At 44.4% G+C, this 288,358-nt stretch overlaps 1 protein-coding gene and 1 pseudogene across 1 annotated transcript; one reads left to right on the top strand and one right to left on the bottom strand.

Annotated features, from left to right (window-relative positions):
- Positions 1–68,466: 68,466 nt before the first annotated feature.
- On the bottom strand, positions 68,467–249,910 carry THRA (thyroid hormone receptor alpha). Its single transcript, XM_063959761.1, has 9 exons — positions 249,565–249,910; positions 150,495–150,730; positions 94,472–94,533; positions 89,551–89,681; positions 85,259–85,406; positions 84,816–85,021; positions 71,008–71,154; positions 69,943–70,201; positions 68,467–69,255 (listed from the first exon to the last, which is right to left on the bottom strand). The coding sequence occupies exons 2-9, from the start codon at positions 150,545–150,547 to the stop codon at positions 69,005–69,007; spliced, it is 1,257 nt and encodes a 418-aa protein (XP_063815831.1). The 5' UTR covers positions 150,548–150,730; positions 249,565–249,910; the 3' UTR covers positions 68,467–69,004.
- Positions 101,730–101,848, top strand: LOC134894751 (5S ribosomal RNA; annotated as a pseudogene).
- Positions 249,911–288,358: the final 38,448 nt, after the last annotated feature.

Genomic DNA, 288,358 nt, shown 5'->3' with positions numbered 1-288,358 from the left:
GTAGTTTTTGTTTTGGTCTAAGAGTGGCTGTAAGGTCTGAGACGATGATGGAGGTCTTGCATGATTTTACAGAGAGAGAGAGAGTCATATGGAGGGACAAATTTATGAGAAAGATATGGTAATTGTATCGCTGGCATGTAACTGAAACTGTATGTAATTGTATGTTTTAACTGCTTACTGTGTGAGTGTAACCATGTAACTATAGGTATACTGTACTTTGTAATATATATTGAATCCATATCCTTTTAATAGCAAATATATACTTCAATGAGCTTTGGAACTCAGATAATGTGTGGGTATATTGTTTTCTCTTATGGGATACAGTGTTTTGCGATGTACAGCGCACTTTTATCGTATATGGTAATAAGAGGTGCAGGCATTTACAATATATATTAGAGCGGGCATTTTAAATATTTGTGAGAAATCAATTTGGCATTCTTAGATGGGGGCTCGTCCAGGATATCACGTTCTTAATGATGCACTGTACATTACAAACGCGGCTGTAATTGACCGGATTCAATGGACGCATTGAGAAGCTGATGAAAATAACATCCACGTTAATGTATTGTTGTGGTATCAGTAAGCCGCTGATATGAAATTCAAGGGACAATGCGTTTCTCATAATATTTAAGATGCTAAAATGTATTTTTATTGTTGCAAAACAAGGTTCAAATAAGTCATATTGTGTTTGATTCAGATTGGATTGTTTATCTGTTAAGTAGGGTTAAAAGTACATTTAAAAGTTGCTGCATAGCCTTGATATAGTTTTTATTTTTAACTCAGGCCTAAAATAACTTCTGGTGCTTGTATGATGTGTGATTTCTTTGTGACAAAGGAAGCCGCATGGTCTGTCCTCCAGTTTGGACTAACCACATGGCCTGTCCACCATTTTGTGTAACCCTCATGGATGTGGAAGGGGGAGGAGCAGCGGCCATTTTGGGAAGGTCATTTTTCTAAATGGCTGATTTTCACTGACCAGAATAATCAGCTTTCCTTGGTCACATCAAACACCATTTATGAGTTACCAATGCATTTATTTAACCCATGCCATAGTCGATTACAAATAGTTTCAGCTGGGCCTAGTGAGAGTTAAGAGATGAATACTTAGTGTAAGAATTACACACAGATATTAAAAAAAAAAAAAGTTTTTTTTTCTTTTACCTTTTTTCTTTTAGGATTTAGTAACTCTGCTTGCTAGTTTAGGATAGCCATTGAAATGTTAATTAACCTGTCCCACTACCCTCTTGAACAGGCATATGAACCTCTGTTGATATGCAAATTAGAAGCACTAAATGGGTAAATGAGTCTCAGGAGACCAGTGAATGGTACATATATATAATTATTATAATTATGTGTATATTTATATCAGTGTATGTTCTGCAAGATAGCTATCTAATCTGAATCATATAATTTAAATTATTGATTATTGCTAGAGTCATTATAGATCTGTGTGAAATAGGATACATTTGTTGCTATATAGGTAAATTTATAGGTAAATTTGAAATAACAGTATTTTAAGGAAGTAAGCGTAAAGACACAAACGCAGGTCTGCATAAAAGTTTATACAGAACAAGTTGTGTCTAGTGGGCAATAGTAATTAGTATTGTTCACATTTATAGAGCTGTGTAATTTATTGCGGATGCAGGGTTTTGTACACGTGTCTCGGACAAAGTACAGGACTGCGCACGCAGCATAAGAGACACGCATGGTCGCGTGTTTGCGCAAAGTGCGTAAGAATGCGGGCGCTGAGTACAAATTATACAATAGTGTCGTTTAGTTCAAAGGTGGGATAGTAGACATTTAATACAATAGAACATAACTATCAGATTTCAAAAGCAGGTTACTCTAAATTTAGTTTAAAAACTGTATTGCCTCTGGGGTAAAGCTGCCTATCTGAATGAATTTAAATTTTCTGTACAGAAAAACAAAGTGTATTTGAGTGAGCGAACGCAGGAGTGAGTGGATACTGAACCCAAGAACTGAAGTGGTCTGAAGTGGTAACACTGGGTTAGTAGAGGCCCGGTGGCGTAGGGTTCGCTACCCTGCGTTATTTGGAACTGAAGTGGTCTGAAGTGGTATCCCATACAACTAAAGTGGTCTGGAGTGGTCTAGGCTAAGTGGTCTACAGCAATCGTAGGGCATATAGATAACTAGTATCTATAGGCTGTGCTATTGCATCACATGTCCGTTTGTTCTGCACAGCACAACGTGATACCATTGTGTCATATGCGCTGTGGAAGAGCATACGCAGACATGATTGTATAGACAAAGGGGTTTTTCTTTGATGACGTCTGGAAATCTCCCTGGTGGGCTTCACTGGAAAGGGTGAAGGATAGTTATCTAATTCTCTGTTTTTCACCCTACAAACAATTCCAGTTGAAAGATACCTAAAAGGAATTTTTTGCTGCCTCTCTCAGGAAAATATTCCAAACAGAACTTCTGAAAGAAATTACGGTGTTGTAAGGTCTGATAGGAGACCTAAGTTGGGTACATTGCGATCCGCTACCAACAGTGTATCGTACTGGCCAGCGAGAGCGAGTGAAAGGCGCTCAGGGATACTTCCACCGTCTACTTATATTGAGTATTTTGGTGTTTGTGGGAATTTTTTAAAGTTATTAGAAAAGACCCACAAATATGGGAGCCAGTTGCTCAAGTAAGGGACGTTTAACCAGGGTTCAGGTTGAAGAGTCGCGGCCCAGGGGGTCAGCGAAGTTTAAAGGAAAAAGTATTATGTGTGGGAAATATGGTCCACACACTGAAGACTTTTTGTCTGAATGGGAATGTATGACTGACAAAGATAGGGTACCGTTCCCTAGGGTGGACAGTTTTGAACCAGAGGTATTGCAGAACTTAAGGATAAGAATATGTCTGATAAAATCCCAAAAACAAAGGGTCAGACATACAAATTGTTTAAACCTGTGACAGCAAGAGGGGTTGGTGAGTTTGATCCTAAGGTATTGCAGGTGGTATGTTTAACCAAAGTCATATAAGACAAGAAAGGAAATATAAGAACTGTTTGAACTTATAGCAACAATAAATAAGTAGGAAGAAAAAAAAAAGAGAATGCAAGTACACCGCCTTATGTAGATGTGGAAGCAGTTACGGCCAGCATACAAACTATAGAAAATATGAAAAATATGAAAAATATGACTATAACCTATATATGTACTAATGAATGTTGAAGTTTTATTTAGGAGGAGAAGGTGACCTGATTGTTTTCAGCCATTTCTCATGCACCCAGAGGAGTATCCAACCGGTAAAAGAAGAGCAGTAGCCTGTGGGGGAAGTGGCTGAGACCAGTGGAACAGGTAAGCATGGTATCATTCGTGTACATACATAGTAAAACCAAAAAAATCAAGAAAGTAACATCAGAAATGGAGGGGGAAAAAAACCTGTCTGCACATTAGTATTTGCCAGTAGGAAAGCGGGCAGAGACAAGGTAACCCCAGGGTATTTCTTTCAGTTACCATATAAGAAGTATTCATTCCTAGTAATGCCCCTAGTAAAGATGAGCTTGGAAATGTTTGTTGAACCATGTACAGACCCTTAGTACGGGATGAGAAGGATTGAATTAAATACTTTGCATGACCTAGAAGCTTGTTAAACTTTTTTTTGTTTTTGTCTCTTGCAGAAATAGAAAAACTCTCCATCAGGATAAGATCACTGGTAAACACTAATTCGGCAAATGGCAGGTGGCTGTCTCTGTGCAAATGGACGGGCTCAATAAGGCATTGAGTGTCAGGGTGCAGACTTCTTTGCAAAATTGGAAAGGTCACAGTAGCTAATCTTAGATAGTGTGCTATTAAACATCACAAGAATAGTGTTAGGCACAGAGAACAACAGGTGGAGAGGTTGAGGATGGTAAGTATACTGGCACATACAGGAAAGACCCATCAGTCCAAACCCCAGATCCCTAATGGTCAATAATATGTTACACTTGTAGGAAGGAAGGGCATTTTGCCAGAGATTGTAGGAGTAGTAGGACACATAGTCAATGTATATCCCCTAGACAGAAAACACAAGCCACATTATTAAACACATAGACGGGACCAAGGGACATATAGTAAGGAATCATAAGCCATATAGAAAACACAGATTCGGTTAATGGGAAGAACAGAATAAATGCAACTTACTAATGTTACATTTCACTGTTCTAGATGCATGTCCATCACAGGTAGAGGAAATTAACTCACAGATACCGGGTTCCCTATGAACTTAGGATGGGCAGGACACTGGATTGATGGCTGGGATAGTCCCAGTAGAGATAAGACACACATACATTTTTTTTAAGGGGAGAAGACCAAGTAGAGAATCACTTCCCCGTAGTGCCCAATCCAGTTGTCAAATTTTTATAAAATCTCCACCTCTACAAACTCATCTGTCACCAACCTCTATTCTGTTTCTCTACAGTTTCCTCTTCATCTTTTGCGTTCACACAGGGTGGTACAATACATGGACCCAAGTACAGTTCAAACTCCACATGCCTAGGTCCTTCAGAGTTCTGCCCAAACCCAGTATATCTCAACAGAACGATGACACCAGTATTACTGCAGTGTGCCTTGTCATGCACAAAGGGTGGAGAATGAGAATACTGGTGATGGGAAATTTTGTATAGACACTGATATGCCTGTTGGTGAATGGTAAACCTGACATTTTCTTTTTCATTTTCTTCTTCTTTCTCTCCTCTAGAGATATTTCTTTTTTTTTGAGTTATGCTTATGGTACTCTACATTGCAAACACACGATAGTTAAATTAAGATACAAAAATTTGTGTTCCCTGCAGGAAGAGGCAGTCTGGAGGACAAAGGGGTATAGCCAGGAGTCCTCAGGACTGTTGGCAGGTGGACACGGTAAGCCAGTAGCCCCCAGAGCATACCTTCCAAGTCTAGCTGAGGTGGCACACGGTCTGACTCATCTAGGCAAAGAGGGTAGGTGCAGGCTGATGAGAGCCTACTGGTGTGCGCCAGGATTCTATTCTCATGCAGGTAAAGAGAGCAATGACCTGTCTTACTTGCTTGAGGAAGAATATTGGTAAAGCAATACCAACAGAGCCATCCCATATCCCTCCTGCAGACGGATCTTTTCAGGAAATACAAATCGACTTCGTACAGTTAACACCCTTTAGGAATTATTATTATGTATTGGTGTGCACTGATGTTTTCTCAAACTGGGTAGAGGTATTTCCTGCCGCCACGGATGCTGCTGTGTTTACCGCAAAGAAAAATTTTGCAGAAATTTGTGTGTAGATAATGGTACCCCTAGAAGTAGGAGCAAAGCTTGAAATTGTACTATTGTGATCATAGATACTGCCACTAGTATTATGTAGCTTCGGTACCACTCCCAGATCTTCACTCGACGAATCACCCTCTTCGAAATTTGTTTTGGTATTTGTGTTTTTTTTTGGGTTGTTTTTGGAAGACAACCTCATGTCATGATTGATCCGCACAATGATCAGAAATACACCAATGAGGTGACAGTACAGTACCTTGTTGAGATGAGCCAGCATTTGAGAACTTGACAAAAGAACTTGAAACTGTTGATTGCTGGTATGCCAAATGCTAATTGTCTTGATTGTGAACCAAGAGACTGTGTGATTGCTCTTACGCTCAGGTTGACTAATAGACAGGTGGGAAGGACCATACCAAGATTTGTTGACAGCACTAAAGGTCGCCGAAAGAGAGACTTGGGTCCACTCGTCCCACTGCAAGAAGGTCGCTGACCCGGAGAGAACTCGTGACAAAGTAGTTTATTGCTCACATTCATCGAGTCTGTGTGTTCCAAGTGAACTGTGTGTTCAAAGAGCAAGGTGGAGAGCAAAGTGAACTGTGTGTTCCAAGTGAACTGTGTATTCAAAGAGCAAGGCAAAGAGATGGCAAAAGTATCACCAGAGACTCTGTTCCGTGAAGACTGAGAGGCGGCACTGTTGAACACTACCTGAGCGTACTAAAGGACTGCAGAAAGACCAGTCATTGTAATTGATTTGTTATGAACAAGAGTTGTTTTGTTCTATTTCTCTTTTCTCTCTTTCCCGCTGACAAACATTTTCTTTCAGGATATTCTATTTTTGCGAGGATTTTTTTTATGAGGAGTCGAGTGTGGGACTGGAACTGGTTCTGTAGGAAGGAGTGATTTTCTTATAGGATCCCAGGATTAGCCGATCAGTTTGTTAAAATCAGAGAAAGGTCAAAGTTCTAGTAGTTATGGAGTTCAGAGGTAATCAGGAACAGTCAGACAATGGCTATTCACACATTGCAGATAAAGAGCTCATTAATATATGTGGAAGAAAGGTTTATGAGTGGCTCTCCCCGAACTCCGAAGGTTTATGTTATTTAGGAAGGACACTACTTATAACCCTTGTTCAATGATTAAACAGACATAGCATACGTTCCAGAAATGGAAACAATGTTCAGAAAATGATAGGAATATGTAGATCATGAAAATTTTATATGTCAGTGTCATGATTTGTTTGTGTCTTCTTCATCTACCCAGCAGAACCTCAATCGAATCCAAACATCAGTGTACAAAGACGTAGGTACATGTATGTGTGAAATGTTCGTCGCAAATCAGACATTATAGGCCAAAGCACTGTCCCAGCATACTCTATAGGTTGAATGTTGTCCCACACCCAACCAGTGGTCCCGTGACCGCCGAGTGCATATAGAGGATGTCTCGTCCTCCTCCCTGTCTTCCCCAAATATAGTCAAGTGTCTGATTTACGAAATGCATACATATTTGTGTCTAGGTCACCGATTATGGTATGAAATATTTTTTCTTATGTTAATAATTGATGGGAGTTATTGTTTACTGCCAAATGGTGGACTGTCGAAGTAAAAAATATTACATAAAGAGAACATACAAACTACACACATTTAAGTCGCTATACTTGCAAATACGCGCAGCGAGCACAGCCATATATGGTAACACACGCATTTACACGGACATGCCACAGAGATGGATTCGACACTTATTTCATACAGTACATAATTATAATAATATCAAGCGCCAGACATCATGATGATTTAAAATTATCTAATGAAGTAATGTCATGAATGTGTATTATTTGAACTAAACAAGATAGACCGGTCATGTTTACTATTAAAAAAACAGCTTAATGTGTAGATTCATTTGATACTTGTTACGAAGTTGTAGGACATTGCAGCGAATAGTTATGATTACATGTATAAAGCTAAAATCACTTTGTTAGAACAATGAATGTTACAGTGGACAGGGAACTCAGGCCAGCCCTTTGGATGTCTTCAAGGCTGAACCTGATCAGCATATACAAAGAGAATAGTGACTCATCATGAACCCCTCCCCCAGAAACTAGTTAACACATTTTGCTGGTCACACAGGAAAGTAGTTTTTGTTTTGGTCTGAGAGTGGCTGTAAGGTCTGAGACGATGATGGAGGTATTGCATGATTTTACAGAGAGAGAGAGAGAGAGTCATATGGAGGGACAAATTTATATGAGAAAGATATGGTAATTGTATCGCTGGCATGTAACTGAAACTGTATGTAATTGTATGTAATTGTATGTTTTAACTGCTTACTGTGTGAGTGTAACTATAGGTATACTGTACTTTGTAATATATATTGAATCCATATCCTTTTAATAGCAAATATATACTTCAATGAGCTTTGGAACTCAGATAATGTGTGGGTGTATTGTTTTCTCTTATGGGATACAGTGTTTTGCGATGTACAGCGCACTTTTATCGTATATGGTAATAAGAGGTGCAGGCATTTACAATATATATTAGAGCGGGCATTTTAAATATTTGTGAGAAATCAATTTGGCATTCTTACTGGTACACGGATTTCCTCCCAGCACATGATTTTCCAACTTTCTTCATAGCCTCAAGACTCTTTGATTTGGGTGGGTTATTTTTTCCGTGCAGGGTAAATACTGGCTGCTTTATTTTTACACTGCAATTTATATTTCAGTTTGAACACACCCCACCCAAATCTAAGTCTCTCTGCACATTATATTTACTCCCCTGTAGTGCACGTGGTTTTGCCCATTAGCTAACAAATTTGCTGATGCGATCAGATCTGAATTAGGCCCTTGGTCCCTAACTGATTTATTTAAGCTACTGCTTTATTATTTTAGGACTATATTTAAACTGGTTTTACATTTTATAGATTCTGAGCCTTTTGAAGGGTGTTTACAATTGCTCTTATTTCCAGAATGATCAATGGAAGCTGTGATTTCTGTTCAGACAAATGGGTTTATTCACTAATCTTTGGATGGAGATAAAGTCGCTGGAGATAAAGGACCAGCCAATCGGCTTCTAACTCTCATTTTTCAAACACAGCCTGTGACATGGCAGTTAGGAGCCGATTGGCTGGTACTTTTATCTCCAGCGACTTTATCTCCTTCCAAGGCTTAGTAAATAGACCCCAAAATCTCTTGAATCACCCCTCCCACTTGAGAAGACTGGCACCCATAATCACAATCATGCGATTCCAAATTGAAAATGTATGGCCTCTATAAAAGGTTTCTCTGTCAGAAGAAACATTCTTTTGAAAAGAAAACAATCTGAAGACTTGCTTGGACAGGCCATGATAGGACTTGTTTATTTTAGCTAGTAACTTCAAAATTGTTTGAATGAAACCGGGCATTCTGGACTGATTCAAATATATGGGGAAATTCAATTGCTGGCGATTACTTCGCCGTGCCAAATCTGTGCGGCACCCGCCTCACTTTATGGCAGTGGGATCTCGAACAAAAGTGAAAATCGGCCAGACGAAGGGTGGGAGGTTGGGTGCCATTGCCGGCATTTAAATGCTGTGGCAATAGCAGTTTGCTCCCTTTGCTGGCAATTGAATTCCCCCCATTAACACCATCTTTCCTAATGTTTTCATGGCTAATTGAATTGAAATCAGAGCCAGAAGAAAGTTTAATTATGCTGAGCAGGAAATGGACTGGACCACTGATAATAAATGAACCATCTGTGAGACTGCAACACCTAAATAGTCTTCTGGGTATGATTTTGGAGACAACAGTAAGCCTCCATCTTGATTACATGATTGTAAAATCTTGGAATAACATTAATTCCTTTCACTCATAAATGGGCCACCATTATGGACAAGACTGTGGTTGGACTGGCTCACAGGGGTACAGGGGAAACCCCCCTTTAGCTCCTGGGGCTTACCTCCTCCTCTAGGGATCAGGTTCCAAACTGTGCAGTTGAATTATACTGTACATTAAACATATGTTGCCTTATACTGCACAGGACCATGGTGTATTCTATACAGTGCATTACTGTTATTAATATCGTACATTATCATGCATGCACTAGTAATATTTAATATATATTTGTCAATTGGCCCAGACCATGCACTCTGTAATGGTTAGCCAAGACTCTGTGGCAGCTGACCACACCCCCTCTGGAAACTGGCTACACCCCTAAACATGGGTCCCTACTACTACTACTACATTCCCTCGGTGAGCCCTTCATGCCCCGTTACAACACTGGACTATTGTGAACATTAAACACTCTTGGTGCAGTAACTAAACCGAATGGGAGAGGACAAAACTTTGACTGTGAACCTGAGAAGGAATTGATGCTATTCCCAAAATGAAATATGTTAATAATGAGATCTATCAGCTCCATGAATTATATTTCTTCTAGGGAGTGTGGGACAGATTTATTAAGCCTGGTGAAGTGATAGAGTGGAAGGTGATAATGCACCAACCAGTCCGATCCTAACTGTCATTTTTCAAACCCAGCCTGTAACATGGAAGTTAGGAGCTGATTGGCTGGTGCGTTATCACCTTCCACTTTATCACTTCACCAGGCTTAATAAACCTGCCCCTGTATTACTGATTTATTTTTTTTATACTTTTTTTATTGAGGCAAATGCATCATTACAATCATCATGTCAGGATTCTGATTTAGTATGTCCCCGGAGGGGGCACTAGTGGGTCAGTGTAGGAGCAATAGAGGAAACTGGGAAACGGACAAAAAGTTCCGCGCATGTGCGCTTGATATTTATTATCACACAGGGATAACCGATGACAGGAACAATGAATAATAACCTAATCCGATAAATGAATATTTCAAAAGTCACTGGTAACAAATAAGCAATGAAGATGAACTTGAAACTTGATATAAATGATAAGGCATTAATGAAATCAGATGCAGCAAACAAAACTCTGGTATATAACGAATAGCCATCAAGCACACAGTCTCTGTAGAAGCATACGTCTTTAAGCCAAGCAAGGCCCTAGCAGGAGACAATCCTAACACAGCAAGATGTTAAGTGCTAAAGGCAATGCACAGTGTGGAATGCTGGTAATTAGGTGAAGAGGCTGAGAACTGAGAACACACCTGAGGAAAGTCTCTTACTGCAGATTGGTGTAGCAGACTGTGGCTGGAGTTTGTAGCAAACTGGAACAATGAAGACCGGAGACTGGAACACAGGAACTTGCACACTGAATGTGACTCGCAGGAGAGCTGGAGTGGTTGCTGCTACTTGTAGTTCCACAGGAACACTGGAACAGGGAAACAACTTGGAGATGCCAGAAATAGGAGATTGCTGGAAACAAAGAATTGAAGACTGGAACCTGGAACGGAACTGGAACTGCTGGGACCTGTAGTTCCACAGGTCCAATACACAGGGGTATCTCTGCAGACAGAGGACTGCAAACAGGAGACGCCTGTTCACAGAATGTGACGTGTTGTCCAAGGCTGGAACCTGGAACTGGAAACTGGAACGGAACTGGAACTGCTGGGACCTGTAGTTCCACAGGTCCAATACACAGGGGTATCTCTGCAGAGGACTGCAAACAGGAGACGCCTGTTCACAGAATGTGACGTGTTGTCCAAGGCAATGAGACTGAGACAGGAACTGAAGTTTATACCCCTTGGTCTGAGATGATTGGATGTTGCATCTGTGAGAACACACCCCGCTGGATTAGGTGTTCAGATCAGCTGTGAGTTAGCTGAAGCACTGTGTACTCCAGGCTGCAGTAGACTGAAAACTAGAACTGGAACAGAAATGAACTGCTGGAACCTGTAGTTCCACAGTAGTGATGCGATGGAGAATGCAGATTCATGACAGTACCCCCCCTTTTATGGGTGGGCACCGAACACCCACGCTGGAATTTGGAAGGCTGAATGTCAATTGAAGTCTCAGAAGACAATGTAGGACACTTGAGAGTAGAGTACTGGAATAAGCATTCATAAGCAGGAGTAGAATCAACTTGAAATACTCTAGGATGGAGAGAGGACGTCATCTCCAAAACTGACTGACAGGAGTTCACAGCTGAAGTTGACTGAACACTAGAAACTTCATCTCGGGCTGAGATACTTAGGGCCTCCATCTGGGTTGAGGCAACTGTAATATCTGCAAGAACTGTGGACTCTGGACATAGCGACAGGAGTTGCTTACTTGAAACACTGGAGAGAACCACACCGGGTTCGAAGGAACTGGAATCGGTAGGAACCGACGGCAACTCTGGACAAACGGATGGAACAGGGATTTGTCCAGGACTTCTTGAATTTACTTGAACTGAAGGAAGCTGATCTGTACAGACGGATGGGACCGAATTGGGTCCAGAAAAGCTCGAACCGGCTGGAACCGGAGGAGTCTTCGGACTGACGGATAGGACCGGATTTGATCCGAAGATGCTGGAATCGGCTGGTACCGAAGGAGGTAGCCCATCATTGGAGCCACTCAGGCTGGCTGGAACCAGTGGAATCTTACTGGAATCGGCTGGAACTGAAGGAGGCTTACTGGAATCGGCTGGAACTGAAGGAGGCTGATCCGGACTGACGGATGGAACCGGATTGGGTCCGGAAGAGCTTGAACCGGCTGGAACCGGAGGAGTCTTACTGGAATCGGCTGGAACCGAAGGAGGCTTACTGGAATCGGCTGGAACTGAAGCAGGCTGATCCGGACAGACGGATGGGACCGGATTGGGTCCGGAGACAGTTGAATCAGCTGGAACTGATGGAGTCAGAATCTGGTTAGAACCGGAATGAGTGGTATCCGAGTGTTCAGTTAGACCATCCTGGATCTGGTCCATGCTGGATGCCAACAGGGTGGTGCTCTCTGAAGATGGCAAGCAGGAGTTCATAACTGCATCTGTAGCACAAAAATTTCCATCTGGGAACTTGGCTCTGGATACTTCCCTTGGGGCTGAAATTTCGGTGACCCCTCCTGGGGTTGACGAATCAGACACCTCTCTCAGGGTTGTTTTCTCCAGCACCCCTCCTGGGGTTGACAGATCAGAAACTCCTTTTTGAGAAGACTCATATGCCCCTACTAGAGCTTGAACATTGGATACCCCTCCTTGGGCTGTAGACACCAAACCTTGGAGTGACCCTGACCCCACACTCTGACCACCGTCCGGGTCCATGGGCCTTGGACAAACTGTCAGGATTCTGATTTAGTATGTCCCCGGAGGGGGCACTAGTGGGTCAGTGTAGGAGCAATAGAGGAAACTGGGAAACGGACAAAAAGTTCCGCGCATGTGCGCTTGATATTTATTATCACACAGGGATAACCGATGACAGGAACAATGAATAATAACCTAATCCGATAAATGAATATTTCAAGTCACTGGTAACAAATAAGCAATGAAGATGAACTTGAAACTTGATATAAATGATAAGGCAATAATGAAATCAGATGCAGCAAACAAAACTCTGGTATATAACGAATAGCCATCAAGCACACAGTCTCTGTAGAAGCATACGTCTTTAAGCCAAGCAAGGCCCTAGCTGGAGACAGTCCTAACACAGCAAGATGTTAAGTGCTAAAGGCAATGCACAGTGTGGAATGCTGGTAATTAGGTGAAGAGGCTGAGAACTGAGAACACACCTGAGGAAAGTCTCTTACTGCAGATTGGTGTAGCAGACTGTGGCTGGAGTTTGTAGCAAACTGGAACAATGAAGACCGGAGACTGGAACACAGGAACTTGCACACTGAATGTGACTCTCAGGAGAGCTGGAGTGGTTGCTGCTACTTGTAGTTCCACAGGAACACTGGAACAGGGAAACAACTTGGAGATGCCAGAAATAGGAGATTGCTGGAAACAAAGAATTGAAGACTGGAACCTGGAACTGGAAACTGGAACGGAACTGGAACTGCTTGGACCTGTAGTTACACAGGTCCAATACACAGGGGTATCTCTGCAGACAGAGGACTGCAAACAGGAGACGCCTGTTCACAGAATGTGACGTGTTGTCCAAGGCTGGAACCTGGAACTGGAACGGAACTGGAACTGCTGGGACCTGTAGTTCCACAGGTCCAATACACAGGGGTATCTCTGCAGAGGACTGCAAACAGGAGACTTTTTTTTTTTTTTATTAAACCATTTAGGTTAGTAAACATAGTCATCTACAATGCAGATTTAGACAGTAAACAAAACATCAGCATGGATTTTTTTTAAAAACAACAATTATTAATATTAACAAAAAAAAACACCTGTTCATAATCAAAAAACAATATACAACTTAACACATACCCACACTATTAGGCTATCAATCTTCGTTAACATATCTAACCACATGCCTCCATTTTTTTACTTTCCAAACTCCCTCAGCATCAAGCTCTTTTCTTCCTTTCCTATCTCCCAGATAATAGACATATAACTTACCCAATACCATTCTAACACACTCATTCACAGACCAGCACTCACTCCTAAACACACACAGATTCCTTGCATTCCACAAAACTTCCATCACACAGCTCATGATCAAACACAAAAGTCTCTCTTTTCCTCTATCACATGCTCCCATACCAAATAATGCCACCTTCCATCCAATATACCTAACACCAGTAATCTCTCTACACAAGCCACCCAAACACTTCCATACATCATTTGCAAAACCACAATTCCACATTACATGCATCACTGTTTCAGTATTATAACAATTGTCTCTCGGACAGACATCTGAAGCTACCAAGTCTCTTTTTTTCATAAACACTCTGGCAACCCCTCATGCATACACAACCATACAATCTCCTTTTGTGTATTTGACATGCCATACGAACATAGCCTCTTCCATATAATCACAGCTTCACTTGAGCGCATATAATTGATATTACAAACTATCTCTCTATCTTTTATAACTTTCATAACCTTCTTTCTGTCTTTAAACCCACTTAAAGAAATATTCAAAAGATCTTTCTTTTTAATGAAAACTTCAATTACATTGTACCACCACGGACTTCTAAACGCCACAGGTACCTTCAGGTCCCTTTTGATCCACCCTAAACCATACCAAGTCCACCCAGCCATATATCTCACCATACAGGCAGTTTTACTCCCCTTCCCCATTAACTCTACTATAACACGAATATAATTAACATACAAAAAGATTTCAATATCAGGGAAATCCAACCCACCCTTCTCTCTTGCCTTTATCAACACTTCACGTTTCAAACGTTCCATCTTCCCACCCCAAACAAACATGAAAAGAACTCTGTTTATTTTCTTGATCTCCAGCACAGACGGAGGAAAAACACATGCCAGAAACAATAAAATAGGTAACACCACACTTTTAATCACCAACACTTTCCCAAACACTGTCATCTGTCTCATCTTCCAAAAATCCACCTTCTTCTGTACCCTCTTACTACATTCTTCCCAACTCACTCTCCCTTTCAAATCATCCTCAAACACCACACCTAATATTTTAATCCCTTCACTCACGCTCATAATCCCTTCCACACTGCAACTTTCATCCCCAAAGCACTTCAATTTTGTTTTACACCAATTAACTTTAAATGCAGAAGCACTGCAAAAGAAACTAACCAGTAATTTAACTCTTCTCAATTCTGCAACACTCTTACTCACAACCGCAACATCATCCATATACCCCAATACTTTCACCATCCTACCTCCACTACCTGGTACCAACACCCCCCCTACAACTTTATCTCTCCTAATCATCTGCAATAATGGTTCAATAACACAAATAAACAAAATAGCTGACAATGGACATCCTTGTCGTACTCCTGACCTAATCACTACATTCTTACTTATATTCCCATTCACCAAAAACTTACTCACAACAGAATCATATAAACCTCTCACACATCTTACAAATTCCACCGGGAACCCCATACGTACCAATACTTTAAACATAAAATTGTGAGACACGCGGTCATACGCTTTTTCAAAATCTAAAGCTAATAACATACATACTCTCTTCCTTTCTCTGCAGTCACCCAACACATCTCTCAGCAAAATCAAATTATCTGTTATCCTTCTACCAGGCACACCACACACTTGATCATCACCCACCACCTGATCCACCACATCCCGCATCCTATTTGCCAATATTTTTGCCAGAATTTTATAATCTGAATTTAAAAGCGTAATAGGTCTCCAATTTTCTAACAAGCCCCTATCACCTTTTTTATGCACTAACACCACAATACCTTCTTTCATACTATCACATAATCTTGCATTTCCAAACATAAAAGCACACAAATCACACACATCCTTCCCTATGACATCCCAAAAACAACTATAAAACTCAATTGGCAACCCATCCATACCTGGAGTTTTATTCTTTTTAGCACTATCCACAGCTCTTTTCACTTCATCACCTGTTACCTTATCCATCAAAACCGGCAAATTCCCCTCATACACTCTCTCAGACAAACCACACAATACTTCTTCTTCCATATCACTATCTACTTCCTTCCTATCATACAACTTTTCATAAAATTCTGTAATCACATCCATCATTCTTTCACCACTCACTTCCTCTCCATCTTTATCTAACACATACTTTATCACATGCTTATTTTTCACGCTTTTTTTGAAAAAAAACCTTGTACATCTTTCATTTTCCTCTAATACCTCCACCCTAGACCTAAAAATAATTTCTTTACCTCTATTATTCAAACATTTACTAACCTCAGATCTTGCTTTAATAATATCATCATTCACATCCACACCTTCCTCTCTTAATTTATAAAGAAAACTAAGCCTGCTATTCCACAGCTGATACTTATTCCTCTCTCTCACAGCTTTCCTATATCCTGCTCTCTGATAGAACTTCTTAACCCTTTCCTTAACCCAGTCCCACCATTCCAATATATTGACAAACTCATTTTTCCTACTTTGCCAGAAACTATATTTCTTACAGAAATCTTTAAATAACACCTCATCTTCTAAAAGCTTAACATTTAGTCTCCACAATCCTTTCCCATATATTGTACTAGACTCACAACAAACATTACAACATAAAGAATCATGATCTGTAAAAGGCACTTTCTCCTGTACAAACTCTCCAAACATCACATCTTTAGAACAAAGTAAATAGTCTATACGAGACATTACCCCTCCTCTGTCCGCAAAAAAGGTATTTGGGACAGGCTTACCCATACTTGTCTCTGCAATATCAACAAAACCAAAATCCAGAATAATATCCTTCAGGATTTTCCCAGTAATATCAACAACTACCTCCCCTCTCCCACTCCTACCTTCCTTCTCTAGAATACAATTCATATCACCTACAAGCAATGTAGGAATTCTTCCAGACAAAAAAAACTTTAATTTTTCAAAAAAACATTTCCTCTCTTTCTTCTCTGCTGGAGCATAAACACAAAACACCCTAAATCTCCAGCCTCTATATTTAGCACTTACAGAGATAGCTCTCCCCTCTTCTATCACCAAATAACTTTCTATACTAATTTCTTTATTTTTAAACAAAATACCCACCCCTGCATTCCTGTTACAGCTAGAACCAGACCATATAGCCTCCCCATAGCCCCATTCCTCTTTTTTCGGTATATGAGACAATCCACATTCCTGCAAACAAATAATATCAGCATTTCTTGCTGCCACATATTCTAATACTGCCGATCTTCTGGCTTTACTTGTGATTAATCTCACATTCAGCGAGAATATTTTTAAATTAAACATTTGAAACAAAATAAAACAAACAGACAACAAAAAAAATAATAAACTTTGTAAAACAAAAACATTAGACATCCACTATGCACTGTTAGCATCACAGCACGTAAACAAAAGTTCACCCTAAAAAACATCAGGGAACTAATTAAGCAGCCCAAGGTACAGCACAAAAAATAGCTATTTTTGACCACCATCTCTTTAGCTGAGATCTAAAGCAGTTCTTCCTCAACAGCTTTGCAGTCCTCCTCACCCTATACCTTGCGGCACCTTGTAAGAGGCACACTTCTTTACATTTGGGATAACATTTCCCCCATCTAAAAAATAAGCCGATGCCTCTTGTGATCTATCGCCATCCTCCTCAGCAGAGGACACATCTTCTATACCTTCAGTATTATGTCCTGTTGTATTCTCCATCCGTGGCTTCTTAGCTCTGCGCACCTGTCGTTCAGCTTTCCTAGCCACTGAGCCAGACTCCTCAGGCCCACTGCTGAACTCCTCCACTCTAGTAGAGTCCACCGATGGTACAGGACTCTGACAGTCATCTATTACCAGACTAAGAGCTGGACTCTCCACACAGTCACTTGATGCTTCCACCACATCCTCCATTACATCAGCAAACTCCTCCTGCTGTCCCTCATCTGCAGCCACACATGCAGGCTCATCAGACCGAACAAGCTGTTCCTCGTTATCAGCACTGGGTCCAGACCTAGCCTGCTCTTCACTAGTGGAATTCCCACCAGGCACAGACTGTTGTATATTAACCCCACGATCTGCAAAGTTTTTTGCTCTCATCTCAGCATCAAGCTCTTTAAACATTTGCCTTCGCATACTGACTTTAGCAGCAGGACAGTTTCGGACACTGTGTCCTACCTCTCCACAGATATCACAGCTTTTTGCCATTGGGCAATTGCCAGCCTCATGATCTTTTTGCTTGCAATTCCTACAAACTTTGCCTGTGGAACATTCCTCCTTAGTGTGTCCATACATAAAGCACAGTCTGCAGAAGCTTGGCTGTCCAAAATAGTACAAGAATCCCCTATTACCACCAATGCAGAAACTAGCAGGGGGATGCTTAGTACCACCAACATTATCTGGGTCAGGTTTTAGTCTCACCCAGAACCGTATTTTGCCATTGAAAATTCCCAGGGCATTTTTTTGTTTTACTCCACCCCGCACATTAGAACAGGATTGCAGTAGGAAGGCTTTTAACAAGCTCACCTCTGTGTATGGGTTATAAACATGAACAGTAATTGAAATTTCTTCAAGGGCAAAAAGAGGTTTCATTCTCACCAACCTCATTGCAGGCTCATGTTCCTTGCCCCTCAAAACCTCATACACATTGAGGCAGAAGCCATTTGAATGAAATGTCACGTCATAAATACCTTGTTTAGGGAAGTCTTGAATACAATAAAGGTCACTCAGAGTCACTTTCCCTAGCTTCTCCAGTATCTCATGGAAGACAAATTTCAGATCATTCTGCGATGAATCCTTTTCCAACTCCAAACGAATAGTATTCTTTACGCCAGACATTTCCAATCAGGGAAGATGTACCCAAGGTACTAATGCAGAAGTGTGCACCGGTGTGCGATCACCACTCAAAGCCAGGGGCTCCCCGCAAGGGGAAGACCCCAAAAGGCCCCTGCCCCAGACCAGGCAAGCCGGTCGTTCAGGCAGGAAAGTTGTATAATATCACCATCCATACAGGAGCCGCCTGTTCACAGGATGTGACGTGTTGTCCAAGGCAATGAGACTGAGACAGGAACTGAAGTTTATACCCCTTGGTCTGAGATGATTGGATGTTGCATCTGTGAGAACACACCCCGCTGGATTAGGTGTTCAGATCAGCTGTGAGTTAGCTGAAGCACTGTGTACTCCAGGCTGCAGTAGACTGAAAACTAGAACTGGAACAGAAATGAACTGCTGGAACCTGTAGTTCCACAGTAGTGATGCGATGGAGAATGCAGATTCATGACACATCATAGTCGATATAAAGATCGTATATGGAAATGAGATGGAGTACAAAAAATACAAAGATACAATGACCGGTTAATCAAAGGAACAGTATGTGGAGACCACAAAGCATGCAATGTATGACTGAAAAACTTACACAGAAGACATAACAAATAAAACATTCACCAGATCTATAGTGCTTGTAGTAGATCGATGCAATGCTCCCAACACCTAATGCCTACAGCAGAGGTTCTCAAACTCGGTCCTCGGGAGCCCACACAGTGCATGTTTTGCAGGTAACCCAGCAGGTGCACAGGTGTATTAATTACTCACTGACACATTTTAAAAGGTCCACAGGTGGAGCTAATTATTTCACTCGCGATTCTGTGAGGAGACCTGCAAAACATGCACTGTGTGTGCCCCCGAGAACCGAGTTTGAGAACCTCTGGCCTACAGAATAGACTACAGTTTGGTGCAATACAACCTAAACAATAACTGCAGCCGGTATCCTGAAAATGAGTTGTGTAATTATATTATAATAAAATACAAAACCGAGTATAAAAGGCGTGAGTGTAAGAGTCGTGAATGGATACTGAAACTGCAAGTAGGTAGTATAAGAAGAATCCATCATTGTAAGCCGATTCCCATCAAATTATACTTTAAAGATTAACAAACAATGGCGAATAGGCAACATGGAAATGGGACTTAAAGCCCATTAGAGTGAATGAAGTAACAGATCTGTAAGATAACAGTGCTTAAGATGCGTTAAAACAAAAATAATTTTCTAATAGGAAGTGGGCGACTAGGTATAACTAGAGAACACATCATGAAAGTGTCAATTCCTAAAAGGCTTCAAAACCAAACTGGTATGATGGAAAACTACAGGGTGATTTAAAAGTCGCAGTACACCATTTTGTTTCAAAAACTGTGTAGGAAATGGGAAAACTTAATACTCCAGTAAGGTATGGATGAGGTGGGGTATCTTTTAGGGTATGAACTGAACATGGCCGCCATCTTGAAATCGACCATCTTGAATCTAAGTCAGTTTTCCCATTTCCAGCACAGTTATTTTAAACAAAAGGGTGTACTGCAACTTTGACAAGGGTGTACTGCGACTTTTGAATTACCCTGTATATCAGTTATAACATTGCCTATAAGATCCTCAAATAGAAATAGGGCAAATAAGCAAAAGCATGTAAATACCTGAAAGATAGTAATCATTAATTGCCAGTCGGTCAGTGAGTATAAAATGATTTAACATAGAATTTGACGGCAGATAAGAACCACTTGGCCCATCTAGTCTGCCCCTTTTTTTATCCTTTAGGTAATCTCAACCTTTTTTGAACCTTAATTCTTTGTAAGGATATTCATATGCCTATCCCAAGCATGTTTAAATTGCTCTACAGTCTTAGCCTCTACCACCTCTGATGGGAGGCTATTCCACTTGTCCACTACCCTTTCTGTAAAGTAATTTTTCCTTAAATTTCCGCTGAGCCTGCTTCCCTCCAGTTTCCGTGTATGTCCTCGAGTTCTAATACTTCTCTTCCTTTGAAGAATGTTTCCCTCCTGAACTTTGTTTAGACCCTTGGTATATTTGAAAGTTTCTATCATGTCCCCCCTTTCCCTTCTCTCCTCCAAACTATACATGTTAAGATCTTTTAGCCTTTCCTGGTAAGTTTTGTGATGTAGGCCATGCACCATTTTAGTTGCCCTTCTTTGTACACTCTCTAATGTACTTATATCCTTCTGGAGATACGATCTCCAGAACTGGACACAGTATTCCAGATGGGGCCGTACAGAAGCATTATTACTTCTTTTTTCCTGCTACTGATTCCTCTCCCTATGCAACCAAGCATCTGACTTGCCTTTCTCATTGATTTGTTGCATTGCTTTCCTGTCTGTAAGTCACTTGAAATAGTGACTCCTAAATCCCTTTCTTCCTCAGTAGTTTCCATTATAGTACCCTTGATACTATATTTAGCCTTTGGGTTTTTGAGACCCAAGTGCATGATTTTGCATTTTTTAACATTAAACTGTAGTTTCCCCGTTCTTGACCATTTCTCAATCCTACCTAGGTCATCAATCATTTGTTTTACCCCTTCCGGTGTGTCTACCCTGTTGCATATCTCTGTATCATCTGCAAAAAGGCATACATTCCCTTCAATACCATTTGCAATGTCACCAACAAAGATATTAACGAGAACTGGTCCAAGTACAGATCCCTGGGGTACTCCACTGGTAACATTTCCCTCCATAGATTGCACTCCATTTACTACAACTGTCTGTTTCCTATCCTGCAACCAGGTTCTTATCCATTTAACTGTTTTATAATCCAGCCCTATGCTTTCAAGTTTATTTAGCAGTCTGCGATGTGGGACAGTGTCAAATGCCTTACTAAAGTCTAGATATGCTACATCTACAGCTCCCCCTTGATCTATTATTTTCGTCACAGAGTCAAAAAAGTCAGTAAGATTTGTTTGGCATGATCTCCCACCAGTAAATCCACGCTGTTTTGGATCCTGTAAGTTGTTTGATTTAAGATATTCCACAACTCTTTCTTTTAATAGTTTTTCCATTACTTTCCCTACTACTGATGTAAGGCTTACTGGTCTGTAGTTACTTGCTTCTTCCTTGCTTCCACTTTTGTGCAGTGGAACTACATTTGCTCTTTTCCAGTCCTCTGGAATGGCACCTGTATTAGTGACTGGTTAAATAATTTTGTTAAAGGTGTCACCAGCACATCTTTTATCTCTTTTAGTATCATTGGGTGTATCCCATCTGGCCCCATTGATTTATCCACTTTTAGTTTTAAAAGTTCTGTTAGGACCGTATCCTCTGTAAATGTACTTTTGTCTACCTTATTTTTATGAATGTTCTTGCAACTTAACTGTGGCCCCTTCCCTTCTCCTTCTGTAGTAAATACTGAGCAAAAATTATTATTTAGGTGATCTGCTATTGCCTTGTTTCCCTCCATCAAATGCTCACTCTCTGTCTTAAGTCTTATTATTCCTCCAATTGATTTTTTCCTTTCACTTATATACTTAAAAAAAAGTTTTTTCCCCTTTATCTAATGACTGGGCCATTTTCTCCTCAGCTTCTGCCTTTGCACGTCTGATCACTTTCTTAGCATCCTGCCGTCTGTCAAGATATACCTCTTTGTCGTTATTATTTTGAGTCTGTCTGTATTTCATAAAAGCCATCTTTTTTTGCTATCACACTAGTTGATACTTCTTTTGTGAACCACATTGGCTTCCTTTTCCTGATGCTTTTCCTAACCCTTTTGATACAAAGGTCTGTTGCCCTTAGTATTGCACTTTTCAGTTTTTACCACCACTCCTGCATTCTTTCCAAGTTCCTCTAGTCTGCCAATGAATCACTTAAACATCTCCCCATTTTTGCAAAGTCAGCATTTCTAAAATCCAACACCTTTGTTTTTGTGTGTTGGATACTGTCTTTATACTAAACCACACTGCTTGATGATCACTGGATTCCAGGTGCTCACCAACATATATGTCTGATATCCTGTCATCATTTGTAAGAATTAAATCTAATATTGAGTTGTAGTGAGTGTGGCTCCCTCACCAATTGCTTGAGAGATGCTCCCTGTAATGAATTTAGAAATTTGCCCCTTGTAGCTGAACTTGCAAAAGACCCCTCCCAATTTACATCAGGTAAATGAAAGTCTCCCATGATTATGACTTCTTCCTTTAAAGCCATTTTAGTGATGTCCAACAATAGGTTCCTGTCCAAATCCTGCCCCTGGCCTGGTGGTTTATAGATCACCCCAATGTGAATAATGTCCTTCTCCATGGTTTCTATGGTGACCCAAAGGGCCTAAGTTTTGTCTTCAATATTTTGTTTTAAAGTAGCATTTATGCTTTTTTTTTAACATACATTGCTACCCCTCCTATCCTTCTCATTGTTACGATTCACCTGCCTCTAATGTTTGGCAGGTGAATTACAAGGAGAGAATTACTACTGGAGGTGCAGGCAGATGCAGTGTGACATAGAAATGGTTAACCAGACTTGACTGGGGAATACAGTAATAACTTGAGCACGTTGTAGCAGAATTGAAGGTTAGCAGACTATGGACTCTCCCTTTAATACTGAAATGTGCAGCATCACACTTTACACTGATTATGGACAGCAGGTGAGTAATATAACACAGCTAAGAACCAGGACTTGATTACAGGACTAGAATGTATCACAATCACTGTTGCAGGTAATGAATGTCCACAGAAGTGCAGGAATACTAAGTATTTATTATAGCAGTGGCATAATGAGGTATGGCAGAGGAATCACAGTAACAATCCAGGGTACAATGTGAGCTAAGAGTAAATGGGTTTGCAGACTGAGAATTGCAGCAGAGTAATGAGACAGTTGAATAAGGAATTAGAGTAATATAATCCACAGAACTGATTGCAGGATTTGTATAATAAAGCATAACAGCATGCAGGCATAGAAGGAGTCCATAGTAACATGTAACACGAGTAGTGAATACTAGAGAATCCACAGAGCACAGTGAAAGTCCATAATACTTAACTAAATAGTTCTGGCATGAACATGAGCTGGCAAGAATGGTTGTGGCAGGATAACATGAACTGGAAAACCAGGCTTCTCGGCATGAACAGGAGCTAGGACGAAGACACCAGGCAATGCAGGTAGTTCAGGCAGGAAAGTAGTATAATATCACCGGCGTCTGAGAACTCAGCTAGCTGGCCTTTAACAGCCACACTAACCAATGAACAAGGCCAGGCTGGGAGTGTTCACTAGTAATTACAAACCCTGTGCACCTGCTGAGCTGCATGTACACAGAGCCAAGGAACAGAACACATATGGATCAGCTGACACCAGATACATACTGAACAGAATCCTAACATTACCCCCCCCCCCCCTTCAGGGTGGACTCCGGACACCCGAACAGGACTAAGGGAAACAAAAAGTCTTAGAGATAAATCATAAATTCAAGATCTCCGACGATGCTTCTTCTTACGGGACCGTTTTGGTTTAACCACTGGAAGCATAAAGACATTGTCATAGCTTACAGGTGACTCCAGTAACAAAGCTTCTTCAGCTACTGAGTCATAATCCGAATTGGAGTCAACGTCACAAGGCAAAACCACAACTTTCTTAGCAGGAGATAAAAACTTGACAGACTGAGCAGATGATGAGTTCAAATGACAGGAATTTTCAGAAGACCAATTGTATGGGGAAGAGAATGACATAAAGCCAGAAGTTATGTACTTGGTTTGTTGTTTTGAAGATTTTGGAAGCCTGCAGTCTTTGTGAGATGAAGAGTCATTCGTGCGCTGGTTCCTCAAAGGACATCTGACTTCAGTAATAGAAGATTCCTTCGTGGACAAGGCAGGACTCCCAGAACATTCAGAAAAATCAATTTCAGGACCACTAAATCTTTTAGTTACAGCATTACTGAAGGCTTTCAAGTCTTGAAGAACAGGATCGTTGGAAGAGATGAGTGGTTTAAGCCATTTCAGAGCCTCCCCCTTGAAGGCCATGCCCAAGAATAGAATTATCTCAGCATCAGAGGAAAGGCATGGACCCAATTCCCGAACTTGAAGTAACAGATCTCGAAATTGCTCCAACCTTCCATTAAAGATAATAGGGTCTGGGTCTTGGTCAGGACCAACAGAATGAGAGTCTTTAGCAGGATCAACAGACTGGACTTTCATTTCAGGCTTGACAGAAGGAAGAACTTTCTCAGGACCAACAGGACATGAAGCCTCTACTTGAGACTTACGAAACTTAAGGTTCTTCCCGGGAACCGGTAGGGCAGGAAATTTCTCTTTAGGATCAGCAAGACATGAAGACTCATTAGCAGAAGCAGTTAACTTAACTTTACTGACCGGAACAGGTAGACTTTGACTGGAAATAGATACGACAGAATTTGAATCTATGGACAACTTTGAACAGTCTGATTTTGGGGTGAATCTTTGTTGTACCGCTTTAATGAAGGCAGGAAGATCAGTGAGCAATGGATTTTTGGACTTGATGAAGGGTTTGGCCCAGTCCAAAGCTTCCCCTCTGAAGGATCTGAGGAAATAATTAACTGCATTGGCAGGAGTGATGCTGATTGACGAGTCTGATTCGATGTATATGAGATACTGATGAGCCAGGGCACGGAATTGGGCAAGATCTCCTTCAAAGACAATATTCTCTGGAGTATTACAATGGAGATCTTTCTTGGAACTAAAACTAACAGATGTGACATGATCGTGTTTGGAGGCATTTTGGATACAGTCTGAGAAAGCTGTGTTCACACTGGAAATCAACTCTGAGGCACAATGTTTAACACTAGAACTTGAATCAGATGCCCTTTCTAGGGCTGCAGGATCAGATGCCCCACCCGGGGCTTCAGAACTGGACACGAAAACTGGAACCCATCCAGGGACTTCAGGGTTTGCTGACCCTTTTGGTGAGAGGCCATCAACTACCCTTTCTGGAATCTGGACAGGCAGAGCCCCCTCCTGGGGCTGGACAGGCAGAACCCCCTCCTGGGGCTGGACAGGCAGAACCCCCTCCTGGGGCTGGACAGGCAGAACCCCCTCCTGGGGCTGGACAGACTGAACCCCCTCCTGGGGCTGGACAGGCAGAACCCCCTCCTGGGGCTGGACAGGCAGAACCCCCTCCTGGGGCTGGACAGGCAGAACCCCCTCCTGGGGCTGGACAGACAGAACCCCCTCCTGGGGCTGGACAGGCCTTGGCATGACCTCTGGCAAGGCGGGCACCTCTCGGACCTCTGGCAAGGCGGGCACCTCTCGGACCTCTGGCAAGGCGGGCACCTCTCGGACCTCTGGCAAGGCGGGCACCTCTCGGACCTCTGGCAAGGCGGACACCTCTCGGACCTCGGGCAAGGCGGACACCTCTCGGACCACTGGCAAGGCGGACACCTCTCGGACCTCTGGCAAGGCGGACACTTCACGGACCTCTGGCAAGGCAGGCACCTCACGGACCTCTGGAAAGGCAGGTACCTTACGGACCTCTGGAAAAGCAGACTTGGATGACTGAGTGACCCTGAAAGACAAGACAACATTTGGACTGACCGTTGACACGGCACTCCTCGCTTGCCCGATGGAAGGGAAAACAGCGTCCTCATGCATGAAGCAAGTGCATAGCAGACTATGCCCTTGCCTCATGCCGTGAGGCAAGGGCAGGCGGGTCCTCATGCCGTGAGGCAAGGGCAGGCGGGTCCTCATGCCGTGAGGCAAGGGCAGGCGGGTCCTCATGCCGTGAGGCAAGGGCAGGCGGGTCCTCATGCCGTGAGGCAAGGGCAGGCGGGTCCTCATGCCGTGAGGCAAGGGCAGACGGGTCCTCATGCCGTGAGGCAAGGGCAGATGGGTCCTCATGCCGTGAGGCAAGGGCAGACGGGTCCTCATGCCGTGAGGCAAGGGCAGATGGGTCCTCATGCCGTGAGGCAAGGGCAGACGGGTCCTCATGCCGTGAGGCAAGGGCAGTGGGAACCCCTCCTGGGGCTTTGGCACACGAGTTCACTCCTTGGGCTTTGGCACACGAGTCCCCTCCTGGGGCACAGGCAGTCGAGACCCCTCCTGGGGCACAGCCACTCGAGACCCCTCCTGGGGCACAGCCACTCGAGACCCCTCCTGGGGCACAGGCGGTGAACACCTCACTGCTGATAAGAGACTTAATAGTCTCCTGCTGGTTCCCAAATTTAAGTTCTGAGCCCCTCGTCACAGGACTCCAATTGTAAATAAGAGTTTTCTTTTGGGCAACCTTTTTGGGAGAAATAGGGTCTGGAAGAACATTGAGTGATTTATCAGCTTGAACCATGGAAGGCTGGTTTATCACTATTTCTGAACCTGCATAATGAACAGTCTTTAATCAGGTGTTCAGCACTCCCACAATAGAGACAGAGACCATTCTCCATACGCCGCTGGCGTTCAGCTTCAGAAAGCCTGGGTCGCAGGTAACTCCGAAATCTCCCTTCACCCCAACCTGACGAGGGAATTTCAGTAGTGGGGAAGCAAGAGTCTGTAGTCACATTGGTCTCAGAAACCTGAGAGTAAGCTTTGAAAAGGTCCAGAAAACTCCCAAAAATTTCTGGTATCAATTGAGTTATACCAGTAAAAAACGTTTGTAACTGCTCAATTTTCACGAACAAATTACTCAGTCGCTCAGGATTCACTCCACCATGGGACAGAGAGGACCTGGAACAGTTGCAAGAAAATGTACCAACAATATTGTCCTCACCAGGCTGATTATGGCAAGGATTAACTGCCTCCAGGACACTTTGAGAGGTTGGAATACTCTGCTGCTGCAGCAGATCCACACGAGAGGATATTCCTAAAAAGGCTTGTAACAGCAGTGTCTGTGTACTCTCAAAGTTCTGCAGCTTGCTCAGAAGACCCGGAACTGGATCTGCAACATGAGTCTGACCGGCTGAGATCTGGACTGGACTTGAAACGACTGGGTCCATTCTGAGCATACTACTCCAGTAGTTTGTTTTATGGCCGGTGATAATGTTACGATTCACCTGCCTCTAATGTTTGGCAGGTGAATTACAAGGAGAGAATTACTACTGGGGGTGCAGGCAGATGCAGTGTGACATAGAAATGGTTAACCAGACTTGACTGGGGAATACAGTAATAACTTGAGTACGTTGTAGCAGAATTGAAGGTTAGCAGACTATGGACTCTCCCTTTAATACTGAAATGTGCAGCATCACACTTTACACTGATTATGGACAGCAGGTGAGTAATATAACACAGCTAAGAACCAGGACTTGATTACAGGACTAGAATGTATCACAATCACTGTTGCAGGTAATGAATGTCCACAGAAGTGCAGGAATACTAAGTATTTATTATAGCAGTGGTATAATGAGGTATGGCAGAGGAATCACAGTAACAATCCAGGGTACAATATGAGCTAAGAGTAAATGGGTTTGCAGACTGAGAATTGCAGCAGAGTAATGAGACAGTTGAATAAGGAATCAGAGTAATATAATCCACAGAACTGATTGCAGGATTTGTATAATAAAGCATAACAGCATGCAGGCATAGAAGGAGTCCATAGTAACATGTAACACGAGTAGTGAATACTAGAGAATCCACAGAGCACAGTGAAAGTCCATAATACTTAACTAAATAGTTCTGGCATGAACATGAGCTGGCAAGAATGGTTGTGGCAGGATAACATGAACTGGAAAACCAGGCTTCTCGGCATGAACAGGAGCTAGGACGAAGACACCAGGCAATGCAGGTAGTTCAGGCAGGAAAGTAGTATAATATCACCGGCGTCTGAGAACTCAGCTAGCTGGCCTTTAACAGCCACACTAACCAATGAACAAGGCCAGGCTGGGAGTGTTCACTAGTAATTACAAACCCTGTGCACCTGCTGAGCTGCATGTACACAGAGCCAAGGAACAGAACACATATGGATCAGCTGACACCAGATACATACTGAACAGAATCCTAACACTCATTGCACCATGACTCTGAAATTGCCACAATATCCAGGTTATCCCTTGTCATTATCGCAATTAACTCTGGAATTTTGTCTCCTAAGCTCCTAGCATTTGCACACATAGCTTTAAGAATTTTGTCTGGTCATCTGTTATTAGTAGCCATGTCCAGACAGTACAAAATAAATGACAAGTTTGAAGTTGAAATTACCTGTTTGATGATGTTGCTCAGTGTTTGGTATGTTTTTTTTTTACTAATCAGGAATCCCACTCTGTCCTTTACACCATGATTACACCTCACTAAATGTAAAGATATAGTACACCTGACCACAAATAGCCAAATGATCAAAGGAGGGAAGAACACCAGACAGCATGCAATAATAAACTATGTTTCACTGAGCAACTTTCCCACACATGCAATGCCAATTACAAGCAAATCATTACATCAAAAAAATAAGATTTTACTCACCGGTAAATCTATTTCTCGTAGTCCGTAGTGGATGCTGCGAACTCCGTAAGGACCATGGGGAATAGATGGGCTCCGCAGGAGACTGGGCACTCTAAAAGAAAGATTAGGTACTATCTGGTGTGCACTGGCTCCTCCCACTATGACCCTCCTCCAGACCTCAGTTAGGATACTGTGCCCGGAAGAGCTGACACAATAAGGAAGGATTTTGAATCCCGGGTAAGACTCATACCAGCCACACCAATCACACCGTATAACTCGTGATACTACACCCAGTTAACAGTATGAAATATAACTGAGCCTCTCAACAGATGGCTCAACAATAACCCTTAGTTAGGCAATAACTACATACAAGTATTGCAGACAATCCGCACTTGGGATGGGCGCCCAGCATCCACTACGGACTACGAGAAATAGATTTACCGGTGAGTAAAATCTTATTTTCTCTGACGTCCTAGTGGATGCTGGGAACTCCGTAAGGACCATGGGGATTATACCAAAGCTCCCAAACGGGCGGGAGAGTGCGGATGACTCTGCAGCACCGAATGAGAGAACTCAAGGTCCTCCTCAGCCAGAGTATCAATTTTGTAGAATTTAGCAAACGTGTTTGCCCCTGACCAAGTTGCAGCTCGGCGAAATTGTAAAGCCGAGACCCCTCGGGCAGCCGCCCAAGATGAGACCACTTTCCTCGTGGAATGGGCTTTTACTGATTTAGGATGCGGCAATCCAGCCGCAGAATGCTCCAGCTGAATTGTGCTACAAATTCAGCGAGCAATAGTCTGCTTAGAAGCAGGAGCACCTATTTTGTTGGGTGCCTACAGGATAAAAAGCGAGTCAGTTTTCCTGCCTCCAGCCGTCCTGGAAATATAAATTTTTAAGGCCCTGACTACGTCCAGTAACTTGGAATCTTCCAAGTCCCTAGTAGCCGCAGGCACTACAATAGGTTGGTTCAAGTGAAAAGCTGATACCACCTTAGGGAGAAACTGGGGACGAGTCCTCAATTCTGCCCTATCCATATGGAAAATCAGATAAGGGCTTTTACATGACAAAGCCGCCAATTCTGACACACAGTTTTGAGCAGCACTTGTTATTATGGCAACACGTAGAGACATAGGAGAGAGAAATACCAGACGTAACTTGATTTTGAATGAATTAATAAATAAGGAAAATGTGGGAGAGGATGATCCAATTAACCCCCTGGATATGCATCAATTATTTAGCAGATTAGAAAATCTACTTAAGGCCGAGACTCGGAACTGGCTGGATAAAATGCTTTTGACAAGATATGTAAAAGAAAAGATGATACCCAGAGGGTTAAGGATATTCAAGTCATGCTCATTTAAAGAGGATGATAAACTAACCGAAAAATGGAACAATATACTTGATACATGTTCTTTTGCACTCATGGAGTTACTAATTTCATATAGAGATGACAAAGTTAAAGCCATCTCTGTGGAAATTGAAAATATACAGAAATTGCTGCAACCATTTGAAGTTAGAACTGACTTTAGGAATTTTGATCGTACTGTTAATTGTAAAGTCGAGGAGTTTGAACAGACTATTATTACAAATAAAAATAAAAAATGATCTAGGGATCAAGGAGACTACAAACAGGGCCAAGTTAGATCTTACAATAGGAGGCATAGAATAAATTCGGAAAGCTTTAGATCAACTAGTAGATCAAGAAACAATAGACAACAATTCCCCTCCAGGGATAGAACTACATACGGAGAGAAAGAAAGAATCTATCATAATACAGTTCCGCAGAGAGAACAAAGGAGAGAATATGTACGGGAATCTGGACAATTATCTCAACAGTACAATAAACACAAAAGAAGTCCAGACAATAGGACAAGGGCACACACACACAGGGAGCTAGACCCAAAACAACTTCTAGGAATTTTGACCCACATATGGAAGACACTTCCACTTCTTTTTTAGACCAGAGACTGTATCCAATATGGAAAAACAAAAACAGATATCAGGTCCTACAAACCAATTCTCCCAAAAGAAAAGAGCTAGATACAGAGGAAGAAAAGGTGGAAGAAGGGAATCTATCAAAAAGCGCAAGGAACTGTTAAAAAATAAAGGTCTATTTAATCTTTCTTCACGTATACTAAGTGAAAGTGAAAAGGCACTAATTGCTAAGGGGCTTAAATTCGCACCATCACAACAACCTGATTTATTCGGACTTTATGTAGAGCTTAATCGATATATTTGAGATCTATGTAGAAAACGCTACTTCGCTACTAAATGTTTGAAAAAACAAGGCGAAGAGGGATATCCTATAATTTTGGATGATGCAGATTTATTGCCTTTAAATATTCTTATTGAGTTAAAACAAGAAAATAATAGTCAGATGAGTGAGGTACCTTTGTATGAAGTTGATAAAAACAAGAAAGGCCCTTTTAAAAAGAAATCAGAATTCTATCCCACTAATCAACTCAGTGGAGGAATTGAGACCTTTTTTAATATGACTTTAAATGACATGAGATTGCTGTGTCAAAATTCAAAGACACTAATGAAGAAGCGAGACAATCTACATCCCCAAGAAAGGAGGGCTATGAATAGTTTAACTAAAGATAAATCACTTACAATTAGGGTTGCAGATAAGGGCGGGGGGACGGTGGTACAAAACACGGAGGACTATTTGAAGGAGGTGTATAGGCAATTGAACAGTACATTGTTCTATAAAACACTTGAATCTGACCACACACCCAGATATCAGAAAGAACTAAAAGATTTCCTGGATGTGGCGTTAGATGAGGGGGCGATATCCAAGTCTGAGTATTCTTTTTTATTTATTACACACCCTGTTATTCCCACCTATTATCACCTCCCTAAAATTCACAAGTCACTACATGCACCTCCCGGGCGTCCCATAATATCTGGTATAGGGTCCCTCACTTCTAATTTGTCTGCTTTTGTTGATTATTATTTACAGCCACATGTTATAAGTCTCAGATCATATATTAGAGATTCCACTCACTTTATTAATTTAATTAAAGATATAAAATGGAAAAAAAGTTATTTATTTATGACTTGTGATGTGGAGTCATTGTACTCCAATATACCTCACAAATTGGGGCTTGAGGCACTTGAAATCACGTTGAGTATGGACAAGTCATTAGATATAGGTAAAAGACGGTTTATTTTGGAGGCGGTTAAATTTATTATGACTCACAATTATTTCACATTTAATACCAAATTTTATTTACAGATACTAGGTGTGGCAATGGGCACCAGGTTCGCCCCGAGTTTAGCTAACATCTATATGGGTCACCTAGAAGATAAGTATGTCTGGGGTGGCCCATTCGGGGCGAACCTGGTGCTATATGGAAGATATATTGATGATATGTTTTTTATTTGGGATAAGGATGTGCATCAGATAGGCGAATTTTTGACACATCTTAATAACAACGAATTTGGGTTATCTTTCACGAGCACAATACACGAATCCTCAATCACTTTCTTGGATATCGCCCTCAGAATAGAAAATAATTGTATCAGCACCTCTACTTTTAAAAAAGAGGTCAATACCAATAATTTCCTAAATTATCATAGTTGTCACCACCGCCCCTGGCTCAATAATATACCAAAAAGTCAGTATCTTAGACTCCGTAGAAATTGTTCAACAATTGAACAATTTGAAGTTCAAGCTTTAGAATTAACCCAAGCATTTAAAGAACAAAATTACCCTACAGATATCATTGAGTATGCGTTTGAAGAGGCTTTGAAATGTGACAGAGAGTCCCTTCTTACTTACAAAAAGAAGGAAGATGTGCAAGATTCCATTAATGATGGTCAACCTAGATTTATAACAAAATATAATGCTTGTTCAAAAGAGATTAAACGTATCATTCAGAAGAATTATCCTATTCTAAAAACAGATAAGATCTTATCAAAAGAATTAGTAGATAAACCACAAGTTATCTTCAAAAAGGCTTCTATTTTAAAAAACTTTTTGGCACCGAGTCACTATAAATCCACAAATAATGTTCCAAATAACAAAAGTACATGGTTACAGAAGCTCCATACGGAAAAAGGGAACTATAGATGTAGAAAATTAAGATGCTCCACATGCAGCACTATGCTAGATAAAAGTACAACCATTACATCCCATTCAAATGGGACCATGTTTGATATACAACAACATATTAACTGCCGCACCACATATGTTATATATGTAATTACGTGTGTATGTGGCATACAATATGTAGGCCGCACGACTAGAATGCTACATATCAGATGTTTAGAACATTAAAACAATATAAGACGGGGGGTTAGTACACATAGTTTAGTGCGACATGTGAAATATAAATATCATAGCAATGTTTCAGTGATCAAGATACAAGGAGTAGAACATGTCAAAAACACAACAAGAGGCGGGGATAGATTCAATCTCCTTTGCAAATGCGAAGCGTTTTGGATCTTTTCCCTGGGCACACTATTTCCGAATGGTTTGAACGATTCAATTGAGATGAATAATATATAGGATTTCTCAATGGGTGATATGACTTTTGATTGCACAATGTGAAAAGATAAGTGACTCCTGGGGAATATTGTCGGGTCTACACTCTTTGAAGGATTAAAAATAATATCTAAGAGCATGAGAGTGTGAGTTTTTTATGTGTATATACATACACACATTTATATAAAAATATGGGAAAGATAAAATAGATGTGTGATATGTGTGTATGTATATATATAGATTAAAAGTATATAAGGGCTCATACTACAAATATATCAGGGGTATATTAATCCTATAAGACTATGTTATGGTAGGATAGGTTGGACTCCTTTCCGAATAATATGTCTAGATGTCATATGATAATTATGCTTGTATAAAGATTTTTACATACATTATTTTAAATTATTTCATCCTTATGAGATTTGGAATATAATCATATTAAGAGAGTGTATATATTTAGAAGATCATTTAGAATCAAGTTGCGTCTGGTTTCGATAAATTTAGTAAATATAATGAATATGAGAAAAACATTAATAAAATAAAAATCTAATGAATTTGAAGCAAATAGAAAATCTTTTTTTCCGGGGCTGAGAGGGTGATTCGAACCCAGGTCTGCCGGGTTGCAGGTGAAGGCCTTAGCCTCTTGAGCCACATGGCTTCATATTGGTTTGAGTTATACGAAAATATATCTATCATTTGTAAAAATTCAAATGAACTAACTCCTATGTCTCTTGTGTAAAATAAATAAAGAAATAATATGTAGTATATATTATAAATAAAATAGTTTTTATATCTGTGTAATGAATATAATTAGGTTGTTGCCTGTTGTTATAGTTTATCATAGTTTTTAATGTGTAAAATAATGAGAGATGAAAGACAGGTTTAGAATATCAATACACCTGTAAAAGCTTAATTAATTAATGCTCTCCATTGATTGGGTACCTGGTATTTAAATACGGACAATCTAATGCACCTCAATACCTTCTGATGAAACCGTGAGATTGGAAGCACGGAGAAACGCGTTAAGGATCCATTTTTAAACACCGGCAGGCTGTCCAGAAATCCCTCTATGCCAGAGGATACTTTGGAAGAATCACTTGAATCCAACCTTGGAAGTGTGCACCCTTCCCCCGTGGACGCTGCTGTCACCGCCGCTCCCGCCGGAGAACTTCGGCACTGACCGTTTAAGATCCAGCCGTGCTGAGGCTTCAACGTACGGCTGTGGTGAGCAAAAATCATTGGCGGTGGGGAGAGAAAAGGGACACTAGCTGCTGTGCGGCAGGCACGTTGTGAACACTTGCAGTCTCTACAAAAGTATAATGTTCTGGCTTGTGGATACAAAGTAAACAACATACATCTTTTTAACAATAACCAGCTCTTCACCGGGGAGTTACAGAAATAGCATTTTGTATGCTTAAAGAATATCCTTATTGGAGCTCCAGCGGTATATGGTTATCTGGACGGTAATAGTCACGGTTTCTGGACTTTGTTTGCACTGCAGATTTGGTGTGTTTTAAGGTTATATTATGCTATGCATTATTAAGAAAATTGTCTATTAAACAAATAAAAAATATCTACAATTTTTAATCAAATATATTTATGCGCTTCCTTGTAAAATATTTTTATATGGTACATTTTTTAGTGTTTTGCTTGGAGTAAGGTAGAATACTCCATTGGGAGCCGCAAATATATTATTTAAAATTGGTACCCATTTAAGAAGTTATATTTAGTGCGCTTGATTGACACAGTCTTGACAGTTAAAACCATTAGGGGTTGGACAGTCAAAACGGTGTGGTTTTGTCAATTCTTACACACGCCTGGCCGAAGCCAAGGCCAATAACATGACCACTTTCCACGTGAGATATTTCAAATCCACAGTTTTAAGTGGCTCAAACCAATGTGATTTTAAGAAACTCAACACCACGTTGAGATCCCAAGGTGCCACAGGAGGCACAAAAGGGGGCTGAATATGTAGCACTCCCTTTACAAATGTCTGAACTCCAGGCAGTGAAGCCAGTTCTTTCTGGAAGAAAATCGACAGAGCCGAAATCTGGACCTTAATGGAACCCAATTTTAGGCCCATAGTCACCCCTGACTGTAGGAAGTGCAGAAAACGACCCAGCTGAAATTCCTCTGTTGGGGCCTTCCTGGCCTCACACCACGCAACATATTTTCGCCAAATACGGTGATAATGGTTTGCGGTTACTTCTTTCCTGGCTTTTATCAGCGTAGGAATGACTTCTTCCGGAATGCCCTTTTCCTTTGGGATCCGGAATTCAACCGCCATGCCGTCAAACGCAGCCACGGTAAGTCTTGGAACAGACAGGGCCCCTGCTGTAGCAGATCCTGTCTGAGCGGTAGAGGCCATGGGTCCTCTGATATCATTTCTTGAAGTTCTGGGTACCAAGCTCTTCTTGGCCCATCCGGAACCACGAGTATCGTTCTTACTCCTCGTTTTCTTATTATTCTCAGTACCTTTGGTATGAGAGGCAGAGGAGGGAATACATAAACCGACTGGTACACCCACGGTGTCACTAGAGCGCCCACAGCTATTGCCTGAGGGTCCCTTGACCTGGCGCAATATCTAGTTTTTTGTTTAGGCGGGACGCCATCATGTCCACCTGTGGCCTTTCCCAACGGTTTACCAACAGTTGGAAGACTTCTGGATGAAGTCCCCACTCTCCCGGGTGTAGGTCGTGTCTGCTGAGGAAGTCTGCTTCCCAGTTGTCCACTCCCGGAATGAACACTGCTGACAGTGCTAAGACGTGATTTTCCGCCCATCGGAGAATCCTTGTGGCTTCTGCCATCGCCATCCTGCTTCTTGTGCCACCCTGTCGGTTTACATGGGCGACTGCCGTGATGTTGTCTGATTGGATCAGTACCGGCTGGTTTTGAAGCAGAGGCCTTGCCAGACTTAGGGCATTGTAAATGGCCCTCAGTTCCAGAATATTTATGTGTAGGGACGACTCCTGACTTGACCAAAGTCCTTGGAAATTTCTTCCCTGTGTGACTGCCCCCCAGCCTCGAAGGCTGGCATCCGTGGTTACCAGGACCCAGTCCTGTATGCCGAATCTGCGGCCCTCTTGAAGATGAGCACTCTGCAGCCACCACAGTAGAGATACCCTGGTCCTTGGAGACAGGGTTATCAGCCGATGCATCTGAAGATGCGATCCCGACCACTTGTCCAAGAGGTCCCACTGAAAGGTTCTTGCATGGACCCTGCCGAATGGAATTTTGCTTCGTAAGAAGCTACCATTTTTCCCAGGACTCGTGTGCAGTGATGCACTGATACCTGTTTTGGTTTCAGGAGGTCTCTGACTAGAGATGACAGCTCCTTGGCTTTCTCCTGCGGGAGAAACACTTTTTTCTGTTCTGTGTCCAGAACCATCCCCAGGAACAGTAGGCGTGTGGTAGGAACCAGCTGTGACTTTGGAATGTATAGAATCCATCCGTGCTGCTGTAGCACTTCCAGAGATAGTGCTACTCCGACCAACAACTGCTCCTTGGACCTCGCCTTTATAAGGAGATCGTCCATGTACGGGATAATTAAAAACTCCCTTTTTTCGAAGGAATATCATCATTTCTGCCATTACCTTGGTAAAGACCCTCGGTGCCGTGGACAGTCCAAACGGCAGTGTTTGGAATTGGTAATGGCAATCCTGTACCACAAATCTGAGGTACTCCTGGTGAGGATGGTAAATGGGGACATGTAGGTAAGCATCCTTGATGTCCAGGGATACCATGTAATCCCCCTCCTCCAGGCTTGCAATAATCGCCCTGAGCGATTCCATCTTGAACTTGAATTTTTTTATGTATGTGTTCAAGGATTTCAAATTTAAAATGGGTCTCACCGAACCGTCCGGTTTCGGTACCACAAACAGTGTGGAATAGTAACCCCGTCCTTGTTGAAGTAGGGGCACCTTGACTATCACCTGCTGGGAATACAGCTTGTGAATTGCCTCTAGCACAGCCTCCCTGCCTGAGGGAGTTGTCGGCAAGGCAGATTTGAGGAAACGGCGGGGGGGAGACGCCTCGAATTCCAACTTGTACCCCTGAGATACTACTTGAAGGATCCAGGGATCCACCTGTGAGCGAGCCCACTGATCGCTGAAATTTTTGAGGCGGCCCCCCACCGTACCTGGCTACGCCTGTGGAGCCCCCGCGTCATGCGGTGGACTCAGAGGAAGCGGGGGAAGAATTTTGATTCTGGGAACTGGCTGACTGGTGCAGCTTTTTCCCTCTTCCCTCGTCTCTGTGCAGAAAGGAAGCGCCTTTGACCCGCTTGCTTTTCTGAAGCCGAAAGGACTGTACCTGATAATACAGTGCTTTCTTAGGCTGTGAGGAAACCTGAGGTAAAAAATTTCTTCCCAGCTGTTGCTGTGGATACGAGGTCCCAGAGACCATCCCCAAACAATTCCTCACCCTTATAAGGCTCTATGTGCCTTTTAAAGTCAGCATCACCTGTCCAGTGTCGGGTCTCTAATACCCTCCTGACAGAATGGACATTGCATTAATTCTGGATGCCAGCCGGCAAAATATCCCTCTGTGCATCCCTCATATATAAGACGACGTCTTATGTTCGCAAAATAGTATCCCTGTTTGACAGGGTTACAGACCACGCTACAGCAGCACTATCTGCAGGTCTCAGTCTAGTACCTGAGTGTGTAAATACAGACTTCAGGATAGCCTCCTGCTTTTTATCAGCAGGTACCTTCAAAGTGGCCGTATCCTAAGACGGCAGTGCCACCTTTTTTGACAAACGTGTGAGTGCCTTATCCACCCTAGGGGATATCTCCCAGCGTAACTTATCCTCTGGCGGGAAAGGGTACGCCATCAGTAACTTTTTAGAAATTACCAGTTTCTTATCGGGGGAACCCACGCTTTTTCACACTTCATTCACTCATTTGATGGGGGAACAAAACACTGCCTGCTTTTTCTCCCCAAACATAAAACCCTTTTTTAGTGGTACTTGGGTTAATGTCAGAAATGTGTAACACATTTTTTATTGCCGGGATCATGTAACGGATGTTCCTAGTGGATTGTGTATATGTCTCAACCTCGTCGACACTGGAGTCAGACTCCGTGTCGACATCTATCTGCCATCTGAGGGAGCGGGCGTTTTTGAGCCCCTGATGGCCTTTGAGACGCCTGGGCAGGCGCGGGCTGAGAAGCCGGCTGTCCCATAGCTGTTACGTCATCCAGCCTTTTATGTAAGGAGTTGACACTGTCGGTTTATACCTTCCACCTATCCATCCACTCTGGTGTCGGCCCAACAGGGGGCGACATCACATTTATCGGCATCTGCTCTGCCATCACATAAGCCTCCTCATCAAACGTGTCGACACAGCCGTACCGACACACCGCACACACACACAGGGAATGCTCTGACTGAGGACAGGACCCCACACAGCCCTTTGGGGAGACAGAGAGAGAGTATGCCAGCACACACCAGAGCGCTATATAATTTTGGGATTAACACTATATTGAGTGAATTTTTCCCAATAGCTGCTTGTATATACAATATTGCGCCTAAATTTTGTGCCCCCCCCCTCTCTTTTTAACCCTTTGAGCCTGAAAACTACAGGGGAGAGCCTGGGGAGCTGTCTTCCAGCTGCACTGTGAAGAGAAAATGGCGCCAGTGTGCTGAGGGAGAAGCCCCGCCCCTTTTTCAACTGACTTTCTCCCGCTTTTTCTGGAATACTGGCAGGGGTAATTTTACATCTATATAGCCTCTAGGACTATATATGATGTAGATTTGCCAGCCAAGGTGTCATATATTGCCCTCAGGGCGCCCCCCCCCAGCGCCCTGCACCCTCAGTGACCGGAGTGTGAAGTGTGCATGAGGAGCAATGGCGCACAGCTGCAGTGCTGTGCGCTACCTTGGTGAAGACCGAAGTCTTCTGCCGCCGATTTTCCGGACCTCTTCTTGCTTCTGGCTCTGTAAGGGGGACGGCGGCGCGGCTCCGGGAACGAACACCAAGGCCAGTTCCATGCGGTCGATCCCTCTGGAGCTAATGGTGTCCAGTAGCCTAAGAAGCCCAAGCTAGCTGCAAGCAGGTAGGTTCGCTTCTTCTCCCCTTAGTCCCTCGATGCAGTGAGCCTGTTACCAGCAGGTCTCACTGTAAAATAAAAAACCTAAAATAAACTTTCTTTCTAGGAGCTCAGGAGAGCCCCTAGTGTGCATCCAGCTCGGCCGGGCACAGAAATCTAACAGAGGTCTGGAGGAGGGTCATAGTGGGAGGAGCCAGTGCACACCAGATAGTACCTAATCTTTCTTTTAGAGTGCCCAGTCTCCTGCGGAGCCCGTCTATTCCCCATGGTCCTTACGGAGTTCCCAGCATCCACTAGGACGTCAGAGAAACATACATGAGTTTGCATACGAGAAAACTGTAGTGAGCAGATTTGGGATGTCTTTTCATAGTTTAAAAAGACAGATATCATTGGTACAGGTGAGAATGCAGATTTTCTGGTAAGCTAAATGAGTAGTTGTGGATGAAGTGGAAAGGTCTTGCAGCATTCCTAACACAGATTTAAGTTTTAAGTGTCTGGATTACTCAAACTGGAGTAGTTTGATGTGTAGAGGAATTCGACTCACATTTGTTTGAAAGCTGTCCTTCAGTGGTCCAGATTGTGGGTTGATTGTTGTCCTTCTGTTTACCTTCAGTTTAACGTCGGTGTAACGTCAAAATTATGTTTAAAATTGTAGTTGTCCTATGAATAATGTCCTCTGAATTAATGGACACAAGCCTACCTTAATGCTCTTTAAGTAATGGGCCAAGCATGTGAATAGACTGATTACACCCAAACTCCAATTAACCCTCCCCCAGCAATGGCTAGTAATAAAACAGTTTAAAGAAAACAAGCTAACATACCAACCAACTGAGATTTATCAGAGGCATGACCTCATTCCTAAATAATATTCCAATTTATCAATAGCAACCCATCATGTGCATAAGCAATCTAATACAAAAGCAGATGACTTATGCCTATAGCAATGCTATAATTCTTATCACCCAATTTGCTAACTAGTATTTCAGTGCAATCAGTAGTGATAATCTGCAGCTCTCATTTTCAATATACCTAGGCAAGTATATATTCACAAGCAGTCATTTGGTTGAAATGTTCTGCAGGAGGGTAGTAGATGGATTACTTAGGCAAGTATATATTCACAAGTAGTAGAGAAGAGACAATAAGGTAGAAATAACATATAGCTTTTGTGACAGCACCTAGAAGGCCTTGAAACAAAGCTGGTATATTCACAGGGAGGCACTGAGGTAAATAGCTACATACTGCAAAGAAGGCTACACACTGCTGTGTAACATAATTAGATACAGTATTGGAAATCAAAGTCAAAGAATGAATTTCAAAATAAGCCTTGGCACTATTGTATTGGGCCAAGTTATGCGTCACACGCCAAAGAGTATTGGGAGCACCCATTCTATCATGGCACAAGCAAGGAGCATTGTCAGGTTGGGGGACTTGTCTACCTGCTACTATATCCTGGGGAAAGCAAAATTCTGTTCCACTGAAAGTAAATAGTTGTGTCTCTACAAGCAATCCCAGGGAGCCCAGTAGACTCTAATGGTATTGGTTACGCTGACATTTAGTAAGGTCAACCTCCCTATGTAAAGATGGAGGGACTTTTATTTGCTATGTACAAATTTGTGAAGGATGAGTGACCCGTTCTCTAAAACTATCTGTAATAACAGCTACAGTGGTTACACGGTTAGCTCGAGACTCCTTTTTAGCATTCTCAGACCAGACATTAATGAAACCCTGAATACCTGGGTATGATAGGAGGGGCCAAAAAACAATATTAATGTATTACTGTATGTGAAATATAAGTGGGCCACTAAGTGTCAGAAGCGGTTAGGGAATATACAGAAATTACAGTGTCAAAAGGGGAAGGGATTGCTATCCCTAAAGTCAAATGCAGGACTTATTTAATAACAATAAATGAATACACAGTAGTATGTATAAACATGTGATAAATAAATAAAAAAACTTTGGGGAGTTAGCATTCCAGGTATATCCAGAATGGCATCCCGTCTCTTAGTGGAACAAGCAACAAGTATCCAGCGGCAGATCCAGAGAAACAGGCAACCAAGAAGATGTCCTGTATCAGGAGAGTTTCACAAGCTCTCCTCAATTTTCACGCCCTTAGATGGCCGAGGGCAGTCATAAATGTTGTGCTGTTGTAGTCTTGACTCCGGTGGAAGTAGAGAATGTCCAGACCTGAGACCAGGATCAGAAGTCTGAAAAAGGCTTCAGCAATTCCATGGCCATAAGCAAAGGGCTGTTTTCAGATGAAAAATCCACTTTCTAAATTGGTTGAATAATCAGGGTCTGGAGCTAGTGTAAAATGTGTCCACTCTAGGTGCCCCGCCCACCGGAACTCCGGATTACTGATTTTAATTATTTTTTCTTGAAAGATTTGGCCTGAAGATGGGCAATGAAATCCATCAAGTTCAGAATTGGATGGAAAGTGCTATTGAGCTATTGTACCAGGAAAAATCTGAATACAACCTAGAGCCCCATTTAACAACAATGCTTTGTATGTTCAGCTATAGAAAATTCATAGCAGGCCAAAATGTTTACATTTCTGCAAGACCTAATTAAGCTTCAAGTGTGATGTAGGAATCATGAAAATTAAATTTTCCCATGTATAACCTAACGTACATTCTATAAGAAATATGTTCTTTTCATACTGTATGACAAACTACAAGCCTGTAATTAACTAGCCAGTGATTGTACTAAACCACAAGCCATGTGGTCTAAAGTGTATGTTTGCCCTTCACTGCAAGAGGTCAAGGGTAGGGGACACTTTCCTCTACAAATGAATGTACTCTTGAGACAATAAGACTGTACAAAGGACAAGATCTTTGGAAGACAAGGGGAAGTGCCAATAAGGGGTTACCTGCCATATGCCTGGGCTGGTCATATATCATAGACACTTCTGACAAACTGTTGTGAATTCTCTGTAGCCCCTGTTTCTCTGTCAGGGAAACCCTGGGTTTAGAGCACATAGAAGACCTTCAGCCACATAGGCCACAAGCAATCAATGCTGGTATTGAAAGGGTTAAATCCCAAAGGTGGGTTTGTGTCAAGGAGCGGTTTTACTGGATGGAAATGTGTTGTAGCTGAATAATTTGTCATTCACTTAAGGTAGCCACATGGCTAGGATGCCCATCTTATATCAAGAGAGCCCTTACTCCGAACATTGTTCAATTCAAAGGTGAAACCTAATTTTTTTTAATCCTTTTAATTTCTTTTATTGTCTGTAATCTGTGTGTACTACTAAATAATCACATACTCTGTAATTTGTTTTGTAACTGTAAGGTTTGAAGTTATTCTCAAAATTAAAACTTAATTAGTTCTGATATTCTGTGTTCCTGGACCTACAACCTTGTGAGGTGCATGCTACTGATTTTAAAGCATATACAGTATACTGTAAGCAGAAACTAAAGGCCATTGTGGGAGAGGTTCCTTCTTAGAATAATCCCATTGGTGCTGGCACATCAATATATTTATTGTTTGGATAATTTGTAAAACACCTGACTTGGAAGGAGTTCTGAGTGCAGCGCGATCTTGACAGTAGTAATAACAGTAGAAACAATTAAGAAATGGATCACCTCTAACAAAGCTTGAAGTAAAATAGGCCATTTTGGAGGAGGCTATGCCAGTTGTAGAATGTAGCCTAATTCATAATACCACTTACCCAGATGTCCATAGTGGAAGAGAACCACTGGCATAAACAGACTACCACCACCAGAGATTCCAAGCGGGCATAGTGTTTGTCATGCAGAATGTTTATTTATTCTCTTACCAGACCAAACTTTTCCTCTTTTTCTCTGTCCTCTAAGAGGAAGTAACTGACATCTTGAATACAATTTTTTTCCCGTTCTGGCCCAAAAATACTTTAACTCATAAAGCAAATGGACTCAAGAAATCTCTTAGACTCTGGATCAGTGTTCCGTGCTTTAAGCCAGAAGGCACTCTGGGATGCCATAGAAGAGGCAGGAATACTAGCATATAAAGCAGCAGTTGCAATGTATTTGGATGCATCCTATATATGTACCAACAAGGATAATTCAGGCATTTATCTACCTACCTGAATAGCCTTGGACAGTTGTTCTGAGCAAGTTAGAATGGCATTATTGGCACAAGCTGTAATTAGCACTGGCCTCAGAGCCTCGCCAGCTGCAATATAAAAAGATGAATCTGTATTTTAAGGAATAATTAAATAGGCAAGTCTCAGAATTGGGGCATCCACCTTACCTGGGGATACTCAATTTTCACGATCTTCAAAATGAAAAGGACAGCAGGAAAAATTCTTGTGGAAAATCCTAAAACCTTTTATCAGGCCTTGACAATACCACTAACAATAGGGTATTATATTGGGTAGATGGCGGAAAAGAAACAACCTCTTTTCTTTTACTTAAAAAGTCTGGATATTCTGAGTCTGACGTTCTGCCTTATTAAATCCCTCAACTAACTGACTTTAGTAGAATCTTCATCATTATTAAAGGATTCCTTCAAATCTGAATCATCTGGACATGACCTTGCTGTTTGTGGCATATATCAGATTCTGAACCTTCACAATCTTAACTGTGGCAAAGCTATGGTACTTACCCGGTCTAATACAAGAATTCACATATTTCTAAGGGGAAGAAGATAATTTAGCTCACCTTTTCACCAGTGTAGCTAAAGAATTGCCCATGATGGTTAATGCATTTGAAGTTTATGGGAAGGCTGACTAAAGCTTCCAATTGGACTGGATACTGATCTGGAACAATTAGATGGGGGATGGTATTGGGATCCCGGTGCTTGGGATGCTGGCAGTCAGATTACCGACAGCGACATAATGATGCTCAGGATCTCAACACCTACTAGTTAAGTATGCTTCCTGAATCCGTAACCCTCCTTACCCGCAACTGGACCCTAACCCTCCCTTCCCACCACAGCCTAACTCTAACCCTCCCTGGTGGTGCTTAATCCTAACCCCCCCACCCCTCCCCACAGCCTAAACCTAACTCTGGGTCACCTCTCAGCAGTGCCCCCTGGCATACATTCGTTTGGGATCTCGGCGTTGGGATTCCCAACGGTGTCGGGATTCTTGTGTCGGTATTCCGACTGATGTAATGCCGAATGCCGGGATCCTGACCAGATCCCTTAAGTGGGAGAATTGAGGGGAAAAAATTTGTTCAGTTTGGGCTGAAGGTTAAGTAATTAAGTGGGGGAAAATATTTCTAAGAAAAGGTTCTGTAGGACTGCTGTATGTCAGATCACTAGTGAGGATGGATGCAATGTACCTATAGTATTGTAGTGTGGTAACAAATATATTCTACAATGTGGTATAATGCAGCTGTGTATAGTATAGTATAGTATAGTATAGACACCTAGGGGTCTATGTACTAAGCCTTGGAGAGGGATAAAGTGGACGGAGATATAGTACCAGACAATCAGCTCCTAACTGCCATGTTACAGGCTGTGTTTGAAAAATTACAGTTAAGGTATGTACACACGGTGAGATCCTTGCTTTGCCCGATTTTCTCTTTGCGATTTCCCTTGAACTCCCCGGAGCCCAGCACCACCGATTTTGACTAACTTTTCTTGAGATATGGACTATGTGTGTTTACGATTTTGGCTTATGTGAGATTTTGGCTTATGTGAGATGTAATTGACATGTGAGATTTATTATTTATTTATTTATTTATTACCAGTTATTTATATAGCGCACACATATTCCGCAGCGCTTTACAGAGAATTGGCCATTCACATCAGTCCCTGCCCCAGTGGAGCTTACAATCTATATTCCCTACCACATGTACACAGACACATTCACCCTAGGGTTAATTTTTGTTGGGAGCCAATTAACCTGCCAGTATATTTTTGGATTGTGGGAGGAAACCGGAGTACCCGGAGGAAACCCACGCAAGTACGGGGAGAATATACAAACTCCACACAGTTAGGGCCATGGTGGGAATTGAACCCATGACCTCAGTGCTGTGAGGTAGTAATGCTAACCATTACACCATCCGTACTGCCCTGATGAACTAGATAGTACACCGATCTAGCAGGGATTGACTTGCCTGCACAGTCTATCTTTTCTTGCGATACCGACCTGGCAGGACCGCGCATCGGTATCGCAAGTGGCATAACACCTTGCAATTTGCACTGACTGTTAGGGTCTCCTGCCCTGTGCTGCCACGTCGTCATGGCAACCGGGAGACAAGTGCTAGCGGAGTAACCTGAGTGCAGCTGATACTCCGGTTCGGGTCTTTTGCTGTGCAGTGATTATAGGCTCTGTGCACGGCAGGGGATCCGGTGCTGGTTTTTGTGCTCACAGTCTGTGAGGTCTGAGTGGGGCGTGGACAGCACCTGCTTTATAAGGCCTCTTCTCAGGGTAAGCAGATGCTGCTGAATCTTTGTTGGTTAGTCAGTTCCTGAAAGTTAACCAGTACTGTGTAGCTTTGTATTTGTTTGTTGCTTACTGCAAATAGGCCTGGGGATTTGGTATTACACTCTGCCAATCCAGACCTAGCAGTAAGACTGGAGTCAGTCGTTTAGCTTGCTGGGGTTCTGTTACTACTCTGTGAACTTAGCAAGTTTGCGGCTGTATTCTAAGACTTGCCTGTCTAATCCTGTCTCACTGTGCTAGGTGTCAGGGGTCAGTTTAGTGGTAGTAAGCTGAACCTGTGCACTGCAAGTGAGAATTAGGATTGTGGAGACTCTCCTTGTGTCTATCATTCCATCTCTGACCAAGGAGTTTACTGCCACACCCGTTGGTAACCCTTTAGGGTTTTGCTGTTGCCCTTAGCAACAGCATTTCGGGTTCTCTACGTATTAAAACACAACATCTTGCTTTTCCCATCTGAGCATTTCTAATACAAGGGAGATACCCAGTTCCTTAGCCTCTGGGCTACTCTGTTCACTTTGTGTGTATTTTGTTACCCTATCACCTTCTGTGTACGTTATGTCATATTCCCCAGTCTGTCTGTGAGTCCATTTGTTTTGCATAACAGTTCAAACACCAGTACATTCCTGCAGGCACTGGAGTGCATAACAATTCTGACACCAGTACTTTCCTGCCGGCACTGGTGTGCATAACATATTCAGCAGCCTAATACTCCTGTTGAAATTTTGTGGGAATATGGAGCATACCCCTCAAAATACGTTGCAACAGGTGGTCGATCAGGTGCAGGTCCTGACTCGACAATTTAATGATTTGTCCATTAAAATGCACACCTCCCAGGCTGCTGGCGGAGCTCCCGCAGCAGCAGCACCTGCAGGGGTTAAGGAGCCGAAAGTAAATCTCCCGGATCGTTTTTCTGGAGATCGCTCGCAGTTCTTTTGTTTCAAGGAGAGCTGCAAGCTATACTTCCGGCTTAGGCCTCAGTCTTCTGGGTCGGAGATTCAGCGGGTGGGCATAGTGATTTCCTTGCTACAAGGAGACCCACAGGTCTGGGCATATGGGTTGCAGCCTGGCTGTCCGTCGCTTAAAAGTGTTGATGCTTTTTTTACGGCACTGGGCATGTTGTATGATGACCCTGACAAGACGGCCTCAGCCGAGGCTCAGATTTCGATCCTTAAGCAAGGGCGAAGGCCAGTTGAGGTTTACTGTACGGAGTTTCGGAGGTTGGCCCATGATACCCAGTGGAATGACCCAGCCCTGAGACACCAGTACCGAAGAGGTCTTTCTAACCAGATAAAGGACCAACTGGTACAATATCCCTTGCCTGATAGCTTGGATCAGCTCATGCAGTTATCCATCCGGGTGGATAGACGGCTGAGAGAGTGTAGGCTTGAAAGGGAGACTGAGATTTCCTTCCTTCCCAAGGGAACCTCAGACTCTGAGGAATTTTCCGAGGAGCCTATGCAGATTGGGCCTACCCGCCTCTCCTCGCGTGAGAAGACGCGGAGGAGACAGCAGGGGTTGTGTTTGTACTGTGGGAATAAAGGTCATGTGGTAGTATCATGCCCAGAAAAGCCGGAAAACTTCAGGGCCTGAGGGTGATGGGAAATATCCTGTCAGGCCAGAAGTCAGAATTTCCCAAGAAGACTTTTATCATTCCGGTGACCTTGAAGATCCTCGGTCAAACTGTCAAGACTGAGGCCTTTGTGGACAGTGGGGCCGACGGGGTTTTTATGGACCGCCAATTCGCCCTGAAACACTCTGTTCCCTTACTACCCTTGGCATCGGAAATTGAGATTTGTGGGTTAAACGGGGAACCATTATCCCAAGGTAAAATTACCTCTTGCACTAGCCAGATTTCTTTGTTTATTGGAGCCACACACTCTGAAAAATTGTCCTTTTATGTGACTGTCTGTACTTTTGCCCCATTGGTGTTGGGGTTACCCTGGTTAAGGGACCACAATCCTCAATTTGACTGGGTCTCTGGGGAGATTCTTAGTTGGGGTACTGATTGTTTCAGGAGTTGCTTGAGCCTTCCAGTCAGGCTCTCGCAGCTAAGTTTGACAGGATTGCCAGGGTGTTATGCAGATTTTGCGGATGTGTTCTCCAAAAAAGTTGCAGAGGTACTACCTCCCCATCGCCCCTATGACTGTGCCATTGATTTGTTGCCAAATGCTAAGCTTCCCAAGAGCAGGTTGTACTCCCTGTCACGTCCTGAGACTCAGGCTATGGCAGAGTACATTCAGGAGAACCTGGCTAAGGGATTTATCAGACCTTCACAGTCTCCAGTTGGGTCGGGGTTCTTCTTCGTGGGTAAAAAGGACGGTTCGTTGCGACCCTGCATCGACTTCAGGGAATTGAACCGTATCACGATTAAAAACTCATACCCACTGCCTCTCATTTCGGTCTTGTTTGACCAGCTTCGTACTGCCACCATTTTTTCTAAGATTGACCTACGCGATGCGTACAATCTAATCCGAATAAGAGAGGGGGATGAATGGAAGACTGCCTTTAATACCCACTCAGGGCATTATGAATATTTGGTGATGCCTTTTGGGCTCTGTAATGCCCCGGCAGTCTTCCAGGATTTCATGAATGATGTGCTCAGGGAATATTTGGATAGATTCTTAGTTGTATACTTAGATGACATCCTAATCTTCTCCCATTCCCTGGAGGAACATCGGAAGCATGTACGCTTAGTCCTCCAGAAACTCAGAGACCACCGGCTTGGGGCGAAGCTGGAGAAGTGCGAATTTGAAGTTCAGCAAATCGCATTTCTAGGATATATTATCTCCCCAGAAGGTTTCCAAATGGAGGGTTCCAAGGTACAGGCAGTCCTGGATTGGGTGCAGCCCACTAGTTTGAAGGCGCTTCAGCGTTTCCTGGGCTTTGCGAATTTTTATAGACGATTTATCGCTGGATTTTCGTCTATAGTGGCGCCCTTGGTGGCACTCACTAAGAAAGGGGCGGATGTTGCTCACTGGTCTTGTGAGGCTAAAGCGGCTTTTGCCCGTCTCAAAAGGGCATTTGTTTCGGCCAAGGTGCTGCGACACCCAGATCCAGAGCGTCCTTTTGTGGTGGAGGTGGATGCCTCTGAGATGGGTATTGGGGCAGTGCTTTCTCAGATGGGAGTGTCTGATAATCGCCTTCATCCCTGTGCTTACTTTTCCCGTAAATTTTCGCCTGCCGAGATGAATTATGACGTGGGTAACCGGGAATTGTTGGCTATTAAGGATGCACTCGAGGAGTGGAGACACTGGCTTGAGGGGGCTAAGTTTGTGGTCTTAATTCTCACTGACCATAAGAATCTGGCATATTTAGAGTCAGCGAAGCGTCTCAATGCCAGGCAGGCACGATGGGCTTTGTTTTTTGCTCGCTTTAATTTTTTGATAACATATCGCCCTGGGTCAAAAAACATCAAGGCTGATGCGCTCTCGCGGAGTTTTGCTCCAATCCAGGAGACCACCGAGGAGCCGTTGCCCATTGTTTCCCCATCATGTATTAAAGTGGGCATTACCCAGGACCTCTTATCATTAGTCCTTAGAGCACAGGAGCAGGCTCCTCCAGACCTTCCGGTAGGTCTTTTGTTTGTGCCTCCTAGGTTAAGACAGCGAGTGTTCCTGGAATTCCATGCCAAGAAGTCGGCAGGTCACCCGGGTATTGCCAGAACTCGGGAGTTGCTATCTAGGGCGGTGTGGTGGCCCTCGGTGGCTAAGGATGTGGATCAGTGGGTTCGGGCATGTGACATCTGTGCCCGAAATAAGACTCCTAGAGGGGTTCCTGTTGGCCCATTACATCCACTCTCTATCCCATCTAAGCCATGGACCCACATTTCAATGGATTTTGTGGTGGACTTGCCCAAATCCTCGGGGATGACAGCCATCTGGGTTGTCGTTGACAGGTTTTCGAAGATGGCGCACTTCGTTCCACTGGTTGGGCTGCCATCGGCCAGACGCCTGTCTGAATTATTTATGCTGCATGTTGTGCGTCTCCACGGGTTGCCACTTGATGTGGTCTCTGACCGCGGATCCCAGTTTGTGGCCAAATTCTGGAGGGCATTTTGTTCCGATCTCCAGATTTCTGTCAGCTTGTCGTCAGGCTACCATCCGCAGTCTAATGGGCAGACTGAAAGGGTGAACCAGTCCTTGGAGCAGTTCCTCAGGTGTTATGTCTCCAAGTGTCAGACTGACTGGGTTGCTCATCTGTCCATGGCGGAGTTTGCCTATAACGCGGCTCACTCTGCTACAGGGATCTCTCCCTTCCTTTGTGTGTATGGGCATCATCCTAAGGCCAATTCTTTTGACCCCCTGGACTCCACGCCTGGTGGTTCCTCTGTGGTTTCGGTCCTTAGAGGTATTTGGCGGAAAGTGAAGAAAGCCCTTGTGTCTGTGTCATTAGTGACCAAAAGGGTTTTTGATAAGCGGAAAAGACCCTGCAGCTTCAAATTAGGAGACTTCGTCTGGTTGTCTACCAAGAATTTGAAGTTGAGACAGCCATCTCATAAGTTAGGCCCCCGGTTCATCGGCCCTTATAAGATCACCAGGGTTATCAATCCGGTGGCATTTCAGTTAGATCTGCCCCGTTCTTTGGGTATCAATAAAACATTTCATTGTTCCCTTTTAAAACGGGCGATTAGTAATCCTTCTTCCAGTGGAAGACCTTCCCCTCTTCTGATACGTGGCCAGAGGGAGTTTGTTGTTGAAAGGATTCTTGACTCCAAGGTGGTTCGGGGTCGGCTGTCATTTTTGGTGCACTGGAAGGGGTATGGCCCGGAGGAGCGGTCGTGGGTGCGCAGTTGTGATCTTCATGCCCCCAGACTGATACGCTCTTTCTTCTCGCAGTTCCCCGATAAACCCGGTGGTAGGGGTTCTTTGACCCCTCGTCAGAGGGGGGTACTGTTAGGGTCTCCTGCCCTGTGCTGCCACGTCGTCATGGCAACCGGGAGACAAGTGCTAGCGGAGTAACCTGAGTGCAGCTGATACTCCGGTTCGGGTCTTTTGCTGTGCAGTGATTATAGGCTCTGTGCACGGCAGGGGATCCGGTGCTGGTTTTTGTGCTCACAGTCTGTGAGGTCTGAGTGGGGCGTGGACAGCACCTGCTTTATAAGGCCTCTTCTCAGGGTAAGCAGATGCTGCTGAATCTTTGTTGGTTAGTCAGTTCCTGAAAGTTAACCAGTACTGTGTAGCTTTGTATTTGTTTGTTGCTTACTGCAAATAGGCCTGGGGATTTGGTATTACACTCTGCCAATCCAGACCTAGCAGTAAGACTGGAGTCAGTCGTTTAGCTTGCTGGGGTTCTGTTACTACTCTGTGAACTTAACAAGTTTGCGGCTGTATTCTAAGACTTGCCTGTCTAATCCTGTCTCACTGTGCTAGGTGTCAGGGGTCAGTTTAGTGGTAGTAAGCTGAACCTGTGCACTGCAAGTGAGAATTAGGATTGTGGAGACTCTCCTTGTGTCTATCATTCCATCTCTGACCAAGGAGTTTACTGCCACACCCGTTGGTAACCCTTTAGGGTTTTGCTGTTGCCCTTAGCAACAGCATTTCGGGTTCTCTACGTATTAAAACACAACATCTTGCTTTTCCCATCTGAGCATTTCTAATACAAGGGAGATACCCAGTTCCTTAGCCTCTGGGCTTCTCTGTTCACTTTGTGTGTATTTTGTTACCCTATCACCTTCTGTGTACGTTATGTCATATTCCCCAGTCTGTCTGTGAGTCCATTTGTTTTGCATAACAGTTCAAACACCAGTACATTCCTGCAGGCACTGGAGTGCATAACAATTCTGACACCAGTACTTTCCTGCAGGCACTGGTGTGCATAACACTGACTTTTCTTGCGATTTTGCCTATATAGTCAAAATCAAAAGAAAAAATCTCACCGTGTGTACACACCATTGGGAGCTGATTTGCTGGTACTTTATCTCTGTCCACTTTATCCCTCTCCAAAGCTTAGTACATAAATCCCCTATACTGTAAAGAATAAATCTAACAAACACTCCATGTTTTTGCACTGTACTCCCCACTTTTTTGGGCAAAATTATTTGTTGTCTTATCAAAATTTTTGGCCCAAGCCGTTTCTGTCAAGTTAGTACTATTATCCAGCACTACTATGAGGGACTAAAAATCCTTTTTAAAAAAAAATTTAAATCACAGATGCCCACCTCGGGTACAGGGTTTGGCTCCCTGCGCCCTTCTCTTGGCTCAGACTCCCCTAGTAAACATGACGTAACAACATGATGTCATGACACACCTTACTTCCATCCCACCAAGCAGAGCGCCAGGAGGCGGAGTTGCTGTCAGGTAACCGAATGGCTCAGCCTCTGACTGCTGACTGGGCTGGACCATCAGACTGTCGGCCCATCTGGCAGAAACATTTACTCAGAGAAAATTATGCCAAGCTAGTTATACATTCCCCTTTTTTATGCAATGGGTCTTGCACCAAGTTTAAATAAAACTGGTGGGACTATACATTAATAGTGCATTAGTTGACCTATTTACCGGTACCTGAAGTTCTACTGATTCCAAGTGATGGCATAAACTCCATTTTCTTCTCCGTAATCAAACATGTTGGAGTGTGACATCCATGCCACTCCTCTAAATACCAGTTAATATCATTGCCACTTTGAAAGAAAGGGGAGTACAGGATCCCCTCAGATAATACGGAGCAAAGATAGCAGTGCAGATAAACCGGAAAAACATATAGGCACTATTCCAAATGGAGACGGTAAAGTTCTTCTTATTCAAAGGATGTTCTCTTATATCAGAGTTTTAGGTCAAAGAAAAAAACTGACTGCTATAACTTCACAGCAGTCTGTTCTGCAAAAGGCTGCTCTGACTTCAGGCATTCGCCGCACAAGACTATGGTAACTACCTGTGGCATTAGTAGTTGGCTCCTACTCCAATTACCTGTAAGTGCACCGGGTCCTTGGCTGTAAAGAGAAGCCTTATAACTCATAATAAAAACATGAGTGATATCTCTATGGTTACTACAGACATAAATAAAACATTATAAAGAATATAAGTGAAGGCTGCTTAAGGCAGCAGTATCAAACAGTACTCTACTACATGGGCACTTAGTTTAAACTGAGGTTTTGCAGGTGGGTAGAGAGGAAGAGGTGCTTGGACTTCCTTAAAGCCCCATTGTCCCAGTTTGCTCCAAGGTTTGATAGATCATATATTTTGCTGTATTTAAAAGTGGACATTATTACAGGTATAAGAAAGGGATGGTGTTGCAGTGTGGGGATTCCGGCGTCGATATTCCGACTGCTGGGATCACAAATGCCGAGAATCATCACAACTGCAATTATCCGAGTCAAGAACTAATGGATTCATACTGGTGCATTAGTTGAATACTGTATATACAAACCTAAAGAATTGAATGGTAAAGCACTATTTCTCCACATGTTAATGTGCAGCAAGGGACAGATTAAGGCAGATACCTTCCCTAATTTTGTGGGTTCCCCTGCTACCAATACTGTTTTATTGTATTTCACTACTCAGAGTGCAGCCTGCAGAAAGGGCCCCCTCATACTCTGCTAGTGTGGCCAGTTAGCACTGAAATGGCAGTGGCTTATAATTATAGGCAAAGGCTTGGAGTGGGCCAAGGGTAAATAGCCTGACATTTTTATAAGGCAAAACAGAGAGAAGTGCTTTACATTGTACAATGGGCAACATAAGGATGGTGATTGTGCATTGTATAATGATTACATAAAAAAGAGAGTACTGCATTTTATAAGAGACATTGGTTGGGGTCTCTGTATTATGTATTTGTTGAGGGGATTCTGCACTGTTTACTGGTAACACAGGGCTGCATAGCACTCGCTCCTCACACACACAGACCACACTAAATCTACCTATTTTTATTACTTTTTTTGACTCCCAAATGTCTGTATGATTTCAGTAATCCCACGGTGACATCACTGCAGTCAGCCCTCACATATACCTTGGTCCCCACTTGTTGAAAACTGGCCATGTAGGGAGGTGGAAAGCTCAGTAAGTATGCTGCAAGCTCATCTTTATTTAGTGGTTCATTAATGGGATAAGAGAGAGCAGAACTTATTCTGGACATCAGTAAGGTAGCAAAGAATGAATTGTGCATGGTATATGGTACCTTAGAATGCTTTACAGCAGTGATGGCTTTCCTTGACACTCCAGCTGTTGTTGAACTACACATCCCAGCATGCTTTGCATCAGTTTTAGCATGGCCAAATAGCAAAACTGTAGCAAGTCATGCTGGGATGTGTAGTTCAGCAACAGCTGGAGTGTCAAGGTTAGCCATCACTGCTTTACAGAATGATGCTCTGTGTGGTAAACTAACACCACAATGGAACTTTTCATGATATTTGTCAACTTTTTGTTAAAGCTAGATGCCAACCTTAAGAAGCCCCTGTAATGGGGCACCATATAGTGTTAAGTGGGTGAGACATTTTTAATATTTAAATTCACCTAAAATGAATACAGTGGAAAACCTTATTGATATGTACCCATTTTCATCCAATTGATCTCACTGCGACATGCACTAGCACTGACAAGCAATGCACAGCATCAAACTGCAGGCTTATGCTCAGGAGATGCCCCACAAGGTAGAAACGAGCCTAGGTGTCTAGAGGAAAAATATGAAGAGACACTGAGCAAAAATCTCATGAGCAGTTCAACCTCCTATCACTTTAGTATCATTCTTTTCCATTCCCTCTATAAATACTGCTCATAACTCTTTCAGACATTGGAGCTGGGAATTTGCTGGGTCTATCAGACAGAAAATTCCCAGGTCTCAATTCCAACCTTTGTAAAGAGCACGGTCAGGGACCTGGAACTTGGTCCCAGGTAGTTTGCATTCACACATGCAGAAATCCCAGAATGATGCATGTATACGTTCAAAAATCCGGGATTTAGCTGCATATGTGAAAGGGATACAAGTTTAGCCTCAGTTATGGCTTGAATAATTAAGGGAAATCACTTGTGAGTCTGAAAATTTGTTTTTACTTTCTATTGGGGTGTGCCTAAAAATTCAAGTCTCTTTCGAAGTGAAAATGGAGTGTCACTATTAAAATCAATCTCCACCAGCTTAGTTCTGGTATAAAATCCTTTAATGAAGTGGAAATGGCTGAACACCAGCGGTGGCTCCTACCTATGAGGAGGAGGGGACTACCGCTGGCCAGGTCCCGGGAGAGGAGGAAAGCCGCTGCTGCGCCAGCCGGGTCACAGGACTGCACATGCGCAGTCAAGCAGCGGCTTGACTGCGCATGCGCAAACGCCCGGCCTCCGTGGACTGTATCGGCAGCAGTCCATAGAAGCCGGTCAAGTCGCTGAAATTCCTCTCAAACAACTGACTGGAGAAGGTGGTCTGTAGTGCAGTGACAAAGGGCAGTACATTATTATTTAATAATGTCAGACATGTGCTTATGTTCTTAAAAGTTCTAATACTGAACTTGAAACAAAGTGAAACAGTTTAAATGAGGCAAATAGAATACAATGGAGGAATGAGGCTAGAGAAGAGTCAAGTGACCTTTAACACAGAGGAGATCACAACTCCCGTGCCCCAAACTCCCACCTCCCGTACCCCAATGTAAAAGAAAGACAAGACCCAGAATGCATTGCAACATGTAATTACAAAGCTTACAATTTATTGGTGGAAAGGACATTCAGGTCTCAAAAAACGGGACCATAAAAAAAAAATAATTGAACAAAACAAAATAAAACAAAGTATGTGGGAGGAATAGAAAACGGTACAACATGGTTTTAGGGAGAGGGAAATTTCAGAGGGTAATTGACAGAGACAGGCGTTGAGGTGGGTGGATAGATTATTCATCTTCCACCTCCATTCTCACTTTATTGCCCTCCTGCCATGGATCTGAGGTAAGTTGTGTGTGTATATATGATGTTTAATATTAATAACAGCCTATTTTACTGAAGGAAAAGCTTATAAAACAAAAAGGTCAAGATAGTAAGAGCAATCAGCCATGTCCGCACAGAAACGGTTAACACATACCAAAAACCCTGAGCTTACACTCCTTCCCCCACCACCACTTAACCATTCTACTACCAGAGGGCTGAGCAAAGCAGTGGTGTGGTCACCCACGTGCTAACACACTCTGTTTCTCCTAGGTCCAGGCTGACTGCAGCTAATCAAAGAGCAGTTCATTTCAAAAAATTTCAGGAGCATAACACTATAGAGAAGGAAGGAGAGAAGACATTAAAAAAATCTTAAATGTTAGCATGGCGTTTTCGTTTTTTTTTTCTTTCCTTTTTTTTAAATACAGCATTTATAGGCTCTCTGCATATAAAGATTACAGTAAAAAAATAGACAGGCATTATTTCTTTGTAGAATAGGGGAAGAAACGGAGAGAGATTAGGGTAGAGAAGGGTTTGGGGGGAGTCCCTGAAAAGATACATAGACACAGACATTACTAGACAACAGTTAACCCCTTTTTATAACATCAAAGCATAGATAAGTCTGTAGAAGGGGATAGGCCCCCTCCATAATGGCATGAAGAGGGAAAGACACCTCCCATATGGGGTAAACATTGCCTTGTGTTTATACATTTTCCCAATAAAAAACAAAACAACAATAGAAAGGCAAAGTCATTAAAGGGAAAATATACACTATTTGGTACCACTGCTAAACTTAATAAAATACATATGTAGTATATAAGGAAGTGCCATCACTGTTCGGCCTCTTGTCTAAACAACAATTCCATTGCTTATAAGTTGAATAAATCATGAATAATTTCTTGAGTAGCTGATGCTATAGTTGCCATGTTCTCTGTGATGATATGCTACAAATGGGTGGAGCCTGGTTCTTCAATCAACAGGTACAGACACAGAAGTGCCAAAGGTATTGCCTTTGGTTGTGCATACCTACAAAACATGGCCTGCATTATCTTCCATATGTTCTGTTTGTAAGGCTTTCCAAGAGAACAACAAAGATGCAATCAGTAGAGACCGGACAATGATGGTATACACTGCAGTGTCATGTGTATTAGTATATTAAGTTTAAACAGCATATTTTCACCTTTTTTTGTTAATCATAAGGCAGTGCTGACCAACTATATTATATGGTGCTCTAATAAAAAATAAAATAAAAAAAAATCATGGGAGAAAATAAATAAATTTAGGTATAGAAGCTAAGGAAACACTTAAAGGACCATGTAGGTTTCACCTGCTTTTAAGAGCCCAGGTTAGACAGTTCTGGAGAACATGGAAGGTGTATAACCAGTACTGTCTGACACTGTCAATATAAACAAGTTTGATTATATAAACCCAGTATTGCCTTACCCTCTCTACATTTGTCAACACACGATAGGGGCCATAAGTGTAAACAGAGGTAAGAAAATTATCTACAGGCCACTCTACATTAATTAGAAACTCTATCTAAGCTGGTCCTGAAATTCTACAGTCAGGAGGTCACCCTATACTAGATATGAGCTCAGCTCTGTACAAGTCTGCCCTGATGATCAACAGTCAAGTAATCCCCTTATGGCACAGGCTAAGCATATGGCATGTGAACCCTCCAGGCTGCAGACAATGGGATCCAGACTTGCTCAATCCTAGTCTATAAATCATTCCTCATATAAAGTTCTTTAGTGTAAGCAAACCGTGCCTGAGTCTAGGGAGAGGAAGGGGTTAAGTAAGGATGGGGCTAGGGACAGATAAGGCAATATAGATGGGTTGTGCATGTTAGTGGTTGGAATCAACCTGGTATTTGGGAGAAGTAAAACGTGCCACATAAAGGGGATTTTTTTTTTATTAACCCCATAGCACCTCTACAGCTAGTTACCATCCATTCACTACTTTTGAATTGCTTAAGATTAACCTGCAGTTAACCTCATATGACATATAGTATCTAGGTAAACTGTTTTGTATCCAATTTGGTCTTTAGTCAACTGCAACCACACTTTCTGTACAAGCTCGGGCTCCTTTGAGGCATACTAGTTTGGGCTATCATCTAAAAGGTGCTATGGAACAAAACTGAACTGAATCCCTTTGGTAAAGGGCAGTGAGCTCACAGTAGCCAAAGTCTGCTGAAAGGAAAAAATAAATAAATCAACAAATACAGGACCACTTGAGTCCTAATATAGGACCTAGAGGATTAACCCTAACTCCCCTAGAGGAGCCAGAGAATCTTGCAAAATGACTTTATTCCCTATATTTTCTGTGGATTTAGGTGAAGAAAAAAAGAAAAAGTAAAAATGCTGTTTAGTTATTCAGAAAATTTGCTGGAAAAAGAACCCCAAGTATGAGTATAAAATTCCCCCTGCATGTAGCCATGGTAGAACAACACCTACAAGGATGGAATAAAAAGCATTATGAAAAATCACAATCCAAAAACATGACAAAAGTTCCCCAGAGTGCTGGGAGTGTGTGTAACGGCACAGAGATGAGAGTGGCACAGCGGCTTCGCCAGTGACTAATAAAACTGCAGACCAATCAGCAAACAGTGCATGCATTACAGGCAAGGCTGCGGGATTATCAACACCAATACAATGTATTCTGCATAAACTCTGTAGGATCTGAGGTGTAAGTAACTGCTGGTGTGTGAAAGGTGTGCCATGGTTGACAACACAGCGGGTTAAAAAAGGAATGGGTGACCTGTACTCAGGGAATCTTCAAGAGCAAAACATGGGCACTAACAGCTGTCAGACTTTCTTTAGAATGGTATTGTTTGGTAATGACAGGTATTTGCATATTTCATTATTTTGGGCCATATGAAGGCTAAGTACCTCTGGCTGATCCTTCATTTACATCAAGTTTAGTTCAGCCTAAAACTACTAAATACAAAGTGGTTCCAATTTCTATTCTTATAATATATAGAAGATTACTATAAAAAAAAAATAGCCAAAATTATTTCCAATCATTAACTAAGTATATTACCCCTAAACGTTTCCTCATACATTAAGAACCTTATTACATATGCTAAATGATTACAGTGTATTTAATTCAAATGCTTATTGCATAGTAACAACTGCAACCATGCAGCATGTGTATTTCAAATGTATATTATTGTAAAAGGATTAACCAGGCTACCTTATACCTTTGTCAGCCTCAAGGGGACAGTATCTCTGTATGTATGCTTTATTTTTATCCATACCAAAATAACTTTGATTTGAAATAGACAAATGTGTCAGGATAATATAAATGCTTTTATAATTGTAGGTGCACACAGGCCATACCACTAAATACACTATTTTACTTGTTTTCTTCCACAACTCACTAAATATTGCATCAACTAGTTCTCCGGCATAGCCTATAATGAATTATTTAAAGACTAGTACACATTGGGATTGATAAACAATGCTAGATAAAAGCTTGTACTTTGCCTTTATTTTACAGAGTAGCGATGAACTCGTCTCAAAGCTTCTCTGTAGGATAATGTACTATGTACTTAATAAGTCATCCCATGGAACTCCATTACAGAATAGATTTTTCTAAATGCTGTTGGCTATGTTGAAATTGATGCAATGAGAATGGATCACTTGTCAAAGACTGTGTGTGTGTGTGTGTGTGTGTGTGTGTGTGTGTGTGTACATGATCATCTGCTTATATAACTTTTTGGAATATCTGCATTAAAGTGCGTTTAATGGGCTTTAAATACTGCATTACACAATTTAAATTAATGACTGTGGTTTATTTAGAGCTGAAAGTATATCTGTTTTTCTGCCTACACTTTCATACACAAAACCTCCTTACCTCCTTATCGAGACACCTTAGTAGTGGAATGGGGGATAAAAGGGGCAGGTGAGTATTAGCTAAATACAGTAAGGGTGTGTTCACAAAACTACGACTCAATTAGCTGTTGACACATATGCAGTCATGCCTTTCAGGAGGCGTATTTCTAAAGCTGGGTACATACTTTAAGATTATCTGTCCAATTTAGCTGGTTCGAACGAAAATCTGGCAATGTATGGGAGCAAATGATAATCAACCATTTTCTCCCATACTCCGGACAATGGGCAAAAACAGTTGTTTGGATAAATCAAATGGATTTAACCAATTTGAATGACCATTTTGTCTGTTTTCCAGTGTTTGGGAGCAAATGGGCGATAGCATACCTCCCAACATGACCCATTCCAGGAAGGACAAATGCCCTGTTCCTGGACCTCCCTCTTACTGTATGACTGCCAGCTGTTGTGGTGAGTTAGCTAATTCATAAGACAGGTGTTTCACCACAGGTGAGGACAATCCTAAATTAAGAGGCAAGTCCAGGAACAGAGCATTTTGTCCTTCCTGGAAGTGGGCAAGTTGGAAGGTATGGCTATAGTCATTTGCTCCCATACATTTCCAGATTTTCATTCCAACCAGCCAGATTGGACGGATAATCATAAGGTTTGTACCCGGGTTTATGGATCAAGACTCTAGAGCATAGGTTCTCAAACTCGGTCCTCAGGACCCCAAACAGAGCATAATTTCCAGGTCTCCTCATAGAAATACAAGTGAAATAATTAGCTCCACCTCTGGATCTTTTAAAATGCATACCTCCCAATATGACCCATTCCAGGAGAGACAAAATGCACTATTTCTGGACTTGCCTCTTAATTTTTGGATAGCCATCACCTGTGGTGAAATACCTTTCTTATTAATTAACTAGTTTAACAGAGGTGATAGCAATCCTAAATTAACAAGGAGGTCCAGGAACAGAGCATTCTGTCCCTCCTGGAATGAGTCATGTTGGGAGGTATGTAAAATGTGTCGGTGAGTAAGGACTACACCTGTGCACCTGCTGTCACAATTTAAAAATTCACACGTGCACGTTTGATCTGAAACAGTGGTAAACATGGCTATAAATGCATTAGAGTATATATAAAAACCACACTAAGTTGAAACTGGCTTATATGAAATAGAAGTATTCACCATATTAATATCGATCTGTATAGTTCACAAACTTATAATGACTAAAGATGTCAGAGACTGTAGCAACATTTTGTTCAGTAATCCCATTTAAAAACACTGTAAGCCTCCTTTAGAGAGAATACAGCTAACTACAAGATAATAATTTTGCTGAACAGCGAATGTAAATACAAAGTCTGACATCCAAAGTCATTTTAAGCATCGAACATAAAGTATGATTTGGGACTAGCCAACATTGTACGATGTTTGACTATTACAGTTGCTGAAAATAGTATGTTGGAAACACAATAAATCAGACATTCCCAAACTCTACCATCACAGTCCAGGTTTTAAGGTTATACATGGTTAAGCCAAAATGGTTAATTCACTTTGACTGAAGTACTAATTAAGTCACCTCTGCTCAAGCATGGATATCTTTAAAACCTGGACTGTAATGGCGGAGTTTGGGAAACACTGCAGTAAACTGATGACCCCATGAGTGGTATCATTGCCCTTCCATATAGTACAGAAGTCCATACTGTGATCCCACTGCTTGGGGTTGCGATCTGAACATTAGTGCAACTTCACTACAATAGAATGAGAAAATTGCTCTCTAACATGTTTGCAAGTCAGATGGCAAGCTGATTATATATAGACTTGCCATAATATCCCTTTAAATCGTGACACCGATGATTTACACAAGTTCTGTGACTGATAAACCAGGTGAAATGCAGGCTTGAATTTAGCCACCCACAGAACCTGTAAAGTTGGCCATACTGTACACCTACAGATTGACAGTCCAATCTGGCTGGTTGGAACGAAAATCTGGTAATGTATAGGAGGAAATGACAATTGACCATTTGATCCCTAACACTAAAAAGCAGACAAAAATGGACAGACAAATTAGATAAATCCATTTGATTTAACCAATTTGTCTGAATAACAATTTTTGTCAGTTATCCGGCATTTTGGGGCAAAAGGTCAATTGTCCTTTGCTCCTATACATTACCAAATTTTCGTTCCAACCAGACAGATTTGACAATCAGTCTTTAGGTGTATAGTCATTTTAGGTATCCCAGATTAAAGGCATATTATGGCAAACCTAATTTTATATATAAATGGGATTAGCAGCTCTTTTACTTAAGACAATTTGTAATTTGTGTAATGCGTGTTTATATAACCTGTATACTGCATATTGTAATATAGTGACAACAAAAACATTAGTAGCCTATTTTTGTAAAGTTCAAGCCTTATTAAGAAGGCATTTCAGAATATTTCCTGTAAGCAAGTCACCACTGAAAAATAGATTCCAGTATATTCCCTGTGAACAAGTCACCATACAATGTAAAAACAAAAAGCAAAATACAAAACCTTTTTTAACCCAGTGTACACCACTTGCATAGCTGTTGCACTGAACCCTGCCTGGTAACCCTTGAAGTGCTGGGAGAGGAAAGTGGGATGGGACAGTGACAGTTTTTCAAGGTCATTATAACAGACATAACAGTGTCCAGAAAAAAAAAAAAATAGGTGACAATGTAAACTATGTTTAATGTATCTAATTGAACTTATAACACAATTTTGGCAGCACTTCAGTGGCTGACATAGACTGAAGAAAAAGTTATTTTAATTCAAGAGTTGTGTACATAAACATAGGTGACCTAACCAGTAATATATATATCTTCCAACATGAACCATTCCAGGAGGGACAAAATGCTCTGTTCCTGTGTTTCAACACAGGTGACAGCATTCGTAGAATAAAAGGAAAGTCGAGGAGCAGCCATTTTGTCCCCCCTGGAGTGGGTCATGTTGGGAGGTATGAATATATGTCTACAGTGTTTCCATGACAGCAAGCCATCCCTAATGTTGAACTGTCAAACCTGAGTGGGAGGAAAGAAGGGGAGGGGGAGGAGGGAGGTGGGGGGGGCTGTGATAAACATTCAGGCTGTCACCTGTGATTAGGGCTGTGGGGCTTGTAAAATGTGGATTTCAGCCCCTACATTATAGTATATATCAGCAACTAGGAGTAACACTAAATGTGATGTGCTGTGTAGACACTGACCATAGCTGGATGTCTCACAAAAAAGATACATTACATATATTTCTGTCCTAAGAAAAAACTGTACCGCCTTCTTGGCCTAGTGCAGCAATAAATGGGTTAACTTGAGCGACTGAAGAATGAAAAGACCTGCTTGAAAACCCGTAACAGAGAAACTTTTTTTTTTTTAGTTTTGTGTTTCATATATACTTATTTTTATATATATATATATATATATACACACAGACCCTCCCACAAGAAATTAAGATACAAGATAATGCTGAGATTGAGCTTAGTTTTTAACCCTGTGATTGCTGACGCAGTTTCTGCCTCTCTGCGCCTGGACCTTTCCACTGCCAGAGATAATACATCCAAAGCTTGGAAGGGTACGTTTCTACATTCTGGACAAGAGACAAAATGAAAAGGAAAAGGGTACTATAGCCACATGATGACCCCATGGTCAGAATGTGCATCTGTATATATATATCTATGTTTAGAACACTCTGTTTCTTCACTTGTGAGAATAACAACTTGTGCACAAAACTAGGCTGTCCATTTTGCGATCCATAAATACATGGAGTCACATGACCCTTCAATTCTTTATAAATATACACAGCATCATAGGGGAGTTTTTATGGAGAAAAGGGGTGGGGGTCTCATCTTACACCTCCTATATGTTTTAGTTTACTGGTGAGCAAAGAGCTCGTCCTTACATTGCATAATGATTAAGATCCAGTGACTTGGAACATATAGGACCTGAAAGTGCTGAGACAGAGAGCAGATTCTGACCCAGACAGACAGAGAGAAGGAGGGAGGGAGGGGAAGGAAGAAAGAAAGAAAGCGCAGTGTCCATTAACCCTTTCAGTGCCACAACAGTATTTTCGAGCAGTGAAGAAGTTAATCTCACATTAATTAAAAATTTACCAAAAGTGGAAAAAAATATCTATATAGATATATATCAATATATATTTTGAATAAACCAACATATCTTGTGGGTCAGAGCATGACGATGTAAAAGGCATTGTAGGAGATAGGGGATCACCCACTCATGCCCTGCATTACCAGCCAAAGTAATACCATGCAATCTGTTTTACTGTAAATGTCAAATAATCTCCAGCTGGCAAAGGGGGCTGAGTAGAGGAACCACTATACTGCCAGAAGTAATCTGAAAGAAAAGAGGTTAAAGGAAGTTAAAATACTCTCTCCCCACAATACCCACCAATATTCATAAGAAACCACAAAGAATCTAGAGAGGTGGTGGTAGGGTGTGCCTCATATTCCTCTACCCTCACCTCTTTCCTATGACATAAAAAAAAAAAATAAACTGGAAAAAAAAAGAAAAAAAAGAAAGAAAAAATATTTTCCACTCTTCTATAAAATTTTTACGCCTTGCAAATTATGGCTAACATCAGTTTAACCCCACATGTGTGTACCCCACAAATTTGGGGCTAATAGGAAACTAATAAACAAAACAAAAAAAACATCAAGTTACATTAAACAGTAACCTAAAGTCTAAATCATAAATCCTTGTTTTGTTTGAGTTGTACAGGGCGGGAGGAGGCACGCTGTTGAGGTCTGTGTGATGGTTTGTGGCTGAGACAGTCAGTGGGTTTATCTTAATGCTGTAAAGAGAAATATGAAGGGGTATTTTGATATTCCTCCTATTTTTATTTCTTTAGTTCAGTGACTCTCCTGTTTGTCCACTCTGGTGCATGGGTCTTTTCTGTACAGATCCCTTTAGCTTTGCAGCTGGTGAGAACTGAAAATCCATAGAGTTCCAAATACAAGTTTCTCACTCTGAGCCAGTACAGTGAGGTCGGCAGGAGAGAGACAGAAGGGTTGCGGTGGTTGAGGTATGAGTGTATGAGAGAAAAAAAACAACAAAAACAAACGTCTTCCTGGTTTAACCTCGGTGTGAGTAAAGTGTAAGTGTGCGAGGTGGTAGAGTGAGCTTGGCTTTATGCTCATCTCCCCCTTCCTGGCAAGCAAATCACGCCTGCTCCATTACTGTCAGTTATCATTTTTCTTCTGCTTAAGATACTGAATGAACGGAAAAGAAATATCCCAGAGAGAATTACATGTAGTGTCAAGAAGTTGGCATAGGGGGGAGAAGTACAATCCTTATTCAATCATAAAATCACCAAAGGGTTGATAGCATACAATCTTCAGAGTGAGTACACATGTTGCTAGCAGTTAGAGAGCAGGCTGAATTCTTTTGGGGTGTGAAGGTCTCCAAATTGAGTGATGTTGTTTTTGTGGCACTCTGTTTACAACGTGTGAGAAGCGTGACCAGTAATCTGGCTGGAGAGGAAGAAACCATAGGTCGTACTTTGTCGGCGTTACCACCGACCGCCCCAGGCAAAATCTGCATATGACAGTCCAAGCTGTAGAGTTGAGTGGACACCCTATTGAAATAATGGAGATATATCCCCCACGAAAAGCTGTTAGGTCTGTTCATTTAAGTTTTTTTTACTGAAATAAGTGTCCTTCGAATTGGGTTACTGATCAGAAAATGAGACTTCCAGTAGAAAAACTGCTCTCCGTCTGTAACTCTCTCCTTAAATCATTTATAAATTCATCCGGCAACATTTGGTTGAAAAAAAAACAACAAAAAACACAGGGAAAATAATTGAACAAGGAAGCAAAATGTTAAGCATCTGAGCATCACAAAGGATATCACTAAAATCCATCTATTAAGATATGTTCCTGTACCTCAATAAGCAGATTGCAGATGAAGCAACAGTGTAGGATGTATGGACACTGAGATACTCAGCACGTCTACCTGTTGCAAGAATTAGATCTAACCAAACCCCTTGCGGAGATATCCTCCGTTTTAATCTCCCCTCAAGCCAGACAACAAAAGAAAAGCACAAGTCTGCAACCCCTTCATTGCCAGAGAGCATATCGGCAGCAAAGAGGCTTTTAACTGAATTAAACAATGTTACAAGAAAGAAAAGGAAAAGAACAAATAAACAATGCAGCCACCTTAAAGGTGAATACACAGAAGCACATATATACAACTATATACATATTTTGTTTTCTTATTTAGAGTGTGCTAAGCACACAGGTTTGCAAAGACAAAGAGAGACAGACAGAGGGCAGAGGTGAAAGGGATATTGGGTAAATTAGCCAGGTCTCGAAGGCCTGGAGTTTTTAATGTCCACTGAGTGGACCGGACCTTATTTCTTTTTAACGTCCAGTCCGCAGACGTTAAGCTAAGAGACATAGCTGTGTGCTCAGGGCCACATTGGCAGTCGGCAGTGCAAAAGGCTGACTGTCAACACAGCCCAGAACCAAGAGAAACACTATATAAAAACAAATTATCTTCCTCTTCCATACAGCTGAGGTAAGACAGACGCAGAGTGTTTTTATGCTGCGAGGAAACTGAATACCACCCAGAACCAGAGAGAAAAAAGCAGCTTGAAAAATGCAATTGTAAAAATACGCCCCTCTAGGCATTGCCAGTTCAAATTATTGTGTGGGTTTTTTTTTTTTTTAACCAATCACTCATTTGACCAGCTAAACGATTTCCCAATAGCTTATTTCAGACTCCAAAGTGGAATAATAATGAAACTGTATGGTAAAACTTGAGTAGCATACATCTTTTAACAAACTAATGCTCATAATTCTCTCTGGTAGTGGAATGATTTGAAGGCATATTCCTCACAACAGCAGGTGTCAGCTCACCTCAGGTTACCAGTAAGAATGATCAACAGTTGAATTTTAAAGAAACCAAGAGTAGACCATTATCTGTTACATCATTATCTGTACTGAGCTGACATCTCTGTGACAGCAAAGAATCAAACGCAACATTAGTATCCCCAGCTTATGGCACAGAATTCCCTTTGCAGAACCAACCTCGCGTCTAAAAATTACAAATTAAGACAAAACATATGTACTGTATATAAGGGATTATTACGTTCTAAAGTATATATACACGCATATGTATAATTAAGTGCTTCTTTAATTCAGCTTTTGAGAGTGAGATGGGGTGTAAAATCTGCCTGCGGAAAATGTCGAACCCTATAACTCTAAATAAAAAATGTGCAAGGGGTCAGAATGGGAAATAGGTAAGTACAATGTAAGTGGCCAAAATGTCCCTATTTTGGCAGCAGCTAAATTATCGTAGTAAATACAAGTCCTAACTACTCAGGAAAGAACAAACAAAACAAAGTTTTAAGGTAGAATAGACAGTGTCCATGAAGCAAACATGTGAACTGTAGACCATAATATAACATTGGGTATTTGCTTTCATTGGTCTCATATCAAAGCAATTATGGGTTACAGTACACTTGTGCTACTTGCACCACATTGTCAAAAGCACCCGTCACCTACACAAATTGGATGCGGCCATTTTGAAGGCTGCATCCAATATTAGCCCTATGACTTCACTAGGAGCCAGTGACATCACCAAGACATGAGGCACTTTGTGACGGATCTACTTTTACCTAGCCTTGTTACATAAAGGAGAAGAAGTTTTTCTTATATTTATCCAGCCTCATTAGTGACATCTACATCTAGCTGCGTAGGGATGCTAGAGAAATATTTATATAGCTAGATCATTGTATTTTTTTATTTTATATAAATTACATTTAAGGTAAGTGCTATCTTTGAGAACACATTATGTTTCAGTAATTTTACTGAGTTCTCTGTAAAAATGTCCCCAATAAGTAAATGTAAAATGCACCACAAACTGACAGCTACTATGATCAGTGTGGAGCTAGTATAAAATAAATGTGGGGTACAAAAACAATGAAATAAAATTAAGTGCCTTTTTAGTTGAGCTTATTTGGAAACTGAAACATTCAAACATAAATTGGAAAACCATCAATAGTAAGAAGTGCTTTCTGCAAAGTGCAAGAGGAAAGGGACTGGGCATAGTTATAGTCTACATTTAAAATGTGGGATTTCTCCATCTTGTAGAAATATTGGCAAAGGAACCCAAAAATGGGTTAGACAATATACATTGCTGGCTATACAATAAGGCCTGGAACTTTATAAAGCCACATAGGATCACATTACTATTGATCCATAATAGGGTGCAATAGAGCAGCAAAAGAAGAGTTAATATATGCAATGAATGGCATTTAAAAGTGCTTTTTAGAATTTTTTTTGGTTTGTATAGCTGCAGAGGGACTCTGGTTTTCCGCATGGCAGTTTATGGGCTGGTAGGTAGAGGGGAGACTTTGGTGCAATTTTTTACCCAAGTGGGTATGTGTGTTCTCATAAACTGAGGGTGCCATAGAGGGAATTCTGTGCATGGGTGTAGAAATCTCTACATCTCCCACCCTCCTCACTGTTGGTGAGGTAAGCCTAATTTCTGACTAAATGCACCCTGTACAGGCGAATTCAAAGCCTGGGGAAGAATATATCTGATTGTGCAACATATATACATATATAAGTACCATTTTGCTTGTATAAAATATTCCATCTTCTGCTACTACATTCCACTGTTGTCTGAATCATGTATGTCAGATATTACAGATGTAAAACTTGGTCACTCCAATTCAGAGCTCACAAATCCGTAACAGTCCAAGGTCCTTAGATCTTGGCCTGTTAGAAGAATGTGATGAATTAATGTCTAGCCTGGCTTTCCTTTAATCTTTTGGATCTTATGATAAGTGCAGACTTCACAGGGCTTCACCTTGATTCAGATCTGTCTGCACTAAACTAATCATGTGTAACATACTGATATATAAATATATAGCATAATCAGATATTTCCAAATGCAGCTGTGTGCAGGTGTTCTCTGTTCTGTAACAGAATCCTCGGCTCACAAAAATGGGACAGGTGGAGAGTTCGCATATTACAGACAAGTGAGGGAAATCCCCACTTTTTCACTGGACACTGCATAATGTGTACAGGGCAACTTTGGCCAAGGAAGAGCTGACATTATAGCCTTTTGGTGGTCATGAGTCTGCAAAATGTCTCAGCTTAACAAGGCCAAGCACTATCCAATTTGAAGCCTTTTTCTTCTCAGTTATACATATGTATATGTGTGAATATGTCAATATGTATAGATATATAAGACATATACACACATATACATATTAACATTTTATATGGGGGCAAGCGAACTTAAAGCCTCACTCATTATTTTTATTCTTCCCACATCTGAAATGACGTCACCCAGGCAGCCTTTACCAGGTGAACAAAGATGGTGTCTGAATAAACTTCAATTCTTGGGTCTTAGTGTACCAAAATGGTTTCAGACAAACTAAGAAAAAGGTGACTGTTTCCATTCTAAGATTGCTGGGTGACAACTAAGGAGTTCCCAATCCTTCTTCCTTTGGTGTTCCAAGATGATGATCAAAGAACTATTCATTTGATGCAGAACGATGTCATCTTGGGAGCTTCCATTCCTGGATTGTTCGTGTTTAGGTGGCAGTTTTCATAATGAGAAGTGCTTTAGCAGCCACTAACTTGCATCCTTTGCAGGACATGAGATCCTTTCATGGATGGCAGGTTGTCATAGAGCCAAGCAAATCCCTTTCCTCTCTACCCCACTTCCCTGCCCCTCAGACTTCCTGGTCCTCGAACACCTCAAGGAAGAGCGGTGGGAAGAGCTCTGTGGGGCATTCAACCTTCATGTGCAGGAAGCGACTGGCATGGCAGGCTCCAATCATGCGTAAGTCAGTCACTTTCATAAGGAGCTTGGGCCAGAAGTGGGGAATGTTGTGTTTACGATGGTTGATGTAGTGTTCGAAGGCGAGAAGGTATGTCTCCTGACATTTCTCTATCTTGTCTGTGCAGATTAAACCCGTTCGGTCTAAGAATGTAGGACACAATTAAAATGAAAAATGAAATCAGTGGGATATCAGAGAACATTTACATTCAAAATCAAAAACAATCTAAAAGTGCTGTGCAATTAAAGTCCCTTTACATTCCCACTTATAGGAAGGGCATATTATCCCTTAATAAGGAGTTTTCACTCATTAAATTAGAAATGTTGACAAGGTCGAGTCTGACAGAGAACCTGGCAAGGGTTTGTCTGAAAGAGAACCCAGCAAGGTCTGGTCTTGCAGGGACCCATGCAAGGGCTGGTCTTGCATAGAACCCAGCAAGGCTGGTCTGGCAGAGTACTCAGCAAGGCTGGTCTGGCAGAGAACCCGACAAAGGCTGGTCTGGCAGAGAACCTGACTAAGGCTGGTCTGGCAGAGAACCCGACAAAAGCTGGTCTGGCAGAGAACCCGACAAAGGCTGGTCTGACAGAGAATCCCGGCATGGGCTGGTCTGACAGACAACTCAGCGAGGGCTGGTCTGACAGAGAACCCGCCGAGGGCTGATCTGAAAGAGAAGCGGTCAAAGGCTGGTCTGAAATAGAACTGGTCAAGGGCTGGTCTGAAAGAGAACCGATTAAGGGCTGGTCTGGCTTTCTATGCTTAGGGAAATGCAGCTTCATTCAATGGATGCGTCCCTACTCAAATACGCACTAAAAGCAACACAGTGCAATCACCTGAGGACATGAGGAGTACAGCTTGGAGCAGAGCCACTTCTGTGTCATCAAGATTAAATGCAGACAAAGATCTTCCCAAGTCAAATATGGCATCAGAGACCACCCCTAGCCCTCCATTCTTTAGCTGTTCTCGCTTCACTGCCATCTCACCACTCAGTGTTAAGGTCTCACTCTCCGGATCATAACGCACAGCTGCCCGGAGAGACATGATCTCCATACAGCATCCTTTCAACAGGATGATTTGGTCTTCACAAGGCAGCTGAAAGAAACATTGCAAGTATTGTTAAAATAAGAGAGACATTTGTAGGACAAACTGCACCTCTTCACTCTTCAGTAACAAAAAACCAAAAAAACTTCCTGTAAGAAACTACTTTCAACATTAGTATAAAATATATACTGCTATTTTTTTTATTTTTTTTTCCTAAACAAAGAAAACAATTACTAGCTTCTTAGGCTACCGATACACTTGCAAGGTCTGGATGCAAATTTGGTAGTTTTCACTAAAGTAAAAATATGTACAGTACATACAGTACGTGGAACCAAAACATATTGACATTCAAGAAGTTGGTACCTTTTGTAGGCCAATGCCTTGTGTGTTCATTGGCCAACTGATAACATAGGGCATGATTCAGAGGTGAACGCTAATTGTGTTGCTACTGTGTCTGCGTAGGTAGTGCATCTAAGGAAATATGCAAATGCCGCAGTGGCTGTCTTGTGTACAGAGATGTCCACCGCTGGCGTTTCAAATCTGCCGCTTATGAAGAGTATACTTCAGAGGAACGTTGGTCGCAGCGCTGGACCTCTGTGCAACCCTATGGGAATCAATCGCTGGTTCTACCTAATTTGGTAATAATGTATGGCCAGATCCTATCATAAGGTGATCTGAACAAACAACCTTTTTTCACAGCTTGATATGTGTGTTACTCTTTTTAGCCTAAACATCATAGCACAGCAAAACCAACTGCTGTGTATGATACATATACTGTGACCTGAAAATGACGCAGGGTGCTACTACTCCTGTATAAAGTTCTCCACAGTTTACAGTTTTTCATAGCAGTCACTCACCTCAGAGAACATAGGCAGTTTCTTGGCAAAGTCAACCACTCGGGTAATTGCAGGGGTGATTATTTTGGTGAACTCACTGAAAGCTTCTAAATCAACTTTATCACCATCAGGCATTGATGCCATCGGAGACTGACCTATGTCTTCAGGCTGTGTGAAATCGTGTGAGAAGTGAGGAGAATAAAAAACACAAAAAGAGAGAAGTGAAATGTGTGTAGTGGAAGCAAACAAATACACCAGGTTACAATCAATCAATCAATCAATCAATCAATCAATCATAAACCATAAGTATAATGAAGAGTAGAGCAGTTGAAATGACCAAATCAAAAATGGACAAAATAGGTAATAATTTATATACTGATATACTGCATATGTCATAAACAAAGTAAAACTATGTTAATAGGCATGAATTCAAAGGTCTATGCATAGTATAAATATAACCAAGTTTGTAAGAATTGACAAAGAAATATATACACATTAGAATTAAGTAAGTATATCTGTATCCATTCCACTTCTCAACCATGTTTCCAGCAGAGGGAGCTGTCCATCAAGGCAGGACAACACTGGATGGGGGGATGGGGGGGGGGGAGCGTGTACCATCCACGTGACAGGAGGAGGAGGGAGCGGGGAGACAGCATGGGAAGAAGGGAGGGAGGGAAGTAGCTGCTGCTCCCACCTGCTTCTATCCTTCTCTTACAAAATATACATGCGTGCATCATGCAGAGGTCTGCTAGAAGTATACTAATCTTCAATATGTGGGAATCCATAATCAAATCAATGCCATCTAGGCATCATGCATTGAGTTACAAGTTACTTGGGCCAACAGCTGTGCAACATACACATAACATTATTAAAATGCACTGTTGGCACAGAGATAGTGACATTAATGCAAAGTCATATAGAGGTAATGCTATGTATAGAATGAACATATAAAGCAAGGAGATTATACTGCTGCAGTAAGTGTCACATGTACTTGTCTGCATTTCTAGAATGCTCTGCAGCACAGCCATATGGTGAGAGGTAATAAAATGCACTGCAACATGAAACTACAATTATTAACAATTATATATATATAGTGCACACATATTCCGCAGCGCTTTTTAGAGAATATTTGTCCATTTGTCACCTCAGTCCCTGCCCCAGTGGAGCTTACAACAGGGCCGAAAATAGGATTTTCGGCACCCGGGGCAAGGCAGTAACCCCCTTCCCCCCCCAAAAAAAAACTAAAAAACAAAAAAAAAAACTATCAGACTAGAATAATCAGGTTGTCATAACTTTTGAAAAAAGGGGACACTACTGGACAATGGGCCAGATGTATGAAAGTGCGCTGTGGTTTCCGCTGACCACAGCGCACCTTAAGCCTGCAATTAGCACATCCTTCTAATGTATGAACGGCGTGTTAACGCCGTATAGCCTGGTCGCCGCGCGCCCCCGCCACTTACCGCTACCCCGCTGTAGTGAACGGGAGACGAAGAGCAGAGGCAATGTATGATTGCCTCTGCTGCCCCTTTTCGTCTCCTGAAGCCGACTGTCCGGAACGCCTCCCCCAGGCAGGCGATGTGGTCAGAATGTGCAGTGGTTTTTTTTTTTTTTTTTTAAATAAACTTTATTTAACGTGGACATTCTTCTGCTGGTCCACACAGCTCTACTGCGCATGCGTCGGGGGCCTCCGGCGGTGAACACAGGAAGAAGGGCGCATGCGCACAGATTGCGGCGCCGAGCCGATGTGGAAGGTGCGCTACCGCAGGACAGGTAGGATAACGCACTCACACATCGGCGGGGGCCATCTTCATACATAGTGGCGGCGGCTGCGGGCGTATCACCACGATAATGTGGTGATACGCCCATGGACACATAACGTCCGTTAGGACGTTTTTAATACATTACCCTCAAAATTCCCCTATGTGCCTCAAATTTCCCTATGCGTCACATGCCCTGCCAGCGTGTTCAACTACATGCTCCTCTGTGTGTCTCCATACATTGCACTATATCGTAACACTTCATCACAGCACTAAATTCCCCTATCCACTGCACTACATTCCCTTATATGCTACACCACATAAGTGCACTACATGACTCTATATACTGTAATACATTACTACACTACATACCCTATATGGTACACTACATCACCCTATAAGCTACACCCCCCCCCCCCCCTAGTTACGGCCCTGCTTACAATCTATATTCCCTACCAAATGTACACACATACACAATCACACTAGGGTTAATTTTATTAGGAGCTAATTAACCTACCAGTATATTTTTGGATTGTGGAAGGAAACCCCCTTAGGAAACCCACACAGGTACGGGGAGAATATACAAACTCAGCACAGTTAGGGCCATGGTGGGAATGGAACCCATGACCTCAGTAGTAATGCTAACCATTACACCATCCGTACTGCCAATGAGGTATTACAAAATACAGTACTGTACTGAGTAGAGTAAGACTAAACACAGCTATACAGTTTCTAGCATGGACTGCTCCATATACACATACAGTAGTGAGGGAAAGTTTGTGAAGCCTCAAAAAAGGGGCGAAGAGTTGCAGAAGGAGAGTGTTTACTAGTACAGAGTGTATAGTACAAACCGGTGGTGCAAGGAACCTGGGGGACTATGGGCTAGATTCATGTTTGGAAGTAAAGCAAAAAAGCAAGCAACTGGGCAAAACCATGTTGTACTGCAGGTGGGTTAGATGCAACATGCACAGGGTAAGATTTGTAGACTGAAATCTAAATTGCAGTGTAAAAATAAAGCGGATGAGTATTTGTGGGCTACATGCAAAAGTAGCCAGCATTTTTACTGTACAAAAACAATATATAACCCAACCAAACCTAAATCTCACTGCACATGTTACATCAGCCCTACCTGCAGTGCAACATGGGTTTGCCCAGCTGTTAGCTTGTTTGCTTTACTTACAAACATGGATCAGGCCCTATGTACTAAGCCTTGAAGAAGATAAAGTGGACGGAAATAAAGTACCAACCAACCAGCTTCTAAGTGTCATTTTTCAAACACAGCCTGTAACATGGCAGTTAGGAGCTTATTGGCTGGTACTTTATCTACGTCCACTTTATCTCTCTTCAAGGCTTAGTACATAGACCCCTTGGTCTTACTTACTGGTTCATGGCAATAGACACACAACAGATATCCCCACAAGGCTACATGGGCTGGTATTCATGTGACCGCCGGTCAGCTGACCGACAGTCACATGAGCTCCTCCGTGAGCCCGACGGCTCACTGTCCTGATGGTCGGCATGCCGACCAACAGGGACTATTTCCACTCGTGGGTGTCCACGACACCCATAGAGTGGGAATAGAACCCGTGGCGACCGCAGGTCGCCACCGAGCCCGCAGCGTGGCGAGCGCAGCGAGCCCGCAAGGGGCTTTCTGCACTCGCTCCTCCCCGCCGGGATCCCGGCGTCGGTATGCTGCCGGGATCCCGGCGTCGGTAAGGTGACCGGCGGTCAGGAGACCGCCGGTCACCAGTACTACACCCGGCTACATGAGTAGAGATATGTACAAATCACGATTAACCTGCAAGTAAACATAGCTGCTGGGTCCTGGAGGGTTACTACATCTGCATCATTTATCATGCTGTTACTGTAAAATGGCCCACTTTCTAATGCTTGAGCATAAGCCAAATTTCCCAGCCCTACCCTGACTCCGTGCATATTTGTCTAAGTTAGCATGCTATATTATGTCTGCAAGCAGAAGTGTATTATTTATGTTGCAGGGCCTTTTTACGCTGGACTTTTTATCCATAGAACTGCATACTGATATATGCGCAAGCTTATAGTAACGCAGTCTTATACAATTGTATTTGCATGTAAAACAGCATTCTGCTGTTTCTCTTTAGTACTTCATTGTGATACACGTGTCTGTATGTATCACTGTACTGGGATACATGATGTCTGCATTGTAATATCTGCCTGTCAGCAGGCAGTCATACACTGTGGTAATATGGATATCTGGTTTTCACCTGACTGCGCTCATCCCCTACAGTTTGAGTACTAGGGGATGAGCGCAGTCAGGTGAAAACCAGATATCCATATTGAACCAAAGGGCAAGGACACCCTTTTGACTAGCAGCACATCCCATACAGTAAAACCACTCCAGTGCGCAGATTACCTCCCTTTTTGTTAAATACACTGTGGTAAATGTATGTCTTCAAATTGTACTGTATTCTCACACATTAATGTCCATGTATGGGCAGTACGGATGGTGTAATAATGGTTAGCATTACTGCCTCACAGCACTGAGGTCATGGGTTCTATTCCCACCATGGCCCTAACTGTGCGGAGTTTGTATATTCTCCCCGTACTTGCGTGGGTTTCCTCCGGGTACTCCGGTTTCCTCCTACAATCCAAAAATATACTGATAGGTTAATTCGCTCCCAACAAAAATTAACCCTAGCGTGAATGTGTCTGTGTGTACATGTGATAGGGAATATAGATTGTAAGCTCCACTGGGGCAGGGACTGATGTGAATGGGCAAATATTCTCTGTAAAGTGCTGCGGAACATGTGTGCGTTATATAAATAACTGGTAATAAATAAATAATAATAATAATAATGTATGTCTGCATTCTGATACTTGTGTGTCTACATGTATTTCTGTATTATGAATTGCAAGTGTCTTCATACACAGCATTGTATTTGTGTGTGTTTGTGGTACTGTATTCTGATATATGTGTGTCTGCATACAATACTACATTCTGATATGTTTGTTTGCAATGCCTGTAGTACTGCATTGTGACATGTGTGTCTGCATACAACAGAGTAACCTTTTTTGTGCTTGCAATAGTACTGCATTCTAATGTGTGTCTGAATTTACTACTGCAATCTTATACATGTGTCTATATTCAGAACTGCAGTCTTCTATATGCTCGTCTGTATGTAGTACTGCATTCTTTTTCGTTTGAGTCTTCACGTACTGCATTCTGATAGGTGTGTGTCTGTATGTAATACTGTAATCTGGTGTACATCTGCAGTCCTTATACGTGTGTCTGCATGCAGGAATGCAATCTGATACATGTGTCTGCATAAGGACTGCATTTCATTCTTACACATTTGAATCTGTATGTAATGCTGTGATCTTATACATGTGTGGACGCATGCAGTAGTGCAATCTTATATGTATATCTGCATGTAGTACTGAAATCGTACATGTGTGTGTCTACATGTAGTACTGCATTCTGACCGGTATGTAGCCGTATGTAGGAGGTCATTCCGACCCGTTCGCACGCAGCGGTTTATCGCTGTGGTGCGAACGGGTGCGGGATGCCTTTCACGGCAGGCGCAGTGCGCATGCGCGACGTTGCCCAGCGTCAGGGGTCGCCGGGTTACGTCGCAGCTTAAGAAGAAATCGGTCGCAGGACGGGCCGCAAAGAAGACAGGAAGAGGGTGGTGCAGGGCGGATCCGGACCGTTTGGAGCCGTTTTCGGGGTGGTGGTGAGTAAAACGCAGGCGTGTCCAGCAGAACGGAGGGCTGAGGAGTGACATCAAAGCCGGACCCATCATCGCTGGATCCATCGCACAGGGTAAGTATGTCCAGGCCTAGTCTTGTTTGGTGTGAATTTTTTTTAGCTTAGCCGGGCTGCACAAGCGATCGCAGCCCTGCTAAGCTAAAATACACTCCCCCATAGGCGTGGGCTATTGATCGCAGCAGCAAAAAGTTGCTGGCTGCGATCAACTCGGAATGACCACCATAATACTGTTTTGTAATGTGTGTGTCAGCATGTAGTGTTGCTATATGATACATGTGTCTGCCTGTAGATCTGTATACTTTTATATGTGTGCCTGCATGTACGGTAGTAAACTTTTATGAGCATGTACTACTGCATACTGATTCATGTGTCTGCATGTAGTACAGCATTCTGATATATGCATGTCTGCATGTAGCACAGCATTCTGATATAATGTACCTGCATGTAGTAGAGCATAGGTCTGCAAACTTGGTCCTCATTACCCCCACACAGTGCATGTTTTGCAGGTAACCCAGCAGGTGCACAGGTGTATTAATTACTCACAGACACATGTTAAAAGGTCCGCAGGTGGAGTTAATTATTTCACTTGCGATTCTGTGAGGAGACCTGCAAAACATGCACTGTGTGGGATAATAAGGACCTATGTAGTAGAGCATTCTGATATACGGTATGTGTGTCTGCATGTAGTAGAGCATTCTGATATACGGTATGTTTGTCTGCATGTAGTACAGCTCTCTGATATATGTGTGTCTGCATGTAGCACAGCATTCTGATATGTGTATCTGCATGTAGCACAGCATTCTGATATACGGTATGTGTATCTGCATGTAGAACAGCATTCTGATATACTGTATGTAGCACAGCATTCTGATTTACTGTATGTGTGTCTGCATGTAGCACAGCATTCTGATATGTGTGTCTGCATGTAGCACAGCATTCTGGTATGTGTGTCTGCATGTAGTAGAGCATTCTGATATACGGTATGTGTGTCTGCATGTAGTACAGCTCTCTGATATATGTGTGTCTGCATGTAGCACAGCATTCTGATATGTGTATCTGCATGTAGTAGAGCATTCTGATCTACTGTATGTGTGTCTGCATGTACTACAGTATTCTGATATACTGTATGTGTGTCTGCATGTACTACAGCATTCTGATATACTGTATGTGTGTCTGCATGTAGTATAGCATTCAGATATACTGTATCTGCATGAAGTACATCATTCTGATATACGGTATGTGTATCTTCATGTAGCACAGCATTCTGATATACGGTATGTGTATCTGCATGTAGCACAGCATTCTGATATACTGTATGTGTATCTGCATGTAGCACAGCATTCTGATATACTGTATGTGTGTCTGCATGTAGCACAGCATTCTGATATACTGTATGTGTGTCTGCATGTAGTATAGCATTCTGATATACTGTATCTGCATGAAGTACAGCATTCTGATATACGGTATGTGTATCTGCATGTAGCACAGCATTCTGATATACGGTATGTGTATCTGCATGTAGCACAGCATTCTGATATGTGTGTCTGCATGTAGTAGAGCATTCTGATATACTGTATGTGGGTCTGCATGTAATACAGCTTTCTGATATACGGTATGTGTATCTGCATGTAGTAGAGCATTCTGATATACGGTATGTGTGTCTGCATGTAGTACAGCATTCTGATATACGGTATGTGTATCTGCATGTAGCACAGCATTCTGATATACGGTATGTGTGTCTGCATGTACTACAGCATTCTGATATACTGTATGTGTTTCTGCATGTAGTACAGGATTCTTATATATGTGTGTCTGTATGTAGCACAGCATTCTGATATGTGTGTCTGCATATAGTAGAGCATTCTGATATACTGTATGTGGGTCTGCATGTAATACAGCATTCTGATATATGTCCTTTGATAAAGCTGCCATGTGATAGCGAAACGCATAAGGTAGCCAGCCTCTGGACCTGGGCATTGCCAGATCACTCTGCAGGAGACCTTGCGGCAGCTGGAAGCCTTGGGAAGCTCCAGCTACAGCATATGTGGACAAAGAACAAAGGGATATCTACCATCTTTTGCGTAGGACTCAAGTGCATTTGGACCTCACTAAGTGGAATACCCAGCTGTAATCACAAGGAATTGGTAATTATTTCCCTAAAGGCTAGATGCTTTTTTACCTATTGCCTAAAGGATCTCATACGACAGATTTGAACTGTTCATTTATATTACTGGCGGATGTATGTGCCCTAATAAGTGATTGATTGGTATCTAGAGACTGGCATCAAGGCTCAATTAGAATTTGAACTTATGAACTCATGCATGCACATGTGTATTTTTAGATATATGTGTGTTTTTGATTAAATTATATGATTTTTTATTTAATCACCTGTTTCTGTGTTTTGGTGCTGTTCATTTGTTTATTTTGTAATGTATTATGATATATATGTGTGTCTGCATGTAGTACAGCATTCTGATATATGCGTATCCGCATGTAGCACAGCATTCTGATATATGTGTGTCTGCATGTAGTACCGCATTCTGATATGTGTCTGTATGTAGTAGAGCATTCTAATATACTGTGTGTGTGTCTGCATGTAGTACAGCATTCTTATATACTGTATGTGTGTCTGCATGTAGTATAGCATTCTGATATACTGTATCTGCATGTAGTAGAGCATTCTAATATACTGTATGTGTATCTGCATGTAGTACAGCATTCTGATATACTGTATCTGCATGTGGTAGAACATTCTAATATACTGTATGTGTGTCTGCATGTAGTATAGCATTCTGATATATTGTATCTGCATGTGGTAGAACATTCTAATATACTGTATGTGTGTCTGCATGTAGCACAGCATTCTGATACATGCATGTCTGCATGTAGTACATTATTCTGATCCATGTGTGTCTGCATGTAGCACAGCATTCTGATATACAGTATGCGTATCCGCATGTAGTACAGCATTCGGATATAAGTGTGTCTGCATGTAGCACAGCATTCTGATATATGTGTCTGCATGAAGTAGAGCATTCTGATATACTGTATGTGTGTCTGCATGAAGTAGAGCATTCTGATATACTGTATGTGTGTCTGCATGAAGTGGAGCGTTCTGATTTACTGCATGTGTGTCTGCATGTAGCACAGCATTCTGATATATGTGTCTGCATGTAGTAGAGCATTCTGATATACTGTATGTGTATCTGCATGTAGTAGAGCATTCTGATTTACTGTATGTGTGTCTGCATGTAGCACAGCATTCTGATATGTGTGTCTGCATGTAGTAGAGCATTCTGATTTACTGTATGTGTATCTGCATGTAGTACAGCATTCTGATATGTGTGTGTCTGTATGTGGTACATCATTCGTCTGCATGTAGTACAACATTCTGATATACTGTATCTGCATGTAGTAGAGCATTCTGTTATACTGTATGTGTGTCTGCATGTTGTAAAGCATTCTGATATATGCAGGGGTTAAAGTGAGCCGGAACGGGGCGGAACTGCATTCCGTCAGTTCCGTTCCGCCTCCTCCGGCTCACCTAACCCGATGGGTGCCTTGCGCAGAAGGAGATGCCGGGCGCCCGCTGAGATCGCCCGGCTCTCGTTCTTCACAGCGGAAGCCGGAGCTCACTACTGAGCTCCGGCTTCCGTCCCTGTCAGTGCGCGCTATGAGAGAGACATCATGACGTCTCTCTCTCATAGTGCCGAGGAGCGGAAGCCGGGAGGACTGCTGCGGTCGTACGTGGGAGCGAGGCTTGGTAAGTATGGTGTGTTTTTTTTTTTTTTAAATATGATTCAGTGTAAGAGGCGCTGGTACTGGGAGCACACTACAATGGAGCAAACTATGAGGGGGCAAACTAGACATGGGCTAACTACTGGGGGCAAATTACTAGAGGCAAACTAGACAGGGGCTAACTACTGGGGGCAAATTACTAGAGGCAAACTAGACAGGGGCTAACTACTGGGGGCAAATTACTAGAGGCAAACTAGACAGGGGCTAACTACTGGGGGCAAATTACTAGAGGCAAACTAGACATGGGCTAACTACTGGGGGCAAATTACTAGAGGCAAACTAGACAGGGGCTAACTACTGGGGGCAAATTACTAGAGGCAAACTAGACAGGGGCTAACTACTGGGGGCAAATTACTGGAGGCAAACTAGACAGGGGCTAACTACAAGGGGGCAAACTAGAGAGGGGCTAACTACTGGAGGCAAACCAGATGGGCTAACTACAAGGGGGCATTACCACAGGGGCTAAACTACTGGGGGCTTTTCTACAGGGAGGCATTACTACTGGGAGCATTACTACAAGGGGGCAAACTAGAAGGGGGCTAATCTACTGGGGGTATAACTACAGGGGCATTACTACTGGGGGCTAAACTACAAGGGGGCAAACTACTGGGGGCTAAACTACAGGGGCTAAACTACTGGGGGCATAACTACAGGGGGGCTAAACTACTGGGGGCATTACTAACGGGGGCAAACTACATGGGGGCTAAACTACTGGGGCCATAACTGCAGGGGGCATTACCACTGGGTGCTAAACTACAGGAGGGGGGAATAAACTACATGGGGCAAACTACGAGGGCTAAACTACTGGGGGCATTACCACTGGGGGGGGGGTAAACTACTGGGGTCATAACTGCAGGGGTATTACCACTGGGGGCATAACTACAGGCGACATTACTACTGGGGGCAATACTACACAGGGGCATTACCATTAATGGCATTACTAATGAGGGCATTGTAAAGGGGGCACTTCATAAAGGGCGTCACTCCTGGGGACATAAGGGGCACTACTACTGGGGGCATTGCATAAGGGGCACCACTACTATGGGCTCTATATAAGGGGCACTACCACTGTGGGCACTACCAGTACAGTGGACATTGCATAAGGAGTACTACAACTGTGGGCATTGTATAAGGGGCGCTACTGCTGTGGGCATTATGTGTATTACGGGGTGCTACTACTGTGGGCATTATGTGTATTAGGGGTGCTTCTACTGTGGCCATTATTATTATTGTGTGACCACGCCCCTTTCTTTTGAGACCACGCCCCTTTTCGGCACGCGCTATACCTTTATTACATGGGCGCTGGGGGGAGAAGGGTGAGTTCCACCACCTCGCTAGGACCACTTTAAGCACTGGATATATGTGTGTCTGTATGTGGTACATCATTTGTCTGCATGTAGTACATCACTCTGATACATGTGTGTCTGCATGTAGCACAGCATTCTGATACATGTGTGTCTGCATGTAGCACAGCATTCTAATATATGCGTGTCTGTATGTAGTACATCATCAGCGCTGCAAGTATGGCGGTACGGGGCGGTATGGCAAGAAATTCCCAGCCGGTACGCTGTACCGCAGGGCCGCCACCTTGCAGACACTGGGTGTGGAGAGAGGAGAGCGCAGCATGCGCCTCTCCTCTCCTTCCCTTCTCCTTCCTGCCCGAGTCCCCGGAGCCTAGCGGCGGCGGCGTGCACTGAAACGTCGGTTCGTGAGCCAATCAGGAGCCGCCGCTGCTGGACTGCGAGCCCTGATTGGCTCGCGGACCGGCGCCTGATCCAATATACAGGATGCTGCCGCCGCCACAGAAGGATGCGTTGCAGAGACCGGACTGAGGGCAGGAGAGTGGCAGGAGAAGCGCGTGCTGTGCTCTCCTCTCCCCAGCAGCAGGCCAGCAGTAGAAGACAGTGCCACCCCAGGCAGCAGCAACAATGGTGAATTGCACTGCTGGGGCATATCTGGCACTGTGGGGGCATATCTGGAACTCTGGGGGCATGTGTATTTGGCACTGTGGGGGCATATGTGTATCTGGCACTGTGGGGGTATATCTGACACTGTGGGGGCATGTGTATCTGGCAAAGTGGGGGCATATCTGGCACTGAAGAGGCATATGTGTATCTGTCACTGTGGGGGCATATGTGTATCTGGCACTGTGGGGGTATATCTGACACTGTGAGGGCATGTGTATATCTGGCAAAGTGGGGCATTTGTGCATCTGGCACCGTGGGACATTTGTGCATCTGTTTATCTGGCCCCCCCATATGTGTATCACGTCCCCATTTTCATTGACCACGCCCCATGTGGCATTTGGCCACACCCATTTGGCGTGCACACACAGTACCTGTAAGACATTTTTTCTACTTGCACCACTGTACATCATTATGATATATGTGTGTCTGCATGTAGTACATCATTCTGATACATGTATGTTTGCATGTAGTAAAACAATATTTGATGTGCAAGTAGTACTGCATTCTGATGCTTGCGTCAATCAGTGCAATATATTACTAATTTCCAGAGTTCACCTTGCTATGTCCTTAATGCAACAGTACACTCAAAAATCTATCTAGCTGTGTGCTTTGGCTTTTCAGCCTACATTTTCTGAATTCTAGTAGTCACCAATACAAATACAGTAATGCTTTTGGGTATTCATTCTAGACCTTGCACCTACACAGCACTAAATAATTATTACACACAACAGCTTGTTTGAGTTCAGTGAGTTTTCTGGCTACAACCAAAGAGTAAAGGAGGAAGTCTGTACTGTATATACAAATATTGTCAGTGCATAAAATGGCCAGCTACCATGCCTAGATGAGCACACGAACACAGGGCCTGATTCTGAGATGGATACAAAGTGGCTTTATTTACAGGAAGCTGCGGAAGGCAGAGTTGCTGCATTATTTGTAGGCAATTGGGAAGTTGTACTCCCCAGCTGCATATCTGTCCACAGCCACTACAGTCATTACTAGTGTCTATTTGTAACCATATAACAAGCTGCAGCCATCTCAGCCTCAGGCCCAGAATGCAAGAACTACGACTCCCATAATACCGTGGTTCTACAGGACCAATATGTCGGCCTGTATATCCTTGACTACTCATACACTGGTCAGTAGACTGTGCTTTGCCAGTGGGTGAAAGAGAGTGGGTGGGATAACATATGCCGTTTGCTCTCTACGAGAGGTCACAGCCTCTCCATCTGCACAGGATGTTTGCTTAAGGAAATCAGAGAATCCAGACTGTATCCTGCCATGCACATAGAATAAAATCTGTATTTCACTGAGCCTCGCTATAATATCAAGCATCATTGTTTCTTCTAAATTGGGTACTATGGAAATGAAATCGTTAATAAGAGGAGTCCATGAAGAGTGCACTGGTTTGGGTCACATACAGCAAGAGATATCCAAAACTACTAAGCAACATGAATGTGTCATAGAGAAATATGGCCTATTTCAGAGTACTTTGCTTGGATAAAGTGTTGTCCATGATTTCTACAGAAGAGACAGGGCGAACAAATGGCGTTATGAAAGTGACAGGTTCAGAGAGACCGTTTGACGAAATGTACAGGGCGCTAAGGATAACACTACCCTTGGATACGAGAAAATTGCATTACTGTCTCTACGTGGAACCATTCAATGACTTGGGTTCCAGTCAGTCTACACATAAGGTCTACTACCTAACCACATCTAACAGCCACTGCTCTGACACACAAACAAGCATACAGTACTGGAGGCAGACATTTTACTGTCTAAAGTAACTTTCTTTCAATTGTCAATACCCGACCATTCACTTGGAAGTTATGCCATCACCTTGATATAGAGCATCCAATCAGATATTTAATTTCATTACAATGTAGATGCAGAAAACACCAAAAAGCAATATAAAAGGTACCAAAAGACAAAGGTCCGGATTCAGGGGTGGGCGCTGGTGCAACCGCTCTTACGTCTATTGGTAGGAATAGCAGGCGCGCTAATATGCTTGTTCTAATTTCAGCCTCCCTCTTGTGTACTAGCGTGCGCCTGAAAATGAAGCACTGAGATGCTCACTGCAAGCTGTAACACCGCTGGTGATCCTAGACATGCCCCATTGACGCTTGTCAGCTGCAGTTTTTTTCCGTCTGGAGAAGGCTTCTGTGCACCTGAGGACACAGTCATTTTCACTGACAAGTCCATGTCACTCCCATAACACGCTCATGAGGCGCACTGTTTTGTGTGTTTACTACAGGCCCCCTCCTAGTCACCACCCAGGAACACCCATCACTTTTTCGCTACATTTCTGATACTGTCTGAATCAAACATATAGGCAGAATTTTGCGTACGCTCAGGGTGACATATTTCTGATTTTTTTTGGGGTGCATGCGCAGTAGCAATTAATTGCTCAGTGATGCCTACATCAGCATGGCGCCCAGTTTACTTGCACCTCTGAATTAGGCCCAAAGTCTTTTAACACTGATGATCTTCTGAAGGTGCAGCTTTGAAAGATAGACAGCCCATCAGGACTAGCTCTTCTACATCGTAGGCATTATGTCTCACCAAGAACTTCCTGCGCTGTTTCCAGTGGCTGCCCTGTGCATTGGTGCTTCGGTGAGCTTCTGTCACAATGCGGATCAGCTCCCACTCCTCGCTACTTGGCTCAGGACGCTGCTGCAGAGTCTTGATCATCTCCTCCTTCCGCCGCCGTTCCCGATTCTCCTCAATCAGCTTCCGCTTGGCTACCCGCTTGGAATCATCCAGGACAACTGCAAAGAATGGTACAGGGACATGATCAGCGTACAAAATGGAAACGATAAGAGGGCTTGTGTTATTACATGGAGTGTAGCAAGTGTATCTGATGTAGAAGGACATACATGAACAAATATAAGAAACAAAACACAAAAAATGATTAAATATTTAGTATGCTGCATTTATCAAATATTAATTTTTCTTTCATCTCATTTGCAAACTACCATTATTGTCATGATCATCATCATACTTACGGTCCATTGCCATGCCCACAGCGATACATTTCTTAAAGCGGCAGAGCTGGCACTGATTCCGGGTGATCTTATCAATGATACAGCAGCCATCATACTTGCAGGAGTATGAGGGATGCAGGTTCTTCTGTATGGTTCTCCGAAAGAACCCCTGCAGAATTATGAATAGAGTCAAGTTCAATCATAATCGTGGCACTCACCAAGCATCTCAACAACTACACTCCCTCACCCCCACCTTTGAACCTTTGTTTCATGGACTTTGCATCACATTAGACTTTGTTTTTCAACATTCAGATAACTTATATTTGCTGACTTGTACGGTACCTTCAACAGCTTTTAATAAAAATGTATTGATTTATATTTCTCCTTTCATCTTCATGTATTTATATCATCAAGCTTGTTTATTTTCATTACCGACAGATATAGACCACATTCTAAACCAGAGTTTCCCAAACTCCACCACTACAGTCCAGGTTTTAACGCTATCCATTCTTGTGCACAGGTGACTTAATTAGTACTTCAGTCAATTTGTTATAACGATTTGGACTCAAGCATGGATATGCTTCAAATCTGGACTGTACTGCAGAGTTTGGGAAACTCTGTTGTATACTGTATTGGGTTTATAAAAATGCAACAGGAAGGCCATGTCTGATGGGTGCAAATACATGACTAAAAAAACACATGAATGAAGGTATTCAATTAGCGAAAATGCCTGTGTTTTAACAGTTTTGCCGCACTCTCCATCCACCAACATCTCAGATTATTCTCACATTCCAGAGGTGAGCAAGATAGTCTTCGATGTAATGTGTGCAGCTGCACACTGCTGATATTTAACTAACCCCCAAAGAACTACCTTGTTTCACAATTAATGCTCGGCTTCAAATTCTGCATTACCACGCATGCACCTTCCTTAAAGGTCACGTGTCACCATGAATTCATTTTTTCAATACAATTGTATGTTTGAAAGAGCAAACAATCCACCCCCGAAAAAAAGAAGCAAAACAACAGTTCTCCACATATCAAACTTATAATTTCTTCCAGCGGTTGTTGTAGTTTTAGCAAATTAAATGTTTTAACCTAGTTCCTGTCTAAATTAAAGGGCCCCATACACTGGTTCGATATTGCCTGTTTTCATGCAATTGAGACGAATTGCTGAAATGGATTGCATGAAAAGTGTCACATTGCATGCCCTTTTTCGTGCGATTGCAATGCAATGCGCATTCCCGTGTGTCTGCCATCGCAATCGCAGATCACACATGCTGCACGTGAGATTTCTCTCAATTGTATGGAAATAGGTTTAATAACATTAGATTGCATGAGATAAGTCACATGTAAAAATTCACTCAAGTAGCAAATCGCAATCGCAGGTCTCCAGGGAAGCTCCCGGCCAGATTGCAGGAAAATTGCATGGAAGTCATTGCTGAGATACATCTCCCTAGTGTTGGGGCCTTGAAAGATGGTCATTTACAAGTTGCTTCTGATGCCCAATGTAATACACCTTGCTTTTGCCATGGTAAGCCTAGGTGGTCCATCTAAGTCACGTCATGGTGTCTGCTTCCCCCATTATCAGGAGTTGTCTCTGTTACTCAGAAGAGTGCTTAGGTAAGCAGAGACTTTATCAAATCTGAGCACACTTAATTTCACCTTCTACTACTACTTTATCACTAAACCTTTCATTGAATTACACTTTAGCCTTTTTATTCAATGTAGTCTTATTTATGGCTTACATTAAATATGAGAGTTACGGTCAGGGCCGGATCTAGGGGGGGGGCGAAGGGGGCGACCGCCCCCCCCCCCCTAACACAGTCATAGCCACGCACACTTTTGAGCAGAAGAGAGCTCTCCGGGGAGAGCCTGAGGCAGAATGATGTGCTGCAGCTTATACCACAGCAGCACAGAGGAGCCAGGAGAGCAAGGGTTACAGAGCATTTGCCCCTCACTTGCTGGTGTGTGGGTACTAGGGCTAATAAATGCAATTACCCCATAGCACAGTCACATATACATAGAACAATCACAAAGCTCTATCTCAGTCTCACTCAAAAAGTTCAGTCAGAATTTAGAGAGGAGGAGTTAGGATTGCAGATGGGAGGAGTTGGGACTGTAGAGGGAGGAGTCCAGATTAAACAGTAAACCGCCACCCCTAAAGAAAAGTCTAGATCCGTCCCTGGTTACGGTACATCAGCACTGTACTTATTACATGTGGCTATTGTGAGTGTGACTATTTTCTTCTTACACTGATATGTACATCTCATTATTTGCAAAACATTTCCAACTGAAAACAGGACAAGACCCAAATATTGCCACCTAAAGATGGGTACAGACTAGGCGACGTGCTCTATAAGCGACGTCGCCTAGTGTTTCCCCTCCAGGGATGGGGCAGTCGGCGGCAGTGCATACACACTGAGCGACATGGTGACCATATCGCTCAGTGACGTCATGCAGCGGCCGGGCCGTGAACAACTTGCAGGAGCCGCGCATTGCTCGGCGGCGGCATACACACTTGCCGAGAAAGTGAGCAACGTCACTCAGGAAGGGTGAAAATAAGCGACGTCGCTCATTTTCTTGGCAAGTGTGTATGCACCTTAAGACCTGGGGGTAATTCAGATCTGATCGTAAATGTGCTAAATTTAGCACGTCTACAATCATTTACTCTGACATGCGGGGGGAGGCCCAGCACAGGGCTAGTCCTTCCCACATGTCAGGCCCTACCCCCCTCCTGCACAGGTGCAAAAGCTTTTGCACCTGGCGAGTAGCTTCCTGCCAGCGTTCAGGAGATACTACTTGCCGCGGCCCGCCCCCCCCAATGGTCCGGACATGCCTGCGCTGTCCAGACCGCACCCCATCAATGGTGTTCTAACACCATTGGCACACCCCCTCCTGCCCTGTGACTGACTCTGCCTGTCAATCAGATAGCACCTCACTGGGCTCCCAGGGTGTGCACGCGCAGTGCGGCCACTGCGCCTGCGCACGCCACCAAGGGCGTCAGACTGCGATCACTGCCGCTGCAGCGATCCAGTCTGAACTAGGTCCCTGATGCAAAACAAAGGAGTGACATATCATTACAATAATTCCGGTCTGCAAAACAAAATTTCCTTTTTGCACTACTCCACAATAAGAGACATATTGGTGGAACTAGGGGGCTATGCAGAGATGGACGCAGCACAGGGCAAGGCCGCCCAGCATGTGTGTTGCGCCACCCCTTGATGCATTCGCAATTTATCTGGAACACATTGATTAGAGGACGACCCCTGCCTGTGCACCCTGGCTCCACTGGCAGGTTGTCTGGTGCCATATTTTGTCTTGCAGCGGCAGTGTGTGATGTCACGCAGTCACCTCAAAAATGGTCTGGACACATCTGCATTGTCCAGACCTCGCCCACCAAATGCCGCAGCCCCGCCCCCCCAACACTCACAGCTGTCAATCAGGATGTGATTGCATATTCCGGGATGCGATCGCATCATGACAGCCTGCGCACTTGCACTGCAGCTGGTACGCAGACCCCCTGGATGCAGCCACTGCATACAAATGGCCGGCTGCGTCTGGGTAGAATAAGGCACTTAATCCGTATTTCATGCGGAACAGCTTAAATCCACCCAACTCCTTCTCTCTGCCTGTGCAAGCTTCTAAATGTGCAAATGCAGCCGTCTTGCTCTGTAAATCTATGTGCCTTGTGGAAATCTAAGCACGGATGTGGAAACTAAGGTGGCCAGCAGGTTCACATTTGCATTGCTGAGCAGCCGTTCTGCATCACGTAAATGACCTGCAGAAAGTTTCTGTAGGCCCAGGCTCAAAAAAAAAATTGTAAGCTTGACCGGGCTGGGAAAATCTGTGACCTCCATATTCAGTTATGGCTGTGCGAAAATAATTTAATGCACTGTAAAAAAAATATAATGAATAAACAATTGGCTTTTAGGCTGTTTGGTATTTCATATTTTAAGAACATCAATGTAGATTGCTGTGAAGTCATTACATCCACATAAGTTACTTATTTTCTCGCTATGGCATCATAGCTCATAGAGGCATTTTAACTATAGGGGATGTGCAGTTGTTATGTGTGGATGTACCCAATAATTACGGTGGACCAACACTGCATACTTTTTAGCGTACTTCTATAGAGTGTGAGGCAAAATGTTAGTGGTTGTGTTCTGACTTTTTCTCCAAAACCTCACAGTCATTGCTGATAAATGAATTGACCCCATAGACTCGTTCCCTGGTGTTCTCCAAATGAGCACTTTCCTATACATCAAGGTGTCAGCCATGAAAAGACAGCAGTGAGCCAACAGTATCTCACTCACCTTACAGCCCTCGCAGGTGATACATCTGTAGTGGTACCCTGTGGCCTTATCGCTGCACACCACACATGGCTCATCTTTGTCCAAGTAACTAGGGATGTACCCTGCAGAGAGCAGAGATACCGAGCTGTCACCTGTGTTATCGGGTGAGAGGAGGGGACAATCTTATTCAAGCCGTTGACATATAATCAGACTGTTTGCGGTACGGACAGGCTGAATGTCCAATATCTCCCTTAAAGCTCTACCACCATCCGGATATAGTTAGCCATAAAAATACATCAATAAGATAAACCACGCAATGTGATATAAACTAGGATTAGCTAACAAACATGCAAAATACAAAGAGATACTTAGACGCTCTGACACAATCAAAATACATATGCAGAATACACAGCCAGGGAAATAAATGCAACAGAGGAACACAAGAAAGCCTGTTCATTGTGCTGTAAGTAATTATCGAGTGTCTCTCCCTTCTGAATATCTCTCTCGCCATTTCGGAAGCAATTATGTTTTATAACTCTGAGATCCTGTCTGGACAGTGCAGAGATGGTAGTGGGATGAGAGGGGTGAAAGAGCTTGTTTCTTCTATGGAGGGGTAAGAACGTGGGAGTGAAGCTTAACAGTGGCATTACAAGAGATATTCTGATCATAGTATAAGAAAGAAATAAAGAGAATACTACACCAAATAAAAGTATGTTGGGCAAGTGTGTCAAGGAACACCTAACTGTTGTACTTCCACAGAAGGCCAGGAAGATATGTACTGTTTCTACATATCTAATATATAATAAACAATATAAATACCCAACAAATGTCTTGATTTTCATTGGACAGTCTTGATTTCCAATGGGCAACAGAAAGTGATAGTTGCACCCAATAAGTGAACAGAACAAAAGATAGTCATTCATTCTCTACGTAACATAAAATTGAAAATTTCAATTGGGTTCCATTTTCAGGATAAGGCTACTCAGAAACTTGCTCTGTCCCAATCAGAGTTTGTAGGATGTCATATTTTTATAGTTTTACTGATTGGTACAATTTTATTTGTTTGTACAAATGAACAAATATAGGAAGACTTTATATGGGATGGAGGCAACTGTAGGAATGAACCAGTAAATAGCAGGCAACGTAGACGTCGGTTACAAAGTGTAAAAGCAGCTTTATGAGGGGCCTTATTCCGACTAGTGAGTGTTATGGGGAAAGGGTACTTGGGTTAGCAGGTATTACAGCATGCCACACAAAACTGTCAGGAAAGGGGAATTAGGCAAAAACTAACCATGCCCCTGATCCAACGAACCACGTTCACATTTTACAGAGGCCATACTCTTCCAAACAAGGAAGTTCAACACCTTTCAGCCGCCTGGAAATGTAGACTGTTGCTTGAAAATTGGGACTATTGGTAGGTATGACATAAATAAAACCTATATTTAAAAGTAAGTGTGATATAAACATGTGACATAAAAAGAAAGGCAGGAAATATAAGAAATGACAGTAGTAATGATACATAAGAAGCAAAAAAGGGATAATTTGTAAGAAGTGCCATAGGAAGTTTATATTGAAAAGCTTCATAAGGGAAAGTAAGAATTATAGGGCTAGATTTACTAAGCGGCGGCTTTGGCAAACTGACGGTATTTTTTAAATTTTTAACGTCACAATTTAAAGTGGCAATGATAATAATACAAAACCAGCATGTTTTACATTTACTATTAGTGCCATTTTAAATTTCGGATGAAAGCCACCATTGAGTAATTCTAGTTTGCGCCTAGAGTGTTACCTAAAGAATAGTAAGTAGAATAAGTAAAATTAATATGAAACTTAAGGAGTTAGAATGTGAATTTATATGTAGGGGTTGTCTTGATATGTCTCTACAATTCACCCCACTGTTTTCTATTCCGTTGTGAATACATTTAAACAACTGCAGAGATCCATTCCAGGAAAATGCTATTAAACTTCAGCTTCCATAAATTTCTAAGAAAAATAATAGGATCTATTTTAAAGATTGCCACTAGTTACAACTGGGAAGCTGTCCTGGGAACATATTGGAGCCCTTGTTATCTACTGTAGTATGAATTAGGAGGGAGTAGGGGGATAGGTCAACAGACATTAGATCGATTGTCAATAGGTCAACACCATATGGTCGAAATGCATTAGTAAAAGGTTAACAGTGCTTAAGGTAGACAGGTTCAAATGGTTGACAATGGCGACACACATGGTTTGGGGTTTTTTTTTTCCAACTTTTTTTTTATCATTTATCATCCATGTGGACTACAATTGGGAATAGTAACCTGCCGGAAGAGCGGTGAGTGAAGCGAGCCCACAAGGGAACACGTTTCTACTAGTTTGGCTTACATGTGGTTAAACATACAAAATGACATATCTACCTTTTTACTGTGTCAACCTTTTGTACCTGTCGACCTTTTGTGGTGTCTTTTTCATGTTGTCCTACTGCATGTTGACCAAATGGGGTCGGCCTATGTCTGATCGATCCATTGATCCACACCCGGGGCATGGTTATTTGGAGAGTTAGTAAGACATATAGGCAAGCTATATGAAATAGTGTGTGTAGAAATAGGTACAACAGATTGGGTAACAGGACTTATAGCGTTTCCTTTAGAGTTGTGCAAATAGTTTTTTGGCATAACCTACATATTTCCAATATGCAAATACACACCAAAAATGCGTTATTTGTAGGCTTGTGCCCATTACACCTGGAGGCAAAAATGGGCACACAGGGGAGGGAAATTAAATACCGAGTACAGGCATGACATATTAACATAAGTGTGACATAAATAAACATGGATGCATTCCAGATACACCTTTTAAGAGGCAGATATCCTGCATTTACTAGAAAGCTGGTGTATGCAATGATGACTTATTAACATTTGCATACAAAGCGCCAGTATATTCATATCCACTTTACAATGATGACCATTATCATCTTCTGATTGGCTGCACAAATGAAAACTAGCGTTATAAGGTGGTTACAGGAAAGTGGGAGGAGTTATTGGAAAGGTTACATGACACTACAGGAGGACTTATAATGAGGGTTATATCACAGAGTGCTAAAGGAAAGCCAGCATTACAGAAGCAGTTACAGGGTGGGTAACATGACACAGTGGGCCTGATTCAGAGTAACACGCAACTCCGATGTTGACCGGGTTGAGTGATCTTTTGCTAATGTGCATGCACGAAAAACCCTAAACACTGTTAAGGAGCAGGTGTTACATAGTGTATGCACAAAGGCGCTTTTGTGATTGAGACACACGGTATCAGAGATGCCTTTGAAAGTGCTGGGATTTCCTGGGCAGTGACTGGGAGATATTAAACAGACGCTAAGAGTTGGTCCATTTTATGGGCGTGTTATGGGAGAGTAACTAAAGTGTCTGCATACTCAGATGCTCAACTCTTCACATTGGAGGCCAGACTAAGATGGTAAATTTGCACCTGAAAAAGGTCTGGAGCAAGTTTTGACCTAAAGACGCCCCAGGCAGTATTACAGCATGTACAGACACTGAAAGTGGGTGTCTCAGTCCTTGCACATTCATACAAACAGATGTACAGATGTAGCCACGCTTATCTTGGCTTCTCTGCTGTGCCTAGGCACACCATGATTTAATACATCAGGGAAGGACTATATAGCTGCATTTGCATAAAGTCTCAGAGACGCAGCCATGCCTGCATCCACTTCTGAATCAGCCCCAGTGTGAGGAGTTATAGGAAGAGTTATATGACACAGTAGGAGCCGTTACAGGCAGGATCACATAACAACAGTAGGCGTGATGTGGTGGTAATGTGAATGCATCTGTTGTTATTGGAAGGATTACATAACACTATGGGGGTCATACCGAGTTGTTCGCTTGTTGTCGATTTTCACTATGCTGCGATTTGTTGCTAATTGCGCATGCGCATGGTACGCTAAGTTATTTTACACAAAACTTAGTAGATTTGCTGGTGTTCGAACGACGATTTTCAGTCGCACTGCTGATCGGTGAATGATTGACAGGAAAGGGGCGTTTCTGGGTGGTAGCTGAGCGTTTTCCGGGAGTGTGCTAAAAAATGCAGGCGTGCCAGGTAAAAACGCAGGAGTGGATGGAGAAACGGGGCAGTGGCTGGCCGAACGCAGGGCGTGTTTGTGACATCAAACAAGGAACTAAACAGACTGAGGTGATCGCAATCTAGGAGTAGGTCTGGAGCTACTCAGAAACTGCAAGGAAATATTTAGTAGCAGTTCCGCTAATCTTTCGTTCGCTATTCTGCTAAGCTAAAATACACTCCCAGAGGGACGGCGGCCTAGCGTGTGCAATGCTGCTTAAAGCAGCTAGCGAGCGAACAACTCGGAATGAGAGCCTATAAGAGCAGTTATGAGTGGTATATCATACCAGGAGGGCTTTACAGCGAGTTATGTGACACAGTAGAAGGAGTTACAGGGAGGGTTACAAGACATAGGAGGCATTATAGTGATAGTTACATAACACAGAAGGAGGAGTTATAGGGATGGATAAAAGACATACTCCGGTATCCTATTAGCCCCGATGCCGATTCGGCCGATCAAAATGACCGGATATAGCAATCTATGACCAATGGTCATTATTCCAGTATCCAATGAAAGGCCATTTTGAGCAGCCGAAATTGGACCAGCGATCACACAAAAATACATGGGATTGGGGATAAGTCCCCAATCCCATGTGTTATCGTGGCTCTGGCAGACCCTTATCACAGAGAAAACGATGCCAGCATCGGGGCTAATAAGATAGTCCCCGGCGATCCTATTAGCAGTGGTAAAGTACAGCTGCTAATAGGATACTGCCCATAGTGGACGTTAAAGGAACTGTAACATGATATATAGTAGCAGGATGAATTATAGGGTAAGTTAAACAGCACAAAGAATATACACCCCATATACCATCCTCAGTCACTTACCACCTACCTGACATACCGCTTTTTCCCATACATTGGCTGTTCTTTCTTTTCCGCTTCCCATCCGGCCACCTGTATAGGTAAAGAGACAATAGAAGTCAATTTAGGAGAAGGTACAAAATGTTCAAAATAATTCACTAGCCTTTTGTACTCAGACATTATGGGAAAGAGACTAGTACTGTGGACTCTTGTTAGTCACGTAACTAAGCAGGTATTAAACACCTTACCAAGCGGGACACCACCTCACACACCCACATGTTTGAAAACACACACCGCCTTGAACTTAAATGCATGTGGATTACTATTTTGTGTTACTGTGTCACTCACTGACTAAAATATATATCAATGTTTCAACCTGAGGAGGAGATGACTCACATCTCCATTTGGAAACTTATCTGCAGAGATTCTTGATGCTGTATGACACTTATAATACTGTATGACACTCATGACCCTGTATGACACTTATATGTTCAATACTACCTTTTGTAAAAGGTAGATATTACGGGATCAGTACGTAATCCCGCTGGATGGGATCCCGGCGGTCGAAATACCGACGCCGGAATCCCGACCACACAATCCCGACAGGGGTGGCGAGCGGAACGCAGCCCCTTGCAGGCTCGCTTCGCTCGCTACGCTCGGCACACTATTATATTCTTCCTCTATGGGTGTCGTGGACACCCACGGAGGGAGAATATGTCGGGATGTGGCGGTCGGGATTCCGGCGTCGGTATTTCGACCGCCGGGATCCCGTCCTGCGGGATGTTGACCGCATCCCGATATTACATGTAACATACTGTAGCATCAGGAGATATGAGCTTTGTGCGTATAATATAAGCAAGCATGTCTAAGACTGTATTGTTACATGCAGACTGCATGTTCTATATACATATGACCCACGATTTGGAGATAAATAATTATCCCTTTAGTATATAATAGCATCCAAGGGAACAGAGAGATGATTATTTTTATTCCCAGTATAAATGTCTATTAAACAATGCTGCAAGGCATATGTTTTGCAGCTGCACATTGGAGAGCTGCAAGGGAGGTCCCACCCCGCTCCCAGCCTACATAGCTCTCACTTGCTGCCTTCTACACACGGCCATAGCCTCTCTTCTACCCCAGCCAGCCGGCAGCCCCACTCCACACACATAGGGCTGGGTGGTTGGGGTAAGGGCGGATGATGCTGGAGACACTATAATCATGAGGATGGAGATACACATGGGGTTCATGAGGCAGGAGAGGACGTTGAGGAATGGGGTTGGTGAAACACAGGAGGGATGAGGCTATATGGAAGCCACACTAACTAACGACCTGGTGAATGATAGGTCAGAAAATAATTAATCAGGTATAACAACACCAGGCATGTGTCTTGTATTTGGGAACAGGCTACATACTCACCAATATTATAGTCTTTATCTATTGTGGAGAAGTATAATATATCCCCTACTTGAAATTGAGTCCCAGAATGGTAATCCGCTAAAACCTTGAAAATTCATCATACTGATAGAGCACAATTTCAGTGGCACATTGAAATTATGCAGATGATATCCCCCCCCCCAAAATAAATAAATAAATAATTAAATAAAAATAAAATACAAAATAAAATAAAATGTTAGACATCATGTTCATCTGTGTGTACAGAAAAAAAAAGACTGCAGCTTTTATACACTCCTCATTTGTGTAACATTTAAAGGGACACGTAATGTGCTCTGTACATTCCTTTTGCCTGATACTCTGCAGAGGCAATAAGAGGTTACATGTGCATTCTATGGAATGTTTCTACAGTATGCACTGTGGAATCGAGTGGGATGAGGAATAATGTTTTTTTCTATACATCTATTCAGCCTACAGAAATGTGCTTTAAGGGAAACATTTTTTACATTGATATGTATTCTATCTGCGTCAACCCACAATGCAAGAGGCAGAATACATCATACAGATATGAGTTTTCTTTGTCTGAGTCTTCCAGAAAGTGATATACAGTTATTTTATCTCACCCAGTAGTTGGAGGAGGAGGACACATGTACAATTCCCCTGTATCATACCAAAGGAGAGCAACTGTACAACCGATGTATACACACACACACACACACACACACACACACACACACACACACACACACACACACACACTTGCCCTGTCATATATAGACACACACTTGCACTTAGTGCCGGGCTGGGGTTTGAAGGGCTCACCGGGGGAATATAGTGGTAGGGGCCCATGTTAAAGGGTGTGGCCAGCTGCTCCAGCAGTTTGGCTAACCATTAGAGAATGCACGGTCTGGGCCCCTTGATAAATATATATAGTAAATATTGCTAGATCATGCATGATAATGTACCAGGTTAATAACAGCAATACACTGTAGAAAATATACCATAATCCTGTGCAGTATGAAGTAACCTACACCAGGGCAGAAACTAGGATTCTTGTCACCCGGGCAAGGCAGTAATGTGGCACTCTCCCAACAAACACAGATCTATTTACTCTGGGACATATTCCATATACAGTCAGGTCCATAAATATTGGGACATCAACACAATTCTCATATTTTGGGCTCTATACACCACCACAATGGATTTGAAATGTAACAAACAAGATGTGCTTTAACTGCAGACTTTCCGCTTTAATTTGAGGTATTTATATCCAAATCAGGTGAACGGTGTAGGAATTACAACGGTTTCTATATGTGCCTCCCACTTTTTAAGGGACCAAAAGTAATGGGACAAACTAAACAAATCCTAAATCAAACTTTCACTTTTTAATACTGTTACAAATCCTTTGCAGTCAATTACAGCCTGAAGTCTGGAACGCATAGACATCACCAGACGCTGGGTTTCATCCCTGGTGATGCTCTGCCGGGCCTCTACTGCAAATGTCTTCAGTTCCTGCTTGTTCATTTTCCCTTTAGTTTTGTCTTCATCAAGTGAAATGCATGCTCAATCGGATTCAGGTCAGGTGATTGACTTGGCTATTGCATAACATTCCACATATTTTCATTAAAAAACTATTTGGTTGCTTTCGCAGTATGCTTTGGGTCATTGTCCATCTGCACTGTGAAGCGCCGTCCAATGAGTTCTGAAGCATTTGACTGAATATGAGCAGATAATATTGCCCGAAACACTTCAGAATTCATCCTGCTGCTTTTGTCAGCAGTCACTTTATCAATAAATACAAGGAAACCAGTTCCATTGGCAGCCATACATGCCCACGCCATGACACTACCACCACCATGCTTCACTGATGAGGTGGTATGTTTTGGATCATGAGCAGTTCCTTTCCTTCTCCATACTCTTCTCTTCCCATCACTCTGGTACAAGTTGATCTTTGTCTCATCTGTCCATAGGAAGTTGTTCCAGAACTGTAAAGGCTTTTTTAGATGTTGTTTGGCAAACTCTAATCTGGTCTTCCTATTTTTGTGGCTCACCAATCGTTTACATCCTGTGGTGAACTCTCTATATTCACTCTTGTGAAGTCTTCTCTTGATTGTTCACTTTGACACATATACACCTACCTCCTGGAGAGTGTTCTTGATCTGGGCAACTGTTGTGAAGGGGTTTTTCTTCCCCAGGGAAATAATTCTTCTGTCATCCACCACAGTTGTTTTCCGTGGTCTTCCGGGTCTTTTGGTGTTGCTGAGCTCTCCGGTGCGTTCTTTCTTTTTAAGAATGTTCCAAACAGTTGATTTGGCCACACCTAATGTTTTTGCTATCTCTGATGGGTTTGTTATGATTTTTCAGCCTAATGATGGCTTGCTTCACTGATTGCTCTTTGGATCTCATATTGAGCAATATATTCCAAATGCAAATGTCACACCTGGAATCTACTCCAGACCTTTTACCTGCTTAATTGATGATGAAATAATGAGGGCATAGTCCACTCCTGTCCATGAAATAGCTTTTGAGTCGGTTGTCCCATTACTTTTGGTCCCTTAAAAAGTGGGAGGCACATACAGAAACCGTTGTAATTCCTACACCGTTCACCTGATTTGGATGTAAATACCCTCAAATTAAAGTGGAAAGTCTGCAGTTAAAGCACATCTCATTTGTTTAATTTCAAATCCATTGTGGTGTATAGAGCCCTAAATATGAGAATTGTGTTGGTGTCCCAATATTTATGGACCTGACTGTAGATGCGCTCCCTATAGTTGTACCCCCTATAGATGCTTTCCCAATATATATGCTCCCAATAGATGCACTCTTTAAAGGTACTCTGCAAAGATGTACTTCTTCTAGATTTACTTACGATATATATTTCCCATAAATGCAGTCCCTATGGATGGGCTCACTATAGATGCTCTCACACACTGTAGTGGCTGTGATCTCCCATGCACAGAGGTGGCCGCCCTGGGGCCGGTGTGTAAGGGCAGTGGGCTGCTGCTCTGATGATCCTCAGAGGAGCAGGATGTGTGGTCAGTGCTGGCACTTAGCTGCTGCTTCCGGTGTCTTTGTCTCTGAGTACACTCACAGCAACTGTCCTGGCGTGTGATTGGAGGAGAGCCTTGGGGGTGGGGCCATGCACAGCTTGGTATAGAAGTTCCAGCCCACTGACTGGCTGGAACACTGCAAAACTTTTCCAAGGTTTCCCCAGCCAGGGAGAGACTGAGCGCCGACACCCACACAGGCTGCAGCAGCGACGCTGGGAGCAAGGCACACAGCAAAAGCTGCTGTATGTATGCCGGTGACTGGGAGAGGAGAGGATGCGGCAGTGTTGGGGGTGGGGAAGTGGGACAGCGCCCGGGGTGTGTGCTCCCTAGGGCCACCCCCCCTAGTTACGGCCATGCCTACACTATGCAATAATTCAAGTGCAAAGTCTGGAACCTGATCTGTAGAGGAGAAGATGGTGCCCGCCGGGTGTTTCCCCTGTACCCCTGTGGGCCAGTCCAACCCTGCTTGCAGCTTTTAGTGAGGATAGCCATTTTCAAAGGAAATATAAGAATTGCGCAGATAACATGTTCATGGCCTCCACCAGTGGGAGGTTCAGAACATGAGTTTTATAAGCTTCCTCTGGTTGTGTCAGCCGACAGTGACAGAAATACAACACATCATATATATAAATGAACTTCCCTTGTTCATGTCACCCACCAGTAGGAGGTTCAGAACATGAATTATATAAGCTTCCTCTGGTTGTGCAGGCTAACAGTGACAGTTATAGTGCATAAAATATCTATCTATCTATCTATATCTTTATATATATATATATATATATATATATATATATATATATATACACATACACACTGCTCAAAAAAATAAAGGGAACACTTAAACAACACAATGTAACTCCAAGTCAATCACACTTCTGTGAAATCAAACTGTCCACTTAGGAAGCAACACTGATTGACAATCAATTTCACATGCTGTTGTGCAAATGGAATAGACAACAGGTGGGAATTATAGGCACTTAGCAAGACACCCCCAATAAATGAGTTGTTCTGCAGGTGGTGACCACAGACCACTTCCCAGCTCCTATGCTTTCTGGCTGATGTTTTGGTCACTTTTGAAAGCTGGCGGTGCTTTCACTCTAGTGGTAGCATGAAACGGAGTCTAAAACCCACACAAGTGGCTCAGGTAGTGCAGCTCATCCAGGATGGCACATCAATGCGAGCAGCGGCAAGAAGGCCTGCTGTGTCTGTCAGCGTAGTGTCCAGAGCATGGAGGCGCTACCAGGAGACAGGCCAGTACATCAGGAGACATGGAGGAGGCCGTAGGAGGGCAACAACCCAGCAGCAGGACTGCAAGCCACAAATGTGCATGTGTCTACTCAAACAATCAGAAACAGACTCCATGAGGGTGGTATGAGGGCCAGACGTCCACAGGTGGTGGTTGTGCTTACAGCCCAACACCGTGCAGGACGTTTGGCATTTGCCAGAGAACACCAAGATTGCCAAATTCGCCACTGGCGCCCTGTGCTCTTCACAGATGAAAGCAGGTTCTCACTGAGCACATGTGACAGACGTGAGATCGCGTCCTCCTATCAGACTCTGAACTCCGGCTGCACCTCCGCTATCTAGTTGCCTAGCAACCGCTAGGTACAGCGGTAATATGCGGCTCCATAATCTCGCGAGACCACGTCCTCCAATCAAACTCTCAACTCCGGCTGCACCTCCGCTATCACGTTGCCTAGCAACCGCTAGGTACAGCGGTAATACGCGGCTCTTTCCTATTGGTTAATCACGCCACCAGCCGCTTTTAAATATCATCCCAACCCACCCCACCATACGGAACCAGGAAGTGAACAAGCCCACAGGGTGAAACGCGTTTTCTGCGGGGAACTCCGTCCACACAGTCACATCATGGCGCCATCCTAACGGATCAGAATTAATTCACTGGAGATTCGTAAGCTCCTTCCAATTACTTAGATTATCCTTATTGTAAGGACCTTTGCCGTTAGACCAGCCAGCACTCAGCCTCTTTGTACTTGAGGCCATTCTGTGAGTCACCCAAAATCATTTGTTTTTTGCCAGCAATCGTTTTGGTCAGTTTATTTATTATCTGCTCTGATATTTCCTCCTAGGGACAGGGACATACTGTTTAAGTCTCATCAATTTGCTATTAGGACTCTGTATGTCTGCAACAGGATCTTAGTCTTGTCCTGTGCAGCATACCAATTATTTCAATTTTTGTGTCATAACAACTGGGTACATTAACTCATATAGCTTTCCCCATTAGGGGTATATTACTCACATCAGATTGGGTCTATTTATATGTAGTTCATATACCTCTTATTGTCTCAAATTTTTAAGGGATATATTATTTGTATCGACACTATCATTTCGCATGGTACAGTACACCTAGCAGTTTGTTTTATGCTGCCGGTACCGGGTCACAATACCCAATACAGCTTACTCTTTCAGTTTTTCAATTTCTGTGTTTATGTGTATGTCTATCTACTCTTTAGGGGCTATAAAACCATTACTTGCCTAAGGTTATAACTTTCATACGCTTAAGACCGTCTGAGGTCGGTCATTGGGCTCAGCCCCACCTAATTGTGTATACCTCCTAATGACAGCTTAAACCTTTGCATTACTCTATCACAGATATTAACCTTATATCTTCTTAATCTGTGTTCACCAATTTTCGTGGACTCTCATTCACGATTCTCGGGATAGAGTACCACACCAGTGGAATCTCCTAAACCGGGTCTAACGTGGAAAGCAGATCCACATATTTTCACGTACTGATCTCATCCGCAATTTCCCTTTCCTATCATCTTTTCTCTCAGTTTCAATTTCCTATATAGGTGCACTCTCATTGGTGTACACATAAATCCCTACGACCATACCACGCTGTCAGTGCCCGATCTCGTCCGATCTTGGAAGCCAAACAGCGTTGGGCCAGGTTAGTATCAGGAGAGGTGACTGCCTGTGAATACCTGGTGTGGTAGGTCAGGAATTAATTTCCGCTCTTATGTGACCAATACACACCAACAGCAGTATCACCACTAATTTTACTTTCTCTTTCCTCTATTACTTTCAATATCTATATCAACTGACCATTACTTCTTGCTCACAATTCCTGCCCGCAAATAGGGCCATGGCATGCTGTTAATACTCAGGTGTATAATTCCTTGAGTGGTGACCACTGATTACCATTCCAGCTAGTCTTAGCCTAATTATTTTGAAACTGTGTTGTGACAAAAAAAACCCGGTTCCATTAATACAGAATTACTGTACTGGTCAGGGGAAATGGGGGTATGACTACTCCATGTCTACAACCCTTTCCATACTCTTACGATTTAAGAGACCAGGACATTTTTAATTCCTCAAGAATCTCCGGTTATGTTTCAAGATTTGTGGGAAGTTCATCTTGTTTTAACTTTATTAATAAAAGTTATATCTTAAAATATTCTCTTTAATACTTCCAAAATAAAAAAAAAATTTCTATTGTTTTTTATTTAAGAGTGCGCCCACACAAGAGCCTTCTGTCCTCTCCCATTGCATAGTTTACACACTTCTGGCTCTGGGTGCACCACCAACCAGGACTGTATATTACTGATAACATATATTGTTATCTCCCCATTTAGGGCAATACACTGTCCAATTTTGGTCTTTTCTCTGCTATTTTTCTAAAATATTGTATGGAATCTAAACCTGTGCCCGATCGCCCCCTGTCTACCAGAGTCTGGAGACGCCAAGGAGAACGTTCTGCTGCCTGCAACATCCTCCAGCACGACCGGTTTGGCAGTGGGTCAGTAATGGTGTGGGGTGGCATTTCTTTGGGGGGCCGCACAGCCCTCCATGTGCTCGTCAGAGGTAGCCTGACTGCCATTAGGTACCGAGATGAGATCCTCAGACCCCTTGTGACACCATATGCTGGTGCGGTTGGCCCTGGGTTCCTCCTAATGCAAGACAATGCTAGACCTCATGTGGCTGGAGTGTGTCAGCAGTTCCTGCAAGACGAAGGCATTGATGCTATGGACTGGCCCGCCCGTTCCCCAGACCTGAATCCAATTGAGCACATCTGGGACATCATGTCTCGCTCCATCCACCAACCAATGTATATATATATATATATATATATATATATATATATATATAGATATATATATAGATATATAGATATAGACACACACTAGCTGGAGTACCCAGCGTTGCCCGGGATTATAAGAATGTCTGTTTACAAAAATAAATGTAAATATTAAACACACAGTATAAACAACATTGTACATAGCTGAATACCCGTGCTTTACTATGGGATGCGGATGATAAATTAGAGTGATAGTTGTTCGTCAATTTACGTTGGTTGGAGATCTAGTATATAGGCATATCTTGCTTCCCTGACACACTTTGTGTAGTGGCCAGACGCCTTTTTGGTCCCCTGAGGGACCCTGCTCTTCCCACTTACAACTCTCAGTCCGTGGCTTCCTGCTGCCTCCATTCCCCTCCTCACATCATGTCAGTGCCTCTGTGAAATTCTTAATTTCTTTTACAGTTTCTTATATAGTGCAGTACATTATGTATCTCCTGATATACTCTGTGCTGCTTCCACTATATATATCTCAGTGTGTGGGTTTGTGCTACCTGCATTCCCCTCCTCACATCATGTCACTGGCCCTGTCACATGTAGCCCTTTCATCATTGACATATCATGCATGTCCTGTTATAGCCTGTGCTGCTGTTCCACCCCTAGGGGTGCTAGGGGTGTCTGACCCCCACAGTGTTTGTTTCCAGAGTGAAAGTCATATGTGTACCCAGTTTGGTGTAAACTGCTGCAGTCATTCCAGAGTTATCCTGTCTGCTGAAATACTCAGTGCTGCCTCACCCCTAGGGGTGCTAGGGGTGTCTCACCCCACAGTGTTTGTTTCCAGAGTGAAAGTCATATGTGTTCTAAGTTTGGTGTAGACTGCTGCAGGCATTCCAGAGTTATGCTGTCTGCTGAAATACTCAGTGCTGCTGCCTCACCCCTAGGGGTGCTAGGGGTGTCTCCTCCTCCACAGTGTTTGTTTCCAGTGTGCAAGGCAGATGTGTACCAATTTTGGAATACATTGGTCCAGCAATTCTGGAGTTATGTTGTCTCCTGATATACTCTGTACTGCTGTCCCGCCCCCTAGGGGGGCTAGGGATTTTTTATTTTTTTAGTTGCCTCTGGCATGTTTTAATACGCTTGTATGCCAAATTTCACGATCTTCGCTTGTAAACTGTGGATTTGTATAGAAAGACAGACAGAAGGACAAATTTTCACTTTTATATAGTAGATCAGTGACGTAGCACGTCCCTGTAGTAGATATATACTACCTCTGTTCATGTCACCCAGTAGTGGGAGGTTCAGAACATGAGTTACAGAATATAAGCTTCCTCTGGTTGTGCAAATATATTATGTGCAACAGCACATAATATATTTACTACCCTTGTTTATGTCACCCAACAGTGGCAGAAGCAGACCACATGTGATTTACACTTTCTCTGTTACCCAGCAGTGGGAGTGGCACAGCATAAATCAAGTTTAATAATTAGTGTGGAGTAATCCAGCTCTTTCCACAAGACAGAAACCTTTGCAAATCCTATGATACTGTGGAAAACCAAATTTCCCTCCATGACAGAGGCTATCTGAAAGAAATAGAACATATATGACTCAAACATTAAGTCTTCATACATGTCCTCTTGCTCCTTTATTGGGGTTATGTAGTGGTTAAACAAGTATGGTCTGTTTGGTTCTTTATGGAGTTTTCAAAGACAGGAATGTTATTTTTGGAAGTCGACATAGGGTACTGATTGCGGAGGATCCATGCCAGGTTTGCCATAAACAACTTTGATTTCCACCAGATGCGGGGAAAACCAAACCAGAGATAAACTTGCACAGATGAGAGGAAGGGAGAGAGGCTGTCAACGGAGCGAGCAGCCCACCTCCTTCTACTTTGTCTAAAGCAAAAACAGAAGGATGTACTGTACATAGCAATGCATGAACAAAGGAGGGAAAGGTGGAATGTAGAGAATAAATAAGAAATACAGTCAGTAAAAACTGGCTAGATATAAGAAAGACCGTGAAGGACAAGAAAGGGAGCACAGAAATGAGTTATAGAAAAGGACAAGAGATAAGCAAGGGAGCAAGAGAGGTAAAGAGACTTGACATACAGGAAGCTAGTGATAAGGTAGAAAGATAAAAGGGTCAGCAGATAAAAGGTATACTATATAGCTAAAGATTGGTGAAAGAGAGCAAAGGTGATACAGATAAGTATATTCATAATACAATCATGGCACACTGTGCTCGTTCTCGCAGTCTTCATGGCTGACAGCCTGAGCAAATTCTAGTACTTCTACTGCACACCACATGCAGCAACCCCTGCCAGAGAAGGTGTGACTAGGGCCCAAGCCAATGACAGGTCACAAGAGCATCCCAAATCTCACCGCCCTGTTATTGTGCTGCCCAAGAAAGGAGCTCTTCCACATGTGGACCTGGCTGTCACAATCAGCATCAGCTGCCCATAGCAACTGCAGCTTAGCAACACAAAAATAGGACCACTGAGTGAAGTGACTTAACAGATTATACTCATCATGTCTAGCGCTGTAGATGGATATGCACTCCTTATACACACAACCCACAACACACAACAGACATGCAATTCATATACAAATTATATATTAAACTGTTTCTTCAATGCCCTTGTGTTTGTTATGTACTGCTGCCTGTACTTTAGTTTTGTTTTGCTATAACTAAACTCTATACACATATTTATATGTATGGTATCAGATGAACATTTATATTACATTCAGATCTCTATATAGCTAGAGATATTTAAATGCACACGCCCACACAGGTGTTCTACAGAGGCCGTTGCTATTGTAAAGATTAAATTGCATCTCTGTGTCTTTATAGCTGGTAGTAATATAAAAGAGGTCTGCAGAGGGAAGTATAGAGAGCTGTAGGGAGAGATATAGGCTGAGGATGGGTGCAGAGACTTGCAGTTATGCGGAACTAACCGTATCTAGTATGCTATATGGCAGGGAGTGGCTCCACTGGAATTGCCTTGTTTTGTGTGAAGATAAACAGTATATACATTAGCACACAACATATCAAAGGTTGCATGGGGTAAGATCAATTCTTTTATTGTTCACATAAAGATTAAGCTAGTAGGATAATAAGTACCTCCTGTCTGTGACACTGGGACAGGTTTTATGAAACTTAACTAATGTGTCACCCAGTGGAAACAAGGTAAAGTCTTATAGCAGCCATTTGTCTGTGTCACCTTATGGGTGGTGTCACAAGGAAGCACTTGAACACTGCATTTTTTCAGCTAGAACAGTGCAGTGTTTATAAGAGCCCAATTGCCACGTTAATGTAATTTGAATGAAAGAAGAAATGGTCCTCCCAGTCATGTAAGAGCAATTAAGTGCGGAGGACCCTGAACTACACTGCATCACAATTGGTAAATGGGAGCGGTACATTACCCATCCACCACATGAACAATTAAGCTCTTATGAATGCAATGATTTTCTAACTGGAAAAGTCCAGCAGTGATCAGCTCCTGTATGACTTCATTCTATGGTGGGAGGGATATCGTGTTCCTTAACATCCAAAGGTTGTGTAACTCAATGATGCAAATAATTCCACTTCTTCTATCTCTCTGTCTCTTTAGATGTGTGGAATATTACCAAAATTTACATAACATTTCTGTGCTCTTTATCCTTTTGAAGGCAAATGATCCAAGTCCCCTGAGTAGATTGGTCCTTTTCTGTCACCTTGTCATGGGTAGCTAAATATCATGATCGATAATTAGTGGTCTTGCATACTGCAAGATTTTGTAGTCTGAATCCACATTCAGAAATATGTAGCCATCAATTCACTAAAAACATTGTGCCTCATACCTCAGTGATGCCCTTGATTGCAATTTAATGTACAGGCTGCTTCCACTGTGTGTAGCTGACAGCTCCACTTTCATTGTGTCAAGCATAGTTAGAGTAACATATTGCATGATTCATTGCTTTGTGGCACCTTCTGACAGAAGTATGCCCTATATACTACAGATCACCTACTGTCTCCTCAGCAAGGGTGAATATAACCACAACAAACTTTCAGCTACAAACTTAAACTTACTTGTACTGCCTGAGGGCCAATATGATGCAATTATGCCTGCACTGCAGGGGTTACGTTTACAGTGGACACCTCAGTGAAGATGAATATCTGCAGAATTCCCCCCTTAGTCCAGCCCTCCCTCTCCTCAGCCCCCCCACTGGTAAAGTACATGATGTACCAGACAGGGGCCTGGGCAAACTGCCAGCTCCTGAGGTCTTCCCAGTTCATGGCTTCAGGCCAAGGCATGCATCCCGACACCTGAAATATCCCCCTGGTGACAGGGAGGGGACAAGCACGAGAGAGGAGAGGCAGTCACGGGACAGGGAGCCTGGGGATAAACATCCGCCTCCTGTCTGACCTCAAAGGGCAAACAGTTACCTTAACTCTCCCTTGTCTCAAACAACTTTTCATGTTAGTAGATTGTCAGCTCTTTGTCCTACATCCCAAGTAATGGCAGCGTCATGGAAGAAAATTGGGGAGACAGAAAAAGATAAATAAACTTAAGCAGGATATGACGTCACTTTGGACTTGAAATTGGAGACTTTGCAATCTAGTGTGTATAGGCTATACACTAAACTCTGTACATTCTGGAGACATGCTGTTTCACCCTCCTCCTTACATTTTTTACCACTTTCAAGGCAGTTAACCAGTGAACATGTCTGACATAATTTTCTGTATAGAGAACATGGATTGGACTAGAGTTCTAAGGGCCAGAATGTTTCTGTGCTGTGCCATTAATCATCTTGAAAACCAAATGGCCTAATTATTAAAAAATAAAAGTAAAAAATGACAGACTACCTCTCAACTCTTCTCATGTGTATAGCCCTTCTCCATCTATTGTAGCACTATCTGTGTATATTCAAACTAATATCGAATCCACTATTGCACAGATTGGTATATAAAACTCACACACTATTCAGAGATTCCTATTGATCTGCAGTAAAACATAACTACTGCCATTCCTCTGCAGGGGGAACCTCTTTGCTAGGAGTGGGAAGTGCTACGATAAGGTAAATTGAAACACTTTCTAGGGTATAATATTACAATGCCATCCAGAGGTCAGCTGCCATGGAAAAGGGGAAATTTGTACCACAAACGTAAGCAGTCAGATTTTAATGACCCTCCCTTAGACCATGTGACTACCATTATTTTACTCCTAAATATAGCAGTACACTGAGGAGAAAAGTGATGAGCGGATTCGGTTTTACTCGGTTCTCAAAACCGAATCTTATTGGCTATCCAAAACACGTGACATCAGTGAGCCAATAAGATTCGGTTTTGAGAACCGAGTAAAATCGAGTAAAACCGAATCCGCTCATCACTAATTTACAAGCAATCAATACGTCAGTGCCTCAAACACATACAATTTGTAAGTTACCTAGAAATATCAAACACACAAAAGCTTCAATATCTCTACACACATGAATAAAAGTTGCAATAACCTATGTCTTATATACATGACAATATACAGTTAACTAATGCCCAAGCACACCAGTGATAAATGCAGTAAACTCGTAACCTCTGGAATAAACATAACCTTGTCACACCCTACAAGTATAAAACAAGTCACACACAAATCAGTCACACAACCTCCATGTTCTGTACAAGCTATAAGTTGATTACTGTCCCTGCGCAGCCTGGTACAATTTGTGTATGTTTGTTCATTGATAGGGTACAGGCTCAGCATATGCAGGCGGATCATGCGGGAATCCTATTTATACAAAAGGTGATTACTCTATTTACATTCAACCTACTGAACTAAAGGGACACTCACAACAGAGTTTCAAGTCTGGTTATATTTGAACATAAGACAACACTGTCTCTATTTTGCATCTTTTTCTCCTCAGTGTAAATGACTTACTGCTTTTTGCTTTACTATAAACCAGGAGCTACTGTACATTGCTATAACATAGATTAGTTCATAGCTGTGGAGTGGCCTAGCAATGTCCTAACTGCTGTGTGTCTCTTGGAAAGACCATACAGATCTCAGCACAGCAGCAATTTAAAATTACATAAAACAGAAAAAAACCTCACAATTCTGGCATGTCATTTGATTATGCAACACAGATTACAGGCTCCTACTCTATGTCCCCTAAAGATATCAGTTTCATCAAGGTCTGACCATTTGTAGTTTCTGCTAACAGGCATTATGATCATAAAACAGCTGTAATATCGAAATGAAAAGAAATTAAGTTTAAATAAAAATCTAAAAAAAAAGACATCATAAATATAAGGTCCGAGCCTCTTCTCTAACCATTTTTTTTTTTAAATATCTCTCTTTATTGAAACAGCAAAAAAGTGCAGTACATTAGGGACATTCTAATGCTAATTGCATGGTGTACGAGAGTAGACACCACTTCTCTACCCATTTATCAGTCACAATCTAGGTCCCAGTATCTTATCCAAAACAGACAAATGTGTAGTTACAAGATAAAATTGTGGTCTCCTTCATGGAACATCAAAACATGGGACAGCAATATACAAATATATGCATGTTTTTTTTAGGAAGGATACAAAGTTACATAAAATTGTTAAAGAAAGTTTAAATGAGGGCGTTCAAAAGTTGGTCTGGTGTATGGCCAGCTTAAGAGCATAGTCAGACATGTTTACAAACTACGCAGATGCAATAAGACAAGCATCTTACATGTTTTCAGGTGTTTGTTTTTTTACACAATTTTGCCCTACAATCTAAAGTAGAAAAAATAGGTCATACCACGTACTCAAATGTTGAAAAGTAGTAGTAAGAACACCACCGCTGGCTTTTGGGGGTAATTCTGAGTTGATCGCAGCAGCTAGTTTGTTAGCAATTGGGCAAAACCATGTGCACTGGAGGGGGGGGGGGGGGGGGCAGATATAACATTTGCAGAGAGAGTTAGATTTGGGTGGGTTATTTTGTTTCTGTGCAGGGTAAATACTGGCTGCTTTATTTTTACACTGCAGTTTAGATTTCAGATTGAACACACCCCACCCAAATCTAACTCTCTCTGCATGTTATATCTGCCCCCCCCCCCCCCCCCCCCCCTGCAGTGCACATGGTTTTGCCCAACTGCTAACAAAATTGCTGCTGAGATCAACTCAGAATTAGGCCCTTTATTTGTTGTTTTTCTAGTTTGCTTTTTTATGTATTTATTAATATGTGAAAAACGTTAAAGTGGATAATTGTGAATGAGTTCAAGAGTGAAATGAAGCTGAGGCCTATGAAGAACAATTGACAGGTGTGGACGTTCTAAAGACAAATACAGGTTGAGTATCCCTTATCCAAATTTCAAAATCACACATGTTTGAGTTCCCCTACTGAACCAATGACACACACACACACACACACACACACACACACACACACACACACACACACACACACACACGTACTCATGCCTTGACCCTCCATAACAAGATAAGCTATTTTTTATAGAGATTTTTTTATGTATTTTATTGTCTCTGATCTCATATAAAATGTCTTTTTAGCTTACTATCTACTTGCACTTTATCAATCGATTTTAGCGCTTAATCTTTTTAAAAGTCCCCTTTTTTTTAGTAATATCTCCATGTTTCATAGAAACATATATATATATATATATATATATCTTTTTGTGTCCACCCTCATGTTATTACATACCTTTTTTTTTTTTCTAAAAAAACACCTATGGTCGCCGAACCCTTAGTATCCCACTATATATATTTTTATATATATATATATATATATATATATATATATATACATATATGTGTGTGTGTGTATATATTATAGATCTATATAATATAGCTATATATACACATGATATATAATATTATAATATATATGTCATTATCTCAGTAGGGTACCAAAACATGTGGGATTTAGAATTTTGGATAAGGGATACTCAACCTGTATTTTAAAAAGAATAAGGCAAGAATTGATGCAGGAACATACTAGGCAATAGAAGGATTTATGGGCCTTATTCAGAGATAGATGCAGCCGCTGAATGCCGTGTCTGCGCAACGCTTCACCATGCGATTGCATCCTGGAAGGATGCGATCACATGGTGACTGGCAGGCCACAGGTGTCCGGGGACCGCAACGCGGAGTTGGGAGGGGAGGAGATCGGGAAATGCAGGCTTATCATGGCCGCATTCGGGGCAGGCTGATGAAGTCGCCTGCATCTCCTGCGATAGGAAATATGGCAGCGGGACCCCTGCCTACGCAGACAGGCTGCATAGGCTGGGGTCAACCTCTATTTGATGCAATCGGAATTGATTTGTAATTGCATCGCGGGGAGGCGCCACACTGCTTTGCTCTGTACTGGGCAGACCCCAGCATGTGAGTATATGGTTGTAGATTTTGCTGTGACAGCAAAATCTGCGACCAACTCTGAATATCCCCCTATGTGCTGTAAAAAAATGTGAGTGGTAAACAGGGGCTCTATGGGGATAGAAAAGCAATGGTAAGCAGATCATCTATTGTGTAATAATGGGAGAAGTAAGCAAAGCTTCTAAGGAGTAAAAAAAGGCAATGATACGCAGGGAAATGGGGTAATAATGCATACCTCCCAACTTCTGTTTATCATAAAGAGGGACACCTGCGCACGCCCGCCCGAAAGGAGGTGTGGCCTATGGAAAAGGGGCTTTGTAGGACGTCCAGCGTTCGCGAGCCACACCCCCGTTTTCGTCACTGAGGGGGCATGCTCAGCGCTCTGTGAGCTGCTGGCATGCCCCCTCTCCTCCTGCCTCCACTGAATAGGCGCTGTGCACATGCGCACAGCGTCTATTCACCGCTGAGCAGCGAGTGTAGTATCCTCCCAACTGCCCCCCCACCGCGGGACACTGCGGGTGGGACAGCGGGACAGTCCCAAAAAAACGGGACTGTCCCACGAAAATCGGGACAGTTGGGAGGTATGCTAATGGGAGTAGTAAGTAGGGACTCTTTGGGTAAAGCAACTTGAGTCCTATTGGAGAAAGGTTCTATATAAATAAAATTATTATTATTATTATTATTATTATTAAGGGAAGTAGGGAATGTAAGGAATGATAAAGTGAGTAGTAAGTAGGGGATCTATGGTGTAATAGAGGTAGTAAACAGAGTATCTATAGGGTAACAGTAATGGTAATCAGGGGTTCTTGGAGTAATCATGGGAGCAATGAGCAGTGAATATATGAGGCAATAATGGTAGTGGCATTCATGGAATTTATGGGGAAATAATTAGAGTACTAAGCAGGGGATCTGTGGGGTAATAATGGGACTAGAAAGCAGGGGATTTATGGAGTAATAATTGGAGCAGTAAGAAGGAATTTGTGAGGTAATAATGGGACTAATGAGCAGAGGATCTATGGGGTAATAATGGGAGCAGTAGGTGGGGATCTATGGGGTAATAATGGGACTAGTAAGCAGGGGATCTATGAGGCAATAATGGGAGCAGTAAGCAGGGGATTTCTGGGGTAATAATGGGACAAGTAAGCAGGGGAACTATGGTGTAATAATGAAAGTGGTAAGCAGGGGATCTATGGGGTAATAATGGGACAAGCAAGCAGGGAATTTATGGGGTATCAGTAGCAATAGTGGCAGTAACGTCCATCTGGGAAAAAATAAGAATTTACTCACCGGTAATTCTATTTCTCGTAGTCCGTAGTGGATGCTGGGAACTCCGTAAGGACCATGGGGAATAGACGGGCTCCGCAGGAGACTGGGCACTCTAAAGAAAAGATTAGGTACTATCTGGTGTACACTGGCTCCTCCCTCTATGCCCCTCCTCCAGACCTCAGTTAGGGAAACTGTGCCCGGAAGAGCTGACATTACAAGGAAAGGAAATTTTGAATCCAGGGTAAGACTCATACCAGCCACACCAATCACACCGTACAACTTGTGATACCTTTACCCAGTTAACAGTATGAACAACAACTGAGCCTCACTCAACGGATGGCTCATAACAATAACCCTTATTTAAGCAATAACTATATACACGTATTGCAGAAAGTCCGCACTTGGGACGGGCGCCCAGCATCCACTACGGACTACGAGAAATAGAATTACCGGTGAGTAAATTCTTATTTTCTCTGACGTCCTAGTGGATGCTGGGAACTCCGTAAGGACCATGGGGATTATACCAAAGCTCCCAAGCGGGCGGGAGAGTGCGGATGACTCTGCAGCACCGAATGAGCAAACACAAGGTCCTCCTCAGCCAGGGTATCAAACTTGTAGAACTTTGCAAATGTGTTTGAACCCGACCAAGTAGCCGCTCGGCAAAGCTGTAAAGCCGAGACCCCTCGGGCAGCCGCCCAAGAAGAGCCCACCTTCCTTGTGGAATGGGCTTTTACTGATTTTGGATGCGGCAATTCAGCCGCAGAATGAGCCTGCTGAATCGTGCTACAGATCCAGCGAGCAATAGTTTGCTTTGAAGCAGGAGCACCCAGCTTGTTGGGGGCATGCAAGATAAACAGCGAGTCAGTCTTCCTGACTCCAGCCGTTGTGGAAACATATATTTTCAAAGCCCTGACTACGTCCAGCAACTTGGGAGTCCTCCAAGTCCCGAGTAGCCGCAGGCACCACAATAGGTTGGTTCAAATGAAACGAGGACACCACCTTTGGGAGAAATTGGGGACGAGTCCTCAATTCTGCCCTGTCCATATGGAAGATCAGATATGGGCTTTTACATGACAAAGCCGCCAATTCCGACACACGCCTAGCCGATGCTAAGGCCAACAGCATGACCACTTTCCACGTGAGATACTTCAGTTCCACGGTCTTAAGTGGCTCAAACCAGTGGGATTTCAGGAAATCCAACACAACGTTAAGATCCCAGGGTGCCACTGGTGGCACAAAAGGGGGCTGCACATGCAGCACTCCCTTAACAATGTCTGAACCTCAGGCAGTGAAGCCAGTTCTTTTTGAAAGAAAATGGATAGGGCCGAAATCTGGACCTTTATGGACCCCAATTTTAGGCCCATAGTTACCCCTGACTGTAGGAAGTGCAGGAAACGACCCAGTTGGAATTCCTCTGTAGGGGCCTTCCTGGCCTCACGCCAAGCAACATATTTTCGCCATATACGGTGATAATGCTTTGCTGTCACGTCTTTCCTAGCCTTTATCAGCGTAGGAATAACTTCATCCGGAATGCTTTTTTCCCGCTAGGATCCGGCGTTCAACCGCCATGCCGTCAAACGCAGCCGCGGTAAGTCTTGGAACAGACAGGGCCCTTGTTGCAGCAGGTCCTGTCTGAGAGGCAGAGGCCATGGGTCCTCTGTGCGCATTTCTTGCAGTTCCGGGTACCAAGTCCTTCTTGGCCAGTCCGGAACAATGAGTATTGTTCTTATTCCTCTCTTTCTTACTATTCTCAGTACTTTTGGTATGAGAGGAACAGGAGGAAACACATATACCGACTGGTACACCCACGGTGTCAATAGGGCGTCCACAGCTATCGCCTGAGGGTCCCTTGACCTGGCGCAATATCTTTTTAGCTTTTTTTGAGGCGGGACGCCATCATGTCCACCTGTGGCAGTTCCCATCGGTTTGCAATCAGTTGGAAGACTTCTTGATGAAGTCCCCACTCTCCCGGGTGGAGGTCGTGTCTGCTGAGGAAGTCTGCTTCCCAGTTGTCCACTCCCGGAATGAACACTGCTGACAGTGCTTGCACGTGATTCTCCGCCCATCGAAGAATCTTTGTGGCTTCCGCCATTGCCATCCTGCTTCTTGTGCCGCCCTGGCAGTTTACATGGGCGACCGCCGTGACGTTGTCTGACTGAATCAGCACTGGCCGGTTTCGAAGCAGGGGCTCTGCTTGACTCAGGGCGTTGTAAATGGCCCTTAATTCCAGTATATTTATGTGTAGAGAAGTCTCCAGACTTGACCACAGCCCTTGGAAGTTTCTTCCCTGAGTGACTGCCGCCCATCCTCGGAGGCTTGCATCCGTGGTCACCAGGACCCAGTCCTGTATGCCGAACCTGCGGCCCTCGAGAAGGTGAGCACTCTGCAGCCACCACAGAAGAGACACCCTGGCCCTTGGGGACAGGGTGATCAGCCGATGCATCTGAAGATGCGACCCGGACCACTTGTCCAACAGATCCCACTGAAAGATCCTCGCATGGAACCTGCCGAAGGGAATGGCTTCGTATGAAGCCACCATCTTTCCCAGGACTCGCGTGCAGTGATGCACCGATACCTGTTTTGGTTTCAGGAGGTCCCCGACCAGAGATGCTAATTCCTGGGCCTTCTCCACCGGGAGAAACACCTTCTTCTGTTCTGTGTCCAGAATCATGCCCAGGAAAAGCAGACGCGTCGTAGGAATCAGCTGCGACTTTGGAACATTCAGAATCCAGCCGTGCTGTTGCAACACTTCCTGAGAAAGTGCTACGCTGATCAACAACTGCTCCCTGGACCTCGCCTTTATGAGGAGATCGTCCAAGTACGGGATAATTATAACTCCCTTCTGCCGAAGGACTATCATCATTTCGGCCATTACCCTGGTAAATATTCTCGGTGCCGTGGACAGGCCAAACGGCAACGTCTGGAACTGGTAATGACAGTCCTGTACCACAAATCTGAGGTACTCCTGGTGAGGTGGGTAAATGGGGACATGCAAGTAAGCATCTTTGATGTCCAGCGACACCATAAAATCCCCCTCTTCCAGGCTTGCAATAACCGCTCTGAGCGATTCCATTTTGAACTTGAATTTCTTTATATAAGTGTTCAAGGACTTTAAATTCAGAATGGGTCTCACCGAACCGTCCGGTTTCGGTACCACAAACATTGTGGAATAGTAACCCCTTCCCTGTTGAAGGAGGGGGACCCTGACAATCACTTGCTGGAGGTACAGCTTGTGAATTGCCGCCAGCACTACCTCCCTTTCCATGGGGGAAGCTGGCAAGGCTGATTTGAGGTAACGGCGGGGGGGAGTCGCTTCGAATTCCAGCTTGTATCCCTGAGATACAATTTGTATAGCCCAGAGATCCACCTGTGAGCGAACCCACTGGCTGCTGAAGTTTCGGAGACGCGCCCCCACCGCACCTGGCTCCGCCTGTGGAGCCCCAACGTCATACGGTGGACTTAGTGGAAGCAGGGGAGGACTTTTGTTCCTGGGAACTGGCTGCATGGTGCAGCTTCTTACCTCTACCCCTGCCTCTGGCAAGAAAGGATGCACCCCTGACCCTCTTGCCTTTTTGGGAACGAAAGGACTGCATTTGATAATACGGTGCTTTCTTAGGCTGTGAGGAAACCTGAGGCAAGAAAGTGGACTTTCCAGCTGTCGCTGTAGACACGAGGTCCGACAGACCGTCCCCAAACAATTCCTCACCCTTATAAGGCAAAACCTCCATGTGTTTTTTAGAATCAGCATCTCCTGTCCATTGCCGAGTCCATAAGACCCTCCTGGCAGAAATGGACATAGCATTAATTCTAGAGCCCAGCAGGCAAATGTCCCTCTGAGCATCTCGCATATATAAGACGACGTCTTTGATATGGCCCAGGGTTAGCAAAACAGTATCTCTGTCGAGGGAATCTATGTCGTCTAACAGAGTATCTGTCCACGCTGATACAGCACTACACATCCAGGCTGAAGCAATAGCAGGTCTCAGTAGAGTACCAGAGTGTGTATACACTGACTTCAGGATAGCTTCCTGCTTTCTATCCGCAGGCTCCTTTAGGGCGGCCGTATCCTGAGACGGCAGGGCCACCTTTTGAGATAAGCGTGTCAGCGCCTTGTCCACCCTAGGGGATGTTTCCCAACGTAACCTGTCCGTTGGCGGGAAAGGGTACGCCATCAGTAACTTCTTAGAAATCACTAATTTCTTATCAGGGGAACTCCACGCTTCTTCACACAATTCATTTAATTCATCAGATGGGGGAAGAGTCACTGGCTGCTTTTTCTCCCCAAACATATAAACCCTCTTGGTATTAACCGGGTTACTCTCAGAAATGTGTAATACATCTTTCATTGCAATAATCATGTATCGGATGGCCTTGGTCATTTTAGACTGTAAATGTGCCTCATCATCGTCGACACTGGAGTCGGACTCCGTGTCGACATCTGTGTCAACCATCTGAGATAGAGGGCGTTTATGAGCCCCTGACAGTTTCTGAGTCGCCTGGGCAGGCGCGGGCTGAGACCCCGGCTGTCCCAAGGCTGCAGCGTCATCAAACCTTTTATGTAAGGAGTTTACATTGTCATTTAAGACCTTCCACATATCCATCCAATCAGGTGTCGGCCCCGACGGGGGCGATACCAAACTTATCTGCCCTTGCTCCGCCTCCACGTAACCTTCCTCATCAAACATGTCGACACAGCCGTACCGACACACCGCACACACACAGGGAATGCTCAGACTGAGGACAGGACCCCACAAAGTCCTTTGGGGAGACAGAGAGAGAGTATGCCAGCACACACCACAGCGCTATATAACACAGGGATTTTCACTGCTAATAAGTGATATACCCAATAGCTGCTTTTTTTGTATTCTTTGCGCCTAAATTTATGTGCCCCCCCTCTCTTTTTAACCCGTCTTGTACCTGGATACGGCAGGGGAGAGCCTGGGGAGCTGCTTCCAGCGGAGCTGTGAAGAAAAAATGGCGCTGGTGTGCTGAGGAAGAAGGCCCCGCCCCCTCAGTGGCGGGCTTCTGTCCCGCTTTCAGTGTAAAATAATGGCGGGGGTTTTTACATATATACAGTGCTAGACTGTATATATGTATTTTTATGCCAAAGGTACTTCAATTACAGCCCAGGGCGCCCCCCCCAGCGCCCTGCACCCTACAGTGACCGGAGTGTGTAAGTGTGCTGGGAGCAATGGCGCACAGCTGCGGTGCTGTGCGCTACCTTAATGAAGACAGGAGTCTTCAGCCGCCGATTTCGTCGTCTTCTAGCTTCTGTTCTTCTGGCTCTGCAAGGGGGACGGCGGCGCGGCTCCGGGAACGGACGATCGAGGACATGTGCCTGTGTTCGAACCCTCTGGAGCTAATGGTGTCCAGTAGCCTAAGAAGCACAAGCTAACTGCAAGCAGGTAGGTTTGCTTCTCTCCCCTTAGTCCCACGTAGCAGTGAGTCTGTTGCCAGCAGAAGCTCACTGAAAATAAAAAACCTAATAAATACTTTCTTTACTAGTAAGCGCAGGAGAGCCCACTAGGAGCACCCAGCTCTGGCCGGGCACAGATTATAACTGAGGTCTGGAGGAGGGGCATAGAGGGAGGAGCCAGTGCACACCAGATAGTACCTAATCTTTTCTTTAGAGTGCCCAGTCTCCTGCGGAGCCCGTCTATTCCCCATGGTCCTTATGGAGTTCCCAGCATCCACTAGGACGTCAGAGAAACAATACAAAGTTGAACTGTCCCAAGGCGCAAACAAAACTTATGCAGCTAGCTACAAACACAGGGACCACCAGTTCCCTGTAATAGAAACAATGGTACAGAAAATAGAATGTAACTCAGCGCTCAGTCCTGTTCCAACATGAATGTCCCATATGAAACCTTTTTTGAAGCAGTATCTTCTATGGGTCGCAGGACCACTTGTAAACGGTGTGTCAATTCTCAGTCGTCGGTCCATATGATTCCCTTCAACGATGAATGAACCTCAGAATAAACCAAATGGAAACAACATAGTGTAGTATGTCCATAGAAAATAGGTGACACCCATGTGAGAATGTAAATAGGATGAGAGAATGGGAAAACCTAAGCTTACTCAGAATGGGCGCTCCTGACAGCTGGCGAGAACAGTAAATCTGAAAAAGAAGACGCAAACACTGGCCTCACAACTCCCAGAAATGCTGACAGCGTTAATCATGCTGCGGCTTGGGAGCACTGCGTATGATCGCAGGACTCGTTTGTGCAGTGTCATAAATATTGGAGATGTTACCTAGACGAATGTACACCATCGGGTTGGTATAATGGATGGTGTAATGGTTAGCATTACTACCTCACAGCACTGAGGTCATGTGTTCGATTGACAAAAATGAACCCTAGAGTATAAGTGTGTACATGTACATGGACAGACTAGATGGACCAAATGGTTCTTTTTTTTTTCCAATTATATTTTATTGAGGCAAACAAGAAACCAGAACAGACAGTATATAGCATCGTACATAGCCGTGTGTACATGGCATGAAGCATATAAGTAGGTATGCATATGGTGGTAACGGCAGTTACAGATCTTGCCTCACATTTTCCATTTTCTAACCAAAAAATATGTATAATAGAAGGATGACCAGTTCAGCGCAAAAGAAAATAGGGGAAAGGAAAAGAGAACATTTCCATAAAGCTATAACCAGTCTGGTAAAGTAGTAGAACTTTAACTATACAAAGGCGTCCAACAACGTGGAGGACGCATGATATAAACAATAAACATATAATAACAGAAAAAGAAAAACAGTAACAATAGTATCCGCCAAGGTTGAAGGGGCCAGTATCCGCCAAGGTTGAAGGGGCCGTCCACCCATCCATGGAGAGATTGTCAGAACAAAAGAGATCAAACATATCGGAGATCCAAGAAGAAGCAGAGAGGGAGTAAGGGGATATACAGAGAGAAGGAAGAAAGAGGGATAGTAAAGGAGGGGAGGGAGGAGCACTGATATTATACAGTTATGTTAGGGAAACAGGGGGGTTTATGGTCTAGGAGTCATTGACAATACCATGCGGTGCAAGAAAAACTTTGTTGTATAGCTAGTTTACTGGATGTGGGTAGTGTGTGGATGAATTTTTGCCAGCATTGGAATAATGCTGGAGTTAAGATCTCCTTGTTAATAGATGTCTACAGCCAGTCCACTGTAAATAAAAATAGCAATCTGGAGGTCGTCATACTTAAGGTACATTGTTGAAGGATAGCTTTCCTCCCCACAGCTGAGAGAATGCCACTAGTTTTTTTATCAGGAGAGGAAATATTTGGCTGGTCTAGGAGGTGGCCAAATAGAGCCCAAGAGGCGGTGCATCGGAAATCAATACCTAAGTTAGAGGAGCTATATGTCTGTAACTCACCCCAAAATGTCTGTATGAATGGACAGTGCCAAAAGCAATGCATAATATCGGCCACTGGTGCGGAGCATTTAATGCATTTGTGGGAGATCAGAGGCGGGGACAATATCTGTGCGAATTCGGGCGTATACTGTCGATATGGAGCAAGTGCTAGAGTGTATCAATGTGTCCACTGGATTAAGGAAATCTGGTTGGCACAAGTGCGACAGAATCGAGTGTAAGTAATGTGAGACCTGGAAGTAATAGAATTCGTGAAGGGGGCTAATGTTGTATTTATCTATGGCTTCAGAGAATGTAAGCGGTTTGTTTAGGGAATTAAGAAGGTTACGGACGTGTGTAATTCCTGCAGCCTTCCAATCATTAAAGGGAAAGGATGCTCGGCCATTCTGGAAATCTAGGTTACCTAGAAGAAGGAGGAACGGTCGGGATGGTGACCCTCATGACGAGGCAGCCTGCAGTAGCGAGGGGAAAATGGCCGCCGGGTCCCGGCGTCGCTTCGGGAAGGTGAGATCCCGTGCTCCCAGGCGGCCTCCCTTGTAAATATAGTGCTCGCCGGTCGTGAGTGGCCGGCCGCTGGTAGCAGCCAGGCTCGGGGGTGCTGGGAGGGGCGAGGTATGACCGGATGCCGTCCCTGCGGCACGTCCGTAGGTCTGGCGAGACGTCTCTTCGAAATCGAAGTCCCAGCTCGAGGACTAGGCGCGGGCCGCAATCCGCGGGAGCCTCCGCGGCTCTCCCCGATTCCGCTGCCAGAGGTGTACAGTAGCTGGGAGGGCAGGAGAGTATATGTAAAAGAGGGATGGGGCAGGAAAACGGGTCTGAGCGGGCTGGGAGGGATAATAGGTTGTAATTAAGCAGGAGCTATTCTGAGCTGCCGACCAAATGGTTCTTATATGCCATCAAATTCTGTTTCTGTTTTATGAACATCTCTAAATAAGGCCCTGAACTAATAATCTAATATGGTGCACGCCAATAGAGGAAACAAAGGGATGAATTCAATTACCACATTATCTCAATTTCAGTGGTTAACAGGGCTACATGTAACGTAACGCGTCCTGCCCACAGGTTTTTTGCTATCCATTTAGATGTGGTAATTAAGCTGCATTAATTATACATAGGGTTTAATGCAGCTTTTTTTCTCTGACGTCCTAGTGGATGCTGGGAACTCCGTAAGGACCATGGGGAATAGCGGGCTCCGAAGGAGGCTGGGCACTCTAGAAAGATCTTAGACTACCTGGTGTGCACTGGCTCCTCCCATTATGACCCTCCTCCAAGCCTCAGTTAGAATTCGTGCCCGGCCGAGGTTGGATGCACACTATGGGCTCTCCTGAGCTCTTAGAAAGAATAGACTTAGGTTTTTTATTTTCAGTGAGACCTGCTGGCAACAGGCTCACTGCAGCGAGGGACTAAGGGGAGAAGAAGCGAACTCGCCTGCTTGCAGCCGGATTGGGCTTCTTAGGCTACTGGACACCATTAGCTCCAGAGGGATCGACCGCAGGCCCAGTCCTTGGTGTTCGGTCCCGGAGCCGCGCCGCCGTCCCCCTTACAGAGCCAGAAGCAAGAAGATGGTCCTGAAAATCGGCGGCATGAAGACTCTGTCTTCACCAAGGTAGCGCACAGCACTGCAGCTGTGCGCCATTGCTCCTCTCACACACTTCACACTCCGGTCACTGAGGGTGCAGGGCGCTGGGGGGGGGCGCCCTGAGGCAGCAATAAAAACACCTTGGCTGGCTAAAATACCTCAATATATAGCCCCAGGGGCTATATATGAGGAAAATACCCCTGCCAGAATTCCATAAAAACCGGGAGAATAGGCCGCGAAAAAGGGGCGGAGCCTATCTCCTCAGCACACTGGCGCCATTTTTCCCTCACAGCTCGGCTGGAAGGAAGCTCCCTGGCTCTTCCCTGCAATCTACAGTACAGTAAGAGGGAAAAGAGAGGGGGGGCATTAAATTTGGCAGTATATATATATATTATATGAAAAGCAGCTATTAGGGACATAACTCAGTTAGTCCCTGTATATATATAGCGCTCTGGTGTGTGCTGGCATACTCTCACTCTGTCCCCCCAAAGGGCTTTTGTGGGTCCTGTCCTCGTTTAGAACATTCCCTGTGTGTCTGCGGTGTGTCGGTACGGCTGTGTCGACATGTTGAATGAGGAGGCTTATATGGTGACGGAGCAGAGGCCGATATATGTGATGTAGCCCCCTGTGGGGCCGACACCAGAGTGGATGGATAGGTGAAAGGTATTAACCGACAGTGTCAACTCCTTACATAAAAGGGTGGATGACGTAACAGCTGTGGGACAGCCGGCTTCTCAGCCCGCGCCTGCCCAGGCGTCTCAAAGGCCATCAGGGGCTCAAAAACGCCCGCTCTCTCAGATGGCAGACACAGATGTCGACACGGAGTCTGACTCCAGTGTCGCCAAGGTTGAGACATATACACAATCCACTAGGAACATCCGTGACTTGATCCCGGCAATAAAAAATGTGTTACACATTTCTGACATTAACCCAAGCACCTCTAAAAATGGGTTTTTAGGTTGGGGAGAAAAAACAGGCAGTGTTTTGTTCCCCCATCAGATAAATAAATGAAGTGTGTGAAAAGCGTGGGTTCCCCCGTTTAGAAACTGGTAATTTCTAAAGAGTTACTGATGGCGTACCCTTTCCCGCCAGGAGGATAAGTTACGCTGGGAGATATCCCCTAGGGTGGATAAGGCGCTTACACGGTTGTCAAAAAAGGTGGCACTGCCGTTTTAGGAACGGCCACTTTGAAGGTACCTGTTGATAAAAAGCAGGAGGCTATCCTGAAGTCTGTATTTACACACTCAGGTACTAGACGGAGACCTGCAGATCGTGCTGCTGCAGCGTGGTCGGTGACCCTGTCAAACATGAGAACATATTAAAGACGTCGTCTTATATATGAGGGATGCACAGAGGGATATTTTGCCGGCTGGCATCCAAAATGAATGTAATGTCCATTCTGTCAGGAGGGTATTAGAGACCTGTCACGGGACAGGTGATGCTGACTTTAAAAAGATTCTGCCTTATAAGGGTGAGGAATTATTTGGGGATGGTCTCTGGGACCTCGTATCCACAGCCACAGCTGGGAAGAAATATTTTTACCTCAGGTTTCCTCACGGACTCAGAAAGCACTGTATTATCAGGTACAGTCCTTTCGGCTTCAGAAAAGCAAGCGGGTCAAAGGCGTTTCCCTTCTGTACAGAGACAAGGGAAGAGGGAAAAAGCTGCACCTGTCAGTCTGCTCCCAGAATCAACATTCTTCTCTCGCTTCCTCTGAGCCCACAGCATGACGCGGGGGCTCCACAGGTGTAGCCAGGTACGGTGGGGGGCCGTCTCCAAAATTTCAGCGATCAGTGGGCTCGCTCACAGGTGGATCCCTGTTTCTTTCAAATAGTATGTCAGGGGTACAAGCTGGAATTCGAGATATCTCCCCCCAGCCGTTTCCTAGATTATGGCTTGCCGACAACTCCCTCAGGCAGGGAGGCTGTACTAGAGGCAATTAATAAGCAGTATTCCCAAAGGTAATACTCAAGTGCCCCTACTTCAACAAGGACGGGGTTACTATTCTACACGGGTTGGGGTACCGAAACCGCATGGTTCGGTGTGACCCATTTATATTAAAATCCTTGAACACATACATAAAAAAATTCAAGTTCAAGATGGAATCGCTCGGGGCGGTTATTGCAAGCCTGGACGAGGGGGATTACATGGTATCCCGGGACATCAAGGATGCTTACCTGCATGTCCCTATTTACCATCCTCGCCAGGAGTACCTCAGATTTGTGGTACAGGATTACCATTACCAAGTCCAGACAGGACTGTACAAGGCACCGAGGGTGTTTACCGGGGTAATGGCCGAAATGATGATACTCCTTCGAAAAAAGGGAGTTTTAATTATCCCGTACTTGGACAATCTCCTTATAAGGGCGAGGTCCAAGGAGCAGTTGCTAGTCGGGGTAGCACTATTTTGGAAAGTGCTACAACAGCAGGGTTGGATTCTAAACAGTCCAAAGTCACAGCTGGTTCCTATGACACGTCTACTGTTCCTGGGGATGGTTCTGGACACAGACCAGAAATAGGTGTTTCTCCGGGAGGAGAAAGCCAAGGAGCTGTCATCTCTAATCAGAGACCTCCTGAAGCCAAAACAGGTATCGGTGCTTCATTGCACGCGAATCCTGGGAAAAATGGTAGCTTCCTACGAAGCAATCCCATTCGGCAGGTTCCATGCAAGAACTTTTCAGTGGGACCTGTTGGACATGTGGTCCGGATCGCATCTTCAAATGCATCGGCTGATAACCCTGTCTCCAAGGACCAGGGTATCTCTAAAATGGTGGCTGCAGAGTGCCCATCTTAAGGAGGGCCGCAGGTTCGACATACTGGACTAGGTCCTAGTGACCATGGAGGCCAGCCTTTGAGGCTGGGGGCAGTCACACAGGGAAGAAACTTCCAAGGACTTTGGTCAAGTCAGGTGACTTCTCTACACAAAATATTCTGGAACTGAGGGCCAGTTACAATGCCCTGGGTCAGGCAAGGCCTCTGCTTCAAAACCAGCCGGTACTGATCCAATCAGACAACATCACGGCGGTCGCCCATGTAAACCAACAGGGCGACACAAGAAGCAGGATGGCGATGGCAGAAGCCACAAGGATTCTCCGATGGGCGGAAAATCATGTGTTAGCACTGTCAGCAGTGTTCATTCCCGGAGTGGACAACTGGGAAGCAGATCTTCTCAGCAGACACGACCTCCACCCGGGAGAGTGGGGACTTCATCCAGAAGTCTTCCAAAGGATTGTACACCTTTGGGAAAGGCCACAGGTGGACATGATGGCTTCCCGCATCAACAAAAAGCTATAAAAGATATTGCGCCAGGTCAAGGGACCCTCAGGCGATAGTTGTGGACGCTCTGGTAACACCGTGGGTGTACCAGTCGGTTTATGTGTTCCCTCCTCTGCCCCTCATACCAAAGGTATTGAGAATAATAATAAGAAGGCGAGGAGTAAGAACGATACTCGTGGTTCCGGATTGGCCAAGAAGAGCTTGGTACCCAGAACTTCAAGAAATTATATCAGAGGACCCATGGCCTCTGCCGCTCAGACAGGACCTGCGGCAGCAGGGGCCCTGTCTGTTCCAAGTCTTACCGCGGCTGCGTTTGACGGCATGGCGGTTGAACGCCGGATCCTGAAGGAAAAGGGCATTCCGGAGGAAGTCATTCCTACGCTTATTAAAGCTAGGAAAGAGGTTACAGCAAATCATTATCACCGCATATGGCGGAAGTATGTTGCATGGTGTGAGGCCGAAAAGGCCCCAACAGAGGAATTTCAACTAGGTCGATTTCTGCATTTCCTGCAAGCAGGAGTGAATATGGGCCTAAAACTGGGCTCCATTAAGGTACAGATCTCGGCTCTGTCGATTTTCTTTCAAAAAGAACTAGCTTCAGTACCTGAAGTTCAGACATTTGTAAAGGGAGTGCTGCATATTCAGCCCCCGTTTGTGCCCCCTGTGGCACCTTGGGATCTCAACGTGGTGTTGAGTTTCTTAAAATCACATTGGTTTGAACCACTAAAACCGTGGATCTGAAATATCTCACGTGGAAGGTGGTCGTGTTGTTGGCCTTGGCTTCGACCAGGCGAGTATCAGAATTGGCGGCTTTGTCCTGTAAAAGCCCTTATCTGATTTTCCATATGGATAGGGCAGAATTGAGGACTTGTTCCCAGTTTCTCCCTAAGGTGGTGTCAGCGTTTCACCTGAACCAGCCTATTGTGGTGCCTGTGGCTACTAGGGACTTGGAGGACTCCAAGTTGTTAGACGTGGTCAGGGCCCTGAAAATATATGTTTCCAGGACGGCTGGAGTCAGAAAATCTGACTCGCTGTTTATCCTATATGCACCCAACAAGCTGGGTGCTCCTGCTTCTAAGCAGACTATTGCTCGTTGGATTTGTAGTACAATTCAGCTTGCACATTCTGTGGCAGGCCTGCCACAGCCAAAATCTGTCAATGCCCATTCCACAAGGAAGGTGGGCTCATCTTGGGCGGCTGCCCGAGGGGTCTCGGCTTTACAACTTTGCCGAGCAGCTACTTGGTCAGGGGCAAACACGTTACAAAATTCTATAAATTTGATACCCTGGCTGAGGAGGACCTGGAGTTCTCTCATTCGGTGTTGCAGAGTCATCCGCACTCTCCCGCCCGTTTGGGAGCTTTGGTATAATCCCCATGGTCCTTACGGAGTTCCCAGCATCCTCTAGGACGTCAGAGAAAATAAGAATTTACTCACCGGTAATTCTATTTCTCGTAGTCCGTAGTGGATGCTGGGCGCCCGTCCCAAGTGCGGTGTATCTGCAATACTTGTACATAGTTATTGTTAACTAAATCGGGTTATTGTTGAGCCGTCTGTTGAGAGGCTCAGTTGTTTCATACTGTTAACTGGGTTTCATATCACGAGTTATACGGTGTGATTGGTGTGGCTGGTATGAGTCTTACCCGGGATTCAAAATCCTTCCTTATTGTGTACTCTCGTCCGGGCACGGTGTCCTAACTGAGGCTTGGAGGAGGGTCATAGTGGGAGGAGCCAGTGCACACCAGGTAGTCCTAAATCTTTCTAGAGTGCCCAGCCTCCTTCGGAGCCCGCTATTCCCCATGGTCCTTACGGAGTTCCCAGCATCCACTACGGACTACAAGAAATAGAATTACCGGTGAGTAAATTCTTATTTTTGTGCAGCCTCACAGGTACATATTTTGGGAAAAATTGCTATTTTAAGGTAAAAATAAAGGAACTTACTCGGATCCCCTAGGATACCCCTCCTAATAATTGAATAATAATAATAATAGAAGTTTTTAATTAGCTTAATTTGTCCAGGCATTTTTATGCACCCTAGATTAATTTAGAGCATTAATTTGCTGGAATACACTTGCTTTCTATAATTTTAGTCTATGTTATTAAAACATGCATATCAGCAATCTGATAAGAGCCCCAATTACTTTTGCTGTTGGCCACTAATACCCCTTACAGACCGCCTGAGGTGGGTCGCACACGGGAGCCTGACACAGGAGCTCCCAGTGTGCGACCCGCCTCAGGCGCCTCGCTGCAGCTGTCTGCAACTCGGTATATTGCTGGGTTGGTGATGTCAGCGGTGACTAAGCGCTTGGAGATCAAATGATCTCCAAGCTCCTCCCATACACAGAAAGTGAACGGGAAACCGATTGCATCGACCCAGCTCCGGTTCACACCGCACAGTGAGCCGGGTTGAACATGTGTTCAACCCTGCTCACAACCAGGGTTGAAATACCGTGTCACTCGACCCGGTATTTCAACCCATGCACCTTTCAGATCGCACCTGAACACGGGTTATGTGCGCTCATGTGCCAATAACCCGTGTTCATAGGTGGCGGTCTGAAAGGGGTATACAGGTTGAGTATCCCTTATCCAAAATGCTTGGGACCAGAGGTATTTTGGATATCAGATTTTTCCGTATTTTGGAATAATTGCATAACATAATGATATATCATGGCGATGGGACCTAAATCTAAGCACAGAATGCATTTATGTTTTATATACACCTTATACACACAGCCTGAAGGTCATTTTATACAATATTTTTTATAACTTTGTGCATTAAACAAAGTGTATCTACATTCACACAATTCATTTATGTTTCATATAGACCTTATACACACAGCCTGAAGGTCATTTAATACAATATTTTTAATAACTGTGTGTATTAAACAAAGATTGTGTACAGTGAGCCATCAAAAAACAAAAGTTTCATTATTTCACTCTCACTCAAAAAGTCCGTATTTCGGATATTTGGATATGGGATACTCAACCTGTAATATACTTTGACACTGTTATCCAATGTTCATTTGTACTTTTTTTGGTGTACTGTCTGATTTCTCCATTTCTACCCACAAGTAACATAGCTAAAGTCACACAAATGACTGCATGGCCACTTGCTACAACTGGAGTGTTAATGGGGAGAATTTAATAGTGAAGCTTAGAAGTGAAATTACTGTATTAGAGATTAATTCAAACTATGGCAAATACATTTCACTGTGGACAGTTAAATATGCCCCAAAGCAACCTGTCCCGAGTAAACCCAGTCCAAAGATCCAAACCCAGTCTCCAGTGAGTTTCTATATTATTATTTTTTTTAAATAAGATTCAATACCCTTAACACCCTGAATAATCCATATTTATATGGGCAGTACGGATGGTGTAATGGTTAGCATTACTGCCTCACAGCACTGAGGTCATGGGTTCGATTCCCACCATGGCCCTAACTGTGTGGAGTTTGTATATTCTCCCCGTACTTGCGTGGGTTTCCTCCGGGTACTCCGGTTTCCTCCCACAATCCAAAAATATACTGGTAGGTTAATTGGCTCCCAACAAAACTAACCCTAGTGTGAATGTGTGTGTGTGAGTACATATGATAGGGAATATAGATTGTAAGTTCCACTGGGGCAGGGACTGATGTGAATGGCCAAATATTCTCTGTAAAGCGCTGCGGAATATGTGTGCGCTATATAAATAACTGGTAATAATAATAATAATAATAATAATAATTGCATGCAACATGAGTGAGTGACAGTCATAAAAAAAGCAATGTGCCTACTCTGCCTGCGCTGCTCTAGGCAGACTTCTGACAAACAGAACATCACACAGCGTTTTAAATCTGTCTGAGTCATACAGACTACTACTATTGCATTTGACGTTGTGGGCGGTGACAGAACAAGCTCTGTTTGCGGCACTATACCCCTGCCTCACTCACTGACTTTTCTTCTGTTGCTAGCTACACAGGAGGAAGATCCATGCTGGCAAAGAATCCCTATTTATATGTGAGCAAGGGATTTCCCTTTGCACACAACAAAATGCACTGCCAAACCTAGGGTTTATACAGATTACAGGGCAGAAGTGGTGCCAACCTTCTCTCATGCACTAACTGCTCTTCTGACATGTACAAACAAAATGCAAACCGCACCTGCTGCAGCACTGTTCTCCTGTCACATGACCAATGGGCACAACAGACAGCAACAGGGACCTAATTAGATAGCTCAGTTCCACTAGATTTGCTGCATATTTAATTAGCGTTTCCGTTCCTGCTGACTTTGCAGTTAATTTCCAGCAGTCTGATCAAATTTGCTGAAATATTTTTTTGCCTATAAAATAATGCCCTTTAAGTCATTATAAAATGTATTCCTACAAAATGTTTCCAATTACAGCTCAAGCCTGTATGTGTAATTCATGCTGCTTGTTAAATAAGCTACAATTGTAGGATAAAACTTCCTGCGCAGCTTTGCTTTTATCGGATGCTGAAAGAAATAGTTACCATTTGTACCAATTGTTGCTTATATACTGGCCGTGTAGTTGTGATGTGAAGGATCTAGACATTTCAGTATACGGTGCCTCATTCAGAGATGGACGCAGCTGCTGTGTTCGCATGCAGCGGCTGCGTCCATTGGGTCTGCGCACACACACTGGCCATAGAGCGCATGCGAGACCCTACACCATGCGGCCGCATCCTGGAAGAAAACGGTCTTACGTTTTACGCGCAATGCCGCATCAACCCCCCGATGGCTGGTGCACATGGGCAGACCCCGTGAACGCAGACACTGTGTACAGATGCATGGCTGCATTCGGGTCTGAATAGGCCCCTATGGACCTTTTTTTGTACCTTAAATTATACCTAAAATGTATAACATATTAGCTATTCCCTGTGTATTTTAAAACACGTCTTCTTCTGTAAACTTCTTTCATTTTAATATTTCACCATTTAAAGGGGTTTTAGAGAACATTTTAATAAACCATGTGCTTCAATTACATGCATAATTCTGTTTCTGTGATCTCTGCACCTACTGACTACCCTCTTTCCTTTCTTTTACTGCAATAGGTCTACGGCCCACCGTGGCAGTTGTATGTGGGGCGGCGGATATAGAAATGTATTTGATATTTGAATGGCACAACTAAAGGTGGTAAATACCTTGGCCACCAGTACAACCTTTCTTTCAAAACAAAAAAAGCCTTGCTTTACTTTTAAACACCCTGGAGGGTGTAGCTACTTTGCCATTGTGGCCTAGCTGTGTGTTGGCAGGAACTGCGACATTGCACAGTGGGGGGAAAGGGCGGCAATGATACAAATCATTTTACCACAATATCCCCTGCACTTTCCATTTGAACCGCCTTTCTGTGATCCTGTAATCTCAGCAAATGACATGAAGGGGATTATTTATCTTTCTGATGGTGTTTATTAGCAAGACATGGCTAGTAAAAGCATTGCCCTTTAACATGATCAGAAGCGCCGGGGTTAGAACCCGACACTTCGTAAATAAACCCCGTAGACCCTTATTCTGGGATAGTTGCAAAAACTAGAATGTGGGCATCCACCTATTTATCCGCATTGTGGACACTGATGCATTGCATGCCTGTGTATTTTACCATTACAATTTATGCTGTTATGGGTATCATTATACAGTGCACCATGCTCATTACCTGTGTATAGACTATGAATATAATTATACAGGGCAACATTTCCATTAGCACTGTACAGATACTCAGAACTATTTTCGAGTTCGGTATGGCAATTACCAATATACAGATGCTTGCATTCTCTTTGGGCTAGAAGGGTACTTTTTGTAAACCCACTGTATTTTCATAATTAGTAAACACTCACTGCATCCTGTTCTTTAATTCTGCATAGGTAGAAAACAACTTATCATTATAAGTATCATACTATATAGAATTGCATGTATACCATTCCTGATGAGACAATGGCACTTATCCCCCTGACTTATTGTGTGGGAAAGCTGCAGCTGTGCCCGTCTGGATGGAAACCTATTGTACAGCCATACCATCATTCAAACACAACCAAAGTTACACATCACAATCTCACTGGAATCCTACAGTTTAGAGGACTGTGAAATGAGTATTCCTAAAACCCCAATTAGGAAAGTCTGAACAGTCTCTGAATACAGGACACTGACAAATATGATGTAATAGTTGGCGGGCAACCAGAACTGTGTATAATCTTTTCTGCTGCTTATTCTCTCTTCATTCCTGGTAACCATTTTATACATATGTGTTATATAAAATATTAGAGGATATTATTTGTATTAGTGACCTTTATTATTTTGACATTTTAAGCAGTACATATTACGGACTGGCATAAACATTTCTTTTTGATTTGCAACAACTTTCAATTTAATGCTTCTTGATAATACTTTGCTACTATACATGCAGGCTACTATTATACATGTCTGTATTTAATGAGCAAAATGGATGCAGCACTTTTGTGAGCTAAATCAGTCAATTCAGCAGGAAATCAACACAGATCAAATTAGAAATAGGGGAGCAAATTCATACAGTTCCCGCATATATATACTGCATGGACCATACAATTATGGCCATATCCTATGGTACCTCTACGAGGTGCTAGGCTGTATGTCCTGAGGACATCTCTGAAGTTGCCTTGCCCCAGGGTGAACCTCTACATTGCAGCCACAAAAGATTGAAACTGCTCTTCAGACAAGCAGGTGTACTGTACATTACCGGAGTGCATGAAGTTCATGTTTGATTGAGGTAATAAAACTGCAGAGAACAGTAAAAATACACACAGCACAATGGTAGACTGCACCAGGGGCAAAGTAGTTAATATGTGATGTATATGGTGTTCAGAGCAAATCTAATTGGAAGCAGTTTTCTCTATTTCTAAAAGAGGACGTCATTGCTATGTGCATGAGCTGAGATCAGGGAGACAAGGGGAGGGGAGACAAGGGGAGGGGAACGGGGCAGAGGTTCATTTAGCAGGGTGGCCTTGAGGTTTATCTTCTAGTGTAAGCAAATTGCGTTGTTCCTATAAAAATGTAATTGTACATCCCAATAATAAGGGAAAAGGTGCATGTCCCAGTTTGTTATGAAGAGATATATAGTTAAATACCCTCCTACCTAGCTATTGGGAGTCAGAGTTATATCCTGCCACCTTTTCTTGGGGATACAGGTAAACTTCCAGTCCTTAGTTATGAGGATATAGTGTTATCTCTCCCCCCAATGGGAAAATAGATTTGTACAGGTAAGAAAGATTTTACAGTGGGGAGAAAACTGTACTACCATAATAGGGAGAAAGATAACTGAGGGGAAGATATAAGGGCCGTACTGACGGGGAGATTTCCCCAGAGATGTGTGCTGAGCAATCTAGCACAGACCGCTCAGCACACATCTCTCCCCCGCTCAGCACAGCGCGATGTGCTGAGCAAGGGGGAAGGAGGGACACAGGGGGGGGCGCTCATTGACCCAGCGGTGAAATGAGCGACCAGCTAGGTTGAGCCTGCATGCAGGCCAATCTAGCACTGGCGATAGCGCCGCGTGGGACCGCACAACGCAGTCGCCGGCACCCCTACACATGGAGCGATGTTCAGCTAATATCTAAGCAATCTAGTCAGATTGTTTAGAAATTAGCTGAATATCGCTCCATGTGTACCCCCTTTACTCCTGACAACAAAGTGAGATATAAAGGGTCGTACTGACAGGGAGATGTGGAGGGAGATGTGTGCTGAGCATTCTATCACAGACCGCTCAGCACACATCTCTCCACCCGCTCAGCACAGTGCGATGTGTGCTGGGCGGGGGGGACAGACGGACGGACGGACAGGGGGGCGTTCATTTCACCCAGCAAGAATCCAGCACCAATCTAGCACTGGCGATAGCGACGTGCGGGACCGCGCATCGCTATTGCCGGCACCCCTACACACGGAGCGATGTTCTGAGCAATATAGTCAGATTGCTTAGAAATTAAGTGATCATCGCTCCGTGTGCACCCCCCTTAACTCTGTATGCCCATAATAAGGGAAGAGATATAAGTCTATAGCCCCTTAACAAGAGGGGATATATAATGGTGCGAACATAATGGGGAGAGTGACTATAGTAGTGGAAGAGATAACTGTATACCTGTAACAGCTAAAAGGGAATAATAACTTTGAGTCCCAATAACATATAACTATAAGTTCTGTTCCTATGGGGGGATATCCAATTATCCCCGGTAAAACATCGGGTACGAAAAACAGCCGTTTTTCTGATGTTTCACCGATTTTTTTTTTTTTTTTACAGGCTATCCAGATGGATGTGTTTGCGTGTGAAACAGACCCGTTTTCGAGGATTCCGCTTCGCCTGCCGGAGGCCGCCTATGGGGGAGTGTTGATCTGATCAACTTGACGCCGCCTATGGGAGAGTGTATTTTAGCAGAGCAGGGCTGCGATCGCTTGTGCAGCCCTGCTATGCTAAAAAAAGTTTCCTGTAAAAAACAAGACCAGGGTAAGAGTTACTTACCCTGTGCGACGGATCCAGCGACGAAGGTCCCGGGATTGACATCAGACATCCACCCTCCAAACATCTGGATCCGCCTGCGTTTGCCTCACCACGCCTTGAAAATGGTCAGTTGACGCCCTGGAATGCCTCCCGCCTGTCAGTCTTCATGCGATGGCCTGCGATCACTTTCTGTGCTGGCAGCGTTGCTGCCCGGCAACGATGCGCGTGCGCATTTCGGGCACCGTGCAGCCGCAGTCCCGACCCGTTCGCACCGCTGTGGGGGTCGGAATGACCCCCATAGACTACAAATAGGGCATAATTCAGAGTTGAGCGCAGCAGCAAATTTGTTAGCAATTGGGCAAAACCATGTGCACTGCAGGGGGGGGGGGGCAGATATAACATGTGCAGAGAGAGTTAGATTTGGCTGTGGTGTGTTCAAACTGAAATCTAAATTGCAGTGTAAAAATAAAGCAGCCATTATTTACCCTGCACAGAAACAATAAATAACCCACCCAAATCTAACTCTCTCTGCAAATGTTATATCTGCCCTACCTGCAGTGCACATGGTTTTGCCCAACTGCTAACAAATTTGCTGCTGCGATCAACTCTGAATTACCCCCACAGTGAGTGAGGTGCAAATGGATTTGCAGCAGCCCGCAAGCGATCGCACACTTGCACTGGCAAATTTCCACTCCCCCTTGGGCGGTAACTAATGGAACGCAGGTCAGCAACATTAGCAGCCCAGCGATCAGGTCTGAATCAGCCCCTAAAATTGCCCAACATGCTGGATTTTGCATAACTTCTGACTCAGGCATCAGCAGAACAGAAAATTGCCACAATTAATTACTGATGTATGGGCCACTTAAGTTGTGGTGATTTTAATTTCATGGCAGATCACAATATTTAGCTTGCATTTTTTGTTCTGCCATTCCTCACTGTATTTGTAAATTCCACATTCCATGGAATCTATAACTCATAAATAATGCTGGGACAATGACATGTAAATTGGATTCTGGGTACACCAAACATGATAGCATGAAACATGCAAAATTCTACAGTCAAACAGTTTTAAAAATGTTGATAATTTCTATGTACAATAAATAGAACACTGAGCTCCTACTGGGTATGGTGTGCAGCGACTAGTAGCTGAAAATGGCATAAAAGAGTTGCACACCCGATAAATACCAGAGTTAGGGGGTGTGTATCAGCATGTGGAGAAAGATAGGTTTCTACATGCCTAAGTCAGCAAAGTTATTAAGCAAACCCATCTATGTTGCGTGTGCACCACATCATACATTATATATATATATATATATTAATACACACACACACACACACACACACACACACACACACACACACACACACACACTATGCAAACACACACATACACAAGCAAATATATAAATACATAAACATTAGCTGTTAAGCTTGTGCTCATATTTTGTACATGCATGCATCTGTGTTTTATTGATATGTTTGTGTTACATATGTGTATTAAATCACACATCTGAGGACCACATGAGAGGAGTACAGTTCATCTTACAGACTGAACAAAGGAATTCCAACAACTGTAATAGAAATGCTTGAGAGTGCAAGAGACTGTCCGCATTTCCAGGCTAGACAGCAACATACGGAATGAGACGAACTGTGGAGGACAACATTTGGCAGAGGGACAGCATGCAGCATTCAAAGGGGTCAAATGTCCCTCCTGACTACAGTTATTTACTCTCTTTGCTCCTCTTTCTTGTTACTATATCATGGAGCAGCACAGTGCATGCACACAGTCTATGCAGCAGATCAATACACCACAGGATTCCTATAAAGTTGGATAGCTTATAGTATAGGGCTAGGCAGTGCAAACGCTGAAAATGTAACGTACAAAATGGTAGGACAGTGATGACTTTATATTGAAAACTGGGGAAACCATGTGATCTAAACTTATCTCAGGCCACAAGATCCAGCCCTTTCTTTTAGGCATCAAATAAGCTGTACTGACCGGTTAAAACATTGTTGAATGACTTCTTGGGAGGTAGATTCAGTACATGCTAAAATACCACTATAGATCACAGCCTGCACCTACAGTCACCTGTAGCACATGGATAGTTACTTGATACCACTCAATCAGATCTTCTGATGTCATACAACGTACCCAGCACAATGCATACATGTGACCAGACACCAGACCAATAACTCCCACTGTTTCTGCTACACAGTGAAACACTGCTTAATCACAGCCCAAATCTGCATATCACTACTGACTTGATTACTTGTGAGTGATTTCTTGCACATTTATTGGTTTAAATGGCTTAGCTACTGCATGTCTGCTAAAAAAACTACACAAAGCTACCAGTGAAAAATTATAGAGTCACAGGACATAATCTTTTCAGGCCCATACCTGTTCCAAAGGGGTGATGGGAGACATTAATTTGGTCTATCCACAGCTGAAAGGATTTAGTAACTCTAGCACATGGGTGACACATAAGCAGAAATGAACTAAACGGAGATTACACTAGTTACTACACTAGAGGGAGATAGAGAGAAGGGAACTGTGTGAAATAATACCTGCCTGAACACAATGCTTTACGGGAAATCTTGAGCACAGAACCAGACTTCACAAGAAGCAGCTACAGGGAATGGAATCTGTATGTATATCACATCACCACAAAGGCACAATAGAGCCCGGCAAATGAAGCCAGACAAAAGGAAACTTTGGGACTGGGATATGGAACTTGTCTCAACATTGCAGTGACCTAAGACTGAAGGCATAAAGTTGGGAGCTTAAGGAGACTAGCTCACATTCCTTCCTCAAGTACCTGTGACTCATCTGGCTATATACTAAAGTATTACACTGAAAATATAGCTATAAGGAGAGATAATGTACCCTGTATATAGGTACACTCCTTCATGTTGTTGTTTCTATGGCTAAGGAGAGCACTTATGTTATGTTAGCATCTGATAAGCACAATATGGCAGGTCACACCAGGGCATGTCTACATGCAAATATGTTGAGAAGACATGCTGCACGCAACCCTACAAGCAGTGACCTTATGCTTTACATCCAGGAAAACAAACAAAACAGAGCTACAGTACCAGCATTCACTGCTCTCCTATATCTAAGAAAGGAAAGATGTGTGTGTGTGTGGAGTGGGGGTCTAGATGGAGAAGTCACAAGGAATAATATATGTATGATAGTCTGACTACACTACGCCTCTGCTCATTGCCTGTTTCCTCCCATTAGAGAGTTAATCATACAGGTGAAATTACCACATTCCACTATTCCTTTTCATACAGCAAACATACACACCTACTAGAACTTTTCTTTATTGCTGCTGCTCAATACACCATTCAAATGGTTTCTGTAGACACAAATTAAAATAAATAAAAAACAACTCAACTAAACAAAAGGCACATAGGACAGAACTGAAGGTGTGTACAAACGGTGAGATAAATCTGTAAGATTTTGACTATATAGTCAAAATCTTAAGGAAAGTTAGTGCACATATCATGGTGTTAGGCAGCTTGCGATATCGATTCAATCCCGAGGCGCACTCCCGCGGTGTTGGTATCATAAGGCTACATAGACTGTGCAGGCAAGTCAATCTTTACTATCTAGTGTACTATCTAGTACAGAGTATGGTCACAATTGGCACTTAGTCAAAATCGTACATAGACAAAATTGAATATACAGATAGTCAAAATCTGTGCTATCTGGGCTCTGGTGGAGTTCAAGGGAAATCACATAGTCAAAATCGGGCATAGCAGGGATCTCACCGTGTGTACACACCTTTACAATTACAACCCACATATATTCCCAAACCTACAAGAGTGATATTGTATGTACTGAAGGAGAGAGTTAAACAATAATTGTATGTTCTTCTGAGGGCAAAGCAAGGAACTATGGACTATTTAATCACTACCCCATGGAGGAGCACATGCAAAAGTCTGCGGGCAAAGGGTATTACATATGTTATATCAGTGGATCTCAAACTGTATGCCTAGGCACCCTTGGGTGCCTAAGGGCATTTGCAGGGGTGCACTGCATTGGTGGTCCAGGACGAGTTCAAATTATTTATGGTCAATGTAATAGCCACCGGCACTGGTTTTGCCTGTCAATCATAAAATATGTGGACAAACAGAAGCAAAAAAATCTGGTACTCTAGGGCACCGTGTGTTATATAGTTTGCAGCTGTAGTGGAGCTAGGTGCTAGAAAGAGCGGGTGACACAGACAGGGAACAGTATTCTTGCATTTGTTTGGCATGGTTGAACAGATTACATAAGTCTGTATAAAGTGAAGTGTGCATTTCAGAGAGCTGTTTCAGTGAAGTGTGTGGAAGGTAAATAGCATGTGACCAAGATGGCAGTAACACAGATACTGACCAGTGGTTTCTAGTTCCTCAGTGGATAAATGGTTAGTTTCCCTAAATGTGTGTAATTCCTGTGCAGGGTCCAAACATATTATCTATCTATCTATCTATCTATCTATCTATCTATCTATCTATCTATCTATCTATCTATCTATCTACATAGAGAGAGAGAGAGAGAGAGAGAGAGAGAGAGAGAGACAGACAGACAGACAGACAGACAGACAGACAGACAGATAGATATGAAGCCTTTGTGGATGAGCAATGTCTCTGGTTTTATAAGCTCTGGCAGTTGACAGGGGTTCACTACGGCTGGCCGGCGGTCGGGCTCCCGGCGACCAGCATCCCGGCGCCGGGAGCCCAACCGCCGGCTTACCGACAGCGTGGCGAGCGCAAATGAGCCCCTTGCGGGCTCACTGCGCTCGCCACGCTACGGGCACGGTGCACACTATTTTATTCTCCCTCTATGGGGGTCGTGGACCCCCACGAGGGAAAAAAAGTGTCGGTATGACGGCTGTCGGGCTCCCGGCGCCGGTATACTGAGCGCCGGGAGCCCGACCGCCGGCATACAGAAGACCACCCGTTGACAGACGTGTGCCCTAGGAAAGCTTGAACTCTTTTCAACATTTTTGGAAGACAATAATAACTAAAATACACACCGTTTCTATAAACCAGAGGTGTTGTAACTTACATAAATCTATGCATATGTTCCTGATTTCCTCACACAATTTAAAGGAATATTTTCCTACATTTCCATTCTCTATATGTTCTTGTTACTAGACTTTGCAAATGCAGCAAGAAACCCCCCCCCCCCTCCCCCCATCAAAACAGGGAACTTTGTTGCCTAACAAACATAAGCTGATCTGGACAAACCAGCTTTCAGTGCCAATTCAGAGCAACAAATCAATTAAGGAAAAATAGATAAATGTTTCTGCACTGATACATCACTCTGCATTGGTAGTGAAATCTGTTATATATAGACTAGCTCTAAAGGGGTAAACCTAAAAAACAAGGTTGCAAAATTAGCACTTGTCCAGACCACTCATTAATATGTGATTTGCATGTGGTACTCACAGACATTTCTAAAAATTTTTTAAATGCTGTCCTTTTAAGATCATTGAACCACCCTATCTATCCCTATGATCTCACGTGTCCCCAACTCACATTACTGTTGGAGGCATGATGGCCTTTGTGTTGGACAAATAAAGGCAAACTGGCATGGATTTAGAGGTCAACTGTATTTTCTAAGAGCTCTACATGATAAACACACAGGAAATATGAATAAGCAATGGGCTGAACAACCTAGCTATGTGCTAGGAACATGGTGCTCATGGGGTGGGGATGATGAACACAACCTCCCTCCACAAAACAAGCCACTGGTTTGGACATACAAGGTAATTCTGCGCAAGAGATAAGAGATGCGCCCCTCAGCTCACAGCACTGGAAGATAGCAACTTTCACTGCGCATAGCACCGAGGACAGAACTTGCAATTGTAACAGTTCCTTCCCATTTTAAATGCAAACAGTTATTTAGATGCTTGAAAAACTGTAATGTAGGTTTATGTGCAAATGTCTGGTCTACTTTAATATTCCTAGGCACTATTACATAGTAAAAGAATATTTGTTTAAAGCCCCATACTGCACTCATTATCTGATTTATAAGGATTTACTCATACCTTGTGCTACATGCTGGCCACAGTTCATCACAAACATCTCATAACCAATCAGATGCAACATTCAACTGAAAAGAGCAGTATATACAGAAAGATTTGTACAATCCAATTAAGATAAAGATGTGGCGTAATAGGAGTAGTGGTTCCACTTTTACATTTCCAGATTTCCTGGTTTCTACCTGTTTTTTTCCTGGCCAAAATTTCCTGTGTATTCCCTAATAAAATTTGCACCTACAATGTTGTAGTATATACAGGGATTGGGATGGAAAACCAGCCCTGGAAAATGATAGAAGCAGCCCTAATGGAGGTGTGGTCTGATAAGGAGGTGGGGTCTGTTGAGCTTGTTGCGGGATCCCTACTCATAGGGCCTGATTGTACGCAATTGCGGCCTTCCTTGCATCTTTTTCTGCAGTTGTGTCTGAGACCATGGGTGGATTGCGTACTAAGAGTGGCCCTGTCAAATTTTGTAGAAGTGTAGCCATGGCAGCATCACTGGATGGCAGAGTTGCTGTACTGCAGAGATGGAATAACAGAATAAATGAGGACAATGCAGTGTACTGAGTGTGGTGGGCTGCCTGTCATGTGGGGGGTGGGGCCACATGACAACACACAAAATAGGCCCCACAGACACGTTGGCCTACCAGGAATCGTCCTGGTGAGCCCTATGGCCAATCCACGCCTGAGTATATGCATAATACGAAATCTAATAAATAGCTAAATACAGAAAAACAAAACTGAAATGAAAATTTTACCTTACTTCTACGGAAATTTTGTCCTGATCAGAATCAAAATTTCCCTGTGTTCAGGGAGAAAAAGAAAAACAATTAAGTGGAAACACTACTCCTGATCATGGTCACATTTCCCTGTAAATGGGAAAAAAGCCCTGAAAGTAGACACACTGAATAACAGTTATTAGCCACTCTGGATTCAAATGAAAAATTTCAGGAGCTCTTATGGAGGATAGATGATGACCTAGGACGGGTTATGAAGGCAAACTTTGAAATAACGCAGGCTATGGTGTACTAGTTATTTTAATGCTGTATAAAACGTGTTTGAAGAATTTACATCAGTGTAGTTTTCTTTTAACCACTTGCCTGACATGGTCGCATGAGATGCGACCATACCAGCAAGTGTTTTATCTGACCTGGTCGCACAGGATGCAACCAGTCAGATAGAGAGTGTTAGCAGCGGCAGGGAAGAGAAACTTTCCCCCGCTGCTGCTCTCAGATAGACCGGAAGGTCCCTCTGCCTCCCTGCACCCTCCCTTCAGTGTTTTCTGTGCTGCCATGACTGCTGATCGGTCAGCATGGCAGGACCCAAACAATGACAGCAGTTGGGAAAGTGTAAAACAATCCCTCCATGCCACCCCCAGAGCCCCCCTATGTACCTGGCAGCTGTAGTGGGGGTAAAAAGTAACGTTGCAATGGTCGCGATGTTCCATTGTTACAGATCTTCCCAACCAATTTTCCGATGTTTGAGAAAAAAATATTTTAAAAAATAATAATATATATATATTTTTTTTAACTAAAATCATTTCTGCAGCGGGGTACACTGGGTTCCACAGGGAATAACATCGGGGTGTAAAGTAGGATCTATATCCAAGGCACCAACAGGCTAAAAGCTTTGACTGTTCCCAGGATGCATAGCGCCGCCTCCTCTATAACCCCGCCTCCGTACACAGGAGCTCAGTTTTATAGTTGGTGCCATGCAATGCAGGCATATAACAGGCAGGGTTGCTACAGCAGCCCTCAGAAGAGCTTTTATAAGTGAATTTTTAAGACTTCAAGGGATGCAGCAGAGACACTGTGAGTGTTAGATGTCACTCTGACATCTCCTGCTGCAGCTCCATCACCTCCCCCAGCAGCGCTGTATACTCCCGTGTCCTAGTTGCCGGGTACTTACAGCAGAGGCTCCGTTTTTTTTCAGTCAGGCACACACACCACCGCAGCTCACCTGGATCGCGCGGCCGTACTTTGGGGGTCATTCCGAGTTGTTCGCTCTGTAAATTTTTTCGCATCGCAGCGATTTTCCGCTTAGTGCGCATGCGCAATGTCCGCACTGCGACTGCGCCAAGTAAATTTGCTATGCAGTTAGGAATTTTACTCACGGTTTTTTCTTCGTTCTGGTGATCGTAATGTGATTTACAGGAAATGGGTGTTTCTGGACGGAAACAGGCCGTTTTATGGGTGTGTGGGAAAAAACGCTACCGTTTCTGGGAAAAACGCGGGAGTGGCTGGAGAAACGGAGGAGTGTCTGGGCGAACGCTGGGTGTGTTTGTGACGTCAGACCAGGAACGACAAGCACTGAACTGATCGCAGATGCCGAGTAAGTCTCGAGCTACTCAGAAACTGCACAGATGTATTTTCGCAATAATGCAAATCTTTCGTTCGCAATTTTAAGAAGCTAAGATTCACTCCCAGTAGGCGGCGGCTTAGCGTGTGCAATGCTGCTAAAAGCAGCTTGCGAGCGAACAACTCGGAATGACCCCCTTAGGGAGGAGGTAAGTGGGTCCCCCAGGTGGGACCCGCTGGAAACCGCGATCCGGCGCGGCCGCGCGCGCTGGCGTGGACACTGTGGCAGTACAGGGACCCCACTAGACCACCAGGGCAGGGGCACAGGCCGGTTTTACTAAAAAAAAAACATTTTATATGGCCCACAGTACCCGGTGGTGAAGTCCAGCAAGAGGATAAGGCTGTGACCTGTAGCCCCTCCCCCAGCCCCTGGGCGTCATGTAGAGTAAATGTTCCTGCCCTGGAGCTGCATCTCTCTCTCACCCTCACTCCCTGTCAGTGTTTGGGCACCATTTTCACATGGTGAGCTGATCCTGGGACTGTTTGGGCAAATCCTCCTCTGTAAAGCCGCCTGCATTTCAGTGCTGTGCATTTTACAGGACACTTAAGTATTCTACATGTCTGTTGACAGTGTTAGTTAAGAAACAGTGCATTTAGTCAGGATTATGTAGTACAAGTACCCTGTGATATACATCCAGTCTTTACTGTGCATTGATATATCTATTGATTGTATAGCTGTACTTAGTATTACTTTGTATTGCTAGTCCAGTGCAGTTTTATTGCATGTCAGAATTTCTGCATTGTACATGTGACTGTGTGTGTGTGCATATACAGCTGCTGCGTGACTTCCATTCCGTGTATCTCACTCAGATTGCTATCCCTATATTCTGTACCCTGAGGGGGCTAAGTGCGTCAGGGCTATTATTTAATATAGGTGTTTCACGGGATATACTTGTTGAGTATTCTTCTCTGTGATTTTCAGTCACCATATACCTCTTGAATTCAGTTTGTGCTAATACACTGCACAGGGGGTTCTTGACAAGGTATTAGACTGCTGATATTGTACTGAGTTGCCCGTGATTTGAGCTTACAGGTATGTCAGCTACATGGGGGCGAGGGAGCCGTGGCTGATTCCACATTGTGTGGTGGTGATGCTGCGGACACGTTAGAGGAAAACATAGTAGCAGATGGTTCAGGTTCTGGGGGTTCCTTACCCCCCAGTGGTACCGTAGCAACGGGGGTTCATAATGACCCACCTTGGGCTACTTTCTCCACATTATTAAGTACGCTGGTAACTAGACTTACGCCCCCTATGGGACCTCACGTGCCGGTACAACCGCATATTGTCCCGGTGGTTAATCCGCCATGGGCAGATCACGTGTCCACTCAGTTACAGCAATTGAACCACTCACTGACAAAACAGAAATCTAACTCTCGCACACCTAAGACCAAGGGGTCCTCTAAGCGGGTTATTACTTCCTCACAATCCACCCACGTCCCGGACACCTCGTCTGATGAGGACGCCGTGTATACTGATCCCACAGATACTGATCCAGATACTTCTGATGGGGAATCTGTCTCACAGGTGGATGTTCCTGACTTATTGGAGGCTATCAGACTAATTCATCAAATTACTGATGACCCAGAGCCTGATGCTACCTCTAAGAAACCGGACAGATTTAAACGTCAGAAAATTGTCAAACAAGTTTTAACTCACTCTGACCATTTAGTTGACATACGTCAGGAATCCTGGAAAAATCCGGGAAATAAATTCACACCTCACAAGAAAATGCTGGCTCGCTATCCCCTCACTGTGGAGCTAAGGTAAAATTGTGAAACACCCCCGCCTGTGGATTCGCAAGTGGACAGCTGGTGGTTTCCTCAGCTCTACCTGTAACTACCGTCACTTCTCTGAAAGAGCCGACGGATAAGCGTGTGGAGGGTTGCTTAAATGCGATTTACACCCTAGCAGGAGCTATGCATTGGCCCACTACTGCAGCTACTTGGGCTGCAGAAGCTATTGAAGCGTGGGCTCAGGAGGTGGAAGCTAGACAATGTCTCTCGTATATTGTTACAGCCTCTCATTACATTAAGGAGGCGGCTTCTGACGCCGGTATTCTGGCGGCCAAGGCTTCTACTCCGTCCATTTTGGCTCGCCGGATTGTATGGTTGCGGTCCTGGTCTGTGGATCTGGATTCTAAGAAAACCCTGGAGGTGCTCCCTTTTAAGGGATACATTCTTTTTGGAGAGGACCTCAACAAAAAAGTGGCTGACTTAGCTTCTGCTAAAACAGTGTGTCTACCTAGTACTGCTCCTTCGGTGCCGAAGGTTAAGAGTACTTCATTTCGCTCCTTTCGTTCTTCAGGTAAAGCAAAAGGTCAGGCGTACTCGAAACAGGCTCGCACTTCCAAAACCACTAAGCCCAAACCTAAACGTGCTTGGGCTGCCCGTCAGCCATCTTCCAAAACTGACAAGCCTGCTGCATGACGGGGCGGGCCTCCCCCTGGGGGAACCCAGGGTGGGAGGCCGACTTCTAGGGTTTACTCAGGAATGGTTGAAGACCACTTCCGACGCCTGGGTACGGGAAGTCGTCACTCGATGTTACGCCATATCCTTCAAGAATCGTCCCCCTCATCGATTTTGCCTGACAGACGTCCCTTCGGATCAGGTGATGGCAAAAACTCTACATTCATGGTACAGTCCCTCCTGGACACAGGAGTGGTAGTACAAGTGCCTTTGGCTCAGAGAGGAAAGGGGTACTATTCACCGCTGTTCCCAGTCCCGAAACCGAATGGGTCCTTTCGGCCCATTCTCAACCTCAAGTCCTTGAACAAATCTGTGAGAGTCTCCAAGTTTCGTATGGAAACTCTTTGCTCTATTGTTCTGGCCTTGGAGTCCGGGGATATATGGTCTACTTGGACATACAGGATGCTTACCTGCATGATGTCGCATCAGCAATACCTGAGGTTTGCTGTGGGCAACCTCCATTAACAATTTCGGGCTTTACCTTTTGGTACGACCACTGCTCTGCGAGTCTTCATGAAGGTCAAGGTGGTAATGACGGCTGTACTCCGTCGTCAAGGGGTCAGGATCCTTCCGTATCTGGACAACTTGTTGATCCTGGCAAATTCCCCAGAAATTCTCCTTCGTCATCTGGATTTGACGCTCCAGTTTCTGCAACCCTACCGGTGGCTCATCAACTGGAAGAAATCTTCCCTAGTCCCTGCTCAGAGCATGGTGCACCTGGGGGCGTTGTTGGACACTCACAACCAGCGGTTGTTCTTGTCTCAGGAGAAGGTCCTGAAACTTCAGGACAAGATTCAATGCTTTCTATCTCGTCCGCAAGTGTCGATACATTTGGCAATGCAAGTGCTAGGTTTCATGGTGTCGGCTTTCGACATGGTGGAGTATGCTCAATTCCATTCCCGCCCTCTGCAGAAACTGATTCTTGCCAAGTGGGACGGCCTGCCTCACTAGATCAGGTCTCACTTGATCTCCGGAGGTCCGTCTGTCACTGAGTTGGTGGCTGCAGGACCAACGTTTGAGCAAGGGTCATCCCTTCTGGATCTCCACCTGGGTCCTTCTGATGACGGATGCCAGTCTGAGAGGTTGGGGCGCTGTGTTGGAGCAACACTCCCTTCAGGGTCGGTGGACCAGGGAGGAACTTGGCCCAGCATTTAGTACAGAACAGACCTGTTCAAGTACAGTCGGACAACGCCACCACAGTGGCGTACAGAAATCATCAAGGCGGCACTCGAAGCTGCATGGCAATGAGGGAAGTAATAGGAACAAGAAGAGAAAAAGAACTGTATTGTCGATGCACAGAAAGAAGGGTGACCTAATTATCGCAACCTTCTGAGAAAAATATACTACTAAAATTTAACTTTTATTGATGAGACATCAATAAAAGTTAAATTTTAGTAGTATATTTTTCTCAGAAGATTGCGATAATTAGGTCACCCTTCTTTCTGTGCATCGACAATACAGTTCTTTTTCTCTTCTTGTTCCTATTGATTAACCTTAGCTGTAGTCGATAGCACCCCCAGCAGGAATGGTGAATACCTTAATGCAACAGGGGTCATCTTTCAGAGCTCTAGAAAGCTCCTAATTTGATATAACAAAATTGTGTGTGTGCAGATACAATCCCACTTCAATGAGGGAAGTATCAAGGATTCTTCAATGGGTCGGAACGCCATCTACCGGCCATATCGGCAGTGTTCCTTCCGGGGATCCTAAACTGGGAAGCAGACTTCCTCAGTCGTCAGGATGTACACGCCGGAGAGTGGAGCCTCCATCCAGAAGTATTTCAACTCCTAGTGGACAAGTGGGGCCTCCCAGATGTGGACCTGATTGCGTCTCGACACAATCACAAGGTTCCGGTCTTCGGAGCAAGAACAAGGGATCCTCAAGCAGCGTTCGTGGACGCACTGCCAATTCCATGGAACTTTCGGCTGCCCTACGTGTTCCCTCTGGTGTCACTTCTGTCAAGGGTAATAAGGAAGTTCAAGTAAGAAGGAAGGTTATTGCCCCAGCGTGGCCAGACGGCATTGGTTCCCAGATCTTCAGGGTCTCTTAATAGAGCGTCCCCTTCTACTTCCGCAGCACCCAGATCTCCTCATTCGGGGCCCTTGTGTATATCAGGATCTGGCCCGGTTGGCTTTGACGGAGTGGCTCTTGAAGCTTCGGTCCTGAGGGCCAAAGGTTTTTCTGAGGCGGTCATTCAAAATATGTTGAAGGCCCGGAAACCGGCTTCTGCCCGGATTTATCATAGGGTCTGGAATTTTTACTTTGCTTGGTGCGCATCTAACAATCATGATGCTTGCAAGTTTAGTACGGGCAAACTTTTGGCCTTTCTGGAACAGGGCCTGGACTTGGGCCTTCGTCTAGTCTCCATCAAGGTTCATATTTCTGCCTTGTCGGTTTGGTTTCAGAGAAAGCGACTCTACCTGATGTTCATACATTCACTCAGGGTGTGTTATGGATTCAACCTCCTTACGTCCAGCCTGTGGCTCCTTGGGATTTGTTGTGGTTCTAGAGACATTACAAGGGTCTCCGTTTGACCCTCTTGAATCAGCAGACCTTAAGTGGCTTTCTCTAAAGGTATTGTTTCTACTGGCTATTGCCTCTGCTAGACGGGTGTCGGATTTGGGTGCCTTGGCATGTAGGTCCCCCTCTCTGATTTTTCACCGTGACCGGGCGGTTCTTAGGACATGTCCCAGGTACCTACCTAAGGTGGTGTCTTCTTTTCACCTTAATCAGGAGATTGTGGTTCCGGCCTTTGTCTCTCCTGAATTGTCTTCCAGAGAGCGGTCTTTGGATGTGGTAAGGGCTCTCCGTATCTATGTAAAGAAGGCAGCTCCTATTAGGAAGTCTGATTCTCTCTTTGTACTGTTTGGTTTTCACAAACGTGGCTGGCCTGCTCACAAGCAGACCCTGGCCAGATGGATTAGAATGGTGATTGCACATGTTTATGTACAGGCTGGTCGTCCAGTTCCTGCTACTATCAAGGCCCATTCTACTCGGTCTATTGGACCTTCTTGGGCGGCCCGACATGGTGCGAACCTTGAACAATTGTGCAAGGCGGCTACGTGGTCCTCAGTGAACATGTTCATAAGGTTCTATGCCTTCGATACATCCGCCTCCCAGGATGCTTCCTTTGGACCCCGCTACAGTGCGTCCCCTCCCTTGAGGAACTGCTTTAGGACATCCCCAATGTTATTCCCTGTGGAACCCAGTGTACCCCACTGCAGAAAACGATATTTATGTTAAGAATTTACCATAGTTAAATCTCTTTCTGCGAGGTACACTGGGTTCCACATGGCGTCCACCCGGACATACTTAGCTTCTTTGGGTTTGTATGGCATTAACCGCTGATACCTTCTCCTGTCGTGAGAATGTAGCGTACGTGGCTATTAACTGTTGTCTTTTCTTTTACCTGCTACTGCATTGGACTGGTTAACAAAACTGAGTTCCTGTGCACGGAGGCGGGATTATAGAGGAGGCGGCGCTATGCATCCTGGGAACAGTCAAAGCTTTTAGCCTGTTGGTCCCTTGGATCAAGATCCTACTCTACACCCCGATGTTATTACCTGTGGAACCCAGTGTACCTCGCAGAAAGAGATTTAACAATGGTAAATTCTTAACATAAATCTCCTTTTTGGATAAGGTTAATTTCATGTTCTTCACCTAATTCACTCATCAAAAAAAAAAAACCCCAGACAATTTCAGAGCGTTTTTTGGGGAAAATAATTGTCAGTTCAGTGGTTAAATAGAAACCAGTTACCTTCACAAATTTTCAAATGATTTAAGTTTTATTATTTCCAATGCAAACATTTTCCAACTTTTAAAGGTGTTTGCACCCCTCCCAAGTCTCCTGCACAAGCATAACATTTGGGTTCCTTGTTCCAGGGGCTGTTGGCTTCTGTAACACAGTGTGAGAGTTATAGAAAATAGTGATCTAAAAGTATGGAGAAAAGTGACTCCTGACTTAAGTTGGGTACACACTAGACTACATGTCGCCCAATCCCGCAGATTACAGCGACATATTGGGTACATTGTCTAGTGTGTACCCATGATATGCTCGCTCCATGGCAGCAGGGTTGACAGGATGTCGCTAGCGATTTCATGCTGCAGTAGGCAGCTTGTCACATGGCTCCCCCCAGTCAGACCTGGCTTTGGCAGGTGTGTATGCACTTGCCGCATGCCGGGTCCGTTGGTGGCGAAGTCAGGCTGGGTACACATCACTAAGTATGTCTTCAGCTTTAAGGACTGATACAGAGATGGATGCTAATTCCGCCACTGTGTCTTTGTACGCAGCAGCTGTGCAAAAATATTCTAAAGCTACAGGAGGGTCTTGTGGTAAAAAACCGCCTACTGCATTCTTCTGGTATCCAATGGTTGTGTCATGAACGTCGGACATCTGAGTAATCCTTAGGATGTCTGGCAAAACCATACTGCCAGTGCCAGTGACGCTGAATCTGAGGACACAGCCACTGGCTTCAGCACACCCAGAAAATGGAGCTGAAATCTCCCCAGTTTCTGGAACCATTCGCTTCCACACCACCAAATGCCTGCAAACTGTCACTCACCTGACATCACAGGCCAAGAACGTTGATTCACCATAACTCTCTGAATCAGGCCCTTAATCAGGAGCAGACTGGCACTTCTAATCCTGAGTTGTATCTTTCAACTTTCATACAGGTTTACAGAAACTACCAAATCACAGTAAGTACCCAGCTACAGTGAGAAAAAACAGAGGCTCAGTAGGAGCACCCAAAGTAAAGTGTAACAGTATGGAAAGCTTTATTTATTACCTCACGTAGCTTCAAAATGGTAAGATGCCGACTGTACATAAGAAACAAGGGGATCAGCATACTTTATTTTATATTTTATCACTCTTCTTTATGCCAATCCCCACAGACCCTGCAGAGAAGTGCAGTGCACATGGTCAGCTTAGCCAAGGAGATCATGGTGTAGCGAAGGTCATCAGTGCTGAATGTTCTTGTTACACCCTGTGCTGTTCTGTTGCCCACATTCTAAAACTGCACTGAGCTGTCACCATAGAGAGCAAGCAATCTCTAGGTGAGCTTTTAACTATCCTCCAATCAGCTGTCAAATGGGGAATTGATGAGAGATAGATTTAAAATCAAGGAGAAAAAGTGAGTAGGGGGCAAAAAATGGCAGCTTTATTCACGAATATAAAAATATTACAGTGAAAACTACTGGCTTGTGTAAACAGTATTTAAGCATGGTGCAAGCAGCACATATAGGTTATAGTAACCACATACTAACTCTCTTTGTTTAACAAGGTCAATAATGAATATGATTGCTATGAGTTACAGCTTATTTGTGCATATTCCACCATGATATAATATAAGCTTTGCTATAGGTTATGTATCTCTCTTGTTGCTAAGTAAAACAATCTTACTATATGACGGACATATGCATTAATAAATGATTACATGTTAGTTAGAAGAAAATCACTGGTAGGTACTTTCTATTTCGGGCTTTGTGTATTACAGTTTATGATACGAAAAGTTGAATGGCTATTTACATGTATGCTAATAAATAAAACTATACAGAGAAAGAATGTATATCTGAAAGATTCTGGGGCACGTATGAAAGATGCACAGTCATTCAATCCCAGTTACTGGCCTAGTTCTTAAATAACATTCCAGGCATAAAAATTGTGTTTCATTCATAGAGGTCTGTGTACTAAGCCTTGGAGAGAAATAAAGTGGACGGAGATAAAGTACCAGACAACCAGCTCCTGATTCTCATTTTACAAACACAACCTGTAACATTTCAATTAGGAGCAGATTGGCTGGTACTTTATTTCCGGTAAATAGAACCCATAGTTCTGTGGGTGTGAATTAATAGACAGTTAAAAGGTCTTATAGCCAATATGTCAACGCCATAGGGTCAACAGTCAATAGATCGACAGGGTCAAAAGGTGGACATAAAAGGTTGATAGAAGAAAACGTTGACAGGTTCAAAAGGTCTACAGGGTCAAAATGTCAACATGGAAAAGGTTGACACACAAGTTGACAATTTGTTTTTTTTGGGGGTGTTGTTTATGTTTTTAAACATATTTAACCCAAATTTGTTGAAACATGTCCCCTTGAGGGCTCACTTTATTTGCCACACTTCGGGCACGGAGGCGCACTCAGCTTTGCTCAACACAAGGTTACTAAAGGTAATAGTTTGTGACATGGATGGTAAATGCAGCAAAAGCTGTTAAAACATGAACAAATCCTAAAAACATGTGTCGACCATATGTGACATGCATATGGTCGACCGTTTTCATGTCGACCTTTTGACCCCGTCAACCTATTAACTGTCGAACCTTATGGTGTCACCCTATTGACTGTTTTTGACCTTCCAACTGTCTATCTATCATCCACCACCCCTGTATATTAGATGTTTAAAAAAAGAAAGAAGAAGTAATAAACACAGTAGTGATCTGTTTACCTTTTTTCATCTGGCTCTGACAAGCAGTCCAGCCCGCTAAGATTCTGGTCCATTCAACGTAATTCCATCCAGAACCAATCAGAAGAGACCAAGGCGGGCTCCGCCCTCAGCTGCCCGAGGTTCATGGGATACAGCTGCTTTCACATGGAAGCAGGTCCTACGATTTCCCCAGACAAACCATTTCTACTTCAGACAGAGGATGTCATAGAGAAGGGGCCTCTTTTCCAAAGGGCCCCCTAAAAGACAAAAAACAAGGGGACAAAATTATATTACAATGAAAATTACTTTAGGTACCATTGTTAGGGTATGTACATCTATAATTATATATACATGCACCAACTCACATACACATTAATTACAGTATATAAAATATACACACAGGGGATCATGAAGCATTTAACATACTCCTATTGGTGGATTGTATCTTGTGTGATTTTGCACTGAGCATGATGTGAACTATGCACATACAAGTACAGGCAATGCAGAGTAACACACATTTCTATTGCATCTATACTTACAGCTGTTGCAGTGTAACTGTGCTGCAATGGGTGTTCAAAGAGAGCTTGTTAATGCAACCGAGGGCTATGCCGAGTCTGATGTTAGTGTAAATCCAGGTATACCTTTTGCACCTAGTAAATGGCAGGTACAAGTGTACACCGATGATGGTGATGACTAGTAGCAAGCTAAGTGTACCCATGGCGAATAGGCTCATCATAAGAGGTGTACAACTCTACAGATGGATATATACATAAACATTTTTCTTCTGCACAAAGCTTGTGAGCAATATATACCATCACCTCTGTATCAGGCCCTCATACTATACTACTGTACATGGCCTTTGTCACTGCATAGACATTGAATCCTTTGTGATACTGTAGGTACCAACATTGTTCAAATCAACAAGTGTGCACAAAAATGATGGCAAGCAGTCAGCTTAATACTTCAGTAGTTGCTGCACAGTCCTCAGCATTTGTATACATTGCTACAAGTTTATTGTGAGGTGATACTCATTGACAGTATATGTGCTATGCTGTTGAAAGTGTTATTTGTATTGTAAGGGCCATCAATATATAAATATATGAAAGGGTTTGATGGCCATGAAGTACTAGGCTCCTATGTTTGAGCACACTAGCCTATGTCCTCCTTTAGTAGTGAATGATGGCAGAATGAGAACATGCTGCACTCCGCTTCATAAAGCACTGTATGGGGTACTTATGGAATTTACATATGCAGAGTTATGGAAATCACTTTATTTCCAGAAACATTAGAAGGTGAAAAATTATTTTTAAAAGAAAAAAAAAATGGCAGCACCCTTCTGTTTTAACAGAAACGAGCATGCAGAGAGAATGGGGGAATTTGTGAAAGTTGACTGAAAAACTGGAGTTGTTTGAGAATGACATCATTGCAAGGTTTAAATATGATAAAGAAGATAAATTGTGATGTGCTTCTAGGAAATGACAGGCCACCGGCTGATCACATGACTCAGCACAGAAGTGCAATTAGAGCAGCGCTCGAAAAAGGCCATAGTGACCAGCCAGTGGCCAGTCATTTCCTAGAAGCACGTCACAATTTATCTACTATTAAGTATAAAATCATAGATCATATACCCCTTTCTGTTAGGGAAGGAGACCGATCCAGACAAGGGAAGCATATTGGATTTATGCATTAGACACTTTAGCTACCAAAAGGGTAAATGAGCAATCGGGGTTACAATGCAATCTTTACATCTACTTTTGAATGCCCCATTTTTGCTTTTTAGATCAACTTACTCTGTATATAGCAGAACTTGTTCGATGCTCAACTTCAATCCTCTTTGTACCCCCTTATTAATTTTGGTGATTTAATACATTACTTCATTATACAGTATTGGAAAGACTATATAATAGTTTATATGATTTTTTTTCAGATAGCTGCCAGTAATTTACCTCTATATTGTAATGCATTGGTTTGTGTTAACGTGGAGGTCCATATCACCATATCATTTTAACCTTTTGGTATCAGGTAATCACGACTATCCGCATATATTGGTAGGTCCTCCGGTTAATTTCACAAGCCATTTGCGATTAGGATCATAATTATATCAACATATTCATTGTAATAAATGTGATATTAGTCTAGATAGCAGCATGTTCTTGTAATATGTCAGTGTTAATGAAACTTTCTTTTTAATTGTGCTATTATACAGTTATTACTTTGCAACATTGCATTTATTATCAATTCTAGTCAGATTGAGAAAACAATTGCTTATGTATAACCCACTCTGGTTCTCTTGGGCTTCCGTAGGCAATAATAGTCTTTGTAAATGTTGGTGAAGGGTGTCACTTACTCTTTATTATATAATCGCAAGCAGAAAAATCAGGGATGTTGTGCAAGTACATAAGGTAAGCTGTATTCACTGTTTAATTGTGTCCTGATTAAAAATCTATTAAACATTTGAAACGTTGATTATCAAACAAGGGATGTGTAACCATGTTTGTTGAAAGTCGCCCGGAGTGCCACCCTTCCACATTATGTGTGTTATCTCCTTACATCCAGTTTTGGGTAATTGGAAGGCACCAGAACGCTACTGTACCCGTAAAGTCATGGGGTGAGATTCAAATGATATATTCCGCCCAATTTCCTTTCTAAAATGATCTCCGTTATCGCGCATATTGTGCCCATAGTAATCAGGTTAACTGTGTAAAGGGTTGGGTGCCTCGCTACTCCGGGGGTAGCAAGCTGAAATAATGATACAACGTCCCTGAGGGCAGAAACAAAACGGGTGTGAAAAGGGGTGAAAATAATTGAATCCCGCCCATGGAGTGCCAGCTGTTTGTTTTATACATATACGCTATATGCATATATGGGATCAGTATGAAAAACCGGCAGCCAGGATCCCGGCCGTTAGTATACCAAATTTGAAATCCCAGCCACCGTTATGCCGGCAGCGGGGCGTGCGCTAAAAAGCCCCTTGCGGGCTAGCTGCGCTCGCCCGCCATCGGTAATCCCGGCGCCACAGGCTTTTCTTCCTCAATGGGTGTCCATGCGGGCACGGTGGCCTGCAGCATGGACACCCATAGAGGAAGAAAAGCCTGTGGCGCCGAGATTCCGACGGCGGTATTTCACCGCTAGTCGGGATTCCAGCATCGGCAGTGTGACCGACGGAATCCCAACTAGTGGTATTGTAACCGCATCCCATATTTATATATATATATATATATATATACTGTTAATGGAAAAGTAAACATCTAATGCAGAGATACAGGACAAGTAACCTACATGTAAAAGTATAAGGTTCTGTGCGACGTACAACAGCCTGATTTCCTAATTTTTTTTATCACAATACCACTAGTCGGTTATTTCTCCCGAAAATGATCATGCTTGCTCCTTCCTTTAACTCAGTGACACCTGCAATAAATCAGTACACAGATAAGAGCAATATAACGCTTATATGTTTCCTGTAGATGTATTGCTCACTTTTTACTTCATTAGGGGGAATTCAATTGTTTGAAAAGTCGGTTGGGTGTCTGTTTTTTCCTGTCTATTAGATAGGGGGAAAAACAGACACCCAACTGACTTTTCAAACAATTGAATTCCCCCCAGTGTGTCAGCTCTAAAAGTAATCATGTGACCACACTGAATGCTGGTCTACTGCGTAGAGGTCACTAACGATTGTGCTCAGAGGGCCTGATTCAGAGATGTGCGCAAACCAGATTTTTCCGCCGTTGCCTTAGTCGCACTGCACATGTGCCACAATGGTCTTGTGATGGCGCTTACAGAGAGGATTTGTTTGCAAATTGATTAACAGGGACCATTTAGAAGAGATAAAGGGGGAGTGACAGCAAAAACATAGCGGTCACAACTGCGTGGGGGCGTGCTACTGTTTGCAACTGCAGCCCTATATGCTGTAAAAATGTCTCTTGCATCCGACTTCCACAGGGCTTTTCAGATGTTTGCCTGCTGTGTATCAAATGGTTACAGCATTGGTCACAGACACTGATTATGGATCTTTATATAACTGTATAACTGCCTGGTAACAGTAATTGCCTGCATTCCCCTTCCCAGCTAACCTCTCTTACCCACACTATTCCTTTTTCTATTGTTTTTTTTTTTTTTCCATTGGTTGACGCTATTATGCTGCTAGACAGTTTCTCAGGTCGATGACTAAGGGCATGATTTAAAGGTGTAAGCAATGCTGATGTTTGCGCAGTACAGCGATTATTTGCTACTGCGCATATGCAAAAAGTCCTGGAAACCCATACGGTGCATGCGTTTCCCTGACTATATAATACGCTTTTCCATACGAGATCGCTGGCATTACAGATGGCGAGGCAAAACCATGGGTGTCTCCATAGTTTCATGGGAGTGTTGCGGGCATGTCAGTGCAAGCGGCTGTGTTCTCAGACACAGTAACGCAGCCACAGAGAATGTGTTTAGCCGTAGTTGAGAAGGAGACACTGAGCCTGCCATAGTCGATGATGAGAGCAATGATGTGCCGATGGTGGAGATTTACACTATCCATGGTCACTGAAAGTCAGCATCCCAGGGCTTGCACATACCGTTACAAGCAAGTACACAAGGGGAAAGCTGAAACTAGCATTTGCATATTACCGCAGCAGCAAATCCAGGGGAAAAAAACTGCAATAGAAAATGCAACTGCATCCATTTCTAAATCAGGCCCTGAGACCTCTAAATTAGCCAGGGTTATTTTCCTGAATAGCAGCAGCAGTCTACATTTGGACTCTAACCACAATGGGTTTGAACATTACAAAATTCTCTACTCCTGCTGCCTGTAAGATGGCAAATTTGTTTAAAGATTGGTGTAACGACTTTCAAAGCCCTACATGATCAGGGCCAAGGTACCAGAAACAGCTTCTGATCCCTTGAATATTATCAGATCTGACCTACAAAAATGCAAATTGCAAAACAATAGCAAAATAGTGTACAGTGCCACAATAAATGCACTTCAAAAGTATTTCTGGCGGAAACCTATTTTTCAATTCTTAATTCTAAAGAAAGGTCCTAACACTTTGAATGCAAATATTCCACAATCTATGGCTGGTATTCAATTAGCCCCAATATTTTTTTTCTAAAAAAAAACAGGTGTTGATTTTTGACCAACGGTCATTATCGGGCTATTCAATTGAAGCCCCTTTTTTTTGTTTTTTTTGTTTTTTGGGGGAGGGGGGGGGGGATGTCCTGTTTTTGTGCAATAACACAAAGGATCCAGGGTAAGTGTCCAGACCCATGTGTCATGGCCGTCTCTGAAGGCTGCTTATCGGGAATTATGCTTTGGCTGCTGGTGTCAGAGTTAACTGAATAGCCCCTACGTGCTTTGAATCAATTAGCTGCGGTAAATTACAGCAGCTAATTGGATACCCCCTATGTGCTTTGTCTTACTAAGTAACATAAAGGGAAATCCATATGAGAAAATTTGGGAGGTAAACTCTGGCGCAATGAAATATTAAGGTCAGCCCAATCAGAACCCTTAATACCTGCCCAACTACAGGTAAAAATAAGCAGATGAGAGAAAAAGGACAGGGAAATGATCAAAGGCGCCCACAATGGCAAGAGGTAAACAATGAAAAATTATTTTACAATAAAATAAATATGTAAAAATGGTTATTATACAATACGGTGCAGGTTTCCCCAACACAGTCCTTTTAGAATAAAGGTGTGAAAAAGACCTCAATGGTCGAAACGTCGTTGGTGGAAGCTGAGAGTGGACTTTTTTTACAATTCAACTTTTTATTCTAAAAGCAAGTTTGACCGTCTGCACTATCCTGTGAGGTACACTGGGGTTAACATACATTGGGTATTCCGGACTTCCCATTGGTGTAACAGTTGTTTCCACCTGCTGTATTTCCCCCTTTTTTGCTTCCCAGTTATACAGGAAGTCATCTTGCTCTTTTTATGATTTATGTATATATCAATCAGAAAAATTTTTATCAATAAAAAGAAAAAAATTATTTTCTGCCTATCCACTGGGTTGGATCGTGATTGAAAGATACCTTTATATGTGGATCAAATCTTCCATACACGTGAGTGATGGTACGCTGTGCCTAGATGAATTGAAGTAATATTCACTAGATAAAGATACCTTTATATGCTTTCCTACATCACTATCTAAGTGAGTTTTGGTACGCGATATTTGCCATAGAATTGGTGTTGAGAACCTGTCCTTTCTTCTATCAAGTTGAATCACCAGGGCTCTGTTTACACCCATCACGAGACAGAATCTTTCCAATAATACCACACATTGGAATCTTTGTTTTTCTTTTCCGGTACATGTCTCCCATGGATATTTGACTTTCTACGAGCAATCCAAGGACTGTGTTGGGGAAACCTGCACCGTATTGTATAATAACCATTTTTACATATTTATTTTATTGTAAAATAATTTTTCATTGTTTACCTCTTGCCATTGTGGGCGCCTTTGATAATTTCCCTGTCCTTTTTCTCTCATAAAGGGAAATCCATCTGTTGTTATAAAATATTAACGATAATATTGTATTTTTGGGTGTGTGGACATGGACACCATGAATTAATAAAGCAATTCTCTCCAAAGAATTAAAGAGAAAAATGCACATTGGTCTCTGCCCACAGTAAACAATGCCTATAGGTTTTGTTTAAATATAAAGGAAACAGGTAATGGTTAATAGTACTGTACTATGGCCCTCATTCCGAGTTGTTCGCTCGGTATTTTTCATCGCATCGCAGTGAAAATCCGCTTAGTACGCATGCGCAATGTTCGCACTGCGACTGCGCCAAGTAACTTTACTATGAAGAAAGTATTTTTACTCACGGCTTTTTCATCGCTCCGGCGATCGTAATGTGATTGACAGGAAATGGGTGTTACTGGGCGGAAACACGGCGTTTCAGGGGCGTGTGGCTGAAAACGCTACCGTTTCCGGAAAAAACGCAGGAGTGGCCGGAGAAACGGTGGGAGTGCCTGGGCGAACGCTGGGTGTGTTTGTGACGTCAACCAGGAACGACAAGCACTGAACTGATCGCACAGGCAGAGTAAGTCTGAAGCTACTCTGAAACTGCTAAGTAGTTAGTAATCGCAATATTGCGAATACATCGGTCGCAATTTTAAGAAGCTAAGATTCACTCCCAGTAGGCGGCGGCTTAGCGTGTGTAACTCTGCTAAATTCGCCTTGCGACCGATCAACTCGGAATGAGGGCCTATATGTATTCCCTTAAACTTGCATTACATTTGCGATCTTTAAGCAGGCCTGGCTTGTGAACTTCAACATGGTCATTAGTCCACCAGTGGATTTAATGATGCCTCTATTTTAGCACAACATAAATCTCCAAATGGTGTAGCTGATCTGTTGTCTGCCTCCCACCTTCCCCTCTCTCAGGGTCTGCTGGGCATATCCCCCCTCCCAGGGTAAGAGCATTTGGGGGTCTGCATCTGGGCTAACCGCAGAGTCTGCTTTCAACATACAGGGGGATATTCAATTGTTTGAAAAGTCAGTTGAGTGTTTTTTCCTATCTAATAGACTGGAAAAAAACAGACCCCCAACCGAATTTTCAAACATTTGAATTTCCCCCATAGTCTCTGATGTAACCAGAGAAATACAGTATGTGCTGCCCTCCCATCTTTAGGCGGCACGGAAGGAGTAGTCACAATATATCAGTATGAAGCCATCGCCCATGCATAAACACTGGCTTAAGTTGGGGTAGAGTTTCAGTTCAGTTATGTCACAAAATTCAGATGTATAGCATCAAAGTTAAAGTTAGCATTTTATATATTATGTTCAATAAAAAAAAAGATCAGGCACTTCCCTTCCACTTGTTACAGTCCGTCCTTTTTAATCTAAAAATAGATATTCTCCCTCTAAACTCACACAGAAATCTATTAGAAAAGGAGAGGCACAGTGCTGAGATTTAAATTCCTACATAGAAATTAGGCTTTGTCAGATCACTTTTCCCTCCCTTCATCTCCTCAGTCGTGAGCAATGAACTCTGGTCCTCTGCCCATGTCACACAGCTGCCAAGGCCCAGCACTGTTGCTTAGCAACCAAGCAGCCTGGACGCCACCAGAGGGATCTGTGAACCCCTTTTGTACCTCTGGCACTCTGCCCTCCATGCCTTGTGCCAACCACAAACACAGTGAGGGAAGTTAACTCAAATGCAGCCAGTATGAATAAAATATTGGCATGCCAAAATCTGTGCAATAATATCTACACTGACATAAAAGGTCCTATTTTAAGAAGAGATAATAGATATGAGAGATATTAACTCAATGTGCTACTACTTTGTATAGCCAACATTTATGGAGCTCATCATATCTAAATTGCATTGGGGGTAAGCCTACAGCACATAATGCCTGCAGAAAATGCGGTCCATAAGTAACTCTTTCTAACATGGCATCATAACAATACATGCAACCTAAAGGCACCAACATTCTGGTTTCTCCTGTCCCAGCAATCCTATCATTCAAACCTCTTCCTAGACTTGGCAAATACATTCTGAAGGCATCCTTGTGAATATTTAAAAGACGGGCAGGAGGAGGTACAGACAGTGAAGGAGCCAAGCGGCTTCTCTCTGCCAGACCCACTGGGCTACTGAACAATCTAGCCTCTTTGTAAAGACACTTTGAGGGGGGCAGGAATCCACATGTGGGATAGGGGATTTAGAGAATTATAGAGGAGAGGAGCGAAGGGCAAAGAACCCCACATAGAGACTCCTGTCTGTAAGGACTTGAAGCCAACACTTTGTATGGAACAGTGTGAGGAGGGAATGCAAAGGGTTTAAACAACTGGTTCTTTTACCCTACAACATCCTGCCTATTAGCCGTTCTTATTAACCAAAATGCTGGCTGTGGCTCCTTCTAAATTAACCAATACACAAATGATACTATTTTTGTGTGTGTTAGGAGCCCAATAAAATTAGGCTAATGAATGAGAAAATGCTAAAAATAAATAAATATAAGTAGCTGATTATAAAAAAAAACTAAAAATACATCCTTTTAAAAAAAAGGCAGATCCCCCCAAAACTGCCATTAAGAAATAGTTGTAAGCTATGGTAAAAGATGCAATCTGTCTAGCCCTCCTTAGTGGTGTCCAAAGCATCAAAACAACATTATTCTAAATGAAGGCAAATTAATTTATATTTTGGTGCCAAATTTACTTTCATTTGTGCCTAGCTGGCAGCCAACAAGTTCTTAATGAAGGGCAATTAGTCGTTTAACTAAAAGGTCTTATCTACAGTCACCCAAAAGACTGAGAAAATAATCCCCTCTGTTCAGCAGTTGTACAACTAGAGCCACAAATGACCTGGTTAAAAGTGTGACTTTCTGTGGCTTGTATTTATACAGGATGAAAGCAGCCGCTTTGACAAAAGAAGAAAGGAGATATGGTTAAGTCTCTTGTATTTGTGAGAAAGGCAAATTGTGCTACCCTATACAAAATGGCTGCATTAACTTTGTGTAGGTTTCTTTAATGTACACCTTGCATTGTCAATGCTTTTGACAGCTATTGTGGCTGCTTTAGAGAAGGGGGAGGGGCTTGCAATCCTTTAGTGGCTAGCACTGATTGGGTGCATAACACTTTATAACAAACTATATTGGATGCAACAGAAGCATGACTTACCTTGATATGGATTATGGAGCATGCACTAATGTGAACGGTGGCAGCAGTAAGTTGACCAACAGAAAGAAAGCAAAAGAAGCAAACATCATTGTGGACTGTAAAAATGTTCTCCATACTTAGATTTATAAATAAGTGTGGATCCAGCTGCTTAAGTAAAATGGAGTGTTGTAGACGACAAGACAATAGTATTACAGAGCAAGAAAATATCACAATGAATGCATGTAGGCTGTCTGAATTGCTTTATATGATGAGATCTACCGTAAATCAGTGTAATAAGACACAGAAGAATTCCATAACCACAGGCTTTGTGATTTTATATAGGTGAAGCATCTCAGAGGAGATTCCAGCATTAGTGATAGCGTACAGTGGGAGCGGGGTGCATTATTCTTCATAATACACATATCATATAATGAATGATGAAGTGATGACATCAGAACACACTGTAAAAGTTATTATTTATAGAAATATATACATATATTGCATTACAGTTCATTTTGTGCCATAATGCAAATACTATCTGACAGAAGAACTTGGCCAGTAGAATGGCCAAGTCAAGGCAAAAGAACGTGTCATTTTTTGTAGGTTGCAGCGGACTGAATAATTGTACCTGGTTATTTGATGTGTTCCTTCAGACTCTCTCCTAGTACAGCTCTGATAGTACTGTTATGTTAACTACTACTTAGTTTCCTCATGAAGTAAGAGCCAGAACACCAGTGATAAGTGGGAGTAGCAGAGGATTTTGTAGGGAGCACTCAGGCTGGATATTAATGCAACTTTCTGTCACCTATGATAATACACAATTGGCTTTATATACAATTACAAGATACCATTTCCATTATGGCTTAAGATGCATTTTTCAACAAAAAATGGTGAAAGAAGGAATGATTCCTTCACAAATTATAATATTGTTAGAAAACAAATACTCCAAATGTAACCACTATGCACGCAAATTACCCACCATCTCCATACGCTATTTCAATTGGCAGCGGTCCACTGGTTGCTGGTACTCCCTCCCCTTGTCCATTCCCTGCCTTTACCTTTCACTCCTTCTTTCCTTTCCTCTCTTCTAAATAGTTTTTATTGATATTATTGTACCGGTTTAATTCTACAAGGCCATGGTGCATATATGTATGTGTGAAAGTATGTAATTTTTTTCTTAATAGACTCCTACATGGCTTGATGAATCTGGACCAAACTTGGTACACACACCCTTTATCATCTAACTTGTAATACTGGCGGGCTTTAAATTTAACTAAATCCACCTGATTCGGGGCCTGTTCTGGGCCTTCCACTGGATGGATTTGAAAGATAACTTCACAGAGTGGTAAAATTGGATCCCAGAAGACATACTGGGAGTTTGGAGTCCCAGACGGACCTCCCGTTGGTGTACGCTGGCCAGAACTTTGACCTGGGGAGCGTGTTCTGGACCTACCACTGGATGGATTTGGATTAAAACTTTTATTAACTGTAATAACTGACAGAAATATCCATAAATCAATTACCTGAAATAACTGACTCTAATAACCATAAATCTATTAACTAAAATGGAGGTGTTGTGTATCCAAAAGTGATTATAAAACTGAACAGAAACAAAAGCTGGGGAGTAGCTACTGGCGACACCCCAAAAACAAAAATAATGCTTTGCAGCCACCTCATGGGTGTGTTAGACTTAGAAGAGCTGCTCGACAGTTACATCCAACACATTGATAACTTAATAACTGGTTACTTAATTACTTGGGTACGTTAACTACTATATATATATATTTATTTAGTTATTTAGTTAGTTATATTCCACTTTCACATCAATATCGGGTGCTACCAATTCTACTTTTTCCCAAGAGATTTCCTTCCTTTTGCCACTTCAAGAGGCAGTGTACAGGCTAGCAGCCTTGACTTATTCACTTATTTATTGTTTACTTGTTACAATTGTTAATTGGTTGCTACCTTTTACATATTGTTTGAGCAGCTACATTTTTTTTTTTTAGATTACTTAAAACATTAACAACCTAACCCACAGCCAAGCAAAATGTAAGCCTGGAGCGTCTCTAACACTGCGACTTACAGTTCTGCATCTGTTGCATGCATGAAGACAGCTGTGGTAGGAGAAACCACATTATATGAACATCATTACACCAAAAATATTTCTGAAATTATTTTACTTCCAAGACCCATGTGATTATCGAAATATGAAAGAAAAAAAAAAGCATTGCCTACTGATACCACAGAGCAGCTGGAACATACCAGGAATATATACACTAAAACTGTATTATTTTTCATGGTCAACAAAACACTAACTGACTATGAGTAGTTAACAAAAGTAAATTGGCGTTAACTATTCAGCATCAACGCTGTCCACAAATCTTATAATAATGATAGAAATATTTAAACTTTAACCTTTGCTGAAGATATTTTGGGCGTAATTAAATCTATCACGTAGAAATTCATAGTGATACTTACAATCTAGACAGGGAACCTGGGAAAAGATGGGCTGTATCACAGAACTGACCTCTCCTTAGATGCATTAGGCTCCACGTGCTCTAAACAAGCTTTTTTTTTTTCAACATTAAGTTTTTATTTATGGTAAAGCATCAATACAAAAATACAGTAAAGACAAAAGAAAACAGGATAATAGTGGGGCAAAAACAAAATCAGAAGATAAGAGACAGGTCATCCAGGAGCAATATATGAATCACATCAATATTCACAAGTCATGAACTTTCCACAGATAGAGGGTCACTCAAGTCACAGGGGGGCTCTGCATGGAGAGGGACAAAGGAGAGATCACCTTATGTTTGGAAATGTATGTATGCCATGGGAGCCACTTCATAATAGGGGAAGAGGGAGTTGTAGAGTATGCTGCTTCCCTGGTTTCCATCTCGAAATGGAAGTGGGTCTTAGAAATAACTTTTTCAAAGGGAGGGGGGGAGGGAGATTTCCAGTTTTGAGCAATCGTAGCCCTGGCTGCAATTAGAATGTGGCCAAGGACATAACGAGATGATTTGGGGACAGTGTCTGGGTACCAGTGCAACAATGCCAGTGAAGGGTCTTGAGTCAGGCTAAGGTCAGTGATTGAATGAATAAGGTCATATACTTTATCCCAAAAGGAGCGCAGAGCAGGGCAATCCCAGTAAACGTGTAAGAGTGTACCCTCATGTTGACAAAGGCGCCAGCAGAATTTAGAAGTGGCCGGCCAGATCTTGTGTAGTTTAGATGGGGTGAAGTATAGCCTGTGTAATAGTTTAATGTGCATTTCAGTATGGTTAGTACATTTAGAAAGATGAATAGATTCCCACTGCTTGAGAGTGAACGTACGATGGAGATCAGCTTCCCACTTAATTTGAGCGGCAGAGTTAGTCATGTTGGGTGGGGGTGACAGCAAACCATACCAGTCAGAAATGGCTCCACGGGAGGAAAGTTTAGTCAGTCTATTAAGGACATTGTTAGTGGGGAGTTGGAAGACGTTAGGGCTTGTGGACATACCATCTATCCAATGATTAAGTTGGTAATAGTAGAGCCAGGCTGAAGGGTCGAGGCGGTATTTTGCTCGTAGGTCTGATAACGGCAAGAGGGAGGTTGGGGAGAAAATATCGGCAAGGGATTCCATACCTAAGCGTCTCCAGTAGGAGAAATGGAGGTGAGGCAACACTTTATTCAGTGCAGATAGAGAAATGTTTCTAGTGGGTACAGTAATATCAAAGGTGGGGGAGAGTCTTGAGTCCCAAATTGTCAAGGCATCAGATATGGAAGAGGGCGAAAGTGGGTAATGTGGGCGGAGTTGTCGGGGTAGCCACAGAAGATCAGTGAGGGGAAAGTCTCGAAATAGGGCGCGTTTCAGGTCTACCCAAGGCTAAACAAGCTTTATTGTTTGACACTGTTCTTATACTGGGGTTGCACTCAATATTTCGTTGTTGCATAGACCTGATTTCAACAGATTTGCAGGATTATTGATTGTGTTTGTGCATAATCACCTGTTCAATAAATGATTGGCCTTTTATAGTTGTCAAATGGCTGGATAATGACATGTGTATTTATAATTATTCCATTTAGCAGAACTGATTGTATAAGGGTGCATGTTGGCAACCTAATATAATGGTGCTTGTGCAGTTGCAATAACAGGCAAAAATGTTCCATTAGTACATGGGCAGCCAAGTTTACTTTTATTCAATAATCACAGTTAGGATTTGGGAAGAGTAGTTGAAGGGTTAATATCCATGTAAGATTCCCGTTCAGACAGAAAAGGCGAAGTGCATTAAAGACTATAACTCATTGCACAGTCTGAACTGCAGGACATTAAGGGATCAATGAGAGTCCCAAGAGGAAGGTTGGAAGAAAATCAGCAGATGGGGGGGGGCCTCTTGTTGAACCCAGCAATGTAGCAGCAGATAAAAACATATTAAGATTGAAAATATTAGCACAGTTTAGGATGACGATCAGCGAAGGACATTAGTGAAATACAAAATTGTCAAGTTACAAATGATTGAAAGTGGCATTCACTGTAAACAAAAGCTGTGACACACAATATTCAATTAAGATACAGCAACAAGTATGAGGTGTAGTGACAGGACTGTAGGCTTGATTCTTCGTCAGATGGATCTCTGTGAATGGGCGCAACTGAAAGGTTTTTGCATACAGTGCAGGTGCAGATGTGAATTTACGCATTTTTACGTATCTCTATTCTGAGTTGGAGTGAACTACAGACAAAATGGGGGTCATTCAGACCCAATCGCACACTGCATTTTTTTGCAGCCGGGCGATCGGGTCTGAACAGCGCATGCGTGCGGGCCGCAATGCGCAGGTGCGTCACTGGCCGTCGCTGGGCAGCGACGAAAAGAAGGAAGAAAGCGTTTGCAGCGGCGAACGCAGGAAGATTGGCATGAAGAGGCCGTCCGGGGGTGTCAACTCACCGTTTTCTGGGAGTGGCCAGAAAAACGCAGGCGTGCCCGGCCGTTTCCAGGGAGGGATCCTGACATCAGCTCCAGAAAGGATCATCGCAGCGGCGGAGTAAGCCTTGAGCTGTGCAGAGACTGAACAAGCGAACGCACCACTGCAAAGGCATTACACCCTCCCTGTATGCGGCGATTACCTGGTCGCAGCAGTGCAAAAAATATCCTGCATGCGACCAGGTCTGAATTAGGCCCTTTGTGCGTGACTTACAATCATCCTGTGAGTCTAAATGGATAAGTCACCTGAATAGCAGTGGAGTGTAGAAGTGGACAGACACCAATGCTGCTTTTAGATCGCAAATGCCGGATCCCACCCGGTAAGAGAAACGTGTCCTTACAGCAGCGGGGGGCGCAGCAGCAGCAGGGATGGGGGTGGAGGCGGCACTGGGAGATGAGCTCATCTCCTGCGCCGCCTCTCCCTATGCTGTGAATGGGAGACGTGACGCATCGGAACGGCTCCCATTCACACTGCGCCTGACCCGGTATTCAACCCGGTAATAACCCTTCTTTTTTACCGGGTTGAATTACCGGGTCAGGCGACCCGCTAATTCAGCAAAGGAGCTTTCACATCGCACACTGACCCGTTTCGACACGGCAATATGCCATGTCGATACCGGGTTATTTGTGCGATGTGAAAGGGGTATAAGTTTCATAGTTCTTGCCCTGTGTTAAGTACTGAGCAGGGAAAAACATAAACAAGAGAGGGGTGAAAGTGTAAAAATTCAGTAGACGTACAATAAAGATGGGACAATGTAAGTGGAAGGTTTAGTGACAAAGATTACAGTATGTGTGTAGGGAACCAGAGGCAAAACTCTGGGAGGCAACGGAGTCATCTGCCGCCGGGCTTCTGCTCTGAAGGGGGCTCTTCTCCCCCCATTCTGTGACACCATTGAAGTAGGTTAATTGATGGCTGCCGCTATCTTTTCACTATATGAAGTTACTTCTCTGACAATTACACATAACTTCATATAGTTACAATTCTCATGCTTCCTGTACTGGAGCAAATAGCTCCATCAGTAAAGTGCTGTCAGTGGGTTCTAATCCTGGGTATGACTGCTAAGAAATGTGTGATTTAAAATAAAAGACAATGAAATGTGTATATATACAGTATATAAAAAAAATCAGAACACTCCACACACACACACACACACACACACACACACACACACACACACACACACACACACACACACACACACACACACACACACACACACATATATTTATCTAAATATAAGAGGGGGGGGGGGCAACTGGTATGAACTTGCCTCCGGGCAACTGTGACGAACTTACGCCACTGTAGGGAACAGTTGAAGACCTACTGTACAGTAACTTCCTGCAGGACAAGAAAGGGTCACTAGGATTTAGAACTGCAGCTGCTCTCCCTATCCTCTTTCCTGCACTAATTCCTCATTATCATGGGAAGCGCAGACTCTGCTATGCTGAGGACCACTTCTGCAGGCTTTTCATCAATGCACATACATGAATAAGAACATGCAATTCAGCAAATGCATAGAACTGACACTATCTAGAAGGAAAAACATATGTAAATCCCATAGGCATGATATTAATCACAAGATTGCCTCAGCATATACCTCACTAAGGGACTGAGGGGGGTTGTAGCTGAACACCATACATTAAATGATACAGTGAAAAGCTTCTGGTCTGCTGTGGGAGGGGTTAGAGAAGCTCACTGCCTGTCTGTTCTATGGTGGTCATTCCGAGTTGTTCGCTCGCAAGCTGCTTTTAGCAGCTTTGCACACGCTAAGCCGCCGCCTACTGGGAGTGAATCTTAGCTTCTTAAAATTGCGAACGAAAGATTCGCAATATTGCGATAAGACATCTCTGTGCAGTTTCTGAGTAACTCGAAACTTACTCTGCCAGTGCGATCAGTTCAGTGCTTGTCGTTCCTGGTTTGACGTCACAAACACACCCAGCGTTCGCCCAGACACTCCTCCGTTTCTCCAGCCACTCCCGCGTTTTTCCCAGAAACTGTAGCGTTTTTTCACACACTCCCATAAAACGGTCAGTTTCCGCCCAGAAACACCCACTTCCTGTCAATCACATTACGATCACCAGAACAAAGAAAAAAACGTGAGTAAAATTCCTAACTGCATAGCAAATTTACTTGGCGCAGTCGCAGTGCGGACATTGCGCATGCGCACTAAGCGGAAAATCGCTGCGATGCGAAGAAATTTACCGAGCTAACAACTCGGAATGACCACCTATGTGTACAATGTATGATGTACACACACAGGCAGGGTCACCAATAAATGTAACGGCGTATCATTCATTGTGAAAACAGAAGTCAGTGCTTCTGTCTTTGCTATGAATCCATGCAATGGTATGTTAATATGATATGCAGTCTGCCTCTGCTTCAGTCTCTACTTCAAATACTACTGTGACTACTACTTATATGGTAAGTCAGTGTAAGATGTATTCTGGCACTGCCTCATTCTATGCTGTGATTACATGTAATGTTCCATTACTCTATGAGGAGGATACCATCAGTGCCTCTGCCTGCTCAGTGAATACATGTAATAACTTGCACTGCTTTGGTCTGTGTTATTAACATATGTCATAGTATATCAGTGTGTACAAAGAGGCTGACTGTGAATGTATTATGAATACATGTAAGGGTGTTTTAGTGTGGGAGGAGGAGGCGGGCAGTGCTTCTGTCTGGGCTGTGAATACATGCTAGTGTAACAGTGAGATGGTGGGGGAGGCTGGCGGTTCTGCTACTGTCTGAGCTATAAATACATGTAATGATGTGTTAGTATGTGAGGGGGAGGCTGACTACCTCTGTCGGAATTATGAATACATGTAATGATGTGTTAGTGTGGCAGTGGAGGCTGGCATTACTTCTGTCTAGACTATACATATATGTAAAGGAGCAGGGGTAGGTACTACAGGTCTGCACCAGTGCGTGATGGAAATTCTGATCCTGCATCTGCCTGTGATAATCACAAAAAATAATGGTGCATCAGGGTGTGAGACGGAGGCTGGACATGCCTCTGCGTGTGCTATGAATCCATGTAATGGTGTGTAAGTGTGAGGAGGCAGGCACTAACTGTGTCAATGAATGTAATGGAGTGTCTTCGATTAAGGAGCAGATATATTAAACTTTCAAGAGAGTAACAATCAGCTTCAAACTGTCATTTTATAGACTGTGCGGAAAGATGATAGCTAGAAGCTGATATGTTTCTATGGGCAACTTCTTCACTCTTTCTCCTGCAACGGTTCGAAACATCTCCCCCTTGAGCCTGGTATTGCCGTTGTCAATTTTGTGAATAAAAGTGACAGTACTTCCATGTGTAAGGGAGACACTGATATCTACCACTGTGGCAAGGACATGTAAGGATCTATTAGCATGTAAACAGTTTAGGCTAGAAGTTGCTCTGTCTGTGTTATAAACACATACAATGGTGTACCAAATGTGTGAAGAAGAGCCTGGCACAACCTCTCTGTATACCACGAACATGAGAACCGTTTGTTGGGGCATGGGAGGAAGACTGACGTTGCCTCAGTCTGTGCTATTAAAATGTGTTATGGTGTATCAGTGTATAAAGGGAAGGATGGCTGAGCAGATAAAACCATGAATACATGAATGACACATTAATGTAAAGTAGAGGATTGCAGTGCTTTTTTCTCGGGTGTGACTTTGTGTAATGTAGTGGCAGTGTATCCAGCGTCGATATGCTGACCGCCGGGATCCCGACCGCCATGATCATAACTACATATCCTGCCTTTGCCGTGAATACATGCTGTATTGATGTGTAAGGATGTTGCCTAGCACTTCTCATCTATCTATGCTGTGTAAACATGTACCAGGTTTAGTATGAAATACCTACAATCAAAATCTCGACGGTCAAAATCCAGACAAGGTCAAAATCCAGACATTTGAAATACAGATAAGGTCAAAATACCGACATTTAAAATGTCGACAGGTCAAAAAGTTGACACTAGATTGTCATTGGTTTTTGTGTGTATGTTGACATAGGCCGACACGGACACTATATAAGTATTTATATTCCACTGTATAAGTGTACCACTACGATCGCCATGCTTTGGGCATGGTGCCTCGCTGCGCTCGCCACACTATTATCTTCCCCCTCAAGGTCCACTAGCTTGGTAAAGTGTGAACAAGCCGGTTTAAATGAAAAAAAAACATGAAAAACTCATGTTGACTTTTTGACCTGACGACAATTTAAATTTCGGTATTTTGACCTTGTCGGTCAATTTTAAATGTCGGTATTTTGACCTTGTCGGTATTTTGACCGTCGGTCAATGGTTGTCAGTATTTTGACCGTCGGTCAGTGGTTGTCAATATTTTGACCGTCGGTCAATGGTTGTCAGTATTTTGACCGTCAGGTTTTTGATTGTAGGTAAATTGATCCCCATGTATCAGTAAAGTGGAGCTTACACTGCATCTACCTTCTGCAAATTCTTGCAATAATGAATCTCTGTGTATAGCTAAAGGGGGATACAGATTAGGCGATTTTAAAAAAAATAGCGTTATCGACATAAATGTCGTTATCATTTATTTTTAGGCTTATGTAGTCCAGTGTGTTTGGAGCAATATTGGTGACTGATGAACGATGTGTGCTCCTACACGCCGTTCAGCGATCACTAATATTGAGCTGACATGCAGCTCAACCCGTCAATGTCAGGCTGAGCTGCAATGCCAGTGGTGACGTCACAATAACGTTCAGTGTGTATGCGCTATATCTTTTAATGCTATATCCTTCAACGATATAGTCGCTCATCGACGGAATTCCTGCATCGGCTAGTGTGTACCCGCCTTTTAGCTGCCAATTCCTCTGTCTGTGCTGTAGCTAAATGTAGTGGTCTATAGTTGTATCAGTTTCAAGTCTCCATCTCTCTCCTGCAAATACATTTGGTGTTAGTGTGTCTACAGGTTGGGGAACACCTGGACTGTGAACAAATTTAATGGTGACTTGGTAAATGTAATGGTGAAAAGCAGGATGTTATGGGAGAGATGGCAATGAAGCTATAAGATTCATGTGATGGTATGTCAGTAAATGGGTGGGGTATGCTGGCAATGCTTCTGTTTGATACCTCATTACATGTATTCATAGTACAAACACCAGCATTGCCATCCTCTCTCTTAAGGCCCATACACACTGGGCGATTTTGAGCTGAAAGCAGGTCACTTTTGGTGTGTTGAGCTGCTTTCAGCTCAAAGCCGCCCAGTGTGTATGCCCCGGTGATGAGCGTTGATGCGCGCCCCCACTTCATCGCCAATGGCCGCCGTTCATCTGCTGGTATTACCAGCAGATGAACGGCGGGGTGGACGGCTTTCCATAACGCCCTGCTATGGAAAGCCGCTCAGCCCCACTGACATCGCTGGGCAAGGGGGAAAATAGCTCAGTGTGTCTGCACTGAGCAATTTTCAGCCCAGCGATGTCAGCGATCATCGTTGTGTATATACGCTGGCCAAACACGCCCAGTGTGTATGCACCTTTATGTTCAGCCTATTCATCACATCCAATCTATGTAATCACAACACAGAATGAGGCATTTACAGCCACTTCATCACATACACTGATACACACCATTACGTGTATTTACAGCACGATGTGTATGTGAGGATGAAGCTGACACTTGTATAACATTAGAAATGTGACAGTGTAGAAGCATATTGAGGCTTGAGGTTGGCAGCTGCAGGCAGTGTTTACAGACATTACCAGGACTGTGTAACTACTGCTGCTAATATAGGGGGTAATTCAGAGTTGATCACAGCAGCAAAATTGTTAGCAGTTGGGCAAAACCATGTGCACTGCAGGGGAGGCAGATATAACATGTGCAGAGAGAGGTAGATTTGGGTGGGGTGTGTTCAAACAGAAATCTAAATTGCAGTGTTAAAATAAAGCAGCCAGTATTTACCCTGCACAGAAACAAAATAACCCACCCAAATCTAAATCTCTCTGCAAATGTTATATCTGCCTCACCTGCAGTGAACTTAGTTTTGCCCAAATGCTAACAAATTTGCTGCTGCGATCAACTCTGAATTACCCCCAAAATCTGAGAACAATGCATAAAACATAAATGTGAAGGAGTTATTGAAGGTTATGAACCTTTAGGCAAAAAAATATGCTGAGGGCTTGTTAAACAGAATGGACGAGGAAATAAAAGACAAAAACAGGACAATCTTTAACATCATTACCATTAATATATCAATAACAATATTACTATTAATATAACCGGGCAATATTACAATTAATAATATGTTTGTTATAGGGACATTTATAGTGCACGCTACAAGGGGGCATGGCTTGATACAGTGTCAGGTGATCTATCTAGGAAATTCCCCAGCAGACAACATGAAGAAGCTGATGATCAAGACAACTAAAATGCAAGGAAAATGCAGGTGAGTGGCTGCTGGGGCTGGGCAGAGACCTGTTCATCACATCAGACTAGTCTATAGTGTAACCTGAGTCCAGAAGTAATAAAGACTAACTCCATTACAGAGCTCACACTGGTGCGCTGCCTTCAACACACAAGTGGTTTCTGTAAGTGTAAGATTTCACTGTTTGGACCATGAGGAAGAACCTAGAGGTCTTATTTTATTTTTTACCTACAACTTTCAGCAACAAAATGTTTAGTAGGCAAGAAAAAAATAAATAAAAAAATATATATATATATATATTAAAAAATTGTATTCCTTATCTATATGGCGCCACAAGGGTTCCGCAGTGCCCAATTACAGAGTACATAAACAAATTATAAAAAAAAATGAATAATTAAAATATACACATACATATATATATATATATATATATATATATATATAATATAATACACGTAAATCTTGCTCTGATACTAGCCAGTACCGCCCCAGCCATTGAATGCACCATACGTCACTGGCTGTGACAGGTTTTTAACTGGTTATTTTAACATCATATGTTTTGCAGTGCAGCTTAGCATAAACTACAAGAAGTACTGTAGTTCAGATGGGAGGAGAGAAATGGGGTACATAGATTAAAATTAAAGCCATAAGACACTATGGTATAACACGAGGAAGGGAAATGGGAAAAGAGTTCAAGGAAGACAGATTTTAGTTAAAATGTAATAAAGAGCCAGATAGTGAGTAGGGAGAGACAAGGGGGATACAGATGACGTTAACTGTAAAGGGAGGAGAGATAGTGAGAGAGAAACCACTGAGGGGAAGGATAGGCATGGAGGGAAGGAACAAAGACAGGTAGTAAAGCAGAAAAAAAGAGCGAAGAAAGCGCAAAAAAGGTACTAAAAGCTAAAGAGAGAAAGATATTGAGATGTGAATGTTGGGAAGGTAACAGTATAAAGGAAGCCGTAAAAGAGGAGAAAGAATAATGTGGAAAAAAAAGGGGAGACAGGATTGGCTTAGCAAGCAAGAGTGATGGTGTGAGAGATAATGGGAGAAAGAGAGACATCCATATTGATGGGGTGTGAAAGCAAGCCAGAAAGGCTAAGATATATAGCAATGTTCCCCTTGCTCTCCTCCCTACTCCCCCCTCACTGCCCTTCACAGTAACAGAGCCTCAAGGCGCACCCCTTCCTTGCTTTCGGCACTATTGATAAATACATTAGTATGTGCATAATACGAAACAGCTCAAGAGCTGGCAGAGCAGGGGTTAACCCTGGCACTGCTGCAAAATGTATAAATGTATGAGTAAAAGAGCACTGCACCATTATCTGCAGATCACAAAGAGTTACAGTGGAGCCTTACCTTCCAGCTCTGACTTCCACGTGGTTCATTATGGAGACTTCTTGGAATCAACAGCTGCTTTGTGTTTGCTGCTGCATTAGAATGAGACAAGTCTGCAACTCACTGGTGTGTGCACACATGATAGATAGATAGATAGATAGATAGATAGATAGATAGATAGATAGATAGATAGATAGATAGATAGATAGATAGATAGATAGATATGATAGATATATTAGAGAACAAGTGAGAATGTGGGATAAATAGGGACTATAGAATTGGCGACTGGGTGGGAGAGGACAATAGTAAAGGGTGGGAAAAAGAGCATTTATGAGGTAGGTGGCAACAAATAGGATAATAACAAGATAGTGAAGAATTGAAGTAGTCCAAAGAAGAAGGTAAGGAAGCAAAGCTCAGACATAGTTATGTATGAAAGAGGGAAATCCATTGCTGTAGGGGGAAGGGGGGAGTGGGGGGGGGGGGGGGGGGAGTGCAGGAGGAAAAGTGTAATGGATCTAATGGGCTGTGGAAAGGAACAAATCCAGTTGCCTAGAGCACCAGGCAGATAACCCAATTCATCACAATTTTGCGGAAAAGCCTCTTCGGAAAACAAAATTTATGGAATATGTTGCCTGGAGAATGTAGGTTTAAGATGGCTGACTTTCAGGAATGAAGACTATTCAGGGTTTTTTGTTTCTGGAGGAATATAGGTTAAAGATGCTTTTTAAGTGTCGTTTCCCAGAATACCAGAACAGAACAAGTAGGGCTTTCATTTCTGTGTACTAATTGTATTATGTATATTTTATATAAATGCACAAACAAACACACATCAAGCTATTCCACATCTGTGGGTAAGCATTGTGTACAGGTATTAGGAACCAATCCCTACGGCTGCTTACTCTTCAGGATCCAATAGAAGATGCAATATTTTGACGCAAAATTTACAGGGGGAGCACTTGGCGTTCATGAAGCCATCACACAAAATCACACATCACTGAAAATGTTCTCCTCCAAACAGCAGCTTTACCATCCAGCCATTTCATGGAAGAAAAACCACAACACTGGCAAACAGCCTGGTAAAACCAAACGAAAAGAAACTGGTAGGACTGCTCCATTTTTAAAGGTCTAGCGACCCCTTTCCAAATAATATAATAAGTAATGCCCTCATTCCGAAGAGTGAAATAATAATATGTTCAATAATGAGGTCACTGTAAATAAAAAATGTTTAGGCCATGTTTAACTACCTTAATTCAGTATGCGTCAGTGCACTTCTGGAGTAGTGCATCTATCTCTCCTGGATTATGTCTGATCACGAAAGAGGAAGATGCCAGGTATATATTATATATGCATTTTATTTAAATTTTGTTTAACTTGCTAATTATTATTATTATTTTTTTTTATTTAAAGTGACATTATGAATGAACACATTATGGGACAGTACTTATTATATTCACAGGAATTGGGACACCCAGTGCATTTGGGGGAAGAATGAGATAAGCAATAGGCAAAACAATTGAATAGCTCCGTTGGGCGGTCATTACTTACAAGCGCACAAAGAACAATTGACTTTCCTCCATTGAATCATGGCACTATTGATTAAATGCTATTGGGCATTTGACCAGGCAGCTCTAGGTACATTTCTCCAATCATTTGTTTGGGCTATCCCCTGCCTAGAGGGCTAACCTGATGCTTAGCACTAGGCTGTTAAAAAAAATAGAAGATTCTGCCATGCAACATGGCTCATACACCATCCATTTCACCTCACACAACCACCTCTTTATTTTTTTATCATGTAAAGCATTGGGTTATCACTGTGTAAGGTGGCACTTTGTCAAACGTTGAATTTCTCGCAGATTTGCATTTAGTAACTCTTGTGTTTTGCAAAGCCCCCCCCCCCCCCAAAAGTTACTAAACTACATTGTAGTAGATAACCCCCAGCCACCCCCACCCCCCTCAAATCCAGAAACTTACATGTTTAACTTTTCTCTGGATTTACATCACTGTTACTGAGGGGAACACACCACAAACTCCATAGCGGAAAATATTAAAGTAATCTGACACAGAATATGAATAAGCATTCAAGCTGATTAATGTGTCTGCATATATGCAAATTTAACAGCCATTTTGTGGGCTGAACCAATACTTGCAATGCAACTAGTTACTAGCACCTTGAAAGGCTACATTCTACTGCTTCTTCATGAATATAGTGGTGTCCCATTGCATGTAGACAGCAGAAACACTTTAAGAACTTATCTCATCTTAAAATCAGCCTGGGTGGTTTTCTTTTGACACAAGAAGTGAGAGCTTTCTAAAGATAATACATCTCTCTTGGTTCGGTGCAGCCTGGCATACAGTTGTGCAAGAAGTACATGGCATGTGAATGTTTTTTGGCTGAAGTCCCAGGTGCTGCCCACTAAGACACAGACCCTACCTTTAAGACCAAGCATAGCAGTGGATCAGTCTGGACCGCCTTAACCCTTACCATACCAAGTGTTCCAGTACTCTCATGCCGCAGAACGTTGCAAGTCTAAGTCACTGAAGTATTCATGTGCTGAAATAAAAGTGAAGATTCCTATATACCAGTGGAATATAATACTTTATTCAAACACTACACTATGTAAAGGATTTATAGTATGCTCTGCTCAAAATGCAAATAGTCAAAAACTGCACAATACCAAATCATTCTGGCAACGGTCTCCTATTACCGAAATGCAAGTAAACACAACAGATACCACAGGAAAATGGAAAGGTACTATTCAAAGCATTGTAATATTGTATAGATTAATATCAGCCAGATAGACACCTGCTGCACGTCCGCATGGGTCAGGCAGTTGTGATTTTGGGTTGCGCGTATGGTGTAGTAGGGTGTAAAAGAGGGCTGTAGCGGAATGTGTAAGGATACATTGGTATGGAAGGAGGGTAGAGATGCCTGTATGGTTCAGCGTGGGAATCCCTGAACTGCAGCGTCTCACTTCAATCACATGCAAATCCTCATCCTTAATCTTCTTACTAGCGCAATCCAGATTGAGGTGGGGGCATCAGTGAGGTGTGGTGTATATTTTTAGTCTCTTTTTTATTTTACAGGAGAAGGATGCAAGTAACAAAAGAAATAAAAAAGGCAGACTAAAAAGACCTGGCAGAGGTAGCCATGTGCACACAGAGATATGGAGGCTGGTATTGTGGAGAGATGTAGGGAGCAATGTTTGGCAGTGCACATCACTGTATATTACAGTAGCCAGACACTGCTAATAAGAAGGAAGCATTTGCCATTTTACTTGTCACAACTGTTATGGAAGTCACTACATGACCACTGCGGAGAACTGAATTCCCCTGCTTGGGGTCCTTCCCTGCAGTACATCCCTGCATATGAATGTGTGAGAACTGAGACACCCACTATCAGCATCTGTACATACTGTAATACCGATTGGTGCATCTTTAGACGCACCATCAGTTGCACCATAGAAACATGCACCAGCAAGGTGCAGTTCCAATGGCCTCCTATATGAGCGTCTGTGTATGCAGTTATTGTCACCACCACTCCCATAATATTCCCACAAGATAGACCATCCCTGTGTGTACTCTACGAGGGTTGGGTTCGCGGGACCGGTGGTCACCATAACGACACTGGGATCCCGGCTTCTAGATGGCCGGCAGGGGAAGGGGGAAGCGCAATGAAGCCCCTTGTGGGCTTGGTGGCGAGTTGTGCTCGCCACAGGTTCTATTCCCACTCACCCATGAGTGGGAATAGTGCCTGTTAGTCGGGATTGTGAGGGGGCGGGAGGCAGGCGTCAGTATTATGTCCACTGGTCACATAACTACATCCCCTCTAAGACACCTCCCAGTCACTGTCAAGGAACAACCACTAAGTTTTAATAAACTTCTCCATGCGTGCGTCTGATATGGAAGCTGCACGACAAAATCAGGAAACATGTGCAGTGTGATAAGATGCACAACAGTAAGAAGTCACTCCAGAATCAGGCCTTATAACTCAATACACCGCAGTCTGATTAACACACAGTTTTAAGGGTACTTTATACGGGTTGGGAATGTTATGCCGGTATACACAGCTCATGTGTTTATTATTGGTTCTCTCTCATGTGCCTCCATGGTCTCAGCCACCCTCCACATCCCCTTCCACACCCTCCCCATTACACATCCATTGTGCCCTAACGTCATTTGAAAGTTAGATGTACTGTAATACTGTTTCATCTTACTAAACTAGTCTGTTTGACTAATAATGTGTTTATTAATGCTTTCATCTGGTGTACTTTGATATCTTACAATGTTCCACTGTATTCACTGTAATAAAAAGAAAAAAAGAAAAGAAAAAAGAAAGTTACACTAAATATTTGAATCAGCTACTTGTCTCCAGGGATTCGTCCAGCTCACACAAGGTAATACACTGTCACTCAACTTCTATAATTTGTACTTTTGGGGAGGGGGATTCAATTCTACATGATGTGCCACCAGGCACCATGGTGACGCCCAGCTACGCTTATATCTTCTAGTGATAACTTTGCAAATTTTCCCTTGCACCTCTATGGAGTGGGCACAATGGGAAGAATTCAAATGTTATCACACCCGCACACGTCCACCGGCAGCTGCTCAAATGTTGCTGTCGACAAGTGTGAGATCTTCATTTCAGCTCGTTACCTCCGTGGGTAGAGAGTTAAAATGCACAAAAAGTGACCTGTTTGGGCGCCCAAACGGGACTTTTCACGTAGCGCCCATTTGTTTAGTCGGGATTTGCTGCTTTATGTGGCTAATCGGATGCGATTAAATAATTGAATTTCCCAATAGTCTTTGCACATTGGCTCCACAATGGTACACGGATGGCAACCAGCAAACGTCACTGCGTGCGCTTTTATGTGCTACTCAGAATCAGGCCCAAAGTCTCTTATGCTCACCTACAGTGTGAGGCCTGGTAATCACTGTGCAGGTCACATAGCTGATCAGATAAACACTCCGACCCTTGGAGCAATTATCTGCTCAGTGTGTACCCCACGCAAACTGTTCATAAGATGCAACCTTAGATCATATTAAGTTGTTTATTGGCTAATGCTCCTGCATACAAACCTATACAATTATCAGGCCAACTGGACAATGGGCCAAATTCAGATCTGATTGCAGCAACAAATTTGTTAGCTAATGGGCAAAACCATGTGCACTGCAGGGGGGGCGGGGAGGGCAGATATAACGTGCAGGTAGAGTTAGAATTTGGGTGGGTTATATTGTTTCTGTGCAGGGTAAATAAAGGCTGCTTTATTTTTACACTGCAATTTAGATTTCAGTTTGAACACACCCCACCCAAATCTAACTCTCTCTGCATATGTTATATCTGCACCCCCTGCAGTACACATGGTTTTGCCCATTAGCTTACAAATAATTTGGCACATAATTTACACAAGCGCTGTATTCTTACCGACAAATCTAAATTACCCCCAATATCAGGTGATCAGTCTGGTAATTGTATAGGTGTGCGCAGGAACAAAGCTCCTTGCTAGCTTTCACTGCCATTTGTATAAAAATCAAGACATCAAATACAGGAAGATGGAGACAATAAACAGCTGGAGCAAAGCAAAAACAAAACAAAAACAAAAAAACAAGAGACTGCACCAGCACAAACCACGTTCAGTAGAAATACTTTTATTCTGCATGCAGGGTAAATGCTGGCTGCTTTGCATGAAGGCCACAAATGCGGCACAACTTTAATTTACACTGCAAATTAGATTTGAGGGCCTGATTTAGAGGTATACACAAACCCAAATGATTCACAAGCATCTCCTATGTTTTCCGATCTGTACATGGGCAGAAGCCGCACTGCTCTTGTGCAGATCTGGAGCTGCAATGTACCTCGCAGTGCCTCGAATGTCACAGTATGATTGACATGCTGCTGGCATTTGGGGGCAACAACAGGCAGCACTGCAGAAAATGGGGCGCAGCTGGCACGTTTTCTGGGTGTGGTCTCAGCAGCATGAATTTCCCGGCCATCCCGAGTAACACAGGGGTTACTCAGATCACACGGAGGGATCAGCAGCAGCAGATCACAGAAGCCTGCAGGAGAAGTCTATGTACACAAGGCATTAATATATTATCACACGGCTGGACGCAGTGGCTGTGCAATACCGTACATCTATGACTCAGGCCCTGAGTTTGGACATACCCCTTTTCTGCAGCGCAACATGGTTTACTTGCTTTCTTTTGCTCAGAACATCCCTATGTGTATACACTGCAGCTTACAAAACACTGAGAGGTGGATGCAGTTTCAGTTCAGTTGCAACATGCCAAAGGCTTGAGTTTTGCACATGTGCTGTGATGCTGGTCCAAGGGTGTCTTTAGTCACAGTTTCACTGACAGACAGTAACTATTTGGGGGTGGTGACGGGAAAGGGTGATTAAAATGCAGACGTGTTGCTGCCATTTTGGGGGGTTTTACAGCCGGTTACTGCGACTTCGGACAGTGCTTCTGACCCCGGCATTTCAGTAGCAACGGACATTCTAAGTAACCACAGGGCTGTTCAGTGATACGATAGTGCAACTGATGTTCTTGATGTACGACCAATGCTGCATCTTCGGACGCAAGTGGCGGATCTGAAAAGCCTTCGGTGACGTCACAGTACAAAAGACCGCTTCTGATCTGCTGTGACTGAAGATGCAGCACAGACCCGATTTGCGTCCACATCTGAATCAGGCCCATTGTGAGAAATCAGAATCCCGGCAGCCAAGCACTGTGTAGCACAGAAGGACTGTCGAACATATAACCTCAATGAGGCACCTACCTCCAACCTCAGCCACTTGTGACAAATGGCAAGGTATGATATATTCATTAAAGACAGAAACATAGAATCTAATGGTAGATAAGAATCACATGGCCCATCCAGTCTGCACTTTCGTGTTAAGGTATTAGGGTAAAAATAGGGTTTAGGGCAGTGTTTTTCAACCACTGTGCCGTGGCACACTAGTGTGCCCTGAGCAGTCTCCAGGTGTGCCGCCATAGAAGCACAGCCAGGCCCGTCAGTGTTTTGCTGCTACTGAGGCCCTGGAACGATCAATACTGGTGGGTTTGGTGGTTACATAGCCAGTTCTAATTTTGGGCCCGGGCAGTGTTGGGCTCTTCTGGCTCTCTCAGATGTGGCTCAGGCGTTACCTATGGAGAAGTCGCGATATAACATCCTAGGACAAGCAACTGCTCCATGCATCACCATTATATTTGAATGTGCCTTGGCAATATTTAAATCTTGTTCAGTGTGCCGCGAGTTGTAAAAGGTTGAAAATCTCTAGTTTAGGGTATAAAGGGCCCCATACACTAGAACGATATGTCTAGAGGCTGAAGTCGGGGCGATTTCCCTTGAACTCTCCCGGGATTGTTTACATACAATTCCAAACGATTTGGTACAATTTGAATTTTTTGAGCATGCTATACATCGCATACGATCTGTCAAGCGCCGACATATCGCATTCGATGTATAGCATGCATTCACAGGTACCATCAGATACATCTGATGGGCTGGATTAGAGTGCTTCAAACTTCTTAATATAGATCGCATGCGATATATCGCGAGCAAAAAACACTTTTTTCCGTACGATTCCATACGATTCCATTTGATTCCGACATATCACGAGTGCAGCACTAATGACCTGGAAGATCCGATCCGACGCTCACGGGGCCGCACATCGGATCGTAGACACACCAAACATGCACAATTTCCCAAGATAGATCGGCCCGAATGACCGAATTGAGCAGAAATTGGACAAAATCGTTCTAGTATAGCCCTTTAGATAGTGTATTAGGATTTGCTGGATTGGTTTCTTGGAGATTAAGAAAAAACCTAGGCATTACCTTTAGTTAACTAATGTCACAACTGAGGGCCTGAGCTGACGGGAGGCAGCCTCAGTTGTAGGGGCTGAGATGTACCGGAACCTGGGAGGTTGTATCAGACCCCTGGACATGTAAGTAACATAAATAATAACTGCCCGAAGGCGTGACCACGACAACTTGGATAAAAGTCAATGATGTTTATTATGACAACTCCGCAACACAGCAGCAGTAAAAGAAAACGTAAAAGTCAGCAAATAATAAATACAGTTCCTGGGTACTACAGGATGGCAGGAGCCACAGGGCACTGGTAGTGTGAGATAGTTCTTATGATCTTCTAGATGGAAAGTCCTTACCAGGCCCGACTGTAGCAATGGAGATAACCCAGGATTGTGCCAGCTGGTGTTCCAGGAAAAGCTGGGTTGCTGAAGATAAAACAGCTGCTGTGGATACTGGCTGGAACCAGACTGTTGTTAGCACGGAGTGGATACTGGCTGGAACCAGTTAAATAATAAATGAACTTGGGAGCGATGAAATATGAACTGAAATGTAGAACTTGAGAGCGGAGAAATAATAATACCGGTGGAGAGTGGTAAAGTGTAGAAAGGACACCGGCCCTTTAAGGGAAGCTGTACTCTGCTGGAAGCTGAGCTGGAAGCAGGTAATGTTGTAGCTGGAAACAGATGAATCCACAATGGATTGGAGAGTCAGGCTACACCGCAGGTGGAATGCTGGTGCGGGTCTCTATGGTGGAAGTCTTGAGACAGGAGCTGGAACCTGGAAGACAATCACAGGAGAGAGACAAACAGGAACTAGGTTTGACAACCAAAGCACTGACGCCTTCCTTGCTCAGGCACAGTGTATTTATACCTGCAGCAAGGAAGGGATTGGCTAGGCAATTATGCAGATTATCAATACTGAGAACAGATTGGTGGAAATGATCAGCTGACAGAATCCAAGATGGCTGCGCCCATGCAGACACTTGGAGGGAAATTTGGTTTGTAATCCATGTGGTAATGAAAACAGTAATGGCGGCGCCGGCCACCGGAGACAGGAGGCGCCAGGCTGACAGATGCACATCCAACCACGCGGACACAGCGGAGGCCGCGGCTGACGTAATCGCCACTCAGACACTCTGCATGCAGAAGTTCAGGGACGGCGGCGGAGGCCGCGGGAGACGCCATGCCAGGTGTAATATGGCGTTTACTGTGACAGCGTCCCAGAGTGACAGGAGAGGATACAGGAATGTACACATCAGGATAACAGATGGGATCCGGTCCTGGAGCGCTGAGCCAGCCTTAGGAGGCATCTGATGGGTAAGAAATGGCGTCCAGATACCCGGATCGTGACAGCACCCCCCCCTTTAGGAGTGGCCCCAGGACACTTCTTTGGCTTTTGAGGAAACTTGGAATGGAATCTCCGGACCAAGGCAGGAGCATGGACATCAGAAGCATTGGTCCATGAACGTTCCTCAGGACCATAACCCTTCCAGTCAATAAGATATTGTAGTTGACCGTAACGGTGACGTGAGTCCAGGATCTTGGCCACTTCATACTCAACGCCTCGTTGAGTTTGGACTTTCGGAGTTGGAGGAAGTGAGGAATGAAACCGATTCAAGATCAGCGGTTTCAACAGGGAAACATGGAATGTCCTGGGTATTTTTAAGAAGGGAGGTAACTGGAGTCTGTAAGCAACAGGATTGATGACTTGTTCAATCTTGAAAGGACCGATATAGCGAGGTGCAAACTTCATACTGGGAACTCTTAACCTCAAATTCTTCGTGGATAACCATACCCGATCACCCACCTTGAGAGCAGGAACTGCTCGACGCTTCTTATCCGCAAACTTCTTGTACCTGAACGATGCCTTGAGCAGAGCTGATCGTACGCTCTTCCAGATATTGGCAAACTGATGCAAGGTGATATCCACTGCGGGAACAGAAGTTGCTGGAAGCGGTTGGAACTCAGGGACTTTAGGGTGGAATCCAAAGTTAGTGAAGAATGGTGTTGAAGCAGATGAAGAATGATACTGGTTGTTATGACAGAACTCGGCCCAGGGAAGTAATTGAACCCAGTCATCTTGAGAGGAGGACACATAGATGCGGAGGAAGGCCTCCAAGTCCTGATTCACCCTCTCGGTTTGACCATTGGTCTGAGGATGGTAAGCCGTGGAAAACTTTAGCTTGACTTGGAGGACTTGACATAAACTTCGCCAGAATTTGGCTGTGAATTGAACTCCTCGATCTGAGATAATTTCTTCAGGAAGACCGTGGAGTCGGAAGATCTCTTGTATGAATACTTGAGCCAACTTGGAAGCTGACGGAAGACCGGTGAGAGGAATGAAGTGTGCCATCTTGGTGAACCGGTCAACTACCACCCAGATGGTATTGAACTTGTTGCACATGGGTAAGTCTGTAATGAAATCCATCGACAAGTGGGTCCATGGTCGACGGGGAACGGATAGTGGAACCAGTTGCCCCGCAGGCGACTGGCGGGATACTTTATGTTGGGCACACTTTGGGCAAGATGCAATAAACTCTAAGACGTCCTTTTTCAGAGTTGGCCACCAATAGGACCTAGAGATAAACTCCAGGGTTTTTTGGATACCTGTATGTCCGGCAAAACGGGAAGCATGGGCCCAATGCATGAGCTTCTTCCTTAGCATCGGCTTCACAAAACTTTTCCCTGATGGGGGCGTAGAGTCCATCCCTACCGTGGAGAATGCCAACGGATTTATAATAGGATGCTTGTCTGAAGACTCTGACTCATTTTCTTGCTCCCATGAGCGGGAAAGGGCATCGGCCTTGCGATTCTGAGAGCCCGGACAGAACTGGAGTTTAAAGTCGAACCTGGAAAAGAAAAGTGCCCATCTGGCCTGACGAGGGTTGAGACATTGTGCGCCCTTCAGGTATAAAAGGTTCTTGTGGTCTGTAAGTATGGTGATTGAATGAGAAGCTCCCTCCAACAGATACCTCCACTCTTCTAGAGCGAGCTTGATGGCTAGCAACTCCTGGTCGCCAATGGCATAGTTGCGCTCAGCTGGGGAGAACTTCCGGGAGAAGAAACTGCAAGGGTGTAAATGGCCATCTTTAGCCCTCTGAGATAACACCGCTCCTACTCCAACGGAGGAGGCATCCACCTCTAAGATGAAAGGAGAGTCGATGTCAGGCTGTTTCAGAACAGGCGCAGAGATGAACCTTTGTTTTAAAAGATGAAATGCTTGCATGGCTTCTTCAGACCACTTGGACGGGTTAGCACCCTTCTTAGTGAAAGCAGTAATAGGCGCCACAATGGTGGAAAAGTCTCGTATAAACTTTCGGTAATAGTTGGCGAACCCTAAGAACCTCTGGACCCCTTTGAGGGTTAAGGGTACCGGCCAATTTTGGATTGCTTGTAGTTTCTCAGGATCCATCTCTAGTCCGGAACCGGACACAATGTACCCTAGAAACGGAATGGACTTGACTTCAAAGACGCATTTCTCTAATTTGCAATAGAGATGATTGACACGGAGACGGGACAGAACCTCCTTTACCCAAAAACGATGTTCCTCTAAATTGTTGGCAAAAATGAGGATATCATCTAGATAGACCACGACATGACGGTATAGAATGTCTCTGAAGATCTCATTGACGAAATGCTGGAAGACAGCTGGAGCATTGCTCAATCCGAAGGGCATGACGAGGTACTCATAATGTCCGTCACGGGTGTTAAATGCGGTCTTCCACTCGTCACCCTCACGGATCCGGATGAGATTGTATGCACCTCGCAAGTCCAGCTTTGTAAAGATGGTAGCTCCGCTAACTCTGTCAAAGAGCTCAGTAATCAGGGGTAAAGGATAACGGTTCTTGATGGTAATGTCGTTCAAACCTCTGTAGTCGATGCACGGCCGCAGTCCACCATCTTTCTTTTTTACAAAAAAGAAGCCTGCGCCGGCTGGAGAAGAAGAAGGTCGAATGAACCCCTTTGCTAGGTTCTCTTTAATATATTCCTTCATAGAATGCGTCTCAGGCAGAGACAACGGATAAGTTCGGCCTCGAGGTGGAACCTTCCCTGGAACGAGATCAATCGGACAGTCCCATTCTCTATGAGGAGGAAGGATATCAGCAGAAGCTTTACTGAACACATCCGTGAAATCTTGATATGGAGGAGGTGGAACATCAGACGACCTGGGGGAGGAAGAACAGACAGGCAATACTTTAAACAAACATGTCTCAGCACAGGAGGGACCCCATGCCAGGATTTGCGTAGTCGTCCAATCAATTGTAGGATTGTGAAGACGGAGCCATGGAAGGCCCAGGACCACAGGATGTGTGGCTCTTGGAATCACTAAAAAAGAAATAAGTTCGGAATGAAGAACTCCCACTCTCAGACGAACTGGTAGAGTCCTTAAAGAAATAACTGCATCAAAAATTTTGCTGCCATCCACGGCAGTTAAAGAAATGGACGAAGGAAGTCTCTCGGTGGGTAGGGACCACCGTTTAACATAGGCTTCGGTAATAAAGTTCCCAGCTGCTCCGGAATCAAGGAGGGCAATGACGTTCCGATAACGTTGAGCAACTTGAAGCGAGACTGGGAGATTACAATCTTGAGAAGATGGAGAGGAGATCATTACTCCTAGCCGGCCCTCTCCTTGGCGAGCTAGGATTTGGAGTTTCCCGGACGTTTGGGACAGGCATTAATGGTGTGAGACGGAGCTGCACAATAGAGACAGAGAAACTCGGAGAGACGTCTTCGGCGCTCAGCAGGAGTTAAACGGGAACGGCCAAGTTGCATGGGCTCATCTTTAGATGGTGACAGTTGACGAGGAGGAGGAGCAGAAGATTTTGGAGCAGATGATCTTCCACGCTCAGTTGCTCTCTCTCTAAAACGTAAATCAACTTTCGTGCAGAGTGAGATTAGCTCATCTAACTTAGAAGGTAAGTCTCTGGTAGCTAACTCATCTTTAATACGCTCAGATAAGCCATGCCAGAATGCAGCATACAGGGCCTCGTCGTTCCATGCCAGTTCGGACGCCAGGATCTGGAACTGTATCAGATATTGTCCTACAGTACGTGACCCCTGGCGTAAACGGAGAATCTCGGATGAAGCTGAGGTTACCCGGCCTGGCTCGTCGAAGATGCGCCTGAATGTTGACACGAAGGCAGTGTAGGAAGATAGCAGGGTGTCGGACCTCTCCCATAACGGTGATGCCCAATCAAGGGCTGAGCCACTGAGAAGAGAAATAAAGTAGGCAATTTTTGTACGGTCACTGGGAAAATTGCCAGGTTGTAGCTCAAACTGAATCTCACACTGGTTGAGAAATCCCCTGCAGAATCTTGGAGATCCGTCAAATTTTGCTGGCGTTGGAAGATGAAGACGTGGAGCAGAAATGGGTAAGGTGGGTGGGGTTATAGCTGGAGTCACTGTGGTTGACGCACCAGACGCGCCTGATCCACGGAGAGTTGTCTGAATCCCATCCAGCCGAGTAGAGAGATCCTGGAGACAGCGGATGATGTGGCCCTGTGCAGCCTCCTGATGTTCTAGTCGGGCTGCCAGTTCTTGCATCGGCCTGGCCGCTTGATCCTGGTCTCCGGCTGGATTCATTAGGTCAGTGCTTACTGTCACAACTGAGGGCCTGAGCTGACGGGAGGCAGCCTCAGTTGTAGGGGCTGAGATGTACCGGAACCTGGGAGGTTGTATCAGACCCCTGGACATGTAAGTAACATAAATAATAACTGCCCGAAGGCGTGACCACGACAACTTGGATAAAAGTCAATGATGTTTATTATGACAACTCCGCAACACAGCAGCAGTAAAAGAAAACGTAAAAGTCAGCAAATAATAAATACAGTTCCTGGGTACTACAGGATGGCAGGAGCCACAGGGCACTGGTAGTGTGAGATAGTTCTTATGATCTTCTAGATGGAAAGTCCTTACCAGGCCCGACTGTAGCAATGGAGATAACCCAGGATTGTGCCAGCTGGTGTTCCAGGAAAAGCTGGGTTGCTGAAGATAAAACAGCTGCTGTGGATACTGGCTGGAACCAGACTGTTGTTAGCACGGAGTGGATACTGGCTGGAACCAGTTAAATAATAAATGAACTTGGGAGCGATGAAATATGAACTGAAATGTAGAACTTGAGAGCGGAGAAATAATAATACCGGTGGAGAGTGGTAAAGTGTAGAAAGGACACCGGCCCTTTAAGGGAAGCTGTACTCTGCTGGAAGCTGAGCTGGAAGCAGGTAATGTTGTAGCTGGAAACAGATGAATCCACAATGGATTGGAGAGTCAGGCTACACCGCAGGTGGAATGCTGGTGCGGGTCTCTATGGTGGAAGTCTTGAGACAGGAGCTGGAACCTGGAAGACAATCACAGGAGAGAGACAAACAGGAACTAGGTTTGACAACCAAAGCACTGACGCCTTCCTTGCTCAGGCACAGTGTATTTATACCTGCAGCAAGGAAGGGATTGGCTAGGCAATTATGCAGATTATCAATACTGAGAACAGATTGGTGGAAATGATCAGCTGACAGAATCCAAGATGGCTGCGCCCATGCAGACACTTGGAGGGAAATTTGGTTTGTAATCCATGTGGTAATGAAAACAGTAATGGCGGCGCCGGCCACCGGAGACAGGAGGCGCCAGGCTGACAGATGCACATCCAACCACGCGGACACAGCGGAGGCCGCGGCTGACGTAATCGCCACTCAGACACTCTGCATGCAGAAGTTCAGGGACGGCGGCGGAGGCCGCGGGAGACGCCATGCCAGGTGTAATATGGCGTTTACTGTGACAGCGTCCCAGAGTGACAGGAGAGGATACAGGAATGTACACATCAGGATAACAGATGGGATCCGGTCCTGGAGCGCTGAGCCAGCCTTAGGAGGCATCTGATGGGTAAGAAATGGCGTCCAGATACCCGGATCGTGACAACTAAAGTTTGATGGCTCCCAACATATGACAGCCACTTCCAGATTATGCAAAGAGTAATTTAGGCTGTCCACACTATTCCTACTTGACCTTTGTAATCAGATGCTCCTGTCTGTGAAAACATTTCTTGGGCCACTCCTGAAGTGAAAGGGTTAAGGTGAATGAACTGGAAATGGTGGTTCTAAAAATGGATAGAGGAGCTCTAAAGATACAGGAAATGAGAGAGTGCAAATTTAACCTTTCCAGATCCAGACACTGGAAGAATGAGGGTAAGTTTAACTTAAACTCTCCAGATCCAGACAGATACTCTTAAGGACAAGCTTAACCTTTCCACAGCTGTACAACTGCAGTAGAATATTAACAACAAGCACAGATCACCTAGATCCAAGCACCTGGAGAAAGACTGCAAGCTGAAACTCTCATGGACCAGACATCAACACAACCAGACCAAGCTTAACATCTTCAGATCCATATACCTGCAGAAGCTTAACCTTTCCAGATACAACACCTACAGAACATGCAGAAGCTTAACCTCTTTAGATCCAAATACCTGCAGAACATGCTTGTACTGTATTACCTCATGGGCAGGGCCCACTTCCCTTCTCTCCTGCTAGTCAACAATGCACATTTGTTTCCCTTTCTACATTTCTCCCACCATGACTATGATCCTGTCTGGCCACCCACTTAGTGGGTAAGGTCTCACTGAGCTCTACATCCTGTCACCGCACCCCCCCAGCGTCTATTCTATCCGCTCCTGCCCCGAGCCCTCTGCTGTCTTTGGTTTTCTCGCTGTTGTCCCACATATTAATGGAACTGTGTTCTTGTCACTGTACAGCACTGAAGATACTTTGTCACACCCATGACCCTATGAATAAACGATAATAGTAATAATAATAATAATTATAATAATAATAATAATAATAATACTGAAGATGAACCTCTTTAGATCCAGACAAGGTAAACATTTTCAATTCTGTACCTTTTTTTTTTTTTTATAATTGGGGATGTTAATGTTAAACTGTCTCCTCCCTCACCCTCATGATTGAAAGATTGCATAAATAGATGTGGTTAGCTTCAGAATAGATATTGGGGGTGCTCAACCACCGCAACCCTGGCAGAGTTGGCTCATATGACTGCAAAACAAGATCATGCTTAACTGCTCCAGAAAAAGACACACGCAGAATGGGAGCACTCTGTCAACATCAAGGTACCTACTGAGGAGGCACATGTGTAACCAGAATACTGAAGAATGAGTGCATATTTCAAGTGAAAGGAAACACATGACCACAACACAGCAATTATCACAAGCACTATCTTATCCTAACCAACTAAGCTTAGCATCTCTTTATCCACATTCCTGCAAAATTCATACAAGTAGTAAGACTGCAACACTAGCCTTTCTGGATTCAGTAACCTGCAAAACTGTTAAAGCCTAACCTACGAACAGCCAGTCACCTGTATAAGACTAGCCCATTTGGTTGCAGACACAACAGAACGCAGGCTAGTCTCTTTATGTGAAAGTGACGAGAATAGATACATTACTGGAAAGAGTCTGCACACAGAGGGGTATATTAAATTAGTGTTGGATCCTCTCCGACACTGAGGATCCGACACTTCACTATTCTATTGCGGGCCGTTTCCGCCGGTTCCCCTGCTGATTCCGACCATTCATTTTCGCCCTCCCTTATGGTCGAAAATTAACGGTTGAAATCTGACCCGTTTTCGACCACGGCAGGGTCGAAAACATGGATGAACATATGGATTCCGCTCCTCCATGTTTTTTTCGACATTTATGCATTTCCAACAGGGCGGAAAACCGTAACTTCAATTGAACAGTAAAGTGGCGAAAAGTGACGATTATCGCCAGAAAGTGCCGTCCTACCGCTCTGTCGAAAATTTCGACACTAATTGAATATTGCCCAGAGTATACCGTTAACTCCTTCAGGCTAAGCACCAAGGGAGGCTATATATTGCTATTAATATATAAGAAAACAACAAAGCGACACAGACCATCCACCGAAACGCCTTCACACTCAGAACTAGTAAATGCTTTATTATTACTAATGCAATTACATGTGTTGAGTTAATAGATGTGACTAGCAATTAATTCGGCACATTTAACTACAATAGTAAAGGAAGCAGAGAGTTCAGTTGCAGAGCATTTTGCACTGGGTGGAAGGGGTCATGTTGGAAAGCCTGGCTTAAATACACCATAACACACTCTTTGTCAAACCAAAATGATTTTGAAATGCTAGCGAAGTGCAACACTGCCAAATCATAACTTTTCCATGATATCCATAAAGCACAGCACTGTGACAGTAACTCTTTTCCATGAATGCAGAGCTCACATATAGAGCACAGTTAGGGCTCTGCCTGCTAGTTCATGACCCCTTCTGGGATTGATCTCCTCCCTGCTCACCAGCAGGTCTGCACATGCACACATAAGACCCCCTCCCTCCCACACCGCATGGCAACACCCCACCTTTTCTCTGATGTGTACTTTCAAAACAATTAACCCCTTCACTGTGAAAACCCCAGATGAGATACAGCTCACCGATAGGATCATCGCAACATACCCAGTTTGTAATTTTTTTTATACATATAACTGGACAATGCAACATATTATCAGTGTACAGATATATAGTCTATTATACAATGGAACATGTACACCGTTAATCTTTAAATATTGTATAGGCTAGAATAATTTTTAGTGCTACGATGGGTCAGTTTTTTTGCTTAGGTCAGTCAGTTGGCTGTCAGGATCCCAGCATTCAGGAGACTGACCCCGGAATCTCGACACCCAATGGAATCCCGACAACGGGCCGCTATTTCCACTCAGTTGTTGGACCCACGCCACCAACTGAGAGGGAATAGAACCTGTGGAGAGCGCAGCGAGTCCCCTGGGATTCCAGAATACAGGATGCCGCTGTCGGTATAGTGACAGCCGGCATCCCGTCTACTGGGATATTGTATGTATCCCCTTAGATGCTGTGTATCATCATATAGTGCAGAATATTCATTACCAATGAATAGCTACTTACACCATACTGGCAGAGTGGTTAGCATCGCTGCTTTGTAGTGCTTGGGCCTTGGGTTCCATAAAGACCTAGGCACAATCTGCTTGGAGTTAGTATGGTCTCCCCATGTCCACACAGGTTTCATCCTGGTGCTCCAGTTTCTTCCGATGGTCCAAAGACATACTCTCAATTTAAATGGCTTCTAAATTGGCCCTGATGTGTGCGCACGCCTGTGGTAGGGAAATTAGATTGTAAGCTCCACCAAGCAAGGAACTTATGTGTGTGAATAAAGTTCTGAGTTTTCTATTTCCCGACAGTTTACTGTAGCCCAAAACTTTCCTGTATCCTGAAAGTTTAATGCATATCAAAAGTGTTAGAAAGTATTCTATATACCAACTGAATTTAGGGCAGAAAAACATTAGCAAGGGCTTTGGTGCAATTTACAGGCCAAAGGGAAAAAGCGCACCCCACTCCCACTCAATGCTTTTGCTATGGGAAAAAAACAAGTGTTATTCCCCAACAATCTGACCACTGATCAAAATTCTGCAACCTTACTGCACATCTACACACACCCTATCGAATGACACCTGAACCATCAAAATCAGTGTTGTCATTGCAGAGTAGTTACTCTCACAAAAAAATTGCTTAGCCGATTAAATACAGTATATAGATCATATTCCTTTAACTGGGTTAGTGTTTCCCTTATACTTACATCCTTGCAGACAGCAAAATTGATGTGCAGATTCCTAATAATAATAGATAGGTTCTATTCCAACAGTCTGTGCCCAGTTACCTGAGCGAAGTGTGGCACAACAGCAAGTAGGAAGAGAGGGAGAGCCACTCTTCACGCTGCCAGCGCCGCTACCTGTCATACAGTGTGACAGGTGCAGGCTGGGACAACTGGCAGCAACAGGACACATTAGCAAGCGAAGAGAGCGCCTCTATAGCCCGCTGCCTCCCTGCTTTGCAGAATGTGTTGAGCAGGTAGTGCCGATACTGCTCCATGGGTAAATCCGTAGCCTCATCCCTGTTAGGGCCCTTTTGCAAATGATTAGAAAGACTTTCTCTTATGCCTATGTGACATCATTACAACTACTGATGCTCCTGACTGTGGATGTTTAGCACCGTTAGAGTGTGCAACTGGCTATGTGCACATATGGCCAGCTAATATGTGTCATTTAGTTAAATATAGAGTGTAGAACCGTAACTAAACATTTTGGTGCCCTGGGCAAGAAAAAGCATTGACCCCCCACTGCCAACACCACCACCACCACCATTTTTCAATCAGGGACATAAGGCACCTAGTGAAAGCACTTGCTTATTTTTAAGCAAGTGGCTTTGGGGCTGCTTTTCTGCAAAGGGGACAGGACGACTGATCCGTATTAAGGAGAGGATGAATGTATTGTGAGATTTTGGGCAAAAACCTCCTTCCCTCAGTAAGAGCATTGATGATGGAACGGGGCTGGGTCTTCCAGCATGACAATGACCCCAAACACACCGCCCGGGCAACTAAGGAGTGGCTCCGTAAGAAGCATTTCAAGGTCCTGGAGTGGCCTAGCCAGTCTCCAGACCTCAACCCAATAGAAAATCTGTGGAGGGAGTTGAAAGTCTGTGTTGCCCGGCGACAGCCCCAAAACATGACAGATCTAGAGAAGATCTGCATGGAAGAGTGGGCCAAAATACCTGCTACAGTGTGTGCAAACCTGGTCAAGAACTACAGGAAACGTTTGACCTCTGTAATTGCCAACCGAGATTATATTACAAAGTATTGAGTTAAACTTTTTGATTGTCCAAATATTTATTTTCCACAAGAATACACAAGTAAATTGTTTAAAAATCATAGAATGTGATTTCCTGGTTTTTTTTTTTTTCAGATTCTGTCAACCATAGTTGAAGTGTACACACCTCTCTCATCTTTTTAAGTGGGTCAACTTGCAAAATCAGCGGCTGTCCAAATACATTTTTGCCCCACTGTATATATATATATATATATATATATATATATATATATACACAGTGGTTGAAGTGGAAATTTTGAAGTGGGGGTATGCAAAAGTCAAGGATGTAATTATGCCCGCTCCAGAAAAGGGGGCGTGACCACCCAAAAGGGGGCGTGGTCACCCAAAAGGGGGTGTGATCACCCAATAGGGGGCGTGTCCCATGTAGTAGAACCCCTTATACTATCTAGTACTGGTGCCCCTTTCACATTATAGCACACTGAATGAGCTGAAATTCACATTATAGCACACTGAATGAGCCGAAATTCACCTTTTAGCACACTGAATGAGCCGAAATTCACCTTGTAACACACTGAATGAGCCGAAATTCACCCTGTAGCACACTGAATTAGCCGAAATTCACCTTGTAGCACACTGAATGAGCCGAAATTCACATTGTAGCACACTGAATGAGCCAAAATTCACCTTGTAACACACTGAATGAGCCGAAATTCACCTTGTAGCACACTGAATGAGCCGAAATTCACATTGTAGCACACTGAATGTCCCGAAATTCACCTTGTAGCACACTGAATGAGCCGAAATTCACCTTGTAGCACACTGAATGAGCCGAAATTCACCTTGTAGCACACTGAATGAGCTGAAATTGTGACAGCAGGGACAGCCAGAGTGACGACAGGGAGAGAGACAGTGACGACAGGGAGAGAGAGACAGTGACGACAGGGAGAGAGACACAGTGACGACAGGGAGAGAGAGACAGTGACGACAGGGAGAGAGAGACAGTGACGACAGGGAGAGAGAGACAGTGACGACAGGGAGAGAGAGTGACGACAGGAGGAGAGACAGGGGGAGAGAGTGACGACAGGGGGAGATACAGGGGGAGAGAGTGACGACAGGGGGAGATACAGGGGTAGAGAGTGACGACAGGGAGAGAGTGACGACAGGGATAACAGGGAGAGTGACGAGAGTGACGACAGGGAGAGTAACGACAGGGGGGAGAGAGCGACGACAGTGAGAGTGACGACAGTGAGTGACGAGAGTGACGACAGGGAGAGAGAGTGACGACAAAGAGAGAGAGACGGGGGGAGAGAGAGAGAGACGGGTAGAGAGAGACGACAGTGACGACAGGGAGAGAGTGACGACTGGGAGAGAGTGACGACAGGGAGAGAGAGACGACAGTGACGACAGGGAGAGAGAGACGACAGGGAGAGAGACGACAGGGAGAGAGAGTGACGACAGGGAGAGAGAGTGGCGACAGGGAGAGAGTGACGACAGTGACGACAGGGAGAGAGTGACGACAGTGATGACAGGGAGAGAGAGACGACAGTGACGACAGGGATAGAGTGACGACAGCGATAGAGTGACGACAGAGAGAATGACGACAGAGAGTGACGACAGAGAGAGACAGTGACGACAGGGAGAGAGGCAGGGGGAGAGACAGGGGGAGAGAGAGTGACGACAGGCAGAGTGACGACAGTGACGACAGGGAGAGTGACGAGAGTGACGACAGGGAGAGAGTGACGACAGTGACGACGGAGAGAGTGACGACATTGACGACAGGGAGAGAGTGACGACGGAGAGAGTGACGACATTGACGACGGAGAGAGTGACGACAGTGACGACAGGGAGAGTGACGACAGAGAGAGTGACGACAGAGAGAGTGACGACAGAGAGAGAGAGACGGGGGAGAGAGTGACGACAGGGAGAGAGTGACGACAGGGAGAGAGTGACGACAGGGAGAGAGTTACGACAGTGACGACAGTAACGACAGGGAGAGTGACGACAGGGAGAGTGACGACAGTGACGACAGGGAGAGTGACGACAGTGAGAATGACGACAGGGAGGGTGACGACAGGGACGGTGACGACAGGAACAGCAGGGAGAGAGGTGACAGCAGGGGAACATTACCTTATTTGTTGCTGGCAGCAGTGAGTTGGCGCCGGGCGGCTGGTGAGCGGGGCCGGCGGCCGGCTGGTGAGCAGGGCCGGCGACCGGCTGGTGAGCGGGAGCAGCGGGCGAATGGTGAGCGGCGTGCGCGGACGGCTGGCAGCGGTGAGCGGCTGTGAGCTAATACAGCGCTCTACATAGCCGCCGGCCGCCGCGCAGGGACGGGGAGCACCATGTGGACGGGGAGCACCATGTGCAGCAGGATGGCCACTTCCCTCGCCTCCTGCTGCACTTTCTGGGCTCATTTCCGGGTCAGTGGAAGTGGCGGTATACCATACCGCCGTATACCGCCCCACTTCGACCACTGTGTATGTATATATATATATATATATATATGTATATATATATATATAGAGGCACCAATCCTCTTATACCATTATGTATACTATAAATTTGAGAGCTCTCTGTCATTTAGTTACTTTATCCTTTATTTTAAATCCCACGTTTCTTAGCAGTCCTACCCAGGACCTTCAGTCACATTCTCCTTTATTTAAAGCACACATTTCAAAATACTGACATACACGGGATTCAAACCCAAGACCTTCCACATTGCAGTCATGGAGACATTAGCTCCTGTATGGGAAGAACTGTGTGAGAGTATTTGAAATGTGTGCCTTAAATAAAGGATTGTATGACTGAAAGTGCTTAGGGCTGTGATCGGTGAAATGGGGCGGCCAGGTGATGCACGATATTAAAGAGGAGAAAGTTGCAAGTAAGATGAAAACAGAAAATTGCCAGGTGTTGCAGAACAGCGGTGGCACATGTTGCACCACCCTTACGGTACTGATACAGTGTGACCCCTTACTGCCAGTTTAGATTTTAAAAGCCAATTGTAGAAAGCTGAATCAGTCATTCAGCCTACAGTATTCGGGGAGTGTGCGACCAACTTCTCATTACACACCAGTTATTCAGCCTAGCCAATAAACGATAGGATCTGTGCAATTTGGCTTCTATGTGATTTGCAATAGTGTTATTGGATCCAATTGTTCAGTAAGCAGGCTACTAATTATGTAACCAATACAACCAACAAGAAGTCTGTAGCATATCCCCGAGCTTAGTACAAAACCTCAGCAAGCAGGATGTAAAGCTAGAACACTGTACTGATTTCTTAGGAGACCTAATAATGTGTTACAATTGTCATTTTCCTTGTCATGGTTTTTCTCCTGTAAGTATGGGAGTGGCAATACCATTTGAATTTAGAAAACCACATATACAGATGCTGACAAATTCCCACTGCTATGATTTTCCAGGGGCCAGGAAGAATTTCTGTAAAGTATAAAAATGACTGAAAAGTCTAAAACAATCAACCATAAATGAGGAAAAAACAAGTGGGACATTTTACAATGGCTCAGTATTCTGTTAATCAGTTTGTTCCAGCATGAAAAATGCCAACCCAATCTGTACAATCAAAATGTTAACTTGCGATAAATAAATCTCATGTCATAATAATGTATCCAAATCTGCAAACTGCATACTTTTGCAACACTAATGGGCCCTACACACTGGCAGATCTCACTGCACAATATGAACATTCTCATTCATTACTGAACGAGAACTCGTTCATACCGTGCAGTGTGTAGGCAGCAACGATTAACGATGCGCAGCCCCACGCTCGTTATTCGTTGGTGCCCCGTCGCTTATGCATGCACGCCAATATGGACGAGATTGTCCATATTAGCATACATTGCTATGGCGCCAGGTGGAGTGAAGAAACTTCACTCCCCCGTCACCTCCGCCCCGCCGCATCGCCCATCTGCCGTATCAGCAGTCTGTGGGGCCCTTAAAACATTAATTAATCTACAGTAATAAATACAAAAACATACTGTATAGCAACATCCTATATAATAAAAGGCTAAAGCTGCTCCTCACCTCTATGGGGGGGAAGTGTTGTGTGCGCTGGTGGCCACTAAATGGCTCCTGAATGAGAAATTCAACTGTTGCTCCGTTTGGGTGTGCACAGCTGCCGGCACTGACATTACTGTTATGTTGTGCCATCATTTTGACGGGCTAGTAACTAGTTACAATATAAATGCTGTATATGGGGAGTTTCTGAGGAGAAAGATGGTGTAACATAAGACAAATAGATTCATTAACATGCATTAAGTAAAACGGGGAATGTTAAAAAACTGAGACAGCCTCTTCCATTCCCATTATATGTCATGTTATCCCACACATTAAATGGCATTTTCCGCAATCAAAGTATTAAATCAGGTAGATATCTCTGCAGTCTGTTGACGTATAATTCACAGTGACGATGTCAGCGTATCATGATTTAAGCGATTTTGAAAAAGGCTTGATATTAGGTGCCAGAGAGATGCGTCATTCCAACTCCAAAATCAACACGAAGTTTGCATTTTCACGAGCAACAATTTCAAGGGTGTACTACAAATATATAATATCAGTGAAGACATCCAGCATGCATCACCACTGTGGCTGCTAAAAAAAACTCTGGACAAACATGGACTGCGTCTTCTGGTGCACATTGTAACATCGGACCAGGTGCAACAGAACAGATAATAGCTGGGGCCACAAGTAACATCATCATTCAAACATGCTTTTACTCAGACTGGAGCAATCTCTTTCAGCATGACAATGCACCACTGCACAGGTCCCCAGCCACCAGATTATGGGAGTAGGAGCATTCCACTGAGTTTGCCCTCTCATCCCAATTGAACCCCATAGAACACATGTGGGATGCAGTTCAATGAACTATAATGAAAGTCAGATACAAGAGTCACAATGTCAGGTTGATTGTGTCAAATTTAGGGTACCATGAAAATGCAGGTCTGAAACTGGATGTGTGTGAGTGGTGCCACTGCACAGAGCACATAGCCCTGTGGACAGCACTGCCGCTCATCCATGGCCCCTACATCTGGCTAACAGGGTGACTCTGCAACCAAATTCGCAACTGCAGTGCTGTTCAGAGCGTCTTTTGGATGCTCCAGATGAGCCTACTGCAGCTCTTACAGTCCCAGGATGCTCCAGGCAGTGCTGAAATTCCCGATGCTGGCAATCTGCCACCTACGCATGACATCTTGTCTTCCTGCAGTTATGGGCCTGGCCGGCAGAGGGCGCAGTAATGCCCTGTTTCAGCACTGGGAAAACGCTTCAAATATGCTGAATGTAGTCAATGGAGATTGTGGGGCAGATGTACTAAGCCTTGGAGTGAGATACAGTAGAGAGAGATATAGGGGCCCATTTATCAATGAGTAAGAAAAATTGTTGTGACTGATAAAATTTGTTGCATATGATAAATGGTGCTCTAGCCAACCGGCTCCCAGGATTTAGTATGGGATCCCGATGGTCAGGATCCCAACAGCGAACGCAGCGTGTCCCCACGCGCGCTCGCCACGCTTCCGGCCTGGTGGTGAGCTTTGCTCGCCACACTAATTTATTCCCCATACGGGCCCCGTTGGGATTCCGACCACCGGATTTCCCTTGGCTGTCGAGATTCAGGTGTCGGTATCCTGACTGCCGGAATCCCGACAGCTGGGAAACAAACTGCTTCCCAGCTCCCAACTGTCTTTTTTCAAACACATGACAGGAGCTGGTTGGCTGGAGCACCATTTTTTATACGCAACAAGTTTTATCATTCACAACAAGTTTTATCACTCGTTGATGAATGAGCTCCAAAGTACCAACCAATCACTGTATATCTCTCCACTTTATCACTCTGAAAGGATTAGTACATCTACCCCAAAATATGAATTATATTTTAGAATTTGTGAGTAGAGCCCTCTTGTACCTGCAGGTTAAAAGTCAGTTTGTGTTATTACTCTGGGGGTAATTCAGATCTGATCGCTAGGCTGTGTTTTTTGCTGCCCTGCGATCAGATAGTCGCCGCCTACAGGGGGAGGGGCAAAGGTCTGTGCAGGTGTGCGATCGCTTTTGTAGCAAAGCTGCTCAAACATCAGTTTGTGTAGTCTCTGCTCAGCCCAGGACTTACATAGCCGCTGCGATTGTGTCAAGCTGATCGAGGCCGGAGCTGACGCCAGACACCTTCCCTGAAAATGGCTGATCCCACCTGCGTTTTTCCGGACACTCCTGTAAAACGGTCAATTGCCACCCACAAATGGCCTCTTCCTGTCAATCACCTTGCGAACGCCCGTGTGTTCGAAATTTTCGCCCCATCCCGTCGCTAGGCATCGATGCCCGGTGCAGTCGCCCGATGCGCCGACGCATTGCGGTGCATACGCATACGCAGTTCAGCTCTGATCGAACGATGTGCAAAAATGCAATGCGCCGACGCATTGCGGTGTATACGCATGCGCAGTTTAGATCTGATCGAACGCTGTGCGAAAATGCACAGCAGCAATGAAGTCTGAATTACCCCCTGTGTTTGCTCCGAGTTGAAAAGGGTATACAATGCAGAGTATGCTGCCACTATATTAGGAATATTAATACATAAATAATTGTAAATGACACAAATTCTTTAGAATTCACTTTGGTATTTATTCCTGAGTCTGGTTTTATTTATCATCCTAACAGCACAAATGCTAAGATCCACTATACTTAACTGTGAAGAATGCCAAGTCAAGAATAGGAATTCTGGGAGTTGTAGTTCAGCAATAGCTGCACAGCACCATTCAATGTCCCATCATGCTGATCCTCTCACCCACAAAATGCGTTAATACAACCCTCTCCTGTTATCTCAGCTTCCACAATGCCTCCCTCCCCTCACAGCTCCAACGTGTGTCAACATGGGGTGCATTTCCGTGTTACACACAGAGGCTCATTGTCCACACTTATTCTACAGACAGCCCACACAGATATACCCCAGGAGCATGGCCAATCATTTTACAAACATGCAATAAACATGACATAGGAGTAAGAATTGCAAGTAATAAACTGAAACGACAGAAGTCTAGTAGTGCTATATTATTTATATGTTAGAAACACATGGTCTGGTATAAATTCAATCATTTTAATATATCAATATAATTGTATTTATGAACACACTGAAATGTTCTCAAACTCTGCATGACTTTACTTTGTCGGGATTTAAAGTCAAATCAAATCAGGAAAAAGCGAGTAAATAGGTCAATCAGCTAGTACTTTTGCACATAAAGAGTAATAGTAGCGCCCCTCCCTCAGTGTGGGTGTGGGCCTTGGCATAGTGGCTTCTACACAGAGCTGGCCCACGCTAGGGACGCACGTGGCTGGCTGTCAGATCAACTGGCAGAAGATCAGCGCCCAGGTCACATGACCTGGCACAGGCGCGTGCTCCACCCCACTGACATCACAGAATGGAATACCCATCTCATTAACCCATTTAGCACAATATAATGCTGCTGAGAGTAATTACAGGCCATTAAACGGTATAAGAATATCACTATACAATCATATGCAAGTGTCAGAATATGGGTAATTAGCATAGGGTGCATTACATAATTGTATTATGTATCTGTGCCCTGATAAAAAAAATACATATATTACACAGTTATATTTTACATAAAGATTGCTTTAAGAACCCTGTTGCCATTTTCTGTTTATCACATTATCGGGAGCAGTAGCTAAATAGTCAAGTACACTTATTTTACGAAGAAGGGAGAGGAATATTAGAAGGAACAGTAAAACAATTAAGATACAAAAACAAATAAAGAACTTTTACACACAAATTATTTATTTTAAAAACCGTCTATGGGTAGATGCACGTTAACCCATGGTTTACCGCGCTGGTAAAATGCTTATTCATTGAACAAGTTTGGACGTGAAACCCGGAGATATTCCCCACAAGGCAAACCCTGCACCTAATTGAATTCCACCCCCAAAATGTGCTTCTTATTTGACTAAATAACACAAATGTAAGCAGCAAAACGACTTTACTAAATTACACTGATCTATGTAATGCGCGGCATTTGTACATCTGTGTGAGTCTGAGGACTCTATTTAGTAAACCTAATAATAACATTACTCTAGATAATAGCAGGAGAATGTGATATTTGGGTTTTCACCATATTTACCTGAAGTGGAAACCCTAGAGAAAATAATGTTTCCACTTGTCACTGAACAAAGGGGGTCATTCTAAGTTGATCGCAGGCTGCAGATTTTCGCAGTGCAGCGATCAGGTTACTACTGCGCATGCGTATGCACCGCAATGAGCACGCGTGTCATACGGGTACAAACAGCATCGTTGCTGTGCAAGGCTTCTAGCGACGAATCCATTCGCACAACCGATCGCAAGGAGATTGACAGGAAGAGGGCATTTATGGGTGTCAACTGACCGTTTTCTGGGAGTGGTAGGGAAAACGCAGGCGTATCCAAGCGTTTGCAGGGCGAGTGTCTGACGTCAATTTCGGGACCGGACAGGCTGAAGTGATCGCAAGGGCTGAGTAAGTTCAGACCTACTCAGAAACTGCAAAAAACGTTTTCGTCCTGCTCGGCTGCACAAGCGTTCGCACACTTGCAAAGCGAAAATACACTCCCCTAGAGGCGGCGACTATCTGATTGCTGCTCTGTAAACAATAGCTAGCGAGCGATCAACTCGGAATGAGGGCTAAAGTGCAGCCCCCATAGGTAGTGGTGTCGAGAGAGGGGGGGGGGGAGGGTACAAATTACCTGGGCCCAGGTCTGACGGAGGGGCCCAGTGAGGGCCCCAAGCTTCCTCCCCTTAACTGGCAGCAGCAGCTACAGCTCTTCTCCTAAGCCCAGCACATGCAGCTGACTGCTGGGCTGGAGTGTGGTCATGGTGGCGCTTAAACTACAATTTTTCTCTGTATTCGTTTAAAAGGTGCATGACCACGCCTACCGTGAATAGGCCACGGACCCTGAAAAGCACCTGGACCCAGCCAGACTCTTTATTGCCCTGTATGTGTAATATATACAGTATATACGTGTGTGTGTGTGTGTGTGTGTGTGTGTGTGTGTGTATATGTATATATATATATATATATATATATATATATATATATATAATGTGTCATGGCTGCCACTCTGTCCAAAATACTACGCAATTTCCTGGGTGCCCTTAGTGGGATGGCAGGTAGTATAAGCAGAAATACTGTGGCACTCTCGGGACTTACTAATATAACAATAAATTCTAGTGATGACCACTAATGTGCAATTCAACATTTTAGTTTATTCAACTTTAATGATAGTAAGTCCTGAAAGTTCTGTGGTATTTCTGCATATACTATATGTTTGTGTGTTTATATATGTGTGTGTGTGTATACAGTGATTGCAATTACACGCTATAGCGCCTCCTTTATCCCAAAATTACAATGGAGGATCCACTTTCACAAAATGATGGTGTTCCAGGAAATGCGCTCTGCAACCAATGCAGCTTTTATGTGACGGTCCCACCATCCTAATAGTGAACACTTTTGTCCCAACTGCTGGGACGTATGTCATGCTCCTGTGAGTGGGTACTTCTCGTGTGCTAGACATGCCCCCAAAGTGGTGCAGCCATACAACTAACAGGTTGTGGCCACACCCCGTGCAGGAGGGGCCCCGGTAAGTTACTGTAACGGGGCCCAGGATTTCTCCTGGCAGCCCTGCCCATAGGCTCTGATGGAGACATACGTCTGACGATATTTATATAAAGTGGAGTTTATCTCTTTTTTTCTCTCAAACAAATAACATTATGCATGGCCAGGGTCTCAGGGACTTGAATCCAGTTATGGCTAAAACCAGGTTGGAGAAAGGACCTCTGATGTCACCAGGGGGAGGGGTCATGTCACCAGGGGGAGGAGCCATGGCTGAACAAGGTACCCAAAATGTACCCTCGCCACTCTTCGGGCTCGCCACCGGGTTACTAAAGGGAAGAGTTGGCGTCGTAGATAGTAAAAGAACTATCCCGCTGGCCTAGCTCCTCCCCCTGATGTCAGAGGTCCTTTCTCCAACTTGGTTCTAGCATCTACCCTCCAATTCTCCTCTTCTAGTATCCAAGATGACTTGCTTCACATGCTCCCTGTGTGACGTCAGTCAGCTCCCCTCTCTACTCACGAATCAGCACATGCGCAGTACACAATGGGGGTAATTCCAAGTTTATCGCAGCAGGAATTTTGTTAGCAGCTGGGCAAAACCATGTGCACTGCGGGGGAGGCAGATATAACATGTGTAGAGAGAGTAAGATTTGGGTGGGTTATTTTGTTTCTGTGCAGGGTAAATACTGGCTGCTTTATTTTTGCACTGCAATTTAGATTGCAGATTGAACACACCACACCCAAATCTAACTCTCTCTGCACATGTTATATCTGCTCCGCCTGCAGTGCACATGGTTTTGCCCAACTGCTAACAAAATTCCTGCTGCGATCAACTTGGAATTACCCCCAATGTATTTTGCCCAGCATATACTTAGAGCTTGCTGGTACCACCGATTTTCACCTTGTCTGTCTTGGTAGTTCATTTTAATTAAATATGGCGGAATCGTTTTGTCATAAAACGTCAATATTTGACATAATGTGAGATGATCTAGAAAAAGCTAATTTTAAAACTAATTCATGTGCGGTTAAGGTCACACCACAGCATCTCTATTACACTTCGAGTGTTATTTCGCTGCGCCTGCAATGATGCAAAATGTAAAAAAAAGACTACACCTCTCATAGCGATGTGCTGATGTCTCGCACCATATGGCATATAGATGCTAGGTGTAGATGTTATCAAAACATGCACAACTCTGCATTGTCAAAACTTGCATGCGCTCCATTCCAGAGCATATGCAGTGTGGGGATACGGTCCTTAGGTTGACCTCGCTTAGGTCGACAGTCAATAGGTCGACCACTATTGGTCGACATGCATTGGGTCAACACCTGGAAAATGTCGACATGACAAAGGTTGACACATGAAAAGGTCAACATGTGGGTTTTTTTTTTCCATTCCCCCCCCCATTTTTTAACTTTTTCATACTTTATGATCCACGTGGACTACGATTGGGAATAGTAACCTGTGCCGGATGCATCGGTAGCAAAGCGAGGCACCTTGCCTGAAGCGAGCCATGTGAGGGGACACAGTGCACTAATTGGGGTTCCCGGTCACTTTACAAAGAAAACGACACCAAAACCCTCTCAAAAAACTCATATCAACCTTTTTCCATGTCAACCTTTTCCGTGTCAACCTTTTCCAGGTGTCGACCTAGTGCCAGTCGACCACTAGTGGTCGACCTAATGAGTGTCGACCCAACAAATCCATTCCTGTAGTGTGTAAATCAAGAGACACGGGTGATCATTCCGAGTTGTTCGCTCGCTAACAGTTTTTAGCAGCCGTGCAAACGCTATGCCGCCTCCCACTGGGAGTGTATTTTAGCTTAGCAGAAGTGCGAACGAAAGGTTTGCAGAGCGGCTACAAAGTTTTTTTGTGCAGTTTTAGAGTAGCTCAATACCTACTCAGCGCTTGCGATCACTTCAGACTGTTCAGTTCCTGTTTTGACGTCACAAACACGCCCTGCATTCGCCCAGCCACGCCTGCATTTTTCCTGTCACGCCTGCGTTTTTACAAACACTCCCTGAAAACGGTCAGTTGACACCCAGAAACGCACACTTCATGTCAATCACACTGTGGCAACCAGTGCGACTGAAAAGCATCGCTAGACCCTGTGTGAAACTACATCGTTTGTTGTAATAATACGACGCGCGTGCACATTGCGCCGCATACGCATGCGCAGAAGTGCCATTTTTTTGCCTCACCGCTGCACAGCGAACTAATGCAGCTAGCGATCAACTCGGAATGACCACCACGTTGGGCAAACAGGAGTGCATTCAGGAGAGAGCTACAGATTACAAAAGTGGGCTGGGTGAAGTGACTTGCTGAAATTGGGTGTTAGGACGAAGGGACAAGAGTGAGACCTGTTTCCACTCATGGCAGATCAAGGAAAAGGAGATGACTGCCCCAACAGCATTGTGTCAACTGCACTTAGCAACAGTAAACAGCTGTCTCTGTAAAAGAAACAGATCTAGCAGGCAAACACAGAAGAAACCGAGAGACTAAAGCGCAAATATGCAAAAACGTACACATATGATGGAAAATTATTATAGTAGTCACAAGTACAAAGTGTAATTTTAAATAAATTACATTTAAAGGACGTATTTTAGTTAAGAAGTACATATAATTGATAAACATCCCAGCCAAACCAACAACAAAAAATGTAGACCCACTCCTCTTTAGCAAATTGATAAGTAGTAGAGAAACATACAAGGGGCAATTCAGTTGTTTTAATGGTTGCAATAATTAATGGGAACCTAACAGACCATTTAAAATCTTACGGGCGCCCATTAAATTACCAATTAATTTGGTTTAGCCGCATATAGTGGCTAAACCGGACTCCTGATTGGGGCCCCCAAACTGCCATTAGGGTGCCAAACCAACGTAGTTTTCGCACATTTCTTCTCGCCACCTCAGGAGGCTGCAAGCGGAAATTATTCCCCTCGTGAGTAAAAGGAGGAGTAATAGGTAGGGTTTTACAGTGCATCCGGAAAGTATTCACAGCGCTTCACTTTTTCCATATTTTGCTATGTTACAGCCTTATTCCAAAATGGAATAAATTAATTTTTTCCCTCCAAATTTTACACACATTACCCCATAATGAAAACGTGAAAAAAGTTTTTTTTTTTAGATTTTTGCAAATTTATTAAAAATAATAAACTAAGAAATCACATGTACATAAGTATTCACAACCTTTGCCATGAAGCTCAAAATTGAGCTCAGGTGCATCCTGTTTTCACTAATCATCCTTGAGATGTTCCTACAGCTTAATTGGAGTCCACCTGTGGTAAATTCAGTTGATTGGACATGATTTGTAAAGGCACACACCTGTCTATATAAGGTTCCACACTTGACAGTACATGTCTGGGCACAGACCAAGCATGAAGTCAAAGGAATTGTCTGTAGACCTCCGAGACAGGATTGTCTCGAGGCACAAATCTGGGGAAGGGTACAGAAAAATATCTGCTGCTTTGAAGGTCTCAATGAGCACAGTGGCCTCCATCATCCGTAAATGGAAGAAGTTCGGAATCACCAGGACTCTTCCTAGAGCTGGCTGACCGTCTAAACTGAGCAATTGGGGCACAAGGGCCATAGTCAGGGAGGTGACCAAGAACCCGATGGGCACTCTGTCAGAGCTACAGCATTCCTCTATGGAGAGAGGAGAACCTTCCAGAAGGACAACCATCTCTGCAGCAATCCACCAATCAGGCCTGTATGATAGAGTGGCCAGACGGAAGCCACTCCTTAGTAAAAAGCACATGGCAGCCCGCCTGGACTTTGCCAAAATGCACCTGAAGGACTCTCAGACCATGAGAAACAAAATTCTCTGGTCTGATGAGACAAAGATTTAACTCTTTGGCCTGAATGCCAGGCATCATGTTTGGAGGAAACCAGGCACCGCTCATCACTAGGCCAATACCATCCCTACAGTGAAGCATGGTGGGGGCAGCATCATGCTGTGGGGATGTTTTTCAGCAGCAGGAACTGGGAGACTAGTCAGGATAGAGGAAAAGATGAATGCAGCAATGTACAGAGACATCTTGGATGAAAACCTGCTCCTGAGCACTCTTGACCTCTGACTGGGGCGACGGTTAATCTTTCAGCAGGACAACGACCCTAAGCACACAGCCAATATATCAAAGGAGTGGCTTCAGGACAACTCTGTGAATGTCCTTGAGTGGCCCAGCCAGAGCCCAGACTTGAATCCGATTGAACATCTCTGGAGTGATCTGAAAATGGCTGTTCACCGAGGCTTCCCATCCAACCTGATGGAGCTTGAGAGGTGCTGCAAAGAGGAATGGGCAAACTGCCCAAAAACAGGTGTGCCAAGCTTGTGGCATCATATTCAAAAACACGTGTGGCTGTAATTGCTACCAAAGGTGCATCAACAAAGTATTGAGCAAAGGCTGTGAATACGTATGTGATTTCTTAGTTTTTTATTTTTAATAAATGTGCAAAAAGCTTAAAAACACTTTTTTCACGTTTTCATTATGGGATATTGTGTGTAGAATTTGAAGGGGAAAAATTAATTTATTCCATTTTGGAAAAAGGCTGTAACATAACAAAATGTGGAAAAAGTGAAGCGCTGTGAATACTTTCCGGATGCACTGTATTAAATAATAGGAGAAGCTACAGGAGGAGGTCATATGGTGTAATAATATGTAGTGGTATATGGAGTAATATGAGAAGGTACGGGGATAAGTTATATGAAGCAATAGGAGTTATATGTAGTGGCTAGATGGACTAATAGCAAGTGTTATATGTAGTGGCTAGTAGGAGTAATAGGAAGAGTTATATGGAGAGATTACATGGAGTAATAGGAAGTGTTATATGGCGTACTAGGAGGAGTTTATATAAAGTTTCTATGAACTAATGAAAGTCTTCAGAAGATATATAATATGGATAATAGAAAATAAGATTTTACTTACCGATAAATCTATTTCTCGTAGTCCGTAGTGGATGCTGGGACTCCGTCAGGACCATGGGGATTAGCGGCTCCGCAGGAGACAGGGCACAAAAATAAAGCTTTAGGATCAGGTGGTGTGCACTGGCTCCTCCCCCTATGACCCTCCTCCAAGCCTCAGTTAGGATACTGTGCCCGGACGAGCGTACACAATAAGGAAGGATTTTGAATCCCGGGTAAGACTCATACCAGCCACACCAATCACACCGTACAACTTGTGATCTGAACCCAGTTAACAGTATGACAAACGTAGGAGCCTCTGAACAGACGGCTCACAACAATAACAACCCGATTTTTTTGTAACAATAACTATGTACAAGTATTGCAGACAATCCGCACTTGGGATGGGCGCCCAGCATCCACTACGGACTACGAGAAATAGATTTATCGGTAAGTAAAATCTTATTTTCTCTCACGTCCTAGTGGATGCTGGGACTCCGTCAGGACCATGGGGATTATACCAAAGCTCCCAAACGGGCGGGAGAGTGCGGATGACTCTGCAGCACCGAATGAGAGAACTCCAGGTCCTCTTTAGCCAGGGTATCAAATTTTTAGAATTTTACAAACGTGTTCTCCCCCGACCACGTAGCTGCTCGGCAGAGTTGTAATGCCGAGACCCCTCGGGCAGCCGCCCAGGATGAGCCCACCTTCCTTGTGGAATGGGCCTTGACAGATTTAGGCTGTGGCAGGCCTGCCACAGAATGTGCAAGTTGAATTGTGCTACAAATCCAACGAGCAATCGTCTGCTTAGAAGCAGGAGCACCCAGCTTGTTGGGTGCATACAGTATAAACAGCGAGTCAGATTTTCTGACTCCAGCCGTCCTTGAAATATATATTTTCAATGCCCGGACAATGTCCAGCAACTTGGAATAGTCCAAATCGCTAGTAGCCGCAGGCACCACAATAGGCTGGTTCAGGTGAAACGCTGACACCACCTTAGGCAGAAACTGAGGACGCGTCCGCAGTTCTGCCCTGTCCGAATGGAAAATCAGATATGGGCTTTTATACGATAAAGCCGCCAATTCTGATACTCTCCTGGCTGAAGCCAGGGCCAGTAGCATGGTTACTTTCCACGTAAGATATTTCAAATCCACCGATTTGAGTGGCTCAAACCAATGGGATTTGAGAAAATCCAAAACTACATTAAGGTCCCACGGAGCCACTGGGGGCACAACCGGGGGCTGTATATGTAGTACTCCTTTTACAAAAGTCTGGACTTCAGGAACTGAAGCCAATTCTTTCTGGAAGAAAATCGACAGGGCCGAAATTTGAACCTTAATGGACCCCAATTTGAGGCCCATAGACAATCCTGTTTGCAGGAAATGTAGGAATCGACCCAGTTGAAATTCCTCCGTGGGGGCCTTTACTGGCCTCACACCACGCAACATATTTTCTCCAAATGCGGTGATAATGTTGTGCAGTCACCTCCTTCCTGGCTTTTACCAGTGTAGGAATGACCTCTTCCGGAATACCTTTTTCCCTTAGAATTCGGCGTTCAACCGCCATGCCGTCAAACGCAGCCGCGGTAAGTCTTGGAATAGACACGGTCCCTGCTGAAGCAGGTCCCGTCTTAGAGGTAGAGGCCACGGATCTTCCGTGAGCATCTCCTGAAGTTCCGGGTACCAAGTTCTTCTTGGCCAATCCGGAGCCACGAGTATCGTTCTTACTCCCCTTTGCCGTATAATTCTCAGTACTTTTGGTATGAGAGGCAGAGGAGGAAACACATACACTGACTGGAACACCCACGGTGTTACCAGAGCGTCCACAGCTATTGCCTGAGGGTCTCTTGACCTGGCGCAATACCTGTCCAGTTTTTTGTTGAGGCGAGACGCCATCCCAACGGTTCACAATCATGTGGAAGACTTCTGGATGAAGTCCCCACTCTCCCGGGTGTAGATCGTGTCTGCTGAGGAAGTCTGCTTCCCAGTTGTCCACTCCCGGAATGAACACTGCTGACAGTGCTATCACATGATCTTCCGCCCAGCGAAGAATCCTTGCAGCTTCTGCCATTGCTCTCCTGCTTCTTGTGCCGCCCTGTCTGTTTACGTGGGCGACTGCCGTGATGTTGTCCGACTGGATCAACACCGGCTGACCCTGAAGCAGGGGTTTTGCCAGGCTTAGAGCATTGTAAATCGCTCTTAGCTCCAGTATATTTATGTGAAGAGACATCTCCAGGCTTGACCATACTCCCTGGAAGTTTCTTCCCTGTGTGACCGCTCCCCAGCCTCTCAGACTGGCATCCGTGGTCACCAGGACCCAGTCCTGTATGCCGAATCTGCGGCCCTCTAACAGATGAGCACTCTGCAACCACCACAGAAGAGACACCCTTGTCCGTGGCGATAAGGTTATCCGCTGATGCATCTGCAGATGCGATCCGGACCATTTGTCCAGCAGATCCCACTGAAAAGTTTGTGCGTGGAATCTGCCGAATGGAATCGCTTCGTAAGAAGCAACCATCTTTCCCAGGACTCTTGTGCATTGATGCACAGACACTTTTCCTGGTTTTAGGAGGTTCCTGACAAGTTCGGATAACTCCCTGGCTTTCTCCTCCGGAAGAAACACCTTTTTCTGAACCGTGTCCAGAATCATTCCCAGGAACAGCAGACGCGTCGTCGGGTTCAATTGAGATTTTGGAAAATTCAGAATCCACCTGTGCTGTTGCAGCACTACTTGGGTTAGTGCTACTACGTCTTCCAGCTGTTCTCTGGACCTTGCCCTTATCAGGAGATCGTCCAAGTAAGGGATAATTAATACGCCTTTTCTTCGCAGAAGAAACATCATCTCGGCCATTACCTTGGTAAAGACCCGAGGTGCCGTGGACAATCCAAACGGCAGCGTCTGAAACTGATAATGACAGTTTTGCACCATGAACCTGAGGTACCCTTGGTGTGAAGGGCAAATTGGGACATGCAGGTAAGCATCCTTGATGTCCAGGGACACCATAAAGTCCCCTTCTTCCAGATTCGCTATCACTGCTCTGAGTGACTCCATCTTGAACTTGAATTTTTGTATGTACAGGTTCAAAGATTTCAGATTTAGAATAGGTCTTACCGAGCCGTCCGGCTTCGGTACCACAAATAGCGTGGAGTAATACCCCTTTCCCTGTTGTAGGAGGGGTACCTTGACTATCACCTGCTGAGAAAACAGCTTGTGAATGGCTTCCAATACCGTCGCCCTGTCTGAGGGAGACGTTGGCAAAGCAGACTTTAGGAACCGGCGAGGGGGAGACTTCTCGAATTCCAACCTGTAACCCTGAGATACTACCTGCAGGATCCAGGGGTCCACCTGTGAGCAAGCCCACTGCGCGCTGAAATTCTTGAGTCGACCCCCCCCCGCTCCTGAGTCCGCTTGTAAAGCCCCAGCGTCATGCTGAGGGCTTTGCAGAACCCGGGGAGGGCTTCTGTTCCTGGGAAGGAGCTGCTTGCTGCCCTCTCTTACCCTTTCCTCTGCCTCGGGGCAGATATGACTGTCCTTTTGCCCGCTTGTTCTTATAGGACCGAAAGGACTGCGGCTGAAAAGACGGTGTCTTTTTCTGTTGGGAGGGGGTCTGAGGTAAAAAGGTGGATTTCCCGGCAGTTGCCGTGGCCACCAGATCCGATAGACCCACGCCAAATAATTCCTCCCCTTTATACGGCAATACTTCCATATGCCGTTTGGAATCCGCATCACCTGACCACTGTCGCGTCCATAAACTTCTTCTGGCAAATATGGACATCGCACTTACTCTCGATGCCAGAGTGCAAATATCCCTCTGAGCATCTCGCATATAAAGAAAAGCATCCTTTAATTGCTCTAAAGTCAATAAAATACTGTCCCTATCCAGGGTATCAATATTTTCAGTCAGGGAATCCGACCAGACCACCCCATCACTGCACATCCAGGCTGAGGCGATGGCTGGTCGCAGTATAACACCAGTATGTGTGTATATACTTTTTAGGGTAGTTTCCAGCCTCCTATCAGCTGGATCCTTGAGGGCGGCCGTATCAGGAGACGGTAACGCCACTTGTTTTGATAAGCGTGTGAGCGCCTTATCCACCCTAGGGGGTGTTTCCCAGCGCGCCCTAACCTCTGGCGGGAAAGGGTATAATGCCAATAACTTTTTTGAAATTAGCACTTTTCTATCTGGGTTAACCCACGCTTCATCACATACATCATTCAATTCCTCTGATTCAGGAAAAACTACAGGTAGTTTTTTCACACCCCACATAATACCCCTTTTTGTGGTACTTGCAGTATCAGAGATATGTAAAGCCTCCTTCATTGCCGTGATCATATAACGTGTGGCCCTACTGGAAAATACGTTTGTTTCTTCACCGTCGACACTAGATTCAGTGTCCGTGTCTGGGTCTGTGTCGACCGACTGAGGTAAAGGGCGTTTTACAGCCCCTGACGGTGTCTGAGACGCCTGGGCAGGTACTAACTGGTTTGCCGGCCGTCTCATGTCGTCAACTGATTTTTGTAATGTGCTGACATTATCACGTAATTCCATAAACAAAGCCATCCATTCCGGTGTCGACTCCCTGGGGGGTGACATCACCATTACCGGCAATTGCTCTGCCTCCACACCAACATCGTCCTCATACATGTCGACACACACGTACCGACACACAGCAGACACACAGGGAATGCTCTATTGAAGACAGGACCCCACTAGCCCTTTGGGGAGACAGAGGGAGAGTTTGCCAGCACACACCCAAGCGCTATAATCTATATGGGAACAACCCTATATAAGTGTTGTATCCTTATAGCAGCTTAAATATAGTAATATCGCCAAAAAAAGTGCCCCCCCTCTCTGTTTTACCCTGTTTCTGTAGTGCAGTGCAGGGGAGAGTCCTGGGAGCCTTCCTCACAGCGGAGCTGAGCAGGAAAATGGCGCTGTGTGCTGAGGAGAATAAGCCCCGCCCCCTATTTCGGCGGGCTCTTCTCCCGGAGTTTGTGAGATCTGGCAGGGGTTAAATACATCCATATAGCCTCAAGGGCTATATGTGATGTATTTTTAGCCATAAGAAAGGTATTATACATTGCTGCCCAGGGCGCCCCCCCCCAGCGCCCTGCACCCTCAGTGACCGCTGTGTGAAGTGTGCTGACAACAATGGCGCACAGCTGCAGTGCTGTGCGCTACCTCAGGAAGACTGAAAAGTCTTCTGCCGCCTGTTTCTGGACCTCTTCAATCTTCGGCATCTGCAAGGGGGGTCGGCGGCGCGGCTCCGGGACCGGACTCCATGGCTGGGCCTGTGTTCGATCCCTCTGGAGCTAATGGTGTCCAGTAGCCTAAGAAGCCAATCCATCCTGCACGCAGGTGAGTTCACTTCTCTCCCCTAAGTCCCTCGATGCAGTGAGCCTGTTGCCAGCAGGACTCACTGAAAATAAAAAACCTAAAAACTTTTTCTAAGCAGCTCTTTAGGAGAGCCACCTAGATTGCACCCTGCTCGGACGGGCACAAAAACCTAACTGAGGCTTGGAGGAGGGTCATAGGGGGAGGAGCCAGTGCACACCACCTGATCCTAAAGCTTTATTTTTGTGCCCTGTCTCCTGCGGAGCCGCTAATCCCCATGGTCCTGACGGAGTCCCAGCATCCACTAGGACGTCAGAGAAATAATAGAAAAGAGTACAGAGAGAAGAATAAACAGTAGGCTACATAAGTGTAAAATGAAACAGTAAAGCGAGAAGGTGTACTATAGAGGCTGTGGTATTTATAGGGTGGAAGAGTAGAAGGTAATGAATAAGCTACAGCTACGAACAGCATCACAAACCACATATGGTGTTTCCAATTTGCAAAATACTATGATGTTGCTTTATAGAGAAATTAAAAAATAAGAATTTACTTACCGATAATTCTATTTCTCGGAGTCCGTAGTGGATGCTGGGGTTCCTGAAAGGACCATGGGGAATAGCGGCTCCGCAGGAGACAGGGCACAAAAGTAAAGCTTTCCGATCAGGTGGTGTGCACTGGCTCCTCCCCCTATGACCCTCCTCCAAGCCAGTTAGGTACTGTGCCCGGACGAGCGTACACAATAAGGGAGGAATTTTGAATCCCGGGTAAGACTCATACCAGCCACACCAATCACACCGTACAACTTGTGATCTAAACCCAGTTAACAGTATGATAACAGCGGAGCCTCTGAAAAGATGGCTCACAACAATAATAACCCGATTTTTGTAACTATGTACAAGTATTGCAGATAATCCGCACTTGGGATGGGCGCCCAGCATCCACTACGGACTCCGAGAAATAGAATTATCGGTAAGTAAATTCTTATTTTCTCTATCGTCCTAGTGGATGCTGGGGTTCCTGAAAGGACCATGGGGATTATACCAAAGCTCCCAAACGGGCGGGAGAGTGCGGATGACTCTGCAGCACCGAATGAGAGAACTCCAGGTCCTCCTTAGCCAGGGTATCAAATTTGTAGGATTTTACAAACGTGTTTGCCCCTGACTAAATAACCGCTCGGCAAAGTTGTAAAGCCGAGACCCCTCGGGCAGCCGCCCAAGATGAGCCCACCTTCCTTGTGGAATGGGCATTTACATATTTTGGCTGTGGCAGGCCTGCCACAGAATGTGCAAGCTGAATTGTATTACACATCCAACTAGCAATAGTCTGCTTAAAAGCAAGAGCACCCAGTTTGTTGGGTGCATACAGGATAACAGCAAGTCAGTTTTCCTGACTCCAGCCGTCCTGGAACCTATATTTTCAGGGCCCTGACAACATCTAGCAACTTGGAGTCCTCCAAGTCCCTAGTAGGTGCAAGGCACCACAATAAGCTGGTTCAGGTGAAACACTGACACCACCTTAGGGAGAGAACTGGGGACGAGTCCGCAGCTCTGCCCTGTCCGAATGGACAAACAAATATGGGCTTTTTTGAGAAAAAAACCACCAATTTGACACTCGCCTGGTCCAGGCCAGGGCCAAGAACATGGTCACTTTTCATGTGAGATGCTTCAAATCCACAGATTTGACTGGTTTTAAACCAATGTGATTTGAAGAATCCCAGAACTACGTTGAGATCCCACAGTGCCACTGGAGGCACAAAAGAGGGTTGTATATGCAATACTCCCTTGACAAAGTTCTGGACTTCAGGAACTGAAGCCAATTCGTTCTGGAAGAAAATTGACAGGGCCGAAATTTGAACCTTAATGGACCCCAATTTGAGGCCCATAGACACTCCTGTTTGCAGGAAATGCAGGAATCGACCGAGTTGAAATTTCTTTGTGGGGCCTTCCTGGCCTCACACCACGCAACATATTTTCGCCACATGTGGTGATAATGTTGTGCGGTCACCTCCTTTCTGGCTTTGACCAGGGTAGGAATGACCTCTTCCGGAATGCCTTTTTCCCTTAGGATCCGGCGTTCCACCGCCATGCCAACAAACGCAGCTGTGGTAAGTCTTGGAACAGACATGGTACTTGCTGAAGCAAGTCCCTTCTTAGCGGCAGAGGCCATAAGACCTCTGTAAACATCTCTTGAAGTTCCGGGTACCAAGTCCTTCTTGGCCAATCCGGAGCCATGAGTATAGTTCTTACTCCTCTACGTCTTATAATTCTCAGCACCTTAGGTATGAGAAGCAGAGGAGGGAACACATACACCGACTGGTACACCCACGGTGTTACCAGAACGTCCACAGCTATTGCCTGAGGGTCTCTTGACCTGGCGCAATACCTGTCCCGTTTTTTGTTCAGACGGGACGCCATCATGTCCACCTTTGGTATTTCCCAACGGTTTACAATCATGTGGAAAAAACTTCCCGATGAAGTTTCCACTCTCCCGGGTGGAGGTCGTGCCTGCTGAGGAAGTCTGCTTCCCAGTTTCCATTCCCGGGATGAAACACTGCTGACAGTGCTATCACATGATTTTCCGCCCAGCGAAAAGTCCTTGCAGTTTTTGCCATTGCCCTCCTGCTTCTTGTGTCGCCCTGTCTGTTTACGTGGGCGACTGCCGTGATGTTTTTCCCACTGGATCAATACCGGCTGACCTTGAAGCAGAGGTCTTGCTAAGCTTAGAGCATTATAAATTTACCCTTAGCTCCAGTATATTTATGTGGAGAAAAGTCTCCAGACTTGATCACACTCCCTGGAAATTTTTTCCTTGTGTGACTGCTCCCCAGCCTCTCGGGCTGGGCTCCGTGGTCACCAGCATCCAATCCTGAATGCCGAATCTGCGGCCCTCTAGAAGATGAGCACTCTATAACCACCACAGGAGAGACACCCTTGTCCTTGGATATAGGGTTATCCGCTGATGCATCTGAAGATGCGATCCGGACCATTTGTCCAGCAGATCCCACTGAAAAGTTCTTGCGTGAAATCTGCCGAATGGAATTGCTTCGTAGGAAGCCACCATTTTCTACCAGGACCCTTGTGCAATGATGCACTGTTTTTAGGAGGTTCCTGACTAGCTCGGATAACTCCCTGGCTTTCTCTTTCGGGAGAAACACCTTTTTCTGGACTGTGTCCAGAATCATCCCTAGGCACAGCAGACGTGTCGTCGGGATCAGCTGCGATTTTGGAATATTTAGAATCCACCCGTGCTGTTGTAGCAGTATCCGAGATAGTGCTACTCCTACCTCCAACTGTTCCCTGGACTATGCCCTTATCAGGAGATCGTCCAAGTAAGGGATAATTAAGACGCCTTTTCTTCGAAGAAGAATCATCATTTCGGCCATTACCTTAGTAAAGACCCGGGGTGCCGTGGACAATCCAAACGGCAGCGTCTGAAACTGATAGTGACAGTTCTGCACCACGAACCTGAGGTACCCTTAGTGAGAAGGGCAAATTTGGGACATAGAGGTAAGCATCCCTGATGTCCCGGGACACTATATAGTCCCCTTCTTCCTGTTCGTTATCACTGCTCTGAGTGACTCCATCTTGATTTGAACCTTTGTAAGTGTTCAAAAAAATTTTAGATTTAGAATAAGTCTCACCTAGCCTTCTGGCTTCAGTACCACAATATAGTGTGGAATAATACCCCTTTTCTTGTAGTAGGAGGGGTAATTTAATTATCACCTGCTGGGAATACAGCTTGTGAATTTTTTCCCATACTGCCTCCTTGTCGGAGGGAGACCTTGGTAAAGCAGACTTCAGGAGCCTGCGAAGGGGAAACGTCTCGACATTCCAATCTGTACCCCTGGGATACTACTTGTAGGATCCAGGGGTCCTGTACGGTCTCAGCGCCATGCTGAGAACTTGTCAGAAGCGGTGGAACGCTTCTGTTCCTGGGAATGGGCTGCCTGCTGCAGTCTTCTTCCCTTTCCTCTATCCCTGGGCAGATATGATCTTATAGGGACGAAAGGACTGAGGCTGAAAAGACGGTGTCTTTTTCTGCAGAGATGTGACTTAGGGTAAAAACGGTGGATTTTCCAGCAGTTGCCGTGGCCACCAGGTCCGATGGACCGACCCCAAATAACTCCTCTTCCTTTATACGGCAATACACCTTTGTGCCGTTTGGAATCTGCATCACCTGACCACTGTCGTGTCCATAACATCTTCTGGCAGTTATGGACATCGCATTTACTCTTGATGCCAGAGTGCAAATATCCCTCTGTGCATCTCGCATATATAGAAATGCATCCTTTAAATGCTCTATAGTCAATAAAATACTGTCCCTGTCAAGGGTATCAATATTTTTAGTCAGGGAATCCGACCAAGCCACCCCAGCTCTGCACATCCAGGCTGAGGCGATCGCTGGTCGCAGTATAACACCAGTATGTGTGTATATACTTTTTATGATATTTTCCAGCCTCCTGTCAGCTGGTCCTTGAGGACGGCCCTATCTATAGACGGTACCGCCACTTGTTTTGATAAGCGTGTGAGCGCCTTATCCACCCTAAGGGGTGTTTCCCAACTCGCCCTAACTTCTGGCGGGAAAGGGTATACCGCCCATAATTTTCTATCGGGGGGAACCCACGCATCATCACACACTTTATTTAATTTATCTGATTCAGGAAAAACTATGGTAGTTTTTTCACATCCCACATAATACCCTCTTTTGTGGTACTTGTAGTATCAGAAATATGTAACACCTCCTTCATTGCCTTTAACGTGTGGCCCTAATAAGGAATACGTTTGTTTATTCACCGTCGACACTGGATTCAGTGTCCCTGTCTGTGTCTGTGTCGACCGACTAAAGTAAACGGGCGTTTTAAAACCCCTGACGGTGTTTTTGAGACGTCTGGACCGGTACTAATTGTTTGTCGGCCGTCTCATGTCGTCAACCGACCTTGCAGCGTGTTGACATTATCACGTAATTCCCTAAATAAGCCATCCATTCCGGTGTCGACTCCCTAGAGAGTGACATCACCATTACAGGCAATTGCTCCGCCTCCTCACCAACATCGTCCTCCTACATGTCGACACACACGTACCGACACACAGCACACACACAGGGAATGCTCTGATAGTTGACAGGACCCACTAGCCCTTTGGAGAGACAGAGGGAGAGTTTGCCAGCACACACCAAAACGCTATAATTATATAGGGACAACCTTATATAAGTGTTTTCCCTTATAGCATCTTTTTTATATATTTCTAACGCCAAATTAGTGCCCCCCCTCTCTGTTTTAACCCTGTTTCTGTAGTGCAGTGCAGGGGAGAGCCTGGGAGCCTTCCCTCCAGCCTTTCTGTGAGGGAAAATGGCGCTGTGTGCTGAGGAGATAGGCCCCGCCCCTTTTTCGGCGGCCTCGTCTCCCGCTCTTAACGGATTCTGGCAGGGGTTAAATATCTCCATATAGCCTCCGGAGGCTATATGTGAGGTATTTTTAGCCAAAATAGGTTTTCATTTGCCTCCAAGGGCGCCCCCCTCCCAGCGCCCTGCACCCTCAGTGACTGCCGTGTGAAGTGTGCTGAGAGGAAAATGGCGCACAGCTGCAGTGCTGTGCGCTACCTTTAGAAGACTGAGGAGTCTTCTGCCGCCGATTCTGGACCTCTTCTTATTTCAGCATCTGCAAGGGGGCCGGCGGCAAGGCTCCGGTGACCATCCAGGCTGTACCTGTGATCGTCCCTCTGGAGCTGATGTCCAGTAGCCAAGAAGCCAATCCATCCTGCACGCAGGTGAGTTCACTTCTTCTCCCCTAAGTCCCTCGTTGCAGTGATCCTGTTGCCAGCAGGACTCACTGTAAAATAAAAAAACCTAAGCTAAACTTTTCTAAGCAGCTCTTTAGGAGAGCCACCTAGATTGCACCCTTCTCGGCCGGGCACAAAAATCTAACTGGCTTGGAGGAGGGTCATAGGGGGAGGAGCCAGTGCACACCACCTGATCGGAAAGCTTTACTTTTGTGCCCTGTCTCCTGCGGAGCCGCTATTCCCCATGGTCCTTTCAGGAACCCCAGCATCCACTAGGACGATAGAGAAATATATACATAAGTCCATTCTATTAGGCAGGCTTTCACATGTGTTTGAAAATTGGTCAACCACTTATATTTTCATTCTTAAAATGGATCACTCCAGCAAGAAAAAGGGAATAAAACCAACACAGAAAGATATCCACATTTTACACTGATTTAAATTACATGCAGGGACAATGTAATAGTGACAGGTTGGCACAAGAACAGAGTGGGTGCAATGCTCTTACACTTAATATATACTGGCATATCCTTAAGTTAAAGTCTTTCCTAAGGAGACAGAAAGACATTGCTGATAGTGGTGGGGGCTAGTCTGCAGTGTCCATGGGACATATCCAAGGTGCCCTTGTACTCTATGGTAACTGCCACTATACAAATAGATCAGAAATGAACATGATAAAGGAACATTATACCCAAGGACAATCACGGACAACAACTGTATTCTTTTCTTGCATCCATATAGTACATTATATTGCTATGCAGATGGTACCCTAATATGGTATCCTGGTGAGATGATAGGTCGACAGTTAAAAGGTTTACAGTTAATAGATCGACTGCAAATGGTCAGCATGCATTAGATCGACATGGTCAAAAGATCAACAGGTTGACATGCCAATGATCGACACACATATGGCTGATACAATTTTGGTCCTCCAGCTTTACCCTCATTTGTCCCCAAAAGGTTGACATTTTATGTCAGATGTCGCAAAGTTAATTGATGCACAAATAGTGGAATTTACTGCTGTAGTGAAAAATTGCTGCAGTGTGGGAATGGTCGTACAAAATAATAAATTCATTAATTTTAAAAATAATGTTTTTTTACAACTGACTTCCAAAGAAAATGAAACAGTTTAAGAGGAAATTATTATCCTGCTCAGACAGGCTTGAAGAAGGATAATAAACAAAAAAATATTTATGAACAAAACCAAATAAAATTATGCTTATGGTCTACAAGGTAAAAAGCAACGAGGAAGGACCAGACATAGCATAATTAAAACAGTCACTATTTCCCTTTGTCAGATTATGAGAAAGTGGGTGATTTTAATTTAGAACTAGGGAATCCAATCCCGGGATCCCAGATTTTTGGGTGCCCAAATTCCCCGGGATTTTTAGCTCCAAATTCTGTGTATTAAAGGGATTCTCGCTGTCACTAAGACAGCCACTCACAGTGACTGTCTACAGCAGAGGTTCTCAAACTCGGTCCTCGGGAGCCCACACAGTGCATGTTTTGCAGGTAACCCAGCAGGTGCACAGGTGTATTAATTACTCACTGACACATTTTAAAAGGTCCACAGGTGGAGCTAATTATTTCACTTGCGATTCTGTGAGGAGACCTGCAAAACATGCACTGTGTGGGCCCCCGAGGACCGAGTTTGAGAACCTCTGGTCTACAGTCTCAGTGACAACTTCCACAAGATCCAGGAGCAATGTGTGTGACTCCCTGTCATGCCTTAGGGTTGGATTTGGCTTGGGAAGGCATCTGTGGGTGAAGCTAGCACGGAGGGAGTGTGAATGAAGCGAGGAAGCTTTAACCAGGTATTGTGAATGGAACTTGGAACATGTACTTAGAAGAATCGTTGGTGTTCTAACAGTAATAAGCCCAAAGGCAGATATGACTTGAGCAATATTTTATTAAATGAATGAAGTGTGTGGATCACTGCAGATTCTGTATGAAGAAGAGATTACACCAGATTAGCAACTGGAACAATGACCAGAATGGAACAATAATGGTGAATGGAATGGAACCGGAATGCTGGCCAGACTGGAATCGGAGTAGTGACCAGAATGCTGGCCAGACTGTAACTGGAGTAGTGACCAAAATGGAACCGGAATGCTGGCCGGAATGGAACCGGAACGGACTGGAGTGCTGTCCAGGCTCGATCCGGAATCTTGACACTGGAGACTCCTTGAGATATAATGCAAAGTACTTAGTATTGACCAGACGTGGATCATAGCAAAGTCACTGGAATATAGGGGCTCAGCACAGAGCTGTTACTTCCTGTTTTAGTATCGGGATGCCGCCACTGTATTCTCCCAATGCCGGCGCTTGTTGTTGGGGATTATGCTTCGGGTGCCTCGAAAACACATTGGATGGGGGGACTTATCCCTGATCCCAAGTGTTCTCACACGATTGCGGGTCCAATTTCGGCCGATAAAAAGGGCCTCTAATTGGATACCTCGATAATGACCATCGGTCAAATATCGCGATATGCTTACTGTCTAATTTAAATAAAGGGGTGTTAGTGTAAAGACCACGCAAACTTTATTCTTGCATTTCAAAGAGGCACTTTGGAATTTATATTATGGCAGCAGCACAAAAAAGCCCAACTTTGTGCTTTAATCATAAAAAAAAAAAAAAAATGTGTTAAACTTCAATCAGAGCTGGGCGAGGAGCCAGGTAGCCAAAATGGCCACTGCTAGCTAATTTTTGCATGCGATTTCAATGGATACACATCTTCTTTGGCTTCTAAGATAATGCAGGCTCCTAGATTTATGTAACTGGCTCCAGAATACATTATCATGTTGTGCAACTCAATTAGATAATAGTTAAAGTGACATTTAATAAAACTGTCTGTTTAAAACACACACACACACGCTCTCTATGCATTTATCTTGTGGGTATGGCTGCAGAGATAAGTTTCTTGCTACCTACAGCCATACGGTATCCCGACTCCAGGTCGACACCAAAAAGGTCGACACACCTTAGGTCGACATGAAAAAGGGTCGGCATGAGTTTTTCACATTTTTTTCTCCATTTTTTGACCTTTTTCATACTTTACTATCCACGTGGACTGCAATTGGGAACGGTAACCTGTGCCGAGCGCAGCGGTAGCGGAGCGAGGCACCTTGCCCGAAGCATGGCGAGCGAAGCGAACCATGCGAGGGGACGTGGTGCACTAATTGGGATTCCCGGTCACTGTACGAAGAAACGACACCAAAAACCCCATAAAAAACTCATGTCGACCTTTTTCCATGTTGACCTTTTGTCCATGTCGACATAAGGTGTGTTGACCAATTGGTGTCAACCTTTTTGGTGTCGACCTGGAGTCCCATACCCCAGCCATACCCCTGAGAAGATGAAATGCTAATAATATTTAAAGTAAAAACATTATTTAAAGTCAAAAGATAATTGTTATAGATTATACAAAATGCATACATGCAGTACACTGTCTGCTATGCAGCACTCCAGCAACATTGCTTGCTCCAGGTTGCTAAACTACATCTCCCATGATGCTTAGCGGCATCACATGAAGGCTGTCAATCTCTGCCTCTTAAAGCGCTCCTGTTACCTATATTCATTATGTCAGCTGAACTGTGATTTTGGCCTACCAATTTACTAGGAAATAATCAGACCAATGATGCAAGTATTTGTTGGCTGGATTTACATGAAAATTGGTTCAGCCAACTAGCATTGCAGTTGCTACCATAAATAATTACCTCATATCTTTCTGTATTATTTTCAGTCTCTTGTGAGAGTAAACCAGTCAACACAATATTTTAATAATACCCATAGTCATAGTCAAACGTCTCTTTAAAAAAAGATATATGAAACAGGCCCCCATCTCTGCCTTTGGCACTGTTAGAGGAGTTTAATGACAGAGTTGAACTCAGAAAGCTATATTTATTATTGGTTTTCTGGAAGTGAGCCTGCAGCATTCATTCTCCTAACATCCCTGTGTAGGTCACATTGAGCTGTGGTTCCCAGATAAATTAGTGAAAAAACAGCACTGGCATTCGCGGGGGTCCCAGACAAGCACTCATGAATACCATTCTGTCCCCCACATCTGTGGTAGGCATTCAACTGTTTTTTTTCCGCTTTATAGTATTATTATTTTTTTCAATAGAACACATTTTCCTTATTTTCGTTTAATTCCCGAGTTGCATAGTCTCTGAGACACATTTTTATTCCCCTCTGAAATAAAGCAGCTTTCCTCCCTCTCGCTCTCTTCGAAAGTAAAAATGTAACTCCTGTCTAAACAAGAAAATTCAGGGGTGTGTCCACGGTGCTCTGGGGTATCCCCTATTGTACAAGTACCCCTTCTCTGCTTCTTACAATCCCTACTTTGTCCTAGCTTTTTATATACAGGCTGCAAACCACAAGACAAACTCAACAAAGTTTTCAACTCAGAAGAAAAGACTAAAGAGGCCACAGCACAGCAACACGGCCCTCCTACTTCATAGGCTAGAACACAACACAAGGCCCACTCTCCTCCTCCTGCTGTCTGCATGGGATATTATGAAATCTTACATCAGACCTTGTAAGCCACGCGTGAGAGCGTGGGAACCCAGCCCAGTTCGTCCTGGCCCCTCGCCTTCCCTGCGGTCAGCCAAAATCCCACATGTCTCCCAGGCCAAGCCTTCCTCTCAGCCCTATTTTGCAGACAGGAGCCTCGGCAACCAAGCAGTTATTTTTAATGTCTTCTCCTTGTGCTGCCATGAAGTACAGAATACAAACAACTGTGCAATGTATTACTGTTCTGTTCCCTGTGTGTGTGCAAGTCATTAATCATGTGCCTCTTGTTTTAGACATATGACATTGTGTAGATTTATAACCTAATGCTGTCAGGTAGACAACAGGTAAAATAGCAGTAATTATCTTATATTGTGTTAGTTGCGTCACTCGTTTCCCTTTAACACTTCTTTTTTAAACACCTGTTGCTGCCCTGCTGCCAGTATTCCACAAAGCAATGCCTCGATTTCAGAAACAGAGCGCTATTAATTGTGCTGCATGTATATAACAATTACTCTTCATAACCTCCCCTATAACCTTTGTTTTATGTAAAACACCAATTACACATCCCAGCCAACTCTATGTCACAGCAAGTCTCTACTTAAAGGGTCTGTTTTAAATAACATCCTTTGATGTTATTTAGTGCTGCATAATGTTTATACCTGCAGAGGGAGCTATGCATATTTATGAGGATTTTTTGTTTAGAAACACAAATCTTAATGAAACAAGGGAACCTCATCCTACACACTACTCAAATCATATTATGACTGCACAAAAGCTGCCACTTGGATACTTGGGTAGTGGCTCTTATTCAGGCGGGAGTTTACCATAAACATAAAACAAGACGAGGACAGAATGTAACAGTGGAACACCCAGTCTGCACTCTCAGCACACAGGAAAACTCCATTCTAGCAATATTAAGCTCTCTTCCACATATTACCTCTAAACTTTCAGTACTGAACTACTGATACACCATGAAGATGTTACAATATAAAAAAAGATACAAACATAAAGGGTATATGTTATACACTACCTTAGTGTATAACATAAAAAGAGTATTACAAATATTATAGCCATAAAAAGCACTATAACGTGCTTTATACAGTATTTGTCAAAATATGATTTCAAGTTAAAGCAAGCACAAAAAAGTAATTGTAGTGTGTGTGAACTGTACAATCTTGAATTTCTTGAAAATCAGACTCAGAAGTTGCAAAATAGATATTGCAACATTTCTCTATGACTGCCCTTGTGTGGCTATTATGAATAAGTCAACAGTAATATTCGTTTCCATTATTATATAATTTAATTGTCCTAAAATTATAAACGAAAATCACCTCCATCTATTTTGTAAATATGTACACTGTAACTCTCTGTTCCAGATATAAAACTGATGAAAGTCAGTATGAGACATAAAAACCACCCATTTCTCATTTTCATGTGCAGAAGATGCTTCTGGCTTGGCATTTCAGTTTTGAGTTCTGTGTAGTATATGATAATCCTTACTCATTATTTTGGCTAGGAGATGTCATGGTTTCTAGTGATGAAGAGTTTTAGGCCGATATCCCATTAGGTGCGGTGACTTACCGCACGGTAATAACAGGCTTTACAGCCCGATGACGCTATCGAGCTATCCAATTGCAGCCCGTTTTTACCGTGCGGTAACTCACTCGTTATCGGCCGATAACACATGGGATACGTGATAACATCATCAATAACGGGTCATCATCAAATACGGGTCATCAATAACGGGTCTCCGGGGGCTGCTTATTGGTGATTATGCTTCGTTGGGCCTGATAAGTGATAGGGTATCGCCTTTAAAAACTTCCACAAATGACAACACAACAGTAGGGGAATCAAAATAAATTAACCTTTTAATTTGTCTAATAAAAAGTAAAATTATAGCAAACTGTTTACAACATTTTATTTATATATATATATATATATATATATATATATATATATCGTGGTAGCCTTTCATTAAAACAGGCATATTTTGGTTACTACTGTCAGTTTATGTAGATAAAAAATCTGCAGGAAGTTAGTTATGTTGCACTGAACTATCTGGATTTATATGTGGGGGGTTTTGGTTGTTGTTTTTTTTATACAGAACGTAAAAATCATGCAGAGCTTTACAAATTGTAGAATATTTAGTCATTCATATAAGTCTCTGTTCCAGTGATGCAATCTATATTCCCTACCAGAGGTATATTAAGGCCCTCCTTCAGCTTCAGATGCAAAAGTCCGAAAATATCAAACAGTGATTATCGGCCATCTGTGCATGCGCTGCGGCCACACAGCAGGTGCACGGACTTTCAGATTGCGATAATATCCTGGGCCGCGGTGCAGTGTAAACGGGTTAGCCGGGTCGATGAGAACCGGGACCCATTCACTGCATAGAGAATGTCAAGGTCCGGGTAATTAAACAGACATTCTTACCTCTCAAGTGCCTGTCCAAGCTGTCACTACGCTCCAGGCCCAGTTGTTATCAGCGTGGTCTGCGTCCACTGCATAGTGTGGCAGATCTGCAGCCACATGTAACACAAACATAGTTTCCCTTCTAAACCAAACATGGGGGCTGCCAAGTTTGATCCGGTCATCTGATTCCAGCGAGCCTATCCTAAGCATCCTGCTGTCCAGGTGATCATCCCAGCCAATCCCTGAACACTGGCTGCTATAAGAATGCTGGGTAAGGACTGCCTAGTCACCAGTGCTATGATTTTCATTCTCTGTACGAGTGTTTGCGCGCAGCTGCTTCCAGGTTACTTTGCTCCAGGAGATTCCACTCTGTCCTGAGACCTGAGTTCCATCCATCATGCAGCTCTGTCTGACTCATCGTTGTTTAGCCATCAATACTCAGCTCCATCGGTGTTCCGCCATCGATCTCTAGCTGCATCGGTGTTCTGAAATCGATCTCTAGCTCCATCGGTGTTCCGACATTAATCTCTAGCTCCATCGGTGTTCCGCCATCAATCTCTAGCTCCATCGGTGTTCCGCACCAATATCCAGTATCATTGGTATCCATCTGATCTCCAACGGTCAGTAACCTTGTGCTCATTCAAACTGGGACTTTATCAGTGGTTTACACTGCATCCAAGTCTGCTGCTGTGCTTATTTATGATGGGACTTCATCAGTGGTTCACACTACATCTAAAGTCTATTGTTGTGTGCTCACCCATATTGAGACTTCATTAGTGGCTCACACTACATCCGATACTACATCTTGCCATCGATGTTACATCTGCTACAGCATTGCCTCAGTTCCTATGCCTAAGTTACTGCATTATCTGTGATACCAATTATCTGAGTCTATTACCAACTGCCGCTAACTATACCATCTTGCGTGCTGAATAAAATACTTATTTTATTTTGCAATCTCTTTTGTTTGGGTCACGCCTTCGGGCCTATGAGCTAGTACGCCACATCCTGGGTAATGTACAAGAACTTAATCAAAGCTCCCAGGTTCACATACCATTCTGCCATTGGCAATCAATGCATGCTGAGATCTCAATGTTTATAATCTAATATTAGCATCAACGTAATTGTTTATTTATTTATTTATTTTGACCTCATGGGAGATGAGGACAATTATTGAACACATATGATACTTATTTCAGTGTTTCGATATGGAATATGTTTGAACACTCTCCCTTTTATTTTAGATTGGTGAGAAATAAAAGTTAAGTTTTAATATCATTCATTAATCCTCTATATATCATACCGTTAATTATTTCAAAAGAGTGCTCCAAAAAAGGAATTTTCTTTGGGGCTAGTCCCCACAATATTTTTGGAACATGAGTTTTTTCATAATTCCAGGAGCACCTCCAGCCTGTTTATGACTTAGATAAGATTATCTCTAATAATAAGAGTAGCTGGTTCATAATACAAAGTGTTTAATAGATATCTTATATCCAGTGCAGGATAACTACTTTAGCTTAACATTCTGCCCCTACGCCTGAGATCTCTACTGTTCCAAGTCAGACCTCACGCGTGACAGTGAAGAGGCGGCGCTTGGAGATAATTTTATCTCAAAGTGCCGCATCTGCACATGTCAGCGGTGACAACACCAATTTGGTAATATGCCGGGTCGGGCCGCTGTCTTAAAGGGGTCTCTTGACAGGTCGCACCCAGGAAGAACCCGTGTAAGACTCCCGGGTGCAACACGTCATTTTAGTATAAAGGCAGTAATAGATATTTCAACCTGTCCAAACTAAGAGAGAATAATATTTTTTTTAATTCAAGGGCAAGGTGCGTAGTGTACTACAATCACTCAGTGCAGTGTTGGGTGTTTTGAAAAGGGTCCCACTCCCCCCCCCCCTTCCCTCAGAACCATAAGGCCCCTTAGGGGATAAAAGGAGTCTTCAGGTCCCCTTTTGCCAAGGTCTCCTTTCTCTATAAGGTCCACCAAATCTTTCCCCTGGGGAACGGAGTGTTCAGCTAGCCCCCTAAAAAGGTACACCCAATGACTTGGAGAGAGGGCAGTCCGTAAGAGTCTACAAATAATGCTCACAAAAACAAAAATAAGGTGACTCACACACAAAAGATGTGGATGGGTGAGGTAAATTAGTACCATAAGGTTCCAGCCTTCTGCTAAGAATATAAAAATGTCCTTGTCCCAGCCAAGGAAAAATGGTACTATTAAAACTTGAGGTACTGGAAAATGAAAAGTGCACAGTGAAAAATGGCTACAATGTACAAAGATGCACCCCTGGCTCAGGAATCACCAGGGGCACGTAGCTCCTCAGGCTTCAAGCAGCCGGCCTTGTGCCCAGAGGATCAAGTGAAAATACATTGCCTACTGGAGGTGTCATTAGCCACACAGCATGTGTGCGTCTGAATTTGCAAGGGCTGGGACGCCCAACTTGCACATCTGCAGTTGCAACCCTCAGAAACACCATTGTGACTTGCACCAGCCCAATGCTCTGTGCCAAATCTTTGTTCATCTGTTTAGAAACCTCCTATCACCGTTCAGGAACGCCCAATAGATTACACGGTCAGTGCGGCTCAATCAGTCCTGAGACTCTGTGTGCAGAGACTGTGGGACACATGCATTGTGTGACATTTTAGCGATTCAGATACATGCACAGTCGCAATAAAGACTGCTAATTCAAATAAACATTGGCATTACGTGCGACTCAGAATAAAGCACATTACTGTAGACAATCCAATCAGACAACTCAGTAGCTAAATGCAATATAGCTTTGAAAGAATTGTCTATTTATATAAACAAAGCCTGTGAATGAGACAAAACTCATGTGAAGTTACCCAGAGATCAAAGGGGAGATGTACTAAACAGTGAAAAGTGTGGAGAAGTGAGCCAGTGGAGAAGTTGCCCATGGCAACCAATCAGCTGCTCTGTATAATTTTATGGTATGCACATTCTAAATGTTACTTCAATGCTGATTGGTTGCCATGGGCAACTTCTCCACTGGCTCACTTCTCCACTCTTTTCACTGCTTAGAACATGTCCCACATAGTCATTAGCATATAACAGACAGTGTGGATAATGGAAGAAGTTATTAATGGTTATATACTGCATGTAAAAATATGTTTTATGTCACAACTTTCCTTTGTTTGCACCCTCTTTAACAGTATGTATACTAAAGAGCTATTAAGCAGGCTGTTTTAAGACTAATCTTTAATCCTATTTACACAGGTTCTAATGTACCTATGAATGAGACACTTCTCATAAAGAAGACTGCATTGCCGTGAGACATAGCACCCATAATGAATACAGCAAAAGCTACAAAAATCTACAAGCGAGAGAGAGCCTTCAAAAGAATGCAGCAGTGTGCCAGGAATGAGACAGTTCCTTCTGTGAGATTTGACAGGCCCTCTTTGTATATTTTTATAGATTTCAGGACCGGAATAAATGCACATTTTCCACAAGACACAACGATTAATCACTACCAGATTTCAGTCTAAAATGAGACATCAAGGTAAGGAGGAGGTCCATACAGAGAATAGGAGGCTCTCCCCAGGACTGTCAGGACAGGGCCTTCCCCAAGTTGTCACAGTGGAGAATGTCACGTTGGCACGCAGAGAGGGGACACCCCAGGCACTTTTTAAAGGTTTTGTTTTCTGAGAGTTTTTCTGTTTCCATATAGGATTAAGTAAACACATATATTTTTTAATTGATTTAAATATTTGACAAAAGACTTGGTTGGAAGTAATGCTGAGAAATTATAGTTAATTTGAAGTCTACCCACAGAGGAGTGACACATACATATGCTGAGACCATACAGTTAAACAGTCACAGGCTGACAGAAATAGTAGTCCTCTATGGAACAATAAAATTGAGCAATTTTGATATTTTCAACCACACTGCCCCAATAATGATCCATATGTAGGTCAAAATGAGCAGATAACCAGATCAAAGTAAAGGCCAGTACTCACTGGCCGATGGCAGAGATATGTGTGCTGAGCGAACCGCTCAGCACACATCTCTCCCGGCGCTCAGCACAGCGCGATCTGTGCTGAGCGCGCGGGGGGAGACGGGGGGGCCGCTCACTTCACCCAGCGGGTGAAGTGAGCGACCCGCTAGATTGGCCTGCATGCAGGCCAATCTAGCAGCAGCGATAGCGATGCGCGGGGCTGCGCATCGCTATCGCTGAGGGGGCTACACACGGAGCGATCGTGCTTAAAATCTAAGCAATCTGGTCAGATTGCTTAGATTTTAAGCAGCGATCGCTCCGTGAGTACCCCCCTTAAGATCAACCGGATAATTATCAGGCAAACTGGCAATCTGCATATGTTTGATTTGTTTGGGCTCTGTGTGACCTGGTAGGTCAGAGTGGCAGCTTAATGATCAGATCTGTGTAGCTTGGTATGCAGTCAAACTGGGCAGACATACATAGGAAATTAGCATTACATCACTAAGACCCCTTTCACATCGCACAAATAACCCGGTATCGACACAGCATATTGCCGTGTCGAAACGGGTCAGTATGCGATGTGAAAGCTCCTTTGGTGAATTAGCGGGTCGCCTGACCCGGTAATTCAACCCGGTAAAAAAGAAGGGTTATTACCAGGTCAGGTGCAGTGTGAATGGGAGCCGTTCTGATGCGACACGGCTCCCATTCACAGCATAGGGAGAGGCGGCGCAGGAGATAAGCTCATCTCCCAGCGCCGCCTCCACCCCCGCCCCTGCTGCTGCTGCGCCCCCCGCTGCTATGGCAACCGACCCGGTATATTGCCGGGTCAGAAAGCCAGCAAAGGAGCGCAAATGCCGGATCCGACCCGGTAAGGACACGTTTCTCTTACCGGGTGGGATCCGGCATTTGTGATCTGAAAGCAGCATGAATGGATTAAAGTGCATAGGCAACCCCTCTCCTATTGGCCAGCGGCTCAAATTCTGACAACAGCAATAGTAAATAATACGATTACTAGAGCTGCCACCACAACATGCCGTTTTAAGCTGGGCATATACTATACAATTAACTGTTAGATAATTCTGTAGTTGGAATGAAAACCTGGTAATGGATGAGAGCAACTGACAATCAACCATTTGCCACCAAACACTGGAAAATAGACAAAACCTGTCCGTGATTTAACCAATTTGTATAAACAACAGTTTTGGTCCATTTTTCAGTGGTGGGAGATGGGGTGGGAGGGAGAAAACTAAACTGTAGAAGGGTCAGTGGGCTGAATGTAGGGGCCCAGGTACATGACTTCCAGGGCGGTAGGGGGTGTTTAATACGCAGAGGAGGGGTGAATACTGGAGTGGTCTATATATTCATCATTTTCCAGTGTGAGGGCAGCTTGCTTGACTGCAGATATCTCCAGTTCCTGGAAATAGATGTCTTAGCTTTCAGGCTGATAAAAAACTAGAGACTCCCACCAGAGCGTAACTACACTTTTTGGTACCCTGTGCCAGAGAGAGAATTGTCGCCCCCTTCCTCCACCCCATTTTTCCAATAGGGACATAGGGTGCATGCCTTGTGGGAAAGGGGCATAACAAGATTGATCCCAGAGAAAGCCCATGCTATGATGCCCCTTCCCACAGAATACACATTTATAGATCACTGCAAGAAAATGGATTTGGACACAAATCCTCTTTATACTACATTCATGCACTTAACTTGAGAGCTCATTGTTTTTCAGTTACAATAGCCTCTATTAAATATAATTTCAATAAACTGCCATACCCAGGATTCAGACCTATAACCTGTTGAATTCTAATCAAACACCCTACTCATTGAGCTATTTGATCCTGCATAAAAACTATGAACACTACATAAAGCTACTGGTACTTTGTATTTAAAAAAAAATCAGCATTACTATTGAGCAGGTCTATGTAGTATGCAGCCACACATCCAATCTCTTGCAGCCACACACTACATAGACCTGCTCAGCCGCAATGCTGATCATATTTTCACAAAGTACAAGGTAAGCTTCAAATAGTTAGAATTATCTAGCCTAGAATTATCTACCTTTCTATGCAAGGGCAGATAGCTCAATGAGTAGATTGTCTGACTGCAATGCCACAGGCAATGGGTTTGAATCCCGGGTATGTCAGCATCTTGAAATGTAGTAAAGAACAGTGTGACTGTTGTAAAGTTATTAGCGACAGAAGGGGTCAGTGCAGGAGACTGGGGCGGTTAAGAGATGCTGGGTTTCAAAAAGGGGAGAAGCTGCAAGTGAAAGTAATTAAAACAGATAATTGACAAGTACCGCCAACAGCACCCCCTACCCTGCAGCGCTATGTGTGGCGCCCCTTACGCACACACCTAGTTACGGCCCTGACTCCCACCTTTCAGGAGGTACTGGGGATTTGGGGTTAAGAGTTCAGGAGCCAGAGCAATCCACCAACGAAAACATAAAATTGCATAATAGACGTGTGGGACTGGAGCAGGGACGAGCTGCTGGAAGACTGATATCTCCAGTTCTGGAAATATTAGAGACAAATTGCCAGTGCCCAGAGTCCCAGCTTTTTGAGTATACCCTCAGAAAAAATCTAAGTCAGACAGAACCCAAGATATCTGGCTGACAAGATCAATTAACAGGCTTGGATGGATACTACTGCTTTGAAGTCAGGTACAGTTCCTTGCTAAAGTATTCACCCCCTTGGCTTTTTGCCTATTTTGTTACATTACAACCTGTAATTTACTTTTTTTTTTTACCTGAATTTTATGTGATGGATCTGCACAAAGTAGTCTAAATTGGTGAAGTGAAATGAGAAAAATGTATATAAAAAATAATTTTTATAAATAAAAATTAGAACATTGGCATGTGCATGTATTCACCCCCTTTGCAATGAAGCCCCTCAAAAGTTCTGGTGCAACCTATTACCTTCAGAAGTCACATAATTAGTGAAATGAAGTCCACCTGTGTGCAATCTAAGTGTCACATGATCTGTCAGTATAAACACACCTTTTCTGAAAGGCCCCAGAGGCTGCAACACCACTAAGCAAGAGGCATTACACCATGAAGACCAAAGAGATCTCCAAATAAGTCAGGGGCAAAGTTGTTGAGAAGTACAAGTCAGGGTTGGGTTATAAAAACATATCCAAATCTTTGATGATGCCCCGCCGCACCATCAAATCGATCATCTTCAAATGGAAAGGACATGGTACCACAAAAAACCTGCCAAGAGAGGGCTAGCCACCAAAACTCACAGACCGGGCAAGGAAGGAATTAATCAGAGAGGCAGCACAGAGACCAAAGGTAACCCTGAAGGAGCTGCAGAGTTCCACAGCAGAGACTGGTGTATCTGCGCATGTGACCACAATAAGCCGTACACTCCACCGAGCTGGACTTTATGGAAGAGTGGCCAGAAAAAAGCCATTACTTAGTGTTAAAAATAAGAAGGCATGTTTTGAGTTTGCCAAAAGGCATGTGGACGACTCCCCAAATGTATGGAGGAAGGTGCTCTGGTCAGATAAGACTAAAATTTAACTTTTCGCCCACCAAGGAAAACGCTATGTCTGGTGCAAAGCCAACACATCCCATCACCCCAAGAACATCATCCCCACAGTGAAACATGGTGGTGGCAGCATCATGCTGTGGGGATGTTTTTCAGCAGCAAGAACTGGGAAACTTTCGAGTCGAGGGAAAGATGGATGGTGCTAAATATAGGGATATTCTTGAGCAAAACCTGTTTCAGTCTGCCTGTTATTTGAGATTGGGAAGGAGGTTCACCTTCCAGCAGGACAATGACCTGAAGCATACTGCTAAAGCAACACTCGAGTGGTTTAAGTGGAAACATTTAAATGTGTTGGAATGGCCTAGTCAAAGCCCAGATCTCAATCCAGACTTGAAGATTACTATTCACAAGCGTAAACCATCCAACATGAAGGAGCTGGAGCAGTTTTGCCTTGAGGAATGGGCAAAAATCACAGTGGCAAGATGTGGCAAGCTTATAGAGACTTATCTAAAGCGACTTGCAGCTGTAATTGCCGCAAGAGGTGGCTCCACAAAGTACTGAATTTAGGGGGGTGAATAGTTATGCATGCTGAAGTTTTCTGTTATTTTGTCCTATTTGTTGTATGCTTCACAATCCAAAAAAAGTTGTAGGCAAGTTCTGTGAATGAAATGATACAAACCTTCAAACAATTCATTTTAATTCAACAAAACATGTAAAATGCAAAGGGGGGTGAATACTTTAGCAAGGCACTGTATCTCAGATATCTGCTTTGAAGTCAGAAATGTGTGAAAAGTATGTGGTTTGGGAACCCAAATGACATTAATTAGCGGTGTGTAAAAAACAAACGAAATGCCCCCTAACTGTCTCAAGGGGTTACATACTATTTACCGGCGGGCGGGATGCCGGCTGTCGCTGCGCTCGCCACAAGTTCTATTCTCACTCTATGGGTGTCATTGGCACCCACGAGTGGGAATAGCCCCTGTGCGCTGGGATTCTGGGTGTCGGCATTGTCGGCTGTCAGGACCCCTACAGTCGGTAAATTGTTTGCATCCCGCCTCAAGGACAGTCTCTCCGATTCCTGCTATGGAACTGTAATTCTATCACCTGTTCTGTCACCTGTTGATGGTCTGGTCTGAGTAACAAAACCCCTATTGTACGGATACTTCACTTTGGAGGAAAGCCTGCTCCAAAAAAATACCCTGTTGTGTCCCAATTTGTCCATAATGAATTCCACCATGCCCCAGATGGTAGTAAACGTTTTTGAAATCTTCCAATATGAGTATCTTTCTCTCAATTGGTGCTTTAAAACAGTGGTTCTTAACCTGAAGCCTCAAGTTTTCCCCACAGGTCATGTTTTGTGGATTATGTCTGTGGAAGCAGGTGCACTGGCGTATCTATAATAGGTGCAGTGTGCGCGGTGCACACGGGCCCCTGGGTCCAGAGGGGGCCCACACCGCACACACTACACCTATTTCTTCTAAATACTTACCTTTCTGGTGTCCGGGTGTGGGTACCCTTCTCTCCCGAGTCCCGGAGCCGGCAACCGCAGCAGCGCTGTTAGTGCTCTGTCTGAGCACTAGAGACTCTGGCACAGTAGCGCATGCACAGGTCTCCGAAAAAATGGCCGCCACGCCATTCTTTCTGAGACTTGCGCATGCACTGTAGACTCTGGCCAAGCGGTGAAGTGAGCAATCTACTAGATTGTGCCAATATAGAACCGGCGATAGCGAAACGCGGGGATGCACATCACTATCGCTATGGGGCATACACACGGAGAAATCCGTGCTTAATTTCTAAGCAATCTAGTCAGATTGTTTAGAAATTGAGGGCCTAATTCAGATCTGATCACACCAGCATATTTGTTAGCAAATGGGCAAAACCATGTGCATTGCAGGGGGGGCAGATGTAATATGTGCAGAGAGAGTTAGATTTGGGTGGGTTTTTTGGTTTCTGTGCAGGGTAAATACTGGCTGCTTTATTTTTACACTGCAATTAAGATTTCAGTTTGAACACACCACACCCAAATCTAACTCTCTCTGCACCTATTATATCTGCCCCCACCCCCACCCCGCTGCAGTGCACATGATTTGCCCATTTGCTAACAAATTTGCTGCTGCAATCAGATCGGAATTAGGCCCTAACCACGGATCTCTCCGCGTGTACCCCCCTTTAGAACAACTTATTGCACTAGTGTTTCTTATGCAATCCAGTTCTGTTTGTTTGTCTTTAATTATTATTTGCAAATAAGGAAAAGCATGTGGGCTTTTTCCCAACTGGCCACTTTTTGACACATTAATAAATGCATAAAATGCATAAAAACCATATTTAAAATAGGACAACAAAAAATGTTTACGTTGCATTTCATTCTAGAATAAAGCCCAATCTACTTCTCATGTGTTAATGCAAACTAACAGTATAACAGAATGCTCTGGTAAAAGTGGAACACATGAATCACCAAAGTATTCATTCATGCATTCTACACAGTGTGTATGTGCTAATTACGAAACTGCACATTACGAAGTATCGGGTGTTGATCAATGGCAACAATTCCCAAATAAATACAATGTGATTCCATTATGTAAGAAACAACGAGTCACAGGGGGGGAAATGTGTGTTACATAACAACAATGGAATGACACCCTCATTCTGTTTTTATCTAACACAAGGGGACTACTGGCTGTGTGCCAGACAACATTTAAACAAACACAAGACAAGTGAATCTGTCCCCTGGGTATAGTCTGTCAATGTCCGTGGGTGATACAAACACACACACATAAAACATAAACACAAGAAGGGTGAGTGAGTGTGAATTGGCTGACACACTTGTACATAGATGTGGGTATTTCTATAGTTAACATTTTAAATATTTGACAGATTTGCACTTATAGGTATATTTACTAAAGTGCGGGTTTATAGAAGTACAGATGTTGCCCATAGCAACCAATCAGATTCTACTTATCATTTATCTAGCACCTTCTAGAAGATAATATCTAAAATCTGAATGGTTGCTATGGGCAACATCTCCATATAAACCTGTACTTTAGTAAATATACCCCTTACTGACACATTTTCGCTGGGTAAAAAAGCAAGAAAAGCAATGACTATAGATGCAAGCACTAGAAATGCATGCACTATGAATTGTGCTTTTACCATTACAACCCTGTGTACTAGAAGCAGATGTTAATGCATGGAACATGCCACATTCTCATTTTTTTAAACAAGATGTTAAAATGTCACAATGCAATGAGGGAGCAAGCCCATATGAAACTCCTTATCTTATATATCAGGCATTAAGTAATGGCTAAAAAAGCGCAACAGGTGTGAACGAGACCTGAGGGAACACCATAATGAAAAAAAAAATAAGAATTTACTTACCGATAATTCTATTTCTCGTAGTCCGTAGTGGATGCTGGGAACTCCGTAAGGACCATGGGGAATAGCGGCTCCGCAGGAGACTGGGCACAAAAGTAAAGCTTTAGGACTACCTGGTGTGCACTGGCTCCTCCCCCTATGACCCTCCTCCAAGCCTCAGTTAGGATACTGTGCCCGGACGAGCGTACACAATAAGGAAGGATTTATGAATCCCGGGTAAGACTCATACCAGCCACACCAATCACACCGTACAACTTGTGATCTGAACCCAGTTAACAGCATGATAACAGAGGAGCCTCTGGATAGATGGCTCACAACAATAACCCGATTTAGTTAACAATAACTATGTACAAGTATTGCAGACAATCCGCACTTGGGATGGGAGCCCAGCATCCACTACGGACTACGAGAAATAGAATTATCGGTAAGTAAATTCTTATTTTCTCTGACGTCCTAGTGGATGCTGGGAACTCCGTAAGGACCATGGGGATTATACCAAAGCTCCCAAACGGGCGGGAGAGTGCGGATGACTCTGCAGCACCGAATGAGAGAACTCCAGGTCCTCCTCAGCCAGGGTATCAAATTTGTAGAATTTAGCAAACGTGTTTTCCCCTGACCAAGTAGCTGCTCGGCAAAGTTGTAAAGCCGAGACCCCTCGGGCAGCCGCCCAAGATGAGCCCACCTTCCTTGTGGAATGGGCTTTTACAGATTTTGGCTGTGGCAGGCCTGCCACAGAATGTGCAAGCTGAATTGTATTACAAATCCAACGAGCAATAGTCTGCTTAGAAGCAGGAGCACCCAGCTTGTTGGGTGCATACAGGATAAACAGCGAGTCAGATTTTCTGACTCCAGCCGTCCTGGAAACATATATTTTCAAGGCCCTGACTACGTCCAACAACTTGGAGTCCTCCAAGTCACTAGTAGCCGCAGGTACCACAATAGGTTGGTTCAGATGAAACACTGAAACCACCTTAGGGAGAAAATGAGGACGAGTCCTCAATTCCGCCCTGTCTGAATGGAAGATCAGATAAGGGCTTTTACAGGATAAAGCCCGCCAATTCTGACACGCGCCTGGCCGAGGCCAGGGCCAACAACATGACCACTTTCCATGTGAGATATTTTAACTCCACAGATTCAAGTGGTTCAAACCAATGTGACTTTAGGAACCCCAAAACTACATTGAGATCCCAAAGTGCCACTGGAGGCACAAAAGGAGGCTGTATATGCAGTACCCCTTTTACAAACGTCTGAACTTCAGGAACTGAAGCTAGTTATTTCTGGAAGAAAATTGACAGGGCCGAAATTTGAACCTTAATGGACCCCAATTTTAGGCCCATAGACACTCCTGTTTACAGGAAATGCAGGAATCGACCTAGTTGAAATTCCTCCATCGGGGCCTTACTGGCCTCGCACCACGCAACATATTTTCGCCAAATGCGGTGATAATGCTTTGCGGTTACATCCTTCCTGGCTTGATCAGGGTAGGGATGAATTCATCCGGAATGCCTTTTTCCTTCAGGATCCGGCGTTCAACCGCCCTGCCGTCAAACGCAGCCGCGGTAAGTCTTGGAATAGACAGGGTCCTTGCTGGAGCAGGTCCCTTCTTAGAGGTAGAGGCCACGGGTCCTCCGTGAGCATCTCTTGAAGTTCCGGGTACCAAGTCCTTCTTGGCCAATCCGGAGCCACGAGTATAGTTCTTACTCCCCTCAGTCTTATAATTCTCAGTACTTTTGGTATGAGAGGAAGAGGAGGGAACACATACACTGACTGGTACACCCACGGTGTTACCAGAGCGTCCACAGCTATTGCCTGAGGGTCCCTTGACCTGGCGCAATACCTGTCCAATTTTTTGTTTAGGCGGGACGCCATCATGTCCACCTTTGGTTTTTCCCAACGGTTTACAATCATGTGGAAGACTTCTGGGTGAAGTCCCCACTCTCCCGGGTGGAGGTCGTGCCTGCTGAGGAAGTTTGCTTCCCAGTTGTCCACTCCCGGAATGAACACTGCTGACAATGCTATCACATGATTTTCCGCCCAGCGAAAAATCCTTGCAGCTTCTGCCATTGCCCTCCTGCTTCTTGTGCCGCCCTGTCTGTTTACGTGGGCGACTGCCGTGATGTTGTCCGACTGGATCAGCACCGGCTGACCTTGAAGCAGAGGTCTTGCTTGGCTTAGGGCATTGTAAATGGCCCTTAGCTCCAAATATTTATGTGAAGTGATGTCTCCAGGCTTGACCACAAGCCCTGGAAATTTCTTCCCTGTGTGACTGCTCCCCAGCCTCGCAGGCTGGCATCCGTGGTCACCAGGACCCAGTCCTGAATGCCAAATCTGCGGCCCTCTAGAAGATGAGCACTCTGCAACCACCACAGGAGAGACACCCTTGTCTTTGGTGACAGGGTTATCCGCTGATGCATCTGAAGATGCGATCCGGACCATTTGTCCAGCAGGTCCCACTGGAAAGTTCTTGCGTTGAATCTGCCGAATGGAATTGCTTCGTAGGAAGCCACCATTTTTCCCAGGACCCTTGTGCACTGATGCACTGACACTTGGCCTGGTTTTAGGAGGTTTCTGACTAGTTCGGATAACTCCCTGGCTTTCTCCTCTGGGAGAAACACCTTTTTCTGGACTGTGTCCAGGATCATCCCTAGGAATAGAAGACGTGTCGTCGGGATCAGCTGCGATTTTGGAATATTGAGAATCCAACCGTGCTGCCGCAACACTACTTGAGATAGTGCTACCCTGACTACCAACTGTTCCCTGGATCTTGCCCTTATCAGGAGATCGTCCAAGTAAGGGATAACTAAAACTCCCTTCCTTCGAAGGAGTATCATCATTTCGGCCATTACTTTGGTAAAGACCCGGGGTGCCGTGGACAAACCAAACGGCAGCGTCTGAAACTGATAGTGACAGTTCTGTACCACAAACCTGAGGTACCCTTGGTGAGAAGGGTAAATTGGGACATGGAGATAAGCATCCTTGATGTCCAGAGACACCATATAATCCCCTTCTTCCAGGTTCGCAATCACCGCTCTGAGTGACTCCATCTTGAATTTGAACCTTTGTATGTAAGTGTTCAAGGATTTCAGATTTAAAATAAGTCTTACCGAGCCGTCCGGCTTCGGTACCACAAACAGCGTGGAATAATACCCCTTTCCCTGTTGTAGGAGGGGTACCTTGATTATCACCTGCTGGGAATACAGCTTGTGAATGGCTTCTGCTGCAGCCTTTTTCCTTTCCCTCTGCCACGGGGCAGAAATGAGGAGTCTTTTGCCCGCTTGCCCTTATGGGGCCTAAAGGACTGCGCCTGATAATACGGCGTCTTCTTATGTTGAGAGGCTACCTGGGGTAAAAATGTGGATTTCCCAGCCGTTGCCGTGGCCACCAGGTCTGTTAGACCTACCCCAAATACTCCTCCCTTTTATAAGGCAATACTTCCATATGCCTTTTGGAATCAGCATCACCTGACCACTGTCTTGTCCATAACCCTCTTCTGGCAGAAATGGACAGCGCACTTACTCTTGATGCCAGTCGGCAAATATCCCTCTGTGCATCACGCATATATAGAAATGCATCTTTTAAATGCTCTATAGTCAGTAATATACTGTCCCTATCTAGGGTATCAATATTGTCAGTCAGGGAATCCGACCAAGCCACCCCAGCACTGCACATCCAGGCTGAGGCGATTGCTGGTCGCAGTATCACACCCGTGTGAGTGTATATACATTTTTAGGATATTTTCCTGCTTTCTGTCAGCAGGTTCCTTAAGGGCGGCCGTATCCAGGGACGGTAGTGCCACCTGTTTAGACAAGCGTGTGAGCGCTTTATCCACCCTAGGGGGTGTTTCCCAACGTGCCCTATCCTCTGGCGGGAAGGGGTATGATGCTAATAACTTTTTAGGAATTAACAGTTTTTATCGGGGGAAACCCACGCATCATCACACACTTCATTTAATTCCTCAGATGCAGGAAAAACTACCGGCAGTTTTTTCTCACCCAACATAATACCCTTTTTAGTGGTACTGGTATTATCAGAAATATGTAAAACATTTTCCATAGCCTCAATCATGTAACGTGTGGCCCTACTGGAAGTCACATTCGTCTCTTAATCGTCGACACTGGAGTCAGTATCCGTGTCGGCGTCTGTATCTGCCATCTGAGGTAACGGGCGTTTTAGAGCCCCTGATGGCTTTTGAGACACCTGGACAGGCACAGGCTGAGTAGCCGGCTGTCTCATGTCATCAATCTTTTGTAAAGAGCTGACACTGTCACGTAATTCCTTCCATAAGCTCAGCCACTCAGGTGTCGACTCCCTAGGGGGTGACATCTCCATTACAGGCAATTGCTCCGCCTCCACACCATTTTCCTCCTCATACATGTCGACACAATCGTACCGACACACAGCACACACACAGGGAATGCTCTGATAGAGGACAGGACCCCACTAGCCCTTTGGGGAGACAGAGGGAGAGTATGCCAGCACACACCAGAGCGCTATATATATACACAGGGATAACCTTATAGAAGTGTTTTTCCCCTTATAGCTGCTGTTTTATTAATACTGCGCCTAATTAGTGCCCCCCTCTCTTTTTTAACCCCTTTCTGTAGTGTAGTAACTGCAGGGGAGAGCCAGGGAGCTTCCCTCCAACGGAGCTGTGAGAGAAAATGGCGCCAGTGTGCTGAGGAGATAGGCTCCGCCCCTTTTTCGCTGACTTTTCTCCCGCATTTTTATGGATTCTGGCAGGGGTTAAAATACATCCATATAGCCCTGGGGGTTATACGTGATGTATGTTTGCCAGCCAAGGTGTTTTTATTGCTGCTCAGGGCGCCCCCCCCCAGCGCCCTGCACCCTCAGTGACTGCAGTGTGAGGTGTGTATGAGGAGCAATGGCGCACAGCTGCAGTGCTGTGCGCTACCTTGGTGAAGACTGATGTCTTCTGCCGCCGATTTTCCGGACCTCTTCTTGCTTCTGGCTCTGTAAGGGGGCCGGCGGCGCGGCTCTGGGACCGGACTCCGAGGCTGGGCCTGTGTTCGGTCCCTCTGGAGCTAATGGTGTCCAGTAGCCAAGAAGCCCAAGCTGGCTGCAAGCAGGCAGGTTCGCTTCTTCTCCCCTTAGTCCCTCGATGCAGTGAGCCTGTTGCCAGCAGGTCTCACTGAAAATAAAAAACCTAAAACTAAACTTTCACTAAGAAGCTCAGGAGAGCCCCTAGTGTGCACCCTTCTCGGCCGGGCACAAAAATCTAACTGAGGCTTGGAGGAGGGTCATAGGGGGAGGAGCCAGTGCACACCAGGTAGTCCTAAAGCTTTACTTTTGTGCCCAGTCTCCTGCGGAGCCGCTATTCCCCACGGTCCTTACGGAGTTCCCAGCATCCACTAGGACGTCAGAGAAATAATAAAATAGTTGTAGGCTTCTAAATATACACCAGTGTTTTGTGATCAATGTTATGGTGCCCATACACTTGTGAGATAATCGGTGCTACTGCTAACCTTCGATTTTGACCGCATCTGTGAGAGAAATCAATTGTATGCACGTTCTAGGTACCTTTCGACGCGATGTGCGGGCACGCCGGTCGAATCTCACGTCTCAAGATAGTATGTGCTGCACTTAATATTTATCGAATCGCAGTGCGAATCGATGTGCGATGGGCACCCGCTGGGAGCGTCCAGATGCCGCTCCCACTCGGCGGTGACGTGCCCATCACGTGATTACCATGCGATCTATCGCATGATCGCATGGTAATCACTTTGGCAGTTCAGGTGCGATGCCCCGCGATGTCGCGTTGCAGGGCATCGCACAAGTGTATGGGCACCTTAAAGCTGGGCATACACTATACAATTATCTGGTAGATAATCTGCCAGATCTGGTTGGTTGGAATGAAAATTTGGTAATGGATGAGAGCAAATAACAATCCACCATTTGCTCCCAAACACTGGAAAACTGACAAAAACTGTCATTCGTACAAATTGGTTAAATCACAGACAGGTTTTATCCATTCTCCAGTGTTTGGGACAAATGGTTGTCATTTGCTCTCATCCATTACCAAATTTTCATCCCAACCAGCCAGATCTGGCAGATTATCTGCCAGACAATTGTATAGTGTATAGGGGGGTACACACGGAGAGATCCGTGCTTAAATTCTACGCAATCTGACTAGATTGCTTAGAAGTTAAGCACGGATCTCTTCGTGTGTATGCCCCACAGCGATAGCGATGTGCGGCCCTGTGCGGTACTATCGCTGGTACTAGATTGGCCTGCATGCAGGCACAATCTAGTACATTGCTTATTTGACTGCTGGGTGATATGAGCGGCCCCTCCATCCTCCCCCATCACTCAGCACACATTGCGCTGTGTGCTGAGCGGGAGAGAATGTGTGCTGAGCAGTCAGTGCTAGATCGCTCAGCACACATCTCTTCCCGTGTGAACTGGCCCTTAGTCCAGCTTTACAAATAAAATGAAAGATGCATGTTTTTCTATTTATTGCATTGGTGTGGATCCACTGTGTGTGCAGGCCAAAGCTAATTCGTGCTAATGCTGCTACCTATTGGGGGTAATTCCAAGTTGATCGCAGCAGGATTTTTGTTAGCAGCTGGGCAAAACCATGTGCACTGCAGGGGGCCAGATATAACATGTGCAGAGAGAGTTAGATTTGGGTGGGTTATTTTGTTTCTGTGCAGGGTAAATACTGGCTGCTTTATTTTTACACTGCAATTTAGATTGCAGATTGAACACACCACACCCAAATCTAACTCTCTCTGCACATGTTATATCTGCCTCCCCTGCAGTGCACATGGGGGGTCATTCCGAGTTGTTCGCTCGCAAGCTGCTTTTAGCAGCATTGCACACGCTAAGCCGCCGCCTACTGGGAGTGAATCTTAGCTTATCAAAATTGCGAACGAAAGATTAGCAGAATTGCGAATAGACACTTCTTAGCAGTTTCTGAGTAGCTTCAAACTTACTCGGCATCTGCGATCAGTTCAGTGCTTGTCGTTCCTGGTTTGACGTCACAAACACACCCAGCGTTCGCCCAGACACTCCCCCGTTTCTCCAGCCACTCCCGCGTTTTTCCCGGAAACGGTAGCGTTTTTTCGCACACTCCCATAAAACGGCCTGTTTCCGCCCAGAAACACCCACTTCCTGTCAATCACACTCCGATCACCAGAACGATGAAAAAACCTTGTAATGCCGTGAGTAAAATTCCTAACTGCATAGCAAATTTACTTGGCGCAGTCGCACTGCGGACATTGCGCATGCGCATTAGCGACTAATCGCTCCGTTGCGATAAAAAAATACCGAGCGAACAACTCGGAATGACCCCCATGGTTTTGCCCAACTGCTAACAAAAATCCTGCTGTGATCAACTCAGAATTACCCCCATTGTTTGGCAGCACACTGAAAGCTGACAAGACACTAAAGGACCATACTGACAGGGAGATTTCCCCAGAGATGTGTGCTGAGAGATCTAGCACAGACCGCTCAGCACACATCTCTCCCCCCGCTCAGCACAGCGTGATGTGTGCTGAGCGAGGGGGGGATGGACACGGGGGGACGCTCATTTCACCCATCGGTGAAATGAGCGACCAGCTAGATTGTGTCTGCATGCAAGCCAATCTAGCACCGGCGATAGCAACGCGCAGGACCGCGCATCGCTGTCGCCGGCACCCCTACGCACGGAGCGATGTTCAGCTAATTTCTAAGCAATCTAGTCATATTGCTTAGAAATTAACTGAACATCGCTCCGTGTGTACCCCCCTTAAAGAGAAAAAGATACAGAGATAAAAGCTATCACTCTACCATGCAGTGGCAGGTATTCAATAGAACAGTAAAAATGGAAACTTTTGTTATCCCCATAAAACAACTATTTCTTCACGAAGCTATGTTTATGTAGAAGCATAAATTGCTCAACGATCTCTTAAATAATATTTATCTTATCCAAAGAGTTCACTTTGTCAATCAATGAGCTTCTTTAATATGTAACCCAAGCAATTCCTGGTTATATTAGTACAACATGGTTGTTCAAGTACCACTAAACCTAAAATTTAATTAATTTATGCAAAACAAGTAATAAAATGTACAATATGCAAAGATGTATATCAAAACGATCCATAACATCAATGGGACTAAGGGGGGGGGGGGGGGGGGGGGGTTATAAAAGCATGCAGAGAGGTCAATTCAATTAGCTGCGGTAATTTATCACAGGCTAATTGGTCCCCTAGTAGTACTATTCAGTTAGCTCTTTATGCAGTCCGCAGGCTGCAGTTAGAGTAACAGGGATTTCTTTTTGGGTCTGAGCAGAACCAACAAGAAATCCCTGTTAAATAGCCTATTATCGGATGCCCAAACCATGATAACACATACAGTAGGTCTGGGAACTTATCCCAGATTCTATGGGGCCGATTCAGTTGCTTTACTCGCGGCAGTCACTAGATCGTGCCCGAAGGCAGCAATTCAATTGTTCTGTCACTTGAGCGTCCAGCAGCCAAGGAGGACACATTTTTTCTTGCAGCCTTCTGACTTGGCACTTTGGCCGTCCAAACGGGAGTTTTGATGCTCAGAGCAGGAGTTTAAATGGGTTTAGCCATTATAGGTGGCTAAACCCAGTCTGTATGGGCCCGACATGAGTGAAATGCGTCCAAATATCGATTAAATAGTGACAATTGTTTAGGCATCTAAACAGTCCCATATAGAGGGAATTTTTACACACCCAAAACAATTGAATCAGCCCTCATTACAAGGTAATTTACTGGGTGAGAAAAAAAGGTCTCTAATTGATTAGCCCTGGGAGTTAAAGCCCAAGACTACCACTTTTTTTTATTTTTTTTATACCCGGTAAATTACCAGGTCTACCTGAATTCCCTCCTTAATCTGTCCACTTTATCTCTCTCTCTTATTATACGTCATAATGGTAAATAGGACGAGATGTAATGAAGTCCGAGTTTGGCGGCCGTGCGGGATGCCGGACGAACTTGGATGTTTTTTTAAAGGGGGCAATCATTTACAAGGCTAAACCATGCCTTGTACATGATTGCCCCTTCAAGAAAACATTCGAGTTCAGCAGGCATCCTGCACGGCCGCCAAACTCGGACTTCATTACATCTCGCCCACAATTTCTTCATATAAACAAAAAGCTTTGTGATTGTCAGTCCAAACAGTGAAATCAAGTTTTTGTAACACAAGTATTTAAGGGAGATATTTACTAAAAGCTCGGTGAGAGATGACAGCATCTGTCATTTAGCGAGTAGTTGACTAGTTAGTACTTTATCTCTTTTATCTTTCTCCAAGATTTGATAAATCTCCTCCTAAAGGGGGGTACTCACGGAGCGATCGCTGCTTAAAATCTAAGCAATCTGACTAGATTGCTTAGATTTTAAGCACGATCGCTCCGTGTGTAGCCCCCTCAGCGATAGCGATGCGCAGCCCCGCGCATCGCTATCGCTGCTGCTAGATTGGCCTGCATGCAGGCCAATCTAGCGGGTCGCTCACTTCACCCGCAGGGTGAAGTAAGCGGCCCCCCCGTCTCCCCCTGCACGCTCAGCACAGATCGCGCTGTGCTGAGCGCCGGGAGAGATGTGTGCTGAGCGGTTCGCTCAGCACACATCTCTCTGACATCGGCCAGTGAGTACTGGCCTTAAGTGTTTAAATGAACTGTAACATAGGGATCATTGATAATTCAAATGGTTCAGATAATGTGCATGCTATAATGTACATGCTGCATTACCATGCAGCTGAAGGGGCCACAGGTGCATCACAAACAGCCCTATAGGCAGTAACTATGAATTTGGCCTAGGCTTACTTGGCTTAAACTAAAGAGAAAAAGTCTTTTCTACTGAGAAACATTTCCCGATTATACTTGCTTGAAGAAGCATATTCCCAATATAGTATGAAATTTACCTCCCACCTGTTGCCATACTATCTCCCACCAAAGCATACTTTACTGAGGAGTATATTCAGGGCCTAATTCAGATCTGATCGTAGATGTGCTAAATTTAGCACATCTACGATAATGTACTCTGACATGTGGGGGGACGCCTAGCATAGGGCTAGTCCGCCCCGCATGTCAGGCCCTAACCCCCCCCCCCCCCCCCCCCCCCACCTCGCACATCGCACAGGTACAAAAGCATTGCACGGCGGCGATGCTTTTGTACCTGACGAGTAGCTCCCTGACAGCGCAGCTACTGCGCGCTGGCAGGCCACTACTCGACGCATCCCGGGTCGCAGCGACTGCGTGTTACGTCATGCAGCTGCCTTGCCCCCCCCCCCAACAGTCTGGACACGCCCGCATTGACCAGACCACGCCCCGTCAATCAGGCAGAGGCGATTGCACTAGTAAGATGCTGTTATCATCTCACCTGGCCCCCTAGGGGTGCACGCGCGCAGTGTGCCCACAAAGTGATTCATACTGCGATCGCTGCCGCAGTCTGAATTACCCCCTCAGTCCACTGTGAAGTGTGCCCTTTTGTTAAACGCCCACGACAAAATGATGAACTGCATATTCTTCCTTAAAGATAAAGTTTACTCAGTCTGAGTAAAAATATTTAGTTGTGGAGTCCGGTATTCAGTGCAATACCTTGCACTTAAAGGAAAAAACAAACTGTGATATTGTGGTATAAGTATTTCTGAACACTATTGGCTAAGAAGACTGTGGCAGCTGCGTTGCAACACAGTGTCCACCTACTGTATGTAGGAAGTTTGGGCATACAATTCACACAACAGCAACATAATATAATCCACACAGAGATCTACATAAGAAAAACATGACAGTCTAATCTCAAAAGTACAAAGTATAATTGAATAGTTCACAAGTTAAGGGCACCATAGACATGACAGTCCGTCATGTCATATAAGATTTCCTCCAACCTCCCGGCAGCCTCCCTGTTGGCAGGATAGTATTAGATATATCGTATGCAGTTTTTTTGCATACGATGTATCTTTTACTTTCCCATCCATTTACTGCGGGATCCGACATATAACGAGTGCAGCACTCGTGATATGTCGGATCTAGGGGGATCCGATCCGATGCACACGGGAACGCGCAACGGATCGGATCGGGGGAAAAGCACACCGAAAATGCCCGATTTCACCCAATATATCGGGCCGAATGCCCGAACTGGGCGGAATTCGGGCATTATCAGCATAGTGTATGGGGCCCTCAAGTGTCTAAAAAAAGTAACAAATGCTTCTACTACTGGATCAAAATCTCTGCTGAATGCATTAAATGTGTAACTACCACAGTGGAAGGGGGTGTAGCTGCATCAAGTGATTTTTTTCACCCCCTGCATGATACATAAGGAACTTTACTCAGTTATGCTATGAAGTCCATGCATTTTTAGTTACACCCCTGGTAGGTAGAGATGCACATACAAGATCCTCCTCCATAAAAAAAAAAAAAAAATCACATAATTTCACCTTTCAGTCGTAGATAAAATCTAACTATAAAACACACATTAGATTCTGAATTCCTTTTAGCATAATGGAGCTTTCAAGAAAAGGAATTCCTCAATGAGACAATGTGACACACAGGAATTGATCCGTCTGCCTATATACACATATAAATTCTCGATGGTTTAACCATCACATGAGCCTCAGTACCGTCACAGCACAAAACTTTTTATCACTCGAGACTTTCTCACATCCTACAACTGGAAGCATCTAGGCTTTCACAGTAGGACAGTGTCACAAACACACAAGCAGCAGCACACTCCTGCTGGAGTGTTAACACAAAAGGCCAACTCTATCTGCAATGTGACACACAGGGGAATCATACACTGCCAGTTCGTCTCACTCAGGCCTAACTAGGCCTCGCAGTCCCTGACGCGCAGAATTCTCTCTGCCTGTTACAGGAAAACATGAAGGTACTGTGTTTCTTTTTTCTCTATCATACAGAGGTGTAACAACATACAGTAAATGAAGTATCAGACTTAGTCACAAATGATAATTATGAGCTGTACGTATCTCATACAGCATTCCATGAGCTCTGTGACATTGCCAATAGAACACACGCTATTACTGTAGATGTTTTTTTTAAAGGAAAAAACATAACGACATTACCGTTTACAGGCCTTAGCACAACAGAAGCGGTGCTCTAGTTAGATTGTCACTGTCACATGTACATATCATTTCCTCACACTGTTAATGTCACTCACCACTAGATGTTTCCGTCTCAGGTTTTTTTGGGGGGACGCTATGGGACCTTACAACACTTTCTCTCCCAGCCACGAAGATCCACACCCCCCTCCCTGATCATAACACACAAATCACAACAGCTGTCTGCGTGAGAGTGCCAACACCACTTCAAAGGCTACCTGCAAGACATACTAACACGAGGGGCGAATAAAAAAAGCCACGCAATAAAATTACCTACATGAGGGATTGCAAACAAAGAAAGTCAATACACATAGGCGCAGGCACACATGGTAACACGATGCTACAAAGATTGCAGCATGCACACCGCACAGCACATACACAGCATGCAGATGTTACAAGGACAGACAGTGTACAATCCACAACTAACAACTATACTGGACAATGCAATACAGAAGTATACACGCGCGCGCACACACACACACACACACACACACACACACACATTAAATGTGCACAGCTAAATATACTGGACTTTACACACACTAAACAAACAAAAACACCAAAATACTGTAAAGTTACTGGGAATTACATGGTTAAAATGGATTTGCAGTGAGAATGGCGCCAAGGGGTGTCACTGTAAGAATGCAAAAAGCCCAACACATGTGAAGAGCCAACCCCATGCATGAAGGCCGTAAGCTGAAATAAAAGTAGCTAACACGGCATATGGCCAGGACTAACCCACTCTGACAACCACAAATAACGCTGCCCACAAAGAGAACCAGGACATGTCACCCTACACGGACCCTAATACACGCCAGTACATGGCATGTGGTGCAGGAGAAAGTACGCCACTCAGTAAGCAAACAAAAATAACACTTTAAATACGCACTTTCAGATTGGTTTCACTGGACTGTCAGATTCTTAGGCTTAGGCTTCCACCCACATATTTTCCTTGCCTGAGTTACATAGTAGCCTTTAAAACCATAAATATCTACCAAGGATTTTTTCAGAGGACATCAACTGTAGCAAAATAATACTAATATAAACAATGGAAAAGTACCAGCAATGTTATATAGTAAAATATAGATTTTAATCTACTTTATAACATAAAATGATCCAAAAGGTAATCAGTAAGTTAGTATCCTGGTGGGGAAGAGGTTAAATTTGCAGCAATGCCTTTATTTCCAATCCTGCCCACCACCTACTGGATGCAAATACTGCACTAGTGGAAGTGCCTTGTTGCAAGTCAAGGGGGAGAAGAGGACACGGCCTATGCGCTGTCAGCATTCAGAGGGAGTTAACCACTTCCCCACCTCGGCTAGAAGCAGGCTTCAACAACCTTGCAAAGATATAGCACACTCGACATACAGTACAGAGAAGGGCCTTGTTTATATATGTGCAGCAGGCAAGCAGTTAATAGACAGTTTGTCTTGTTTACCCTCAAACAAAATGCAGAATGCAAAGAGCACCAGACGATATCTGCCGCCCCCTTCTGTATATAACCCCCCCCCCCCCCCTTCAATAAAGTTTACCCAGAATGAGTGCAATAAATGCACCATTTACTACTAACGACAAGTTAATGCTGTTTGCTGTTGGACGTGGTGGGTGCTGACATGCTCCTATATAAATTTCCTTATTAAGAAACCCTTTGCCACAAAGCAGGCTAACATATATAAGTAGGGGGTGTGGGTGTGATTAATATTAGGGTTGTGAAGAAGGGGCAGCTGGAAATAGGCAAAGAACGGGTATTACTATTCTCTTCCTAGGAAAGGCCACTACTGTACAGCCTCACGCCCCTTTCTTGTACACAGGCCTCTACAGGACAAGATGGGTTAAACAGGTAAGACTGTGGAGACACGACCTGATTACTGTACTCAGCACAGAACGCACAGGACCACATCCCACCCGACCCCATGTGCAGTTTGCATGGTAACTCACCTCTGCGCAGAACCAGACCGGATATTTAAATCCCCCCTCTCCTGTGCCCCCCGGGGGGCAGTTATAGGGTGCAGACCACTTGGGAACCAAATCGAGAGTATGAAAAAATGCAAAATGATATATAAAAAAAAATCAGGAGGTGTATAGGTGTCCTATTTCTTCTTTACCTCCCACAGAACAAACCCCAAATCTCCAGTAGAACACAACTGCTACTTTTAGAATCCCGGTATTTTATGCTTTAGCTTCTTTTTAAAAGGGGTGGGGGGTTTATTTCTGTCTGTCCCTCTCTCTTTCTTCTCTTCCCTCCGTGTGTCAGGAATACAGACAGAGAGGAAAGGGGAAAAAAAATCTAGTTATATTCAGCTCCTCCCTCCGTATCTGTGTATCATATCCTTTTAATACAGTATGGCTGCTTTGGAGCGCCCCCTGGAGGAATCGTTGTCTATGACACGTTCCACAATTCACGTTTCTTTCCAGACACTTTCTAGGGTGTACCAGCTGCATGCACGAAATGTGCTCTCTGTGAAGCTGATACCAAACTTGGCGCCTATTTTCTCCTCCCCTTGCTAGTCATATGGACCTCAAGGATACAGAATACATGTGAGGGAGCAGAGAATGCACAGTAACTACACTTCTGTAAAATTAGGCTCTGATTTGATTACTTTCAGCATTGAACACACGGATTGCAGACATAAATTAGGGAGAAAATGGTGTGTTTGCAATGTGTACAGGGAAGTTAATATTTAACTAGAAAGCAAGACACCAAATAAATAAATAAAATGTAAGAATCTACACAAATGTTTGTGTCACCAATATGTACAAGATTTTAGTTATGTTGTTTCAACTTTATACATTGACAAATTAAAACTTACTTGATATTTATAAATTATTATAGCAAGAATTTTTAATTTGTCAATTTATTGTTCTCCATAAGTACCCTTTCTATAGCATTTTTTTTACTGGTGCACATTTCTACTTAATAAAAATATTGTTTAAGCGATTAATAAAATTACATTTTAACTACAACTATTTATTTTTTTCAAGGAAAGAAATTTGTGTGCATCCATGTTCCCTGCCTGTTCTCTAAGAAAATGTCTCCATTGATTTCTAACAAACTGATAAAAAAAAGTGTCATGGGATACTGTCAACCAAAAATACCTTTCAGGTATTTTAAGTGTAAATAGATTAAAATCAAATGATTATAAGGCATATACTTTATATATATATATATATATATATATATATATTTCTCTGACGTCCTAGTGGATGCTGGGAACTCCGTAAGGACCATGGGGAATAGACGGGCTCCGCAGGAGACTGGGCACTCTAAAGAAAAGATTAGGTACTATCTGGTGTGCACTGGCTCCTCCCTCTATGCCCCTCCTCCAGACCTCAGTTAGAATCTGTGCCCGGCCAGAGCTGGGTGCTCCTAGTGGGCTCTCCTGAGCTTACTAGTAAAGAAAGTATTTATTAGGTTTTTTATTTTCTGTGAGCTTCTGCTGGCAACAGACTCACTGTTACGTGGGACTAAGGGGAGAGAAGCAAACCTATCTGCTTGCAGCTAGCTTGTGCTTCTTAGGCTACTGGACACCATCAGCTCCAGAGGGTTCGAACACAGGCACCTGTCCTCGATCGTCCGTTCCCGGAGCCGCGCCGCCGTCCCCCTTGCAGAGGCAGAAGAACAGAAGCTAGAAGACGACGAAATCGGCGGCTGAAGACTCCTGTCTTCATTAAGGTAGCGCACAGCACCGCAGCTGTGCACCATTGCTCCCAGCACACTTACACACTCCGGTCACTGTAGGGTGCAGGGCGCTGGGGGGGGGGGGGGCCTGGGCTGCAATTGAAGTACCTTTGGCATAAAAATACATATATACAGTCTAGCACTGTATATATGTAAAAACCCCCGCCATTATTTTACACTGAAAGCGGGACAGAAGCCCGCCACTGAGGGGACGGGGCCTTCTTCCTCAGCACACCAGCGCCATTTTTTCTTCACAGCTCCGCTGGAAGCAGCTCCCCAGGCTCTCCCCTGCAGTATCCAGGTACAAGACGGGTTAAAAAGAGAGGGGGGGCACTTAAATTTAGGCGCAAAGAATACAAAAACAGCAGCTATTGGGTATATCACTTATTAGCAGTGAAAATCCCTGTGTTATATAGCGCTGTGGTGTGTGATGGCATACTCTCTCTCTGTCTCCCCAAAGGACTTTGTGGTGTCCTGTCCTCAGTCTGAGCATTCCCTGTGTGTGTGCGGTGTGTCGGTACGGCTGTGTCGACATGTTTGATGAGGAAGGTTACGTGGGCCGACACCTGATTGGATGGATATGTGGAAGGTCTTAAATGACAATGTAAACTCCTTACATAAAAGGTTTGATGACGCTGCAGCCTTGGGACAGCCGGGGTCTCAGCCCGCGCCTGCCCAGGCGACTCAAAAACCGTCAGGGGCTCATAAACGCCCTCTATCTCAGATGGTTGACACAGATGTCGACACACTCTGGTACTCTACTGAGACCTGCTATTGCTTCAGCCTGGATGTGTAGTGCTGTAGCAGCGTGGACAGATACTCTGTTAGACGACATAGATTCCCTCGACAGAGATACTGTTTTGCTAACCCTGGGCCATATCAAAGACGTCGTCTTATATATGCGAGATGCTCAGAGGGACATTTGCCTGCTGGGCTCTAGAATTAATGCTATGTCCATTTCTGCCATTAGGGTCTTATGGACTCGGCAATGGACAGGAGATGCTGATTCTAAAAAACACATGGAGGTTTTGCCTTATAAGGGTGAGGAATTGTTTGGGGACGGTCTGTCGGACCTCGTGTCTACAGCGACAGCTGGAAAGTCCACTTTCTTGCCTCAGGTTTCCTCACAGCCTAAGAAAGCACCGTATTATCAAATGCAGTCCTTTCGTTCCCAAAAAGGCAAGAGGGTCAGGGGTGCATCCTTTCTTGCCAGAGGCAGGGGTAGAGGTAAGAAGCTGCACCATGCAGCCAGTTCCCAGGAACAAAAGTCCTCCCTTGTTTCCACTAAGTCCACCGCATGACGTTGGGGCTCCACAGGCGGAGCCAGGTGCGGTGGGGGCGCGTCTCCGAAACTTCAGCAGCCAGTGGGTTCGCTCACAGGTGGATCTCTGGGCTATACAAATTGTATCTCAGGGAGACAAGCTGGAGTTCGAAGCGACTCCCCCCCGCCGTTACCTCAAATCAGCCTTGCCAGCTTCCCCCATAGAAAGGGAGGTAGTGCTTGCGGCAATTCACAAGCTGTACCTCCAGCAAGTGTCAGGGTCCCCCTCCTTCAACAGGGAAGGGGTTACTATTCCACAATGTTTGTGGTACCGAAATTGGACGGTTCGGTGAGACCCATTCTGAATTTAAAGTCCTTGAACACTTATATAAAGAAATTCAAGTTCAAAATGGAATCGCTCAGAGCGGTTATTGCAAGCCTGGAAGAGGGGGATTTTATGGTGTCGCTGGACATCAAAGATGCTTACTTGCATGTCCCCATTTATCCACCTCACCAGGAGTACCTCAGATTTGTGGTACAGGACTGTCATTATCAGTTCCAGACGTTGCCGTTTGGCCTGTCCACGGCACCGAGAATATTTACCAAGGTAATGGCCGAAATGATGATACTCCTTCGGCAGAAGGGAGTTCTAATTATCCCGTACTTGGACGATCTCCTCATAAAGGCGAGGTCCAGGGAGCAGTTGTTGATCAGCGTAGCACTCTCTCGGGAAGTGTTGCAACAGCACGGCTGGATTCTGAATGTTCCAAAGTCGCAGCTGATTCCTACGACGCATCTGCTTTTCCTGGGCATGATTCTGGACACAGAACAGAAGAAGGTGTTTCTCCCGGTGGAGAAGGCCCAGGAATTAGCATCTCTGGTCAGGGACCTCCTGAAACCAAAACAGGTATCGGTGCATCACTGCACGCGAGTCCTGGGAAAGATGGTGGCTTCATACGAAGCCATTCCCTTCGGCAGGTTCCATGCGAGGATCTTTCAGTGGGATCTGTTGGACAAGTGGTCCGGGTCGCATCTTCAGATGCATCAGCTGATCACCCTGTCCCCAAGGGCCAGGGTGTCTCTTCTGTGGTGGCTGCAGAGTGCTCACCTTCTCGAGGGCCGCAGGTTCGGCATACAGGACTGGGTCCTGGTCCTGGTGACCACGGATGCAAGCCTCCGAGGATGGGGGGCAGTCACTCAGGGAAGAAACTTCCAAGGGCTGTGGTCAAGTCTGGAGACTTCTCTACACATAAATATACTGGAATTAAGGGCCATATACAACGCCCTGAGTCAAGCAGAGCCCCTGCTTCAAAACCGGCCAGTGCTGATTCAGTCAGACAACATCACGGCGGTCGCCCATGTAAACCGCCAGGGCAGCACAAGAAGCAGGATGGCAATGGCGGAAGCCACAAAGATTCTTCGATAGGCGGAGAATCACGTGCAAGCACTGTCAGCAGTGTTCATTCCAGGAGTGGACAACTGGAAAGCAGACTTCCTCAGCAGACACGACCTCCACCCGGGAGAGTGGGGACTTCATCCAGAAGTCTTCCAACTGATTGCAAACCGATGGGAACTGCCACAGGTGGACATGATGGCGTCCCGCCTCAGCAAAAAGCTAAAAAGATATTGCGCCAGGTCAAGGGACCCTCAGGCGATAGCTGTGGACGCCCTAGTGACACCGTGGGTGTACCAGTCGGTATATGTGTTTCCTCCTCTTCCTCTCATACCAAAAGTACTGAGAATAGTAAGAAAGAGAGGAATAAGAACAATACTCATTGTTCCGGACTGGCCAAGAAGGACTTGGTACCCGGAACTGCAAGAAATGCGCACAGAGGACCCATGGCCTCTGCCTCTCAGACAGGACCTGCTGCAACAAGGGCCCTGTCTGTTCCAAGATTTACCGCGGCTGCGTTTGACGGCATGGCGGTTGAACGCCGGATCCTAGCGGAAAAAGGCATTCCGGATGAAGTTATTCCTACGCTGATAAAGGCTAGGAAAGACGTGACAGCAAAGCATTATCACCGTATATGGCGAAAATATGTTGCTTGGTGTGAGGCCAGGAAGGCCCCTACAGAGGAATTCCAACTGGGTCGTTTCCTGCACTTCCTACAGTCAGGGGTGACTATGGGCCTAAAATTGGGGTCCATAAAGGTCCAGATTTCGGCCCTATCCATTTTCTTTCAAAAAGAACTGGCTTCACTGCCTGAGGTTCAGACATTTGTTAAGGGAGTGCAGCATGTGCAGCCCCCTTTTGTGCCACCAGTGGCACCCTGGGATCTTAACGTTGTGTTGGATTTCCTGAAATCCCACATGTTTGAGCCACTTAAGACCGTGGAACTGAAGTATCTCACGTGGAAAGTGGTCATGCTGTTGGCCTTAGCATAGGCTAGGCGTGTGTCGGAATTGGCGGCTTTGTCATGTAAAAGCCCATATCTGATCTTCCATATGGACAGGGCAGAATTGAGGACTCGTCCCCAATTTCTCCCAAAGGTGGTGTCCTCATTTCATTTGAACCAACCTATTGTGGTGCCTGCGGCTACTCGGGACTTGGAGGACTCCAAGTTGCTGGACGTAGTCAGGGCTTTGAAAATATATGTTTCCAGAACGGCTGGAGTCAGGAAGACTGACTCGCTGTTTATCTTGCATGCCCCCAACAAGCTGGGTGCTCCTGCTTCAAAGCAAACTATTGCCCACTGGTTCTGTAGCACGATTCAGCAGGCTCATTCTGCGGCTGGATTGCCGCATCCAAAATCAGTAAAAGCCCATTCCACAAGGAAGGTGGGCTCTTCTTGGGCGGCTGCCCGAGGGGTCTCGGCTTTACAGCTTTGCCGAGCGGCTACTTGGTCGGGTTCAAACACATTTGCAAAGTTCTACAAGTTTGATACCCTGGCTGAGGAGGACCTTGTGTTTGCTCATTCGGTGCTGCAGAGTCATCCGCACTCTCCCGCCCGTTTGGGAGCTTTGGTATAATCCCCATGGTCCTTACGGAGTTTTCAGCATCCACTAGGACTTCAGAGAAAATAAGAATTTACTCACCGGTAATTCTATTTCTCGTAGTCCGTAGTGGATGCTGGGCGCCCGTCCCAAGTGCGGACTCTCTGCAATACGTGTATATAGTTATTGCTTAACTAAGGGTTATTGTTATGAGCCATCCGTTGAGTGAGGCTCAGTTGTTGTTCATACTGTTAACTGGGTAAGGTTATCACAAGTTGTACGGTGTGATTGGTGTGGCTGGTATGAGTCTTACCCTGGATTCAAAATGTCCTTTCCTTGTAATGTCAGCTCTTCCGGGCACAGTTTCCCTAACTGAGGTCTGGAGGAGGGGCATAGAGGGAGGAGCCAGTGCACACCAGATAGTACCTAATATTTTCTTTAGAGTGCCCAGTCTCCTGCGGAGCCCGTCTATTCCCCATGGTCCTTACGGAGTTCCCAGCATCCACTACGGACTACGAGAAATAGAATTACCGGTGAGTAAATTCTTATTTTATATATATATATATATATATATATATATATATATATATACCCTAAATACATGAAACTGATCACTCAGAGCCATGTGCGAAAACAGTGCTCTGGGGCATGGGTCTTCATGTCCTTCTCCGAGAAGGAAGGGCCCCTTTATTCTCTGACCGCTACAAAACAAACAAAGATCCCTTAGACATATAACACATCAGGTTTTATGGCCTACCTAGTGTTCTCCATTATTGGCACAAGGTGCATGCAATTGGTTGCCCATTGCAAAGTCTAAAAACACAGTACATAGGGGGCATGTGTCTTCAGATCCTGATTAAAAGGGGAAACATCCATTTGCTTCTTGCCGCTCCCTCTCTTCTTGTAGCTATCAGAGCCAACAGAAATACTGTATATGTAGTGTGTGTATGTATAGAGAGAGAGAGAGAGATGTATATATATTAACCGTCTCTCATAGGTCACTACTCTGGGGACATGTAGTATTCTGGGCTTCCAAGCTGCTGCCTGTCTAGCCAAATGACCAAGACAGTCTGTTCACCTCTGGAGGGATTTCCATTACCTCGTAAAACAGATTTTCTATTGAAAGCTCAGGATCTGTGATCTCTTTCACACCCAGTCAACTAAATAAATGCATGAACCCTAAAAAACATATTGGGTTGATTTAAATCTTCCTCAAAAGAGATTTCCATCATATGGCTTTGGGGTCCTTTTGCCCTGGAATTCTTTAGAGCTTCAACGAGGGTCACTGAATCTTTAGCAATCAATAAGTGGCGTTTAGAGATGTGGAAGCCTCTGGGCCACCACACCTCCTCTAGATCGTTTTGACAAAGTTAATAAAGGAAGATGTATCCTGCAAGTAAAAGAGAAAAATACAAAGTGAAGGCGACAGAGAGAGAGAATAAACATATAGAGACAATGGATGCAGTCTTTGGCAGGATCTGTAACAGTTCTGGCCATCTAGAAAGACAATGAAAGGGGAAGGGGAGCATTGATAAGAGTGTACTGTGCCTCTGTGCGGGATTCCCAATGCCTTTTCTGGCAGTGGGTTTGGCACATGATATTGAGGGCTTTCAACCTGCCAGCCTTTTGGCAAGAAGACCAATGTATACAGTACACCACATTTTTTAAGTAATTACCTGTCGATGCTAGAACCTTTTCTTTCTGTTGAAGCCTAATGTGCATGTTTCAGTTATTGCATGCACATGAAAACAGTACAAATGGCTGATTCTCTCTAAAAAGATAAAGTGAACCATCATTTCCCTTCCACTGGAGTGAAAAGGCCCTTAGAGGTATAGGAAGCTCTGGCCCCCATTGCTGCTAGACTTGGGTGTTGAACTTTTTTCAGAGTAAAAGAAATATAATATACTGCAGTGTACATGTAAATCATGTAAACATGTAAATCTTGGACACCGATACACATGAACAAATGGCATTTGTGCATTAGATTTATATTGTATGTTGTTACTTTTTTATTATTGTATATGTATGTTTTTCTTAATTAACTTTGTATACGATTATAAGATCCTAGCAATCAAAATCATTTGTTGATAATAAGTGCCTAGCTTTGCAGTGTTTACTTTTATCTCAGTGTATCTCTTTTCCTTGGTTCACTCATCAGGGCTTCCTTACCCTTACTGCAACTACTGTAGTATTGTATTTACGGGAATTTGCAATAGCGGTCCGCAGCGCAGTTTGCCAGTGGCGGCAAACTGCACATGAGCAGCGGCTGCGCGGACAGACGCATTGCGGTCGCAGCTCCGATGGATGCAACCACAATGTGATTGACAGGCGAGGCTGTTGCGGGTTCGGTGGTTCGGCGTTGCGGTGGTTCGGCGTTGCGGGGGCGTCGCAGTGAAAAATGGGGTCGGGGCAGAGCCATTTTCGGGGCGGCTGTGTGATGTCACATGCAGCAGCTCCGGAAAAAAGATGTCTGCTGTCCGCCTGGCAGCCAGGGGTCAACCTTAGATCTGATGCGTTCACAATTAGATTGCGCATGTATCTATCGGGAGGCGACCCTACACATACTGGGTTGCCTTGCCCTGTGGTGGGTGGCCCTCAGCATGTACAGAGATGAACGCAGATCTGGCTGCATATGCAGCCATCTGCATTCATCTCTGAATATCCCCCTATAGCAGTAATACCAATTTAATCATATCTACCTCATATCCAATCATTTACATTGTATTCATTATTATCACTACATCGAGAAGTTACCCTTGTGTCCCCCTATAGTACATTCTCCTCCCTCTGTTTAATTATCAACCACTTTTCTCAGAGGTAGCCTGAAGCTTCTCTTAAGTATTCTGCTACCCCTAATGATCTTCCAGCAGCCTGAGGGAAAAACAGTATACAAGAAATACAACAAAAAATGTGCTGTAGGGACTCAAATATAAATTTGCTTAAATAAATGAATTTTTATTTATTTATTTAACAAACAAACAGTATTCTAAGTTTCCAGACTTACAACTCTGTGGCTGATCTGTGTTGGATGCAGAGTGGCTGTGTTTGCCTGATGCAGAGGAAGATAAACTTAGGGCCTAATTCAGATCTTATCATAGATGTACTAAATTTAGCCCATCTACGATCATTTTCTCAGGCATGAGGTGGGACGCCCAGCACAGGGCTAGTCCGCCCCACATGTCTGCCCCCCCCTCCCCCGCACTAGTGCAAAAGCATCGCACGGCGAGTAGCTCCTTGCCTGCGCAGCTCCTGCGCTCAGATCGCATCGGCTACGTGTGATGTCACAAAGCTGCCGTGGCCTGCGCCCCCCCAATGGTCCGGACATGCCTGCGTTGTCCGGACCGTGTCCTGGCAACAGCATTCTAACGCCGTTGGCACACCCCCTCCCACTCTGCGACCACCTCTGCCTGTCAATGCTTTTACAATCTCACTGGGCTCCCGGGGTGCACGTGCGCACTCCACAAAAAAATTCAGACTGCGGTCGCTGCCGCTGCAGCGATGCAGTCTGAATTACTCCCTTAGTCCCTTATGTTAATGCAAGATTCTATAGAGCTTATGTGAGGATCCGTGCAGCTTCAAGCAGGCACTTGCTCTGCCCACTGTTTATCCAAGGGGTGCCGTAAAAATAGGATTTTAATTACCTACCGGTAAATCATTTTTTCGTAGTCCGTAGGAGATACTGGGAATCCATTTAGTACCCTGGGGTATAGACGGGTCCACTAGGAGCCTTGGGCACTTTAAGAATTTGATAGTGTGCACTGGCTCCTCCCTCTATGCCCCTCCTACCAGACTCAGTCTAGGAAACTTTGCCCAAGGAAACAGACATAGTTTGAGAAAAGGATAGATAAGGAAAGTGGTGAGATTACGAACCAGCACACACAACAATAGGAAAGCCATGCTAACCAAACTTGAAACATGAACAGCAACAGCTGAACCAACCAGAATACTTAACTAAGTAACAGTGCAGGAAGAACGAAGAACCAGGCGGGCACCCAGTATCCCCTACGGACTACGAGAAAAGGATTTACCGGTAGGTAATTAAAATCCTATTTTCTCTTACATCCTAGGAGATACTCGGAATCCATTTAGTACCATGGGGAAGTATCAAAGCTCCCAAACCGGGTGGGAGAGTGCTGAGGTTCCTGCAGAACTGATTGACCAAACTGAAGGTCCTCAGAGGCCAAAGTATCGAACTTGTAAAACTTAGCAAATGTGTTCGAACCTCACCAAGTAGCTGCTAGGCAGAGCTGTAAAGCCGTGACACCCCGGGCAGCCGCCCAAGAAGAACCCACCGACCTAGTAGAGTGGACCTGTACAGATTTTGAAACCGGCAAGCCTGCCATGGAATAAGTATGCTGGATAGTGAGCATGCAATTGACTGCTTTGAAGCAGGACACCCAATTTTATTGGGCTCAGAGTCCAAACAGCGAGTCGGATTTCCTGTGACAAGCTGTTCTCTTTACATACACCTTCAAAGCCCTCACAACATCCAAAGACTTTGAAGTAGCAGAGGTGTCCGTAACAGCCGGAACCACAGTAGGTTGGTTGATGTGAAACGCGGACACCACCTTAGGAAGAAATTGCTGACAGGTTCTAAGTACAGCTCTGTCCTCATGGAATAATAAGTAGGGACTCTTGTGAGACAACACTCCTAGCTCTGACACACGTCTTGCTGAAGCCAAGGCCAACAGTGTGACGGTCTTCCACGTAAGGTACTTTACATCAACTTCCCGTAACGGTTCAAACCAGTCTGATTGGAGAAACTGCAGCACCAAATTGAGATCCCAAGGTGCTGTGGGAGGCACATAGGGAGGCTGGATGTGCAGAACACCTCTCAAGAACGTCTGGACCTCAGGGAGAGAAGCCAATTGTTTCTGAAAGTAAACAGACAAGGCTGAAATCTGGACTTTAGTGGAGCCTAGGCATAGGCCCACATCCACTCCTGACAGCAGAAAAAGCAGGAGACGTCCCAGGTGAAATTCCACCGCACAATATTGCTCTCACACCAAGAGACATACTTATTCCATATATGGTGGTAATGTTTAGACGTTACCCCTTTCCTGGCTTGGATCATAGTCGGGATGACCATGTCAGGAATCCCTCTCCTGGCTAAAATCAGCCGTTCAACTTCCATGCCGTTAAACGTAGCCGCAGTAAGTCTTGATAGACAAACTGCCTTGTTGCAGAAGATCCTTGCAAAGAGGTAGAGGCCACGGATCTTCGATCAGCATCTCGAGAAGATCCGCATACCAGGCCCTTCAAGGCCAGCCCAGAGCAATGAGGATTGCTTGAACTTTTTCCCTTTTTATCCTCTTTAGAATTCTTGGGATCAGAGGAAGTGGAGGAAACACGTACACCAGCTGGTAGACCCACGGAGTTGTCAGAGCGTCTACTGCTTGTGGGTCTCTCGACCTAGAACAATACCGCTTGAGCTTCTTGTTGAGTCGAGAGGCCATCATGTCGATCTGTGGATATCCCCACGGATGTGACAACCACCGGAACACCTCCGGGTGGAGGCACCACTCACCCGGGTGCAGGTCGTGTCTGCTGAGGAAGTCTGCTTCCCAGTTGTCTACTCCTGGAAAGAAGACCGCCGACAACGCCACGGCGTGTTTTTCTGCCCAGAGGAGAATTCTTGACACCTCTGACATTGCTGCTTTGCTTTTCATTCCGCCTTGTCGGTTTATGTACATTACCGCCGTTACATTGTCCGACTGGACTTGAATGGCCTGATTCCGCAGTAGAGATGAGGCCTGCAGAAGGGAGTTGTATATTGCCCTTAGTTCCAAGATGTTTATTGGAAGGACGACTTCCCGATTTGACCATCTTCCTTGAAACTGCACCCCCTGGGTGACTGCTCCCCAACCTCCGAGGCTTGTGTCTGTGGTTAGCAGAATCCAATTCTGAATCCCGAAACTCCGACCCTCGACAAGATGAGAAGTCTGTAGCCACCACAGAAGGGAGATTCTGGCACTTGGCAACAGACAGATCCTCTGGTTCATGTGAAGATGCGATCCGGACCATTTGTTCAACGGATCCAGCTGGAAGGGCCTTCCATGAAATCTTCCGTACTGAAGCACCTTGTAAGAGGCCACCATTTTCCCCAGAAGGCGAATGCACAGATGCACCGAGATCTGGGTTGGATTCAGCACAGCACGAACCTTCGACTGGATTACCATAGCCTTCTCCAAGGAAAGGAACACTCTCTGAGACTCTGTGTCCAGTATCATTCCCAGGAAAGGAAGCCTCTGGGTCGGTTCCAGGTAAGATTTTGGTATGTTCAGAATCCACCCGTAATCTAGGAGTAGTCTGGTTGAGAGGCCAATGTTGTCCAACAACCGCTCCCTGGACGGTGCCTTTATCAGAAGATCGTCCAGGTACGGAATTATGTTCACTCCCTATTTGCGGAGTAGAAACAGCATCTCTGCCATCACTTTGGTCAACCCTCAACTGCCCCCTCACCTGTAGCTTTGGCTGGGGCTTTTGTTAATTCCTTGTCCCGCAGTGGCTGTGAAATGCTGCAGTGTTGACCGTGGATCTGGAGAGCCTGACTGCAGCTGGGTGCATCAAGACGATGGTGCAGCTGACAGCTAAACTACTCCTGCTGTTAACTCTGCACATCATTGTTTAGAGGAAACCTTGCCAGTCCCGTCAATGCCAGACTGCATGAGAGGAACTCTGTTCTGATCTAAAAGGAAGTATTTGAATATCTGACGATTTTATACAAAATTAACACTCAAATTTCTAGCAAGTGTTCCCGCCCTGGAGCTGCATATCTGTCTTTTTCTCACTCCCTATCAGTGCCTGCGGCGCCATTATCCCTCAGCTCACTGTTCCTGGGACTGCTTGGGCAAATCCTCCTATGTAAAGCCACCTGGTTGTCAGTGCTGAGACTTTACATGACACTTAAGTATTCTACCTGCCTTTTTAGACAGTGATAGTTAAGAAAGAGTGCACTTAGTCAGGATTTTATAGTACAATTACCCTGTGATATACATCCAGTTCTTACTGTGTACTGTTATATCTATTGTTATATAGCTGTGTAAGCTAGTCCAGTGCAGTATTATTGTAATAACCTCTGCATTGTACAAACTGTGACTTTCTGTGTGTGCATTTGATAGCTGAGTGGTGTCCATTTCGTGTCTTTCACTCAACCTGCTATCCCTATATTCCATAACCTGAGGGGGCTTGGTGCATCAGGTGTTATCTAATATAGGATTTTCACAAAGATATACTGTATTACGTATTTTTCTCTGTGATTTAGTCACCATATCTCTCCTTTATCTCTGCTAGTGCTGACTACACTGTGCAGGGGTTTGGGTTCAGAGGTATAGTGCTGCTGATAATTGTACTGTGTTAACCTCATACTGCAAGTTATATCATGTCTGCTTCTGAGGGTAACGGTTCTGGGGCTGAACACACTGCCGGTGTTGCTGACGCCACAGGGCCATATGAGGAGAATATAGCAGCTGTGGGCTCTGGTTCTGGGGGCTCCTTGCCCCCCAGTGGGACTGTGGCAACGGAGGCACAAACTGACCCACCGTGGGACGCTTTTTCCACGCTTCTGCATACGCTAGTTCATAAAATAAGTCCCCCTATGGGACCCCCAATGCCGGTACAACCGTATGTGGTCCCTGCAGCTAACCCGCCGTGGGCGGACGATTTATCTGCTCAATTAAAGTAGTTGAACCAGTCCTTGACTACTAAAAAGTCTGACCAATGCTCGCCTAAGTCCAAGAGGTCCTCTAAGCGAGCGCTTCTCTCCTCACAATCCACTGCTGTCACTGACACCTCATCTGATGAAGACGGCACATATACTGACCCCTCAGGTTCTGACTCAGATACGGCTGATGGGGAGGGTAGTTCACATGTGGATGTTCCTGATCTTTTGGAGGCTATTAAGTTAATTCTGCAGATTACGGATGATCCCGAGCCATCCGTCCCTCCTAAGAAACTAGATAGGTTCAAGCGTCAGAAGGTGGTTAAGGTAAAAGCAAGTTTTACCTCACTCTGACCACCTAGTGGATATACGTCAGAAACCCAGGGAAAACCCGGGTACGAAGTTTGTGCCTCAAAAGAAGATGCTGGCTCGCTATCCCCTCGCTCCAGAGCTGTCTAAAAATTGGGAAACGCCTCCTCCAGTACACTCACATGTGGCTAGGATGGTGGTTTCCTCAGCTCTACCACGTCTCTAAAAGAGCCTACGGATAAACGTGTGGAGGGTTGTCTGAAAGCGATTTACACCCTCGCGGGTGCTGCACAAAGGCCCACTATTGCAGCTACATGGGCTGCAGAGGCTATTGAAGCATGGGCCTTGGAGTTACAAGCTGAAATCTCTTCTGACCATACTAGACAATGCTTGTCATATATTGTCACAGCTTCTCGATATATTAAAGAGGCGGCTTCTGATGCCGGTATCCTAGCAGCCAAGGCCTCTACTACATCAGTCCTGGCTCGCCGGATATTTTGGCTGAGATCCTGGTCTGTGGATCTGGACTCTAGAAAAACGCTGGAGGTACTCCCTTTCAAGGGAGATATTCTGTTTGGGGAGGACTTAAAGAAGATTGTGGCTGACTTGGCTACTGCCAAAACTGCCTGTCTGCCTAATACCGCTCCTTCTGTGTCGAAGGCTAAAGGTACGTCCTTTCGCCCCTTTCGTCCTTCAGGTAAAGCAAAAGGTCAGGCGTACCATAAGCAGGCCCGCACTTCCAAACCTGGTAAGCCGAAGCCCAAAAGAGCCTGGGCTGCCCATCAGCCAGCTGCCAAGACCGATAAGCCTGCCGCATGACGGGGCGGGCCTCCCCCTGGAGGATCCCAGGGTGGGGGGCCGGCTTCTAGGGTATACCCAGGAATGGTTGAAGACCACTTCAGATGCCTGGGTGCAGGAAGTCGTCACTCGAGGTTACGCCATAGCCTTCAAATACCGACCCCCTCATCGATTTTGCCAGACAGACGTCCCTTTGGACCAGACAAAGGCAAAAACTCTATATTCGGTGGTACAGACCCTCCTGGATACAGGAGTCGTAGTACAGGTGCCTCTTGCTCAGAGGGGCCGGGGGTACTATTCTCCGCTGTTTCTAGTCCCGAAACCGAATGGGTCCTCCCGGCCCATTCTCAACCTCAAGGCATTGAACAGGTTTGTGAAGGTTTCCAAGTTCTGTATGGAAACCCTTCGCTCTATAGTTCTGGCCTTGGAACCTGGGGACTACATGGTCTCCCTGGACATACAGGATGCTTACCTGCATATTCCTATAGCAGTGTCACATCAACAATACCTGAGGTTCGCTATTGGCAACCTACATTACCAGTTTTGGGCGTTACCTTTTGGTTTAACAACGGCTCCGCAAGTCTTCACCAAAGTTATGGCGGTGATGACGGTGGTACTCCGCCGTCAAGGGGTCAGGATACTGCCGTATCTGGACGACTTGTTAATCCTGGCAAATTCCCCAGATCTTCTCCTGCGTCATCTGTATATGACGGTCCGGTTTCTACAAGCCCACGGGTGGCTCATCAACTGGAAGAAATCCTACCTGGTCCCTGCTCAGAGCATGGTGCACCTGGGAGCGTTGTTGGACACTCACAACCAGAGGTTGTTCTTGTCTCAGGAGAAAGTCCTGAAGATTCAGGACAGGATTCGTTGCTTCCTTTCTCGTCTGCAAGTGTCGATACATTCGGCAATGCAGGTGCTGGGCCTAATGGTATCAGCATTCGACATGGTGGAGTATGCTACATTCCATTCTCGCCCCCTCCAGAGGCTGATTCTAGCCAAGTGGGACGGCCTGACTCACCGGATCAGATCTCAAATTATCTTTTTGACTCCGGAGGTCCGTCTGTCGCTACACTGGTGGCTCCGGGACCAACAATTCTGCAGGGGTCGTCCCTTCTGGATATCCAACTGGGTCCTGTTGATGACAGATGCCAGTCTAAGAGGTTGGGGCGCTGTGCTGGAGCAACACTCCCTTCAGGGTCGGTGGACCACGGAGGAATCTCTCCTCTCGATCAACATTCTGGAATTGCGGGCGGTCTTCAATGCGTTGAACCTGGCCCAGCATTTAATTCAGAACCGTCCTGTTCAAGTACAGTCAGACAACGCCACCACAGTGGCTTACATAAATCATCAAGGCGGCACTCGAAGCCGTTTGGCAATGAAGGAAGTCTCACGGATTCTACGTTGGGCGGAACGCCATCTACCAGCCGTATCGGGAATATTCATTCCGGGAGTCCTGAATTGGGAAGCAGACTTTCTCAGTCATCAGGACATGCATGCCGGCGAGTGGGGCCTCCATCCAGAAGTGTTTCAACTCCTCGTGGAAAAGTGGGGTCTTCCAGACGTGGATCTGATGGCGTCTCGACACAATCACAAGGTTCCGGTCTTCGGAGCAAGGACAAGGGATCCTCAAGCAGCATTCGTGGATGCGCTGGCGGTGCTGTGGAGGTTTCGGCTGCCGTATGTGTTCCCTCCGGTGTCACTCCTGCCCAGGGTAATTCGGAAGTTCAAGCAAGAAAAAGGAAATCTGCTTCTCATAGCTCCAGCGTGGCCCAGACGGCACTGGTTCTCAGACCTGCAGGGCCTATCGTCAGAGCGTCCAATTCTACTTCCACAACGCCCAGACCTCCTCGTTCAGGGCCCCTGTGTCTACCATGACCTAGCCCGGCTATCTTTGACGGCGTGGCTCTTGAAGCTTCCGTCTTGAGGGCTAAAGGGTTTTCTGAAGGGGTCATTTAAACTATGTTGCGGGCCTGGAAACCGGCTTCTGCTCTGATTTATCATAGGGTCTGGCATTCCTACTTTGTTTGGTGCGCATTTAACAATTATGACACTTCCAAGTTTAGTACAGCCAAACTTTTGGCTTTTCTGCAGCAAGGCTTAGATTTAGGCCTGCGTCTGGCCTCCCTCAAGGTTCATATTTCTGCCTTGTCGGTGTGGTTTCAGAGAAAAATTGCAACTTTACCTGATGTTCATACTTTCACTCAGGGTGTGTTGCGTATCCAACCTCCCTATGTCCCGCCTGTGGCTCCTTGGGACTTGTTGGTGGTTTTGGAGGCGTTGCAGGAGCCTCCATTTGAACCTCTTGGTTCAGCTGACCTTAAGTGGCTTTCCCTTAAGGTGGTGTTCTTGCTGGCTATTGCCTCTGCTAGAAGAGTGTCGGATCTGGGTGCCTTGTCTTGTACTTCCCCATATCTGATTTTTCACTGTGACAGGGCGGTTCTTAGGACTCGTCCCGGATATTTACCTAAGGTGGTTTCTTCGTTCCACCTTAATCAGGAGATTGTGGTTCTGGCCTTTGTCTGTCCTGATTTGTCTACCAAAGAGCGGTCTTTGGATGTGGTACGGTCTCTCCGTATCTATGTGAAGAGAACTGCTTCTATTCGAAAATCTGATTCTCTCTTTGTTTTGTTTGGATTTCACAAACGTCTCTGGCCTGCTCACAAGCAAACTCTGGCCAGATGGATTAGAATGGTGATTGCACATGCTTATGTAAAGGCTGGTCTCTCTGCTCCAGATCACATTAAGGCCCATTCTACTCGGTCTGTTGGACCTTCTTAGGCGGCCCAACGTGGTGCGACCCTTGATCAATTGTGCAAGGCGGCTACGTGGTCCTCAGGGAACACGTTCATAAGGTTTTATGCCTTCGATACTGCCGCTTCCCAGGATGCTTCCTTTGGACGCCAGGTTCTTGTGCCCGCAACAGTGCGTCCCCTCCCATAAGGAACTGCTTTAGGACATCCCCATTGTCCAATCCTTGTGGAGCCCAGTTTACCCCGCAGCAGAAAACGAGTTTTATGGTAAGAACTTACCTTTGTTAAAACTCTTTCTGCGAGGTACACTGAACTCCACAAGGGGGTGGTAGTCATGTGACCGCCGGTCGGCTGACCGACAGTCACATGACCTCCTCCGTGAGCCCGACGGCTCACTATCCCGATGGTCGGCATGCCGACCAACAGGGACTATTTCCACTCGTGGGTGTCCACGACACCCATAGAGTGGGAATAGAACCCGTGGCGACCGCAGGTCGCCACCGAGCCCGCAGCGTGGCGAGCACAGCGAGCCCGCAAGGGGCTTGCTGCACTCGCCCCTCCCCGCAGGGATCCCGGCGTCGGTATGCTGCCGGGATCCCGGCGTCGGTAAGGTGACCGGCGGTCAGGAGACCGCCGGTCACCCGTACTACACCCCCACAAGGCGCCCACCCTGACGCACTTAGCTTCTTTGGGTTGGTATGGAATTAGCCGTTGACACTTCTCCTGTCGTGAGAGTGTGGTGTATGTGGCTACTAACCATTGTCGTCTCTTTTCCTGCTACTGCATTGGGCTGGTTAACTAAAAACTGAGCTCCTGTGCTGGGAGGCGGGGTGATATAGGAGGCGGCGCTGTGCATTCTGGGAACAGTCAAAGCTTTGAGCCTGTTGGTGCCTCGGATCAAGATCCTACTCTACACCCCATTGTCCAATCCTTGTGGAGCCCAGTGTACCTCGCAGAAAGAGTTTTAACAAAGGTAAGTTCTTACCATAAAACTCGTTATATAGATATATATAGTGGGGCAAAAAAGTATTTGGACAGCCACCGATTGTGCAAGTTGACCCACTTAAAAAGATGAAAGAGGTCTGTAATTTCCATCATAGGTACACTTCAACTGTGAGAGACAGAATCTGAAAAAAAAAACAGGAATTCACATTGTATGATTTTTAAACAATTTATTTGTATGTTCTTGTGGAAAATAAATATTTGGACAATCAAAAAGTTTAACTCAATACTTTTTTGTAATATAACCTCGGTTGGCAATTACAGAGGTCAAACGTTTCCTGTAGTTCTTGACCAGGTTTGCACACACTGTAGCAGGTATTTTGGCCCACTCTTCCATGCAGATCTTCTCTAGATCTGTCATGTTTTGGGGCTGTTGCTGGGCAACACGGATTTTCAACTCCCTCCACAGATTTCTATTGGGTTGAGGTCTGGAGACTGGCTAGGCCTCTCCAGGACCTTGAATTGCTTCTTACGGAGCCACTCCTTAGTTGCCCGGGTGCTGTGTTTGGGATCATTGTCATGCTGGAAGACCTATCCACATTCCATCTACAATACTCTTACTGAGGGACAGAGGTTTTTGCCCAAAATCTCACGATGCATGGCCCCATTCATCATCTCCTTAATACAGATCAGCCGTCCTGTCCACTTTGCAGAAAAGCAGTCCCAAAGCATGATGTTTACACCCCCATGCTTCACAGTGGGTATGGTATTCTTGGGATGCCATTCATCATTCTCCTCCAAACACGGCGAGTGGAGTTTATACCAAAAAGTTTGATTTTGCTCTCATCTGACCACATTACATTCTCCCAATCCTCCTCTGGATCATCCAGATGGTCACTGGCAAACTTTAGACGGGCCTGGACATGTGCTGGCTTAAGCATGGGGACCTTTCGGGCGCTGCAGGATTTCAATCCATGACGACGTGTGTTACTAATGGTAACCTTTGTGACTGTGGTCCCAGCTCTCTTGAGGTCATTGACCAGGTCCCCCCGTGTAGTTCTGGGCTGATTCCTCACCCCTCTCAAGATCATTGATACCCCACGAGGTGAGATCTTGCATGGAGCCCCAGGTCTAGGGAGATTGTCAGTAATCTTGTATTTCTTCCATTTTTTAATAATTGCGCCAACAGTTGATCTCTTCTCACCAAGCTGCTTACCTATTGTCAAGTAGCTCATCCCAGCCTTGTGCAGCTCTACAATTTTGTCCCTGGTGTTCTTAGACAGTTCTCTGGTCTTGGCCATGGTGGAGAGGTAACAGTCTGACTGTTTGAGGGTGTGGACAGGTGTCTTTTATACAGATAACCAGTTCAAACAGGTGCCATTAATACAGGTAACTAGTGGAGGATAGAAGAGCTTCTTAAAGAAGAAGTAACATGTCTGTGAGAGCCAGAAATCTTGCTGCTTGGTAGGTGTCCAAATATTTATTTTCTACAAGAATATACAAGTAAATTGTTTAAAAATCATACAATGTGATTTCTTGTTTTTTTGTTTTTTTTCAGATTCTGTCTCTCACAGTTGAAGTGTACCTATGATGGAAATTATAGACCTCTCTCATCTTTTTAAGTGGGTCAACTTGCACAATTGGTGGCTGTCCAAATACTTTTTTGCCCCGTTATATATATATATATAAGGCACATATATGATACATTTGTGTGTATACACAGTATATATAACTCCTCGCAAATGTTTGCTGCTTGCTTCGGACGGGGGAAGAGGAGATGGAGAGACTTAACAGGATGTGCAGCAGCAATCAAGCTGTCTCCAATCTAAAGCACCGAGAGCTCTACAGTCATCAGAGCGCTCTGACTGAATGACCAACACCTGGCCGCGGCAGTCAGTGTAGAGACGGAGACAGAGCTGTCTCCGTCTCATAAATACATTGAGACCGTCGGGGGTGGAGGGACTTCTGGGTACTCAGAACCCCCCCTGCGTGTGCTACGAGGGAGGGTGGCGGGGCCGCTGAAGCCGGGAGTCTCAGATCTCCAGCGGTGGGGGAAATGCTCCGGCGTGTGGGGGGAGGAGGGGGAAAATGTAGTGAGTGTAGTGTGACAGGGTACAGGAGGTCCGTTGGCCCCTGAAGACAGTCCAGGCGGGCCTTGGCAGCCGCAACCCTGCAGTAGCAGCCGGAGGGAGCACTGTCCACATACCCTATGGTGGACGGGAGGGACGGGGGGCCCCTGGCCCTTAAGTTGTCCTGTGAGGGAGAGAGGTAAATCCAGAGAAAGGTCTCAAGATCTTGATTAACTCTTTCGGTCTGCCCATTTATTTGCGGGTGGTAATCGGAAGAAAACTTGAGGTTGATTTGTAATGCAGCACAAAGAGCCCTCCAGAATCTTGTGGTGAACTAAATTCCACGATCAGAAATCACCTCATGAGGTAGACCATGTAGCCGGAGGTGTTCTCGGGTGAACAATTGAGCTAACCTGGGAGTGGTGGGAAGTCCCTTAAATGGAGTAAAATGTTCATCTTAGAAAAGCGGTCAACAATCACCCAGATTGTATTGTATCCCTTGGAACTGGGTAAATCAGTGATGAAGTCCATAGACATATGAGTCCAAGGTCGTCTGGGATGGACAGAGGATGCAGTAACCCAGCTGGAGGGGGATGAGGAATCTTATGTTGAGTACACTGAGAGCACGAACTTACATAGTCTTGTACATCCTTCCTCATGGAGGGCCACCAGTAAGCCCTTCGCAGAAATTCAAACATCTTTTGAGCGCTAGGGTGACCGGAGAACTTAGAGACATGAGCCCATTGTTGTAACTTTGGGCGGAGCTCAACCAGAACAGATGACCTTCCTGGTGGAGGATTGAAGGAGGTTGGAGCCGCAGTAATGTAGTGGCTTGATGATCAGACCTCTTTCAGCAGAACTCTCCTCGTCAGAGGCGGACATAGAGCGAAACAAAGCGTCAGCCTTTGTATTGAGGGCCCCGGCCCGATACTTGATGATAAAAGAAAAATGCGTAAAGAAAAGTGCCCATCTAGCTTGGCGGGGATTGAGACATTGGGCAGACTTGATATACAACAGATAATTGTGGTCCATGTAAATAGTAATGGTATGTTTTGCACCATCCAGTAAGTATCTCAATTCTTCCAAGGGTGATTTGAGTTCCTGATCTCCAATGGAGTAATTTCGCTACGCAGGTGTAAACTTCTGGGAATAAAACCCACATGGATGCAGTTTCCCATCTGAAGAGTGCTGTAAAAGAACGGCTCCCACTCCAACTGAAGGAGCGTCTACCTCCAAGACAAAGGACTTCTCGAAATCAGGCTGCCATTGCACTGGTGCAGATATAAATGCTGTTTTCAAGAGATTCTATGCCTAAATGGCTTCTGGAGACCATAGACTCGGGTTCGACCCTTTTTGGACAATGCAGTAATGGGCACTACTAGGGTGGAAAAACCCTTTATGAACTTCCTATAATAATTAACGAAGCCCAATAATCTTTGCACATCTTTTAAGAAGAGCGGTTGAGTCCAATCTCGGATGGCCTTGACCTTCTCCGGATCCATACGGAGCTCCATGCCCGAGATGATGTATCCGAGAAATGGAATTATCGGCACTTTGAAAGTCCACTTGGAAATCTTGCTGTACAAGTGGTTCTTGCAAAGATGATGTAGCAACTTTTTGACCTGAAACCTGTATTCGGAAATGTCACGGGGAAAAAAATGAGTATGTCTTCTAGGTAGACCACGACACATTGATATAGCATATCCCAAAAGATCTCATTAATGAACCCCTGGAAGACGGCCGGAGCATTACTGAGACCAAACGACATTACCAGGTATTCATAATGCCCATATCTGGTGATAAAAGCAGTCTTCCATTCATCATTCATCCCCCTGTTTTATGCGTATGAGATTATAGGCTCCTCTCCAGTCGAGTTTCGTGAAGATTTTAGCACCGCAAATTTTAGCAAACAGCTCCATAATCAGGGGTAATGGGTATCCATTCTTGACTGAAATATCATTCAACCCTCGGTAGTCAATACATGGTATTAACCCGCCGTCTTTCTTTTTTACAAAAAATAATCCAGCCCCCACCAGAGAAGTAGAGGGCCGAATGAATCCCTTTTGAAGGTTCTCCTTAATATAATCTGACATTGCTTGTATCTCGGGCAAAGACAGAGGGTACGTACGACCTTGAGGTGGAATCTTCCCAGGAATCAGGTCAGTTGGGCAGTCCCAAGGTCTATGGGGTGGTAACCGGTCGGTCGCTTGCACGGAGAATACATCTGCAAATTCCTGATAGGGCTCTGGGAGAAATTCTCTGATAGGCTTGGTAGAAGCACACAAAGGACAGACTGATGTGAGACAACTTGAGTGACAATAGGAACCCCAGGACAGGACTTGTGAAGTCTCCCAATCTATACGGGGGTTATGAATCTTGAGCCAGGGTAAGCCGTGAACTAAATCATGCGACATCTCCGGGATCACCAGGAACTCCGGACATTCGTGATGTAACGCTCCAACCTGTAAGTTGAGTGGCTCCGTGCAGTAGGAAATGACTCCATTGGAAATTTGAGTACCATTGATGGCAGTTAACATGGTGGGTCGGTTGATGGACCTCAATTTCAGGTGAAACTCTTGGACACAACTGGCAGCGATAAAGTTCCCAGCAGCTCCGGAATACAATAATGCAAATAGGGTTTTTGTAGAAGTCCCAACAGACAACTGTACCGAAAGTAAACAGTCCTTCCCTGGAGAAGATTTGACCATAGCACCTAACTTGACTCCTCCGGAACATGCTAGGCTTGTCCGTTTCCCGGACGGGACCTGCAGGACTTAATGAAATGGTCAGCGGCTCTGCAATAGAGGCACAGTCTTCCTTCTCGGCGACGCTGACGTTCTTCGGGAGACAAACGGGAATGGTTGATCTGCATTGGCTCATCCTGACTCGGCGGTGAAACATGTCTGGGAGGTGGAAGACGAACCTTTGACCGATCAGCCTGGCTTTGCTCATTTCCTCATTCCCGCATACGAAGGTCCACTTTGACACATAGGGAAATAAGGTCCTCGAGTTTGTTGGATAGATACCTGGTGACTAATTCATCTTTAAGTTGATCCGAGAGACCATTCCAAAAGGCTGCCCTGAGGGTCTCGTTATTCCAACGCAATTCCAAAGTAATAGTTTGAAATTGAATCACGTATTGCCCAACAGAATGGGAACCCTGCCAAACATGGAGTAAATCTGTAGAAGCCACAGAGGACCTGCCAGGCTCATCGAAAATCCTTCAGAAGGATGCAATAAATTTAACGTAGTTGGAGACTAGTGGGTCAGAACGCTCCCACAATGGAGACACCCAGTCCAATGCAGAACCCTCGAGTAGGGAAATGATATATGCCACTTTGGATCTGTCCGTGGGAAAGTTATGTGAGAGCAGTTCAAAATGTACATCACAATGGTTTAAGAACCTGCGGCAATGTTTGGTATATCCATTATATCAGGATGGAGTAGGAAGCTGAAGACGAGACCTGACTGCCGCTTGTGGCTGCATGGCACTAGAAACCGCTACCGGAGCTGAAGCTGCAGCGGGGAGAACTGCTGAAGACAGCGTTACTTGAATTTCATCCAGATGACCCAATAACTCTCAGAGATACTGCATCACCTGCCTGCCCATGGGCCGCCTCCTGACTGTGTACACGAGAAGCCAAATTCTGAATGGCACTCGCCTCCATGTTCCGATCCTCCAAGTCCATTTGGCCTAAGTATACTGTCACAGAACTGGCGTTAGATGTTTGTGCACTCGGGGATTCGTCAGATGGTCAGGAAGGAGAACTGAGGCTGTGTCGGAACAAAGAGGGTCAGATATTGGTCCTCCTCATGCAGATACTCTGTTGTAGGTGTGGGTAGTGTTCACTGAGGTGATTATGTTCTCGGAAATAATCTGGTGGTATGGAACCACGCTGGGTACTGTTATGTAGCTAGCCACTTACCAATGACCTGGGCTGATACCAGATATGACTGGTAGCGTAACAACAATCCGGACTAATACCGAATATAATAGGATATGCAACAATGATCCGGGCTGGTACCGTATATATATATATATATGTATATCGGGTTCGCAACAATGATCCCGGCTAGTACCATATATAATGGGTTGCAACAATGATCCGGGCTGGTACCGGTTATAACAGGCTTGCAGCAATGATCCGGGTGGGTACCGGATATATAATGGGTTTGCATCAATGATCCCGGCTGGTACCGGATATAACGGGCTTGCAGCAAGATCCGAGCTGGTACCGGATATAGCAGGCTTGCAGCAATGATCCGGGCTAGTACCGGATATAACGGGTTTGCAGCAATGATCCCAGCTGGTACCGGATATAATGGGCTTGCAGCAATAATCCGGGCTGGTACTGGATATAACGGGCGTGCAGCGATGATCCGGGGCTGATACCGGATATCTAGCGAGGAACTGGACTGGTATTGGTATCACTGAAACTAGACAGAGAATCGGACTGATTCTGGTTTCAGTTCACACTGCAGGTGTCATGAGCAACCGCTGTGGCTCATTTCTGTTTTCATTCTGTTTATGTTTTTATGTTCGCATTCCAGGTTTTCTCATGTACCTGTTTAGGCCATTAAGTTGTGAGTCTGTGTAACTGCAGCCTGTCTCCTGTTTGTGTGGCCTGTGCAGTCTCACCTGTCAGATAATTAGGCCATTATGTGGCGAGTCTGTGTAATTGCAGCCTGTCTCCTGTATGTGTGTCCTGTGCAGTCTCACCTGTCAGATAATTAGGCCATTACCTTGTGCCAGGCTTCCAGCAATCCTGATTGGGGCTTGCTTCCTTAATTACCCAGCCTGCCCTTCATCTGACGCCGGTGATAGATACATGTTCCTGTTTGTGCTAGTGTCCAGGCCTTGTCTTATGGTGGAATCTTTAACCTGTGCGATCGGTGCTGTAAAACTATTTGTTATATCCTGTCCAGTTGGAATCCTGTGTACCCTGTCCTGACAGAATCCTGAGTTCATTACCCGTCACCTGAGTTCCTGCTTCAATGAGAACCTGTCAGCTCGGATGAGATCCTGTCTGCCTGTGTTGAACCCGTGACCCGGAGATCTTGTCAGATTGGTACATGACCGAAACCCGCTGGCCTTGTATTCAGGTTTTTGTGAAGTTTCCACACAGACACTGCTTGCCTGCATTTCTGTATTATAGCATCTTTGAGCATTGTTGCTTTCACAGTTTATTTTACTAGCTTATAACACATTTGAGCTTTGTTGCTTTCCCAGTTTATAAAGTTGCTTATAACATCTTTGAGTATTGTTGCTTTCACAGTCTTAGGTTTCCTCTTGTTCACTCTCAGTCTCGGTTGGTGCCTTGTTATCTCGTAAGACTTGGGGGCATCGGAGTCTGGGTGGACCTAATTCGCCCATTCAAACGCGGCTGCTATAGGAGAAGACTAACTTTGCAGGCGCCAACTGACCACTGGGGAAAATAACAGAGTCAGTGGCTAGAGTAGATACTCAGTTCATAACAGCAGGGATCTGGAAGGAATCCAAGGCAGAAGAATCACAGCAGGAGCCTGGGGTGAAGTTATGTGTAGCATCAATACTCAGGCATCTGGGCTCTGCCCGGCACTTCCTTTTGAATCTCCCGCTTTGTTCCTATTGGCCACTGGGGTCACGTGATGTCTGGGACCTGCCGTTGGCTACCACCAGGAACAATGGCGTTGCCCTCAAACTGAGGACAGCAGGGACCCTCCGTCGCCTGCACTCTGAGTCCAGCGGCTTCTAGAGGCAGCCCGGCATAGGAGCATGCAGCGGAGCGGTAAGCTTGACGACCGCCTCTCCCTGGTGCTGACACCCATAACACAAGCGCATGAAAAAGAGGGTTAAACACAAAAATATGCTCAAAAGAGAGGACGAGGCTCTTTTTCCCCCAACCCCTGGAACCATAAACTTCCTATGAGTCTTTTCTTCAGGTATGCCTAGTGCTAAGAATCTTCTGTCCACTCCCAGAAAGGGGGAAACCCCTCCCAGCTGGGTAGAAACCTTATGTCACACCACTTTCCTTAGATCTTAGGGATTAGAGCAAATAAGGGCATCTATCTACACCCTCCCATCACTGACAAAAAATAATAATAATAATAATAATAATAATAATTAGAGATGAGCAGGTTTGGTTCGTTGAGATCCGAACCCCCCCCGAACTTCACTTATTTTACACGGGTTCGAGGCAGCCTCGGATCTTCCCGCCTTGCTCGGTTAACCCGAACGAGGCCGAACATCATCATCCCGCTGTCGGATTCTCACGAGATTCGTATTCCATATAAATAGCCGCGCGTTGCCGCCATTTTCACTCGTGCATTGGAGTTTGAACGGAGAGGACGTGGATACGTTCTCTCCATGAAAAGCTCCGTATCTGTGCACAGTGTTCTACAAATATCTGTGCTCAGTTTGCTGCAAATATCTGTGCTCAGTGTGCTGCAAATATCTACGTTCTCTGCCTGAAGAGCTCCATATCTGTGCTCAGTGTGCTGCAAATATCTACGTTCCCTGCCTGAAAAGCTCCATATCTGTGCTCAGTGTGCTGCAAATATCTGTGCTCCGTGTGCTGCATTGTGGGGACAACCAGTATATAATTATAGTAGTACAGTACAGTAGGCCATTGCTGTATCTTGCAGCTTTGTGTCAGATTCAGTTCTAGACAGTATCCTGATCATCAGTGCTCAATATCTGCTGCATTGTTGTGTGACCAGTATATACTATATATATATTATATATAGTAGTACAGTGCAGCATTTTGGTGACCACCAGTATAGTAGTACAGTACAGTAGTCCATTGCTGTATCTTGCAGTAGTTCTGTGTCACTGCAAGTATCCATATCTGTGCTGCATTGTTGTGAGCAGTATATATAGTAGTATAGTGCAGCATTTTGGTGACCAACAGTATATAGTTGTACAGTACAGTAGGCCATTGCTGTATCTTGCAGCTCTGTGTCACTGCAAGTATCCATATCTGTGCTGCATTGTTGTGAGCAGTATATATAGTAGTACAGTGCAGCATTGTGGTGACCAACAGTATATAGTTGTACAGTACAGTAGGTCATTGCTGTATCTTGCAGCTCCATGTCACTTCTAGTATCCATATCTGTGCTGCATTGTTGTGACCAGTATATAGTAGTACAGTGCAGCATTGTGGTGACCACCAGTATATAGTAGTACAGTACAGTATGCCATTTCTGTTTCTTGCTGCTCTGTGTCACTTCTAGTATCCATATCTGTGCTGCATTGTTGTAACCAGTATATAGTAGTACAGTGCAGCATTGTGGTGACCACCAGTATATAGTAGTACAGTACAGTAGGCCATTGCTGTATCTTGCAGCTCCGTGTCAGACTCAATTCTATTCTCCGGATCAGTGCTCAATATCTTTGCTGCATTGTGGGGACCAGTATACTACAGTACAATAGTCCAGTGCTGTTCTCGCTGCTCAGTGTCAGTTCTCCGTAGTATCATCGGTGATCAGTATAATCAGTTCTCAGTATAATCAGTGCGCTGTTGGACGTGCGCCCGTTTTCCGCCATTAGTGCATTGGAATTTAGACAATTGATGAAGTTATTGTGTCCCCGGTACAAAATCCCATCTGGATTCCACTTCACTAGGAAGGTGATAGCGAGATTTTACCAATTAATATTAGTGAATTATAATTATTAATTACAGTGATCTTGCCAAATAATTCCAGTGATTTTGTCATTTTCTTCCAGTGATTTGGACCAATAATACCATTGATTAGAACGAATACTTCCTGTGATTTTGTCATTTTCTTCCAGTGATTTGGACCAATAATACCATTGATTAGAATTAATAATTCCTGTGATTTTGTCATTTTCTTCCAGTGATTTGGACCAATAATACCATTGATTAGAACGAATAATTCCTGTGAAATTAAGGTGTTTGTGTCGCTTAGCTTAGCCATCCAGCGACCACAGTGCACCTCTTTTTCTCTTTTCTTTGCATCATGTGCTGTTTGTGGACTATTTTTTTACGTGCCATCCTGTCTTACACTTCCGTATATGTCCAGTGGTACTGCCATTTGATATAATTCCCGACATTACTGCCATTTAATTCCAGTGATTTTGTCATTTTCTTCCAGTGATTTGGACCAATAATACCATTGATTAGAACAAATAATTCCTGTGATTTTGTCATTTTCTTCCAGTGATTTGGACCAATAATACCATTGATTAGAACAAATAATTCCTGTGATTTTGTCATTTTCTTCCAGTGATTTGGACCAATAATACAATTGATTAGAACGAATAATTCCTGTGATATTGAGGTGTTTGTGTCGCTTAGCTTAGCCATCCAGCGACCACAGTGCACCTCTTTTTCTCTTTTCTTTGCATCATGTGCTGTTTTGGGGCCAATTTTTTAAGTGCCATCCTGTCTGACACTGCAGTGCCACTCCTAGATGGGCCAGGTGTTTGTGCCGGCCACTTTGGTCGCTTAACTTAGTCATCCAGCGACCTCGGTGCAAATTTTAGGACTAAAAATAATATTGTGAGGTGTTCAGAATAGACTGAAAATTAGTGTAAATTATGGTTATTGAGGTTAATAATACTATAGGATCAAAATTACCCCCAAATTCTATGATTTAAGCTGTTTTTGAGGGTTTTTTGAAAAAAACACCCGAAACCAAAACACACCCAAATCCGACAAAAATTTTTAAGGGAGGCTTTGCCAAAACGCGTCCGAATCCAAAACACGGACGCGGAACCGAATCCAAAACCAAAACACAAAACCCGAAAAATTTCCGGTGCACATCTCTAATAATAATAATAATAATAATAATAATGTGAAGTAACAAACAGTGAAGAAAAAACTAATGGTCTCATTTATCAATGACTGATAAATTTCACTGTGACGGATAAATTGCATCAGCTCCTAACTGCCATGTTACAGACTGTGTTTGAAAAATGACAATTGGGAGCTGATTGGCTGGTGCAATTTATCACTCACAGTGAAATTTATCACTCATTAATAAATGAGCCTATAAGTAAGATAAATTAATACTGTGATACTGTATAGTACCTCAAGCTTTCAGATGGAAATATATTTCCCTGTCAATCCAAAAGGCTAGGGCAAAGGAAGTGAACAATAAAAGTGAGACTACCTTGTTATGGGCCTAATTCAGACCTGATCACTCGCTAGGTTTTTTTTTGCAACGCTGCGAGCAGATAGTCGCCGCCCATAGGGGAGTGTATTTTAGCTTTGCAAGTGTGCAAACACATGTGTAGCAGAGCTGTACAAACAAATCTTGTGCATTCACTGCACAGCCCAGGACTTACTCGGCCGCTGCGAACACTCCGGCCTGTCGGGGACCGGAATAATTCCGGTCCCCGACAGGCCGGAGTGTTCGCAGCGGCTGAGTAAGTTTATGTACCCCCAGTATTTGTGCCTCCTCTTTATTTGCCCCCAGTTGTTGTGCCCCCTCTTTATTTGCCCCCTGTCGCTGTGCCCCCCCACTTACAAACACACACACACACACACACACACACACACACACACACACACACACACACACACACACACACACAATAATAAAAACAATACTTACCACTGCCCCGCTCCTGCTTCTTCTGCTGCTGCTGCTGCTGCTGCTCCGTCAGTCTGGCCGCCCGCTCCTCTCTATGGGAGAGACGTCAATGACGTCTCTCCCATAGCGCCGCACAGACACTAGAGGTCAATAACGACCTCTAGTGTCTGTGCCTGGAGCCGGCTGCAGCGGACGCCCACACAGCCCACGGCGTCTGCTGCAGCCGTGGAGCGGGGAGCGGGGTGCGGGCAGGCGGCGGTGCCTGCGGGGTGACTGCGGCCGCGCCCCCAGGCCGCAGCGCCCCGGGCAAAGGCACTGCTTGCCCGCACCAAGGACCGCTCCTGCCGGAATTGACATCAGGAACCCTCCCTGCAAACGCATGGACACGCCTGCATTTTTCTAAACACTCCCTGAAAACAGTCAGTTGCCACCCACAAACACCTTCTTCCTGTCAATCTCCTTGCGATCGCCCGTGCAAATGGATTCTTCGCACAATCCCACCGCTGAGCGGTGATCCACTTTATACCTGTGTGACGTGCCTACACATTGCGGTGCATACGCATGCACAGTTCTGACCTTATCGCAGCACTGCAAAAAACACTAGCGAGCGATCAGGTCTGAATTACCCCCCGTGTGCACTGCAGGGGAGGCAGATATAACATGTGCAAAGAGATGTAGATTTGGGTGGGTGTGTTCAAACTTAAATCTTAATTGCAGTGTAAAAATAAAGCAGCCAGAAACAAATTAACCCACCCAAATCTCTGCAAATGTTATATCTGCCCCCCCTGCAGTGCACATGGGAGGTCATTCCGAGTTGATCGCTCACTGCCGTTTTTCGCAGCGCAGCGAACAGGTTACTACTGGCGCATCCAGTGTCGGACTGGGGTATGAAGGGCCCACCGGGGGAATGAAGTGATAGGGGGCCATACTTAGGGGTGTGACCAGCCTACAATGGGGGTGTGGCCAGTCTCCACAGAAGCTTGAAATGCACAATAGTCTTATGCAGTGTAATGCAACATATCTACCATGTATAATACAAGTGCACAGTCTGGAACCTGATCCCTAGAGGATGGAGTGAACCCTCAGGCAGTGGGGCCCACCGGTGGTTTCCCCTGTGGGCCAGTCTGACCATGGGCGTGTCGTACGGGTACAAAGCAGATTGTTGTTGTGCGATGGATTTTTTACGAAGAATCCATTCGCACAGCCGATCGCAAGGAGATTGACAGGAAGAAGGCGTTTATGGGTGGCAACTGACCGTTTTCTGGGAGGGTTTGGAAAAACGCAGGCGTGTCCAGGGGTTTGCAGGGCGGGTGTCTGACGTCAATTCCGGGACCAAAAAGACTGAAGTGCTCGTAAGGGCTGAGTAAGTCCAGAGCTACTCAGAAACTGCAAAAAACTTTTTCGTCCTGCTTGGCTGCACACGCATTCACACACTTGCAAAGCGAAAATACACTCCCCCATGGGCGGCGACTATGCGTTTGCACGGCTGCTAAAGGTAGCTAGCGAGCGATCAACCCGGAATGACCCCCATGGTTTTGCCCATCTGCTAACAAATTTGCAGCAGCAATCAGGTCTGAATTAGGCCCTATATGCCTTTTTCTGTCACATGGGTCTCCATTACTTTTTGGTTTTCTGGCACAACAGGAAGCTACTCTTCCTGGGCTTTCTTGCTGCAGGCATTTGGTCTAGAGGAAAACCAGGCCATGCACTTATATTTTAATAGTTGCATGGCTCCAATCACCTGGTACATGTGCATGCACAGAGCGGTGCTTCAGGCCTCCTAAAAATGGAAGGAGTTCTGTTTCTTTGCATTCCATGCAGCCATAAGATCCCTGAGGGGAGGCAAAGATATGAATTCCCTTCGGTGACCTTCAGAGCCTTACAGCCCCTTAAAGGGTTCTTTGGGCAGAAAGCTTGGATGGGCCCTTTCACTACAAGTTAGGCTCTCAAAAGAGAGAGCATCCAATTAACATGAGGAGGATGGTGACCCATAAGGTTAAAATAGAAAATAATACACAAAAAAGTAATGACAAAATACTGCTAGTGCCAGTGACTAATGACTATATAAATTGTGCCATATGGATACTGTTTTTAAATTGTCATTGGCCTGGGCTAAAGCCTACCACCAAGGAACATTATATTGTCTAAAAAATAAAGTGCTCTGTGCAAAATTCCCTACTCATTGTACACAGTTTGGTCCCACAATGGACACAGCCATTGGCGTTTCTATAATGGGTGCAGTGTGTGCGGTGCACACGGGCCCCTGAGTACAGGGGGGGCCCACACCGCACACACTGCACCCATTTCTCCTATACTTACCTTTCCGGAGTCCATCGCTGACAGTGTGTCTCCCATAGCCGTTGCGCCGCTGCTAGTGCTCTGAGTGCTGTAGACTCTGGCACAGTGCCATAGTCTACAGCACATGCGCAGGACTCCGAAAAATGGCCGCCGCACCATTTTTTCGGAGTCCTGCGCATGTGCTGTAGACTCTGGTACTGTGCCAGAGCCTTAGTGGTCAGGATGCTAGCAGCAGCGTGACGGCTACAGGAGAGGAGGGGGCCCACACACAGAGTCTGCACATGGGTCCCCTCCTCTCTAGAGACACCGCTGGGTACAGCCCATTGCCTTAAGGCCCCACAACATACATGGACCTCTACACTTGAACTTAGCCAAAAGGCAGATATATGTATATATATTTTTTTTCTTAATGCTTAATTAAAGCCTAGAAAGTATACTCCAACTATCCAGTGCAGTACACCTTTTTCCCCATTAAGGACTAGGGATGACCATCGATATGAATGATTTGCCATTGCGGTGGGGATCCAATAGTTCTCCGCCATTGATGTCAGAGAGGCAGCAATATTATTTTATTTCTTTCCTCAGTGCATGGGGCATGGTAGGGACGGCCATTGACTTTTGACAGCAACCACCGATGAATTGCCACCTATGGGGGATGGTTTTGCCATTGTTGGCGGAGATCTGATGGGTATGCTAACCCTTGAAAGTGAGAGCTTTTTTTTATGGATAAGACAGCCATGCAATCTCAGCAATCTTTGTAAAGAACCTTATCAGAAAGATATATGTGCATCCATTAGTGTTAGATATATGCAATCTTGCATGATCACTTTCAATAGGCTAGCTGCACACCCCAGACTCTGAATAATGAGCAACAATATCATGACCCACCACTCAACTCTAAACGCTGGTGACTTCATGGAATAGAGACTAAGTATAGCAGTGATGTGCAGTGAGGTCATGCGGGAAATAAATTTGGTGCGTTGTGACTATAAAAATGACTAGAATAATACAAAGATATTTATAACTTATAAATATCTTCTTTATATTATTCTAATTACTTTTATAGTAAAAATTCTGCTCTATACTGTAGAATGACATGTAAGGCTCTGCCTACCCTGCCTGCATGTCATTGGAGTATAGCTGATTAAATTTGTTAAGGGAATAAAAACTATGCAGTATTGTTCAAAATGGAAGCATGTACCTATGGCTGTTTAGTAATTGTCCATTTATATATCTTAATATGGACTTTTCAATTGACAGGCTCTAGAATATAGCCGTATTGTTTCCACCCACTGACACTTCCCAAAAATGTCTATACTGTATAGATACAAGGGGTGACATGTAACAGGATGAGATTTTTATTAAGATTCCAAAATCGCCTGCATGTTTTGAAATCGTTAATTTTTTGTCGAAATCACAAATGTAATAGGATGCGAATTCGGGACTGAAACATGTGATGTCATGTGATTTGACATGATATTATGACCCGGTAATGTGCGCTTTTCTGACCAACCAGAATGCCTCAAGCCTGGTGTTATGCACACCAGTGCCTGCAGGAAAGTACTGGTGTCAGAACTGTTATGCACTCCAGTGTCTGCAGGAATGTACTGTTGTTTGAACTGTTATGCAAAACAAATGGACTCACAGACAAACTGGGGAATATGACATAACGTACACAGAAGGTGATAGGGTAACAAAATACACACAAAGTGAACAGAGAAGCCCAGAGGCTAAGGAACTGGGTATCTCCCTTGTATTAGAACTGCTCAGATGTAAAAAGCAAGATGTTGTGTTTTAATACGTAGAGAACCTGAAATGCTGTTGCTAAGGGCAACAGCAAAACCCTAAAGGGTTACCAACGGGTGTGGCAGTAAACTCCTTGGTCAGAGATGGAATGATAGACACAAGGAGAGTCTCCACAATCCTATTTCTCACTTGCAGTGCACAGGTTTTAGCTTACTGCCACTAAACTGACCCCTGACACCTAGCACAGTGAGACAGGATTAGACAGGCAAGTCTTAGAATACAGCCGCAAACTTGCTAGGTTCACAGAGTAGTAACAGAACCCCAGCAAGCTAAACGACTGACTCCAGTCTTACTGCTAGGTCTGGATTGGCAGAGTGTAATACCAAATCCCCAGGCCTATTTGCAGTAAGCAACAAACAAATACAAAGCTACACAGTACTGGCTAACTTTCATGAACTGACTAACCAACAAAGATTCAGCAGCATCTGCTTACCCTGAAAAGAGGCCTTATAAAGCAGGTGCTGTCCACGCCCCACTCAGACCTCACAGACTGTGAGCACAAAAACCAGCACCGGATCCCCTGCCGTGCACAGAGCCTATAACCACTGCACAGCAAAAGACCCGAACCGGAGTATCAGCTGCGCTCAGGTTACTCCACTAGCACTTGTCTCCCGGTTGCCATGACGACGTGGCAGCACAGGGCAGGAGACCCTAACAGTACCCCCCCCTCTGACGAGGGGTCAAAGAACCCCTACCACCAGGTTTATCGGGGAACTGCGAGAAGAAAGAGCGTATCAGTCTGGGGGCATGAAGATCACAACTGCGCACCCACGACCGCTCCTCCGGGCCATACCCCTTCCAGTGCACCAAAAATGACAGCCGACCCCGAACCACCTTGGAGTCAAGAATCCTTTCAACAACAAACTCCCTCTGGCCACGTATCAGAAGAGGGGAAGGTCTTCCACTGGAAGAAGGATTACTAATCGCCCGTTTTAAAAGGGAACAATGAAATGTTTTATTGATACCCAAAGAACGGGGCAGATCTAACTGAAATGCCACCGGATTGATAACCCTGGTGATCTTATAAGGGCCGATGAACCGGGGCCCTAACTTATGAGATGGCTGTCTCAACTTCAAATTCTTGGTAGACAACCAGACGAAGTCTCCTAATTTGAAGCTGCAGGGTCTTTTCTGCTTATCAAAAACCCTTTTGGTCACTAATGACACAGACACAAGGGCTTTCTTCACTTTCCGCCAAATACCTCTAAGGACCGAAACCACAGAGGAACCACCAGGCGTGGAGTCCAGGGGGTCAAAAGAATTGGCCTTAGGATGATGCCCATACACACAAAGGAAGGGAGAGATCCCTGTAGCAGAGTGAGCCGCGTTGTTATAGGCAAACTCCGCCATGGACAGATGAGCAACCCAGTCAGTCTGACACTTGGAGACATAACACCTGAGGAACTGCTCCAAGGACTGGTTCACCCTTTCAGTCTGCCCATTAGACTGCGGATGGTAGCCTGACGACAAGCTGACAGAAATCTGGAGATCGGAACAAAATGCCCTCCAGAATTTGGCCACAAACTGGGATCCGCGGTCAGAGACCACATCAAGTGGCAACCCGTGGAGACGCACAACATGCAGCATAAATAATTCAGACTGGCATCTGGCTGATGGCAGCCCAACCAGTGGAACGAAGTGCGCCATCTTCGAAAACCTGTCAACGACAACCCAGATGGCTGTCATCCCCGAGGATTTGGGCAAGTCCACCACAAAATCCATTGAAATGTGGGTCCATGGCTTAGATGGGATAGAGAGTGGATGTAATGGGCCAACAGGAACCCCTCTAGGAGTCTTATTTCGGGCACAGATGTCACATGCCCGAACCCACTGATCCACATCCTTAGCCACCGAGGGCCACCACACCGCCCTAGATAGCAACTCCCGAGTTCTGGCAATACCCGGGTGACCTGCCGACTTCTTGGCATGGAATTCCAGGAACACTCGCTGTCTTAACCTAGGAGGCACAAACAAAAGACCTACCGGAAGGTCTGGAGGAGCCTGCTCCTGTGCTCTAAGGACTAATGATAAGAGGTCCTGGGTAATGCCCACTTTAATACATGATGGGGAAACAATGGGCAACGGCTCCTCGGTGGTCTCCTGGATTGGAGCAAAACTCCGCGAGAGCGCATCAGCCTTGATGTTTTTTGACCCAGGGCGATATGTTATCAAAAAATTAAAGCGAGCAAAAAACAAAGCCCATCGTGCCTGCCTGGCATTGAGACGCTTCGCTGACTCTAAATATGCCAGATTCTTATGGTCAGTGAGAATTGAGACCACAAACTTAGCCCCCTCAAGCCAGTGTCTCCACTCCTCCAGTGCATCCTTAATAGCCAACAATTCCCGGTTACCCACGTCATAATTCATCTCGGCAGGCGAAAATTTATGGGAAAAGTAAGCACAGGGATGAAGGCGATTATCAGACACTCCCATCTGAGAAAGCACTGCCCCAATACCCATCTCAGAGGCATCCACCTCCACCACAAAAGGACGCTCTGGATCTGGGTGTCGCAGCACCTTGGCCGAAACAAATGCCCTTTTGAGACGGGCAAAAGCCGCTTTAGCCTCACAAGACCAGTGAGCAACATCCGCCCCTTTCTTAGTGAGTGCCACCAAGGGCGCCACTATAGACGAAAATCCAGCGATAAATCGTCTATAAAAATTCGCAAAGCCCAGGAAACGCTGAAGCGCCTTCAAACTAGTGGGCTGCACCCAATCCAGGACTGCCTGTACCTTGGAACCCTCCATTTGGAAACCTTCTGGGGAGATAATATATCCTAGAAATGCGATTTGCTGAACTTCAAATTCGCACTTCTCCAGCTTCGCCCCAAGCCGGTGGTCTCTGAGTTTCTGGAGGACTAAGCGTACATGCTTCCGATGTTCCTCCAGGGAATGGGAGAAGATTAGGATGTCATCTAAGTATACAACTAAGAATCTATCCAAATATTCCCTGAGCACATCATTCATGAAATCCTGGAAGACTGCCGGGGCATTACAGAGCCCAAAAGGCATCACCAAATATTCATAATGCCCTGAGTGGGTATTAAAGGCAGTCTTCCATTCATCCCCCTCTCTTATTCGGATTAGATTGTACGCACCGCGTAGGTCAATCTTGGAAAAAATGGTGGCAGTACGAAGCTGGTCAAACAAGACCGAAATGAGAGGCAGTGGGTATGAGTTTTTAATCGTGATACGGTTCAATTCCCTGAAGTCGATGCAGGGTCGCAACGAACCGTCCTTTTTACCCACGAAGAAGAACCCCGACCCAACTGGAGACTGTGAAGGTCTGATAAATCCCTTAGCCAAGTTCTCCTGAATGTACTCTGCCATAGCCTGAGTCTCAGGACGTGACAGGGAGTACAACCTGCTCTTGGGAAGCTTAGCATTTGGCAACAAATCAATGGCACAGTCATAGGGGCGATGGGGAGGTAGTACCTCTGCAACTTTTTTGGAGAACACGTCCGCAAAATCTGCATAACACCCTGGCAATCCTGGCAAACTTAGCTGCGGGAGCCTGACTGGAAGGCTCAAGCAACTCCTGAAACAATCAGTACCCCAACTAAGAATCTCCCCAGAGACCCAGTCAAATTGAGGATTGTGGGCCCTTAACCAGGGTAACCCCAACACCAATGGGGCAAAAGTACAGATAGTCACATAAAAGGACAATTTTTCAGAGTGTGTGGCTCCAATAAACAAAGAAATCTGGCTAGTGCAAGAGGTAATTTTACCTTGGGATAATGGTTCCCCGTTTAACCCACAAATCTCAATTTCCGATGCCAAGGGTACTAAGGGAACAGAGTGTTTCAGGGCGAATTGGCGGTCCATAAAAACCCCGTCGGCCCCACTGTCCACAAAGGCCTCAGTCTTGACAGTTTGACCGAGGATCTTCAAGGTCACCGGAATGATAAAAGTCTTCTTGGGAAATTCTGACTTCTGGCCTGACAGGATATTTCCCATCACCCTCAGGCCCTGAAGTTTTCCGGCTTTTCTGGGCATGATACTACCACATGACCTTTATTCCCACAGTACAAACACAACCCCTGCTGTCTCCTCCGCGTCTTCTCACGCGAGGAGAGGCGGGTAGCCCCAATCTGCATAGGCTCCTCAGAAAATTCCTCAGAGTCTGAGGTTCCCTTGGGAAGGAAGGAAATCTCAGTCTCCCTTTCAAGCCTACGCTCTCTCAGCCGTCTATCCACCCGGATGGATAACTGCATGAGCTGATCCAAGCTATCAGGCAAGGGATATTGTACCAGTTGGTCCTTTATCTGGTTAGAAAGACCTCTTCGGTACTGGTGTCTCAGGGCTGGGTCATTCCACTGGGTATCATGGGCCAACCTCCGAAACTCCGTACAGTAAACCTCAACTGGCCTTCGCCCTTGCTTAAGGATCGAAATCTGAGCCTCGGCTGAGGCCGTCTTGTCAGGGTCATCATACAACATGCCCAGTGCCGTAAAAAAAGCATCAACACTTTTAAGCGACGGACAGTCAGGCTGCAACCCATATGCCCAGACCTGTGGGTCTCCTTGTAGCAAGGAAATCACTATGCCCACCCGCTGAATCTCCGACCCAGAAGACTGAGGCCTAAGCCGGAAGTATAGCTTGCAGCTCTCCTTGAAACAAAAGAACTGCGAACTTTCGGCTCCTTAACCCCTGCAGGTGCTGCTGCTGCGGGATATCCGCCAGCAG

The sequence above is a fragment of the Pseudophryne corroboree genome, chromosome 3, assembly GCF_028390025.1.
Source record: "Pseudophryne corroboree isolate aPseCor3 chromosome 3, aPseCor3.hap2, whole genome shotgun sequence".
Classification (NCBI taxonomy): Eukaryota; Metazoa; Chordata; class Amphibia; order Anura; family Myobatrachidae; genus Pseudophryne; species Pseudophryne corroboree.
This window is presented reverse-complemented; position numbering and strand designations above follow the sequence as displayed.

Bases quoted from the DNA above. Each gene is read 5' to 3' on its own strand.
- THRA (XM_063959761.1), bottom strand. From the start codon at position 150,547: ATGGACCAGAATCTTAGCGGGCTGGACTGCTTGTCAGAGCCAGATGAA. The intron at 85,022-85,258 runs GTAAGTATGATG...CATTCTTTGCAG, and splicing joins TGTGGGCATGGCAATGGACC to TTGTCCTGGATGATTCCAAG. The intron at 70,202-71,007 runs GTGAGTGACTGC...TGTTTCTTTCAG, and splicing joins AACTGCCTATGTTCTCTGAG to CTGCCTTGTGAAGACCAAAT.